The sequence below is a fragment of the Perna viridis genome, chromosome 3 (genome assembly GCF_037379345.1).
Source record: "Perna viridis isolate PV_CMFRI_1.1 ecotype Kerala chromosome 3, ASM3737934v1, whole genome shotgun sequence".
NCBI lineage: Eukaryota > Metazoa > Mollusca > Bivalvia > Mytilida > Mytilidae > Perna > Perna viridis.
This window is the reverse complement of record NC_142447.1, coordinates 18,025,694-18,314,051: the sequence shown is the minus strand read 5'-3', so window position 1 is coordinate 18,314,051 and position 288,358 is coordinate 18,025,694. Positions and strand designations below refer to the sequence as shown.

The window sequence follows — 288,358 nt, the reverse complement described above, 5'->3', positions numbered from 1 at the left end:
TTCTTTTTTTTATACAAAATGCCAAAAAAAATAAACAAATAAAATGTAAATAAAATAAATAAATCTTAATTAAAGTTCAGAACAATTATGATTATGTGAATTTATTGTTCAATGTTGTTGAAATAAATCATGAAAACATTTTCATTAAATAGGAAAAAAACGTCAAATAAGGCATAAATTGTAACTATTTATTTTATCATTTAGAATCAGACGTAACTATACTTTATTATGGGATAATACAAACGTGCAATATAATGAAAATGGATGTAGTGAATAGGGCAAAGAGACAACCCTATCGGGATGAGAAATGTCAGCTCAAGGTCAACCATGGGTCTTCAATGAATGACGACGAAACCCACACCACACGGCGGGCTACAGCCTGCCCTAAAACAACATTATACACAGGTACAACGAAGTAGTTGTCCCTATATACTCCAGCAATATAAAAGTAAACTGAAAGTGAAAACAAAGAAATACATAAAGAGAGCAGTAATCCTGTCTTGTGACAGGGACAAAAAAATGCGGCGGGGTTAAAGTACTTTGGTGTGATCACAACCCATCCCCTTTTTAATCTGGTCACCGTAGAAAAATATTACACAATAAAACATACCTAAAATCAAATCAAAAAGGTCTGAGTCCCTTGTTAAAACAGTAATAAAGAAACTAATTATACGTTACACAACTGCACAAACAAAGGACTAAGAGCAATTAACAGATATACCAGCTCCAGGCCAGTTTAAACAAGCAAAAGGCTATGCCCTCACCGTATGTAATATCAATCCCAATTCTTCCCATAGAGGTTGAGAACCAGTGTACATCATAAGTCATACAATAAGGTCACAACCCATGTCATGCCGAAAACTGTTTATTTTATTAACATCAACATATAAATAAAACTACGCAAGGAGGGTAAGTGTGTTTTCAATATCAACATTTTTTGGCCGCTCTTTGCATTGATGTCTTAGGTTTTTAGGAGAGACACTGCAGACACAGCGATAGTATGCTATTCAAACTATTCAAAAGAAACGATGCAGCTTACAAATGTACAGAAAACAATCAACATCTGTCGTAAAGTCATCATAACTCATCGGTCATCCTTAATTATGAAGGCTATGTGGCTTTTGTCGCACTGTGTTTCTTTGTTTAAAAGTAAATAAAGTGAACCAAAATAAAACGAATACATTCTAACGACAAGGACTAAACAGGGGAAAATGACATAGGGAACAAAGAAGATGAAATTACCAAAATAAAACGTACAAAGAAATAAAAGTAAACGAGCAACCCGGACTCATTAAAAACTTGGAACATGGACCAGGTGCACTGTTAGGGTAAGTGTTCTCTGCTTTTCTAGACACACCCGTCGCGTTGCTTATAAGTTTCACGTGCAGGGTGAATAAAAGAGGAAAGTGAAGCTATGACGCAGAGAACAAATCTGTTCTCATGGCGTAGAAGAATACACCATATCTATCCACGAGTTAACGATGAGGGCCATAAAACTTTTAAAGAAATACTCGTCTTATGGATCAGTGGTTGTATTAAGCGATTTGAGAATCGGACATGTCAATTGACACAGCGATTCATGTTTATGTTCGTGTAAGCATTTGTATTGCTGAAATACATACAATGCGGAATTATTCCTTAGAAATAGCCCATGTATAAACGTTGATAAGCTTCGCAGGTCCATAACGGCAAATATAGATTTTATATGAATAAAAAAAGGTCCTCAAAATATTTAAATGCAATTCCTCGTCCTAAATCTTACATATACCTAAAACATACTATAAATTATATAAGTTCCAATTCGATTTATCTTTACCTCAGTTTGTCTCAGCATTCAATACTGTTTTAAGGTTTGTATAAAAATAAAGCTAATTATGCAAAATTGGTAACATTCTGATGTCATTTAAGTTATCGAACCAACTCTGGGTAACAGAAATATAACTCTCAATATGCGGGATAGTATGTACAATGTTACACATACAATTTTGAAATATTACATTAAAAATTATGATTAAGCGAAAAATATTTAACATTAATTTAGAATAGAAAAGAAATTATACCATTTGAAAAATAAATGGAAGCACAAAAACATTTCTAGACATTTATTGTCGCAACTATATTAAAATACATAAATATAAGAAAATAAATGATGATTGGCTTTAGTTCATTGAAATGACGTCACATTGATTCCATAATTTATGCCATTTAACCAAATCTACTCAGAATGGTAAATTTTGGTTTTTTTTGGGGTACATTAACATCAATGTCCACAATCACGAAACATTTTATTTTAATTTTTTTTTATTTTCGTTTTTTATTTTAAACTGCACTAATGTAGACACCATTTCTTTTCCAGAAAATAACCAAGACGTACAAAATGAACAGAGTGTTTGATTTGTGTTAGCTTCAAGCAACTCTTTTTTTTTTCATTTTAACGCAAAAACTGTCAGAAAGCCTTATCTTTTTTTCCGTTACTATGTATTTTGGGCCACCAAATTCACAATTTACACTTTCAATAATTATCAGTTTATAGCCCGTAATACCTATTCAAGCATTTTTTCTATGCTTCAACATAAAAAAATAACAATTTCAAACGTTTGTATTACAGGGGTTAAGCCTCATGGTAAAAATTATATTTGTATATGAAAAGCAACTTCTGATATTGCGTGATATTGATATAATTGTTATTTTTTAATATTTGCAAAATATTTCTGTTCTTATTGGATAGCCGAAGTTATAAAAATGCAAAAAGATATTTTCGTTAAAAATGCAATAAAACACAATCAAAATGCAATCAAATTAAAGTCAATGCACACTGTGTTCAAAAAATAAAACATGTGTCTTTTTTCAAAATAAAACCAATAGGACGTTTTTCTTTGCGTTTCTTTAAGTCTCAGAAAGGTCAATGAAAACAATACTACCTAAGTACTTTTAAATGATGGAATAGCCACGTGACAAGGTGTTTCAGTCATTAAAAACAAGGTAATGACTGACATCAAAGAATAAGGTAGCCACATTACTGCTAATGAAATAACCATATGCATAAAAACACCAAACTCACTATATACAGTGATAACAGTCTGGTTGGTAATGACAATAATTACTATTTTTCTTATTGTTGCTTAACATATTTGAATGAATATAAATTAATGTATTATCATTAAATTGCATGTGTCGGAAATCCATCACGTGGAATCAAAAGCTTTTAAACTACTGTTATTGACGAATTATTTATGATAATGGTGGCGACAAATTAAAGAATAAATAAATCAATAGAAATAAGAATAATTTGATAGAACAATCATTATTGTTTGATTTATATCAATATCTATTTTACCTATCATTACCGTTTATCCCAACTAATGTAGGTAGTATTTTTGCACTCTTCATTTTAACTTGGATTGTACTTTCACGAGTTTATAAGTCCGACCCTTTTAGGGGCATTTATGTAAAGTGATAAAATAGTACATTTGTTTGAAAAATGACATTTTTAGAACTCTCACACGTAATCTCTACATGTCATCGCAGTGTATTGTGGCCGATTGATATTTGATCTCTCCATTAATAATTGCTGAATCGCAGAAAACTCTTTTCTACCGTTTTTCACTATAATAATTACTTTAATAATCTTTACGTTGATATGTACAGCTGCATACCCTCCAGACCTATTTAACTTTACAATACTTAGCCGACCGCTGCAATAAAGAGATGTACGAGTGATATTCAGAATGTACACAAAATAAGTCATAAACTAATGTGCGATAAATGAGCAAGACGTGAAGCTAAATTTACCCTACCGGTGCATCTGGTCCATGCTCTCAGTTTTTGGTTGAGTTCGAGTTGCTCGTTTGCTTTCGTTACTTTGTATGTATTATTTTAGTTACTTTATGTTCTTTGTTGTGTATGTCTGTTTTCCATGTCTGGTCTTTGTCCCTGGATTACATTCTTTTGATTACCGTTATAATCTTGGTTCCATTGATTACTCTCTCTTTGACTATTTTATATGAAGCAATTGATACGCGGCAAAACAAAATTAATTTGGGTGGAGTTTTACACACAACATGAAGGGATGTCGTCAAGTTTACATTAAGGACCAGTTCTAACCTCTTTACTGTTTGGCCGTATAGAAAAAAATTCTCCAATTATCAGGGAGCTGAAAAGATTTATGAAGTTTTGTTTAAGAGTACAATGCATGGTCAGACATTACGTACGTCTCGTTAGATGTAGGTCCCTTTTCAAACCTGACAGTCGTGAGGATGTAGGTATTTACAACATTCGGCTTAATTAGAAATCGAACGTAACAATAATAAAAGTTTAAAATTTGACATGGATTTGGTTACTTTCATAATTTCATGTACCCAAACAAGCAAATTAAAGACACTACAGACACACTGAAGTCTTTCTCATATCTTGTCCTCAATTTCCATATTGAAAAAAAGAGGAATTTGTTTCTCTCAACTCGTATTGTTTAAAAAGAAAGGCCATTACACTAATCAGCGACAAACACGTACACAACTTGGGTGGGATGTGTTGCCTACAGGCCCTGATTCCCTAACTAGCCGATGGAGAATGTCTATTTTCAATATACATTTAACGCTACAAAAATGAAGGATTTACGAGATGAATAAAGTTGCTATCAACATTTTATTAGCGATTTTTCTGGAACAAAATGTCTTTAATTCATGTAGTTGATACACATGCAAAACTGTAGTATGTAGATTGACACAATCAAAGGACATCTGAACATGGCTGACAATTTATTATAATTCAATTTCAGAAGTAATACGCTTTCTGATTGGATAAGCAAATGTCCATCATCTCATTAACCAAATTTTGTAATGTGACTATGACGTCATCAACCTTTTTTAATGATGTACTCGTTGAATTTTGATACTCAAATTAAATTATTCCGAATGACTATTATATTTTTCAGTCTATTTGAGATAACCTCGACGCCCGTTGTACACACTTGAAAATAACTAGCTACGCAGCTAGGTTATTTAGTGTGTACTACGTAATTGTGGTTCTTTTTCATAGATCGAAAAAAACAACATAACAGTCATTCCTTATATAATTTGGAAAGAAACAGCTTATGTATAATATCTTGTATTTTGCATTTTAACATGATATATGGATATAAAAGTCAAAGAACTACTAGTATTGCTAAAAAAAGTCATGTCCTAAAGTAATTGCGGTTTTGTAATCTTGGACAAAAATGTAATTTGGTTTTGTGAGATTATCAAGCAGCAAAATTAATACACTTTAATATTTGAAAGTCTCCTTTCGCTACAGTCTTGCTCGACAGTGCTCACTGTCAGAACTTTTTGCTCCTGGCTAAGGCCGTAAGGACGGAAATTTGGGCCTCGTTTCTATATTTTTATGCGTTTTATTTGTATTTTATTTGCATTTAGTTCCTTTCCACCTTTAAAATAAGGCAATTGTTCACTAATTTATTGTTCTGAATAAACTTAAACAAATTAAATTTGGCAACATAATATATATATCGCAATAATTTCTGAATTCATGGTATATTGTTCAGTGGTCAAAGATGTAAAAGTTGTTCTCGACAGATAAAAATCTAGAAGTAGTATTTTTCCGTCAAACTTTCAAAACTCCGCATGCAACAATCCGTACAAACGAGGCTGCATAGCTGGATCTGCAAAATGTGCTACCAAACCAACGAAATTTCCATACAGACAGCTTTCAAAGAGAGTCTCCAGTCTTACAATGACACATATTACTCTCGTAGTAGTATTAATTCAATGTGAATCCTGAAAAGTTCAGGAAACTTTCGATGCTAGATTTAATACTTTTTCATCTCTTTATACTTCTCTATATATTACTGTTGAAAAATCCAGAAAAGCATTATACGTCATTGTTATTCTTAGAAAGCTGGAACACTTATAAATTAATATGTAGTACTCGGTGGAGATTTTTCATACTAAATTAAAAAAAAAAACGATTTCAACTCTTCTTCTAAATATGTGTATCGGTAGTATTAATGTCATCTCCTTTATTTCCTAGACGGTGATCAAATTGGTTCTTCAATAATATTCATAATGCTGATCATAAAAATCTGTGGTGATGGCTTTTATCTTATGGCAACATAACCCTGTTCCAAACGCTTTATTGTAAGAAGTCTATCATGGTACAAGAAATCGGCAAGCTATGGCATAATGCATGAGATGTTTGTTAGAAAACTCCATACCCAGCTGATGCTATAGTGACATTGCGACTGATGAAAGGAAAGTGAACGATACGAAACTGGACGGCATCGCGTTTGAGGTATAGTTTAAAGTTTTCTCTTCATCGATCTCTTAGAGTAGGTCAAGATATTACGCTTAGTTCGTGTATCTGCATCCTCCCAAGTCAGGGTTTTGAGTCCACCCTCGCTCCCTCAAACCCCTGACATCACTCATTCATTTTTAGCGGGTATCGTTCAGCGCCATCTAGTGAGTTACTTAAATTAAACCCCAAAATCCAATAAAATCACTCGTAATAGAAACTCTTTGATATAAGTTACAAATTGGCTACACACAACGTTGTTTGTTTTTTTTTAGTAAAGTCTCTAAACAGAATCTACAGTTATCATTTTTGCTCATATTGCATCATTTATGAAATCATACAACTTTCAGTAACTACATCGGATCGTCCATTACCTCGTATTATTGTTTACCTTTCCACAGATATTTTATGTTAAATCGATTTTCATTGGTGCTTCGCACCCGGAGAAGCAACCAATCGGAATTGGCCGGACGATATCCGCTAAATATGAATGAGCGATGTCAGGGGTTTGAGGAAGCGAGGGTGGACTCAAAACCCTGATTTGGGTGGATGGTGTATCTGTAGTATCCTTTATCTCAAGTTCCATGGGGAAAATTCAATGTATACATATCCCCGAATCAATAATTGTTTGACAAAACGTTATCTGTATAGGGAAAACTGAGATAAAAGTGTCTGACTGAACGATTAATTTTCTCTCTTTTTTGCATACGATCAGCTATTAAGTAAGCATCATAAGAATAACGGAATAAATCAGCGATAGTGGAACACAGTTTGTGCCCATTGGGCGTCTTTTCAAAAATACGTCCACTGGACAAAGATGTTGTCGATATAAAATTCCAGCATTTTGACAAAAGTTTCTGTTTAATAAGATGATTTGGAATTGACTACAAAGTATGGATAATCTCAACCAAGAACTACGTGTTGGCATATTGGTGTTCTACCTTTCTTAGCATTACAACGATGTATAATGCTTTTAAGTCGGGATTTCACCTGCGCTCGGGGAATAGTGGTATAAATAGTTGACAAATCAAAGGTCTTGATGCAATTATATTCCTATGATAAACTAGCTTTGAGATTTTTTATACTATCTTTCGGATTGTTCAGGATTCATATTGAATTGATACCACCATGGGAGTAAAAAGTGTCGTGGTAAGACTGTCGTTTCTCTTTGAAAGCTATAAGTATTGAAGTCAATAGATTCAAAAGAGGTTTGGTAATCATAATTGTTAACATTTACGTCTATACTATATCAATTCATACACAATACTTAACAAAAAGATGAGAAGCATCGCTGTTGCTAAAGTGGTAAACGCCGTTATTAAGTGTATTTGGCAAATACGTTAATTATTTTAATAAAAATGAGTCCATATTATATAGACCACGAAGAAAACTTTTTTTTAAACATGAACGCGACTTACAACAAACATTTTTCATGATATCTGTAGCTGTACAATGTTTGTTGTTTTTTCTCTGTCTTCTTAACTTTTCTTCGTCTTCGAACTTTCAAACTGTAAATCCCGACTATTGACTTGATCACTATTTCTAAGTGATGGATATTTCTAAACTCGCTAACAAAACATTAAAGGGAGATTCTTATCATTACATGACTTAAGTTCGTTTGAATACTCTTACTGTGTAAAGAACTGACTACAGAAGGTTTAATTCTTGACGATAGTCTTTTAGGAATCAAGGGTCTATTGCAAACAAGACAGTTCCAACCACTGAACAGTCACAATCATATGACATTCATAATCAAAGAACAGTCATAACCAAATGACTGATGCAAGCAAAGAATAATCAAAACCAATGGACAGTCACAATCAAAGGGCTTTCACAATCAAAGGACTTTGACATGTTGTTATACAGACTGTACCTTCATATATCCTCCAAAAACAAAACATTATCCGGGGATATGTATATATACAATCGATATAAATGGAAATGAGCATCAACTACTAGTTTTAATTTTATCCAATGTATTGTTAGTAAACTGTAGGCAACAGTCAAAATGAAAGGTCAAAAATGAAAGTTCGTATAATAATTTAAAAGGAAACACAGGAAAGTTGCATGGATATTACCACGATGGTTCTTACTTGGTAAAGGCATCCGATGTAAATTTTGGGTTAAATTGATGTGGGGATTTCTCGTCTATCGAAAAACATGGCTGCTATTACTATAAATAGAACAATGGGTCAATCAGAAGTTTTCTCATATATCTCCAAAACCGTTAGGTTTAGCCAAATTCTTACTATTGCCAAATGATCCTTACTATAATGCCTACAATAGCGTGCGGGAATCAAAGTTGTCGGACGACTGCTTTTAAGAGTTATTGCCCTTGACAGCAAAAAATTTCATTTTAGCAGTTTTCAGCCAATATTTTTTGAAACTATAATAGATAGACAGAAACTTTCAATTGATAAAATGTACCGATCCTTATGATCAGTCCTACCAGTCTTCTTTGAGTCAGAATTATCGGGAAAATCCTTGTTTAAGTTATTGCCCTTGAAAGGCAAAAAAAAAAAAATAATAAATAAATAAATAAATAAATAACCAGGTGAGCGATTCAGGCTCCTCTTGTTTGTTCTTTTTAATGTGTTTTCTTTCAAGAATCTTCTCCTCTGACATCACTTGACCAATTTGAACCGCATTAGGTATGAATGTTTCTTATGTGATTCTGCATATAAATGATGAGGGGTTTTCTGATTCGTCGAAAAACATGGCTACTTTTACCAATAATAAAACGCAGGGGTCGGATACTTCGCATACTTCTCCAAAACCATTAGTTCTAGCCAAATTATTTCAATTGCCAAAATGATCCTTATTATTAGACCTATACAAGGTCTCAGTATCGTATTAATTTTCCCATAGACTTCTATAGTGAAGTGCATATTTTTAGGATTTTTTAAAAAATATGTAAATTGATTCAATAAAACTTTCACTTATGTAGCATTTCTAAGGACATGTGAAAAAATAATTTCCCGCAAAGAAAATAGGGTGAGTCCACGAAGATCGGACAGAAAAGTAGTCTCGAACTATAAATAGCCATTTTCCCTACTTTCACTTTCGTTTTGCACTCACCAAACCAACCTTTTCAGTGGAACATTTTTATGATATTATGTTAGATTTTCTTTTAAAAAAGTTCTTCATCTTACAGTGTGATGTTTGCTCTATTTTATAAGTCATTGTTCATATCTTTTGACAAAATATTAGTTTGTAGAGAGGCAAAAAGAAAATGCACTATATTTTTATAGCATCCATGTTTTGACGTACACCCACTCAGGGATATGCAATACGATACTGGTACCTATTAGTAATAAACATTTCAATATAATCCTAAAAGTTGTTGTTTTTCTGCTAGAGCATTCATTTTCATACTGAAAATTCAGAATATCATTGCCCTGCTACAAACATGAGTTTTCTATTACAATTCTTATATAGGTACCCTCTTCCAGGCATAAGACTAACATCTCAAAGTTAGCCAGAAAATATTACTTTTGATAAAAAGCTGCTGCATTAATCAAACTAAGCAACTTTGTGGTTTATTCTGACATGGTAGATACATGAGCTGTACTATGAGTTCCAAATCATTATTTAATCCCCACTTGTGAGTTCCATATATGGAAATATTGATATCCGAACCTCCTTTTTTGTCTTTAACTCAAGGGAGCCTCTTGTTTAAAGTAAAGTATAATGACCGGTACAACCAACTGTTTTAAACTATAGATATGGTCATTTCAATTATAATGAATCCAGAAAAAATTATACCAATATCATAGTTTTAAAAAAATATAGCTTTTCATATGCAGAAAATACAGATTTTAAGCCATTTTTGTACCCCAGGCAGATACAAATGGACCTAAATATGACAGGAAAAGGACATTTTCTTTAAAACAGATAGCTATGATGCAAGAAATATAGTTTACTAGTATGAATATTATAATAACAATTGTCTGCTTTAGATACTTTTTGAAAAAATTCAGTTTTTATATGAAAAAATACAATTATTTTTCTTGCCGCATTAGAATCTGTCCATTTGAACCACTAAAAAAAGTCCACTAAAAAATTGGCTGATGACTTTTGTGACATTTCTGTGTTTAAATCAACCACACAGTTATATGGCAACTCATTTTAGCTATTTATTTGAAAGAAAAACAAAAAATTAAAAAAATATTCATTTTTTCATATATAAGAGGCAATGTATGGAAAATGACTATTTTCAAGTCCTAACCACATACTTAAAATGTGTTGTAACTTGAAAACTATCCTTTATGCAGGAGTATTACTTGCTTTAGGTTACCTGAATATAGATATGCTCATCATAAATAGTCAAGATAATAATTTTATTGAACTGATATCCTACAAATTCATGAAAACAAAATGCATTTCCAAATTTGGTAAAGATTAACCATAAATGCAAAAAACCAGAGCTACCATAAAAAATCAGGTTCAAAAGTTGGCTAATTCACCTTAAAAGTGTTACCTGCATTGGGGTACTACTTTTTCAGCTGGTAAAGACCACTTGCTGAATATCCAACTTTACTTGAAAAACTGGCTTACTAGGTCTCAGTATCGTATTAATTTTCCCATAGACTTCTATAGTGAAGTGCATATTTTTAGGATTTTTAAAAAAATATGTAAATTGATTCAATAAAACTTTCACTTATGTAGCATTTCTAAGGACATGTGAAAAAATAATTTCCCGCAAAGAAAATAGGGTGAGTCCACGAAGATCGGACAGAAAAGTAGTCTCGAACTATAAATAGCCATTTTCCCTACTTTCACTTTCGTTTTGCACTCACCAAACCAACCTTTTCAGTGGAACATTTTTATGATATTATGTTAGATTTTCTTTTAAAAAAGTTCTTCATCTTACAGTGTGATGTTTGCTCTATTTTATAAGTCATTGTTCATATCATTTGACAAAATATTAGTTTGTAGAGAGGCAAAAAGAAAATGCACTATATTTTTATAGCATCCATGTTTTGACGTACACCCACTCAGGGATATGCAATACGATACTGGTACCACAAGTCTGCATGAGATCAAAGTTGTCCGACCACTCCTCGTTAGAGTTATTGTCTATGAAAGGTGAATAATGACCATTAGAAATAAATTGCAGTATATAATTTATAGATGCCTGATTATAAAGTGCAATAACACATGCATATGCTTAAAATAAAATTGTTACACGGTAACTATATTCATCTGTTGTCGTCGTCTTCAACTTTTCTTTTTTTTAAATTCACAGAATAAATTGTACTTATATTTAGTCACAACTGTTATCTACGTAACAACAAGATACACACGAAAACAAATATGGCCTTTTTTCGACTTGATAGCGCCACAATTTTTTTAAAGCTGTATTCTTTATAGGAGTTTTAGATTTAATCATTTTTTCCAGTTTATTTACCTTTCGAACACCATAACAGATAGCTACTGTTTTAATTTAAAATCTTGGAACAAGGCTATATGTGCCACAGGGTCAAAGTAATTACTTTAATAGTTTTACGGTCTATACCATGGACTCATTGATCGTTAAAATACTGCAATTTCGTCCATGAGAATAGATATGTTTGCAATGTAATAGTTTCTCCCATTTGTTTAAACCAGATTTGACAGGTCACTCGATTGGTTTTTCTAGAAAAGCAGAGGGCGATTCACCTGGTTAATTGTTCATTGTTCCAGTTTTCTGTTAGTTCGGATCGGTCATTTTTTCCGACACTGTCGGTATAGTTTCGCTTTTTACCGTTTGACCATAAAGACGCTCTTCCATGGAAACGCAAGTCATCTGATCGCAATTCTGTTTCCCGATTGGCCAAATACTGATAACAGTTGCGATGAAAAAAAAAACTATCGGAAATTAAAATTGCGTGCCATGTGTTATTTCCTAAATGAAATGTAGAATAAGGAAAAACAAATTTTACTGCGTCGACTATCTTTATTAGTAGTACTTGTTTTCGGTTTATCTGTGTATTCTTTAAGTTGCGTTATTTACATGTATATTTTGACGCTCTGTCTTATTGGTCTATTGTCTTTGTATTATGGACGTCAAATATCCTGTTCTTTGTTCTGACAACAACTCCATTGCTTTTAATTGTCTATTGTTTTTTACTTTATGTAAACTTATAAGTTGATAAATATCGAAAACATGGAAGTCTCGTCACGTGTGGTATCTTGAAAATGGATCCCACCATTCATGTGAGTGGAAAGTTGTCATTTACAAAGCAGAACGTTGAATCAGTACTAATAGCAAAACATATTTCTGTGTAAAAATAACTATAAAAATGACAAAAATATATATCTACATGATAAAAGTGTCAAGAAAATGAATGTTTTTTTTCTTCAATGTGATGCAGCGTTTCAAGATTCTGAATTCAGACCGGTCTCTGGTTTTTAATACGTTCCATGTTCGAAACTTCGGTATGGAAAATGAAACTAAAACGAGACGCACAAATCTTATATTCATACATGATTGATATTTTCGTATTTTGAAACGTTCTAACATGCAGCTTTTAACTGAACATATTTAGTTTAATTACATATGTAAGTGTAAGTCTTTGCAAGAATTATGAACAGTTGGAGATACATGTATCTGAAACAGCACCTATTCAATGGTACGTTTACAGTAAAAGCAATCCTTTGTACTATAATATTGACACTAGTTTGTTCTCCATCGACAAGTATCTTGAATTAAAAAAATCCGAATGATGAATTTTAAGAATAAACACTTAAGAACAGATATATATCTGCCTTTGAATTGTTTAAATATGATGCCACAAAAATGATAGGCAAATATGGCCTCTTTCTCTTAGTTCTGATAAAAACAAGTTAGTGAAATACTTTGTCAAAGTGGTGGTTTTTTTTCTGAATATGTCTCACTTACTGCCTGATTCTTGCATAGGCTTACTCTTGCAATTAATCTATATCCGTTTAAAAGAGGAACTGATTGGCTTTTTATTCGTATACTATTTTTTGCATACTGTTTATTTATACGCATTTGTTATATTATTGTTTAGCTTTAATATGAAACAAAACATGGCGTTTTAGTGAGGAAACTATGACCGGAAGTAGTAAAATTCCTAGTCAACAGTTACAATGATGTTTTGTCCGAGCCAGCTTAATTCTTATTTTTTATATTCAGTGGCAGATCCAGAGTTTTAGGTAAGGGGGCCCCCAAAACCCAAAAAAAAATATTGACAGGATCACGACGTAAGTGTTTTTCATGATTTAACACACACAAATTTTCAACAATTTTTGCGTAATGTATCAACAAACCTGAGTGTCTGTTCACTTTTCATTTTTATCACATTGAATGTATTTATATATATATAATTTCCAAATTACAAATTTTGAGATAGAAACCAACTTTGAGCAAGAAAGTAATTGTCTTCAATAGTTGTATAGCCTTATCATTTAAACCATTTCAAGTGCTACATATACATGTGCTTAACTGCACAAAACAAGCTTACATGTAGTAAAACAAGCTTATATGTAGTTAAACAAGCTTATATGTAGTTAAACAAGCTTACATGTAGTTAAATCCTGACGCTACCTGAGTGTACTTGTATTTCCAAAGTTGATAATGATATTATTCCCTACCTCTTTTAGGATTGAAAGATCTGAGAGAGATTTTATTTGTAAGTTGTTAATCAGTTATATGTTTTTTAATGTTTGTTTTTAGGTTTTCTTATATTGTTATTGTTTATTTTTACTTTGTCTGCTACGCGTTTAACGTGGGTCATTATATACACTACTTCTATCTGGATTGCAGTTACATGTATATTTGAATGACACTTTATCATAACTAGTGCGGTTCCATGACAGAGATTTACAAACGGGAGGGTCAAACCCGGGGCCCTAAATTTTCCTGAACAAAAATATGAAATGTATGATTTATATTCACTTGCGTTACTAAATACGATGCTAAATAACAAATCTGCTTATTATCTTCATATAATTGAAATATATTGTTTCCATTTTTACTCATCCTTTTGACAGAACAAAATATCACATTGAATATATTGCTTCCAGTATTTTTCATCTTTAAGACAGAAAAAATGCATTTGACAAAATTTTCAATTTTCAATTACGTAAGGGAGCCGGATCACCCCTCCCCCCTCTTTGTGGATCCGCCTATGTGTAATCGAAAATATATATTTGTACATTACGGTTTATAGACAGAATGATTATATGACCCAAGATGTACATGTAGCAAGGTCTTCTGTGTTTTATTTTTAATTACTTGAATTTTCGCTTTGAATAACAGTCAAATCATTGTAATTTATTGGTACATATCGACAAAATATGATCTTTTAGATTTCGTTCGCTAAACTTCAGAATTTTTTTTTATTTAATTTGTGGTAGGAAATTATTGTAGGTGAAGCATGTAGCTGTTATATACAGGAAAATTTATCTTGACTACATTGCGTATAATACGAAAATACATATTTTACAACTGTTTGTATTTTGCGATGAGCTGTCAGCCGCAGTTGTTCAACTTCATACAAAGGTCGTAATATGCGATGTTGGCGTGTACTTTTATTTTATAATTTTAAGACATATTCATATTACTTTGTTTATAAATATATAACCAAGTGATAAAGGCTATATCAATTTAAAAGCAGCATAATGCCATGTTTTATGCTTTTTCCAATATCACTTTTGTATTTGTATGAAATCAATTCAAATTATTTTAATTTCCATTATGTTATTATCAATTTTATGAAAGGTCTGAAAATGGTTGAATCCTAAATTATGGGTAATGTCTACTAAATTTAAAAATAGACATCGACTGTATTTGATTTACATACACAAGACAAGGCGTTCAATAATCGTACACAACTGTACAAGTTTAAAAAGCCCTGAACCCACATTTGTTCATGTTTAATTTTTAAACATATTTTATCGTGGATATATGCAATTACTTTTTTTCTTATAAATGTTCATAATATTCGTATTATATACATAAATGAAAATAATCATGTCATATATCTGAGTTCACTGGCCAATTTATTTAAAATGCTGGTGTCAATTTAATTAGAAATGCAGACCATCAAGACGAAAAAAAAAAACAGCACAAATAAACTTCAATTGGTTCTTAAAAGTTGTGTATGTCTGAAAATTCAAATATTTCTTAATTAACTGCATCTGTAATTCGACGGATTCAAATCGGTGAGAAGAAAACTTCCGATTTAGACTGAACCGAAACAATGATAGTGGAATTTTGTTGCCATCAAATTTTCTGGTATTTTTTTTTCTTCCTTAATTTAAATACTTCATTTCTCTATTAGATTCAAATGCATTGTATACTTAATTTATATATTAAGAAGAAATTTTATCGATGATTATGATTATAATCATGATAACAATACTGATCGAATAATGATCAATCATTAGCAAGGAAGCTCTGAATTTTTGAATTTACAAATATTGAAACAAATCAAATGAAAGATAATATTATTCACTCAAAAGGGCAATAAATATTCAAAGACACCATGTTAAAATTTATGTTAGAATTATTACCATCATGAATAAATTTCACAATGAACTTACGCAAAATTATCTATTTTTTATGGGTTTAATAGGTTCAAAGAAATTTTTGTACTTATAAAATTTTCGAGGTGTATCCATTTATTTTGAAAATAAAAAAGGAGCACTTGAATATCTCGGGTTCGTTTTCGGGCACAAGGATGTTGCATATAGAAATAATAACCCTTCAAAATCTGGGGTCATGTCACAAATTACGGAAACATTAAATCTCCATGGAAACAAGATTAAGAGTTATAGAAATGTCTCAACTTTTAATTGGCCGTGTAGTTCTAGAATTATAAACGCATTTATAATCATTTTCTTGACAGTATTATTGAAAGGGCGTGATTTATTCACGCGAATTTGTTTTACTTTTTTTCACATTTTCTACACGTTTTTGATATAAGAATATTTTCTTTAAAATTTCACCTTGAGCATTAACAAATAATATCATTTTTTATGTGGACGATTTGTCAAACATGATATTAATTAAAAACGGCTTAAATATTCAACATTATTTAATTTTATTTGAGTGTTCAGAATAGTTCTGAATCACGTTATAGGTAGAGAGGAAATCATTTGAATAAAACACGTTTATCTTTATTATAATAATACTCATTTTATCAAATTCATGCTTAAAAATGAAATAATTGTGTATCTAAATATAACAATTTTATTATATTCAAGTCCCCAGATAAAAGTCCAATTGGCGATTGCTACCGTTTACAAATCACAGCCTCTTTAATTTCAGCCAATCAAAAACTCGAAATAGCGTTAGTAGGCGGAGCTTAACAGCAAGAACCGAAACTTGATAAATAAGTTACATTTACAAATTGATTGATAACCCTTAGTTTCGTTCCGTGTGTTTCTTAAGAATAAGTAAACCTAAGTGGTCAAAGTGGTGATAAATTAAAGAGTAAAAGTGACGTTATTTTATAACATAGTTGTGGTGTTTTTCCACGTGGTGTGAATTTTAGTATTTTTTTAACTCTAAATTTTTAACAAAATAAAAGAAATGACGCTACATATGGAAGTGATAACAATTGAATAAGTGACGAGAATTCTATTTTTTTTTCTGTGACGAAAATCATGTTGTTGGAGAGCTTTATGAATGACAACGCTGCTAACGGTGCTTTTCAAGCAAACACTAACTCAAGTATGGCTTCTATTCTGAATGGAATGAATGGAAATATGGCAATGGAAAATTCAAGACAGTCTGCATTTGTTTTGAGTAGCCCACCACTGGCCGCTCTACACAACATGACAGAAATGAAGACCCCAGCCTCATCCTCATCGAATTTTCTATCACAAGGAAATGGACATTCGTCGTCATGGAAACATTTCAACAATGGAACCCCACATGGAATAAATGACATTTTAAGTAGACCTCTTGGACTGACTGGTTTTAATGCTGCTGGGATGTATTTGAATCCAAGAGCAAGATTTCCAAAACTAGCTGAATTGCCAGGGAGACCGCCAATATATTGGCCTGGGTTTATTAATGGACCTCATGCATGGAGACCGAACGGAGGTAAAAAGCTTAGGGATTATGTTTCAGATAATTTATAAATTATTTTTTACAATTTCGTGCTCGTGGATTGTTGATATGCATGTTGTGCTGGGCGACAGTTTATATTTAAGGTCAAATAATGTTCCTGCAAAATTTTCAAAATTGGAACTTTTCTTCCATGATACGATTGTCTTTACTCCACACTTATAAAATGATTACTAAATTTTTAGACAATAATGTTATTTATCAGAAAAGTCTTCATTCTATTATTTTTTTACAATTATCTAAATTCAAGATAGCAAAAATTTTGGTTTTTAGTCGACTATGCTAACTTAACTTCTGCATAATTTCAATAATTTCTTTTCTCGTAAATAATAATGGTGTATTTCATTTGTATGTATTGGCCTTTCATCTGTCCTGTTAAGAAAATCTTTTGTTTTTATAAATTCTCAACATATTTTTTGATTCAATTTAATTTTCAAGAGAATATGCTTGGATTTCTTCTTCTCACACGAAGTAAATAGTTATAAATCTGTTTATTTATTTAAAAAAAATCATTATTTTACTACTAATATTCAAAGGATAGGATAAAAAAAAATGGGTTTGGATTTGTTTAAATATGAACAAGTGAAAAATGATTTAAAATTCTCGACATATCTCAGGACAAAATATTGACTACACTTCGTAAATAAATACTTTAATACAAGGATTTACTTGTCAAAATTAAGTCATTTCCTCTGCCCTGGAAACTACATACATACAGGCGTCCTTTTGTTTTCCAAGTTGTAGGAAAGAAAATTCGCAGCAAGATAGCTCGTTGTCCAGCTGAAAATCATACTCTTCTGTTTGTATCCTGTAGCTGATCAAACGGGACGAGAGGTGTCGAATGTTTACGGCTAATCAAATTAAAGTGCTGACTTTCAAAGTTGTTTACAAGTTAAATTTACTCAACAGATATTTAATAATGATAATGTTGTTTTCATCAAATTAAGTATTTGAATTAGATTGTTTACTTCATCAAATGAATTTGTTTATTAATCTGAAAATTTTCAGAACAAGTACTTAAAAGAAATTGACTTCTTAAACTCTGAATAAGTTTTTTTATTTCCCATCTAAAATGATTGACAATACAACTACTGAAAACGTTTATATTAAGCGAGTTTATGCTCTAATATCTGCATGCTGAAACTGTTGTAGATGAAGCATTATCGTTAAAATTTCTTCCTTGAAATATTCTATAAACATTGAATCGTAGCTAATATATACAACCCCATGTCAGTCTTGTTTACGCAGAGGAAAGCTATTAAACCATGTGTTAAAACATAATATGTGTTCTAAGAACAAATAATACTCGGAGATATTTATCATTTTCGTCTGTACCATCGCAGACCATTTCAGTTCGACATGGAAAGTCAGAAAATTTTCCTCTTGCTGTTTTGAGAAGTGTTTTATTCAGCTCTGAAAAACAAATATTAATGATCGAGTCAATCGCAGTATGCTCGAAGAGAACGCAAGTTAAAATACATGTATATCTCCTTTTAAGTCCTAATTTTCCTTTTTAAATAATTTTCGTTATGAACTATCGTCATTTTCTCTGACAGTTTACAAAGATTTGTTTGGATATTTGGGTTGTTTTTACATGTTCACAAATCTATTAAACATGACGCAGAAAGTATTTTTATTATTTTATTCGATAATTCACTATGTGCTGTTAAATAAAGCCAATTGTGAAGACCGTTTGATTTCATATTCACCAAAGTTTATACTATTTTGTCGAGCCCAGATTGCTTCAAAAGATAGTAAAATTAATAGATTGATATTAATATAATGTTTAAATTTAATTATCCAGACAAAATAAGATCATTCTCGACAACTATTACTGTTAAAAGGTCCCCTGGTATTTGATTTTATCAGATAAAATCCGGAATTCAAATCCCATACGGAAATTGATCGGATGATTATAATCCCATATCATAAAGTACAAATAACGATATTTACTGATTGAGTTATATAACTGATTATAATAAAACGGATAGGATGTTTTTCCAATTTAGCTACTGTGTAAGATTATTTTTATGATGGTTTCTAATTACATTTTGTGATCGGTAAATAGAGTTATCGGACTTAATGTCAATTCAGCTGTGGGTCTCTCAAGGAGTTACATGAAAAGGGGGTATACTTGCCGAGTTACAGCTTTGACATACATGCTAGTAAATCATGTCGGAAAATAAACCCCCTGCTACCGAATTAATTCTCTTTATATCCTATTACCTAATCTTATTTTTGTAAGAATTTGAAGACCTCACTGGGATTTTTCTTCCCTGATAAACTATGTTCTCTTTAAATAGTGTTTTGGTTACAAAAGTTTTTTTTTATGATTCAGATAATAAATCTGAAGATGTGAGTACGGATTACATTTTTCATAAAGTGCACAGGACGAGTTTGGCGCGTTCGACCTAAAAGTAAACTGAGCAAGTCGAGTGTTATAACAATTTATTGTGCAAAAGTATCTGTTCGACTTCTGAATCCCTTACTTTAACTTAAATCGGCTTCAGATACTGTATTTTAATATCCATTAATTATGGTATCCTTATAAGACCGATTTTTTTACTTTGGTTTAAGAGGTGCAATTCAAAACTGATTGCGGGTTACTTTTCAAACCGAGAAATTGACGTCTGCTTTACAGACATCGAACGTGCCTTATCCACGAAAATACGAATTGGCTTACTATACATTTCTCTCGTGCCAAAATTGGTAAATGAAACTCTTCAAGCTTTTTGACTTCCGGTGTCATTGAAAATCTGTTGGTAAATAAAAAGAATGGTTTAAAAATCAGGTTAGACGTTTCTATCGACCATTTTTGACGTTTTGTTCCAAGTCACTTTTACAGATTCGTAACCTGACAGAAAATCTATACGTCTATTTATTCAGCATTTTGTATAACACTTAGTCCGGATTTTGTCAAGTTTCCTGACAAAATGTCAGGACTGTCGGCCCCGGTATATGTCTGTCTATTTGTTGACATGGGGGAGGATGGATAATTACATCAATACTAATCTTTAGTGTAAAGTTTCATGATTGTTTTTTTTAGTGTGGTCCGTTCCACAATACTATAAGTATAAGTTGCCAAATTTCTGTCAATATCGATTTAGCCTTAAAGACTGAAAAGCAAAAAAATAAATTATGCAAAAATTGACAATACAAGCTTTTTTGGTTCTTATTTTTGCCATGTACACATGTAGATTGAAAGGGATATGACATATATAGCTGAAAATTATCGGGACGATAAGCTCCACAAAGGGTCAGACATTCATTTCCTCTTTTTCTAACCGCTGCAAACTGGCCTTTCGGAAATCTTGGGCATAATTTAATGTCTGATGCTGTTAGGTACTTGCGGAACAAAACGGCTTGCGCCCAATTCAGATGATTCTCCAAAAATAGATTACGCCGTACATGTTATGATGCCCAGTTCAAGCAAGGCAAATGACTTGCAGTTTTCAGCCTCAAATATTTAAATTCAAAATTACAATCAGAACTACAGTAATATTTTGTACGAAAATTACGCTCTTAACATAAAACAAATTTAACTCTAAATGAATTAATTTCATGGTCTACATACGGGAATCGCTTTTTAGTCATGGAAAATTTTCGTGTAATTGGACATAAATTTCAGCAGAATATATAAGATTATAGCAGAATAATTCAAAACAAGCTTAGTTTCTTGTATTGTTCAGGAGGTTGCTTTTATGGTCTCATTATTTTATTTTTCTCATAATTACCTTAAGCAACTTTTAAAACAAAAACAAAACAAAACAAAACAAAACAAAACAAAAAACAAAAACAAAAACAAAAAATTAAAATAAATTCATTGAAAGAGGTATTTGGGAATAAGAGTTTAAAAAAAAAAAATCTGTAGTTTGTAATTTTAGGCTAGTAGCAAAAAATAAAAAATAAAAAGAATTAGTAGTATTTTATGCTTTAAATTAATATCATGTTTATTGATAAGATCTTTTTTCTGAATGATGTTTTTATAATAATAATAATAATAATAATAATAATAATAATAATAATAATTTATTGAATTTCCGGTTCATTTATTATAACCATCTTGTTAGTTTCTTTAATTATCTGTAATTATAAAAATGAGAACATGAAAATATCAATTACCTTTTACTTATTATAAATCAATATTCTAGATGTCAATGCCTTGAAAATCGTCTTTTAACTTAAAACTATTTTCCACAATATATACAGCTTTTTGTTGTTAGACATTATTGACAGTTATATTAACAAACAGAACGAGTTATTCATAAAAAATATGTCGCTAGCATTAGTAATGCTAATTTCTAAACTGCTTTCTTTTACTATTTACAATATAATACAAATAAACTCGTACTCGTAAATGAAAAACACTCTATTTTACAAGTTTGTAGAGAAGGGGAACATCTCATTCGTGTAAAAGTAGATTTCGAAACTTCTTATGTTGAACGAGTGCCTTAACTGTGCGAAAATTTTCGTAACATGTCAAATTGTATATAGTAGCAAATTGTATACAAAGAGACCTGGTAACTTCTCCGGGTGTGTTAAACCGGAATCTTATGTGCAGCTGTGATTTCCAATCTGTCTATTTTCCGTTTCAGCTTCAAATGTTGTGATGGACAAAGATGGGAAAAAGAAACATACAAGGCCAACGTTTTCAGGTCAACAGATTTTCGCGTTGGAGAAAACATTCGAACAAACAAAATACTTGGCTGGTCCTGAGCGTGCTCGATTGGCATACGCGCTGGGAATGTCGGAGAGCCAGGTCAAGGTCAGTATTTTAATATATCAAGCTGTTTTAGGTCGCTTTAGTTCACAGTCTTTCCAGCAAGAGGCTGTCTATGTTTGTTTTAGCTCTTTTACATTCGATTGGTTTCAATACATTCCCAGAACATTTTCAGAGGAAGTTCGTATTTCAGTGGCATTTCATATAGTTTATCTTCATTTTTTGATGGATCTAGGAAGGGAAAGGTTCTAGCGGTTGAAACTCGAATTTTGTTTGAAAATTTTGTTATTTGGACAGAATTGTATGAGTAATAATAACATGGAACCCTAAAATCAATGTAGTCGCGCCTGTAATAACTACACTTGTAGTTGTGTGTAAAACACAATTTTACGTGTTCGGACCTCATCTCATAGTTGTTGTTTTGAGAAATATTTCCAATACAAAAATGACAAAACAGGCTACTCCTTAGTTTACAAAAGTGATGTGTTCGATTTTATTTCATTGATAGAAGAGATACGATTTACGTTTTGTAAGAAAAAAACTTTGCTGTGGTCTTTCTACTTTTGATGAAAGGGACCATAAATCAGGTAGGAGATAAGATGAAATACAGACCGCAGAACCAATGGCATAAATTTTGACAGGACATTTTACGACTCTTCCGCTCCTCTCCTGCATAGACTTTTCTCGACTAACGTGACATGCTACGGTCCGGATTACGATACCATGCCACCCACTGTTTCCGAACAGTTTTGTGACAATAGCCATGTTGATTTATATCCCAATATCCGCAGGTACTTAATTCAGATCTAATTGTAAGAAATCTTCCAATATAAGCTTCTTTTGTAGGTTTCGTTGAATCTTGTTTGTGAACGCATCATTTAGTATAAAGATGTAACGGCTGATAAAATGCCTAATTATATCGGTCGTTAATTTCATCTCGTTATATCGTCACGGATGTTACGCGATAAATTCGATTCCCATGGTGCACCTGCGGGGACCGTTCATTGCTAAATGGTGCGACAATAAGAAAAGGTGGTCATTCGGAAAATCTTGAGTAAGGAAGAAATCACAGCTTGTGGTTAGAATCTTATTTATAGAATAGGGAAAAATGACTTCAGAATCTGTCCTCAATCCTCAATTTATTTTGGTGCAAAATGGATCTGTATTTAAAGAAAAGACTACAGGTTATAACTGAAATAAATTGTTGATTCTCTTTTGATATTTGTTCTTGATTTTTTTTATCTTAGCAGACTATGTTCTTTCTTTAATGTGATTTGTTTTGGTCATTTTTGTTTTTATCCTTTTAATTTAAAATTCAAACTCTATACAAAATGACTTTGAAATTAATGTGTTGTTAGGAAAAACTTCTTTACATGAAATAATACTTGTAAGGGAAGATCTTTTGTGAAATTCAAAATATGACCTGGTAGTTTAGATTTTGAAATATTCGAATGGTTGGGAATATTTCTGGCGCATTATTTTGGGACACGTTGAAAATTTGAATCTCCAAAATGTCCGCGGTGTTTAATGGCTGAAAGTAGTCCCAAAAGACTGGTTTTGACTATTTTTCTAGATTAATCAAGCATGATATACTGGTCTCATAATTACAGATAATTTAGATTTAATGGAACATCAACCAGACATAAAAACAAAATCGTCGTAATTGCAAACGAATGTCCATTAACTTTATTTTATGGAATAGCCAGTGTTTAACAGTTCTGAGATAAAGCCATCAAAACTACCATTTTATTTATACTGCAAGGAACTTCAAACAAAGGTTTATTTTTGTTTCTCGAAGTTGATGATTGATAATCGCTAATTAATCGGGTTCGAAGAACCTTTGAGTGGGATCAGGGGATGTGGGTTTCTTGACATTTGAGCCCAGGTGCAAGTCTCCGTAATGTTGAACTTCACCATATTTTTGCTTTAAATGCGTGACTTTATCATTGTCTGGTTGGATAAATAAAAAAGAATTGTTGGTAATTTGAATAGACATTTGAAAACGAAATAGTTTATGTGTAAGAGGTGATTTTGGAAGAAACCACAAGAAATAACAACGCAATAAGTCAATTATATTTTGTTGGTTTTTTTTGTTTTGTTTTGTTTTTGTTGCCATTCAAGATATTTTTTGTTTCTTTTCTCTGTCTTACGTATTATCTACTTACAATTGAAAAATATTTTTGCCTTAAAATGTCAGGCAATGTAGAATTGTTGAAGGCGTCGAATTTTATAAACGTTTTTTTTCTTGTAAAATCACACAAAACCGTACTTATTAAAAGAATCATTTGACAGCAAACTTTTTAATTACACGAAGAAAAACAAAAGGTGTTTAGATTCAAAACATGCATTTATTTATCACAAAGAAAAACACAAGAAAAGTTTGGTTAATATCAAATTTTACTACAAATACATATTCATGTCAGTTGATTGAGATATAGTAAGCATACTGTAACTCTCACCGAAAAAGTAGCACCTGTGAAATTTAGAAGAGGGTTGGGCAATTGTTATCTAAGATTCTTAAAACGAGGAAATGATACCCTGACAATTGCTTTAAATTAAGTCTTTGATTTCCAGAATCTCATTCATGTTTCTACCGTAACCGGAGCGGAGATTATATATCACATTACATACCTATCGGCGGTTGTCTTTGATTCATTTGAATTATTTATCGCCCTTAATGTCTTTATCCTAAATCTTTTGTTAAATTTTAAATCTTTATCGTCAAATTTCATAATCGAACTCCTCAGTAAATTAAATTTCGTTTCGTTATATAATAAAATGTGTTCCTATTCAGTGGCTTTATCTAAGAGAATTATACGCTTCCTCTTTAAAATTAAAAATTTGTTTGTAAACAGCTGTAACTTCAGGTTCATGTACACTTCATAAAAATGCACTAACTCGCATTTTAGATTTTAGTCACGTTCAATTGTTCCGATTTGGTGAACAATACAAATTTGATAAAGGAAGAAAATATTCCGGAAAAAAAATAAAATAAAGTCCACACCTTTAAAAATTTTATGCAACCACTTTGCTTCTATTTGATTACAGTAGGATAAGATCGCAAATGAATATTTAGTTATGGGAAAAATATTATGGCACAAACTTGTCATTTGTCGTTTGATTTTAATACTATTTCGTAAAACACACAAAGATGTAAAGTACATGGATATATTCTTTTTTGTTATTGATTTTTATACTTATACAAAATCTGAAGTATAAACTATTTATAATATGTATAATTCACTCTCTTCTTTTTTCAAAAACTGAAAGTTGTTCATATAACGAAGAAAACGGAAATCATTAGTATACAAAATATTCATTTACTTCAATAATCTAATTGCGAAAGTGACAGATTCGTGGATTGCTTCGATTTTAACTAGTTTTTCAAAAGGATAAATATTAGAGCCAAAGCATACACGGACTTAATCGGATCTAAATAAGGATTTTATATAAAAAATGTTTTTGAAGAATTGCATAGCTTGTCATGACAAATTTGTTAGTTATATCAGCTTCCACATATCCGTTTCTGCACTTTACTTAATTGTCTATATACGTCGCAGATTTTAAAGACATTAATAAACATCTAAGGTCTGTCTTCAAATATTGTTTTTTCCCTGTATTTTCTCAACTTAATGTACCTTTTACACCAACAATCAATGATTAATCTTTTCGTAAAATCACTGTCAAACTGGTCGCTGTTTTTTTAAAAACAATAATTGTTCCAATGCACCTTTTCCCCTTAAAGTTCACGGTAAAATGAGTAATCCCAATTCCGTAACATCTGCAGTAGGTATATATTTCCACCTAATAGTCATCAAAATTATTGACAGGATCAAAACTTAGTACAAAATTTATATTTATGTTATCCTTCAAAGATTAAGCTTTACTTTCATATCAATTTGAACGATTAAAAGGAACTTGGTCATCAAAGCGTTTGTAAACCTATCACACAGATGTCTGAAACACTACAAAGCTCAAGCGCCATTTGTACGTGGACGATTGACATAGCTTTTCATTTTATCCCTTCAAATGAACTATTTAGTATTATTCTATAGATTTTAAATCACTAAATACCAAAAGAATAAACTTTTATTGAATGGTCTTAACTCTTAATTGTTCGACAATTTCACAAAGTTACTGCTTTCAAATGGTTGTTTCCAAATATTTCATTTCAGGCACTTGGTTGCCTAGCGGTAGAAATAACCATATCCGTTCACAATTTTCCGGACCGTCATACACCAAGCCCATCCGGTTTAAGATGATATGAAATAACACTAAAAGTTGCACGATAAAACACTTTGATTTATTCGTTCGTCCTAGGGCATTGCATCTTAAAATGGCAATAAAATTTAAAATTGAACAAATTTACTCCAGATCTTTTATATGTTATTATATTCAATAACATTTTATATTCCTGCACCATCTGACATTTGTTTTGTTTATATTGCTGTGTTCAAGTTGCATAGAACACTTTGTTAACTCGTAATTATAACTTCTTTCGTTCTCTAATTTTTATTTTCCTTGAATAGCATCTTTAATAATCTAACATGATAATTTTATAACTAGTCAAGAACTTCATAGAAGTCGATTTATATTTCCTAATAATTAAAAAAAGAATTAAATTGTATTATTAATTCAAAGGGTTTGTTTTATTAGCCATTGATATTTTATTTTGCCCATCCACATTCGCAATATTATCCATTTACATCACAGTTTTACTTTTTATATATGTGTATATGATTTCCTGGGAATAACTATGGCGCAATACATTGTCTATCCTCGAAGATTCAAAACGGAAAATAAAAAGGTGTCAGGCAGGGTCCCCGGTTAAATCCTTCACTATTTTATCATGCTTAGGCAATTAACCATAAGAACAAATGAAAATAGAGGGGCAACTGTCGATTGACTAAACATGAACAGTGAAGAAGAAATTAATATAAGACTTGTGTGAAATTTCATTAGGAACAATCGAATATATAGCCTCTTAATTAAGTGATGAAGTGGAGAAAGACCATTACAGCAGAAAAAGATGAATTATTAGCAAACACACCAAACTTTGGCTGTTTGAATAAATTCGGCTAGCGCATTTCAATAAATGGGAAATTTCTATGGTAAATGATCGTTCATTCGAATTGGATTAATTTCTGAAGCTGCAAAGTTACAAATCAGCCAAGTGCCTTTTTATTGTTCACTTGGCATGGATCATTATCTTGGCTGCGTCATAATGCGTTCCTTTGTGACTTTGGCTGTTAATAGATTGAACGGTCGTGTTTGAACATTTACGCTGTATGGGAACAGAACAATAATGTTAAAGATTTTATATAATTATAAAGGTTTAATGTCTTTATCAGATAATGAAAGTCCATTACAGCCCCCTTATTTATCTGTTTACATCGATTGTTAATTTCCCTTGTATACGGTAGCCATTTTGAGGGATTATGGAAATCTGACAAAAAGCTTCTATAAATTAGCCGTATAAAATTGAAATTGAAACTTTTATGGCGGAAAAGGGTTCGACTGATTTTAAATATTGTAAGCATGATGATGAGTGCTGAGTAGGCTACGAAGACCAATTATCATAACAGATGGGTTGGCTAGTGATCGCTCAATTGTTTCCAGGGGTGTGTTGAAGTACAAAGAGTTTATCAAACTCACGTTTAATATCATAACACACAATTTTCCAACTGTTGTAAAGAAACTTGAGAGGAACTGCTTTTTAAAAGGTGACTTACAATGGATTCATACACTAATACTCCTACCGGGTATAGTAAACATGTAATCCATAGGATACGATTGATTGATTAATTGTGGTTTGACATCCATAGGCAGAATTTCGTGCATTTAACGGCGAAAACTTGTGGTGAATTGAAAAGAGCTTCTTGTAACTAGATGGACACGCTGAGTTTTTAATGTGATAGCTGACAGAAGTAACATCTGGATGTCTCTAACACAGTCGCATTTATCGGACTCGAAGTCTACTATCTGTCACTCTATTCCTTGAATATGAAATGTTGTTTCCTGTTAATACATGTATTTTGGTAGCGTTGTCATACTTATCATAATTGTTATTTGCAATTTCCCTCAGAAGGTCCATGATAGGCTTAATAAAAAATTGTTATGTATTTAGCGGAGAGGCATTGATTATCAGTTCCTTTAAAGGTTTTTGGTATGGTCAAGTATTGAACCAATGACCACTTGCACTCGAAGCAAAAAACTCTACCACGAGAAACCGACGCGGCTCCATGGTAAGACATTTGATCGGAAGAGCTCATTGTTTGGGGTTCACGATATTTCGTACTCTATTGAATACTTGCTATGACCCTTTAAAACAGACCAATTGGATCTCTAACACAATATGAGCTGAGTTTTGTTTTGATAGAAGGGAATTCCATTAACAACTTACTGTGGTTTAACAACAACCAACTTCGGTCAAAAGCCTTTGGTAACAACCGTGTATAAAGAATACAACCTTGATACAAAACCCGGCCAAAGTTGACGAACATGTCGAGGGAGATTGTCTATGGTTTCATTCTATTGACTAAATGCAGACTTTGGATATACTACCTTTTTCTGTACAAGTCTATCATAGAAACTTTGGCATGGTTTCCACTAAAGGTAATCGTTTACGTGAATAATATACCATTCGCGTTTTACCGCATTCCGTGTAAATAATATACAATTAACGTTTTACCGCATTCCGTGCACATTTTAGCATGTCACGGTTATTTTGCATTTAAACTAAAATGTACTTGAACCAACTTGAAAGAGGGAAACAAAAGAGGGTATGATAACTACAGAAATACCACATTAACTACTGCAAGGCTCCAAAACCCAGGACTACTTATATTTGTTTGAGGATTATGACAGATTAAAGTAATCCTTTTTGCACATCAAATGATACTGAAAGTTTCACAAATGTATAAAAGCAAATCTGAATCCGGAGCCGACACGGGACGTTAGGAAAGACGAAAATGCTTTATTATTCCCGTGTTTAGGCCAAACTATTCCGCAAACTGTATATACTTAGTCATTATCTTCGCTATCTATTTTACAAAACACGAATAAATAGACTCAACAACAATTTGGCTAAGAAAACTTTACTGGGTGTTATGTTATGGTGTAATTAACTCGAGATGTAGGTAATTCCTACATATCTGGGAGATCGGTGTATTTTTCTGATGCATGCATGTGTCTGTGATTCTGACACAGGCGCACAAAAGTCTGCAATTAAGAATTTAAGTATATTTGGCATTTTATACGTTTTGATGGGAAATATAGACTTTAATGGATGCACAAGCGAAAACTTGAATTGTTTATTCAACAAGAAATTAGAATGGCAAATGCTTCGTCATGAAACATTTTATATATACAGCCTGACGTTCTGTTGAATTAAATGTCTAAGTTTTTCAAACTTTCAAAATTAACCTTGTCATGAAAACAATTTATTTCAAGGCTTTCAAACCTTTGGGTGCACTCAATCGTTGCTCTTATCCGTTATGACAATGAACTTTGCTATAATCAAAGGGGAGTTTGAATCTGGTTTGTCTTCTGGGACTGGAAAGATATAATCATGTATTCATAGTTAATGGGTAGAGAATTTCAATAAGTTAATTTAAAATTGGTATTTTTTTTCGAACGCTCTTCATATCAATTATGAAAATAAGTAGCGATAATGATGTTGACAATATGAAGTCTTTTTGCAGTAAATTGAAACGCAGATGACAATTTTAAGACAACCGTAGACATGGCATTTCCACTTACTTTTATTATGATAATTTTAAAGAACATCCATTCTTGTCTCTATCTCATAGACAGCTTTTATACTGCTCCAGGAGATTTTATATCACAGTAGTGTTTATTAATTGAAATATTATTGAATAATTTTGAAACTCAATGTACATGTATGTGGCATATTTTTTTACATTCTAGATTCGTTCTACTAAGAATTCTTGACGAGAAAATAAAATTGGATAATATGAAAAGTGAATGAAATATCTCAAAGATGTGAGTTCTTTTGGGTTTCTTTTTAATCAAACTTGCAGAGTCGGTATTTGCAACATTTGTTTCATTTTCATATGAGATCTTCTGAAAATGAACTACTTGAACTCGTATTGAGCTAATATAAATCAACACATAGACCTGCTTCGTCCATACTTATCTCATGAAATACAGCGACACCTGTTGCCGCAGAACATTCCGCTGTATTTAACACGTATCGGTACTTTATTGAAAAACATATTCTTAGAATTCAGTAATAATGAAATACAATTTGTAAATAATAGAATAAAATAGCTATATTACAAATACGTAGCACATACAAAATAATTTTATTCTAATAAGTACAATATATTTCTTTAGTTCTCTTTCCATTACATCGTGTACTAATTTTGATTATAATCTGAACCATGCATTTCTAGGTTTTTGTTATCCTAAGAGGTCGTTTGTTCTCTCTTAAAGAGATTAAGTATATATGAATAGATGCTGAATTTATATGAGATGCACTTTACTAAACTAAAACTCCATAAAAGGGGGATTAAAAAGAGTATTTTTTTTCCAAATTTGATATGTGATGTTGAATGTACTTGAGATACACTTTCTAAACTGAAGCTCCATAAAAAGGGAATTAAAATGAGTGCAATTTCTTTTTCAAATTTTATATTCACTTCAATTTTTAATAGTGCTACTCACATGATACTAAGCCGTCTTTAAAGTAAAAAAAATGTTTTAATATTTTATTATAATTAGTTTATTTTTTGTCATCCTTGAATCACATCAGTCCTTACTTGTCAAAGGAAAATAATTCTACCCACATATGATCGACGCATATGAATATACATGTATATGTGTGTATTTTATGTCTTTGAAAGAGGAGTTAAACTTTTGGTCAAATGTGCATACATCGAACACATGGTAGATGATATTTAAAAGTGATGCGTTTCTGAATCAGAAAAAAACATATTTATTGCTATTTCAAGACTAACCGGTGGAGAAATATTTTATTTTGAAGGTGATAAACTTACAAACTTACTTTTAGTATTTAAAAATATATTTTTGTGTGTGTCAAAGTTTGGTAAAAAAAAAATTATAATTATTGATACCATAGTAATAGATGTTTCACGGACTAAAGACAAAATGATGTTTTTGAATTAAACGGCAAGGCGTATGTTGTCTAATAAATAGGTTGTCTCCCTTTTTAACTACAGTTTAAGAACAACATGAAATATATGGCAAAAAACACATAAATCCCTATAAATGACGTATCGGGCAATACAACTAATTCAAATACAAACTTGTGAAAAGTTGCAATTCATCGTTACAAAGAATTTACTCCAATGTTTATCAGTAATTTGTCAAAAAGTAATTCACAATTACCAATCAAATTTATTCTATGTCAACAAGTTCTCTCCCTTAACTGTTGCTTTCACATGTAAATCAAATTTTATCATTGACAAAGACAATCAGAACAAGTTGTTTCTGCAAAATATATTTTAATTTATTTCAATTTAAGTTCGAATGATACACATTTAGCAAATATGTATATTGACTTAGAATTACATTAATATTTGTTTTCGTGATGTATTGATATAAACCCTGATCAGTTGAAAATAAGACCGTAATATGATTTCAAAGTCTTGAATAAAAAGATAGATTTACTTGGTGATATTGGTGATCTTTTAACACATTCTCCCAAATCATGAATAAATTGAAGATGATTTTACTTAAATTGGACCGTAATTTATGCTTAAATGGTGTTCTATAAAGAGTCTAAGGAGATAATAGAGACTTCAGTCATAGTTTAGTACTTACGAGTTCGGAGATTGGTGATGGTAGTGTTAGGTGCATTTTCTTGTCATTTTCTTTGTTCGTTTGCTACAGTTTATTCATTGTCATATTGGTTACAAATGCAGTTCAATAAGATTATAAAATCAAGTTAGTGTTATTCATACATGTATTTACCTGTCTATTCTTGAGTGTACATAATTTGTTCGTTCTTGCTTTTCCAAGTTTGTTGTTGTATTGAAAGGGGGGGTATAATTCTCAAATTGAGCAAATATTTGTAGTGTATACTTCTGGCAAACGTCATAGCAATATTAACATGTGATGTGAATATAATATTCGTGTATTCTTGTGAATAAGATTAAATTCGCATGACCTACAAATGAAAGTGTATCTGTTTGTACAACAAAAAGTGCTGTCTGATATAATGTCCGTCGATTCTATAGAAATTTAAGCCTACCAGAATATATTAATACATGTATACATCGAATTGTTATTCAACACTTGCAAATTTAAATAGGTACTTTTTCATAACCTTCTTCTACCCTGGGAGACTGGAAACAGAGATACACGTGCTTGTTCATGTCGCCTGTATATATATAACTGTTAATTCCAAGTAAATTTGAAATTAATAGTCCTTAAAATATAATAAAAACTACCACATAGTCTTCGCCAGTTAGATCATATTTCGTATTATTAATAAGCGACGTTTTCTTACATGAACAAAATTCAAAGATCTGTGTATTACTTCAGGTATGGTTTCAAAACAGACGTACAAAATGGCGAAAGAAACACGCTGCTGAAATGGCGACAGCAAAAAAGAAACAAGAACAGGTAGAAGATATGGAGGGAAACTCGGATCTGGACGAGGACACGACTGACAGTTCCGGAAAACTAAACGACCATTTAAGTGACTATTTAGATTCTAATTTATCGTAGGATACGAATCTCATGTTTTCTTAAACTGTCAGAAGCAGTCTATTATAGTGCTATTCAAATATACGAGTCTATCAGATAAATATTCTGATAGTGAAATCAAGTGTTGCAATAACATTTGACCATAATGGTCACATGATGAACAATTCATATATCATGTGACAAAGTCATGTGGTTGAACGAGGTGGAAACGCAATATGTATAGCATCATGGGACTCAGGCCTGGTGAACTACGAATTGTGGTAATTCAGCATAGATGGACGTCTCAGATTTTTATACTGTATATAATCATACTTCATGAATGTGTGTGCACTGAAGCATGGTAACGTGCTCAACAAATACCAGCATTAAATCTACGCAGAGCATTGGAACAATGCCTGGGTTACCGTTCGCTTGTAGATATATTTATATTTTCAGGCTAGTTTCATGGCTAGTTATGCCAAAGATTATTGATAGTAGACCAACTGTCATCTTTTATTACGTAACTAGTTTTCTCGTTTGTAAATGACGAATATATATATGTAGTATACTTATCTTAACAGGGAATGGCAAACATGGCTTCTAAATTCTGTTAAATTTGTTTAAAACGAACTCGTAGAAATTTTAAAATTTACAATTTAGTTTGGTAAGGGAACCGATTTTATTACGGGTTGTGAGCGTGATTGCTTTCGACTTGGTCTCGGTTTACTTAGGATACGACAATAATTGTTAGAAAGGTTCAAGTATATATATTGAACTTGAATTTTCTAAAGACAAGAATATCAAATGTCAAATGGCATTGCGTTATTTGTCATCGGTTCCTAATTTCCAGTATAAGGATTTCTGAACGCGACACTATAGCCCCGTTTTCGTCATTCGTACACCTGTGTTTTATCTTGAGGGATTCCATCGAGCGTTTTACCAAAAACGTTAAGTGCCACAAATCCTCCAATAGTCTTTTAAATTCGGTACAATATTTACTCGATACTTAATTATATCCTTATTTTAGCCAATATACCTGTTTCGGCTCTGTTATTTGAAATCCCTGATAAGCTGCACATGTACATGAACATTCTCGTCCTCCGCCTTTAATGACCCTTCTAATATCACCCTGAACAATTTTAAGATTTTAAAAATTAAACAGCTAGGTCACCGCGTTCGAAGAAACGTCTCTGAAATTAATTTGAAGCCATGTTAAGACAACATTTTATTGATACCGATCTTTATCCTGACTTAATGTCATGAATTGACAACATTTGGCAAGTATAGAAGTCTTACATGAAAACTAAAGGACCAAAGCATGACTAGGAGTGAAGATTATACCAGGGTCCAGGTTCTTTTTCTACTGTTAATAAAAACTTAATTTCAAGCATACTTGTTTAACATTTTGGATGTATATTAAGGAATATCATACGTCCTTAACATTTGGCAATTCTGGAAATCTTACATGAAAACTAAAGGACAAAAGCATAATTAGGGGTGAACATTATACCAGGGTCCAGGTTCTTTTGTTACTGTTGAAAACTTCACTTCAAGCATACTTGAAATCATACGTCCTTAATTAAAAAATATCGTAAGGTTTCTGATATTTAATTGTAAGTTACCGATGCTGATGAATTATCTTACTAACAGGGTTAACGAAATATTGGCGAAATCTTGAACTTTCGTCAACTCAGATTTGTATTTTTAAATTTAGAGATTTGTTAAGCGATCATATTATCGATTTTAACTTTCCTCTTTTTGGGGAGTTGGAATGGGATTCAGTTCTTGTTTCATTTTTAATTAAAATCTTCTTGATATATAGAGCAAGTTCCAGGCAATTTCTACTTCTGTCTTTTTTGCTTACAAGTATATTTGTTCGCTTACTACGGAAGTGAGTAAGATCTCCATGTGTAAATGAATCTCAATAACATTAATGAAACTAAAAAGGTGCTTTTTGGTGCTAGAAATATTTAAGAAAATGTTAGGCCCTAGAACGGAAACCGTAATCAATTTTAAACGTCACACAGTCATTTGTATGGTAATCCTTACAATCCAATAAGAGGTCGACCTTTAAAATGACGGTCCTTTATTTTCATACAATGAACTTAACGGAAATTAAAGACTGTAAATAAATTTAACCTTGTGCTAGTCCAAGGAACGCAAGAAGGAACATTCTATTCAAATGGTTCTTCGGTAACAACCGTGGCTTTTCCATATATCACCAATTATTGACAGAAGAAAGCTTATATTCATTAGAGTGTCATTAATCAGGATTTTGTTATCAAGAGCTTATTCAGCTCTCGCCACCTTCGGCGGAGCACCAGGAATGCGCAATGTGCCATGTACGTCTGTTATCTCCACATTGAAAGGAAATACGTTCCATGCTGTGTCCAAATCTTGCCACTTTTTTTCAGTGTGACTTTGAAAAATTACTTTAACGAAATAAATTTATGTGGACTTGTTTAGATGTCAGCGTCGTCAAAGTGCATCAGATGTTTATATAATTCGTTTACTTTATAGATGACATGTGATAGCTATGCTTTTAATTTAGATTATTAAGAATTTTTTCTTGCCATTTTGTCATTTGTCGCTATGCCCAATTCTTGCCATGAAAAAAAAATGTATTTTTATATACTTTTGTTGATCGTGAGATACTACATACATTGTATTTTATTCAAGTATTAAGGTATGGTTTATCTGGTTAAAAGGAAAACCGATCGAGTCATTCGGCAGAGATATTGAGTTTCATCAAAGGAATAAATTTTTGTAAGCATTTTCAATGTTTTATACCTTTGGACCCTTTTGTGGTAAGTTGGTGAGCATGCTCAATATACACTTCCGCGAGGTAGGGCTTGGGTAGAACAAAAGAATTTTCCTCGCGGAAGTGGATATTAAGCATGCTTTACGCATACTCATCGACTACCCTACAGTTAGCACAAAAGGGTCTATGGTGAACTTATTTCCGAGTTAATTATTTTGATGTTGTAATTTGATTGAATCTTTAATATTACTCCATTGTTTTCAATATAAAAAATGACAAAATGTTAGAACAGAATGAAAACTTTGTGAGTTTTTCAAAGAAACACGTAATTTGATTAATAATATCTTATAATTGATATGTGTGGCATATTTCTGTTGGAGGCTTAAACAATTCCAGATTTGATAAATTTTCATTCAAATGTGGAGCCAGTATTTTTGCTAGGTCATACGCTATAATGTAATAAACATATCACGACAATGACTCGTGCATGGATTTGCAAACTTAGAGCTAGGATTTGATTGCTAAAAATGAATAATATGAAGTTTTTTCAAGAAAAATCGGAGAGCGATTTTAATGTTTCATTTGCAGCTTTTGTTGCGTTTTTATATCTGTACATGTAGGAACGTCTCCCTTTTTAGTGCAATATCTGCAATAAAGACGAACTGCTTTTTTCCTGACAAATGTGTTACGTTTGTAACGCTGGCAAAAAGATAAAACGTGTAATTTAAAGTTGCAATACGATTCAAAGTTTACTAAAAAAAGATTAATATAAATATATAATTCATCATAACACTACTAAATTTTGTTGAAGTATACTTTTTCTAAGTATTTATTACAAAAAGTAAAGAAATTACTGCTTCATTTTTGTTGTTTGTTTGTTTATATAGGACAAGGGGAACCCCCCTTTTGGTCAAAGAGCGTCTTAGTATATATACATTATTACTTACTTATAATGTATTTAATTTGACTGCATTTGAGTATGCCACCGATAGTTTTAATCGGTCTCATACAAATATTTGTTAATTTTTATGGAACGCAATTTAGATTACCTTTGCCGGGACGGAAAACGGTAATCTCATGAAAAAAATATGTGCTGGGACAATTTTATTTGTGTGTAATGATGTACAGGGGAATATTTTATAATTATTTTTTATTTGAAATTGTAATGTATATGTTGCAGGCGTAAAAATAAATTCTAATTAACATTGTGTATAATTGTTTCATTCACTTCTTCATAAATTTACAATTAACTACCAATTGAAAATGTATGTTTGTCTAACAAAAATGATTCTTAGCTACAACAGCCAACACATTGTTATGCATACATGTACGGTGTGGTATAGTTTAAATATATAATTTCCATTTAAAAAAAACAAAACAATAACTCGGTACATTAGACACGCTTAAACTTGACAAAAATTAAATAAAACATAAACACGACACTAAACCATAACAAAACAAAAAAAAAAGAACAAAACAAAACAAAACTAGTCAGAATATTTTATACAAAAATATTATGAAGGCTTTAAGTTAATTTAAGAATGTCTATTTCCATAAAGGACATACTGCTCCACTGCAATGACAATAATATTGGGAGATCAACATTAGAATGGCTAATAAATGAATCCATAGTGACGATATACTGCAATTCATCGCTTATCTACTCAAGTCAGACATTCTTTCATTTTCAGCAAATGCCTCTATTTAAGCTGATCAAATAACCTTAACTGTTCGATCAATAATGATATCAATTTCTTATTTTTATCAATGACTTCTAATTTGTATCAATTGCCGCCTCCAATTAATTATCGTCAATTTCATGTCATCAATCATCTATTTAACCATAAAAGGCGGTGTCAGTTACACGTGCTTAACATGGTATTCGAACCAGGCGAGTTTGCCCTATTGCTGTAGGTCGATACTCGTTCAAATGAAAATCTAGAGACCGGCTATGTTAACGATGTTTTCGTGTCTGCACCTCGAATGACAAATAATGCAAGCATGGCGTTCCATTCCTCTTACTAGATTACGGATTCTAGACGTTTGATCCTGTCCATTAATGGCTGTTGATACGGCATGCCAGATGAATGCTGTCGGTCTTTATGCCAGCGATCTTTTACTTTTAACATCAACGATTGTAAATATGTCATGTTCAAGTTTCGATTTCAAAAGACTTGTTTGATGAACAGAATTCTCGGGATCTCATCATAGCTCTTGTTTGTCACCTCTGTCGCCATCTTTCTTTATGTCGCTCTCGTAGTTTGAGGGAGAAAAAGCTATATCTGTCCCTTTCTTTAGAAAAAGAAACAAAGCAGTATAAAAGAGCATCAATATCTGACATTCGTTTGCATTTGCAGAAAATGAAGCCTTTAACTTGAAAAAAAGATTAGAATTATGCCGAATTCATAGTTATCATCCCTGATTTATATAGCTTAATTAACGATATTGCTTTTCTGAAAGGATTCAATAAATCATGGTTTGATTATCTCTCTATCTATTCTTCTCTTTATAGAAAGTAAGTAAATTGTTGTTACAATAATCCTTTAGCTAAGTAAAATCACCAAAACGCATAAAGGAAACCGATAGAGCTAATAGTGGGGTTAATAAAAGTTTTCCCGTCATTGTGAAAGTCACGTATAAAAATCCGGATCAAAAGGTGACACAAACCACACAGAGGCACTTTGATATAGATAATTCAAATCAATCATTCGATTTTTAGTCCAGATTTGAAGTTTAACAGTTCAAGAGGATCAGGGAAAGTTTCATTAAGACCAACTTAAATCGAACGAAAACAATGGCTATTTATTGTAAACGATAAGTGGCTGGATCCACATAACGAGGTGTCCGGGTAATTGTTCGGATACACCGCAATGTCGATCGTCGGGTCAGTGATAAACGGGAAAACATTAAGTGAAAATAAAGTTTTAGTTCGAAAGGTGTCACCTTTTGATTAACAGATGAGCTCTAGCAAAAATTTCCTTTAGTTGCTCCATTGCATGCAAATTTTGGATGCTATACGTAGTTCGTGTATGGGTTTCTGTTTGGTTGGTTCATGCTTATTGTTTGTCTTTATGCCAAGATATTTGTCATTTTCAAAAAGCATTTTCATCATTTTTTAAAAACTATAATACTTGTCAACGGTGATAAAAAAAAAACGACCACAGGTATTTAAAAATAAACATACTCAACATGGTTTAGTATTTCAATTATTTATTCATGAACATATTTTAAGTTACTATGACTTCCACGTTTGTTAAAAATATTAAAAATCAAACATCAAATCAAAACAAAACAAAACAAAATATGAAAAACAGCGAACCCTCCTAAAATCAATTTATGAAAACAACAAAAAGAAATACCCCATCTGAACTGAGCCAACATGTTATACAACAAAATACTTAGTTTAACTACTGTATACAGGGACAATAAAGTGTATGTTAGACATAGTATCTAATTTACTTAATTTATCTGAATTTTAATACCGGAAGTTGAATTCGATTTATTCAAAAATGAATGATTGATTGATTGTTGGTGTTTTAACGCCCGAGCAGCAATATTTCAGCTACATCCAGGCGATGAACATGAAATATATATATATATACATGGACGTTTCATTTTCGAGCCCCATGCAGGTCCGGGTGTCAAAAGAAAAGGCCCGCATCAGCGCTAAGCTTGTCGTAAAAGGCGACGAAATAGTGCTCAGAACGCTGGCCGGGGTCTAGGGTGCTCTGCCCACAGAGCAACTGGGTTGTGTGCCCCAGATGGTGCAATGGGTTACCACTGGCATGCTACATGCTGGGATCGCCAGGCCATAATACGGAAAACCTGACCGCATATCATAGTGGTACCACGTTTCTAGCACGTTAAAAAACCCTGATGTTGTTTTCAACAGGAGTAGGAACCGTTGCGCTCCGTCTCAGGAGGCTAAATTGCCCGGGCCGGGCAGTTTAGCCTCCTGAGACGGAGCGCAACGGTTCCTACCCAACTCTCCTTATTTTCATTTCCATATCAAAAATTCGTCGACCCTATAATCCTTGTGTCCCATCCCATTTTTTTTTTTCATTTATATCATCATTTCATATTCATTTCATCATCCATTTCATGTTCATCGCCTGGATGTAGCTGAAATATTAGATAGTATTGTGTACAATTGTGCTCATAACATAACATAAACACTGTATAGTTTTAATTTTATGCTTGATTTGTCATTATATTCTACATCAATAGCGCAATTCAGCAGACATACGTTGCGTCTCTGAATCCCCAGAAAAGGCAACTAAAACTACCGGTGTCATGTTAAGCACAGGACCTTATGAACAATTGTTTTCCACTGAGGAACTTTTCTCTGTTTTTAATCTGAAAGGTGATTGTTTTTGGTCGTTTTTCGGGAAACTAATTTCCCTGGGGTAATCAGAAGAAATTAAAATACATATTAGCTCCGATAAAATTCATGATTGATCCCGTCCTCTTGTAAATATTCTTTAATGATCCATACGTGACCTTATTGAGGATAAATTGCGCCAATTAATGGCGAACCTCTTGGGTCTCTTTAAGAACGATTCCATTACGATTGATGCACTAACACTTTAAATTAATGATCCTTTTGTCAGTTTATTTGATTCATTTTATCGAAATTTTACACAATAGCCATATACAATGATCTGTGTATAAAAATCTGGAGGACTGAGATAGGACTCTTTATGCTGGTGGTGGATTTGAATTGCAATATCAATGGGGATAAATTTGACATTTTCTAATTGCAAAAAATAAACGAAATAAAAATCCAACTTTCAGATTTTCTTCTCTCTTTCGATTCCAATATTAAATAGTTTCAAAGGAAGGGGAAGAGCATGAGCAAGACAATTTTGGGGATAGAATTTGTGAAAAATCGGGATTTCATCAAAACAATTTTATTTAGGGCGTGCGTATAGCCGGCACGCATTTCTTGAACGCGATCCGTGCCTTAACTGTATGGAAGCTTAGAAACTGTTACAGAAACCGCTATAAGAAAAGAACAAAATAATTAACTCAACCCACATTTAAATGTTCAGATTCTTTAGTCGGGTGGACTGATTTCAAGAGCAATGCTGTAACCGACCTTCGTGAGTTTCAAATTTTAAGGATTTTAAAACTGTACATTTTTGTATACATCGATATTAGCTGTTATACTGAAGGTTCACTCCCAGAAGTGTCCTTTGGTCCCTAGTCGGTACTTTGCCTGTTCACCTGCTCCACGGAAGACCGTTTTCATAAAGCGCGCATGCCAATTAAAAACAAAATTGAAGACTGCACATTACCACTTAACCCATATACCATTTTGAAAATCTGAGCTAAATTACGACTAGAGTCAATTTACTACATGTAGTATGCTAATTCGCCATTTTGCTTCAATAGTTTTTTGTACCTGTAATACTGTTTTATTATATTATCATTACCTATTTTAAATCATATTTGGACATCTTTATACTACGTCGTATGATTAATAACACTATTAAAACATAAAGCAACTGATATCAAATATTCGTTGGACCATCATAACATAATGTGATTATTCAGATTATTCAGATTTTCTAAGCTATGCTCTCAATTATTTAAAATATATATATAAAAGAAACGTAGCATTTAACCGAAGTTTATCAAACGTACATTTTACTACGAGAAGAAAAAGTCAAAATTTGATAAACCTAAATCATACTTTGATACTGTATTTTCAAAGAATTTTCTGTTCAGTACACTTTGCCATATGCAAAAAGTATAACTACAGATGCCACAAAAATGCACTTTAGAAATCAGGTGTTTATATAGAAATAATGTTTTTCCCATCTAATAGAAACCCCATAGAGCGATAACGTCGAAAGTTGATTGTGAATCATTACATTCAAACGAGCGGAGTTGTAAGACAAAATTATGAAAATCTTAATAGGTTTTCCCGATACCCTAAAACATCTGTTTTACCACAATTTTGTTCCCTCTATATTCCTAAAACGATATAGTCTTTGAAGACAGTGTCACACGTTTTATCAGCTCTTTTCAAACTTTAAACTTAAAAGGCCAATGGTGAACGCCCTTTTTGACCAAGAATGTTAATATTGGCCATTTTATTTGTTATATAAATGACACAATGTATAGAAGTTGATACATTAGTCGACTATGACAAATCTTTTGATAAATTTATTTCATTTTTTTAAAGGTTTATTTTCATATCAATAGGATTATGTGGTATTTTCGTGCATCATTTGTTGGCAGTCTTTCCCATTTTTCTTCATTAATCCGTATAATTTTCATTTTGACGAGTCTTTTTTAGCCTTTAATATGTATATGAATATATTTCTCGTTATGGTAAAGGAATAAATGAAAGTTGATACAAACCGTTATATTTCTTTACAAGCTCATAACTATTACATTCATTCGGTAATGTAAAGTGGTCTTTATTACAAAACAAAGTAAATGTTTATGCCGTATAACGTTTTATTGTAGAGAAACGACAGATGCAAGAATTATATTTTATAAACCTTTTCTTCTATATTTGAAACATTTTTATGATTAAATCTCGAAAACGAAGCAGAAAATTGGCTATTTATTTATTAAATATTTAATATTTAAAAATAAGTCTTGGCTCGAATAGTTCATTATCGTTATCAATACAATCTTTTGAAAGCGAAAAACACATAAAGCAGACACTAAACCGAGAAAAGGTCTAATGTCACAATACACTGTACTTTTAGAATGTTAAGAACAAAAAAAGACAATGCTAAGGATAATTGAAACATCCACAACTTGACAAAAAATAACACCAAGCAATGAACGATTGCTACCATTTGAACACAAATCCAATATACATGTAACTATAAAGTATAAATCGTTCTTGACACAGATTTCGGGCAACTTCTTTTTCAAAAGAAATTCGCCAGATTAGAAAATAACAAAGTTTTAAATACAAAAGCCTTTAAACGAATAAATGAGCTTTCCCTTTTTCATAAAACACATTTCGGTAAAAATGGTGAAGTGTTTAGAATAAAATTTAGATCTTGTTTCAATGAAGTGAAAAAGTAAATGACTTAAAACGTTCATTTGAAGCGTTCGAAATCAATTTGTCATGGAAAGCCATTCTCTTTAACATGACCTTATCCATATCTATAATACAATAATGGCCATGTATTTCACAATAAAAGCCTCACTATTATCATATAGTGTTTGTCACATCATAAAGAAGTATATATCTTCAAAAGCATATTACATTCGTTGCAAAAAGAATGAGTTTTAAATGGGTTTTGTAATTCGTAATGTGAAAACGAAACCATATTCATTATAGCATACGTTTGACCTCTTCTTTTATGTTATATTTTTCACGTGTTACATGTTTTTCGAGACTAAATATTTCAAGTAAATGTCCACAAAATAATGAAAGTAATTAGATTAGCATAAAATTCAATTTAATCTGTTTCTCTTTTTAAAGAATATTGAAAATGCATTTTTAGAATGGGAAGTGCGTCTGTCCTTTAATTGCATAAGCATTTTTTTTTTAAGTATAAACGAACTCACCAGCTTTCTTATAAAGATTCAACAAAATCTGAAGACAATAACTTTGAAACATGAACATGACCTTTCTCAAACGACTTAAAGGGGGTATATAACAAAATTACCGAACTGATTTAATCTAGGCAGTATTGTCAAAAAGAATAGTCTAAAAGGAAAGTCCGTATAACAAATGGCAGTATCAAGTTAAAAAAAATAGAATCTTGAAAACCGAACGCAATGTTCCTGACTTGGTACAGAAATTCCCAAAATGAAAGGTGGGTTAAACCAGGTTTTATAGTGCGCTAAATCTCCTGCTTCCATTACGGTTCATTATTTCCGGTATATTTCAACACAAATGGGCAACATCGAATTGCCACTAGTCAAAATCGGTAAAACCAAGTGATGGCATTTATAGCTTACTTAGCCTATGGCCAGGTGAACTAATTAAAAATGACAGAATTGCTAAAATAATTTTTATATTTTATCAACGTAGTTTCTAGGCGTCTTGTTAAGGTATATTTTATATCAAGTGCTGTTTAGTTTCCCTAATATTGATGTTTTGGACGTTTCAAATGTGAATGACACCCTCATGTTTGTTTTTTCGGAAAAGTCCGTTTCAGTGACACGAGAAACAGAGAGTGCAGTCGGTCGTGTAACATCTTTAATAATTTATCATTTACACAATGCCCAGCGACAATGTAGTTGGCAATTGTGTATTTTAATAGTGCACCCTTTTTGCGTTATCTTTATTGTGAAAAGCATCTTGCAAATATAAGATGGACTTCTTGTTATTTTTTGTGTTTGTTTGATTTTTATTCGTTAAAAAAAACACTTCATCTTACGCAAATACATTTAGCAATAACGAAAACACATTCTCACTTCTTAAAACCTGATCTCAACTCGTTTCCTTCTTTTTTGCTTGTTAACATACATGTATTATCTTTTGTTCGAGTTGTTTTCGTTGCTTTTACTGCAAGCTTCCCCTTTCCCATGATTTTTTTTAGAAAAAATCCGCTACATGTCAATTGGCTGAAACTGAAAATAGATCTCTTACTTTGACCTGTAAATCCTCAAGTTTTCCCCTGTCCGTCTTAAAAATATCTCTGATTAGCTAGTAGACTAAAATTCAAAACAAGTATTTTTGTTTTGACCCGAAAACGTTCTATTATGTTTTTTTTTAAGTTAACAAAGACCGGTGAAGATTGTAAGACTAAGGTTGTCTTGTTGCAAAATAAGACAGATTTGTTCATGTACAATGGACAAAATCCCTGTTTAAAGATGACAAATATTTCACAATACCCCGCGAATCTGAATGGGGCGAATATACCAGATGTTTATTTGCAATTATGAACGATAGCAAGCACCGAACCAAACAAATGAAAAACAGATAACATTTTAACAAAAGTGATTTATGGATAATGTGGAAAGCGGCATATTCTATCGACTTTAGACTGTTACCTAGCAAACAGCACCGGCCGATAAGTTTTACCTTTCTTTTCATTTACTTTTCAATAAATACTGGATAGAAAATATCAGAACAATGAACTGCATCATTTTCACACAGTAAATTCAACGATCCAATAAAAATATCAAAAACTACTTTTCCTGTGCAATTCACATCGAGGCTCTTAAGAGGTCCTTTCACAAAACATTGCCTAATGTGTTGGGATTGTACTTGAGAAAACGTTTAAAAGACCGTGAGTTTGTTTGTTGGAAAAAGATTACCACCACGTGTTTGATACAAAAATAAAGCAAATTCGGAATAAAACGGCTAAAAATTTCTTTTTTATTTCTTTTGAAGAGGGATGGCAGTGTCAATCTCATAACTTACTTTTATATAGGTGATAAATAAAAGAATTAGTTTCACCGCAATGGACTTTGTCAAAGGCTTTTGGCAGATTTGTTAAATATATATAACCTTTTTCAGACATTTAGATAGCAAATTATTTCAATTGAAATGATTTCAAAGGCAGGATAAATTTCAATCATACGAATATATTCTGGTTCGTCTTGTTTTTGCCCATGTTATGAAAACTCGTTTTATCATTGTCAAATATATTTGCTGCGGTGTTAGCGAAAGCATGGTATTTAGGTCTCATATCAAAAGCATTTACAAAACGATAGGAAAGATTATTGCTCTGACGTTGAAAAATGTACATTTCATAGAATAAAAATGAAATGGTACAAGCTCATCAAGTTATCTGTCAAACTCAATTGAAAACATTATTCGAAGCAAATATTAAGGCTAATTTAGCATTTAAGGCGATGTCGCTCCTATTTACACATCCTTTAGCTAAACAAAGACTCATTATAACTGTTTCCCCCTCTTTGACCACAGGTTAAATACGTTTAAATAACATTCTATCATTCTATCACAGACATTCTGGAATACCTCTTATTATTTTCTTGTCATATTCAATTTGTATAGAGAAAAGTAAAGCCATGTTTGATGATACGGGATTAGGTTGTAGGAAAAAGGATTCCGCTTCAAAATGTCTTTTGATGCGATCTATTCATACCGCTTCTGACGGATAGAAACTTTTTCCTAAATGTTTCATAGTTCATTAATACAATTTATATTAGTCGTGAAAATTTAGGTTTTGTAAACAAACTTTATTGATTTTTTAATTGAACAGAACCGGCTAATATTTCATTTTCAAATCAAATATGCATCATGACTTTTTTCAAATATTCTTGCATAAATTTGCTTTTAAAAAACCAAATGGTTTTTAAAATTCAATATTACAAATATACTAAATATTAATGGCGTTAGACAATGGAGAAAACAAACTAGAAAAGAAACAATTATCCGAAGAAGCAAAATCTTCACGCTCAAAACACATAAAAGTCAGTATGGAGAACCACTGAACTTAAAAGGTTAATAAAGAGGTGAATTGTAACCAAAGAAACCAAAAACATAATGGTGATACCGATGGACCGATCGATTATTTCATAAGTTTTGAGAACGGGAGATTGATAATGTCATAATTGGAGGAGTATGACATGCTACATCGAACGATAAATAAGCAAATGAAGAATGATAAAATTATCGAACAGATAGAGAATGATACAATTTAAAAATACCTATCGAAATAACATACCGAACTAAAAGTTCTTGAGACGTCTTGGTGGTGCAAAAAGGCACGAATTAATTGACCGACAAATTCATATCGATGGAAAAAAGTAACAACACACTTAGCGATCGACTAATTCGTGATGATGGAGTATAAGAATCTATGCCGAAACATTTTCTTTTTTACTTAAAGATTTGCAACCTGGCACGAATATATATATATATATATATATATATATCTTATGTGAGCCTTTGATAAAGGTACAATCACCCACAGCGTACGCGATTCAGCTTCTGAATCTGTTTTGATCTTGAACTTTGTGAGTTTTATGCTCGTTAAGTTTTGTGAGTTTTATGCTCATATAGTTTTATGAGTTTTATGCTGAGGAAGGATATCTGTTATCCGAAATATTTAATTTAAATTTTACCATCTTCTGGTGATGTTAAACATATTTAGACGTTTATATATATATATCAGCAGCTTTCTTTATCTTACCGATTCATAAAATATAAAAAAAATAGTCTAACAACTTTGTATTATTAAATGAAAAAAAAAACTTTATGACAACGGTATATCATGAAATAATAATAAATGTATGCGCGATTACCGATAATTCACAATTTAATGTATTCTTGAAGCATCCCCTTTCATTAGAGAAGTATACTTTGATTTGTTCCTACTGACAAAGCCCCCAACAATGTTGTATCAATGTAAATATTTGTGAACAAGATCTATCATTGTATCTGGATTGAACTTGTTACCAATATTTTAGTACGGTTAACTCGTTTTTTTTGGGACACAGTAATACCACTTTAACATGACCTCATATATGGAGGACTTCCTGAATGACCGCTGGATTAAAGGTGTTTAATGATAAACATTACATTAAAATATTACAGTAATCTTTCATTTCTTTTTCTGTCATTCAGCATTTAGTAGTTAAGACTACTAAGTGAAAATGTTGGAATTTTTTACCACTTGCTCGTGTCATCATATCTACATTTCTAAGTCGGGCGATGAATGTTAATGAGTCAATGTCTATCTATTTCGTTATGACATCATTAATTTTAGGTCTATCATAAAAAGTAAACAAGAAGGGTGCCTGTTGATAAATTTCTTTCCTGACATTTCAAATGTGCCTGGTATTGAAACAGTTCCAAAAGAGACAAAAATATGTCCGATTGAATAATGATAATGATACTGTAGTGTTGACGAAGTTGTCAAATTCTAATGACCCGCGATAGTTGATGAAAATAAATATCAGAAGCGCCAAGATGATCAAGATTTCGAACTAAAGCCTATTTGCCCACCAGATGTCTATTTCTCTAGCTTGTCAGCCATATTTTCCCGCCCTAGACACCGAAGTGATTAATGTACAAATATAAAGTGTTATAATAGCGATTTATAGCATATCTAACATAACTCTCGGAATCGTATCCGGAGAAGGTCGCTCCGTATTCGTAACAACCGTGGTATTATCTAATCGGCTTTACAGTTATAAATTGAAAGTTTAAGAGCGAAAGTTAATTACAAGGCAAGCCAACAAATTTATTTACTGTGCAAACATTCAACGACTCCATTCGGACTGTATCTCTTTCAACAATATACACAAATCAAATCCCACCTAGGTACGTCTCATTTATAGATGGAATGGACTCGAGCTCTCTATTAATATCACAGTTATCATGTATTAATAAGAATTTATTGGATTTTGAAAACGAACGCGTGCCAAAGGATTAAAATTTCTTGTAAGTTTCGCCCAAACAATCGCTTCAACATATTTATCCTTTTGAAGATTATCAATATATGATTGTATTATTTGATTTATCCTTGGAATGTAAGCAACTTCCGGTAGCTAAATCCAATATTGAACGTTACAGATTATATAAACAACAAATAAATCATGGCGGTAGATAAATATTCGCTTTTATGAATGGGACATTTTTGGAATCGCTTCCAAATATTTTGAAGGGAATCCCAGGCACGTGGCAGTGCGTCATGGTATTAAGAAAAAAAATCACCCGAAATAAATTTTGTGAAATGAAGCCCAAAGGCATTAATTTATTACACTGAAGAGTAGGTCAAAGGTTCTACCAAGCAAATTGCTTCTACAAAGCTTGCAAAAATGCAATCATTGTGTCTGAAATGAACGAAAAACAGCATTGTATTTTGCTTGTTTACTTACGGGGCTTTCTTTTTCTTCATTTTCATTCAAGTAGTGGCTTTAGCCTTATTTCTCATTTCATTAATCGACATACATGTATAGTAGTTGATAATGTGAGAAGTTAACCTTTTGATTTAGGATGCCGTCGTTACCTGGTTATCTACGAGATTGATCGAGAGACAACTATTATGTATATACCCGTCAATAATTGCTCTTTTTGGAGTGCAACAAGTCAATCTATGACTCGTCCTCTCTTTCAATAACAGTTGACATATCCGTATCTACATTCAGTGCCAGATCCAGGGAGATAGTCTTTAGTTAATATCACACAGAATTAGTGAAAGCAAAGATGAGCAAATGATAGCCTGGTACCCCTCTTTTCAAAATATCTGCATCCGGCTCTGACATTCATTCTCGACTTTATTTTCTGGTGTAAAAAAATGTGTCTATAAGCTCAGTTGAAATTTCCCTCTGAAGAATATTTGAAATTTAAAGGCAATATTGAGAGTAGCTTCAGTTTCATACGTTAATATTTCTCCGCTATTTATTCTGCTTTGGCAAAATTAATGTCCGCATGAGAGAGACCGAGTTTGATACACAGAAAGAAAATTATATCCAGTAAAGAGTTGTCAATTATAGTCAGGATAACAGTGGTATTAAAAACCTAAAATACAAGGGACGTTGATAAAGTGATGGACAAAGAAGCAACACATCCAAGCACCATATACAATACAAAAAGAAAAACACACAATAAACTCACAACTACCAGACTAAACCTAAACAATACAAAACTTGATGTTAGTGGATAAGCTTAGAGCTTCAAAAGAGCGAAGAATGTTCTCTGCTTTTTTTCTCTAGAAACACCAAAATGTTGTTGTCGGTTATATATGCGTATTTCCTTTTGTATTGAATGGGTCTCTCAGAAGTTGCGCTGTAATGGATTTTCCCGAACCGAACAGATAAGATCTTTTGCTTAACTATAGAACGTTGCAATAAAATGTAATTCTTCGTTGCTTACAAATAAAATTGTTTATGTATGTTCGATTTTACTTTTCAATAGACCTTTTTCCATATTCCCGACTTTAACTTTGCTTTTTTCAACTGGAGCAAAGGGAAGTAACTCTCACACCCGACAGACTGGTTAACTGTCCGATGGGAGCAATGGACTGCAGTAGACATCAAATTCAAATATTTGACATTTTTAATAATTTGTTTCAAACCATTTATCTACTTGACGAAATGTTAATAGTTGAAGTTTCAAAGAAAAAATGTTTACTGTTCTTCCTTTCCCCGATGAGACCGTCAACCAGATTGTCGTGTGGATTGTGGGGGTTATGACCCTTCAATAAACTTGCTAAAATGGCTTGCATTTCGTAAATATGAAAAATGACTATTTGTCAAGTTTAACTTAACCTTATACGTCAGCTGACGTCAATAATGGATCTCAATAAAAAGAATACCGAATCGTCAAAACCGAGAGACAACTCAGAGACATCAAATCTACGAACATGGCAAAAACGTGAATATACGAAACATAGACGTTTTGCATACACAATGTACATATATATATACAACGTCTCAGAATGTGACGACTTTATTCGCTACACAGCTCCATCGGATCAAATTGATACAGAGAAGATAACGTAAACTTATAGAAGGGTCTGAAAAAATTCCCAACGATGTTAGAACTGTCAAATTTGGGAAGCAAATTTTTGGTCGTTCCGAACTTCCCTCCGCGGGTCTCGAACACGTACCGCTGCAACATCTATGGCAACACCGCCTGCACTAAGTTCAGCGCCCTAGACCACTATTTATACAATAAAATAAAATACTATGACATAATTACAAAAATAATGATAAGGAAAACAAGAGAGCACACTAACAAACCCAAAGCACTTGCAATGCTAACTCCCTCAAAACCATGCATGAATAACATCAGGTGGTCTGGAAGGGTAAGCATGTTCCCTCCACCAGCAGCATCCGGAACATTGCAAGCGAGTAACATCAGACAAGCGTCAAATTCGACGGATTTTCAATCCGGTAATACGCTGAATGTAATTGAATATTGGCAAATAAAAAAACCGTCAATAATGAGACAATTCAGATACATCAAAATCGAAGAACATGGCCTGAACGTAAAAACATGACAGAAAGACGATCTACACACAATGTAGCGAAAGTGATAAAATACAATTACATACAGAAACCGAAGATAATGAAAACACAACAAAAGAGCCAAGATTGACATCAGGTGTTCCGAACGGTTGATACTTGTTACATTGTAAGTTAATATTATCCGGTGATAGACTCCCAGACACGCTGTCAAGATAGAGTCAAAAAAGGAGTCCCATAAAAAAAACTAGGTGCGCGGCTGTTCACACTAGGGTGATATTTTTTTTAATTTAACAAAGTTTCATAATTTGCATAAGGTAGATAATTTGGAAATGTTGGAAAATTATCTATTTTGGTCAAATTAAATGTGGATGATCAAACATCAACAAAGGAAAATATCAACAAGAACGCTAGAACATTTGATCTTGAACTTGATGTCACATAGTACTAATTCATGCGAAAATCAACTGAACCACACCAAGAATTGAAAACTTCAAAGATTTTATGAAGTTATCTTGTCTCATCTGTGAGGTAGTAATTAACTTGGTTAATCAAATTGTTATGAAGACCACACAACTTCAGTAGTGATAATATTAAGAAAGGCTGAACATGCTCCTGTCTTAGATTGATTGATAGATTCATGGTGTTTAACGCCCGAGCAGCAATATTTCAGCTATATTCAGGCGATTCCTGTCTTAAAAGCTTATTTGACATTATCCTCGCTCTACTAAAAAAAGTCAGTGTACATATCACTCGCACAATTTGTAGTCTCAATCCTAGTCTTTACCTTCATCTCATTGTGGAAACATTCGTTCATAATTTTTTGAGTTACATGCTTTGTATTTTAACACTTCTGTGTGTTTGTTTTACTCCAACCATTATTGCGTTTCTGTCCTCTTTCGACAACCCCGGACTTGACTTTTTATGAGCATCTCGGCGGGTGTTTCTAGAAGAGCAGAGAACGCTTACCCTACCGGTGCACCTGGTCCATGCTCCCAGTTTTTGGTGGAGAGCGAGTTGCTCACTTGCTTTTGTTACTTTGTATGTATTATTTTAGTTACTTTATGTTCTTTGTTGTGTATATCTGCTTTCCATGTCTGGTCTTTGTCCCTGGATTACATTCTTTTGATTACCACTAGAACCTTGGTTCCCTTGATTACTCTTTGTCAAAGAAACTAGAAATTGGCATCAAGTTTTTAATCAAAACACTTGGAAGGCTTCACAAGGATAGTTGCACATTTTAACACATTCAAAACCTAGGAAAGATGGAGGGATCTCTCTCTCTCTCTTCCCTTCTCTATATATCAGAAAAGCAAAATTTACATAATTATAGCTATAATATTGAACATTTGATTTGAATTTATTAATACCAACATTACTAGGGTTGGATATTCGCACCTCCATACAATAGAAATTATAAAACAATTATAATCTTGTAACATAGCCATTCATCACTCAGCACTGATGTGTTTTTGAAACGACTTAATTGCAGTAATCATTCAACGCTGATGTATTTTAGAGGGCGCTTAATTGATGGTAATTATATACAAGAACATCATAATACCAGGAGTAGTAAATTTAGATGTTATTAAAACTGTGAAACGTTTATTTATACAAGACGTCAAATAGCATGGAATGGAGCTAGAATGTCTTTTCCACGTGTTTAAAGAACAATAATGTAAATTCTTTTATTAGCTAACTTATAAAACACAGACCGCCAATGTAGCCCTACTGAAAAAGTAAACATTGCTGATCTGAAGATTTTGTTGTTCCACGTGTCGCAAGCAATACGAAAACACGGCTATGTTAAAAAAGCCAGTTGAGGAATCAATTACAAAGGTTGAAGAATGTTTCTTATGTCATATGTTGTGTATACGAGCCATTTGATCTCCTTGGTTAGGAGGTTTGTACATTCAAATTACAGTTAAAGAAACAGAAAATGATCTTGTTTTGTTATTTTATTTCTACTCTTGGATACTTTCATTGCACAATGTGCGAATTTTCCATTTTTCTTCTTTAATAGTGATGACAAACACATATATTCAGAGTTGTTAATTAGCAAAGCAGATAAAAAATAACATATTACTGAGCTGTTCAGGATAATGTAGTAAACAGACTCTCTTCTGTCAATGGTATCCTACCAGGTCTTGCAAAGTAATGTCAGAAAACCAGCATTGGTCAAAGCAAATTAAAAAAATCAGAGTATTGATATTCACAAAACAACCGGGAAACGCCTTGACAGAAAGTTGCCCATACACCACACGTCTCTTTTTTGTCAAGGAAGGCTATTTATAGCCTGAACTTAACTTCGAGATCGTCGGAAAGTGGGATTCAACCGGCAGTGGATATTGCCACATGGAACCGCCTAAATGATATTCCGCGGTCTGTTCTCTTTACTCTCCCCTTTTTCACCTAGCAAATTTACGTTAGTATATCGCTCCGCTGCCGATCAATATGTGATTCTTTATTTTTCGTAAGAGATGGAAGTATTATGACATCAAAGCTTTTGTTTGCAATATTTCTATAATTATGTGCTTAATTTAAACTATTTGAATTTTGTCTTAGCGAGCAGGACTGTGTTTTCCAATTGACCTGACGCAGGTCAAACACGGTGCCTCCAATAACCGAAAACAATATGGCGTCGGAAGGAGAAGTGACTAATTTCAAAATACTGACGCCATATTGATTATTACAGACTTTCGTTAGGTATCTATAAAGTGTTGGAATATACTAATATAAAAACTTATTTGCAAGTGTATTTAAATAACACAGTGAGCAGTTATACCATCCAAAAACGTGTTTTATTGAGGTTTTCGGATTTTCAATCAGGTTTTCGGTTAACACCGAGGTTTTTGGTTATTCGAGCAACCCGGTCAAACATTCATAAGAAGATGTCGGAAGTTTTAATGACGGATTTTTTGGACCTGCAATGTACACTCTTTGATATTGTTAATGTCTACCATAACAAGATGGGTCCTGTAGGTTTGAAAGTGTTATTTTTTTGTCAATCTTACCAAGGAGTTAAATATAGACTTCTATCATGACTGTAAAAATCTATTGAGAATGTCGGGAGCTTCTAATAACAGATTTTCGGAGCTGCAATGTACGCTTTCTGTGATGTACAAAAACCGTAAGTATAGTTTTAATGTTTATGATTACAGTGAGGGTGCGGGCGGGAGTGGGGTTGGCATCCCACCTTTTTATGGGAAAATTATAATTTTCATGTGTAAAATTGACAAAAATGGCAAATAATGTCCTAGTACACCCCTTTTTCTGAGGAACCCAAGATGCCACCCCTCATTTTCAAAGTGTGTGGACCCGCCTGTGCCAGATCCTGAAGGTTTGAAAGTCTTCTATCATAGTTTTTGTAAAGTACAGGTATTTTTGTGAACGATTTTGATAAAAAATATTTTCACATATGCATAGAGTTTTCAAGTTGTTCTATATTTTATACACATTGCACTGTTAAATACATGTAAGTCCTATATATATCGTGTGTGTTTGATTTGATCCCAGGAATTTAAAACGCAAGCAATGTGTACATGTACATGAATAAACATACAAATGTCATGTAGCACACAATATGAAGTATTTAAACTAAAAAAATAAACATTCGAATTGTTAAATTACTATGATTTCAAAGCAGAAACATAAACAATTTCTGTTTCATAGGTAAAGGCGATATAATTAAAATTGGATCTTAATTGCTCCCCGTTTTTCTATGTCACATGAAGTCATGCGACAAAGAAAAAAGGGGGAGCAATTAAAATCTAATCTGAATTAGATTGGGATGAAATGAGGCCCTGTGGCATATTTACCACATTCAGTAGTTGATCTTGATCTATCAAAAAAGAGGGATATCTGGTAAAAAAAAATAGGTATTTATATGTAGCCAAACATACTTTTAGAGCATAAAGAGTCCCCGCTTATGACATTACAGTTGAAAATTTTCCTAAATACGTTAAAAACGATTTGATTACATTTTTATTGTATTAAAAATTGCCCCATTCTCAAATTTTCAATCATTATCATTGTGGCTGACCTGTGATTTAAATACCCTATATCACACCCCTAGGCCTAGACCTATTTCACATACAGTATATCACACCCCTAGACCTATATCACATATCCTATATCACACCCTAGACTTATATCGCATACCCTAAATCACAAGCCTAGACCTATTTCGCGTACATTTTGTACCCCTAGACCTATATGGTATAATAAAAAAAATATGATACAGATTTTGGCAAGTAATAATCAGTATGGAATTTACATGTGTATTATATCCATATACATGTACATGTAAGTCATAATTGATTATCAATATGGTTCTTTTTTAGTGCATTGTCAAGATATACATTTAGAATGCAGATCTTAAAGTTAGATACAGGATTTTCATGACACATAAAGTACACAGTCGATTAGATTAGAAATTCTTTGTGGATTGAAAATATGATGGATATCAAGGCACCCAAAAGTAGACCTTTCCTAAGAGCTGATTTTCAGGGACAATCATACATGTACAATGTATTAGGTAAGTGAAGGTATACATAAGTTTGTTCATATATTTCCAATGTACACAAAGATTTAAAATTTTCAGAACTGGTGATAGGTCTACTGTAAACATTGCTAGTGTACAACAGTTGTCATATGTCTTGACAAAATTTGCAGTTTACATTTGTATGTCCGTGAACAGGAAATTTGCACTGAAAACTACAAAAATACATGTGCATGTACTTTAACTATGGTTACTCGCATACGCAGCACAGTATTAATTAAAGATTTCATACATTAAATTATGATATTTGTAATATAATAATACATGTATCAAATACATACATGGGAGAAGCTTTGTTTTTGTTTGTTGGGGTTTAACGTCCGAGCAGCAATATTTCAGCTATAATCAGACGATGAACATGAAATTGATGATAAAATGAACATGAAATGATGATGAAATGAAAAAGGGATGGGACACAAGGACAATGGGGTCGACAAATTTTGATTGCCACTGGAAATAGGGAGAGGTGGGTAGGGTCGGGCAATTTAGCCTCCTGTGGCGGAGCCCTATGGTTCCTACTCCGGGAGAATACCACAGTAGGGTTCTTTAACGTGCGAGGAACGTGGCATCTTTCCCAACACGGTGCACCACTATGGTTTGCGGTCAGGTTTTCCGTATTATAACCTGACAACCCCAGCATGCAACACACCAGGGGTACCCCATTCTACCACCTGGGGCACACATCCATGGGAGAAGCCGTAAAGCAATAACATTAGTAAACTTTCTAGTTTCTGTATTTAGAATTTTCTAGTACATGAAATGACTTTAATTTATTGTTTTAAACTCACCACTTCCAACCACTTTAATGATCTTCCTGGTTATAAGGCGATGTTGTTTTAACAATGGCCACCTGTCAGTCAGGTGAAAAGTAACCTATTCTACTCTTACTTATGTTACCTGTAAAAGGCTGTTATTAAGTTACTGAAACAGAGATGTGCTCATGAAGTACACTGTACTCTTTTTTGGAAAGTTTGTTATGTTTTATTTAAGATAAATTTGAATTATTTTAGAGAAAGAAGTGGTTTTTTTCTTAATAAGACAGCTGATAGAGATATTTTAAGAATAACATTTTAGAACACTAAAATAGAATATATATTTATTGTATTAACTTTTTATAATGTAGGACAGAAATTATAATGTTACAGAAATACTGTTTGCAAAATTTCAATCAACCAGTACTGACTAGGTGGCTTAAAAACCAGCAAAAACCTGGGACAATGATAACCACCCAACCTCTATTTTTGCCTGATTTTGCACACAATTATTTGTAGATGTGAGAATATTTTTCATCAAGAGGAGGTTTCTGTACTTCCATATGATGTGGCTAAAATACATGTATATTTTCATGCATTTACATATTGTAACATATTGCAATTATCAAAGGCACTGTTATCAATTTTTCCTTGATTTCTTTTCAGTGGTAATCCCTTTTAAAGTTTCACTAGATGTAGCAAAAAGAAAGCAAAAGCAAAATGGACTATTTTTGTGCTGGGATACTATTTAGGCATGAAACAAAGTTCATGATTCACAAGTGCTGGTACATGTCAACATCTCTTAATAAAAACTACAAATATAAAGTCTGATTTCGTAGCACTTATTTGTTGAAAAAACATAAGAGTTACTTGTATTTTAATGTAATACATATTGGTGAAACAATCATGCAGAATAAAAAAAAAGAAAGAAGGCAGACAGGTATAAAACACTCTGCTTAAGCGCAATAATTATTCGTCACAAAAAGTGGTACTTCACTAGTAACCTTTTTGTTTTGTAAGTAGAAAAGATGGATTTATATTCAAAGTGCATTTGTTATAAAGAAAGAAATAGTATTTCCTGTATTCACTACATCTCTTTATCCTTGATTTTCCATCTTGATTGGAATCTTAAATTGCTAAAATATATGAGGTACAAATAGTTTTTTTTTAGTTTAAAGATCTTTAAACTGCATGGTAGTTTTAATAACAAGAGTTTGTATCCTTGTTTGAATTGAAAAATTCCCAGAGAAAGGTAACTATTTCATGTAAAAAAGTGTATAGTTTATATATTTTCAACTCAGGGCCAAATCTAGCCAACAATGACTAGGACAACCTTTAGTAAATTCTCTTTGAAAACTAACAATATTGACATATTTGTTCATGTAATCTATTACAAATCACTGTCAAAGAAAGCACAAACAAGGAGAAGTTTTTTGCTCATTTCTCCCTTTAGATTAGTTCCTTGGTCAACATATCTCCCCTAGTCCACAGGATTCATTTCTACTCCATGCATCTCCAACCCGAAATTTCAAAGTGTGGATTTTTTCTTACTTTGAAAATCCATCTAATATTGATAGTTAGTGATGCACAGTGGAGATAATATTTTTGAAGAAATGCTGGCTTAGGTGTAAAGAAATATGAGGACATAAATGTACACAGCCAGAAATACCAAAAACAATAAAAGAAAAAAAGATCCATAAATACATTAATAAACAAGCAGTATTGATATGAATTTCATTAAAACAGATGTTTCTCTTTAAAATGACTAAGTTTTTGATCGGTTTATTGAGCTTGCAATTTGGTTACATGAATATTTATGAGGTCTTCCTTGAATCAGTGCCTCAGCACTATGATAAATTATTGTGAAAAGTGCATAGCTTTAGAACAATGCTAGGAAACTCAAGGGACATTGTGAGAGGTTTAGTTTTAAAGCGCATCATTTACTATGCGATAACAGTAGTGTATTGTATTTGAATACTTTGAGGCATCAATCGTGCATTTGACGCGGTCGCAAATTGAGTTGACTGCCAACGAGCATTATTTCTGTTTGTTGGTACAGAGTATTATGTGGTATAGATATCTGTGTGATGTAGTTATATTACAATCTCTTCCCAATTTGAGAGTTGCATTGAAAGCAATTCTTGGTAGCTTTATTTCTGTGCAGGACTTCTCCTTTTAATAGTAAACTTTCCCAGCATTACAGCTTTTGCTGTCGCATTTACATTTTAAAGCTTGTACCGCATATCTTAATTTCAGTGACTTTTGACAATAAGTGACTTGCCGGTTTAGAGATTTTGTCTTCACGATTGATGTTGACTTCACTACCCCTTCTGGCATTTATAATGATAATGTACATAAGTCTTGTGTCTCACGGGAAGTTTTGTCTTTAAAGCAATCCATACTCCAAGAAGTCACCGTGCTTAATGATGTCCAGTATATCATTGGCATCTAAAAAAGGAGTTTTCGTTCTATCTAACCTATGTAATACAAAACTTGATAAGTCCTAATCGTCATCAATCTCCTCTGTAGATCTATATCCCCTTTCTGATTTACTACGTTACATTCCAACTTTATAAGCTCTGCAATACAGGATGTAGAATAATTCACAGAGCATGAGCACTACTCAGTATCTTGCTCAGGGGATATGCTCGATATTTCAAAGCTTTACATCTCTGCCACACTCAGTGCTCGACTCCGCCTACTTTTGTAAACTAGTACAGAACAACGAAAATAGTTTCCCGGGTATTCAATGAGCATAGTCATCTTGCCTTGCTATTTTTTTCACATCCTGTATAGCCGAGTTTATAAGCTATCGGAGCGATACATAGTGGATCGGGAACCGGTTATAGGTCCGGATTAGATTGACATCATAAATCCGTGAATCATTTTACGATATACTATACTAATTTGCAAGAAGAGCTGTGTATAAGTACTGAAAATAACAGAGGTGTATAAAATTTTGAAATAGCGAATATACATATACCCTGCACAGGAGATTGAATACCTATATGCGGTGTAACCTTTGTTATATTTTTAACAATTTGAAACAAGACAAACATACAAAATGAAAAAAAGTGGAAAATACAAAAGTTCAAATCATGTATTTCAAATTTCTGTATGATATACACTTGTTTCATTGAGTAACTTTCCCAACTAGCATCAAAAGAATCAAATACAAAGAGCGAGCGAGCTATTTCCCAAAAAATGTATACAAGAAGTTCTCAAATACAAAATTATCGACTTTGAAAACCAAATCCATCTCCAAAAAGTTCTACCAAGTGTAATGCAAGGAATGAAACCAATAAAAAATGTACTACAAATTTCGTTACACAACATATAAAAAGATTTGTAGTCGGATAAGTCTGACTGCCAGCTGGTTAGTGAAACTTTCGGTGACATGATACAAGTAGACTTTAATTGGGGAATATTAATCGGCTAGCAATCAGTAAGTGTGCCTTGAATAGAAACTATATGGAATACAACTCCCTAATAGTTAGGCAGTCATAAATTGATAAAATCAGAAATACTGTCTTTTTTTTTTTAATCGGACGATGGAACAACTAATAAATATATTGATGTCTTGGCAATGTTCATGTATTGTTTTATCCTACAACCAAATTTTCTAAATATAACATGCGAATTTTTTTCCAAAATAGTTTACTTTTTCCAGCAATCCTTTGATCGCAACGCTTTAAACAACTACCTGTTCCCTGTTTATGTCGTTGCTAATAACTGAAGAAGGTTACCAGTAGACGATATTATGCAGTGGTGGAATAAAGCTTTGCGTTATTCGACACCCTTTATTTGCATAGTAGAAAGCTTACGCGTAGTTGCATGATAAAAAACAATATTTGGTAACTACAGAGTACACAAGACATGACTCTTTGCTTTCTGGACTCTGGGTGTTTGTGTGTGGATATTTTTTTTTCTTTTTTGGGGGGAGGGGGGTTGGGATGATTAATTTCAGCAGGATATATGTGATTGCCAATATATCTTTTTAAATACTCTTATATCAGTAGTTTAAGTCCAAATTAAATTCACAGAATAAACATGAAAGAGTAATCAAGGGAACCAAGGTTATAGCGGTAATCAAAAGAATGTAATCCAGGGACAAAGACCAGAAATGGAAAACAGACATACATAACAAAGAACATAAAGTAACTAAAATCATACATACAAAGTAACAAAAGTAAATGAGCAACTCGGACTCCACTAAAAACTGGGAGCATGGACCAGGTGCACCGGTAGGGTGAAAGCCGTTAAATAATAATGATCATAGGCTATTATTTTACTAAGAGTAATCAGGGAAACCAAGATTCTAGCGGAAATCAAAATAATGTAATTCTGGGACAAATACAAGATGTCATTATGGAAATCAGACAATCACAACAAAGAACACAAAGTAACTAAAATGATACGTAAAAAGTAACAAAAGTAAATGAGCAACTCGGACCCCACTAAAAATTGGGAGCATGGACCAGGTGCACCAGTAGGGTAACTCGGATTCCACTAAAAACTAGGAGCATGGACCAGGTGCACCGGAAGAGTAAGTGTCCTCTACTTTTCTAGAAACACCGACCGATGCAGTTCTTGTATAACGTATTCTATTGTATATTGCGGTGGGCAATTTTCATTACGACTGGGGAGTTTGAGTAAGGAAATTAGGGATTTATTTTAAAATGTTTTATTGTAGACTTAAAAATAACATTTTGTTCACTTAAAATTAATAACTTCAATTATTTTGAATTAACAATGAACAATAATAAAAAATATACATGTTTTCTTTGACTGAATAAAATTATATGATAAGTGTTCTTTCAGTATTTTCAAACTGTTGAGTAGTAGTCTATGTAAGAATCACGCAAAATCTGTAAAATGTGATACACCCCCGAAAAAAAAAGAATACATATCTTTATTATTGTAATTAAGTTGTTTTATGGGTCAATATAATGAAATGTATAATTATTTATTCCAATCTGCCTGCTCTTAGAAGATAATCAACATTGAAAATCCAATAGATTCTATTGTATTTGAGTGTCATTTACAGAGTTATCTCCCTTAATTTTGAAATATACTGTGCATTCTTAAAAAAACATAATTTCACTTACTTATCGTGTTTAAAAAAATAATAATCAATGGTATCTGTTGGGTCCTGAATAATTTATACTTTTTACTCACTCTTAATACATTACGAAGAAAAACTTATTTATATCATTTTGAAGAAATTGAACGTAGTATGGAGAGCTGGGATCTGTTACTTGTATGCGTAGATTAAATCATGAAAATTGTCGTTCACAAATCAAGTGACTGGCATTTATAAGTTTAAGGTGGTGAAAAATTCATATAAAATATTAAATATCCACATAATAAGAGATAAAAATCTATGGCGTGCAATTGTGTCAAGCTTTTCTTGCCTACCATCGCATTAGTGACTTGTCCATAGACGTCATAACGTAGATACGTTAAAAAATGTATGCATGCATGCATGCATTATTTAACACCCTTATACTTGCAAGTACTGTATAAATATATTTAGTATAATTATGCAAGTATTAGAATATAAAAAAATATATTTTTCAACAGGTGCTTAAACAAAAGTGAATATAGTTGTATTATTCCTTGACATTTTAAATAATTAGGGAAAATTTCATTAAATTATAGCTGAAAATTCAAACTGTCATAGGTCTTAGTAGTATTCAATTATTTTATAAGGTATGCTGATACTATCTGGAAACTTAATCTTTTTTAATGTATGATATGCATAGCCCTGGACTCCTTTATGAGCATATGATTGAAAAAAAAAATGAAAGCACCAGAGGTACATAACAAGAACATTTCATACATTTTTCCTTGGATGAGGAAATATTGCGTGCTTTTCTTTCTAAAATTTCTAAACAAATGTAACTTTAAAAATAAAATAGAATTTTCAAAAGGGAGGTTAAACATAATAACTGATAGAAACCTAGAAATGGTTGAATTGTACCTGTTTTTTTTAATTTTTTTTTTGTGGAAGGATTTTCACTACCTTACATTCTGCTTACTAGATGGGTAAAAAAAATCTGACCTCATCATCTGTATCCATTACTCTGAATTAAGATGTTGTGATATTTTTGCAGTGGATATTTATGTGTGTGAAAATCATGATTTCTGCTGTTTTGCTGTTTTCATTAATTTTTTTTTAATTTATCTAGGGGCATTTGTGTCACTCCCTAATTTAAAAAAAAAACTTTTCCTGTTTTGTGTAGGATTAATTCAATTTACATTCCTTGTGGACTCGAAAACTTTTAAGCAACTGTCTTTATAAGAATCATGCAAAATCTGAAAAATGTGCTACATCCCCAAAAAGGCTACATATTTTTATTTTTGTTATTGAGTGGTTTTACAGGTCTATATGATGACATGTATAATTATTCATTCCAATCTGTCTGCTCTTAGAATCCACATTGTATTTGTAAATCATTGTTCATATCTTTTAACAAAACATTAGTTTGTAAAGAGACAAAAAGAAAACGCAATATATATATTTATACCCTCCATATTTGGTACACCCGGTCAGGGATATGCAATGCAATATTCGTACATTCAGGGAAACAGGCAGAGGTACATAATTGGTCACTGGCTTCCCGGGTGATGTAGACTGAAAAGGCATTGTATGTTTGGTGTTTTATTTACACCATGAATCACTTTACCATTAGCAGTGTACTGAATGTAAGTGTTAAATACAATTTGGTTTTCGTTCAAAGAATGGTTTTATTTATTGTTTTCAAATCATATTTCATACTTTAAATTCATAAGTACCGATAATGAAAAGAAATCAAAATATTGCTTGATTTGCGAAAGAAAAAAAAATGTGATGCTGAGTCTTTTTTAATCCTAATGGCTCAAAATATTCCCAATGTGCCATTAAATTTATTTTGATTGACAATGTTAGTTTTCATTATCAAAACTTATAAAGAGCATATAGTTTTTGATCATATTTGATCTTAAATTGTATCTTATAGTCGTTAACAGGTATAATTAAATAAATAAAAATGGGGATGTGGAAATAGTGCTTTTGGGGTGGGAGTGGCGTAATTTTATTCAAACTATACATTCTAACCAAAGAACGTTAACTCTATTTCACAGTTGCAAAAAAGTTGCTATGATTTAATGCATTTTAATTACATTTAAGCAGGCGGATTTCTTTTCGCGAACTCAATTAAGCAAATATGTTAACCTGTCGTAATATCATGTCATTCATTCATTCATTCATTTCTTTATTTCCTCATTGAATGAAATTATGAATATATTTACATAATACTAAATGCTAACTATGTGAAGACATGCTACTAATAAACAAAAATCAGGATATCAAAATATAGTCACATTAAGGAATCACTATATACATTATGTCAGAGGATATGGGGGAGATTTGGCGCACGAGATCTCATGAATCAATTTGTCCCTGAGTTTGCCCGCTGAACAACGCTATGCATTGAATCACATGTACATGAGTATGGCTAAGACGTCTGAAGTTAAGTAAATCGTCACCATCCATATAAATATCAGGAATCTTTCCTGAAAGAGTCTGATAGAATAATTCGTCGTTATACGAATGAAGTTCTAGAAACAGTTCAAATTCAACACGTAATGGATAAGTGCATGTACAAGAGCAACACGCGTGAACATATATATCCGTGAATTGATTACTACATACTTTACATAGTTTTACGTGATTGTCTGGTATTTCCATCAGAAGTTTGGTAATGATGAATGAGGTTCTGATTTCACTACAAGTTTTCTATTTTCTCCAATAATTGGCAAATGACACAGCTTTATGTATGTTGAGAAACCTTTTGAATTGGGAAACACTGTCAATTCTAGTCTTCCATGATTCATTTTGAAAACTTGAATTTTTTTTGTTCACTAGTTTTTTCTAAGCTAATTTTGAGGGGAAATGCCCCGTAGATATAAATTCATGAATGTACTCCTCTAGTTTATACTTGTAGATAATGCTGCATACATCAGGAATAAGGCTATAGTGTTTATGATTTCCGTTCATCAAGAAGAAAAATAATCTAGTCAAGAATATCTATTTGGATTTATAGTTAATGTCCAACATACAAAGCTTCTATAGAAACAACAGTTTCCTTTTGTCCATTTGACTATCTATAGGATGTAAACCCACAATGCTCTCACACATGTCGGATCGAGTTGATGTCTGTACTTTCAAAATACGTTTGATTATACAGTGTTGCAAACGGTTTAAGGAGGCTATCTCTTTTGTTTTCAAATTGTTCCATACTTCACAACCATATAGAGTGGACGGAAGGACTACAGATTTGTATAAGTCAATAAGGACTTTTGGGTTTGTCATTTCCGACATTATTCCACTAAGGCCAAAAAATCAATTTCTTCCTTTTGGGCACGATTTATTTGTTCTTTCACTCGAGTTCAATTTTGAGTTAAGTTCGATTCCTTGGTGGGTATATCCGCGAGCTTGTGGAATATGTTTACGGCCTATAGTCCAATTAAAAGGAAGGGGTTGGTCTCTCATGCTCGGATAAACTTGTAGTACACATGATTTTCTTGCATTAAATTGAAAGCGCAAGGTACGTGCATAACATTCACATACATCAAGTACGCGCTGAAGAGACATCCATGGAAGTAGCTATACATGAGATATCGTCCGCTAAGGATAGGGCATAGCTGACTACTTTCATAATACATGTACCTGTATTCGATTTTTTTTTGTTCTAGTTGTTGCAATAAATCATTCATTTTGACAAAAACTTAAATATAAAAGACCCGACAACACTCTTCCTTGTCTAACACCTTCATTAACTTGAAAAAAGTTTGACTGGTATTGATTTACAACAAAAGAACTTACAGTATTCGTATGGCAATCATCAATAATTTTTCCACAATATACCTTTTACTCCTAGTCTATTTAATTTAAACATAAGATTTTTACGCCAAACCGTGTCGAAGGCCTTTCTGCTATCCAAAAAAAGCAACGAAAACTCTACTAGACATCTCTACATTATGAAAAAAATGTTTCTTGCAAATTGAACGAGGCAGTGAGGCAGCTGAGATTCCTTTGAAATCCCTGCTGCTGGGAATTCGGAAATTTAACATCATCGTCTAGAACAGTAACAAGAGGCGATTTTGCCACTTGTTCGAAAATTTTCTGAATATACGATAAAAGGCTTATAGGTGGGTTACTGTCTGAGGATGTCTTTTCTTTATTACTTCCCTTGTATAAAGGGGAAAAAAGACCACTTTTCCACACATTTGGGATATGTCCAGCTTTAATAATTACGTTATATAACGTGGTTAGACATTTTACAACAGATGTTCCACCGCGGATTAAATGTTCATATTGTATCCGATCTTGTCCACTAGTTTTTCGTCGTTTCAAGCTTTTAACAATAATTTCAATTTCAGTCTCTGTCACTTTACCACCTGGTTATAGACTTCTTCTCCTGTGCGTCTGCAACTACTATCAAATGACTCGTCATCACTTTCTTCGTACAGATTTGAGAAGTATTCTTTAAATGCACCAGCGACTGACTCTGGAGTGTTTTATATTTTTCCATTGAAGGTTATATCTAGGTATATTTTATCAGATGTAGGTTTGCGGCTTCCAAAATATGCAAATGTCACACTCAGCTGCATCGTTTATGTCTTTATATAAGTCAGATGTAAATATTCTTCAGCTACAGCATTTTGAATATTCCGAAATTTACTTTAAGCTTTTTGATAGTTCTTGTAAGTGTCAAACATCATATCTCTGGGGCGGCCTTCTGCTAGCCACAGACGACGCATAGCTCGTTTTTTATTGTGGGCTGCTTTGACATTTGCATTCCAATAAGGTTTTGTGTGGGGATTATGACCATACTTTGGGATACTTCTTTCTGCTGCTTTTGTGCACGATTGTTACAAATTTATCGTTTATTTATTACATCACAATGATCGTCTATTTGGAGATTTTTAAACAAGAAATCTAACCGAGCTGTAGCTCACTTTTGTATTCATTTAATTGTCTCTCATTTACCTTGTGCCATGCCGGAAGGTGTATTCCCGGGTTTATGATATAATGCGGAGTAGAATCAATAGTTAAATTTACAATTACAGGTAGGTGGTCGGAGGTGCTAGAAAATATCCCTTCAGGAGAAATTTCATAGGAACTCACCTGCCTCTGAACCTGGCTATACACACATATATATATATATATATACATATATTATTACATAGATTATATATATATATAAAACTGAAGCTTAAAATTAAGATTAAGACACGAATAATTCCCGCCATTGCATAGGTAAATCTTTGATCCTTCCAGACGAATACAGATGAAATAAGAAATGTGTTAGATCGACTTATTTAAGCGTTTTTCTCATTTATCTGCCATTGAACATTAGTATTTTTTGCTTTCACCACCTACATTTTTTGTATGAATGTAGCAGTTTAAGGAAAATTCGTTCACTCGAAAAATCCCCGATCTTTTATAATATACATAACGTCTCAGAATGTGTAGACTATTCGCTACACTGATCCATCGAATCATATTGATACACCTAGATAAACTGTCCCGTATTACATGTACCATACATCGTGTACTAAGTTACAGCCCTAGATTAATCCGTCAAGGACTTAGTGCATGCAGTGTTGATATATATATATATATATATATATATATATATATTTAGGTCTGAAAAATTTTCTATGATGTTAGAACTGTCAAATTTGCAATGAAAATTTTTGGTCGTTCCCTCCGCGGGACTCGAACTCGTACCGCTGTGACATTTATGGCAACACCGCCTGCACCAAGTCCAGCGCCCTAGACCACTCGGCCAGCTAGGCTATATAAAAATATAGCTTTCGCTGGCCGGCTCATTCCTCCTCGTTGGATTAATCTAGGGCTGTAACTTAGTACACGATGTATGGTAGTACGGTTCATCTAGGCGTCATCATGTATATAAACGTCTAAATATCTTTAACACAGGAGGCCAAATTGCCCGACCCTTCCCATCTCTCCAAATTTTCAGTGGCAATCAAAATTTTTCCTTTTTTCCTTTTTCCTTTATCCTTGTGCGCCATCCCATTTTCAGTTCACCATCATTTCATGTTCATTTTATTATCCATCTCATGTTCATGAATGTAGCTGAAATATTGCTGCACGGGCGTTAAACCCCAAAAATCAATCAATTAAAACGAATTTAGAAACGATTCCAGTCACAATTAATATTTGTTTCTTTATCAAAGCATTTTAATCTATAGTTTGGAATTATTTGAATCACGGACTGCGGACCTATCGACGTTAATGACGTCATCGATCCAAACAATCCTTTAGAAAATAACCTATCTTACCCGAAAGAAAACTGATTACACGTAATCAAAAGGCTTATGGCAATTCAAATGGAAAACACACACACACACACACAATACAGATATTAACGATTTAATTACTGAAACGTGATCCCGGAATGTGTTTAACGTGTTCTTTTACTATCTATAGTACAACGTCATATAAAAAAAGTTCTGCTGTGTATTCATTGATAACTAGTAATTCTTTTCTTTCGTTGCTATAGTTAATGGCTCTAGGACAGTTCATTCCATCAGTTTTGCACAAAATAATTCTATGCTCCTTCCCATCTGCAGAAATCACATGCACGTTGTCGCTTGAACGGCATGTCACGAAAACGATTCCGGACGCAGTTGACGTTATACCGATAGGTGACTTTAATTCAGTGTTCTTATATTGCCATTTAGGTTCACCATTGTACCCAAAACACGAAACCGTGTCGTCATCGAAATTTGTACATGAAATTAAAACATTGCTTGCAGATATGCAATATACATCCTTAGCCACAGGAAACTCGTTAAACATTTGATTTTCCGGTTTACCCCAGAAGACTTTTCTCAATCCAAAGGAAGAACCAAAAATGTTACCATTAAAATGATCGACATCGTAGCAGTTCATAGGTATGGAAGTCGTATTGCCTTCGGTAGCAGTATCAATTGACATCATGTAGTCATTGTTTGAACTGACAAATATTCTATTTCCATTAGATGACACAGCAACTCCAAGTGGATCATGCGCAAATTTCGAAATTGAACGCAAAAGTTTGCTTTGAGTTTCATATATATAAAGTGTTCTTGTCTTCGAGCAAATCAAAAAAATATTTCCTATTGAAGAAATGGTACATCCTTCAATGTTTCCACCTATCAGTCTGCGTTTTAAATCGACTTTTGTTTTAAATGTCCGTTAATACTAGTGGTAGACATTACTGGAGCAAGGAGCTGCTTTTTTTCTTGTCGTGGAATATTTAACTTGACGTCAAACGGAATAATTGTGGAAGACAATTTACACATGACGGACAGTAGTTGCTTTTTAATGTTTTTCATTTCCGAGAATTTCAGTGTTAACTTTTGTTTTGAAAGTTTTTTCTCGCTTGTCAACAATTTTATATATCCTTTATGCGTTTCAAGAGATTTCTCTAGTTCTGGTAGAGCGAAAAATACTTGGCGTTCGGTGGCAATATTCTTCATTATTATCAAATCTTGTGACATCATCTCGGCAGAATCTTTTTTTAAATGCAAATCATTTCGAATGGATTGAAAATGACGATTTATCTTTGATTCCTCAAGCTGAAGCTGCTTTTGTATATCATCTTCAAGGTAGTCAAGGTATTTCTCAATTGTTAATCGCATTGCTTTGAAATTTGTCATACAGTCACGAACTTGAGTCTGCGCATCTTCCAAATTAGATGTGATGTGCTTTTCTAAAGAGCGGTAATCTTCAATCACCAATTTCAAAAATGTCTCAATAGTTTCGAGTTTTACTGATGATTTTACATTTTTGATGACATCAATTAGTGATGTGATTTCTGTAGATGAACAGCAAGGTGAGTGATATTCCGGCAAACATTTGACACAGCAAGGGGCTTCATGCTTTTTACAGTAAAGATCAAACGAACATTCATGATCTGGGCAGAGATCTGGTTGTGATTGTAGAAACTTTGGTAACTTCTCAAAGTCTTCTATTTGGACGACCACGTGGTGTTTGGAATTTCTTGACCGCCTGTGATGCTTGCTACAAGTTGAGCATAAAGCGTCATGACATTCCGGGCACCAAACTGTTGCTACCTCATTTTCGTGGTCTTCTGCACAGAGACTGCAATAACGTTGGTTTAAACTTGCAGATGCCATTTATCTCTAAAGATTAAAAGAAAATGTGAAAATAGATATACGGTAAACGTAACTTTGAAAGTAAACTAGACTTTTTTTTTTTTGGTGAAAAATATAAAAAGTAATACCGTTATATTTTGTTCCTTGAATATTTTTGAGTGTATACAGTACACATGAAGTGCATAAAATGACTGTGGTGATAAGTTACGCACTTCGAAGTTTCACAGCTTAGATGTAATTTTGCTTTAAAATATTTTACTTAAACATTTTATACGCACATAAATGGAAATAGACACATTCAAATATTAAGGCATTGTAATCAAATGTCAAAATTATGAAATCCGAAATGTACATTCTGTGTATGCTAAATGCACGTAAGTCTGTGTGTCATACGAGTTTAACATAAGACGAAGGATTCATCTGAGGTTAATAAAAATCTTTTTTTGAACATTGACTTGCTTGAAAGGTCAGTTAAATACATAACAAATCCGCTTTTGGTCAAATGACTCATTCTTTCTCTGACATCTCGAATCTTTTTACCACTTTTTGAGACATTCTTTTATCTTGTAATAAGTATGTAAGTGTATTATTTTATGTTCTAACAATTCGGTTAACGCAGTGTTTTTTTAGATAAGGATGGTCCAGCTCTGGTTATTAAGTGGAGGAATTTTCATTGACGGAAGCCATATAAGCTTTCCAAAGTATGAAAATATGTTCAGTTGGCACGGTTTTAAAATTCATTGCTGGCTTTTCGAAATAGAACAATATTGTTAAATGATAACTAAGGCTTCTTCCATCGGTTCACGCACTTGTTTTAAAGATGAAATTGGTAAAAAAAACCCTTTCTTCTGAAATTTGGTATGTATTTATTATGGAATGAAGATTTTCAACATTTCATGCGTGGCCTTGGATGAAATTGCTTTTAAAAGTTGAAAATTTCTGTCATTTTTTTCAACATTCTAAAGTGTCTAGTAATAGAAACACTCTTATAGCTGAGTGCCTTATTATTTATGGCAAAGAATCTCTAATTTCATTATTTTAAAAATATTTATTCATTTTAAATAACGCTAATAATCAAAAAGGTAACAAACACAAGACAATTTAAATTTGTAAAACACTGACGTGCAAATTTTGCGCTGCTTTTTCTTCAACCTACCATGGCATGTGAATAACCATTGGATGCAGATTTGCATGGGATTTAATAAAATGCATTTTGTTTTACAATATTTACTAAAATAAATTTGTAGTTACAATTTGAAATTCATGGGATTTTTTTTTATCCCATGGGATTTTTTTGTGTCCCATGGGATTTTTTTTCTTCCATGGGATTTTTTTCTCCCATTATTTCAAAATTCAGATTCTGTATATAGACAGTAAAATGGAGTTATAAACATGTAACTGAAACAGGGGCTGCACTGGCTTCCAAAATTCTGTCACCATTTTTTTTCAATCAATGTTCAGAAATAAGAGCAAAAAGTGGTGCCAAAAAAATATTCCAATTTTTTAAAATACGACAGTACTAAGTCCACTGATGAAAGTCCATGAGAAGAAAAAATGAAATCAGTACAACTTATATGCCATATATATACAATTTTCAAATCGTAACACAATTTCTCTTCAAACACAAGAAATCTGACACCCCAATTCCCAATAATGAAAACTTGCATCCAATCTTCAGTGTGTGATGGACAGGTTGAAAAACTGAACTAGTATTTTTATATTTAAAATGCTAAAATCAAAACTCTGTACTACATTTGGGTCTAGAAGCACTGAATCTATTATGGTTTCAAATGATCATATCCTTATTGTTAATTTCAAATTTAAAGCCTTTCTGATTTGTTAATACAGAAGATTAACAAAATAAACAAGTTACATTTGTACCCATAACTATCCATATCTATATTTTAACAAAAAAAAAACAAAAAAAACAACATTTGTACTGTATCTTATGTGAGACAGTACCTACCTCCATCTAGTTTGTCTTACTGCGTGCACAGATAAACTTATGGAACATATACAAAATGTATTATTCCAGCATTCAAAAATGGTCATTGCTTATACTGTTTTAGTCTAATTTTTCACTCAATATTTATTCCATCACTTGTAGAAGAATTACCATTGCAGTACATAAATAAAAATCATTGCTTAAAATATGCAAACTATAAAGTTTGACTCTGCCACATTTGCCCCAAAAATGGCAAAATATTGAAAAAAAATTCCAACAAAAAAGGGGGTGTCTAATCCAGACCATACCCTTTGAAAAGCCATCATGTTTACATGGCTTTAGTAAACATTATCTGGAAGTGAGACCTGCTGTTGTTGTCCAGTACATGCAGCCCCACTTGTAGCAGTAAAATGGTTATGACTGAGTGATCCTTCAACTCGCGTTTATTTCCGTTTAGTAAACGACAATATCGAATACTCGGGAATGAATGATACTAACCTGTTTCTATTTTGGAAAGAACGAGTTTAAAATATTAATTGCATCCAAGATTTCTATGGAAATACAGGGGGAAAGAAACGAATTATGGTGTAATGTGACAAGTTATGATTTGACCACGGACCAAAACGTAACAACACATGGAAACGTTCTATCTTGCACCACATTTCACACTCCTAGTATTTTAATCGCAAGTACATTTTTTATCAGGCTTTCTAAAAATCAGACAGCACGTCAAAAACCAACCCAATTTAATTATATTTCTTGTTTAGAAACAGTTACTGATCACATAACCAGTCTTAGTTTTTTATTTGTTTGTTGCGCTAAATAGAGAAAAAGTTTGTACAAAAATGTAGATTGTAAATGAAATTTGCACAGAAGCATCGTTTGTTTCGTAGGTTTTTCTTCACCGTGAATTACTTTTTATCCAACATGAATCACTTTTCCATTAGCAGTGTCTGAATTTTATGTTGACTGGTACTTAACATTTGATCTAAACGGAACCTTTCAGGGCTCTCCTAAGTGTTATTTGTACAAATTTGTTGTTGAATTTGTACCAAGTCTGCAAAAATATTTAACAAAACGGACTTATTATAAAAAATGCATTACTAGATGTAAACTAAGATAATCATCACATTCCTTGTTTGTTGAAACTGGGGGTTACTATGGTATAGAGATGTCAAATAGATAGTGTGCTTTGTGTACAATGAAAAGTGTCGAGGATGAATTTCATTTTGTATCGAGTTGTGACGCCAGTATGTCTAGCCTTATTATTTTAGAAGCCACTCCTCTTTCAAAATATAGTACATGCATATATTTCAAAATCACTGGAAATTTCAAGGTGATGCGTAATTTATGTAGGTTCCTTTTCCATGTATTTACAGTCTTAACTTAATTACATTAATTATGATTGTGTATTTGCATTTGTAACGAATATCATCTTCTATTCAGTTGTTAGAATACTGGGATGTGTTCTGTTGTTTGTTGTAACATTGTACTGGTGAGCATGATTGCCTTACTTAACTTATACAGATATTGATTTGAATTGATCTTCACAATGAATTTAAAAAATCAAAATCTGCCGTCAAAATGTATCCGTAAAACTTAAATTTTCGTTTATTACGAGAAAATGACTACAGGTATTAACAGCTCGATATTCCGTTTTACTGTTAATTAAGTACAATATACAGGAAGTGGTCGGTTTAACTGGGGGCACTTATAATCTAGGTAATAAATACATCCCGTAATATGGCTTCGTACGTGTTTCGTGTGGCAGATCAAGATATTTACAAAATAGGAGCTGACATAGGACCCTAAATTTACCCAAGAAAATTATGAAAATGATACATTCTATTCACTTTTATCGAAAATATGTGAAGCAACTATTTGTTTGATTATTTCTTATGCACAAATGTCACATTAAAAAGTCAATTTATAAGGGGACCAAGGACAGCCGCCATAAAACCTGGTTTAATTCTCAATGTCCAAAGGAAATGCCTGTACCGAGTGACGATGACCATTGCAATGGTTGCAAACTTTCCGGTTGTACTTTGATAATACCATTTAAATTTTATGCAGACTTTTCATTTTGACTCTTATATAGAGTTTATCACTTCGATAACTTTGTTAATAACCATTCATTTATTATGGACAAATATTCATTTTTGTCTCTCACCCTTTGTTTTGCGGTAATATTCTCCACATAGCACGGAAAGCTCGACACTCGCCCAATAAGTAAACTAAACTGTTAAATAGGCTTATTCGTAAGGGATATGTTATGATATTCTTGTCAGATCTTTAAGGATGACATTTTTTTGGTATTTCATTGATTCGCTCATGGAGTCTTTATTTAAACAGAAATTGGACCACTGTAGGAGAGTTCGCCAATCTCATTAGTGATGTCATATTCACTAATTTTTATATCATTAAGTGTCAAACTGGTTGGCAAATAAACAACGAAATAAACAATTAGCTAATTCACGATTAGAATCCCAATTTTCAAAACTTCATAACTTTATTTTATATCCAATTTTGGTTCTGTAAAATGTTTCATTTAGATAAAATAATCTGTGTGTAAATTTTTTACTCTTTTACTTCAAAAATAAATTTGAAATGATATTTATATGTAAACCTCTATTATCATTAAAAAATATTTAAAAATTTTTATGGTCACATAGTCTAATTACTGAATATTTATTTTAAAATTCAGCGGATAAAAAGAGTATTATTGGCAGTGTAGAGAACCAAAAGAATTTTTCAATTATCTTAAAAAACGAAAACGTTATGATGATATAAAGTTGATGCTCCATGCCACTCAAGGGATTTTTTGCCAACCAAATCCAAATCACAGGTAAGTGATGACATCACGAAGAACTCTCCTATATTTTAAAACAGTTTTTGGCATGACATGGGTTGTGTCCTTATTGTATGACGTGTGAAGCACCGTGGCTCAACCGCGCATGGGAAGAATTGAAATTGATTTTACATATGATAGGGACATCCAGACTTGGGACCGGCAAGTTATCCGGGCGGAGTTAATGTCCATTTAAAAGATTTTTCAATACTAGATCCAATACAAGGTAAATCTATTTAAGTTTAGATTACATCTTTTTGGCATTTTTTGGATATATATATATTCTTAATTTCTATTTTTATTTTCATATTTTTATGAAATATTTGATATCACTACCTTTTACAGGTAGACTGACACAATTAGTGCCAGTCTTTTTAAGCGCAATTCAACCACGGGGAAATATGTTGGGACAATTAAACTAGTTTTTTATCCAATTGGCGCAAAAGTTGAATCGAAAAACGCGCAATGTACACTTTCATTGAACTTCAACGTGTAGACACTTGGTAACCAATATGAACTGTGCAAAATAGTGCAAAATCAATATTTCTATTTGAAAATATGTCTTGTTAATTAATACTTATTTAGTGATAAAAAGAACACCCAGTCCCTTTTTTACAAATTTCTGGATCTGCCCAGCATATAGCTACTTATCTGTCAAAGAAGAATTAAAGTGTTTTTAATCAATTCAACCTCATTTGAACATTAATTACAAGAACAAGTCACGAGTTTTCAGTCAGTAGAATAGACTTACAATTTGTTTACTTATAGTACAAAACAGGCACTACCTGACCATCCTGCAAAAAGTTTTAACTGGATTTTTTGCTTAGTATGTGTTCCTAATACATGTTAGTTCTTAAAAAATCTTAAATAGAACTTAAAATAAGATATGCTGTGTGCAAAGATTGAAATATGTTGATTGGCATTTGTTTTTTGTTTGTTTTTTTTTGGGAGGGGGGAGGGTTCAATACCAACAGAAATTTTTCAACAGAACCATATATAACTCAATCTTCACACATGTGGCTGGCATTTTAATACTTGTACAACTAAATTTGTCTAGCTGTATTTTTATTTTTTCAGAACTTTAAGTGAAGACTTGTATTTAAAAGAGAGACACTTACACATTTCTTAGAGGAGAATATTGACCAATTAAAAAGGGTGATTATCATTTGACACAATTACTGTAGCAGTAAGTATTTATACATGCAATACTCTGTGATTATCAAATAATTAAACAATGTTTTTTCATCCACAGGTATGCATTTTTTAACATAATCTTGATGACATTGTCAATAGGCTGAAACAGTTTTGCTTTGAATACACATGAAGCTTTCATGACGCACATTTTAATAGAAAGCACACGTAAACTCGCAAAATAGTAGTGGAGATGTTTGATTTTGTTTTTCGTTTCACAGACTATCAGAAACTTTCACGCATACTGTTTGAATGATTAAAAAGTCATCTAATGTGAAAACCTTGTTAGCACAGCTCCTCCAAAACCACTCAAGGCATTTAAAAAAAATTATGTGAAGAAATGCATCAGTAGAGATTCAATGCAGTACTTTTAGCTTTGTATATTGTAGGGACAACCTGATAATACCAGATGACTATTAATACATTGACCAACCTGATGGATTGGGTTTTGGATCCTGTAGTGAGAGCAACTTGTGATAACTTGTAATTACAGGTATTCATATATATGCATGGTAAAGCATTACTTGTACATGATTTTGATGTTTTTTTTTAGGTAATCAGTTTACTTCAAATTGTTATTAATGTTGTGCACTCTGTTAGTTAATTGAGCACAAGAAGCATATTACTTGTAGTTAGTTTTTCAATTTAGCACATTACGTTCTGTCTTTATACATGAATGAGTTCCATATAAATCAGAATACATTAACGAGTTATACATATTTGTAAGAAACCTTTAAGAGTTGAAGACCTACATATTATGCTTTGCATGGCTTTTAAAAGTGAGGGGGTGGTTGCTGCCTGCTGAAACTGACCAATCACTCTCAGTAATTAGTCAGCCAGTAACACAAATCATGTTTACACTAGGTTGTTACTTTATTATCTTTCAAGGTAGGTTTTTGATAATTGGCATGTTGTTAAGCATTTTTAAGATGTATAGCCTTCTACATGCTCTAAGGTTAATTACCATTGACCTTGACATCACATTTTTGTGCTTTGTTTGCATTTTTTTAAATTAAAAATCTACCCAATGTCTACTATGACATTTTTAGTTCTTAACTATTTTTTAGGTATCATTATTGGTTGGGATTCTATGGTCAGAATAGCTACTGGTATACAACAAGAAATTCCTGCAAAATTTTAGGAGGATTTTCACATTATATTTAAGAGCAACACTATCATGATCAGATCATCACTACAAAGTGTGCAGTACATAACATGAGCTTTTACTATTATTACCATCAAATGAGAAATTGAGAATCTTCTTTTGGTGATACTGGAGTACAGTTGTCAAGAAATCATCATTGCTACCTAAATATGATATATGTACATACATGTACTTGTGACTGCTAATATTATTCCCACTGAAGCTAAAGTGTTGACATTCAAGAAATAGTTTAGATGTATCAGCCTCATTCACAGAAGGGTAAAATTGGAGGAAACTGTAGGGGTTTAGACATAAGCAACAAACATGTAAATTGTGAAATAGGAATGTAGTTACATGTTTATTCATCAGAAGAAATCAATTCATTTTATTCAAAACCCCACCATTGCAAAAAAGGTTTTAATTTTTTTAAATAATCATTAATAAATGTTTGCCAATTCAGGAAAAACTTAGAACATACATTATTGTACCTTACTATGATTTGATGTGCTGTAATGTGTATCAAGCATTCATTTTCTGTTAAAGTAATTTTATATCTGTTTACATTCATGCCAATATTAGGTGTTTTTATTATGTCTATGTTAGCCAGATTGGAATAGTTTATATGAACTGTGGTTCTTGCCCATGATATAAGGTTCAAAATGATAAGTTAGACTTTGATTCAGACATTTAATTTCTGTCAAATTGCATGGGCATCTATTTCATATCCTTAGAAATTATGAAAGAAGGTTGAGGCGTTAATTTGCTCATTTTTGCCAAAATTTTGCACAAAATCAACCCAATTTTTTTCACAAAAGGGGGGTGTATTAAATAAAGTTGAATTAGCATTTTAACACTTTTTGTTTAAGAATGGACATAAAATGCCAAAAAATACAGATACTTTTGTGTTGAATGTGGATATGGTTATGAAATGTTATGAAAGACTAACCTTTTTGTAGTTTATCAACAATATCAGTACTTTTGCAATGCAAAAAAAAAAAAGAACTATATTTTGTTATAAAGCATGTTCAAGAAATAACACTTATCAAGATAATTTAGTTTCAATTCTTTTTTAAGTTGAATAATATAATACATAAAAAACATGCATATTCCTTATAAAATTTAATAAAGTAGTAAATATACTTACTAAAAGTGAGAACGCATTGGTTATTACTTGCTTATAAATAATAGAGATGTAAAATTATTTAAATTCTATAGCTTCATTCAATCTACACACACATTTGTACTTTCTGGTATCTTGTCATAATACCTCTTCATACACATGTACCCATTTTTATATGTTTCTAACTGTATTGATTTACAAACAAAAAATCCCATGGGACAAAAATAATCCCATGGGAGAAAAAAAATCCCATGGGATTCAATGAAAATGATTTCATGAAATCCCATGGGATAATGAAGAATCCCATGATTTTTAAATTGAAACTATAAGTTTATTTTATCAAAAATTGTAAAATAAAATGCATTTCATTAACTCCCATGCGAATCTGCATCCAATGGTTACTAACATGACATGGTAAGTTGAAGAAAAAGCGGCGCAAGATTTGCAATTCAGTGTTTTGCAGATTTAAATTGTCTTGTGTTAACACCAGAACCAGCTTTCATATTCTTTAATAAGATTTTGAAATTTTGGTTTATTTGATGTTTATTGCGTTATAAGGATATAACTACAACATTCGAATAGGAATAAACTACAAAACGGGTCTAACGAAAAATAATATCCTTTAAATTTTGATCTTTGTCTTTGAACCGTAAAGTATTCAGGGTAACGTGTTTTTAAATGACATAGATGCCCAAGGAACGGAAAGTTGGATCGACAGATGGACTATTAACTATTAGGATACAACTTCATGGTATTACTATATCCCGTCCATGCCTTGTTCGTTGAGTGGCAATATGTCAAAGCTTCCATACTTAGGTTCACAACTATCTTTCGACAAATATGGCCTCAATTTCACCCTTTGACTACAGACAAACCTGTGTATCTATAAAGGTTTTAAGTCATAGCATCCTCTAGATATGCGAAAGTTTATGTAAACTTATTGGAGGGTCATTTTTTTCAATTCTGCAGAGTGTGCAAATATACACGAACAATTAAGATTGACTTAAATGGTCCACTTTTCAACAAAAGTCTGGCCAGTTTGTGATATAATTTTACAAATATAGGGGATGCTATGCCTTACAATTCTTCTAGATACACAGGTTTGTCTGCTGTCAGAGGGTAATAAGTGTTGAAATTGAGGCCATATTGTCAAAAAGTAATGATGAACCTCAACTGTATTGTTATTGTGATTTTCTAGGACGATTATAAATGTTAGACATCTGTTTTTTGTTTGTTTGTTCGCTAGTCGAATAGAAAAACAACAATATAATGCATCAAGGTAAGCTTTAAAAGAAGGTTGGTACATAAATTGATTACTATTATGAGAATCGTCTACTTGTTTTTGTAATTCTATGAACACTAGCATATGAAAGGCATGTTTTGAAACACGAAAGTGAAAGTAAACTATTTTAGAACAGTTGTCGCAAATCAACCATTAGCAAATGACTTATTGTAACCGAAACTAGAGAACACATGTTACAGCAACTTTAACGAACTACAATATATAAACTCATTTACGAATGCACTTAGTACTCACATTGCACAGTTACACCTACCCGGAAGAATATTATTTATTGTGTTAAGCCACAAGTCACGTGATTAATCGTCATTCCGCGAGAATTTCATTTGTTTTTTTTTAAGAGCAAACATCAATACTCCTAAAAAATAAAATATTAACAGAATTATTTTACTACAACTGGGTTTTCCTACACAAAGGAATATTAAAATTAACATTTAAAAATACAAATACCGATTTTTAAAAAGTTCATTGAACGGAGTCGAGATGACCAAACAGTCGCACTGTGCTACAAAAAACTGAATTCACCTTGTTACTTTATTTGTTTTTTTTCTGAACTCTAAAATTGGTAATGAAGAATACCTACGTATGCTTCGCTATCTCAAGCTACAAATATGGGTATTTAGCTTTGTCAACTACGACAATATAGCGAAAAGCTGCATATGTTTGGAAATTACTTTTATAAATATTTAGTTTACTTTGCACATTGAGCTAAAGGAGATTGTTTTAGGGAATCCAATCGAAATGTTTAGAATAAATTTAATCTGACAACAATACAACACACCAGGCTTCTTAATACACTACACACGCAGGTACACTGCTCTTTTAGATATTTTATGAATGACACATTCGCGTACTTCAACGGAAATTCAAATTAAACATGAAACAAACGGAATGGGTACTGAACAATCGTGTACTATAAAGCAACTCCAAGTGGGTCATTTCGAATGTTTGAATGTAAACATAATTGTTTCCTCCTAGTTTCGTACATATATTTTGTTCTAGGAACAAGTGAAAAAGATGTTCCCCTTGAAATGGTACACCCTCCGATGTTTCCACCTATCATGTGTGTTAACTCAAACGTTCCTTTAAGAGTCAGAGAAATTCTGTTTACACTAACAGTGGACATTATTGGAGGCATAAGCTGCATTTGTTCTTGTTTTGGTACATCAATTGCGACGTCAAATGAAATATATGTTAATAAAAATTTACACATGACTGACGAAAGTTGTTTTTTCGTATTTTTCATTTCTGAAATCGGCAAAGAAAGGCAAAGAAATTTTGTAATTGATTTTCCGCTTGTTATCGACTTTTTATATTCTTTATGTATATCAAGAGATTTCCCAAGTTCTGGTAGAGCGAAGAACACTTGGCATTTGGTGGTTATATCCTTCATCATGATGAAATCCTGTGACATTTTATCTGCAGAATCTGTTACTAAACTCAATTCATTTTGGATCGATTCAGCTTTTGTTGTATATCCCGTTCAAGTGAGTCAAGGTATTTCTCAATTGTTGATCGCATTGCTCTGAAATTGGACATACTCTCAAGGACTTTTCTCTGAACGTCTTCCAGATTAGATTCAATATATTTATTTAAAAAGTGGTAATCTGTAACCACCTACTTCAACAATGCCTCCATAATTTCGAGTTTTGCTGACGATTTTACATTTTTGATGACGTCATTTGGAGGTGTGATTCCTCTAGATGAACAACACGGAGAGTGATATTCTGGCACACATTTGACACAGCAAGGATCTTCATGCTTTTTGCAGTAAAGATCAAACTGACACTCATGATCTCGGCAGAAATCTAGTTGCGATTTCAGAAACTTTGGTAGCACCTCAAGGTCTTGAATTCGTATAACTACATGGTGTTTTGAATTCTTTGAACGTCTGTAATGCTTGTTACAATTTGAGCATAAAGCGTCATGACATTATGGGCACCAAACTGTTGCCACCTCATTCTCGTGGTCCTCTGCACACAGGCTGCAGTAACTCGCAGATGCCGTTTACCTACAAATGTAAAAAAATCATACATGGTCAACGTAACTTCGAAAGATATAATACTTCTGTTACTAGAATCAATACCCGTGAAATAAGGGTGTAAGCAGTTATATTTATTTTGCTTTTTTTAGGAAAAAAATTGAGTTACGCAGTACATCTGAAAAAAAACCGGAAAGAGTAGTTTTTTTCACAAAAATGTATACTTTTAAAATACCTATTGCAATCGTTAAAAGTTTGTGTGTCAAACGGTTTACGAGCATTTAACCCGAAAAAGGTACTTAAGGTAAATAAATCAGTAAGATTTATTACAATCCTGCTTTAGGTCAACTCCTACTGCTTACCTCATTTAGGGACATTCTATTTTTTTTTTAGATCTAACACCGGAGTCTATATAATCATTTTAAGACATGGATGGTCCTACGCTTACTTTAAAATGCTCTTAATAAAGGCTTTATATAAGTACGAAACGACGTTTGTACCGGCAGTATGGATGTAACAGATTTTTCTTTTAAGGTTCCAATTTTCTACTGGCATTTGTCAACATATGATAGAACAAAAATTGGAATGAACACACTCTTTCATAACGTTCAATGGTCCCTAACTTATCTCTAATATATTTGTGTGTAAAAATGTCATTTTTGAGAATACTACCTATTACACACCATTGTTTACACTGTCAAAAGAGAACAATGACCGTGAACAGTTCGATAATATATGTCAATAATTGAAACTTGATCGTGAAAGGAGCATTTTAAGGATTGTGAACAACTCTTTATCAAAAGGTCAATCGGAACGTGAGTTACATTTTAGAAATATTTGTTTACAGGTTATTGTATTGAGAAAAAAAGAATGTCTGTCAAAATGCTGTTTCATACACTATATTTCCCACATGATAGCCAATGTGTGGAATTACCGCATATTTTCACAATTTCCCGAAAGTCAGGTAGTACCCCTGCATGTTCCAACAATAAAGCAATGTGAACTAAACGGACATTTTTAGAATTGTAAACGAATAGTGTAATCAGCACTTTACATATTCACTTGTGACTCTGCCATCTATGATTAGAAGTTCTGAATATCAAGTTTGTAAGACAAATTTTCATTAATTTGATAAAATAATACTTTTATGACTATTTTTAATATGATATCTTGATTACGATTAGATATTTCACACATGATTGGTCACTTTTTGGATCCGTATTCTTTGCTTGTTCCAGTTGAAACCTCCAACATCATGCAATCTCAATCCCAACCTTCCTTTGGGGTGTAAGGTCTTATACAGTTTCAAAGCAATCCATTCCCTTTAACTGAAGTTATCATCCAGAAATCAGAAACAAAATACTTGGTTATAGCCCTTTAGTGGCCACTTATCCTTACTTAGCTCAAGTAACAAATCCTAAAATCTATTCCATTTCTCCATTTTGTGAAATGGCACCTTGTAATACAAATTCAAATAATTTTACTAAAATAATTGTCCGAGCATTTGGAAAATGCTTGTTTCAGGCCCTTTTTGATCCCTAGTTTAACTAAAATGTCTTAAGTATCAAAATCAACTCTCGCTTTTCTTTGGTGGTATGGCACCTTGTAATGCATATTCAAAGATGTCCACTCATTTATATTCAATTATTGTTTAGGCATGAGGAAAATGCAGTCGTATGAAAATGATATATATCAATGTAATGTTTTAAATGATTTCTTTTTTTTGTGTTAAATCATTAGATACGAATGCTCACTAAATTAATACCATCACTCCTCCATTTGATATTATGCAAATTTTGATCTCCAAATTGATTTGGATCAGCATGTTAAATAGAGCGTGGACAATGTGGATATGTAATAAGGATTCTGTGAAAGTTTCAATAATATATTTCAGTAATATAGAAGGAGTGACAAGTAACAGATTGGTACCTCATTGTGTCAGGGAATGATCAAAGTCCATATTTTGCTAATGTGAGTTCTCAAACACATTTATATCAAAAGTTAAAATAGGCGGTTCACACTCGGAATTTGTATTAAGATTTCTGTGAACGTGTCATTAAATTCTATTCAGCACTGTAGGAGGAGAAACGGAAAAGAGATAAACGGGTACCTCCCATATCGCCATATTCATAAATGACAAAGAGTCCATATTTTGGTATTGAAACCTTGAAAAATCTAAATAGAGGTGCTATATGGGAATATGTAATGCAGATTCTGCGAAAGTTTTATTTAATTCCATTCAGTAATTCAAACAAATCCAAGTGAAAGACTCGTGATTGTAAAAAGTATTCACAACCTGCTTCATGATTATTGCAGGCAATATTCGAATGTTTTTATCCATTTTTACAAAACAAAAACAAAATAAAATATGATTTAAGGTACAATATCTTATTTGTTTTAAAGAAACAGTTGCTAATTTTTTATAAAATCATTGAGAAAAAGTACATGAAATCTTAAAAAAAAAAATTACTCACTTACACATTAAAATGCGTAAGATGAAGTGTTGTCTTTTTTAAATGCAAAAATGGTTATAATGGTTATAAAAAGTATTGACGCATTTCTAGTGGTCCTTTGTACACTATTTTAATTGATGTTAATTGGATGCTTCATAAGAATATAAACACACACAATAACATAATCTACATCTCTGAATTTGTCGAAGGACAATATTTGTATTTTCAAAGTTTTAGTATTGAAACAGATGTTATGGAAAAAGTAAATATTACGCTGGCCTTTTTACCAACAAAATCATAAGAGGTAATGACTTCGATGAATGAGGTACATAAGGGTGGACAGACAGACGGAATATTTACTATAGGGATCATAGGATCATAATTTCACGAAGTATTGCTATATCCTGTCCAAACCTCGGTCGATGAATGGCAAGCTTTGATATTAGCGGTGTTGTATTTTCTTGTGACCTTCTCGGATGCACATAATTGTAAGGAATCTGTTTTTATTTATTTATTTTTTTATAGTAAAACGAAAGAGGGATTGTACTGTACGTTTATGAACACGTGCACATTCTCGTGTGTACATTCAGGTATGTTTTGAAAAGCGAAAGTGAAAGTAAACTATTTAAGGATAGTAACCACAATTTGAATATCAACAAATTAAGTAATTGTAACCAAAACTAGAGAAAACACGTTACAGTAATTTTAACAAACTACAATGTATATACTCATTTACAGAAGCATGAGCATTAGAAATCACCTTTGTTTACAGTTATGAAGTCATGCGCGAGAGTATTACAAGTAGTATCTAAAATAATCGTTTAAATCTAAAAGGGAACAGTTGCGCTTTATGTTAAGTCTGTGTTTGTAGGTATATATTTTATTATGCATTTGTCCTTATATTTATTAACTTTAGTACTCACATTGCAGCTGCACCTACAGTAACACGGAAGTTTATCATTGATTGTGGGGCACATGGTTAATAAATCTAATAAATCGTCAATCTGTGAGGTTTTCTCTTTTGTTTACTGATTAAAATAGTAAACACAAAATGCATCATGAAAAAAAATAATAATAAAACAGAAAAGAAAGTTATTAAACGACAATTACACACTTTTTCTACCTAAAGGTTATTCAAGTTGTAACATTTAAAAATAAATTGCCTAAATATAAATATCGATTTTTAAAAGATTATTTAAGATGCTCAGTGTGTACTAGCATACACGTTGTATTATAAGCACATGGATGCACCGTGTTAAATTTCTTAACACTGGGGTCAACGGACAGAAATAAAAGGGCAAAATATTCTAGTTAATTTGTTGAACAAACGTTTGCTTTTTTTTCTCGGAAATTCATATTGGCCATGTAATTTCTCCGACTACAAATTCGGATATTTAGTCTAATTGTTCTGCTATCATTTAGCTACAAAAAATAAAGCAAAAGAGGGCGTATTTTTGTTAATGACTTTTACTGTTACAAATGTATTTAATAAACTTGCACACAGAGCTATAGTAGATTGCTTGAGCAAACGGAAATATCTAGAATAATAAATCTTCCAACGATCCATACAAAAACGAGATTACTAAAATACTACGCGCCAGCCAACTAAACATGCAACATTGCAGTGGGAATGCCGCGCTGACAGGAGAGTACCATTTATTTGTCACACAGGAAAGGGGAGATAATGTAATCTTCGTTTTGGCTTTTGTTGTAAAGAAACCGGAAGTGAACATGCTTGCTAAAAAAGCATAAAATACATACTTTTCACAGAGTTAATCGCTGAAATATTTAAAAATAAATGTTTTTCAAAGACTTAAGATGTGTTTTAGAGCAAAAACTGAACCTAAAGGTGCAACGATTTGTCAGGACGATCATTTCAAAATGGGGGACGTGATTATTTTCTTTCAAGTTAGGAATACCCCTGGGCTATATTTAACTGACAAAATTGCATCCCCTGCCTTCTGATAGGTCAATAATGTGATTTTATGATAGGAATGACGCAGAGTTTTCTAAAAATACCAAATACTACCCATCATTCCATGTGAAGCGTAGTAAATAAAGTGGTTGAAAATGTGACATTTGAGGGAAAAAATCGACATATTGCGGCTGTTTTGAAGCGATTGCAAAGCAAAGATGAAGTAATGGTATATTCCACGCCTTCAATATGATTGACGAACATTAAGCAGGCTGATTGTCGGGTCCTCTAGACGATGTTGCAAACGATTTGAAGCTTTGAAGAAATATACATGCTGTGAGTGTGACGTACAAATGGTACCAAGCCCAAAGCCCAATAGCTCATCATGTGTTTCATGATTTTTTTCCCGCTATCATCGTCAGCTTCATTTCTCGTAATTCATTCTCGATTGAATAATATTTTTTTACTCTTGAGGGACATATTGACGTGAACATTTATTTCTTTTTTTATAAATTTGGTGGGGGGTCTTTTGCTGGTTACTTTGTCCAGTTAAATTATTAAACAACCGTCTAATATTTTGGAAAGCTAGGTCTACATTACATATAATATATGAAAATCATGACAAATGCACTTTAAAAAAGAAAATGTGGGAAGTAGGATATACTGGAGCTGTAGATCCAGAGATTTTAAAAATTAAAGAGGACCTTTTTTTTTGCTTCTAAGTATTTCTTCATTATACTTTGAGAATTTGCCCATCCTCAGTTTAAATGAATGATGCTTTTTAATTCCTGTCCATCTGCATGACCAAATCAGAGCTTTCAAAGCATGAATTAAATATTCTCCAAAAACCTACACACACACGCAAAGAATATGAGCACTTGTTGACATCAAACTGTACTGTAGAAATTTGTCATTCATTTATAATTTTCATTATTATGTATACAAAACGACTGCATAATTGCCTTTTATCAGTCAATAGATACTTTGTCTACTAATATATAGGATTTAAAGATACATACATTACACAGTTAGACATAAGTTTTCTAAAGGTAGTACATACATGTAAGAAAGGGAAATGATTTTCTGTAAAGGACTTTCTTGGATATTTGTTCCTTCCAATGTAGGTCTATATTTGTAATAAATACAAGATATCAAAATATATTAGTTCTATATAAAATGTAATGTATAACTGTCAAATTGGTGAAATATTTAGACAGAGTATGTTTATTCTTGCAGGAAAGTGAATTCTCTTTGTGAGAGGGATAGCTACTCTTCAACAATTATTTTGATATGTTGGCATGTAGCATCAGTACCAGTAACCTCAGATTGACAAAGACCACATAGTTGTAAAAAATAAACCATAAATAATTAAGGTTGACTTGTGCATACATGTACATTTGTATTTGAAAAACAGCAATTGGCATTCAAACATGATAAGAAGTGTCTCAATGTCAGAAACTTGAAATATGGACTTGTGTGATTAACAAAATCAAACTGACACAGATTTCTGTTTTAAAGCCGGAAATATAACCATGAATCTGTATTAAATCTTAGCATGTGCAACCTGAGCGAACTACGATTTCTTCTTTTCAATTTAAAATTGTAGATGCTAATAATTTCCTTAAATTAACTTTTGTTTTATCTTGTTCTTAAATATTCATGTTACAAACGAGGAAATACATCATGGGAAGTATTGAATTTTTATACACGTATACATGTATACTTCAATACATATGTAATTTCATTGTTTTAACAAATGATTACATGTGAATATTTATATAAGTGGTGAAGTGTTGTCCAAAATAGCTTGAAATAAAAAAATCTACAACTTTTTGACAAGTCTTTTTTTTTTTCTTATAGCTTACTTCTGTTAATTTCATGTTCTATTTAAACTGGTTGTTTAATGAAAATAACTGATAATATATTAAGATTGTGATGGTATACAAATGTAAAATATACTTGTATTTCCTTATCCTTTTCTATAACCGCTGTAACCTTGGTAACCTTGATTACTCTATGATATATATTGTTAATGGGTGAACATTATATAACAAGATTTTTTTTCATGCCAGTTCACGAACAGTGTAACTGGACCTTTTTTATAGTATTTCCATCGCTGGTTTGAGAGAGTGATTTTGAGTTCTCACCATTGAGGAAAAACAGCCAATACATAGCTACCTTTTCTGAAAAAAAAATGTAATTACAATAATTCCATCTGTCAGATTTTATTTGAAATGTTATGTTAATGCATGTACATAAAACATTTTAGTAGAACGGCAATAACACCAGAAATATATTAGCAAAATAATATAAATACATGTTTTGTCCTGGATTTCTATGGTATTAAAGAAGCCTGTATATTTGTCAGACAACAGAATCTCAAATATCCACCTTTTGTGTACAAAGGAAGATGGAAACCGGTTAAATACCAAAGATACTACTGTCAACATTCAGTTGTCTGATTTGCATCAAAGAAAAAAAAATGAGCTCGTCCATTGTGCCAAGCCGTCAAAATGGCCGTCAAAATCTTAGTTTTATTTCGGTCATGTTTGGAGTTAAATAGAGTTATGGTGGGTGTTTCTGGAATCGAGAGACTACATACACATCTTGCCGTCCTACTTATGGTCGTACTTTGTAAAAACAATCCTGGGGATGCAATTGTGTCAGTTATTTCGGACAGTGAATTGAAAACCATACCTCTTGTCATACTAAAATTATCCTTTAGATTGAACAAGTATTAATCCTTCCAATGATTAAAAAGTGTAGTTCTGGTATCTCATTAAAATTCTGACAGGTCAAATATATTCTTAAATCGTCATGTGTTGTCAATGGACAACGCAAGTACATTTCAATTATATTTATGAGAATAATTGATATGGTGAATATGTTAAAGAGGCAGCAATCCCACAGGGATGAAAAATCTCAATTTAATGCAAGCCATGGGTCTTCAATGGACGATGAGGAAACCCCAGCACCACTTATACGGGGAAATATATTGAAAACTTCCCCATGTTAATTCGACTTCATAAGTGATAACCATAAACAAGATTCAGTATAAACATACTTGAAGTATTCATTTTGGTACAAACAAAAACAAAACTCTTCTCCTTTATCTGTTTATACTAAGTTTTTTTGTATATAAAATTTATAAATCAGATAAATACAACCTTTGTCAGTGAAAAAAGATTTACTCGTCGGAAGGAGTAATCAAGGGAACCAAGGTTATAGTGGTAATCAAAAGAATGTAATCCAGGGACAAGTTAAATATTTTTCAAGTACTTGATTAAAATCAATTGATTAAGAAATAAGGTTTTATTCATGTTGGTTTCGATAACGTGAACACCAATTAAAACAAACGGAAAAAAGGAAAACAGAAATCAACCATCTAACAAAGACATGTTAAAGTAACAATTGCTGCCAGAATGTAGACGTTGTAATAAAATTGCCTACAGCGCCACGTCATATAAGAATACGTCAGCTGTGTATTCATTGATTACGACCAGTTCCTTCCTTTCTTTGCTAAAGTTTATGGCTCTAGGACAATCCATACCATCTGTTTTTCTTACAATAATTCTATGCTCTTTCCCATTTGCTGAAATCACATGCACGTTGTCGCTTGAACGGCATGTCAAAAAAACGATTCCGGAAGCAGTTGAAGTTATTCCGATGGGTGACTTTAGTTCAGCATTCCTATATTGCCATTTAGATTCACCCTTGTAACCAAAACATAAAACGACGTTCCTATCGAAATTTGTACAGGTTATTGCTTCATAGCTGGCAGTTATGCAGTGTAAATGCATGTCAACATGAAACTGTTTGAAGGTTGGATTGTCCGGTTCACCCCATGATACCATTTTTAATGGATAAGAAGAACCGAAAAGACAACAGTTAAAATAATCGACATCGTAGCAGTTCATACGTATGGTAGACTCATTTCTCCCGGTAGCTATATCAACTAAAGATATACGGTTATCATTTGAACTGACAAATATACTCGTTCCATTAGATGAAACAGCAACTCCAAGTGGGCCATGTTGAAATTGCACGCAAAATCTTGCTTTTAGTTTCGTATATATAAAGTGTCTTTGTCTTACAGTTAGTCAAAAAAATATTTCCCCTGAATGTAATGACACACCCTTCGATGTTTCCACCTATCCTATCTTTTAAATTGGCCTTTCCTTTAAGTGTCAGAACTATTCCATTCAGACTACCCATGTGTGATACTGGAGCCATTAGCTGCATTTTTTCTTGTGTTGGTACATTTAGTGAGATATCAAATGTAATATCTGTTAGAGACAATGTACACATGATGGACGACAGTTGTTTTTTAATATTTTTCATTTCCGAAAACGACAATGAGAGCTTTAATTTGGTAAGTTCTTTTCCGCTTGTTAATGATTTTATGTTTTCTCAAGCATATATGCATATCAAGCGCTTCCTGTATTTCTGGTAGAGCAAAGAACACTTGACGATCAGAATCAATATCCTTCATCATGATCATATCCTGTGACATCCTCTCGGCAGAATCTGTTTCTGAGCGTAAATCATTTTGAAGGGATTCGAAACGACACTTTATTTCTGATTCCTTAAGGTGTAGCTGTTTTTGTATATCGCTTTCAAGGGAGTTGAGGTGTTTTTCGAATGTTGATCGCATCGCTTTGAAATTTGACATGCAGTCAAGAACTTATGTCTGTACGTCCTTGAGATAAGACATAATGTAATTATCCAAGGAATAGTAATCACCAATTTGCACAATGTCTCGTTAGTTTCGAGCTTTGCTGACAATTTAATATTTTTGATAACGTCCATAAGCGATGATGTTTCTTTCGATGAACAACAATATGAGTAATATTCTGGTACACATTTGACACAGCAAGGAGCTTCATGCTTTTTGCAGTACAGATCAAACAAACATTCATGATCGCGACAGAAATCTGGTTGTGATTGTAGAAACTCGGGTAATTTCTCGAAGTCCTCAATTGAAATAATCACGTGGTGTTTGGTAAACTTCGACCATTTATGATACGTGTAGCAGTTTGAGCATAAAGCGTCATGACATTCTGGGTACCAAACTATTGCCACCTCATTCTCATGGTCTTCTGCACATAGGCTACAATAACGTTGGTTCACACTTGCAGATGCCATTTATCTTTTAAAAAATGAAGAAAAAATCAAAAGTAATTATAAATGCAATACCAATAAACTACAACAATTTCCCTGAAAAAAAAATAATGTAAAGCATGATAATTGCTTTTGTTTGGTCTTAAGTATTTTTGAGTGTACACATTACACATAAAGAGCATGAAATATAGAATCGGTCATATAAATTTCATTTTGTTTAAAGATATCTAACTTAACATTTACAATGAAACAAACACATACAAATTGCAAAAACAAAAACACATTAATACATATTGCTTGCTTATTTCAAAGACATGAACGCCGAAAAAGCGTATTCTGCTTCTTTTAATATATACTTAATTCACAAAAACGAAACATATTGAAATTGAGTTTTAAAGGATTTCAACGAGAGAAGAACGTTTTAAATTGAAATCGTATCTGAAAAACCATATCCCTTTAAAGAGTAATCAAGGGAACCAAGATTTTAGCGGAAATCAAAAGAATGTAATCCAGGGACAAAGACCCGACATGGAAGGAAAACAGACAAACATGACAAAAAAAAAACATAAAGCAACTAAAATAACACATAAAAAAGTAACAAAAGTAAATGAACAATGGACCAGATGCACTGGTAGGGTAAGCGTCCTCTGCTTTTCTAGAAACACCCGCCGAGTTGATCATAAAAGTCAAGTCCGGGGTAGACGAAAGAGGAAAGAAAAACTATGACGTTGAACAAATCTTTTTTTTTAGATACATGTATCACTTTTCTAAAACTTGGGTTTATGCAGTACCAATTTAAAACACAGACAGTCTCGGACATATGGAAGCAATTTTCTAAGCAGTAGCACAACCGGCTTATTGTTTCAAGCCATGAAGCAAGTTGTACTGTAATCATGTTTGTAATACATCTTTTTAGCATTCCATAATTGAATCAATGTTATGAAATTGTAAGTCTTCTTTTAAACAAAAGAACGACATCATACATAACTGAACATTTTGTATTTCAACAGAGATATTACCAATTATTAATTTGTAAGTAGCAATCGTTATCAAAAATCTGAGAGGAGGTGATTCGTGCATATCAAAACCCATCGAATTCACATTAATTTCTAACTCGGAATCAGTTACTGACCACAATATCAGTGTATATTTCATTGTTTTTTTTACTTTTCAGATAATGTCATATAGAATGTGTATGAAATTGGCATTTTGCAAGAGTTACCGTTCATGATTTGATTGACTTGCCTAGAAGACTAATGTATGGCTTTCTAAAAAATATAAATTATATCATATATAGACTGGAAAAACATTATTCGGTTGGTTTTTTGTAAACCATGAATCACCTCTACGATAGGCAGTCTCTTAATTGTGTATGAAATGATACTTCAGTCTTAAATATGGGAACGTTACAACCTACAAACCATGAAATTTTAGAGTACAATGTTCAAAGGGGGTGTACGTAGGAAAACCACAGGTATTTGCGCTCAAAGTTAACTGGGTTTTTTAATGACCAACGTGAATGTGATGCACAGACGAACGGACTTAATTCAAACTATTTTCCATTGCAATGTCCCTTGCAAAATTGCATTTCGTGTGATTTATTTTTGTGTTTACATGTTGGGAGACTGTAGCATTTTTCAACTTTTCTTAAGAGGAAACATGAAATATAATGCATTCAAAGTTCCTTAACATTCAAGGTATGTAAGGGGTTTTATTGTTTATTTGGATTTTCAGAAAACTTGTTTAAATGTTTAAATGTGTACACTACAGTTATGTTTTCAGGCGGAAATGCAAGAAAAATACTTTAAAACAAATTCTAAAGCAGAATACTTAAGTAACAGTCCACGTAAAATTCAGACACTGCCAAAGGTATATGTGATTTATGGCGAAAAAAAACCCACCGAACAAAATGTTTTTTTTTTTTTTTTTTTTTGGGAGGGGGGGGTGCTACATGTGCAAAACCTTCACATAACGAAAGATCTACTTCATTAAAACCTGTGATTTTGAGAAAATCATACATTCATCTCCATGGAGCGTGAAAGATCCGTATACTCACACGCAGAGTTACACGTATCATTTACAATTAGCCTTAAGGTTCAATAGAAAAAGATAAATAATGTAAAACAAGTACTACAGCGTATCCTTAAAAATAAAGATAGCCGACGCAGTAAAAATTATTCTTTTTACATGTAATGTTCTACATTTCGTTCAAGGAATAACACATGGCACGCAATTATAATTTTCTATACAGTTTTTTTTTTAACTCAACTAATTGATCAGTATTTGGCCTATCGGGAAACAGCATTGCGATCAGGTGACTTGCGTTTCCAAGGAAGAGCGTCTTTCAGGTCAAAGGGTACAAAGCGAAACGTTAACGACTGTGTCGGAAAAAAATATGCAAGAGGTCTAAACTTGAGATTCACCTTTTGCTTCGATGCTTATCCCGGTGGGAATATTTACAACTCCAGCAGTCAGCAACCTTATGACGTGCCAGTTGCAAGTATCGCTTTCTGTTCTGTTTTTTTTTACGATGATGGCGGAATGTTAATCTTCTACTTAACAGATTTTTCTTTTCTTCAAAGGTCTGAGTCTTGTATTCTTTGCTCCATAGGCTTCTATATTAAACCTTAAATATTCATGTAATTTTTGTAATAGACAAGGAGTTTCAATCTAATTTTTTGGCTTTGTTTTCCCATTAAGGAAATGTAAAAATCGTTTTAAGGTGCATTTTAGAAAAAATGCACAAACTTTGCTACACAAGAACAGATCGAACTAATAATAGATTCTTTACTACTTTCTCTTATATTTTGGGTTCATCAAATAGACCCATTTTCTGAAGCATTATTTTTCATGAAAATACTGTTTTTCTTAATAAAAAAGTTTTTAATGTCATAGCTTGCTATTTTACCTGGACTTTGGGTGAAAAATGATAACCATTTTCAAAAAAGAAAAAGAATAGGAAAGCGCACTAAATTTTTTAGCCTCCATGTTTTGACGTTCATACGCTCGGGAAAATGCAATACAAGACTGATACCTAAATTATTTGTTTATTCTCGTGATGGTTGTTGGGTATTTCTTGTAATTTTTTGGTTTTAAATGTACTTCTTTCAGTTTCCAAAGATTCTAATTTTACTCTACATTATTTTACTATTAAAAATTATGTTCTTTTGGTTTACAAATATCTTATTTTGCATAAACATAAAATTTTACATAATTGGAAACCTGTCATAGGGGCAATTGTATACTTGCATTATATTTTAATTCGTGATGCACAAGATTGTTTATTGTACTCGATAATACGAATTGATTACATACACATGCGTTACAGGTACTAAACAAACAATACTTTCATTTTCATTGATAAAGAAAAAAAAACGAAACAAGGTTGCTGTTAATGACGACGACTGCAGGCAATTCGAGATCTTGGACTATACTTAAATATGATTTAATTGTAATTGAAATTTGATATGTTGTCATTTCATTGTAATGTAAGATATTTTAGGTGATTTAAATTCGTTTCCGAAAGGGAAATATCAGGAAACAGAATTTGTACGGTAATCAGACGGGGACATACTCCATGGATAACGACTTGGAAAGGAAAAGAGACTCGAATTTTTATCTAACTTTGTATTTGTATGATTTTATTTTTAATTTGGTGTCCTGTTTCCTGTTTACTTATTTTTCCTTTAATCTTTTCTCAATGTGAAATATATTATGTATATATTCATCGATCACCTGATAAATATTTATGTGTTAAACTAGCGTTTTGTAGCTATAATTTTATCTGTTATCTCTTCAGATGTTCCATAAGCACAAAAATCCCATGTGTGAAAATGTTAGTATCCGATTAACTAGATACAAGTGTTTTTTAATTGTTATCAAGGGAACCAAGTTTCGACCTGAAATTAAAAGAATATATTCCATAAGGCTAGACAAGGAAAATACACAGAAAAAATATGAAAACACTAAAATCACAAGTACAAAGAAACAAAAGTAAATGAGCGACCAAGACTCCACTAAAAACTGGGAGCTTGGACCTGGTGAACTAGAATGTTAAGTGTCATCTGTCTTTCTAGAATTCCCTGCCGAGTTGCTTATTAAATGTCACGTCCCGGGTAGAGGATAGAGAAAAGGAAAACTATGACACTTTGAACAAATCAGTTTTCTTGGTGAAGACACGGGGTTTGCTACAACTATCGAATATACTACCCCACTAATGTATAACTTATGAAAGGGTGATCCCAGATTTGGGGGTTCCTCGCTTCAATTCAAATAAAATTGAATTTATCACTATTTATTGCTCAGCATTCACTTGAAAGGAGATGAATCTAATGAATAAACATAGGTATCACCATCAAATACTTCTAACTTAATCAACACAATGATTTGAACATACTAACTTCATATTTCTACAATCGAAAGTGAAACTACTGCGACCTTGGCAATGACTGTTGAAATGATATTCCTGACTCCTCCCGAGTCAATTTCGTTCATTTACAACACCATGCAACCTAAAATGGCGAATAAGGAAATGAATGTCGAAACAAAAAATGAATGTTGAAATGGGCCATTGGTCCTTCCAACCCCCCCCCATCATTCCTCAAAAGATGCTTAATGATTTGTTAGAAGTTAAACTATTTTATTTTTGAAAAACACCTTTGAGATGTTCCCTATTATAATTCCAATTAATTATTCGAATGTTGAAAAGAAAAAGGGGAAAATGGAGACAACTTAAGATATGTGTTCTGGTGTCTCATCACAAGTGCATTTTGATTATATTTATAAAGAGAATTGATATGTTGAATATGCCAAAGCGACAACAACCCCATCGGGATAAAATATTTCAGCTCATCTCACGGCTACTCATGGGTCCCTGGATTACATTCTTTCGATTTCCGGTAGAATCTTGGTTCCCTTAATTACTCTTTCAATAGACTTACTTGGTACTGTGACGTCATTAATGTTGATAGGGTCCGCAGGCTGCAATTAAAAATAAATCCAAACTAAATAAGGCTTTGATGAAGTGAAAAATCTGAAATTTTGACTTTTATCTATAAGTAATTGAATTATAAGGATTTTGTTTGTTTTTTTTTAATTTTGAGCAAGTTTTGCTAGCATAACCTAGTAAAAAATTGAAAACAATCCTTAAGTGTAAGTGTTTGTAAGAATCAGTAAAATGGAAGAAATCAGAAACATGCATTTCAAATACCCAATAATCTGACAATTTAATTCCACTCAAGGATACTTTCTCTATTTGAAAATACCATTATTTGATCTTGACATCACTGGCTTTGCTCGGAACTTTTTCAATAGAATGAAAATAAAAATGAGGTTTTTGACAGAGTTATCTGCCCCTAGAAATGTTAATTTTCAGTGCATTTCAATGAAATTGTAAATAAATGGTCCAGCATGATATGGACAATCTTGTCTGTTTTCTTTATTTCTGAGGGTGAAAATAGTCATATTGCGCTATCAAAATGATGTTTTTTCATACCATGTTTCACCGATTGCCTGATTTTTTACAGAGACTGACACTTAAAATCCAAAAGGGTTTAGATAGTTTTTACTGTACATTTTTATCTCCTTTGCACACACATTATAACAATACCACGACTGCCTGATTCTAAAAGATACTGACATTTTAATTTAATTTGAGTTCAAGCAATAATTTGCGGCCATGTTATCCAATACAAGAAAATTTTATTTGAGTTTAAACGCGTGCATCCTACGTTGACGATTAAAAAGAAAGTTTATCACTATCTTCAAGTGTGCATATGTTAATGTACTGGCTAGTATACATCATGTAATATACAACAGAAAATTTAGTTTTGATCTTGATATTTCAAATTATGTATCTAATTCAAGTCATTTCACGATGAAGCGTGGCAGAAAGAGTGAAAAGCCCAATATTTCTCCAACGGATGAAAGTAAACCCGATATTAATTTTCAACGATTGTAAGTACCTGTTTCATTCGAGAAAATAATTACATGTTGTTCGATTCGCCCAGATAGAGCCGCCATTTCTGGAAACATAGTATATAATGACGTCAAACTTTCTCTTCTCTTTGTTTTGAATACATCTATGACGCTGTCACTGACATTTCATTGGTTAAACGAACAAGTTCAGACGAGCTCGCGTGACCTTGTCTTACACGGGTCGTCTTAACTCGCAAAGGGCCATTTCCGGAAGGATTATTAAACACACACACACACACACACTGAAAACAAACAAACAAAAAAGAAAAACCAAAACTTTGATACAATTGCAGTCGATAAATTTTACCTCGTCTTATGGCAAATTGATGAAGGTATTACTGAACAGAAGTATACTAAAGTCTGGAGTTAAAGTCTGGCATGTCAGTTAAAAGCAAGTAGTCCTTAGTTCGTATATTTGTGTAATATATATATTCAGTTTCTTTATTTCCGTTGTAACGAGGTGCTCAGGATTTTTTGAACTGACCTTTAAGTGCGTTAAATTGTGTAATATTTTTCTACAATTGCCATATTTTAAAGGGGGAGGCTTTGTGATCACAGCAAAGTATTTTAACCCCGCCGCATCTTTTGCCCCTGTTCCAAGTCAGAAATTTCTGGCCTCTGTATGTCTTGCTTTATTTTAACCTTTAGTTTATATTTTATGTTACTTGAGGAAAAAGTAGCTCTTTTGTTGTACCTGTGTATACTAATGTTTGGGGTCAGCTGTAGTCTGCCCTGTGGTTGTTCATTGAAGACCAATGGGTGGCCTTGAGCTAAATTTTTGTATCCCAGTGGGGTTGTTGTCTCTTTGAAATATACACCATACATATTCTGGTTATAAAACTGCATATTAACATGTTACGAAAAAACACTATAATGTATATCTCGGTTACTGTGAAGGTACTAGTGTTCGTGGTGTACCAATTTTCGTGATTTTTGTGGGTTGGCTAAACCACGAAATTTGGTTCCCAACGAAAAGGTTTACATTGATGTGTATACTGAAGTCCTCAGAAGCACGAATTCAAGAATCCACGAATTAAAATACTTTCGCAGTATGTAGCTGTTCATACAAAAATATTGATCGAGGAAAGGAAATTATATTTCGTAATTGTTGAAAGATTACAAATTAACCGAACTAATTGTGTATATGCCATGCCGGTAAAACAATAAACTATGATATAAAATGTTGAGCCGATAAGTTTGTACAGTCTACAGTCGTTTTTTCATTAAAACGTTTTTCTTTGTCGTAATAAGTTTATCTTGAAGACTTTAGATTTTTATACGTTTGGTGTTTTCTGGAGTATTTGTTTGGCAGGTGTTTATAGAAAAGCAGAGGACGCTTACCCTACCGGTGCTGCTGGTCCATTCTCCCAGGTTTAGTGGAATCCGAGTTGCACATTTGCTTTTGTTACTTTGCGTGTATTATTTTAGTTCCTTTATGTTCTTTATTGTGTGTGTCTGGTTTCCATGTCTGGTCTTTGTCCCTGGATTGCATTATTTTGATTACGATTAGAACCTCGGTTCCTTTGATTACTCTTTGACTGGAGTCACAAGTAACTTGATTCATGTTTCGTTTTAAATATATGTTTCATAAAAAAACGACAAATTTAATGACCGGCTAACACAAAAAAAAATATTAACTGTAATTGCCTATAACAAAACCTCATATACGAATACGTCTGCTGTGTATTCATTGATGACGACCAAATATTACTATACAAAAAGGACTATCGTTACTATAGCATATATAGACAAGAAAAAAACATTTTCTGTTCGGTGGGTTTTTTTAGAATTGTGAATCACCTCTGTTATAGACAGTTTTTATAAGGACAAATACTCAAGTTTTAAAGAGAAGAACGTTAGAAGCAATATTACATTAAAATTGAGAGGATAGTGTTCAAAGATAAGGTACAAAGTAAAACATCAACCTCTAACTTTGGTAAGGTAAATATGGTTACATATTTTCTTAATGGCCTACGTAAGTGAGATGGACAGACTAACGGACTGACGTCTAGCTATATTCCGTCGCAACGTCGCTCAATGTTCGCCAGCGAAACTGCATTTCGTGTGCTTTTATTTCATACTTAGATATTAGGAATATGTATATATTTTCCCTCTTCTCTCACCAGGAAGTGAAAATAAAATGTACTAATAGTTACATCCTTAACAAAAAAGGTATGTAGGTCTGGGATTTTATTTTCTCTTTTGATTTTCAGAAAACAACAAACAGTTTAAATGTGTATAGGACAGTAACGCTTTAAGTGTAAGTACAATATTTTAAAACAAATTTTAAATCCGATTGCAAAAGTACCAGTCCACATAAATTTCAGACACTGCCAATGGTAGAGGTGACTAATGGCGAAGAAAATAAAACACGGAACAAAATTCCTTTCGGTCTACATGAGCTAAACATTCACATAACAAAAGTCCTACCTTTATACAAAGCTATGAACTGGAGTAAAATCATACATTCATCTCCCTCTAAAATCAACTGGGCAGAGTTTCTGTCGAAATAGATAGATAGGACTTGCCATGTACAACAACCTTGGCATAGAATTAGGGTTTCAGTAGGTATGAAAGCAGATTTAGAGATTTGGTTAAAATTTTTGGGCGGGTACAACAGGATTTCAGTTATGATCGATCAATTCTGGACGTCTAATGAGGTTATTGATCTATACCCCGGAAGTGCAGGGAGAAGAAATAAAGGTTTTGGGATTTATTTTAAGGGAAAATGGGTTCATGTTCAGTTGCCTAGTGATTGGGAGCACAAAAGTCTTTTGTCAGACATTACATTCCCGGAGTTATTTCCGGTAGTTGTTGCCTTGCATATTTTGGCCGAATACTTAGTTTACAAAAAAATTATGTTTTTCATTGATAACAAGCTATTGTTACTATTCTGAACGTCTAATACGTTACACAGAGATATGGGTCTTGTGAGGAAATTGGTTTTAGTTTTATTGCAGAAGAATATATTATTAAATGCTCGTCATTTGAGTTCAGCTGAAAAAAGCATAGCCGATGCATTATCTCGTTGTAATTTTCAGAGATTTAGCCCCTTTGGCCGACGCAGATCCAGAAATTCCAGACCATCTTTGGCAGATATAGCACAAGTAACTCGTAGTTAAATTTCGAAGTCGTTAGCTCTTAATACCTGGAAAAGTTACGATGTAGCAGTAGCGTTCTTTACGGTCTTTCTATAACATGGCCCGTGGTAGTTGACCTACTTCTTAACAACATCCCATACTTATCTAATATCTCCTTTGCCACTTCAACCATTTCAACTTACATTGCAGGTATTATTAATCCGGCATAATGTATTTTTCTTCCTTCTCTTGTTTTTCATGAACTCTAACAGAATTGATCATGACAACTTGCCAAAGGGAAATTTGTTTATTGACATTATATTTTTATTCATGATGCATTCATATGTCCGGTGTTCATTGTACAAGATGATAATATTTGATTACAAATATATGCATTTAAGATATTGGATAAATAAAACTTTCATTTGTCATTGATAAAGCCAAAACAAAGCCGGTTTACCTTTAATGACGACGAGTGCAACGAAAAATATTCCATGTTTTGTGGTGATCTTCTTTAGAGTGAGGGAAATACAATTTCTGACTTTGGATTTAACTTAAATATGGTAAAATAGTAATAGAAATTTAATATGTATATGGTCATATCTTTGCAAGTGCAAGGCATTTCAATTCATTATTCCATATCAGAAATTTCCGAAGAAGAAATAAAGGGAATCAGGATTTGAATGGTAATCAAATCTAGACATAGACTAGACAAGAACAAAAGATACACAAATCAAAAACATGAAAAACAAATCAAAATAATGCGCACAAAAGTAAATGAGCTACCCTGATTCCTTTCATACTGGGAGCATGGAACGGTATGGTAAGAATAAACAGCGATCGATTTTGTAATTTTGACCTTTACGCAAATAGAGTTTCAGCAATAAACGTTTGTTGGCCAGTCTGTCAGACCACCTGTCCCGTTGGTTTCGCACACTTTCGTAACATATTTCGCAGCTTATACTGGAGGCAAACAAATAGTGTTTGTATATGAGCCTTAACGGCGGTGCTTAATGCGCGGCTATTATATAAGTACATACAAAAATTTAATTTACGTAATTTGAATTTTAACTCTAACAAATAGGCTTCTGAAACAGGGTTATATTGCTACAAGATTAAAGTCATCACTACAGAAGTTTTATGGTCGTCATCATGATCTCGTGGATGGTTTATGGTGCATCTGGTCCATGCTCCTAGTTATTAGTGGAGTCAGAGTTGCTCATTTGCTTTTGTTACTTTGTATGTATGATTTCAGTTACTTTATGTTCTTTGGTGTGTACGTCTGTTTTCCATGTCTGGTCTTTGTCCCTGGATTACATTCTTTTGATTACCGCTATAACCTTGGTTCCATTGATTACTCTTTCATCAGTTTTTCTCTAGCCATTTTCCAATTTTCCAATTGTTTTTTCTACCACTTCTATTCTTCTTGAAGGTACATGCCATCGTAGAGACATAGAGACATATTGAGAGAAAAATTCAGCCGAAATCATTTTTTTTGGGAAATTTTACATTAGTAACTAGACATATAAATAGCTGTAAAATGGAAAATTAAACAGCAGAACAATGTGACTCCAGTTTTATACTTCATAATGTTTTGTTGGCTTCGGAGAGAAAGTTATACTTTTTTTCTCAAGGTTGATTGTTTTGGATTCTGTTCCATTTCTCTTTTTTTTCAGAATTATGTCACTGACAAGTAAAAGTCAGCTTTATTGTAGCCTTTGTGCTGAAGATCGTGAGAATGGGTTGGCAACGATATGGTGTCCTAGTTGTCACGACCCTTTATGTTCAAACTGCAGCAAGCACCATAGACGGTCTAAATACACCAAACATCATGCTGTTGTGTCAGTTGAAGATTACGAAAAATTTCCAAACATTTTAAAATCACAACCATCTTCATGTCGTGAACATGAATGTTCGTTTGATTTTTACTGCAGAAAGCATGAAATTCCTTGCTGTGTGAATTGTCTGTCGGAGAATCACTCTCCTTGTTGTTCATCTAGAGATATTGTGTCTCTTGCCAATATCATCGGAAATTTTAATTCATCAGAAAGGCTTGAAACAATTGACACATTTTTTAAGTGTATCATTTAGGATTATCACGCCTTAGACGTCCACTTTAAATCTTGCCTCACCGACATAGAACATCAAATTTGTGACTGTTTGTGTAATTTTAAAGCAATGAGATCAAATATTGAGGAATACCTTACTTCGCTTGAAAGCTATATTCAAAAGCGTTTACACAATGAAGAGTCTAAAATAAAACGTCGAGTCGAATCTCTTCGAAGTAATTTGTGTTTACAGAAAGATTCAGCCGAAAAAATGTCACAGGAGTTGACCTTGATTAGGGATGTTGCAACCGAACACCAAATCGTTTTTGCACTACCAGAACTAGAAAAAGCTCTTAATATACATAAAGAGAAGATCAATTTGTTGACAAACGGAAATGAAATTTCAAAACAAAAATTATCATTAAAAATTCCGGAAATGGAAAATATTAAGAAACATCTATTCTATGTCTTGTGTAATTTATCAATAACAGATTTTCCGTTTGACGTCACACTAAAAGTACCAAGACAAAATAAATTACAGCAGCGGATGACTCCAATAATCCCAATGGCTGGTAATAGTCTTAATGGAATATTTCTAAAACTTAATCAAAAGATCAATTTAAAACACAATATAGGAGGCAATGTTGAAGGCTGTGCCATCTCACCCATGGGAAATGTGTATATGACTTGTTCTAAGACCAGAACTCTTTATATGTACGTAATCAGAAGCAAAACATTTCGAAAAATTTCGAAAATTCGACATGAGCCTTTTGGAGTTGCTGTTTCGTCTGATGGAAATCGTATATTCATTAGTTCGAACACTGACAATGTTACATCAATCGACATTTCTGTTGGAGGAAATGAGACTACCATATCTATGAAATGCAACGATGTCGATTATTTAGATGGTAACATTTTCGGTTCTTCTTATGCGTTGAGAAAGATCTTCTGGGGAAAACCCGAAAATCCAACCACAAATGAAATTCCTGTAGATATGGATTTATACAGCATAACTGCCAACCGTTCTGCAATATGCTGTACGAACTTCAAGGACAACACAGCTGTTAGCTTTGGATATGATGGCAGATGTAAATGGCAATATAAGAACTTCAAATTAAAGTCTCCTATAGGAATAACCTCTACTTCATCGGGAGTCGTTTTCGTAACCTGCAAGTCGAGCGATAATGTTCATGCTATTTCAGCAGATGGTAAAGATCATCGAATAATCTTAAGCCAGACAGACGGCATGGATTGTCCTAGAGCTATCAATTTTCATAGGGAAAGGAATCATTTAGTAGTCATTAACGAATACAAGGCAGAAATGTTTTTGTATGACGTTGTGCTGTGAAAGGGAAACTATTTCGCTATGTTGTTAAAGATTAAAGTTCATTTTATTTTTGTCTTTAAGTGAAATGAATTTAGCTGGTTATTTACTTAAAAAGAGAGCATGCTATATTGATTGCCTTAATCATGTTTATCACGAAACCGTATAGGAAGTATCACAGATAAAATTAATATTACATGTCAAATCTGTATCACATGACATATCAACCCGAGATCTCTTAATGCAGATGTGATGCAGATGTGATACAGATTCGATATGTCATATCCTTTAATCTAAGTTTTGGCTCTATAGATAGCGTAATACCGTTAAACAGTCCTTGTTTCGAGGATTTTTTACATCGCATCCACTCCAAATACATATGTAACTTGAGATAAAGGATACTACTGACACTGTGAAGTCAGCCTCATATCTTGACCTTCACATGGTAAAGAAAAACTATTGACAAAACGATACGATAAACGCGATGACTTTTCATTCCGTATTGTCAACTTTCCTTTCATCTGTGGCAACATCTATTCAGCACCGGCGTGTGGAGTTTTCATATCACAACTCATACGTTATGCCAGACCTTGCCGTAACTACGCAGAATTTTGTATCACGCTAGACTTCTTACAATTAGGCTTCTGGAATAGTGTTATGTTGCTACAAGATTGTAGTCATCGCTACAGAAGTTTTATGGTCGTCATCATGACCAGAACGACCGTTACGGTGTATTGTAAAAGAACCAACATGTTTTACTAAAGCTGCTAAACCACCCCTTATTGATGTAATACTTACAAATAGTAAACAATTTTTACAGAACATGCATATGATCAATTTTAACTGTGGATTAAGTGATGGCACACATCCCAGTTGCTCTGAGGGCAGAGCGCCCTAGCCCCCGGCTAGGCTTCTGAGCACTATTTAGTCGCCTTTTACGACAAGCTTAGCACTGCTGCAGGCCTATTCTTTTAACATCCGGACCTACACGGGGCTCCATAATTTTATAGGCATAAAAGAAAGGACAATATACCAGCTATGACAAGATCTCATAAATTATATAGAAGCTTTAAACATTGCAACCATAATGCTTCCTTACTAGACCTATAAAATGCTAACATAAGAGAAAAAAATCAAAACAAGGACATAAACAAAGCTTATGATATTTTTGAACACGAATTGGTCAAAGCTGTAAACAAACATCAAAACAAGGACATAAACAAAGCTTATGATATTTTTGAACACGAATTGGTCAAAGCTGTAAACAAACATCAAAACAAGGACATAAACAAAGCTTATGATATTTTAGAACACGAATTGGTCAGAGCTGTAGACAAACATCAAAACAAGGACATAAACTAAGCTTATGATATTTTAGAACACGAATTGGTCAAAGCTGTAGACAAACATCAAAACAAGGACATGAACAAAGCTTATGATATTTTAGAACACGGATTGGTCAGAGCTGTAGACAAACATCAAAACAAGGACATAAACAAAGCTTATGATATTTTAGAACACGAATTGGTCAGAGCTGTAGACAAACATCAAAACAAGGACATAAACTAAGCTTATGATATTTTAGAACACGAATTGGTCAAAGCTGTAAACAAACATCAAAACAAGGACATAAACTAAGCTTATGATATTTTAGAACACGAATTGGTCAAAGCTGTAAACAAACATCAAAACAAGGACATAAACAAAGCTTATGATATTTTAGAACACGAATTGGTCAAAGCTGTAAACAAACATCAAAACAAGGACATAAACTAAGCTTATGATATTTTAGAACACGAATTGGTCAAAGCTGTAAACAAACATCAAAACAAGGACATAAACAAAGCTTATGATATTTTTGAACACGAATTGGTCAAAGCTGTAAACAAACATCAAAACAAGGACATAAACAAAGCTTATGATATTTTAGAACACGAATTGGTCAAAGCTGTAAACAAACATCAAAACAAGGACATAAACAAAGCTTATGATATTTTTGAACACGAATTGGTCAAAGCTGTTGACAAATATTAAAACAAGGACATAAACAAAGCTTATGATATTTTAGAACACGAATTGGTCAAAGCTGTAGACAAACATCAAAACAAGGACATAAACAAAGCTTATGATATTTTAGAACACGAATTGGTCAGAGCTGTAGACAAACATATACCAATGAAATAAAGAAAAACAACATACAAGACTGCACCATTCATGAATAAAAATTTTTGTCATGCCATCTACGAAAAGAAAATGCTACACAATAAATACATCAAATTTAAAACCAAAAAGAACTTGGAAAACTATCGCCAGCAAGAAATTATGTAAATAATTTTAAAAAGTCATCAATAAGAAATTGTTTTATTGAAAAGTGTGTTGGTGGGCCAAAACAAAAAGATCTTTGGCCCACAATTAAGCCACTTCTAACCAACAAAGGCAGCCATTTTGATACAAATGTTGTACTTTGTGACAATAAGGAGAATATAATTAAAGATCAGACCATAGTAGTAGAATATTTTTTTTGTAAATGTAGCTCGAGATATTGGTATAAGCAGCTGTAAGATAGACCAAGATCATTCAATGGTCAGTAGTATATATGACAATTGTAAACAAGAATGTAAATTGTATTTTCATGATATTGCTAATGATTTTGTAGAGAAACAAATAAATAAAATCAAAGTCAACAAAGCCACTGGCAAAGATGGTATTTTAGTAAAGATTTTAAAACCAACTAAGCCTGTTATTGTGGAACCCATTACAGTTATGATAAATACGTATTTTGAAGAAGTTTTTTTTTAAATAAGTTAAAGGAAGCTCAGGTAGTGCCCCTCCATAAAAAGAACAGTCAGTTGGAGGTGGGAAATTAAGGCCTGTCAGTATACTGCCAGTGGTATCGAAGTTGTTTGAGAGGGCCATATACCAGCAGCTCATAGACTTTTTTGAAAACTTTTTTTCATGCGTCATTGCCTGATTTTAGACCGGTGTATGGCTGTAATACAGCACTCTTAAAAATAGGACTGGAAACAAGCAATTGATAAAAACCTCTATGTTGCTGCTGTGCTTATGGATCTGTCGAAAGCCTTCGATTGCCTCCCACATGATCTTTTATTAATAGAACTACAAGCATATGGGCTGTCTTCAAGTGCTTTAAGGCTTGTTTCAAGTTATTTATCAGAACGAAAACAATGTGTAAAATTCTAGTACGTGGAAAGATATCTAAAAAGGAGTAGCCCAAGAGTCTATACTAGGACAGGTATTATTCAATATATTTTTAATGACATTTTTAATTTTGTGAATGAAAGTACCTTGTATAATTATGCAGATGATGATACTTTGTCACAATCATGAAAAGACTTGGAAGGATTAGTCAAAACTCTAGAAAAGGAAAGTAAAATTTTGAACTCCTGGGTGTGACAATAGGCAATCAACTTAAATTGATAATTTATAAAATTAATTGATAAACATATATCTGAAATATGTAAAAAAAAAAGCTTCAAGGCAGCTGAATGTACTGAAACATATTGAGGAAACATTTAACAAAATTGGAAAGGCTAACTATCTACTATTCTTTCATCATGTCAAATTTTAAATAGTGTCCAGTTATTTGGCATTTCTGTGGAGAGGTAAATACTAAAAAAATGGAAAAAAATCCAGAACGCACCTTGAGATTTATTTACGAAGACTATAACAGCTCTTATGAAATTTTACTTCAGAAACTTGGTCTATCAGCATTATAAATAAGGAGATTACGAACAACGGCTACAGAGGTTTTTAAATTACTATCCAAATTTAGAAAGGAAAATACAGTAGAAATACTCCAGGTAAAAACAACAAAATTTGGGCTACATTCATTCAGATATGGAGGAGCCTCATTATGGAATGAACTGCCTTACAATATCCGGAAAGGAATCAGCCTTGTACAATTCAAGAGTTTAATTAATAACTGGAATTGAGCTTTTGCAAATGTGGCTCTTGCTGATCTTGAAAATTTTGCTCAATCATCTGTATTCTTATAGCTTAGCTTTATCTATAGTATGTTTTTACCATTCATTTTACTCAATATTTTATTTATATAATCAGAACTCATTTTAAGCTTTTAGCTTGCTTATTTAGTTGTTTTGTTATGCGAGTCGGAACAAAAGCTCAATAGAGCTCACGTTTTTTGTAATGTGCGTCTGACTATAAATTAAAATTTCTGTTCTGTTTGTATCCATCTGCACCATGAAAACTGATTTGTTCAGTGTTGTAGCATAAATAAAAAATACTACAATTTTTTTATAGGTCATTATATTATAGAGTATTTCATCCCTCAAACTTGGTAGTACCTAAAAAATGCAACGTTATATGAAATATGTAATAAGGACCCTACACAAGCCAAAATTATACTTTCTGGTGGATAAAAGAAGAATCATAACATGAAAAGTTGAAAGAAATATCTTTATTTTAAGTTGTGGAATGGGAGAATAGTACCTAAGCAACATGAAAATATAAAAAATGGAACAAAAATAAGACAAATGTTAATTTCAGATCATTTTTTATATCATCCCATATTGAGTGTAGGGAGTAATTAAGAAATGCTGACTCAGCAAAATTTCATGAATCTACTGAACAAACAATCATAATATTTGTGTATTTCAACTATCAAGATTGAATTCTTCAAACTACAGAAAGAACTGGAAAAAAATCTGGGACATAAATTTCCTCATTTTTGCCAAATATCAGTATAGGTAGAATGAAACTATTTATTTCCCAAATGTAACAATAGTGAAACTTCGGAAAAATTCACCCCTTTAAAACAATGAAGGAGCTATAAACTGACTTTTTTCCAGTCATATCTTAATTTTTCTAACTAAATATGTGAGCAAAGTCAGAGCATGATAGTTCCATACTTCTGCTATTTAATTTTTTAAAAATCTTAATATTTATAAAAAATGGTTTTCCAAAAATATAATACAATTTTTAAAAAGAATAACAATGTTAGCATCTGGAATTCATGAAACTTTTTGGATTTCACCACAATTTGTCCAATCACAGTGTCTGGGAGTATTTACTTAAATAGGGTACACAAAAGGCCAACCTAAAATAATGAGAGTAATCAAGGGAACCAAGGTTATAGCAGTAATCAAAAGAATGTAATCCAGGGACAAAGACCAGACATACACAACAAAGAACATAAAGTAACTAAAATCATACATACAAAGTAACAAAAGCAAATGAGCAACTTGGACTTCACTAAAAACTGGGAGCATGGACCAGGTGCACCGGTAGGGTGGAGAAATAGTATCTACCTGTAGGCTTATGATATTGGGTATGCAATACTGCCAGAGGTTGCAATATAGGGTATTGGATATTGGCTCAAGGATGCCTAGTAGGGGGAAAATATAGGATCTCAACAATCACTTATAATGCCTGTACAAAAAAACATATATTTTTTTTATCTAATTACCGGTAAAACAACTATGTATTTGTATGATTTTTAATTTGGTATTTTTTGTTTTGTTTTCTTCTTCTATATTTTGGTCCTTTAGTTCTTTTTTAATGTGATTACTTTTATGTATATTTACTTGTTCAATCTTTACTTGTTAAATTTTCATTTTGCAGCTATGGAAACTCCTCAGATGTTCGTTAAGACACAGTTCAAAAGTATGAAATTGTTGGTTTTGGGTTAACTGCATACAAGTGTACTTATAGTATTTTATTTGGATCGTGTTGACAATAGTTAGAAATATCAGCACTTCATTAACAATATAAATTTTATTGTCATGGTAAAGAACAATGAATAATTTTACTAAAAAAATAAAAGAATGTAAACTAAATGAATATCACAGACAAAGGATATAAAAGACAATAAATATAGCAATGTGAGGACGGAACAACAATATGTTTAAAATAATGAAAAAATATTTTTTGACCAAAAAAAGCCAATAACCACTTTCCTGTCTGGTGTAAAGTTTAAGACAGCAATGAATAATATGTTAACCCATCCCTTTGAAATCACAATTTATTTTGGCTTCTATGAAATTTTACAATTTGATTTTTATGTCTGAATGAAAATATATCACCATATTAAAGCATGTTGTGGACTTCTGTGGAAATGAAACAGTAAAATGTAAAGCTTAGAATTAATGAGGTAATTTCATAGCTGAATTTAGGCACAGGCAATTTGATTTTCTAAGGTGGGGTTTTGGAATGGTTGGAATTTATCAGAGAAAAATTCTGGCTCTGGTTTTGGCCAAAAAATAAGTTGGCTTGCATATGGAGTAAACAAAAAAATCAGATCAACTTTTTTGTCCATTGGAAAAACTAATTTTATCAATAAATTTTACTGTATTGATCAAAAACATAACGGTAATCTAAGTTGCAAAGTGGGCAAATTAAATTTTCTAGCCTGCATGAATTTTTGTTCGAAAAATCAATGTTGTTCCATAATACATTTTTAAATATTTCAATGAATTTGATATGCTATTTATCGAAACTAGTAAAAAAAAACATGACAATGCAAAAATAGAAGATATGAAATGATTTTTCAAGTCAAGTCCATGATGCAAAGATCTAGAAGCCAATGATTTTTTTTTTGGCATTTGTGTAAAAAAAGAAATTATGGTGTTACCAACTTCCGAGGTGGCAAATATTGCTAAAACTATCATAGCTCAAAAAACTATAAAAAAAGGTCTTTTCAACTCATTATCTAGAAGAATATGGAAAATGAAAAAAATATGAAGCATAGCACGTTTTCATGTTCACATATCTTTTATGTACAAAATTACATTGATATATTTAAGAAAAAAAATGAAATAAAAAGGAATTCATATCTAACGTATTTGTTTTTAAGGTATTAACAATTAGACAACATTTTAACAACAGAAGAGATCACAATACAGTTGTGCAATATTTTTTACAACTCTACTTTATCACTTTTGAATCAAAAGTATGATTACAATACAATTTTTTTTACTTAAAATACACCACAAAGCCCTGAGATTGCAATCATCATGAAAAATATACATAAAAAAAAACAGGCATAAATCAATGGCCACATAGGCAAAATCATTTCACAAAACTTTCATCTCAACCAAACAAGCAGAATATTTCACATGAAACTAGATTTTACATGATACATCAGGTGGCATGAATTTCACATGAAAATTACATGAATTTCATGTAAAACTTAATTGACATGAATTTCACATGAACAATGTTTGCATGTGTAGAAAAAAAAACATGAGCAAAGTGTATCTTCTTTTTGTCCTTCCTATTATTTGATGTTGAGCAAAAATAGTTAAGAAAAGAATTTTGATTATGAAGTGATATATTTGAACAATTTGATGCATGTATTAAATTACCAACGATATTAGCCAGAGTGTCTTATTTGTCAACACAGTGTGCAATCGTTCTAACCTCTTTCTCTTCAATAAGGAGGTCTTCAAGTAATAAAATTTGATCATGCTGCAAATTTACAAAAAGAAAAAGACTCCCTAATACCTCTAAATTGAGGTCCCTGAAATACAGAAAGAAGTTGCAAATCCATCTTCTTGGAAAAAATTACAATGTTATGAACTCAATTTAAAGGAAAAAACATAATATAATGTTGTCCAATCAGAAATGACATTACATAAAAATAAGTTAAAATGTTTCATAAATGAAATATCATGTAAGTATAAACTAAAACTACAAGAGTTCGTCACTATCATAATCAGGTGAATGACCTCGCCATCCTTCACGAGGCTCCTGAGGATAAACACTTCCAGATGATTTTCTTCCTTTCTTCTTTCCCTTGGATTTACTAACCCCAGACATTGGCCTCATAGTATCCCCTAGAGATGATCTAGATTGAGGTCTTCTTTGGTAGTAATCTAAAAAAGAAATAACAGAAATAAATGTATATTTAGGATAATTTTTTGGATAGTCATGTGTTAAATCTTCAATCATTCTTGGGATGAAAAATGATATGTTGCTTAATACAGAGTTTTACATCATTCCTGAATTATTCAAGAGTGTTTTATGATTACAAAATTTTGACAAATGGTGTATGTCATGAAATAAAACTATTTACATTTGAAAAGCATTCTACGCTAATATATTGGCAATCATTTCTAAAGAATTTTAATTTCCTCAAAATATCAAAATTTCAGACCTTACTGGCTGTTTACATAAACAATTCTAGCAAAATGTGACATGTAAGAGTGATAAAGTGAGCAATAACTCCAAAAAAAAAAAAAAATGTGACCAATGACAATTTCAGGGTGTCAACTGCTATGTAAAGCTAAATTAATGATTTAACTGCTGGCTACAGCATGCAATTTACCTGAATCTTCATCTTCCTCATTCAGTTCTGTTTTTGCTCGTTGCAGTCCCTGGCGCAATTCCTTCCCTAATCTTTTGGCAGCCTTCTGATTTCCTCCAGTATCTGTAAACAAATAATTAGATACAAAAAATATTGATTGTATCTAATGAAAATGTAGAATGTTGAAAAGAATAGGACATAGTTTCACTTCATTAATTTTGGGGCCTTTTACAGCTTGCTTTATGGTATGGGTTTCACTCATCATTGAAGACCATGTGACCTGTAGAAGTTTAATTGTTAGTTGCTTGGCTTTTGGTGGATGACTGTCTCATTGGCAATCATACCACACCTCCTATTTTTATATACAGAGTACAGGGACTTCCACTTAAGTTTAAGATAATTCCGATAAGGTGTGACGTGAAAAAAACCCACCCCTTTTTTTTTAAGAGAAGTTCAGCAGCTTCTTCACAAAAAATTGAATATATTCACTTAAAAATATACAGACCATCTGACCATCATAGCAAACACTTGCACTTATATCAGTTTGAAGAAGTTTTGAGATAAGATAAGAATGTGGAAAACATCCCTTTTTTGAGTGAAATAAGTTCCATTACGCACGAATGGAAATTCAGTTTTCACTAAAAAGTAAACATACTTTGAGACAATCATAATTAACAAGAACCGATGTGCAATGTTCTGGACCATATCCACACACTTTGAAAAGGAGGAGTGCCAGCCTAGGTTTCTCAGAAAAAGAGGGTGCTAGGACAATATTTGGCATTTATTTTGTCAATTTTACACATGAAAATAACAAATTTCCAATAAAAAGGGGAGTACCAACCCCCTGCATCCCCCTCTGGATCCGCCATTGTATTTGCCATAATTTCAATATGAGGATTTTGAATTATTTTGTGACATGTAAACACATATGGACAGAGAGACAGTTAAACAACAGACTGACAGACAGACATTTATACACCATAATATATCTGTCTTAAAATAGGGCTTTTAAAATTGTTCTGGCTGTAAATATAGAGTAATAGGTATTTCTACATTGCTCATTTACTTTTGTTACTTTGTATGTATTATTTTGGTTATTTCGTGTTCTTTGTTGTGTATGTCTGTTTTTCATGTCTGGTTTGTTTCTGGATTACATTCATTTGATTTCTGCTAGAATTTTAGTTCCCTTGAATACTCTTGCTTAGAATTAAAGGCAGACTTACCTTTAATGGCAGTATCTACAGCATCAGCTAATTCTTTCTTTGACAAGTCTGTAGCTGCTGCTAACTGATTTAGGAACTGTTTCTTTTGTTCCTGAAAATGTTGATCAAAATCAATGCTTAATCATTCAGTCAAAATCCCTTTTATTTTAATTATGAGAGAATGCTCAAATTGAAGCAAGTAATTTTTTTTATGAAAATGTGAAAAGTTGGCTTCATGTATAAAACCACATACCAATAATGAAGTAAATATTAAAATAACCAACTCACCTTCAACTCATTCTGTAATGTGACTTCCATCTCTCTATTTAGAGCCTCTTTGCTCTTTTCCAACTCTGCTTTCATTTCAGTATCCAACTCATCTTTCTCTCTCTTAAATTGCTGATCTAAATAACTCAGTTTCAGGAGGGCTGCAGCTTGTCTAAAATTTATTAGAAATGTAAGAAAAAGGTAAGTTGGGGTGCACATGTGACCATACATTTCACTGCTCTAAATGATTTCATGGAATTCACATAATCTCTTTGTATTTCTATGATATTTGTTAACTTCATAAAAAACCAACAACAAAAACAAAAAACAAAAATGTTATCCCTAATATTTTCTAATCATTTAAGAATGATTGAAATTGATAAAATTAAGATCACTGAGGGCAAGATAGATTATTATAGATATACCTTTTTCCTATTAATTAAAAAAAAAAACCTTTTTTCTATTAATTACAAAAAAAGACAAACAAAAATAGTTTTATGTAACATGGACAAAGTGTGATGGATGAAAGGCTCAAGTCTTGCAATCACTAATAATTTTTTTTCTTCAACTGAGGGTACTTAAAGCAACGAAGATGCTGAAAAAAATTTTAGCCTGTTTAATATTTTCCCACACTTTTCCATAAAAAATTCATTGAAAAATTACATCTGTGATAATGTTTTTAGGATGTTTTCATGAAACCTTATCTTTCTACTACTAGCAGTTATCTCTCTTACCCAGCTCCCCTCCTCTTGATAGATCCTGATTTTACTCTCTCCTTCTCCTCAAATCCTTCATCATTTAACTCCCTGTAAAAGAGTTTGTATCAAATTTGCACAAGTGTATTTCATATTAAAGTAAAAGTATTTCACATTCATTTATTAAATCTTTGTAGTTTTATAAGGGCTGTTCCAGTAAAACATATGAGGGACGGGGGAAGGCACTTTTATTCTTTGTATATGGATGGGTGTTCAGGTCTCTTGACAAAATACAAAGTTTAATACAAAACATCAATAGAGCTTCTAGACGTGGCTCCCTTGGTGAAAAAGTGTGTTCACCGGGCACCTCATATATTTTAACGGAACAACCGTAAAATCAAGTGAAAACTAGGGATTTCATTTGTAGGTGTTATATATTTACCTGAGTGTTCTACAAAACAAATCCTCATGAATTTAACATATTTGTTGGACTGCGTCATCAAAACCTAGGAAACAATAATTATTTTCATGGTAAATGCAAATTCTACATCCAAATACTTTCCAATAAAAATAATCTGTAACTAGAAGTCTTGAATAACATGCATAAAACTGTATTCTTGGACTATCAGATTTATTTTGGATTTTATTAAGGGAATGCAATGACCTATTATTAAGAGCTCGAACTATTAAATGGCAAATCCCCATTTTCACAATAAATTGGCGATCACATAATAATAACTTATTACTCACTGCTCCTTTGCGAGTTTTCTAGCTTGGACCCTATCCTGTATAACTTGTATCTGATGTTCACGTTTACTCTCGATCTGCTCATGAACGTACTCCACCTGATTTCTATGTTGCTGAAGTATCTGGTCAACAGCTGATACCTTAACTGTACCATCTGTCAATTTCTTCTCAAGTTGATCCTAAAATCATGGCATTAAAAACAACACTTAGAATGACAGGAAATATTTTACTTCAGTTTAAGTGGTTATTTGGAACAAATATTCCAGTCTTTAATAGTGTTTAAATGAGCTTGATTTTAAACCATATTTAATGTCTATTTTCTTTAAAAGACGGGGGTCATAATCCCAGACCACTCTGGCTTAAGTCCTAGTTGTAGGGTAAACTACAATTGATTTTTTTTCAAGGCAAAAGTGTTGTTACCCCTCCCCCCTAAAAAAAATAGGTTCTGTCACTACCATGGGAGAATACACTGTGACTGGCAAAATTAAAGGTCAATTTTGCATTTATTAGTGACTGGAAAAATTAATGCTCAATTTTTTTTTTCAAACTTTTTTGTTAATCTGACTCCTAGATTTAGAACAAGGTCAAATGAGGACTCAATGAATTTTAAATTGTAGTACAGATACCAAATTTCTACATTATTTTCATACTGCAGTGTCCAAAGCACTATACCTACTTATCATTCCTTTTTTTTTTTGACACTATAGAAAACCATTTTAAGAACCACTAATGTTTCAGTAGGAGTGCATTTTGTTTTAATAACCATCATTAAAATATCAATAGGATGTGATGCATTTGCTTCCATTTCCATACAGCTATTCAAGTCTTTTTTGAGTTTGTTGCCATTATCAATGTACAGTTGCACTAGTGCACACACACCCCAATTTGTTCAGTGTTTAATAATGACCAAAAAAATTTAAAAAAAAACACACAAACACATAAGTGTGCTTCTGTCTATATTGACAAACCAAGTTGCACAGAAAAGTTTTAAAATCAGGTTCCATCCAGACTTTTTTGAGTCATTGTCCCTTATGTGGAAGGATTAACAGAAGTATACCACCAATTACAGCTTGAAAAAGAATTCTTTAGGAGTTAATTTAGAGATGTGGGTTGAGATAGATTTTCATCAAAATGTATAACTCGTTACAATATCTGACTGAAGATACAAAAAGTAACATAAATACTTTTGTATAGATATAGAGATTAAGGACAAAGAGACAAACATAAATAATGTTTTAGTCAACACATGTCAGAAAACAGAAGAAAAAACACTGGTTTCAAAACATAAATAAATCTTAAAACTTGGGTCGGGTAAAAATATATAATGCATATAAAACATGTATTCAAGTAATGGTCAGTTGGTTTGTGACTTACCATCTCTTCCTGTAAAAAGTTGTTGTATACTTAAACAAATAAATGTTATGTGCAATTTTACTTGACATAATTAAGGTATAGTCATTCAAAGTTAATTTCTCATGCAGCACTGATGCCATTTTAATGAAAAAAAATAATAGGGTGGGGATACTTTTTTTTATCTGTATATCGCCAAAAAAATGTGATTGGATTATGAATCATGCAAACAAGGAAAAGGTCATTAGCCATAATTTTTGTCACTTTTCTAAACAACATGAAACTTTTCAGAAAGCTACAGTCATGATAAAATCCAAAAAAGAATTGAATCTAAGGTCAGAAAAATGTAAGGAACCCTTGTTCAGCTGAATTTTACTTTAAAATATTTTGCAGCAGTTTTAACAACTTATAAAACCAGACATTTTTTCCTCAGCATTCCAAACATTATGCATTTACTTAATACTTTATTTTAACATTCTGGATGAGGGAACAATATTAAGAAAGTGGGTAAAAATGTTGATTTTCAAGTTACAATCTTCTGCCTGATTCTTAGATGAGATTGTACTTCAACAAACAATCTGATCCAAGTATCAAATGAGTGCAACAGAAGTTGAAACATTTCTATATCATACCTGTAAACTCTGTAACTGTGTGTCTTGCTTGGACAATAAAGCTTGTCTTCTGGCAGCACCAATCTGTAATGGTATGAAACACCATTTTTGAAGGCATTGCAGCAATTCCAAAATAGAAAGATTCAGGGGTAAATCAAAAGTTTTGGGAAAGAGGTGTTTCCAGAAAAAGGAGAACTCCAGGCTATCATTTGCTCATTTTTGCCAGATAAAAATATTTTCCAACTAAAGGGGGAGGGGATTCTGACTCCTGGAATCCCCTCTGGATCTGTCACTGAGATTTGTGTACCATCTATCAATACTTTCTAAACTTAGTATAACTTAACACTTCTGCATTTGCTACTTAATGCCTTATTTGTTAAGTACCTCTTCATATAAGAATCGGGCAAAATGTGTATAAGGTGTGGCACATGAAGGAAAAAAAGAAATGCAGAGATTTTATTGCATTAACAAAGTAGTTATTCCCGATAGAGTACCTGAACCGATCAATCCAACAAAAATTGCGATCGGTCATCGATTGCAGATCAGTTTTTCAGTCAGTCATCGATCCGTCAAACCGATTCATTAAATGCTGATTGCATCACATGACCACAGCGAGGTCAACATATTTTATGGTTTTTGTTGTTTTCTTTGTAAATTTTACACACATTTACATGTAATAGATTTAAACATCAATTTATACTATTATTTTGCATTTCTTTTATTTTAAACAGATCTTACATCATTTTATATAACAAAACTGCAATCAGATTGGTCACCCGTCATCGATCCATCAGTCAACGGTCATCGTTCCGTCAAATCGTTGCGCGGATCGGTTCAAGGACTGTAACCTCCAGCAATAACCATCAAAGTTTTTGTAAAACTTGCCTTTTTAAGATTTTGGTAGGTTAAATTTAGTTGAAATGCACCATAGAAAAATTGTGGGAAAATTTTCCAGCACTTTTTCCTTATTAAAGCAGTCAAAAATATCTATGTAACAGCTGCTTCATGATAAATTTGATTAGCTTTTCACTTGTTTTCTAGATGTATTGAATATATTTGTGACAAAAAAAACAAATTGAGAATTATGATGTGCCACCCTTTGCCTGATTCTTATATAGTATGGTACTTAAACCTTTAATAACTTACCTCCAATTTTCCAATCAGTACACCTAATTCTTTTTCTTGTTGCTGTAGTAATGCCTCAGTTTCAGCAGCCATCTTTCTACGGAAAGCTAAAATTGCAGCGTCTTTTTCTTCGTTGATTTTTTCTTCTTCTGCTGCAAGTTCATCTTCCTAAAGTGTAGATTTAAACAGATTAACAATAAGGCTGTTTTATTAAAAATAATAAAAAAAACTAAATCATGCTGGGATGGCAATAGCAGTAAAAATAACGATGAAAATTCAACATTAGGATAAAAAATTTAATTTAGCATTTAGGTTATCATAGAATGCAACACATCAAATAGAGGTATACATATGCCTACAAAGATGACAAGTATGGTACACTTGGTATTGTTAGAAAAAAATTAAACTGTAACACACAACCAAAAGTCGCAGAAATTCTTGTCAGCCACATGACCAAGACAAGACAACTTTGCACATATTAATCTGGACACAATCATGAAGACTTATTATAATCTAAAGCTGGGATCTAAGGCTTTCTAATATTACAAAATAACTAAGTTCTAGCTTGTCAAAAGACATGAAAAGAAATAAACAGACATCTGCAGCATTAAAATTGTTTATAAAATAATTGACTGTTCATTATTCAGGTGTTAAGCCTAATGCACAGGTCTGTAATATGGAATAAAAACAAGGAATTGCATGTAGGTTTCAATATTGGACACTGAATAAACTTAAGAAAAATACGTTCTTATTTTCATAAATTGAAATTTCTCATTGTTGGGGAGAAACCCAGGGCATTTGTAAATCTCCAATTCTCAAGTATCATGAAGAACTATCAACAGTAAATTAAGACGAGTGCAGTAGAAGAGACAATACAGGAGAGACACAAATGACGAGATCTGGTTTTGGTCATATTTGAGACTGATACCTAAACAAGAGGCTCCCAGGAGCCTGAATCGTTCACCTGGTTTAAGTTTGTCTTTCAAAGACAATCAATTTAACAAGGAGTTGTCCAACAATTTTGACTCAAGAAGACTTTAGTAGGACTATCATGAGGATCATTTCAGCGATAGAGAGTTTCTTTCTATCTATCATAGTTTTCAAGATACTGGCTGAAAACCATAAAAATTCATCTTTGAAGGGCAATAACTCTTACAAGGAGTCACCTGACAAATTTGATCCCTGAAGACTCTTGAAGGCCTTATAATAAGGGTCATTTCAGCTATAGGAATAATTCTGCTAAACCTAACAGTTCTGGAGATATATGTGAAAAACTAGTCTGACCGCTATGTTTTATTTTTAGCAATGGTGGCCATTTTTTTTCTACAGACCATAAATCCCCATATCAGTTCTATGCATGATAACCCAAGGAAGGTTCATACCATGTTTGGTTCCAATTGGTCAAGTAGTGACAGAGGAGAAGATTTTTGAAAGAGATAACATTAAAAACACTTTCACACCATGTCAGAATTGGCTAAACCTAACCGTTTTGGAGATAAATGCCAAAAACTACTCTCTGACCTCTATGTTCTATTTTAGTTACAGTTTTTTAGTCAAAAATCCCCACATCAGTTCTATGCAGTACGTTCTGTATGTTTTTATATTGTACAGCGCTTAGAGTAATTCTTTATTAGATAAGCACTTTATAAATATTGTATTATAAATAATAAAATAAATAAAATGATACCCCAAGGAACATTCGTACCAAGTTTGGTTCCAACTGGTCAAGTAGTGTCAGAGGAGAAGATTTTTGAAAGAAATAATATTAAAAATAGCAAAAAATGCTGAAAAAGGGCAATAACTCCAACATGGTTTAACAGATTAAAATGAAAACTTGACCAAGGCTAGATCTCATCATGTTGAACACTTTAACTCGGTCAGAATTTGGCTAAACCTAACCATTTTGGAGATATATGTGAAAAACTACTCTCTGACTTCTATGTTCTATTTTTAGTAACGGTGGCCATGTTTTTTGATGGATCAAAATCCCCACATCAGTTCTATGCATGACAACCCAAGGAACATTCATACCAAGTTTGGTTCCAATTGGACAAGTAGTGTCAGAGGAGAAGAGTTTTGAACAATTGTTACTGACGACTGACGATGACGACGGATGCCAAGTGATGGCAATATCTCACCTGGCCTTTGGCAAGGTGAGCTCAAAAGGATAAGTTGGAACTTGTACATAATAGATCAAATACCACAGAAGAAGTGGAATTTGTGAAATCACAATATGTTGTAGTGTAGATTCTGTATCTTACCAATTGTTTTGTTAGTCTGTCATACTCCTCTTTATTCATCCTAGATTTACTGAGTAATTCATCTTCTCGTTTCTGTCGGATTTCTGCCAATTTAGTTCTCCTTTTAGCTAACCTTGCTTCCAAACTTTAAATAAAATTATTACAATTATATAAACATTATTTTCTACACATAGAATATAACTATCACATGTTATAATATGATTCTTGACCTTTGAAACTCAAATAATTTTCATTAAATTGCTACAGACATTCTACACAAACAGCTGCAACAGTTATTCCCGAATTAAAGTCACTAGTACGAAATAGCCTGAGAAAAAAAAAAAAACCTGGTGCACTCACAGGAAGCAATTTATCCTTCAACTGTTGAATTGATTGATTTATTGATTGGTTAGTTTTACAGTATATTCTTTGGTAGTTATTTGATCATACAATGGAAAAAACAATGCTGTGTACTAGTCTGACATCCTGATCCAGGTTTTAATGTGCTAGCTCACAGAAGCCTGCAGGTAGGTATATGTCATCTCACTGGACCGAGTATTCTGAATCTCAGCCAACCTGCATCTTGATTTGCGTCTCTATCAACCAGACACTGCCCAAGGTCCACTGAGACTGTTTAGGTTGAAATTCTCACCCTTTTTTTTGTTTTGACACTAGGTACTGCCCCAATACAACTGAGGTTGTCCTTAACTATTTAGGTAGAAATACTCACCCTTTCTCTTGTTTAAGTTTTGACATCTGTAACTGATTGTTCAGCACCTGCATGTTGTGTTCATGCTCTTTCATAATTTTCTTTTTGGCACTGAAAAAAATAAACAAAGTTGTACAAAATATTACAAAAAACAAAGGGAGAGAACTGGTTAAGTCAGGCTGTGAAGATGTCAATCTTTTGAACAATATTTGACCCCATTTCAGGATGTTCACTGCTTTCTAAGAATAACAAGGATTTCAAAGGGATGTGCAATATTCTAAGATCTTTCATGATACAACAATATAAGAAGAAAAAAATGGCAGCTCAGGGTGAATGTTTTTGAGATAAAAGCATTTGTAATATTGGTGGGAAAAGGACTTCTCTTGATTTTCCACAGGTTTTGTCTCAGTAAGAATTTTTGCCACATAAACCACTATTTAGAATTCAATAGCACTGCAAAATTCTCTTCTCAATATTCTCATAACATGCCATTTTCTACCTCATACAAGTTTTTTTCTATCAAAACTGAATGTTAAAAAAGTTTTTAATCCTCAAAACTTAAAAAAGGAAGAAGTGAAATTTTATTCAAACATATACCCTAAGTTAAACATTTTTATGATGTTTTTATTATTGCAAAAATTGGGATTGACTTAAAATTGCAATAATTAAATATTGCATTATGTCATTTTTATCATTTATTGTGTGTGAATTTTCTCACAATCACAAAATCACAAAATCACAATGATCAAAGCAAGCAAAACTCTCTGAAATTATAGTGATTTTTTTCTTTTTCATTTAAATGACTTAATGTGCTAAATCATGTAAACTACAAATACTAACTCTTCATTGAGTTCTAGACTGTTAGATAGTACTCTATTTATAGTAGTACTTTGTTGTTCCTTCAGTGTTTCTTGTTCCTGTGCTGCTTTTTGTTCCTCGTCATCTAAATGCTGTAAAAATATACATTAAAATTAGAGTTAACTGAAAAAGTCACATATATTGCCATGCAGCCAAATTTATAAAAAAGTCCTTAGAAATTTGTGGTTTTTTTTCTTGTGACTCAAGTACAAGTTGTTGGTTCATATGACTTAAAATTTGTAGATACAGTTAAACTAGTTTTTATTTAAAAACATTTTTAACGGGGGTTATTGTAGTTTGTAGGGATGCAGAGACTGGTACATCACAAACAATTGACGACTTTCACAATTGCCGTTTTAGGCTGACTCCGGTGGAAATTAGTTTACGGTTTTATATAGACAAAGGAAAAATATCTTATTCAAAGGCTACAAGAACAGCAATAGTTAAGTGTAAATACATTTCTGAACTTTAAAATATCTGAAATGCTTCCATTATATATGTATCATTTAAAAATTCCTTTTCAGAATGGAACTGAATGTGAAAGTCGTCTTTACCACATTTACAGTATTTTTTTAATGTTTAAAAGTATCTCACCATCATTTTTTGTTCCCATCTAGCCTGTAACATGGCTTTCATTCTGTTCTGTTCTTGAATCCTTGCATCTGGTTAGAGAGTAGAGAACATTACTATCATTAAACCATTACTCATTTTTTTTATTGCTACAACATGTTACTACATGTAAATATGGTAGACAAGCAATATAAAAAATAATTTTTGAAATTCAGTGCAACATGAAAATTCGTAAACATCAATGCTAAATAATGTCATGCTTAAAAATAACAGATTGGATGTAATTACCTTATATGTAGATGATTTTATAAACTGAAATTAATTATTGGTCCATCATAGCGATGAAACTTTATTTGTTTTGAGCAAATATTATGTCAAAGTCCAATGACATTGTTTCTGGTCTATTATTGCAATAATATTGCAGACAGGAAATTTTAGCATTTCTGAAGTTGTATTTTTCTCTAGAATGCAAAAAAGTGTATCAAAAATGATACAATAATTTCTGAATAAACCTTACCTTCCAATCTGAGCATTCTCTGTTTATGTTCTTTAATGATACTGTTTACATCAGCTGGGTCAGCAGACGACACAGCACCAATGGCTTTATTCATTCTCTCACTCCTCTCCTCAATAGACTGGATTTTATCTCTATTTATTCTCTGCAAAAGGAGTGATGAACAACTATGAGTTTTACTCATATAAAAAAAAACCAGTGATATTTAGCTCAGCTAAACCTAATGAAAATTGAATATTTTATTTGTCATTATTTTAAACAAGTATGTTGTACATAGTAGAAAAAATGAAGTTTCAAAGGATTATTAAGTTTTTAGGATTTACATTTGAATGAAAACTCCATCAGCCCTTTTAACCAAAAATTGTAAGAGTAAATTAGTTGTAAATTATGATGTCACAATATTTTGATTTACTATGATGTCATAACTTACGACTACGATTTTTGTAAAAAGTACCCCTAATTCTTTTTTCTAATATAAAGTTTTTACACTTCTGTCTTACTCAGTACTAAATCCTGTATCATCACGTAAATGAGTTTTTCTATGATCTGCACCTCTTGAATGGATAGATATTATGTAACATCACATCAAAGGACAATATGATATGAACTAGTGATATGAAAAATTCACTGTTGTGATTGACTGTTGTGTGCTTGTGATGCAATGTCAATAAAATCTGATTGGTCAAAAGCAACTTAATAACATTTAAGTTGTTCTCCAGTAACAACCAGTGACATCATAGATGAATGATCACTAAATTTTCTACCATGGCAGATGACCAATGTCAAGCAGCCCATTATTCCAGAGGAATCATAGAGATTAAAAGATTTTATAACTTGTGGAATTTGAATACTGCAAAATATCAACTTGAAAGTGGAATAATATGTAATAAATCAGACAACAGTAATAAGGTTTGTAGAGAAGATCTATATGATGATATTGTCATACTATTTTATACAGTATGTACACACAAAAAATTGGCACATATGTTTCCATATAGGACTGTTACGGAAATATATTTATGGCCAAAAAAAATCATGAAAAGCATATTTTGCTCCATTGCAAATGAATACATATACCTTTAATGATTGAAATCATCTGGGAAACCTTTGTTTATCTATAAATATTTTAATGAGCGAGTACTATATATTTATATTTTGATTGAAAGCATCTGTTTTTCATGGTCATCCTAAACATATGAAAAACATATGTTGCTACTGTCACCTACCTGTCTGACTTGGTCAAGTTGTTGTAGTTCAGTTTGGTCCAGTTCTGCTTCGGTAGATTCTAACTCTGATCTTTGTTCTTGTAATAAGTCATGATAACTCTACAAATTTAGACATTTATATTTTATTTACATTTTACCTTAAAGATTCCAACAAGCTGAATTGCTTTTAGTTTGATTATAATCATTATTTCCTGAAACAGTTGATAAAATGAAGAATAAGATTTTTCAAAAGTGTACTGTTGCATAGTTACATTGCTTAAGATAGTGTCTTTTCAATACTGTCAACTCATTAAACAGAAAAAAATAGGGCATTAATGAAACATTAAATGATATTCGCCGCATAATAGTGAAAAAATGGGTCAAAGACAGAAATGGCTAGGTTGCAGTTATTGTTGAAAAATATATCAAGTAGGTAAACAGGAAGCAAAATTGCAACAGACTTGAAATTGTACCCCACAATATGAGACCCCACACTGAAGTTGTGTACCAAGTACCACATAACTTTTCGGAGGGTACCACATAATACCTTGATAGTCACCACTTTGTGTGGCAGGTTATAAAAAGTTTTCTTTTAAAGAGCTTCCTTTTGAAATGATAGCTATTTTAAATAAAAATCTATCCAACTTAAGTAGCACTCCAGCTAAGAATCATGCAAAATGTGATTCATGCTTGGACAGTCTACATATTTTTATTTTTGATATTTTGTTTAAAATGCTTTAGTAAACAGAAATTAACATGTGGTTTTTCGTATAACCCATGCTCATTGGAGATAAAAATTGGATAGAATGCACTGTAGAATTCAAATTAAGGGAGATAACTCTGTAAATGACACTCAAATACAATAGAATCTACTGGATTTTCAATGTTGATTATCTCCTAAGAGCAGGCAGATTTGAATGAATAATTACACATTTCATAGTATAGACCCATAAAACAATTTAATTACAAAAATAAAAATATGTAGCCTTTTTTGGGGTGTATCACGTTTTTCAGATTTTGCATGATTCTTACAAAGACAGCTACTTAATGCATTTCTTCTTAAAAAAACAGGAATTAGAAAAAACAGGGTAAAATGTTTAATACTTTTCATTAAAATATCCAAAACATTAAGATAATGTCAGAAAAAAAAAACATTGTTCGAATAACTCTTATAGAAAGATCTTACATCAATAAAAGTGCCAGTGTCGGTAGATTTCTCTGATTTCTTGGTGAGCAAAGCCTTCTCTTGTTCATGTTTCTCATTTAATTGATGAATCCTTCTCAATCTTTTCTGTTCCAGTTTGTGGGCTAATTCTAACTGTTGTCTTTGAGAATCTAAAAATAGTCAGATGCAATTTGTTGAGAATAATAAACGATACCTGCAAAGGTCAGTTACCAGTCTGAAAAGTCTTAATAGATGTTTTCAATAACAGTTAAATGCTTGGTAAATTCTGAAATTATTGCATGCAATTCATTATTGCAATTTTAACTTTTGCAAAATATCCCACACCAGTAATATTGAAAATTTAATAATGCAAGTTTTAAATCTTGGAATCCACTCACATTTAAAGACATTTTTAATTTACAATTTAGGCAAAGACCATTTTCTTCTCGCAGGGGGCCTGGGATTTTATGTCGAGTTAGAAAATAATTTTATATTTTCAGCAGCAGACAGAATTAAAAATTTTAAATTTGAAAACCTACATTGTTAAGTAAGGGGGAAACGATTCACCGTATGGACCGAAATCGGGTATTTTTTTTTACTATTTGGTTCATGGTACATTGTGGCGGCCTACAACACTAATGATATGATGCTATATTTTAAATAAATTTATTGGCATTAGTGTTATAACTAGCATTATATTTATGACCCAGAGAAAACAATACTGCTGAAATGTTTTATTTCAAATAGAGTGATGGATCAAATCCTTACTTTTTACTTCCAGTCGTGCTTAAGCGGCTTTGTTTTGTAAAACATGATGGTGCCCATGAATGACACAAGTCTCTTAAAATGTATGGCGATACGTACCGTCAAACATATCCAATATTGTGATATGTATTGTTTGATGAAAAAGTGTATCATTGCGCCCCTATTTTTAAGTGTTGGGGGAAATATTGAATCATAATTTTTTTTCTATCTATGGATGAGTAAAAAAAAATGTTAGCTCAAAATTTCAATAATTTTTTTTTTCTAAATAATCCAAGGCACCTACCCCTCAGTATAAAAATGTGAGGTGCCTTATATTTATTTCACATGAAAATATTTTTCTCTTTTTGACCCCAAAAAAAAAACAACATGAAAATAAAGTAAAAGTAATTTTGTAGTTCATATATGTTAATGTTGAATGCTTTGTTTTTGTTGATTAAATTAGAGCATTATTTCCAAAGTACAATACGTAACAAACTTCCCTACATCGGTTTAACCACCCAAGAAAATTCTTCTTTTTTTTATGAGAAATTTAGCAGGTGTTTCTAGAAAAGTAAAGGATGCTTATCCTACCGGTTCACCTGGTCCATGGTCCCAGTTTTCAGTGGAGCCCAAGTTGCTCATTTATTTTTGTTACTTTGTATGTATTATTTTGGTTATTTTATGTTGTGCCTGTCTGTTTTCCTTGTCTGTTCTTTATCCGTGGATTACATTCTTTTGATTTCCACTACAATATTAGTTCCTTTAATTACTCCTCCAAAATGTTATCAGTGTTAAACCCACTAAAAGAAATTGCTCTTATGGTATCTTAAAATTTACCCTTTTCGTGCTGTCGATTTAGTCTTTTTAAGTCCATCATGTATTCACTGAGTAATTCTTTCTTCTGTTTCTCTGTTAGTCCTCCATCTTTCACTAATATATCCATCTTCTCACTATAACTATCAGCACTATTTTTAGCAAGATCATCTGCTTGTTGGTCCTGTATCTTACGGAAGTCAATAATCTGTTTCCTCTTTGCAAGCCTTTCTTCTAAATTCTGTTAGAGAGATAAAAAAAGGTTAAAAACTGGTAAATTAAAGGACAATAGACAAATATCGACTTTAACTTCAAGTCAAAATGGCTTTATAAAAATTGCACAGTTCTTAATGACGCTGTCAAGGGTTGTATGATTATTTAGCAGTTCATGTTTTACTGATAAATTTGTACAGTCTATTAAGAAACATGATTATCATGTTAATTTCATATGAAGCTTGAATTTCACCCAACTTTTTTTTGTATGTGTGAATACAGTCTTACCCACAGTTGCTTTCTCCATTAGTATGGATAAAATGTAAAACTATGTGAATTTCACATGAGAATCAATTCACCTGAATTTCACATGAACATTTTTTTCCAGTATAGGTACTGAGACTTACCCTTTGTTGTCTCATTCTTTCTTCATTCAGTTTGTTTTCACATTTACCCATGTCCTTCAACAAACTCTCCATCAGGGCATCGATCTACAAACCATTCATAAAGATTTCTTTGAGTTAGTTAATTTTCACAGGCACTTATTTTTCCAAATATAGTATTTTATTAAAGTTAAAAAAAACTGTACAGACGAAAATATACAGGTAATTGTAGGATACCAATATTACTTAAGGAATGTAACTAATACCTAAACTATCTTGTATAAAGAACTTTGGTGCGATTTATGCAGGAAAAACCGTGTTATGCGTAAATCAAACATAAGGTCTTTACATAAGATAATATACTCATATTAGTTACATTCCTTAAATTTAATATTTTGGAAAAAAACTATGATAAATTCATACTGATTTATTCCAATATATACACCTTTTTTCAGACAGGATTATTTCATTGGAAAAAATAGTCAATTTAAAAGGGGTGTGGTTTAAAGTTCATGACCTTGCTTATTGATCAGGTGATAAGAAAATGTTGTATTTGAAGATAAAATAAAAACAATGGCATCTTTTTTAACAGTAAAAATGGTACTATTAAATTATATGTATATACAACTCATAAATTGAAAAATGTACATGTGCCATTTTAAATTCTTTGAAACTCTGAAGACAATGACCATCATTGGGTATATAAAACATCTCATTACAAATATTTCAGGGATTGCTTCTATGAAAATCCAACTTAAGCATACACAACTTTATATAAAAATCTTAATTTAGCGATAGAAAATGGAAAAAAAATCAAATTCAAGGTTTGGCAAAAGAATTATTGACCTCTCCAACTTAATGAGAAAAAAAACTCAGAAAATGTAAAATAACAAGAAACATCTTGCATTAATAGATCACTCTCAGGTGTTAAAAGATTCAATCACTCAATTAATTAGATATAGAATCTACTATGATAGTGAGTTGATTATTAAATTTCTCACATGGAGAGAAATAAATCTTAAAAATAAAAAATACAACAAAGAAGACCAGTTACAATCAGTTACAAAACATTCATAAAACCATGCCCCTTTGTATTTCAACCAATCAGTGTCTGATAACTGGATTCTCTCCAGAGAATAGAAATATTTTTCCCAAATCAGTCAAGAGGTGTGAAGATCGATTAATAATGGGTCAAACACAGAAATGGCCTGGCCCCGGCAGCACAAAAGTTGAAAAATACTTAAAACTGAGAATATTCTTAACTTCCATACCAACTCCAATAAAAGTCTTTGAAATTGATGACATTACAAACAGTTGAGAATTTTCTCAGACTTAAGTAATTTTTCAAGTTTTGTGGCACTAGGGCCTCAAGTCAGTAAACAGGAAAGAGAAGTGTGACAGACCTGAAATCCACAATATGGGACCCTATTTTAAAGTTGCACACCAAATATCAAGCAGCTTTGATTTATAGTGGCTGAGAAAAATGTCACAAGAATATTTTCCCCGCCAGCCCACCACCGGCCTGTCAAACCGACATTCACCATTCTATAAGGCCATTTGCATGAGTGCTACCCAACAGAAAAATTAAAGAATGAACTTTAATACTGTAATACCTCTGACTCTGTAAGTTTGGTATGTCTCCTTAAGTCTTGTCTTATCTTGTCTCTTTCTTCATCTAAAACTTTGTTCTATAAAAAATGTTAGAAGAAAATAATACAAACATATTAATTTTCGTGGTGTATTAATTTTTGCTATTTTTGTGGTGGTCAGAAAGCCATAAAAGATAGTACCCATGAAATGTATTTTAACAACATATAACACTAATGATATTTTTGAAAGCGTAAACAGAAAACATAAGACAAAAAAAAACGAATCCATAAATCCATATAGCACTAATGATATTTTTGAAAGCGTAACCAGAAAACATAAGACAAAAAAAAACGAATCCATAAATCCATATAGCACTAATGATATTTTTGAAAGCGTAACCAGAAAACATAAGACAAAAAAAGACGAATCCATAAATCCATATAGCACTAATGATATTTTTGAAAACGTAAACAGAAAACATAAGACAAAAAAAAAAAAAAAAACCAATGCATAAGTCCTAAAGGAGTTTTATTAAGACAGGTTTCCCAGTGGTTTAAACTCATAAGTCGAAGGCCAAAAAGATACAAATGTATAAACATAATTTCTGTTTATTTGGGTAGAAAAAAATTTGCAGATAGAAAGAATAACCTTACCATATCTATATTGTCTTGAATATCTGGTATTGATGCGATTTTTGTCGAACCACACTCTATGCATAAATAGGCATATTAGGATGCAAAAGGCATAAAATCCTACGCAATAGAGATGGCTCACAGTAGTTTTTCAATCCAAAAAAAAAAAAAAAAAATTGGTCCAATCAGTTTTGTTACAAAAATTTATAGAACACCACCATACCTTCTTTTGCTCAGCTGTCATTTCAAGTTTCTCTAATTCAGTGTCAAGTGTAGAAGTATCTTTATGATGGACAACTCTAAGTTCCTGTAAGTAGAAATAATACGACATTTATTTATCATTAGTGAATACAAATAAACCTGTAGTTTACATTTTGATGTTGATTTTTAGTTTAAGTAGCTGTCTTTGTAAGAATCATGCAAAATCTGAAAAATGTGATACACCCCAAAAAAAGGCTACATATTTTCATTTTTGTAATTAAGTTGTTTTATGGGTCTATACTATGAAATGTGTAATTATTCATTCAAATCTGCCTGCTCTTAGGAGATAATCGAAATTGAAAATGCAGTAGATTCTATTGCATTCGAGCGCCATTTACAGAGTTATCTCCCTTAATTTTGAAATCTACAGTGCATTCTATATAATTTTTATCTCCTAAGAGCACGGGTTATATGAAAAACCACATGTTTATTTCTGTTTACTATGACATTTCAAACAAAATATCAAAAATAAAAATATGTAGGCTTTTTACCCATGAATCACATTTTGCATGATCCTTAGCTGGAGTGCTACTTAAATTTTAAGGTTAAAAATAACATTCAAATTATGCATCAAATTAACTACTCTAAAATGAAAAAAAAATAAACATGAAGTCATATGTAAAGTAAAACCTCGGGTTGCCTTAGTATAATGCCTAAAAACTGAACAAAATTAAACTGCATGAATTTAATTTAAACTTCAAGAAATTATTATGATAAAGGCCTTAGTAAATGGTTTTAATGTTCTCTTTGACTTACAGCTTCTGATTCAAGTTTTTCATCTTCAATATCTTTCTTTTTACTCTGTATATCATCCATAACAAAGTTGACAAGTCTGGTCAGTAAAGGATCATCTATCTTGGCTTTCTTCAACTTCATCCTCAGCATATTCAAAAACATCTATAAGGAAGAGAGCAGGTTGTACCATGTATTGTAAGTATGTACAATATATTGTAAGTTTGTACCATGTATTGTAAGTTTGTACCATGTATTGTAAGTATGTACTAAGTATCTGAGTTTGCTTGAAATAATAGGAGGTTTGTATTTTGTATCAGTATTTTGTTAACTCTAGCACATTTTCAATAAAGTCCACTTGCACTTCATGTCCACATTGTGTGACTGGTGATGGTTTTACATGCTAATGAAACATCAAATATTAAATATTCATTTCTTATAGTTACATTTCAAATGTTCCTCTTATTTTATTTTATTTTATTTTATTTTAGATATATATAGAAAATAGGCAATATACAGTGATTAATAAAAGTTGTCTACTTAATTGTGGATGTGGCGTATGTAAATAGCTCAAAGATGTGTTTCATCATCTCATGAAACATGACATGTAAAGCTGATTATCCAATAAGATGTGTGTATCTTAATGATATGCACAGTAAACGTAATTATTACTTTGTACAATATATCATAAGTTTCTCCAATGTAGGAGAAGTGTTTGCAATGTATCTTTAGTTTGTACCATGTATCTAAGGCCAAAAATAATAATAGTCTAGTTTCCATCTACCAGTTAGAAAAAAAAGGGTAGGTAGGGAATTTATTTCATTTTTCAAAAGTATTTTACATTGAGTTAATGTCTTAAATACATGTAATCTACACATTTACAGTGCTTGAGTCAAAATGGCCATAAAATGTTTAGGCAAGCACAAAATATAGGGTAGGTAGGGTATCAGGAAACAGACATACCTGTATTATTTTGTTTGGCCTTAAGCTTTGATCATTTATCAGAAGTTTGTATTGAGCATTACAATTTTGTGTCATGTTTTGTATATCTGATGTGTACTATAAGTTTGTATTATGCAAAATTTGTGCATGTATTGGTGGTCTGTACTACATATTTGAAGTTTGTGTCATACTTTGTTAGCTCATACTGGCTTTCAATCTACAATGTACAATAAGTATAGAACATAAAGAAGGCCTGTTTCCAGATACGTGACAGGTATTCACGGTATTACTATATGTTAATAAATATGTAATTTCATATTGGCCCTGTTACAGGTTTGAGGTCTGTCATATTGGTCGAGGCAGTCGTATTGGTCCTGAGGCATCGCTGAGGGCCAGTACGGCTGTCGATGCCGATACGATTGACCAAGACCTATAACAGGGCCAATATTAAACTACATATTTATTGACAATTTTATTAACTAACTCAATTTGATGATTTGTAGAACTGTTGTTTTCGTGTTTTACCAAGAACATGTAGGTTTATTATAGCATTATTATATCTTAAATATCCTTTTTGTATAAAATGGAAGGTTTTTTTTGCGTTTCTGCAGCTTTTAGTCCCAGTAATCAAAGTTCATTAAATCCAACTCTAACTCAAAATGGTGGTATCCAACGACTACAAGTTAAGATGCCATATGTGCACTGGTTTGATCCATATTGGCCCTGTATAGAAACCCGGTTTAAATTCATATCAATTGGTCAGTTTTTGACATATTTTAATGTATTTTGGGTAGTTGGTTAATATTAAAGTGGTATAACATACTGATTCTTTCTCTTTGCCCAAATCATCAGCAATATGGTCAACTCTGTCAACATCCTGTTTAGCTATCTCTGACTCTGCTTCTTCACTGAAGAAAGAGAGGTAAATCGAAAGACAAATGAAAAAGATGGGAGATATTTAGGTACTAATAATAAGCATATCATTTTTTAATGGTCAATCATATAGTGGATTGAATATATGCAAATTAACTGTGACATCCCTCATGAAATACAGGTAAAGCATGAACAGTGAAACCTGTCTAAATTGAACCCTGAATAATCCAAAAACCTGTCTTAACCAGGCACTTCTTTAAGAACTTTCAAATCTATTTTGACCCTGAATATATATCAAATACCTGTTTAAACCAAACAAATTCCACAGTCCAAAAGGGGGTTCACTACAGATATGTTTCACTGTACAAAATTAAGGTAAAATTCAACCAATGGTCTCCAAGAGCTTAACTGAAACCCTGGTATGACTGGACGCTAATATGATTACCCGCCCTCCTCCCCCCCCCCATTTTGATAAAATGTACCTTTTTACCTACAAACTGATTTGGATCAAAACCTAAAATAGAAGGTGCAAAATGGGAATATTTACTTAAGATTTTGTGAAAGTTTCAATACATTTCATTCAGTGATGTTGGAAGAGTAATGGATAAGAGATGGTAACATATCTCAGTAGCAGAAGTAAGGCCGCACACCCCTATCACTATTCACATTCCATTTTTCAAGGGGGGGGATAAAAGTACACTAGTTATAGGCAGACATACAGATTGATGAACAGACCAAAAAATGTGTTTGCCCAAAAAAAAACTTAGCAAGTTGCTTTGGACTTAGATTTCTTTATGTTCCCCATGCCATTAAAAATAAAAAATAATTTACAATTCATTATGAAATTCCACTATCGCAATATTGAATTTAAATTTCCTTGTCTAAATCTGCAAATCAGAAGTTCAAGGTGAAATTCCATGTACTTTACATATGGACAACAACAATATAATTCTATAACTCTTGATCTGCCATTTAAATAGATTTCGTGATTTGGGATTAATTTAAGCCCAAAAGAGTTTCAACCAAAATCCAATTAAATGAAACAATATGTTAAATATCATTATGGGACAAATGTGAAATGTTCAGCATGTCAGGCATTATAATTTAGTCTGATATGTTTAATCCAGTTATTATGACATGGGCAAATCCCAACAGTCTACCACTTGGGCAATAATTTTCCTAGTCTATACCACTACCCTTGGGCAGTTCACCTTTTGTGATATTGCCATCACAAATTCTGTAATTATGTCCTCAGGTGGTTTATTGCTTTTGTCATGGATGCTTTTTATTATCTGTTATATGAATTACCAGTTTCAAGTAAGGGGGTTGAAGACCAAGGACTAAGCATACATACATTACTTAGTTTAGAAACATTAAATCTGTGAAACTCATGACAAGATTGACTAAAAGTAAATGCAGGATTCTGAAATACTTAACATCTAATAAGATAGGCTTTATATAGGCTGCAATAATACTTGTAGAACACATTTTCTAAAAGCTTTATTTAAATATTCATATTATGAATAATTAAAGGCCATTAAATGAATATACATCCTCTCTTTAAGGTTATTTATGTAATATTAAAATTGAACATTTAAATTCTGCCTAAGTGGTTTTATTTTAATATTCAGTTTATATACATATTGATTATTAAATACAGATCCATTTAAGAATGAGGCAGGACCTATAGTTCTATGCTGTGATGATAAATAAAACTAACTTAGGAAATTTTTAATGTAGAAACGCACTTCAAACATCCAAAACATAGATATACTACGACTCATACAGAAAGTTGAAACCAGATAGAAGCAAAACTTGCTAACAAAATATGCCCTATCTGTAAAAAGCCACATACTTAATTTGAAATAAATTAGTCCTATGCCAGCCAAGATTTTTGTGCAGAAAATTTTCTTTATCATCACAGATTGTGAAAAAGCTTGTCAAAACAGGAGGTTGATTAAATACAGCAACCAAAAATGCTTAGAACATATGCACAATCTACACAGAGCCACATACACAAATTAAAATCAATCAGTCCTATGGAATTGAGATAACTGCAACAAAATTCTGATGGATGGATGGAATGATGAACAGTCAAAATGGCCGACACACAGACAAGGAGATTCCAATATACTAATCATTCTTTTAACCGAGGTATAATAATCATGCAAACTACTATATAGTCAAACATATCCTCTCTACACCACACTATCTTAGTACTATTATTTGTGACAAGAATGTTTTCATGAATCACTGAATAGATTTCAGCAATAAAAAATTACTCATTTTTTAGGTGCATCACCACCTGCCTAATTCTTAAACAGATTTGTTATTAAAATTGCCTTCCCAATCACATTACTTTAGTTGAACTTGAGTGGGATCCATATAAAATTTAAAATCTTGGTATGACAGTTTCCACAAGCAAAAGACAACAATAACATGGTGACTAAGTCTTGATATTTGCAACAGTGTTTGTTTATTTCACACCAATTAACAATACAAATATAATTTCTAGTTAATCAAATGATGCATAAATATATTTTGAGCCAATCAATGTAAATAAATTGTGACTGCATTCTATTTTTCTCATGAAAATACAAGATTACTTTTTCTCAAGTCTGAAATTATGTGACTTGGCATAACTGAATACAAATGTAGTTCTATTCTTAATTCAAGTGGCAATCATACCAGTTTCTGGCCATGTTATTGACTGAAAATTTTAAGTTATCCTTTAATTAGACTTATTGATATATTTTAGTGTTCAAAAGATGACTTTAGCCTAAGACAAAAACATTTTATGAGCTGAGCTGTTCAGGATTTGACACTAACTTTGTTTTGTGGTCAACAGGACTACTTCAGAGGTTAAACAGGTAGTCTGCAGACAGTAATGACGGTTCTCTTCTTAGATCTTACGAAAAATAAGGCATAATTTAGATAGTCAATACTAGGACTTCCATAAAAAATTGTCAAGTAGTCCTTTCAAAAATTGAGTGGCACAGGACTACTGTTAGTGTCCTATCCCTGCTGTTACAACATTTACATGACAAAATTAGGTAAAGTATTATTCTTTGCATGTACAATGTATGATTTATCAATGAATTTGGGAGGTTCACAGGCAGTTTCTTGTTCCAGAAATTCGGCCCACATGTCTTAACAAACTTAATATTTTTTCAAACGTTGTCTTGATCTAATACATATTAATGGCTGAAATATCTAAACTGTTGATAGAGTTGATTAAAAACTCCTTCAAAGAGAAATGTAATGAAACAAGTGTTTTCCCCAACATGAAGAATTAACACATTCTGGCTCCAATGCTGAGCAATTTTGCACATATAAAATTTTCCATTCAATGTGTGGATGAACTGCAAAAAAAGGTTTTGTTGGCAATTAATTTTGCTTAGTATTAGGCAATATTCTTACAGAATGACTAAGTTTATTTTACGGTAAATTTTTTAGATAAACTAAACATACCCCTTCACTAGATGACAAATTCAAAACAGGGTGAAAGTAGAAAAAGTAAGCTTTTCAAAAAAACTTGCTCACTGATATCATTTCTACATTTTGAAGTTCGGGATTTGTTTCTTCTGGAAGTTTGTGTTGTAGGTCCTTTGGGTTTTACAAAATCATACATAATTTAAGCTACTTGATGGAGTTATTCCATTAAACCAAGTTTGCATTGTTGGGCAATAGATTTGGTTTCCACAATTTAAGTTGTTGATAGAATTTGATATAACTTTCAGAAATTCTTTTTCACATGAAGCCATTTTGCACCTCTTATTTAGTATTTCCATCTAGATGACATTTGTAGGGTTTCTTAATGCAATACATGAACTATATATCATTGGTCTCCACCTTATATGAAATTGCTGAATAGAATTTAATGAAACTTTTACTATTTTTTAGAAAACATAATACCATTATACACCTCTTATTTGGTTTCTGGGAAGTGGAGGGGGTATCAATAAGAAAGCATAATTCGCTTCCAGTTTTACACATATAATATATTTTTATTCGATGCTATGAAGACACGGTTTATGCTAATAAATTTATTGATTTACATTTTGTACATCTGTATGACAAGTATTTCTTGCAGTTCAGGATGAGAACGACTGACTCGAAGTGATTGCGCTACCCTGAGAACATCAAAGCATTTTTTCTTATAGAGGAAAAGCAAGTGAAATAATATAAGTTACAGGATGCATATCAACCAGACATTATTATTCATACAGAAGTAACACAGTTAAAAGTGGAGCGTTCACGGTAGTTCTGTAACGAATTCACTTATATCTGTGCATCTAATTACTTACTTGTGAATAATTGCAACCCCCTTTAAATTAACAAAAATAATAGTTTCAGGACTATTGTTCACAATGCATTATTTTTCCATGCATACTAGACTGATAGTTTTTAGGTTAAGAAGGCTAGAGCCACCCAATGACCATTTCTGTAATTTTCCAGCTGCTACTTTTTAGCTGACACTCTTAATTTAGGACAAAAAAAGATGAGAGGAAAAGGTGACTTGTCACAACTTTACATTGAGAAAATCACAAAAAGTCTGGGAAAACACAAATAGCACAAGACAAGTAAAATATAATTCAATTTTACCAGCCGTCAACTAATGATGTAAAAATGTGTCAATCTAATCCAGTATTAATTCTTTGTCAGGACAGTGTAGGGTCAGTGCGACCAAGTGATCGCATCACTTATTGAACTGACATATGATTGTTTGACAGTCAAAGGTAAGGTAAGCAACTAGCTGATGGACAAGTAACCAGATTTATGATTGGTGGAATATTCCATCAAGTCATACGTTATAAACTGGTTCTAGTGTAGCTAAGTGCAGAATAAACAAAATAAGATATCAGTAAGGGAACCACTGCATGATTTTTGTAGTAGATCTAATAATGCTCACTGATCTTGATCGGTGAGCCAAAAAAAATGTAGGTTAACATTATACTGCATTCTACAATACTCAGGAATCAGATGAATTATGTCTCAAATACTGTAAAAAATGTTCATTCAATGTTACTAAAATTGTGTGGCAATTTACCTTGTAAATTTGACCAAGATGGTGCCCATGCCAGTCTGGAAAGTTTTGTCTATTTTGACCTCCTTGCCTTTCCTTTCATGATGATCATCATCCAGACCTAGTTTTCCCATCAACCCTTTCCCTTTCTTCCTACCAGCACTCTTCTTTCTTCCACGACCATCATCTACTATCTAAAAAAAAAAAAACAGGAAAAAATTACTATTGGGAAACTCTTATTACAATATGCAATGTAGAAAAGATATATTCATTAATATGCATTATTTGTGAGAGAAAACAACTCATGTCTTATCCACAGACTAAAAGAGCATAAGTGGGGTTGTGGGGTGGGGGGAGGTAACTTAGAATAAACCTGTAGGTCTCATATGACCCTGGGATAATAATATCATAATGTCATAATATATTTTAACCACGGGATCAGTATTTTGTGGGGTCAAAATACTTATCATATAACACCATTACTAGTAATTGCTGTAACAATCACAAAAAAATAATCAAAATACCATTACAACTGCTTTTATTATAGAATTATTGTGTAAGGTTTTCCATATTGGCTTATTTAATGGTCCAGGGCTTAAACCATATTGGACTGAGGCGCAGCTGAAGACAGATATTTATATCTGTAATAATAACTTACCAAAACTTGATCATCATCATCGTCATCCAAAATCTGAACAGTTTCACCTCTTGACCTTTCTTTTTTCCTCTCTTCTTCAAGTTCTTCTTGGTCTTGTTGCTGTAGATTTACATATATATAAATAAATTAATGTATAACAATGAAATACAGAGAATAAAAGAACAATTGCGCATAAATTTCGATCACTGAGAAATTAGTACTATTACAGCATGAATATTGCTTATTATTTTTAGTTTACCTTGGCAAATTTCCTTTGACTTCAAAATCAAAAGGTACCTAAAAATTGAATTCTAAATACTCAGATTCAGCAAATCAGAATTTAATACTTTAAATGAAACCTACACAGAAATGAACATAGAACTATGTAATTCATACTAAGTTATATGGACTATTGTGTGCCTCATTCTGTTCTATTTTCTCAACTGTTTGGGCCACAACATCCAACCATCTCTTTGTGGCATGGAGCATTTAAGGAACAGTTTTAAAAAGACCTGTTTACCACTGTACTTAATCTCAAGTAAAACAATTGAGGTTGGCAAAAACCCCAAACGCCAGTAAACATTGAGCATATATTTTTGCAGTCTCATCATAACTGACAATATTAAATGGTTTTCAATTAAAATCCTTTAAAGATAATCTTCAAACTTTGAAACTTGAGGGCATAATTGTACAATGTCTTAATATTTCTCAACATTTAGGTGAGAAATTAAAATCCATGCTGTGCTGTAGAAGTAATTATTGTTAGAACCATAATCTGTAAGTTTCATCAAGCAATCAAGCAGAAAATAATTAATCTATCATGCATAAAGTCGAATTCATGTCAATACAATATTCAATTTATAGAAGGAAACAGTTGAAGAATTATGTACATCCAAAATATATGGGGTTTAATCGTGAAAAAGTTTATTTATAAGTATACAATGCAGACTAAACTCTACAGAAGAATGATATCATGATCTACATTATATTGTTACAGCTACAATAGTTTTTTTTTCTCCATTTTCTGTATGAATGAAAATTTTAAGATTTATAACAAAGCTAAAATTGGCCGTTACTACAAATTTAATAGAAATATGGGAAAACAATATATACAAATGTATAAGCATTAATTAGGATGGAAACTTATATACTATGTTGTGATCATGCAATTTAAAATGCAAATGAAAATATTATAAAATACCATATTTATCCTGAATGTATTGAATGCATGACAAAAATAAACCTACCATACATTAGCTGTTAAAATTCCTCCACCCAGATTAAGGAGGTAGACCTAGGGTAAGGGACATAACTCTTGAAATCAGTGATATGTTTGTATCATATTCAAATTCACCAAAGCCTATCAAGCTTCCATTCCAAACAGAATGAAATCAGTCCAAGTTACTTTGATGCTTACATGAGATTGATGTAAAATGGTGAATATAAATGATTCAATGATTTCTAAGAGTTGTGTCCTTTACCCTAGGTCTACCTCCTTAAAATATAGCTAGTGATCATGCAAGAACAATGAGTTAGAAGAAGCTGATAGACTCAGTAAAATAAACCAATATGGTAAACATAGGTTGACATATTTAATTTCTATATACAGCTAGCAGTAGCTGAATTGGTAAATTAAAGCTAACTTGAGATATTCTTAAGTAGAATGGGAAATTTGAGGATAAAACATACTACTGACAAAGAACTATGGTTTTTGTTGGATACCAATTTTTGTGGTATTCATTGTTCTGACTTACCACAAATTATGATTCCCAAAGAAAGGTAAAATTTGTATTAAAAACTGTGATGACCTTACAAAACCCATGAATTTTGAATAAAACATGAACATTAATCACGACTGTTACCTCAAAAATTGATATCCAAGAACAAAAGCATATACATGTACATGGTATTTAACTGATAAGTACATGTACAACAGTGTGAACAAAAACTGAAAATAAATATCTCAATCTTTCAAAAATTAAACTTTTTTGTACAGCATATAAACAAGATGTATTCCTCTTAGTAAGAAAAATTATAGCTGTGTAATAGTTAATAATTGAATTTAAGAGAGCGGTTTCAAGTGTTATACAAATGCATACAAGTAATTAAAGCCAAGAAAAAATATGTCTATTTAAGGTTACATTGGATGAAAAAAAGGTCATATCATTTTATTTTTGAAATTATTTTATATATTGGTAGACACTTACATTTATTGGAGAATTTCTTGACTCAAATAGAGCTCAACTAAATAAAAAGCTTTGCTGAGCGCACCATGATATGGCTGCAGTGGTTGAACCCTGAACAGCTGGGGCAAGTGTGGACACAATATCATTTTTTGAAACAAGGACTTACAATTCATTATGGACACATTAAATGGTTTGGACAATATATTGCACAAAATTTTTGATTAAATTAAAAAAATTTTCAAATCAGATCAAAAATAAAAAAGTCCATTTTTTTGGGTGTGGCCCATTTGACCCTTAATAACTCGAAAGCCATAAGAGATATCTGAATTCTCAGTCTGATTAAAATTAGCCCCTCCAATTTTTATTTGTTTCATTGGAGGCATAGACCAAAAATAAAACAATGCAAGGTCTAATTTTAATTAGACTGTGGTAATGAAAAAAATTATAGTAAAGTAACATTAAATTACAAAAATACCAGTAAAATGTGCTACAGGCAGAAAAAAAAACAGGTCTATAAAGTAACTTTAAACAATTGTTTCCCTGGCCTAAATATGTATTTTCAAAGGTCAGTGATTTGAATAAATGTTTCATGATCTTTAAGATTTCTAACTTGACTTTTTGCCTGTTAAAAGGACATGATAGATCTAATGATACAGTTAAACCTGTCTAAACCAGACACTTTTAAAGTCTTTTCACATCAATTTAAATGTATTTTGAACCTTATGGTTCTAAACTGAACAAATTTAAGTCAAAAAGGGATTTGGTTTAGACAGGTTTCACTGTATTGAAATTCTAAATGTAACAAAAACCAATAATAGAATATGTTTACATTATTTATGCTGTATAATTATATACTTGTAAAAAATAATAAAGTAACAGTCCAAAAGAACCCATTAAAATAACTTATGGAAAAAAAATATATCAACAGATTCCATTTATTTAATTTTTTGGCACTTTTGGAAATATTTTAGTAATTTACTTTTCACCTTATACAATTAGTGAGTACATGTGTATTTGTGTATTATACAAGTAAAGAACATGGAATTACATGTATAACTGTGTAGTAAGGGTAACTGTAGTTACATATTTTAATCATGAATGTACAGACATATCGATTTATTGCCCATAGAAATGTAAACTTGCTATTTGGAAAAAATTGAAATGTGGTCTCATTTGACAAAGGGCAGAGAATTATTAAAATGTATTGAGAATTTTATATGTGGATGTTCAAATACATGTACTGACCAAGTTAGTAATAACATTACATACATGTACATGTATATATGTCAAAATATTTACACAGGCTTAGAAGAACTATTGTTTTGCTTAAGCTATCCAATGCCATGGCTTTCTGCAGTGGCCATTCACTCAAACCATAAATTCAAAATCTTAACGGAATGAAAAATGTACATTGTACTTTAAAAACTTTGATGTTCTAAAGAAATCCACTGATTCAAAATTCTGACAATGAACATAACCATAATTTAACAGACCATGGAAATTGATACATATACATGTACATTGTACATTTACCTACAAATACGTGTAATAGAATTATACAGGACCTAATCAAGATATCGATGACAAGGAGAAGTTTTAGTAAATTTTGTTTGGATATACATGAAACAATATTGACATACATGTATTTGTCTATATAATCTATTACAATACACATTTTGTATATTTTCCCTGTCAAAGACATGTATGTATGTGAGAAGTAAGCACAAACATTACAAGAAAATTTTGTTCATTAGGCCCAGAGTCTACACCTTATGACTAACAATGAAGAATAGTAGTAAAGAATGAAGAAATTGTGTAAAAAAAATGAAGAAATTAAAATGTGGACTCAAACTTACACTTTGCTCTGCCTAGATGATGGTTAGTAAATGATAAAATGAATGTGATAAATGTAAAATTAAGTATGCATTCACATTTGTTCATTCCATATACTTGGATTTTGATATCTTGCTATTAATTTTAGAATTGTACATTTGTGTTATGATGCGTCTCTATTTTTTGCTGATATATATTTATTCAGAGTAATGTAAGTTACGATACTCTACTGGTGCACCCGGTCCATGTTCCCAGTTATGAGTGAAGTCTGAGTTGCTCACTTACTATTGTTGCTTTGAACGTATTATTATGGATATTTTATGTTCTTTGTTGTGTGTATCTGTTTTCCATGTCTGGTCGTTGTCCCTGGATTACATTCTTTTGATTTCCACTAGAATCTTGTTTCCCTGGATTACTCTTGTACAAGTAAACACTACACATGAGTCTCAAAGACTCAAACATGATTTTGTTTCATTTTCTATCTATATTTTATGGTTCATGAAATACATGTAGCATGTAAGATTATCTTTATGAACTAAACTTCTAATAAAAATTTAAACCTGTAGTGTTAAGAAACGAAAGAACAAACAAATCTGATAAAGAACTCTAGTAAGTATACAAGTAACTGAAGTTAAGGCCAAAATAAAAAAAAATATATCCTAGATTCTCTTCCCCTTCCAATTCTTTTCACCCTCCCTAAAAAAATTTTATTTTGAATTTTTTCCCAATTTAGGTCAAATTCATTTTAATTGACAGCATTTTCACTCAAGTGGATAAAAAAAATTTTCCTGCCTGCCCATAATTTTGCAAATCAAGGAATTTTTTTATGATGGCCTACATGTAAATGGAATTTGGCTTAGATGATCTTACATGTACATACATGTTACTTAGCCAAAGTACATAATGTCGTGATCTATTTTTTTTTATGTAAACTGTCATGTGTAAGGTGAATTGTATATCATATTTCAGGTGTCTTGTAGGTTACCAAACTACATGTACACTTTAGCCTACTATTCTTGTGCACAATAGCGAATATACATGTACATTTTTGAAAATGTTATGGGCTTCTCATAAGAAAATATGTAAAATGATGTTGAATTCATAATTTTTATTGAAGGATATTGCTATGTTTCACAACCATTATGGTTGTAAAGGTACAAGGTATGCTGGATATGTTATTGTTCTACAGAAAACTACATTTTACCTCTTTAGCATTAATATTGTTAAATGAATCTTGAAAGCAGTTAGAGGAAATGTCACGAATTATTTAACCAAACCAAGCTCTTAAACACAGAAAATAGCAATATATATTATTTATACTTACCCTTTTCTTGAAATAATCCCTAATACAGACTGGAACACAAAACACAAGCAGCAGAACTCCAAACACAAGACCAAGAATAAAAGCACCACCAATCCATCCCTTGTTTATTTGGAAAGATTCTGTTTCATATGTTATAGTCACAGGAACACAAGTGTCATAAATATTGTCTTTAAAGCCTGAAACTGTTGCCATTGTAGTTTATTTTACTTCTTCATAGCATCTGCAAGATATGTCTCAAATTAATAAAAGACAAAAGACAATGCAATCAAGTGATTATTTCATAGATTGACTCATTGCAGCTAACCAAGTTGTATACATGTATATAGAGAAGTCCAAAAATGGTGAAATGAAAATTAACAATCTTGATATAGTTAGGGCACCCAAACTATTCTGCAAGATGGCTGAAAAGGAAGCTTCTGTCACATGACATTTCTCCAACTCAAGAGATATGCTTATTACAATACAAATGAACATATAAAAAGTTGGGCCAATGTTTCATCAGTCTATCCTATACAAATAACTCAGGGGTACCATTTTGAACTGATGTTTCTTTGGAAGCTTATTAATTTAATTGCCATTTCTATCTGAACCAGAAGTGTGTTAGTGCACTAGTTAGATATATTTGGTGGTTATATGGGTTTTTAATCACCTAACTGCAGTATTTTGTATTATTTCATTAACATGCATATCACTAATTTTTTTTTCAGTTTGAGACTAGTTGCTTAAAAACTTTTATAGTTTTTTTCTACATAGGTAATCCCTTTTGAGATTCAGTATCCAGAGCTGTTTTCTGATTTGGCCGCCCACTGGATGCAGTGGGCGGCCAAATCAGAAAACAGCTCCGGAAACTGAATTCCAAAAGGGATTAGATCAACCTGGAGATGTTCTGATAAATTTTCACTTATGCTTTAAAACGGACATGTTTTCAAAGGTAACCAAAATTAGTGGAAGTAATTCAGCATGTCTGGAATGCATGCCTTTTTTACTGATAAATTTTGTTTACCAATTGAAAAAAAAACATGCAAATTTAAGACCATATTTTAAATGATTTCATGAACTGGCATGAACTTTCAATCAAAGAAAAACTAACTACATGTAGCAGTAAGACTGGACAGGTTTCTTGTTCCAACTGATGCTTTCTTTCAGATAAAAATGTTTATTTCCGCATTTAATACTTTTTGTATCATCATAATCACTATGACACTAATTAAACAATGCAAAAGACATGTTTAATGATGTACATGAATGGTACAAATTTTAACAAAAGTGAAAGATATGCGATGTCGCGAATCTAACCAAATACTGACCTGAAAAACGAAAACTGGTAAAGATGGTGGATTTAATTAAATGAAAACGATAATAGCTGATTGTGTTGTATTTATGCTCAGTCATGCGTACCTGTTTGTTTACCAGTCGCGATGGCCCTGTTCGATGTCAATCAAGAACTTGATTATTTACAGAAATAATTGGGAAATGTTAAACATTTAAAAGACTTAGACCATCACCCGACCATTTGACATTTTGTAAAAGTCCGAGGTATTTCGAGAAGAAGCTTTATTAGTTACGACAGGTGACGGCAGGAATAAATATGTGACAAATACATACTTTTAAAGGTATATACTATGATGTAAATAGTTCCACTGCATTATAATATTCATATGAATAATAATATTCTGCTAAATGAAAAGATTACCATTTTAATGTTTTTGTTACTTCATAATTGAAGTTCATTCCAATTAACGCGTTAAATTTGTCCATGTTTGTTGTTTTTTCTCCACGTTATCCGCCACACTAGCTTGTTTTCCATTACCGGTACTAATTAACCTACTTTCGGTAGTTGTATGAAAGTTAAAATACAATTTTTTTTTTTACCATTGATGAATTTCATTCATTCAAAAGAAGTAAAATGTTTGTGTTTAATTTGAATGATAGTAAGTAAGCCATTTAAGGCAGGTCATGTGTACAATTTGTTGGGCTGATGAAAAATGCTATGACCTCAACACCAGCAGCTGGTCACCCAAGCATGAAGTCCCAAGTAACAGAATAACCTCAGGTAAATTACCTGGACAAGAACTTTTGACTTAATGTGTAATATCTTGGAAGAATTTTTTGAATTTGAGTAGTAAAATTATTGTATGTACATGTATCGAAACTACTACCTAAAGGAAAAATATTTTATAAATTTATAAATCTAAACAAATCATTTTTAATGATTAAGCAACTCATCTTACAAAAAATGTGGAGGAAGTATAGGGTACATGCTTGGAACTTTTTATAAAAACCTTGCAAAATATTTATTGTTCAAAGCTTGTGCAATGTGCAGTTCAGTTGAGAAATTAACCCTTAACCACTTACATTTATTCAAATGCTTTGAAAACTGATAAGTGTCAGTATTTTGTGATGTCATTTTGACATAATTGTGAAGAAACACCTGATAATTTGTGTATGCCAGGAATTAGTTAGCATATTAAATTTAAACTAAAAGAAATACTTGTTTTCAGAAAGTAGGTTAATATTGTGACAAAATGATATGCCCTACTAAACAGCAATTAATTCCTTTTTTTTACTGTCACATTTTACCAGGTTTCTCTGGGTAGAATAATTAAGGTCATTTTTATTACATTGTATGTGACACTACAATTGTATGAACAGTGACGATTTGGTGATCTGTCACTCTTATTGTTTGTTTTGCCTGACTCCCAACTTCCTGTTTATAAAGTTTATAATGCTTGAAAAAGTATGCATATACAATGCACATGTAGTTAGCATGGTATTAATAGGCTCATAATATATTCAAATGCATCTTAATTATTTGTTTACTTATAGAAAATCAAAATGTTGCAACTGTGGCTTACTGTGTTAGTGCTTACCTCCCTTGCCAGTGGTCAAGTATTTGTTACAAATTTAGCTGAAATCTATAATGAAGTCCAACTAGAAACTATCAACACTACCTGGACAGCTTCCACAAATGTAGGTATTATAAAGACTTATTAAAACTAGGCAAGTCTCATGATAAATTTGTGCAGTATTCACTGGGAAAAATACATACTGGACTTTCTATGACTCTATGGTTCTATTAAAAATTTGAAGTAAGTTTTTGAAAATAAGCTGGGACTAGAGAGGTATCTTTAGCTGAATTTTAATAAACTTTTTATTACAATTTTAAGAGTTATCTTCCCTTCATAATGCATTCCACATATAAACTTTATTTCTTAAGGTTCTGCTAAAGTCAATATCTAGGACTTTCCTTAATGAAATGTTTTCATTCATAGTTTTAATAATACATTAAATTTAGCACTGAAACATTGCTAAATGCATCTTTATATGTATATAACACACAAGCACAAGTCAAACTTAGGAACACATGTTTTATAACTTCTATATAACATTAACAAAAAAATGTAAACAACATATTATAGAATAAATCTACAGCTATCAAAAACAAGATTTGACGTCTGAAATTCATATAGTTCTGTTACTTAAGGAATGTCCTAGATATTGACTTCAGCTGAACCTTAAGATGAGATCAACACATAAAAAATGTACTTAAAAAAACCAGCATCATCCAGGATTATTATTTTTTGTGCTTATCTTACTATAAAATTGCTGTTTTTTTTCTATGATGAATTAGTTCTGCCTGGTTCTGATGGATAATTATATTTAACTCCTTGCATATACCATAAATCACAGTGACTTGTATTGTAGACATCATACTATGTGACCCCAGCAGCCCTAGAACCATCTTTCATTAACACAGATGATTATGTAGCATATCCTAGTGCTGTGATGTCTAATGGAAAAGTGATGGAAATTATCTACCTCAATGATTCTGCAACTACTTACAGTGATCTTCCTATCACTATTGAAAAAGTCATCATGGTAAGTTTTATGTCAGCACAAAATTAAAATCTGATGAATTCTGTTTACCACTTTTTTAATTTTCATGGGTACAAAAAAAAACAAACACAAACATTTCCTGAGTCCTATTAGAATATGGAAAATAGTTATAGAGTGGTTACCACCATTTAAGTAAAACAAGGTATTTTTAATTGAAAAGTTGTACATAATATAATTATTTGAAGGTTTTAATTCTTAGTTTGTTTGTTTATTTCCAAAAGAGTTGTAATTTTGTTATAATTATTTGAATAGTTATTTTTGTTTCTTTGTAATATTTTTTTTTTTTAGTCATATTTTTAATTTTTTAATTATTAGTCACCTGGCTGAAAGTCCATCTGAGTTTTTGCTATCACTATGTGTCATTCATTGTCATTGTCCGTTAAATTTTTCGAACATCTTCTCTTCTGTAACTATTTAACGAATGCAATGAAACTTTCCATGAGTTTTCTTTAGGATAATTTTAACAATCCTTATGTGGCGATTTTTGGTCTGGCAAATAACATGGCTTCTGTTACTAAAAATTGGCCAAGGGTCAAAATGCAGGATTATGCAAATAAATCAAAAGCAGATAGGTTTAGCTAAAATCTTGCAGGGTGTTAAATTGTTCAGCTTGATGAGATGGACCCATGCGAAATTTAGAAAGTCTTGTAAAAAATGGATAAGTTACGGGTCCTGAATCAAAAATAGAATTAACTTTTCCTGCAAATTATATATTTTCAGTGAAATGTCTTAGGCCAAAATATCCTTAGCTGAATTGTCCTAGACCATAATGTCCTCGGCCATTATGTCTACTGGCTGAAACGTCTGCCCACCAAAAAAATGTCGATTTAAAATTTTGAAATATATAGTTCATTAATTATGCAAAATAAGGCATTCAAAGTTTATTTCTTGGTATTCATTTCAATCGATAACTTTATTTTTATTTCTTGTTTTGGTTTTTTAGGTCCATTTATTATGCCAGTTTCAATGATTTTCTAACCCTGCCACACATAGTAGCAGGGAATTATGTAATAACCTGAAAAAATGACTTACCCGTCCATCTGTCTGTCCCCCTGACAGTTTCCAGATGATAAGTTAAAAAGACTTCCAGGAATCTTGTTCAAATGTTTATTGAATATCATAAAATACAGTTCTAGGTTGAATTACTGTTTGATTGAATTTTTTACACAAATATTAAGACCATTTTAAGTTGTATTTTGTTTGATAAATTAGAGTTATCTTTCTTTAAATGTTAAAGAATTTGAGTTTGATCTGTTGTTCATTTGTGATGGTTTGTAATTAAGTACCAGTCCATATGAAATTCAGACACTGCTTATGGTAAGGTGATTCATGGTGTAGAAAAACCCACCAAACAAAAGATGCCTTTTTCAATCTTTATATGCTATACTTTCACAGTATAATAATCATTTCTGTATTCAGATCTGCACTTTTTAGAAAAGCTTACATTTGTCTACCACTAAAATCAACCAAATGAAACCGAATCAAGAACAATAACTCTTGCAAAGTACCAATTTCATGTTCAATCGATATAATTATTATCTCAAATGTGCAATAGTCAAATGCACAACTAAGACTGGTTATGTGGTCTATAACTGATTCTGAATAAGAAATAAAGGTGAATTTGGTGGGTTTTTGACATGAATGAATCACCTCCTGTCTGATTTTTATAAAGACTGCTACTTAAGTATACATGTGTCCATAAATATTAAAAACAACAAATCTTCACTTTGAAAGGTGTTCAGTTTAGAAAAGTGTACAACCTAAATTTATTAAAGTTTATGAGAAATACTAAAACACTGTGAAAGTACTGTTGTTCGTGAGGTACCAATTTTCATGGTTTTAGTGGGTAGACCAAACCACAAAATTTGGTTCCTAACGAATAAGAGATTCCTATTGATGTGTACACTGAAAACATTCAAACCACAAATTCAAGAATGAACTTGAACTTGTGTTTCGCCCCTGATCCATGAAAATTGGTATCCGTGAAATAAAGTACTTCCACAGTATATTGGAAATCCTATTGTTGATTATCATGTTTATGAAAATAGGAGTACAATAATTCAGACATCTTTATTTTTTTAGTTTCTAAGAATTTAGATAAAACTTTTTTTTTCAGATGGATGACAATACAATATCTATGGATCAAACCCAGACTTTAGAGTTACAGTTATGGTTGGCCAACAACTCAACCGGTGAAATCCGGAATGTGCGTATTGAAGAAGATCTTATGCAAGGTCTAAAGGCTGATTTTGGTACCAAGTCTCCAGGCAGTGCTACTGTTACCAGCATTACTGGAGAATCTTACTTTTCATTTGATATTGGGACTTTGGCAGGTATGAACAAAAGACAGTGATTGGTAGAGTGTGTATACAGATGTAAAGTTTTTGTTTTGGTTTTCATATCATTTTTTAAATATTTATTTTTATGCTGTTGTTAAGAAGCTTTATTTTGATAATGTAATTGGAGTTATGGCCCTGTTTTACTTTTTCATTTTGAAAATTTAATCTTGTTCAGTTGGTTGAAAAATTTATAATTACATATTCAATGATTTTAAAAGTATAAATGGTCCAATTTTGCTAGAACTTAAAAAAAAATATATTTATTAAATGATTTGACAATTTTAAGTGGGGTATCTGCTGTTTATTTTCTATATGCACTGGCTTGTCATAACCACCACTTTCCATCTGTACTTCCTTCCTGTCCTCTGTTATATGTAGGGGTACCCACCAACTATCTGTTATTTCTCCTACATTGCTTGAATTGAATGTAATGAAACTTTCACAGAATCTTTATTACATTTAGTATATGTTCCCATTGTGCAGCTCCTATTTTTGGAAGTCATAAGGTGCATGTTATCAGATGGGGGAGTGGGGGTATCAAGTTAGCGTGCATTCCTTACAGTTTCTCTTGTTTGTTTTTTTTTTGTGATATACAAGTTATCCTTTTGGTGTATCTTTTGCATTTGGTATCAATGCTATTTGAAAAGTTACACTGCAATTTTTTTTTCTAGCTGGAGCGGCAGAGTACATGACTATCACAGTAAGACCAGCTGGAAAAGATGGTACCAGTCTAGGACAAGGAATCACCTATCATACAGCTTATCTCTACTTTGATACCAAAGATGTATGTGAAAATATTGAAGTATTGTGGGGGGAATCAGGAAGTACTTAGGTGCTTTATTACTCATCAACATGAATATTTTGATTTTTGACCAAATTCAAATTTTTACATGACAAAGATATTTTCAGTGTAATGGATGAATAGTTGATACTGTAAAGTTATAGCTAAACCTTGGTGATATTCAGAGGGTAGAGTTGGTCATTTTTTTATCAAATGTCTCATAATTGATGATTTTCCTTGGTATTTGACTGGACAATAATTGAGAATGGGATTTCATTATTTATCAGGCAGATTAAAAAATCTGAGTGATACAAATTTTAAATCTTTATCTTAATCATCCAGTCCTATGGCAGTCTATCAGGAGATTGTCATTTTGTTAATGGGATGACAATGGGAGACCAACTCAATTTCCTGAGCATCATCATTACATATGCTGTAGTAAATGTATTGTTTTTTTAAAAAAGGTATATTACTTTTTACATCCAGAACATCTGAATTTTTAAAAATGTAGCATTTGTTAATGAAATTCAGATAAAAATTTTTATTATGATTAGAGCTTAAAAACATATACATGTATCATGTTTTGTATGAAAAGAAACTGTATGGTAAAACATGATAAGCTTTTGTAAACAAGCACCAAATATTAAATCAGTATAAGGGATCAGTTACTGACCAGTGACTGCATTATAGGTGATTTTAATAAAGTGAGATTTTCAAAACAGGAGAGTTTTATGTTACCTGCCACATAATGTCAGAAGAACATGGCAAAAGTTTCTGTCCTCCATTTGCCCATTCTAAACACATAGTGAATGCAGCTGTTCTTAACGGGAGTTGGAGAAATGCTTCCTTTTATTGCAGCATATTATTTTGTTATGAAGCATAGAAGTGCATAGTATGCTGCCATTTTGATTTCTTAAATTCTATACAAGTGATTGGACTGTGTTCAAGTATTTAACATCTGGATATATCTCTTGTTAGATTATGAACCATCTCTATAAATATTTGCACTTGTGACATATTTTCAAAACATATACATTTAAATACAATGTAGTATGTACTATACTGGAATTCAACTCAGCCTGTTTGCAGTTTTTTTAGATTAATTTTTTTATTACTCAAAAGTTCCTATAAAAAACTTGCCATTTTATTTATGTCGTTCTGTACTACAATTCTCATACAATTATTTCTCGTTCTTACCTCTTAACGAGAAATAATTGTATGAAAGTTGTAGTACAGAACAACATGAATTAAATGGCAAAATTTTTAAAGGAACTTATGTGTAACTTAAAAGATAATTAAAAAAAACTGCAAACAGGCTGAGATGAATTCGAGTATAAGGATGAAATGATTCATCGTGATATCAATGTATCTCTGATTCTCGGTAGTTGTGGTCAAGATATGATACGATACATTTGACTTAGGTTTCGATGTGATATAATACAGGTCTAAATACAACTTTTTTCCAAACAATTAATGAAATTATTGAGTGATCAAAACTAAGGGGAAATACTTGCTAAACGCAAGTTGAAATTTAATTTTGCTAGTAGAGATTATTTCCACTTGCTAAAATTTGCCTATGGAATTATATATGTAATATAGGCAAATAACTCACGACACTAAAATTTAGCAAGTGTAAATTTTCAGTACCTGCTGAATTTAGCTAGTGGAAAAAATTCTGAAATTCAATTCCTGATTATTATGCAAATAGAAAAATAGGACATGTCTTGTGAGGAAAGATCCATTAATTTTTGCTAAGATCAAAGTTATAGACCTGGCTTCAGAAAAATTCATCATTTTTAAATCTGCTGAATATTTTTTATTTCAAATTGAAGAAAATACATAGGATAACATGCTATTGTGTATCGTATCTAAATGTATCCTATTGTCACCCTTGTATCACATGCATATTGTATAGTGAGGTAAGTGTGTCGTTACAGCCCTAGTACATGTACATTTCAGTTCATGTTCATGTTTCTTTTGTAGGCTGGTAGTAATTACAAGTTGTTTGGTCCTTGCCGAAATTTCTGTGTGTGTTCAAAGGAAAGACAATGAAATAGTGGATGTAAGGTTACAGCCCTAGTACATGTACATTTCAGTTCATGTTCATGTTTCTTTTGTAGGCTGGTAGTAATTACAAGTCGTTTGGTCCTGCCGAAATTTCTGTGTGTGTTCGAAGGAAAGACAATGAAATAGTGGACGTAAGTTTTTAGTCACATGATTTAGAGTAAGATAGTAAAGATACTTTGTTGGGCTTCAGTTTTCACCAATGATCAAATGTTGTTACTTTGTTGAATTTTGAATTTGTAGATTTATTTTGAGAATCTACCTGTAATTGATGAAAATTTTGCAAATTCTAATTTTAATTTTCCTGAAACTGAACAGAAAAAAAACCCCAAAACATGACAATGGTTAACCCACGAAGAACAAATTTTCCACAGTATTTTGGTCATATCTACACTATAAATTTCGTGCTTGCATTCTGAAGTTATTATAGTTTTTAAGAGGGGGTCCATACAAAAGCGAGGTAGTGGGTTGCACATGAGAAATTGTATTTTCAAAAATATTTCAAATTTCATATCACAAATACATCCTTTTCAAAGTTGAATGTTGGTTTTTGATTAACTGCAATGGTTATAGAGAAAAAAAAGTTACATAGAAAGCATTGAAATTTATTGAAAAAGGGAGATAATTCTTTACTTTTTCGCAAAATTTGGCTGCTTTGTTTGGGAACTTTAAAATTGTTTTCCAAGCCATCCATTGTCGCTTTTAAAAAAAATTTTTTTACAATTTGACATACAAATAATAAACCATTACATTGAAACAAAAAAATCAGTGGGATAAAATTTACCCTATGTCAACCATATCAAAGGATCTGTCTGATTTTTACATGACAGCTTTTTAATAGTTACCAGTGTACAAGGTGTGCTATTGCAAAAAAAATATCTCAGCTGTGTTAGTATGAATAGTTTTCAGAGACCAGCATGTGTTACTGTGAAATAATTCTTGATATTAATTCATGTGGTTTCTGAAAAGTTCAGTAGCTAATTGAAGCTTCAGTACAAACTCTAAATTTAATTCTGATTTGTTCTTTTGTTGAGAATTTGATTTCCTGATTTGCTGGAACCACAGTAAAATGAATATTGATACCCCACAAAACTCTGTGTACTGTTGAATTGTTCCAGCTGCTGTAAACTTTATTGGTTCCCATGATTACTCTTTCACAATTGTTAATTTACATACCGGTAACAAGTATTTCATTGTACAGTTGACAAATTTTGTTAGTACTATTTTTTATGTTTTTTTCATCTATCACATTCACCCCAAAAGTTAATTCATTTGTAGTTTTTGATTATTAACATTATTTTTTTTAGCTGTTTTACCAGCATGGATTTACAGCCTTGACATTTTTCATGGCCCTGCTCCTCGGAGCTCTGTTGGTTGTGCTGTTCACCATACTGTATATCCTGCTTATAACTAAGAGGAAGAAACAAGTTGTAGGCATAGAGGTAATTATAATTATAGACAAGAAGTAACATCCAGCGGAACTTTCTGGGTTTAATGGAATTAATGCAGGCAAAATGGCAGAATAGTTTTGAATGAGAAACACAAACTTATTGTAGAGTAACCTAATTTCTTATTTAAAACCAGCCTCGTATTAGGATTATTAATATAAATAAAGAATGTGAGTAAGGTTGACTGAAAAAAAGCTTTTGGCTTTCAGGCCACATTCTTGTCTCTTTGTATGGTGCTTCATTACCTATTTTTATCACCGTATCAATAAAATAAATCATGATTAATGTTTAAGTAGCAGTCCAGCTAAGAATCATGCAAAATGTGATTCATGGGTAAAAAGCCTACTTATTTTTATTTTTGATATTTTGTTTGAAATGTCATAGTAAACAGAAATTAATATGTGGTTTTTCATATAACACATGCTCGTAGGAGATAAAAATATAGAATGCACTGTAGATTTCAAAATTAAGGGAGGTAACTCTGTAAATGACTCTCAAATACAATAGAATCTATTGAAATTTCAATGTTGATTATCCCATAAGAGCAGGCAGATTTGAATGAACAATTACACATTTCATAGTATAGACCCATAATAACTGTTGATGTCATAGACAGATGGTAGCTAGAATTTCTGCAATAACATAGATGCCAAATGACGCCTTAGTTTTTGTTCCAAAAATTTAAAGGAAAAGAGTCTTTAACTTAAGCTTGTCCATTATGAAATTTCTCACATCTCGAGAAAGCCTCAGTATTATAACTATGAAAATTCATTGTTTGCAATGTGAGACATTTCCATAATGAGTTTGCTATTGTTGTAGTTTCTATATTTCACATGTCAGTCAAATATGCATGAAAAAAAAAGGTATTTTTTCTTGTGTAATATATTCATTTTGAAAATTCTTTACATTTTACAGCACCAAGTGATGATGGAGAAAGGAAAAAGTATCATTCTAAATCCAGATGTCAACAAAACCTCAGGCAATACTATCCTGGATTATAGGTGGGTACTTTATACTGTTCCTTTGTTGCATAAAAAAAGGATGTGGCTTTTAATCACATAAAATAAGATTTGCATATTTAAAAAAATAATTAATAAGAAATACTCCTTTCAAAAAGAAATTTAAGGTAGCCTCTATAGTTTTGTTTTTTAAGACATGAAATTGAAATTTCAGATCACAGAAAGAATCTTTAAAACATTCTGTATTAGGTTTTAAGGATACAACAAACAAAAAATGTGCATAAAATGTTACCACCCACTTTATTATTATTTCTATTGTACAGTTCTACTGGCCAGGATGATAGTATTGTTGGCATATTGTCAGAGAAAGATCGACTCAAAAGATACAGAGAAATTGATAGGTATATACTTAGTTCAAATATGTTAATATGAAAACAATATAAATTTATCCATTGGATCAGTTCTATTAAATTATAATATGGTAGGGAACCAAAACAATTTTTTAAACATTGATCTGACATACCAATACATGAATTTATCATATCCCTTTAGAAGGTAAAATTGTTATGAATATACATGTATCTAAGGAGCACAAAAGCTTACAGTTAGAAAGTTGTTAATGAGGGCTGATTATATTTTTCTTCTAGATATATTAAAACAAATTCAGTAAAAAAAACAGTACATTTGCCTGATTTTTATGAGGTCTTGTATTTTAATTTATTTTTGTTCCAGTATAACAGTATCGATGTTAATATAAATCTTTCCATGGTTTGATTTACAAACTAAACTAGTAACTGATGTTATAAAGTAATCTCTTTCTTCTCAATATTTACAGTTTGGACATTGTGTCTTCAATCAAAGTTGACACTGAAATTGAGACAGAGAGAAACGATGCTACAGTACAGGCAACAACACTTCTACTTGACGGATTCCACCAAAATAAAGATTTGTCTACTGCCAATCAGCAGCAATGCATCAACAACTTTAAGAAAAAACGTACTAATCTTGATAAGAATCTGGATGATGAATATAAAAGAGAGGTGAAGAAGCTGTACAAGAAACTAGGTGCAAAGAATAAGGTAAGAAGTTGTTTACAAAGAACGGGGTAAGAAGTTATGTGTAAAGAATAAGGTAAAGGGTTAGGTGCAAAGAATAAAGTAAGAAGTTAAGTGCAAATGATAAAGCAAAGACCTGTACTTGGCATCACTTAAATAAAATATCATTCAAACTTAAAATAAATATTGGTTTACAGTTTTATTGACACCTACTGATATTTAGAATGTGTTAGATAACTTGCTCATTCATATAACAAAAAGTGTGAATTGTTCAAATCCGATGACATTTTAATCCAGATCACAATGTTTACATTGTCATAGCAGCCGTGATTTTGTTACCAAGAAGATTTTCAGGTGTTGTTAGTTTGATGAAAACAAAGATTTTCCACCTTATTTTGTGTCAACAATTCTTCTAAAGGTTATCGTTCCTACTAAATAATTGCTTATTTTCAAATTTGTGAGAAATTATATTTTTGTCAAAATAGTAATTAAAAAATACAATTTTATGTATTTTGTCAACAATTGGCATTTAGCAAAGAAAATTTCAGAATTACAATGGAAGGAATTATAAAATTCTTTTTGATAATGCATATCAATCACTAGTACTGATTTTAAGTTTTTATAAAATGAGAAACATATAACAAATAAAAAGAAAGACAACTCTGCCTCGATAAAAGAAAGACTGAATAAAATTATGATTAAATCAAAAATGGGCTTGAATTGATGTCAAGTATAGATTAGAAATTGGCTGCCAAGGACAATGGTGAAATACTGTACTTGTAATGCAACAGTATATTTGAAAATGATGAATATCATATTATATTCTGTTTTTTTTTAAGGCTACAACAGTGAATGTAAAACTATAAAAAAGTCTTTTGAAGTGAAAATTTGATTAACACTTCCAGTTGTCAAAGTGCTTCTCCTTTTAAGAATCAGGCAAAATGTGTGTAAGGTGTGACACATGAAGGAAAAAAAGGCAGACATTTGATTGCATTTACCAAGTATTTATACCCAATAGCCTCCAGAAATAACCACCAAAATGTAACATTTGCCTTTTTAAGATATTTATAGGTCAACTTTAGTTGAAATGATATGGAAAAAAGGCAAGAAAATTTTCCCCCACTTTTTCCTTAAATAAGCAGCAAAAACCATTGATATCACAGATGCTATAGGACCAATTTAAATAGCTTTTCAGTTGTTTTCTAGATGTATTGAATATATCTGAACCAAAAAAAGACCAAATTTAGAATTATGATGTGACACCAATTGCCTGATTCTTACACAGAATGGTACACGATGAAAAATATTTTTTTTTATTTGCAGGCTAGAATGTCACATTTACTGCAGAAGCAAAAGGACGAGAGGAAGAAACTTGTCAGCCAGATGCAGGATTTCGGAGACAAGGTAAATTGAATAAAGAATTTCCTCTATTACATATTTTTCCTTATTTTGTAAAATGCACACATTGCATATATCACTTTCTGCTGTTTGTTATAAAGGAATAAGATGTTTCATTATATGATAAATGATTTTGGTTGCATGGCAAACTTCTTCAATTTATTTTTGTTAACCACAAAATTAGTGAAAAATTAGTATGAGTCCAATTATACTAACTGTTAATTAGGAGCTAAAATTAATTTTGCCGACCCTTTCTTGAAATATTGAAGAAAAGAGAAGTTTGCTGAATTGCAACAAAGTTGAACTTGGCTATTGGTTTCGTGGGTGGGAGGGCATCAACATTAGGTATTTGAGGGTAATTACAATGTATTTCAAAGGTCAAGGTCACAGTCATCAACAAATTTGATAATTTCACCAACAAAGTACAATGTAGTTACTGAACCATATGTTAAAAAGTGTGAATCCACTTTTGATGAAACTTTGATAAATGCTTCATGTCTTTATTTCATCTATTCACATGAAACTTCATAATACTTATAGGACAGGAATCAGTTGTTGAAAATGATGGATAAACAACAACAGGCAGAGGTGACCGAAGAGACGTATAAACTGAAACTGGAACAAGACGAGGAGACCGAAAATATGAGGAAGGTAAAAATACATATATTGGTGAAAAAATTAAGAATATGAGGGAATAGTTATAATTATTGTGAACTAGCTGTGGAACTACAGATAATGTGGGTTAAAGCTATTAGCTTTAGACAGGAAGGCAATTTTAAAAATATACATATCAATCACAGACAGTTCTTATTTACTTTTGGGGTTCCTGCTCTGACCAACTTTGATATTAGGACACTGATGCAGAAGTTGGCCTTATATTAACACAGCATGAAGTGTTGGTTGCAAGCATAATGAGGTAGGATTTTCCATAATCAAAATGGCAAAAAGCATTCAATTGTATGATCTTAAAATTTTTCTGGAAGGATTTCACTTTTCCATCCCGTTTCACTATATAATGAGTCTTTTTTACTCCCATATTCAATATAAGTTTTATTTTAGCTTCCCTGAAGAGACACTTTTCAATCAATGTGTTATAATCATATTTGCAATCCCTAATTTTATTTTATTTCATTTATATAAAAGAATATGGTAAGATTTCTGTTATGCATTGATCATTCTAGTTGTCTCCCTTTACATATGAATTCATTGCATTTTGCTAACATATAGCCAAACATGTGAATGTGTGTTCACACATCTTAAAATGTGTTGTACACACTTCACATTTTCAGGAATATATTTTTATATGTGTACAAAGTACAACAAAAATAGAATACTTTCTTTATAATAACGTGGCTGTGTACATGTTTATGTAGCTAAATTGCTGCAAATTAAAGATGAGTGGCAACAAATTTTACTTTTAGTTTGCGATGCTGAGAAAAACTGACTTTGCTTTTGAGTTCCATGCTACAGTAGTTGCATGCCCAGTTTATATTCATAGTCAGATCATATCATAACATGCCTGTATGATATTTGTGTATTGAATTTTGTAGTATTCATAGTATTGCATGCGTTGTCTATGGATATATGTTTGTCAAAATTGTCTGTTTTTTTATTTAAAATTGAATTTTGAATTATATCTGATTCTGTCTAGTGCTTTGAAATGTAGTTATTTGTACATTAGTTATTTTATTTCTGTAAAGAAAAGTGTTTTTGCAGTTTTTTTTTTACATTTCTGATATATTAATCTTACTTCTTACTTCTACTGGTACTTCTCTTTTTTAAGTTCAACCCAAAATTTATTTTGTGTTTAGCTTGTTCTACATAGTACTTATTCTTTTAAGGCAAAAAAATGTATGTTTCCTGCCACCCTACGAAAAAGTAGGTCTGTTTCCTACCACCCTACTATCCCTATTATTTATTTTTGCCATCCCTAAACATTTTATGGCCATTTTGGCTCCAGCATTGTTTAGTTTAGATTACTTCCCCATTCAGTCAATGTAAATGTATTTGAAAAATAAAATGATTTCACTACCTACCTACCTACCTACCTACCTACCTACTTTTCTGGCTGGTAGTAGGAAACAAGACCATTATTTGTTTTGGCCTAATATTGTTTTAAGGACTTCCATTTTCTGTCAGCTACTGAGATACAGGTGATGACTAATGTGTACATGTATGTTCATGTGTAATACACTAACATTTAACTTTTGTGATGTCTTTTAAAAAAGTTTTATTGAAATGAATTGAATTTCTTTAATTACTAGGAATTTGCTGCTAGGAAAAGAATTGGCTTAAAGGAACTTCAACAAGGCATGTTGAATGAAGCCTGTGATATTGGATTGCTGGATCAGCAGAAAGTTAACTGGATGATGAATGAACATCGTAAAACTCAGGAGAATCTGGAGAAGATGTATGATGAGGAAATCTCCAGACAGAGGATGATGTTAGAGGAGAAGTTGGAAAGGAGAAGAGCTCTGGCTAAAACTAGTGTAAGTAAAAATATTGTGTGAATGTTTCTTGCTTTTTTTCCCTAGGATACAAAGGTGATGTTTTTGTTAATATAGAAATGAGTGATTTTTTTTTGTTTTCACGATCTCTTATCTACCATTTAAATTCATATGAAAAGATAATATAAACTTTGTGGGGGAGGGAGATTTAATTTGCATATATTTATTTTGAGTTTCCAATACCTTAATGAAATATAGTAAAAATTAAATGAAAAGAAAAGAAAAAAGGATACTAATACAGTAACAATGTTTTTTGATTTATGTACTGTCAGACTTCAGTCACTTAAACTCCAAGGACCATTCAAAAGTGTTCAAGTTATTTGGAGTTTGAGAAATTGAAGTTCTTAGATTTCCAGATTTCTTTTCTTTGCCAGTCCAAGTTCAACATTATCGTTAGAAATTGCTAATTTTCGACAAAATTTTGTCAGTTCTTGGATATTTTTCATTTAGAAGGTTATGTTGATTTATGGACATTAAAAAATGCTGCGTTTGCTTTTAAGTACCAGTCTTTATGAACTTCAGACACTGATAATGGTGAAGTGATTCATGGTGTTGAAAAAGCCACCAAACAAATAATGGTTTTTCAGTTTACATTTGCTATATATTTACAAAACAATAATCATTTCAGTATTCAGATCTGCATTTTTGAGAAAATCATACATTCATCTCCCACTAAAATCAACCAAATGGCACCAAATCAAGAACGATAACTCTTGCAAAGTATCAATTTCATGTACAATCTATATGATTTTTGTCACAAAACTGCAACAACCAAATGAAAAACTAAGACTGATTGTGTGATGTGATTAGTAACTGTTTCTGAACAAGAAATAAAACTGAATTTGATGGGTTTTTGACATGCATGAATCACCTTCTGTCTGATATTTAGAAAGACTGTTACTTAAAAATCTTTCAGAGTTCAAGTTCACTTTCTTATAGTTAGTTTTCATCCAATTTCTTTCATGCTTTCGTCATGCTAACTTCGGAGCATTCTTGAACTTCAATTAATACTTCACGTATGTTAGATTAAAATACCTAACTAATTATTGATGACTTAAATATTACCTGTATTTTCCTAAAAATTACACTTTGATTAATGATAGGGTTTCAGTTTTTGACACCTTAATTACCCAATCTGACAAAATGGCTGACAATTTTGAGTTATTGAGGGGTATTTTCTAAACTTTATTACTGAACCCACCAACTAGTGTGTTCAAGTGTTTGAGAAATCTCGAAGGTTGCAGTAGTTTCACTTTCGGTCCAAGCAATTATAGAATTATGGAGTTTTAAAATCATTGTGTTGATTTAATTTGACGTACATGATGGTGAAACCTGTGTTTATTCATTAGATTCGTCAAGTGATTGCTGAGAGTAAATAGTGACATATTTGATTTTGTTCGATAAAAAGTTGAATTGAAGCGAGGCACCTCCATATCTGGGATTACCCTTTTCATGGTTATATACTTGTTGGACTGCATATTTGATAGTGAAAGCAAGCCCCTGTGTTCTGTCTATGAAGAAATAACCTCATTCACGTGGTGCACACTATTAATTTAGATTCAGGTCAAGGCACACATGCATTGAGGTTTTTCAAATTGATCATTTCTTATAATTTTATTTAAAATCAAAATTCCACAAGTGGATACCATCAGATAAGGTTAAGAATTGACACTACTATTACATATCAAAAGTATACCTAGATATGATAGAAGATTTTTTATGTTACTTCTTAAATGAAATTATTACAGTATAAAATAAAGTAACAAGTACTTTTATTGTCATTACTAACATCTGACTCACTAGCTTCGGGAGATGAAAGTTTCCATGTTAAAAACACATATTTCATTTGCTTCAGAAATAAGCCGGTAAACTTTAAAGTGGTTAAAGTTACATCTTAAAGTACAGGAAACAAGCTTTAGCCTGAGTGCATGTTGTTGTCTTAAAAAATATTTATGAATGAAATCACAAAAATACCCTAATGTAGGATAACCCTGAAGTTGACATGAAGAGGATTTAGTATGTTTGTTTGATGTGGTAGAACACATCAATACAAATGATGTGAGTAAAGTTTCATCAATGGCATTTTTCATGTTACATTGAAGTTTTGTGCATTAGCTCATATTAAGGGATTATACTTTCTAAGTTGAATATTTTAAAGTTCATCTAGTAATGTATTTATCTTGTCTAATATACGAAACATTTATGGTATATAGAAATATACATGCATATACATATACAAGCCTTGACAGATACTTTCAATGGTACATTACACATTCAAATGGAGATATGTTGTATACTTAATTAAAAGAATTTATTATATTAGTAGCTTTATCAATTAACAAGCTCTCTGGACAAGTCCTTGACAGAGTTTTTTAAACTATTGCCATCACATGCGTCCGTCGTTGTCGTCGTCGTTAACAATTATACAAAACTCTTCTCCTCTGAAACTACTTGACTAATTATAACCAAACTTGATATGAATGTTCCTAGGGGTATCCTGCATAGAACTGTTGTGGGGATTTTTGATTCGTCAATAAACATGGCTGCCATTACTAAAAATAGAACATAGGGGTCAGACAGTAGTTTTTCTCATATCAAATTTTGGTTTTAATCCGTTAAGCCATGTTGGAGTTATTGTCCTTTTTCAACGATTTTTGCTATTTTTAGTGTTATTTCTTTCCAAAATCTTCTCCTTTGACACTACTTGACCAATTGAAACCCAACTTGATATGAATGTTCCTTGGGCTATCCTGCATAGATCTGGTGTGGGAATTTTTGATTTGTCAAAAAACATGGCCGCTGTTACTAAAAATAGAACATAGGAGCCAGACAGTAGTTTTTCACATATATCTCCTAAACCGTTAGGTTTACCTGAATTTGACAGAGGTTAAGGTGTTCAGCATGATGAGATCTATCTCTGGTCAAATTTTGGTTGTAATCCGTTAAGCCATGTTGGAGGTATTGTCCTTTTTCAACGATTTTTGCTATTTTTAATGTTATTTCTTTCCAAAATCTTCTCCTCTGACACTACTTGACCAATTGAAACCAAACTTATGAATATTCCTTGGGGTATACTGCATAGAACTGATTTGGGGATTTTTGATTCATCAAAAAACATGGTTGCCATTACTAAAAGTAGAACATAAGGGTCAGATATTAGTTTTTCACATATATCTCCTAAACCATTAGGTTTATCCAAATTCTTTCAATAGCTGAAATGATCCATATTATTAGGACTACAAAAGTCTTCAGATTCCTTGTAAGAGTTCCCTTGAAAGGGAAAAAATGACTTTTTTTTGACAGTTTTCAGTTAATATTGTGAAAACTATGATAGATTAAAAGAAACTTTCGATTGTTGAAAAGGTCTTGTGATTGTCCTACCAAAGACTTCTTTAGTCAAAATTGTTGGGCAACTTCTTGTTTAATTTATTGCCTTTGAAAGGCAAAATTCAAGAAGGTGAGTAATTCAGGCTCCTGGGAGCCTCTTGTATTAGAGTATTAGAAATTCAATAGTATCATGGTTGTATTTTTGGCAGTACAAAAGATGTAAAAGTGCAAATATATTGATGTACTAGTATCAGAATGGTGGAGCTGGTCCATGCTCCCAGTTTTTATATGCCTGTCTAAGACGGGACGTATTATGATATACTGTTGTCCGTCAGTCGTCAACACTTCGGACAATCACTGAAAAACACTTTCACCAACTTTTATGAAACTTTGGTGAATTGTTCATATCTATTGAAGTAAGCTCCCTTCTAATTTGTATAAATGTCAAATTTTACGTTTCTGTGTTATGAAGTTTTAGTCTTTAAAAAAAGGCAGAAAAGGCCAAGGAAATTTATTCGATGAAATATTGTTGAAAACAGACCATTTGTTATGATAGTGCCAAAATTATTGTGCATTTTTTATTTACTTTTTTTTTGGGGGGGGATAAAGTGTGGGGAGGGTATTTTTCAGTTCTCACAGTATTTCTAGTTGATCATATAACTTCATTAAAAGCGTAAGGATTAGGTAAAAGGGCAACGGCCATAACATGCGCTTAAAGCGCAGCTCTTTATTAGTTGAGTCCAAGTTGCTCATTTACTTTTGTTAATTTTTTTTTTGGTTATTTTATGTTCTTCCATGTCTGGCCTTTGTCCCTGAATTACATTCTTTTGATTTTGGCTAGAATCTTGGTTTCCTTGATTACGCTTTAAGGTCCAGAATCTCTGCACCATCGTATACTTGAATTCACACTTGACATTTTGCTGCAATTGCCCACAGAATGGGCACAGAAGGACCTCTTGAATTTAAAAAAACAATGTTATTTTAAATTATGACTTCATTAATCTTTCAATTTAAGGAGAAGTAATTATTATAACTTAATCATCAACAACACGTAATATTTTCTACAATGGCTTTCACAAGTGTAAATAAGTGTCTATTTTGAATTAAAGCCATATATAGGTTTATGGTTACTAATGCAAAATATAAGTTCAGGTTCTTCTATAATTTAACCAGCTAAAGGACATTTTAATTTTTAATGGGTGGACCATAGGCTTAAAGTTTCAATTAGTCCTTGGCTTTTATTCTTAGATGGTAATTTGCAGTGGTACTTAATTTTTGTTTAGGAGACCCAGGAAGATGACCAGAGTTACTTGTTGAACACCATGGCAGGACACCAGCTGTCTTTGATTGAAGAGTGTCAGAGGTACGTGTAAGATAACTTTTATAATTTTTATTTTTACAAGTCTTGCTCAATAGTGAAATTTTGATTATCTTTTATAAAAACATAGGGTGCATTTTGAAAATCTTGATCAACCTGTTGGAAATAATGATAAAATTTTGAAACTTTTTTTTATGGAAAAAAAAACGATTTAAAAAAAAAAAACCTTTTTTTAGATTCCATGTAATGTAACTGAGTGAAAACACTTTATCATTTTTTGGAAGACTGCAAAAATGATGTTATATTGCCTTTATGTCTCATTGTTTTCCATGATAATGTCCCGAGAATCACGAACAAATCTCTCGCATTTTCAGAGAGAATGTATTTATGGTTAGAAATATAAAAATAAGGCAAATATTCTGCTAAATTATTTACTGATATTTCTAAATTGTGTCATTTGTGTATTTTTCAAGCAAATGCAGACTCAAACTTCATAGCATGCACATATTTTGAAAGTTATTCTTATGTATATATTTTCTTTTAGAAACTCGGGTATGGGACCAGATGAAGCCCAGAAACTGATGGAGCAATCTAAACAAGAACTGATGACTCTTAATGAGAAACGAGAAAAGGAAAGGGAAAAATTAGAGGAGGCTCTACATAAGAGACTCAGTGCTCTCAAGAAGGACCAACTTGAAAAAAAGGTATTAATAATCAACCAAAGGACAAATTGGTATATGTATACTGTTATTGTTCCATTTGAGCAACCAAAATGCATTGACAGTAGAGTTATTGCTGATACATGGTCATTGACAGAATATAACACTTTCGCACTGCCTAATGCTGTTGCATGAAATAACTGTTTATTGTATTGTCACTTTCAGGGGCCACTTGTAGGGAAGAAATGTCATACAAAAATTAAGCTTGATTTGAAAAGTGATTGGCATTGCAATATAAAGACAATAACTGTATATCGACTGGAAATAAAAAAATGATATACCAATTTGGCACGAATCGATAAAAAATGTGTGGCAAAGCCTCACGCTTTACCTCCATTCTAAGCTTCATCCATATATTGTTTTTTTTTTATTTCAAGTTCATACACTGTTATTGTCTATATCTCAATGTAGTTAATTCGTGACATTCAAATGAGGAGAAGCAGTGACTAAAATTTTTGATAGTTTTTGGTGTGACTCGGCAGGGGATGGGACCCCACTTCCCACACTTGAGGCGAACACACTTCCTTGGATTCAATGTACCAGTGAATGAATTGATATCCTGTCTTAAATTTATCTTTAGATACATTTTTTAAGTCCCTAAATATCATTTGAATTATATTTTGAACATGGATGTAGCAAACACCTGTGTCAAGCTAACAAATTCTACAGTTAAAAAGGTGCTTGGTTAAAACAGGTTTACTGTCTCTAGACCTTAAGGAAGTAGACCTAGGATAAGGGTCACAACTCTTACAAATCATTGGAATGTTTGTATTCAGCATTTTACATCAACCTCATGTAAGCAACTTGGACTGATTTAATTCTGTTTCATGTGAAAGCTTGATGGGCTTTGATGTAATTGAATATAATACAAATATATCACTGATTTCAAGATTTATTCTATTGTGGCATCTATTTATGAAATAATTTGTTTACAGAAAAAAGAACAGAAAGCTAAGATGGAAGATTTTGAAGCCAGAAGTGTTGGATCTCAAGCTGAGGGTCCTGTTGGTATGTACAGGGTGTTACTGTATATTTAGATCTCATCAAAGCATTATTGGCTTACTTGTATTTCTGTTAAATGTACAATAATTTTTTATTTAATTCTCCTGAATGCTCTAAAACCATATCTTGCATTTTGCTTCATTAAAATTTTTTAGCTTAAAAGATTGAAACAGCTTTTGGAATTACAACTGATAAGAAAGGTACTATGAAAGTACACCTGCACTCAACAAGTTGCAATCTTTATAAAAATCAGGCACAAGGTGATTCAAGCATGTCAAAAATCCACCAAATTCACATTATTTCTTGTTCAGAAACAGCTATAGACCACAAAACCAGTCTTAGTTTTTCATTTGGATGTTGCACTTTTGAGGTAAAATTTACATTGCACATGAAATTAGCACTTTGCAAGAGTTATTGTTCCTGATTTGGTTTGATTTGGTTGATTTCAGTGGGACATTAAAGTGTAGTTTCTCAAAGGTACAGACCTACCGGTAATTACAAAAAAGACAATTGTCACATGAAAATATACCACATGTGGACCAAAAAATCATTGTTTGTTCCATGGATTTTTCTACACAATGAATCACCTTACTATAGGCAGTGTTTGAATTTTATGTGGACTGCTACTTAATTCACTTCCATCCAGATTTCATTACAAATATCTTAGCTGTCAATTGATGAATTTATTTCAAATTTGGCATGTGGCTTTATATATATTGTAAGTCATTTTGATTACTGTTCAGTATCAACTTCCTGTTTTATGCCCAGTTTTAATGTATGGAATGAGTGTGTGTAAACATAGCAGGACAACATAAGCAACTTTATGTTTCAATTTTACTTTTTATTAATTCCATTTTCAGACCCAGAGAACTATTTATCAGAGAAAGCCCAACTCCAATCTAAACACAGACAAGAGTTGTATGAACTGGAAAAGAACATTGATGAGGACCATGCCAGAGAATTAGAGGATCTTCGTGATGAATCTTTGGATAAAACTAAGGAAGAACTTCACGTTTTGGAGGAGAACTTGATTAAGAAATTAGAGCAAGAAGGTACAACATTAAGGAACATGTGGATGTGCAGAACTGGCAACTATCTTCATCATGAGGAGATATTTATCTTACCTCTCTATATACTGTGAAAGTACTTTAATTCATGGAGACCTATTTTTGTGTCAATTAGGGAAGAAATACAAGTTCATGGATTCTTGAATTCGTGTTTTTGAGGTTTCCAGTATACACATCAATGGGATTCTCCTTTTCATTGGGAACCAAATTTCCTGGTTTGGCCTACCCATGAAAACCACGATAATTGGTACCCCACGATCTATAGTACTTTCACAGTATATAATAAATTTGTGAAAAAGCAGATATTGCATCTGCTCTGTGCTCTTAGTTATTGGTCAGATCTGAGACTCTGAGTTAATGTTTTGTCTAATGTATGTTTTGATTGTGTCTGTACATTTTTGTTTGTTTCCACCATTGTTTGGTCCTTGTTCCTGATTTTTTTTTCCAGAACAGGATTTTGCCTTTATGGAAATTTGGTTCAATCTTAGTAAAACCTGTCTAAACCATATTTCTTGCCAGCTGAAAGTTTTGTTTGGTTTAGATAGGTTCAAATTGCATGGAAACTGTTTTGGTTGTTATGATGCAAACACAAAGATATCACGTTTTGTCATATTTCTGGTTTAATCAGGGTTTGGTTTTAATAGTCAGATTTCACTGTACAAAATAAGTTGAGTTATATTTTTTGTTGTGTACTGGTATATAAATTTTAGATTTAGTTTTGTACTTCTGTTTTTGGAGTCTGTTGATGTAATGATGATCCTGTCAGTATCATTTGATTAACATTTTGGATTAAGGTGATGTGAATTGATTTTTTTATGCAAAGCTTTTTAATGTAAGGTTTCTTTTTCAAAACATGTTTTCTGTTGCTAATAGTTTTGATTGATGTTAAGAGCCATCAATTTTTTCATATTAAATCCATGTATTAACAAATGGAAGAATTTGTATTACTTAACCATTTTCAAATTATTTGTTTAATCCAGGAATGTCTAGATCCAGAATCAATGGTTTGTTGTCCAAACACCAAAATGAAGTTGACAAGTTGGAATCCCGACAGAAACAGGCACAGGAACAACAGAGGAAACATATTGATGTAAGGCTGACATAAATTAATTTCTGGGTTCTCAGGTTTTCACTTTTTATAAGCCTCATTCTTACCATATCAGCTGTATAGTGGGTAACTTTGCTGGGTGCTTTTTTTGGCATATTTTAGTGGTCTGTCTGAAAATGCCAAAATAAATTCCTCAAAATATTTACTCTGTGCTTAAATATTTTAAATAATGCATCATTTAGCATCCTTTTAAATAGAAACACCAAATTTTTTGTATACAATACTTTTTATCTCAAAAACACAAAATTTTACAATAAAAACAAAAAAATAAGCACTTTTCTCATCACTTATGCTGACTGTAAACCATGTTATTAATGCCTTGTCCCATTTTGGGAGGCAATTAAGGAGGTAGACCTAGGGTAAGGGAAATAACTCTTGAAATCATTGATATGTTTGTATCATATTCAATTTCACCATAACCTATCAAGCATTAATTTGAAAAAGAATGAAATCAATCCATGTTACTTTGATGCTTACATGAGATTGATGTAAAATGCCTAAAAAGCTATATTTAGCATTTTTTTCTAGTGCATAAGTCATTGACATCTTTAGATAAAATCTGTATTTGATTTCAGTTTGAATTTTGACTCCTTAAAGATTAATTATAACTTAATTAATTTATAGGAAGTACTTGCCAAGAGAAGGCAGGAATGGGCCAGAAAGAAAGAACAGGAAAAGGTTGAGCAGAAGGAATTACGAGATTATGAATCCAAAGTTGTCAAGTAGGTTTCATCAGATACTTAAGTATTATGTTTTTTAATGGTTTCAGTTTATGTTTTAAAAGAAAAAAAGTGCATTTTATTCATATTTATACATTTACATTTACTATACATATTATTAAAAGATGCTAACCTCATAGGAAAATCCAGAGTCAGTGAAATACATTTCTGGCTATTTATACAGGCCACGCCCACAATTACCTGACTACTTTTATGATCACTCTATATTACCTATTTTTTATGTAATAAAAATCAATGAAACGGTGTTCACCACCATGGACACTTTGATATAGATGAAAGAAACAAATCAAATGTAATGATAAGAATTAAATGTTTCATTGGCATGTAAAAGCGTTGGGCAATCGCACATCATTGATAATGTGTTTTTTTTTTTAAATCAGCTACAGTCAGCCCTTTTATCTGCAAAAGAAACATCAAAAATGGAACACTCAATTCTTAAATAAATTTGTTGTTGTAGTTGCTTATGAATGCCATCAAAATTAGAACTCCACAAAAATAAATGACCACCAAAATATACTATTACAAATTCATTTTAAACTTTGATTTTTTTTATCCCTTATAGAACTATATTGATATGGGTCATATTTTGTTATGTTTTGTTTTTTAAGGTTCATAGATGTGTTTAAAATGTTTCACATTTCATTATATTACAGTTTCTGTTTTGTTTCCTTTCAGTAAACTGATCTGTGGCCAGATGAGTATATCAGATGAAGAAAGGGACAGAATTATGAAAGAACATGAAAAACAGATGGTCAAGCTAGAAAATAGGTAGGAGAATTCTGAGAGATATCTGCAAAAAATCCATGCATTGAATGGGTTTATGGGAGAAGAAAGAGGCTGATGGAGCAATTAAAGGAACCAAGATTCTAGTGGAAATCAACAGAATGTAATCCAGGGACAAAGACCAGACATGGAAAACAGATATACACAACAAAGAACATTAAATAACCAAACTAATATGTACAAAGCAACATAAGTAAATGAGCAACTCAAACTCCACTAACAAAATTGGAGCATGGACCAGGTGCACTGGTAGGGTAACCTTCCTATGCTTTTGTTAGAATATCCACCGAGTTGGTCATGAGAAGTCAAATCCAGGGAAGATGAAAGAGGGAAGGAAAACTGTGACGTGTAGAAAATAATCCATATATGAAATGGGTTTACAGGAAAAGAAAGAGCCTGAGAGGGTTACATTTTATTTGACTGAAATATGAAAGCATAATCTGACTCCCTTAACCCCATGAACTGATATATAAATATTCTGATACAAGTTTATATCCTGATCTGTTACATGGGTTGATTATTGTGCTTTTGAACATCAATATGTATCCATAAGTTACGTTCTAAAGTATACCTAATTCTTAATTTTCTAACATCAGAATGGTACCAAATGGTTTTTACTATTCTGAGTAGAAAAAAAATTGAACTCATTACACATGCAGTTTCAAACATGCATTTTTCTCTGCTTTTTTTTCTGCAATGTGCTCACTGCTATGAAAAAGTTGTTTTTAACTTAAAGAACAAAAAACTTATACCACAAAAAACTTAACACAACTAAGATTCTTAGAGTTATTACAAAAAATAAGGTTGAAAAAGTCTTAAAATGTTTATTTTTCATTTTAGCTTGACTTTGAACAAGTTGAGACAGAAGAGAATGCTTGAGGAGAAACTATCTCAGAAGAAAGCTCAGTTAATGCAACATTTACAAGAAAAACAAGCACTTGACAGTGAAGTATGTTTACATTATTGTTTTAAAAGGACAATGATTTTACATTTACTTGTGATAGTCACTATGAATATATGCATCCTTCATTCAATCATGATTAAGCAATAATGTGTATCCTGCATTTAATCATTCAATCATGATTAAATACAGTATGCACAAGGTAAATGATTTTTTTTTATTCATATGAAGAGAGCGTCAGCAACGTCCTATATATGTAGAATGTAAGACCAGAACTATGAATGGCTAAAAAGTTGATGGAAGTGATGAAATTTGTTGACATGGAAGTAGACAATTGTGCTAGTGCAGAGGCACTTACAACTTTGAGCTCCGTCCATCATAGGCATAGCCTAAAAGCATATTACTATACTGTTAACATATTAATTTTCGTGTTTGCTAATTTTCACGGATTCTGTCAAGTGAAGATATTCAGGGATGTTAATTTTCGTGGTTTCAGAAAATGATAAGCATTCTACAGTGATAAAAAATCAGCTATGTAGGAACTATTTTTTGCTCTTTTCTGTTCATTGCGAAAATTGCATAAATTAGTACACCACAAAGAGTAATAGTTTTACAATATAGTGTAAAGTATATCAAACAACCCTGTTTAGTAATAAGATTTTGTTTGTATGAAGCAGGTATTTTGTTGAATTGAAGAAAATTGATATGAAAGAGAAATTTTAGACAATTACCAGTTCAAAGGTTCAAAATTTTAAAATTTAGGCTTATGTCTTCTTATCATTCGAAATGAATTTCTTTGTTCTCAGGTCATTTATCATAGAAACCAATGTCGAAGGCTGATATTTTTTAAAAAAACTTTTTCCATTGCTGTCTAAAAGTGATTAGGGTTTAAAAGTTTAAAAACAAAAAAAAAATTATGTGGGTTGTTTATTTTTTATTATTGCATTAATGTGAGGATGAAAAAGGTAATATTGCATCCTCAGAGGTGACAAAAGAAGGTCTGAAATCCAAGAAATTATTTTATTTTGCCTGATGTATTACAATTGATGCACATTTTGTCCATCTAATAAGAATGTACCTACTAAATGGTTATCTAGTATGAGTATTTATGTTTAAAATTAAGAATTTAAACCACTACTCCAAATTAAATTTTTAAACATAGAATCTGCAGAGGAAACTGGAACATAATGCTGAGGATGAAGATGAGGAAGGATTGAGAAAGAAGATGGCCTTAATGAAAGCTCAAGCTGAAAACCGTATGGCTGTTTTACAAGGCAACAGACTCAATATGGATGATGCTCTGGATGAGGTAAACCTACTAAAAAAAGGTGTAGGCTGCCTCAGTGCTCTCAGGGTAACGTGCTCATCTTGAGTGTGGGAGGTTGTTGGTTCAATCCTTGGCTGAGTCACACCAAAGACTATTAAATTGGTATTTGCTTCTCTGTCAAGCACGGTGTTATTAAGAGGTAATTGAGAATCAACTGGTTGACTCGAGTCAGAATAATGTGGAATGACATGCCTACCTGCAGGCTGTTGCTTCTATAAGCTAGCATATTAAAGATCTGGCTCAGTGTGTCAGACTAGTACAAAGCAGGGTCTGTTTGATTGGTAAATTGTTCTTGTCCTGAAATATGTATGTTAAACCATAATCATGCAATCAATCAGTTGAAGTGCAGAAGTTATCTGTCTTCAAGGTGGTTAGAAAAATCATGTGATGTTTCGTAATGGTTGTTCCATTTATAGATTAATAAAAAGAAAACCCTGGATAGAATTTAAGCTTGAAAGCTTTTATTTAAAAAAATGGGTTGTCTCCGTTTTTGTTAAAAATGTCCAACTAGTCAATGGCTTGTGTCTGCATATTGTTCAAATTTAGCGTTACTTGTCTTGTTAATGTCTAATGTATATATTGACGATTTTAAAACAGATTTTCATGCATTAACAATAAATAGCATTGATTTGCTCACAGTATTTCAGTTTTAACTTTTAACTTCTATTCCATTTCAGGTCAGAATAGAAATGATGAAGGAAAGAGCTCAAGCCTTGAAGGATCAGGAAGAAAGACTTGGAGCCATGGTAGCTTCCTTACAGATGTCTAAAGCAAGGGAGGTAAGCCAGTCAGTTAACTTTTGTTTAATGTAATAAGATTAAGATTATCAGAAAATTTCTGAGATGTTAAAAATCTAAAGTTTTAAATTATAAAAGGGGACAATTTGTGTTTATTTTTGGAATTTTGAAATTATTTTACTGTGAATTTACTAATTATTAGGTGTAAATGTTATTTAACTTTCTTTCAATTTTTAAGTATTGCATAAAATTTTCGATTTCATTCTTGCACTGATAAATAACTATACAATCATTATATTATCATTTCATTTAGTTCATTAACAACTTTCTCCATAGAAAAATTGGATAAGGAACGCATAATTTGTATACCTTATTTTTTTCTGCTTTAAATCAGTCATCAGAGTTAAGCTTTTTTTCAAATCCAAATTTTATCAATACGATTCCTTTTTTGCTGTGTATTTACTTCCAATTTTGCCAATATCTGCTTTGTTTTTTTTTTTAACTCATAAAACCATGGCTGAACTTAGAACAATTTCTACAAACAATAATATTTCCTAAGTCATTACATAATAGCCATGTCTTTTAGATTGCCAAGATAGAAGAACAACAGAAAGCTATTAACAGTCTCAAGTCCAACTTGTTAGAAGACTTGAATTCTAAGAACTTGTTAGATGATGCTGAAACACAGAAGATATTGCAGAGACATAAACAGGTAGGAATAGAAATTTCAGTTTTGTTTAAGCACGTAAGTGGTTATTTTTACTGTGATTTAATTTTATATATATTTGCGGTCAAAGTTGGTACTCGTAAATTAAATCATGCAAAATATTTATGCAGATAAAGTTCTTCATCTTTGTTTTATTCATTGAACAATTTTCTGCCGTGAAAATTACATTTAGCCTAAAAAAAACCTCACCCAGTTTTTGAAGACAAATTCGAAAAAAAAACGTATACGGTGTGTATTTATCATATGATTATTTCTTATACTATGTATTGCATACATGTGTAACGATTAGAAGTCAAACTGTCATATCATCACACAATGACCTGATAACTTGGTAATTAGTTTTTGATACAAGGCCTTTGAAATATTTACCTAGGTCTGGATCTGGACCTTCCATATTTACAATTATTCTAATAGAGGACCTTTCATTTCGGATGCAAAAGATGCCCAGGACCTTTCAGTTTTACCATTGAAAGTCAATTTAAATCCTGTGGACTTTAGTGTAATAACAAATACTCTGAGGCTGATATTTTCTATCTTATAGACTAGGCTATGTAAGTGTTTTTTCCCAAAAAATCTCATCATATTTAACCTTGGATATAACAACCACAACATTTTTGTGTTGATACTATTTTTAGATTTTAAGTGTTGCTGTGTATTGCTTGTACTGTTTTAAATTGTTTTTTTTAAATTATTGTTTACATTATTTTAATTCAAGGCACAAGATGAACTAAGCAGAAATATGGAAGAACAAAGAAATAAACAGGAAAAGGTAAAATAATGGATTTTTTTTTTTTAAGTATCCGGAGAAATCTTTTTTCTATTTGGTACAAGGAATTTTGTTTTTGATTTACTTCAATGAAGGAGGTCAGATTTAAATTATTTCTTGTTCCTCATGCCTTACTTTATGTCTATTGAGCCTGCTCCATTATCTATTATTGCCATATCAATTACTGTGAAAGTACTTTAATTCATGGATAAAATTTTCGTGGATTAGGGAAGAAACACAAGTTTGTGGATTCTTGAATTTGTGGTTTTGAGGTTTTCAGTATACCCATCAATGGGTTTCCCATTTTTGTTGGCAACGAAATTTTTTGGTTTGGCCTACCCATGAAAAACATGAAAATTGGTACACCACGAAACAATTGTTCTTTCACAGTTAACGAAAACGTCTTTCAAACTGGCCATGAACAATGTAGCAAGCACTCTCATTATGTTATTTGGGCAAGAAAACAGTAAAAGAAATGTCAACCTTCCTCATTGGTTATCGTGAAAATTGGCCTGGCACCTAAAATTAAACTTTGAATGGCCTAATAAAAAAAATTGGCCTGGCAACTAAAATTAATCTTTGAATGGCCTAAGCAAACACTGGTATGAATAATTCAGTATGTTGTTACATTGACTAATTGTTTATTTCAGTTATTGAAAAAGAAACTGAGAGATAAACTAGAAGCTAGACAAAAAGCAATGGAAACCCAACAGAAAGCAGAGCTACAGCAGATTCTGGCTAATGCTAAAAATAAAACGGCCATGAGGATAAAGGAGGCTCTGTTACTTCACAAACAAATGATTGCCATGGAGGAATTTAGGTATGAAAACTGTTGTAACCATACCCCGCTTTGAAAGAAAGGGTACACTGTATTATCTTGGTACATCTGACTGTTCATCTGTCTGACACACTTTTGTGATGACAGTTTTTCTCTTCAACTACTTGTCACAGCTTCTAGACATTTTGTCACAAGCTTAATATAGGTGTGCTATATTTTGGGTTTTAATTTCAGGCTTGGGTAAGAATAACTGCCTGGTTGATTACTTGGTTTATATTTTAACTAAATACTTCAGAATTGGAATGAGGTATCATAAGTGAGCATTGGTTCACAGATTTCTTTTTTATTGTTTTTTTTTTCTTTGTTAATCTAGAGCTTAGGTATGTTTTTTTGTAATATCGAATGGAGTTTATTTACCAATGATCAAAATTTAGAAGTTGCATTAATATTTTGGTAAACAGTAAAGACAGTTGGGAAGTGAAGAAAAGATTGAATGGTCTTTTAGTGACATATGTAGTGAACAAAAAGATTTATAAAATAACTACATTATAAAGCCCTCATAGTTTGTCTGTCCATGCAAGACTCATAATAGTAACATAGTCAAGGACATTAAAAAACTCCTTAGTAATAAAAAAATGGCAAGAAATATTTCAAAAGAATAAAAGTAGTCAGTTTTGGCTAATTTCACTACTTTTCTTACGTTAGATAACAGTTTTGCTTGTGTTTTGATATTTAAATAAACAAGTTTCTGAATGAATTTAGGACGTACAAAAATGTTTAAAGAAGTTCAGTTAATCTTCTTTTTCTTTATTTGCATTATTCCTAAGGGAGCTTGCTTTTGTAAATATTTATGCTTCTCTTCTCATTCTTTTTTTTTAGGAATCAGTTAGACAGAGAAATAGCCCAGACATTGGAGAATATGAGACAAGAATTTAATCTGAGGCGCATGCAGCAAATGCAGGAACAGGTAGGCTGCACATATGTTAAACCTTCAAAATCACTATTGATTAGATCTCAGTTATGGCGCAAAGATTGAAAAAAAAAACATCAAGGACATTGTAAGACCAACAACAAACAGTTGTTGATTCTAGCATCGTTCCCCTTTGTTGTAATGGTGCCTTATTCTTTCTTGCTAACTGGGTGATAGTCAGTAATCATGCATAGAACATGCTCAATATACACTTCCGGGAGTAAAATTCTTTTGTTCTTCCCAAGCCCTACCTCTGGGAAGTAAGTTAATAAAACATTAAAACACCCCCTCATCATTTATTTTTCTGTAAAGCAATGTAAATAGCACACCCCCCCCACCCCACCCCACCTCCCACCAGGATTTTTATTTTTATTTTTGCCATGTAAAAATGAAGAAATCAACTTTTAGACTTGTGGACCTGTGCCTCTTTCGTCTAAATGTTTTTTTAATGTACAAAGATGTCTTATCAATATAATGGCAAATTTGTCAGATTTTTAAATTCTTTTTTCTTTTATATTTTTACAATTAATGTTTGGTGCTTTATAAGATCTCAAAGATTGATGTCATAACAGTTATTAATTTGATATACCTTCTTAATTATCTGTATTTGCAAAGTTTGAGTAACCAGGAAATTAAAAAGCATGCCAAATTTAAGTCAAGATATTTACATATAATTTCTAGTCTATTCAATCTGGAGACATGAAAAATAAAGTCTGTGAACATTTAATATCTATATTCATAGAGCAAATTGCAAAAGTTGGCACTGGTGAAAACTGTACGGTATGAGTTTCTCTATTTTTCCCCATATTTAAAATCTGACGTATTTCAGGAATTAGAGTTTATAGGAGGATTGATAAAGTATGGCAAGCTACAGCAAGGAGAGGTAGAGGCTGTGTTGAACATGCTATTCCCTACTAAGTCAGATGCTGAAATTAAGGATATTATGACAACTTTGTATGGTGAACAGATACCATTGAAGAAAGGGACATCTGGAAGGTAGGTCCTTCTGGGACTTTTCTGCCATTTCTTCTCTAAAATTTTAGATGCAGAAAGAAGTTTTTTCATTAATTTGGTAGATATCTATCAATCTGCAGACCAAAGCAGTCCCATTTCCTAGTATGTGCTGAAATATTTTATTTCATAAGTATCTCTACAATCAAGGACAGTAACTCTTCTAAGAATAACAGAGGAGTTACTGTTCTTGAGGAGTTATGAAAAATACATGGGTAAACAACCAGTCAAGCTATGTTTTAGAATTGGATCAGAAAAATCTGCCTTACTGCCTAACACAGACATGTAAATTTTGTGATGTGTTAGCCCCTTCCCCCATGACCACTAATCACTCTTTTCATAGTTCAGTAGAACTAAAAGAAATTTAATCTCAACCTTCTGCTGTATTTTTCCTCTAGTTGTTCTCTACATTCTGCTGTATTTTTCCTCTATTTGTTCTCTACCTTCTGCTATATTTTTCCTCTATTTATTCTCTACCTTCTGCTGTATGTTTCCTCTATTTATTCTCTACCTTCTGCTATATTTTTCCTCTATATGTTCTCTACCTTCTGCTGTATTTTTCCTCTATTTATTCTCTGCCCTCTGCTGTATTTTTCTTCTATTTGTTATGTACCTTCTGCTGTATTTTTCCTCTTTTTATACTCTACCTTCTGCTATATTTTGTTCTCAAAGAAGGAGTCATATGAATTTTATAAATCTTTAGAAAATGGCATAAATCAACCATTTTTGTAATGCACTGTATATTCAGAAATTATTATAATGTTTTTATTACGGCATTTTAAAAAAAAAATTGTATCAATGAAAAATACGAATGACTTTAATGTACAATATTTAAAAATTGCATTTGCATATTTTTTTGCAATACTAATGTTGAGTTTTCGCTACACTGCTCCATCGGATCAAATTGATACGGGGAAGAATATATATAATCGTATAGAAAGGTCTGAAAAATTCCCAACGATGTTATATATGTTTAAATCAACCAATTCTTGTAATACATATTAACACATGTAATTTGTAGTATTGATAGAAGGAACAGCTCCTTATTGAAGAGACTGCAGCAGCAAGGAGGACAGTCTAGTGCAGCTCCTTGGGCACAACTACCAGCAAAGTAAGTAGACTCAGTGGTAAATGTTTGGCTCCAACGCTTATAATGCTCAGTATTAACAAGTGCTGAAAATTTTACTTTATGCTGAAGGTGCTAATCTAATTTTATATATAGGCTTACAAGTATTTAAACTGCTAGCCTTAATATGTCAACTGATAGCCTTTATGGGCTTACAGTAAAAACTCTCTTCAAATCTGATTGGCCAAAAGCGACATTGTGACCTTTCTTAAGCTGTTCTCCCTTAACAACTGGTGACATCATAGACGGATAATCTCTAGAATTTGCACCTGACAGATTTTGTATGTAAGGTGGCCAAATATTAAAAAAAATCAAAGTGAAAAAGGTTTTTTAACTCATGAAAGTTGAATATTGCAAAACATTATCTTGAATTATTTAATATCAATACCATAACAACCTCACCGAGCCAAGGCTTACTTATTTTGATGTTAATATTATATAATTTTAGTTTAATTTTCAATATTCAACTTCTTGCATTATGAAACTTATAATGTTCTAATTCTAGTCATATTTATTGTTGAACTTTTTAGAAAGACAAAAATGTGCTAAACAAAGAAGAAAGAATTTTTTTACAAACGAAACCAAATGCCCTTAAATGGACTTTTAAAATTGAATTGGTTTAGACAGGTATTTATAAGTGTCTGGTTAACACAGGTTGATGATGTTTCAGGGTTTAGACAGGTATTTGGTTCAAACCCCTTTTGGACTTGTAAAATGGATGTTGTAGAAAGGTGTTTGGTTTCAAAAGATTCAAATTCATGAAAAAATGATCTAAATGACTTTATAAGTGTCTGGTTAACACAGGTTGATGATGTTTCAGGGTTTGGTTTAGACATGTATTTGGTTTAAACCCCTTTTGGACTTGTAAAATGGATGGTGTAGAAAGGTGTTTGGTTTCAAAAGATTCAAATTCATGAAAAAATGATCTAAAGGACTTTATAAGCATCTGGTTAACACAGGTTGATGATGTTTCAGGGTTTGGTTTAGACAGGTATTTGGTTTAAACCCCTTTTGGACTTGTAAAATGGATGGTGTAGAAAGGTGTTTGGTTTCAAAAGATTCAAATTCATGAAAAAATGATCTAAAGGACTTTATAAGCGTCTGGTTAACACAGGTTGATGATGTTTCAGGGTTTGGTTTAGACAGGTATTTGGTTTAAACCCCTTTTGGATTTGCAAAATGGATGGTGTAGAAAGGTGTTTCAAAAGATTCAAAGTCATGAAAAATGATCTAAGGGACTTTATAAGTGTCTGGTTAACACAGGTTGATGATCTTTCAGGGTTTGGTTTTGACAGGTTTCATTGTATTAGGTTTATAATATAATATAAGAAGGATCTCTTGTATTAAGTTATTATTATGTGGATAACAGTGTTTTATTGGATGTTTCCTGTGCAATAGATTTCTCCCAGTAAAATGTCGCAACACAAATATCAATCCGCTGATCACAGAATTTAAAATTGATCATTTTTTGGTTATCAATTTCCAATTAATCATCCTAATAGTTTTATGGCTTTAGCAAATAACTAGAATAGTCAGCTTCTTTCTTAATTTATATCTGTTGTGCTAAAATAAAACAGATGGAAATATACATGAATATGATTTAATTTGATTTGTAATAAGCTTTTTGATCGGTTGATTTTCTTTGAGCAAACCTGGTTATTTTGTATAACCTGGATTAGTATTATGACATAATTAATTTTAATTGGTTCGCACTCTGCGATTCAAATAATTCCAAACAAAAAACATTTTGACTTCAAATCAATTCTTAATATTTGGACTGTCACACAGTAGAAATTAAGGGATGTTTCTAACTTTAGAAACATTCCTTAAATAAATTTTTGTTTTGCCAGCCACAGCCCTGAATACTGGTGCATTTGTTGCATTTCACCATATTCCGTTCTATTTCCATTGATTAAACATATTATAAATCATCTTCAATGAATAAATATGATTTTTACAATATTACTTTAATAGCTTTTGCCAATACACATAATATTTTACTGTAAATTTCAGTACAATTTTAAAGATAAAAAATGCAGAACCGGTGAATTGATATTTTTGTATTTTTTTATTTTATACTAACCTTTTTTTTCAAATTTCTTCCTCTTATTCTGGCTAATGGTCCTTCTCAAATGCACTTTATTGTAATCACAATAATTAATTGCTGTGCTGAATCATCTTGTATAATTTCACAGAAATGTATTGATTGGAACATTGATTTCATCACAGTACAATTGTTTTTGTTTTCATATGATGAAAAAGGTAATAAAACGGATGATTTAAACATTGTTTTCCTGTATCAATGAAACACCTGAAAAATACATACATTAATTTTTAAAAGTCTTCAAGTTTTTTTTATGTTGCCTTAGAACTTCCGCAAAAGTCTTTAAAATGTGAAGTTTTTCTTACAAAAATAGGTTCCATCTTGTTATTGTGATAAGTACTGGTTTGAAAAAAAAAAAAAAACAAAAACTTCGTTATTTATTTCATTTATGAATGTACCTATTAAAAAGCCTTTAAATTTTAGAAATTGCGACTCCTAATTTATGTTTATTTTTTTCTATGACTATTTGTTTACATATATTTGTTGTATCACAATATTCTACCCATATCTACACACATGAAAATAATCAGTATTGGTTGGTTTATTTTTCCTCCGATGACTTTTTTTCTTTCAGTTTACTACCTGCCTGTCTGTTGTTGATGGATATATTATTGTGTATCTATGTCTCTCCGTCTGTCTGTCTGTTTTCATATCATGTAATAACTCAAAATTTTTTTTAAAGAAAATTATCAATACAATAAACCTTTAAATATATTTTCATAGAAAAAATCTCTCTTTTGTTTTTCATAGTTGTTTTATATTTCTTTTTGAAACATATTTTCAGTTTCAAATTATCTCCCTTAGTAAAAAAAAAAGTGAAGATTTTATCTAACTCTGCATTAAATAAGCAATTCACTTTCTTTTCTAAGGGAGATAATTTGTGTAGAATGTACAATAAAATTTTACAGATAAGATTATACATTTTTCCTTTTACACAGATTACTAAATCTTCTCTTTATGGGAGGGTGGACAGGGGAATGGGGATACCGGGTTTAAGGGAACAGGAATTGATGGTTGAAGGGATTGGGAATGGTGGTGGAGTGGATTGGGATCGATGGTTGAAGGGTCTGGGAATGGTGGTTGAAGAGGCAGGAAAAGGAGAGTGAAAAACATGGGAAGCAGGGATTATGGCTTGAAACAATAACCAGGGGTAAAATGATAGGACCAGGAAGAAGTGGGCAGGAGGGGGAGCGAAGCAGGGATGAAGTACTCCTCTGTCCACCCCCTCCTTTATTGCTGTTGGAATAACTTGAAATTTTTATAACCCAATCTATGCACATTTTTTTATTTCAACTAAGTTCTCTTCTTTTAAGTATTATTGTCATTTATGCTTAGCATTTTCTTTCCAATATTTCTTAAAGTGAAAATTTTACATTTATATCACCACTTGCAAAATGGGGGGGGGGGGGGGTCTGTAGTATCTGGGTAAGGTTGTCCATCCATCCATATTTTTTTTATGAAGTATGGAATTTGATGAAACTTACACAGAATGGTTGTTAAATATTTAACATAAGCACCTCCTATTTCACATTTTATCTGAATGCACCACAGCAAAATATGGATTTAACTATTTATGAATATGGGATATTCATCTCATAGTATCTCCCACTCTTCCTAAACTACTGAATGGAATTAAAGCCAGTTATCATAGAATCTTTTACTTCATATTTTCATTGAGCACCTTCTGTTTTGGATTTTGATCTATCTCAGTTTGGAGGGCAAAAAATGCATGTTATTTGGGAGCAGGGGGTATAAAGTAATTTAGCATTGCTAAAAGTTTTGAACCTGTATCACTAAAGGCAAATAAACAGTACTCAGGAAGTTATATGAAGAAAATTGAAATGATCAAATGTCTGTTATGTTTATAATTGCATTAAAGAAACACCTGGAAATCAATAACATGAAATATGCAACTGGAAATTAAAGTTACAACATTTTTTGTGAACCATGCTTACCAAGTTTCAAGAAATCAATAAAAGGGTTAAAAAATTCAAATTAAGGGATACAAATTTGATAACATTTGAACGTGGATTGTTATACATACTGTTACATGTTAAGTATCACTCCAATTAAGAATCATGCAAAATGTGATTCATGGTTGGAAAATCTACATACTCTTATTTTTGATGTTTTGTTTGAAATATTACAATAAACAGAAATTAACAACTGGCTTTTCATATAACCCTTGTTCTTTAGAGATCAAAATTGTATAGAATGTACTGTAGAATTTGAAATTAAGGGAGATAACTCTCTAAATGACACTGAAGTACAATAGAAACTGTTGGATTTTCAATGTATTATCTCCCAAGAGCAGACAGATTTATTTGAATAATTATACATTTCATCATATAGACCTATAAAGCAACTTTATAACAAAAATAAAAATGAGAACCCTTTTATGGGGTGTATCACATATTTCAGAATTTGCATGATTTTTACAGAGACTGCTACTTAAAAAAATATGAGAACAAGACATTTGATGTACAAAAAGTTATTTTTTTTACAGGAGAAAATCAAAGAAGAAGGGGAAGAAGAAAACAATGCATGATGATGATGACTATCCAGGAGTTGACAGCGAGAGGCCAGAACCTCTCGGAGGATACTCTGAATCATATGAAGAAAACTATTCACCTCAATATGACACTCATCATAGAACTAGAAATTTTGAAAATGTTTCATATGAACCTCCCTCTAGATCAAGCAAACGTAATTCATATGGTGAAGACATCCATTTTGAACCTCCTATGGCATCTGCTCCACGACAATTACCTCCCTTACCTGCAGAAACTTCTGTTGGCAAGAAAAAGAAAAAGAAAAAATTACTGAAGAAATTGGCAGATTCTACAGCCAGTCATGATGACTTTTAGGTAGAAAATGAAAAACTTTGATATATTTTTCAGGTACTAAATCTTTTGTTCTAAAATACATTAACTTGTAGAAAGGATATAGTTATATTTAATTGTAGCGGTAAGGATATGATAGTAGGATTTCACTTTTCTTATATTTTGTTGTGCACTAATCATGGCTGAATGTGAAATAGGATAAAATTTGTGTCTAATTTTGAGTATGAATATTTGGGAAAAAATGATTTATTTTAATACACTTAACATAAAAATAACCAAATTTTAGCTCAGAGATATCTCCAAAATTTTAGAAAAAATAAAGAACTCAGAATTGAAAAGAATATTGTTTTTTTTTTCTTTATGTTGCAGATATGATTTGTTTTCTCTCTCATATTTTTGTATATAAGAAAATATAAGTCAGTTACTAGTTTCCAATTTTGGTATAAAATCTATATACAATTTAAGGTAAGTAAGTAAATTATTTTTTCCCAAAGGAAAGCTTTCATTTAATAACAAGTAACTTTATTTTCCATCCAATTTTTCACATATTTTTCTGCTCATAGAAACAATTGTATCGTCATTTTCCATAAATTTTGTTGTAAATAAAACAGTCTTAATTAGAATTAGACCTGTGAATTGTTCCATTCAGTCATATAGGATCTAACAACACTCCAGTCTACTCTCTGACCTTTTCAGATTCCTCTGGGTTTGTCCTTGAATAATGCTTTCAAAGTCATGAAAGATGAAATTTGATTGGCTGAGGAGAAAGGTCATCAGAACAGAAAGTAAAATGGAGTGTTGTTAGATCCTACATGCAATGACTGATTGAAGCAATGGCTAGGTCTAATTTTTATTAAATTGATAAATAAAACTTGACATCACAGTAATAATCATATGGTTGTGTCAATCTGTCAGGCAGGGTTTTTCTCTTATTCTCTCTATTTGTTTTTTAATTTACATGCTATTGTATTTAAAATGTCTGTGATATGATTGTTGTCTGTGATTTTTGCTCATATTTTGATTTTTAATTCCATATTTCATAATTTTATTTCACTGACACCCTTACAAAATTCCTGGTGCCTTAAAACATCAGTTCTGCATATTGAGAAATCGTAGTTTTTACCATACATATCATTATGATTTTAAAAAAAGCAAAACTTTTATAATTTTATTGTAAACTTTGTAGTTTCTCCGTCCATTTGAGTTTTTATTTGTTGTAAATTGATGATGTCATTTATTTGTCCCATCAACATTTTAATGTTTTTAACAGATGTTCTACATAAAAGTTGAGTTAAATAATATTTGATGAGGTAAGCAATAGTTTGCAAAGCAGTTAAGTTTATATACTAATTATTAATTTTGTTATTTTTTAGTTTGGTAATTTTTAAGTAGCAGTCTTTATAAAACAGACAAAAGGTGATTCATGCATGCCAAAAAACCCACTGAATTCAGTTTTATTTCTTGTTCATAAACAGTCACTGGTCACATAACCAATTTTAGTTTTTCATCTGGTTGTTGGGCTTTTGAGATAAAATTATATTGATTGTACATGAAATTGAAACTTTGCTAGAGTTACAGTTCTTGATTTGGCTTCATTTGGTTGATTTTAGTTGGAGATGAATTTAAAGTATGATTTTCTCAAAAGTACAGATCTGGATACATAAACAATTGTAATTTTGTAAAGATATAGCATATGTAGACCCAAAAAGTATTCTTTGTTGTGGGTTTTTCTATACCATGAATCATGTTACCATGGGTGGTGCCTGAATTTTATATGGACTGACTATAGATGATAGCAGACCTGTTTACCCCTACAATTTCAGCATAGTTTTTACGCCTTTTGACTGCAAACTACGCTCTATGATTTGAAAATATCTCTATACATCCATGTTAAAATGATACAAAAGATTTTATGATTCATTTTCAATAAATACGGCAAAAAATACGCTTTGTCTTAAAGGACCATAAATAGGTCTGCAGTACTTTTTTTTTCAGACAGCTACACTGTTACAAGAGGCAGACATCTAACACATTTACATGATAACCAAGAATAGAGTGGCACATACAGAATTAAAAGTACATGTAGCCTATTTAAACATATTATTCTAGCCAACCAATGACTGGGTAGCCTCCATGATTACATATGAACACATCGATTTTTTTTTTGCGTGGTTTTTTCAATAAATAATAGGTCTTATCTATGACTTGTCTACAGGTCAAGTTGGCACAGTGTTAAATTTCCTTATATGCACCATATGATCTGCACCAGTTTACTTCCTGTCAGACAGAAATCATAGGTTACATTCCTTAAGATAACCTTTATCAGATAAAGCTCTATGCTACCTTTAAAAAAAAAAGATTTGTAAAATGCGTTGTTGTAAATGAAGTAACGGAGAAACTTGTTGAATTGCATTTCTTTTTGGCTTAAAAATGAGATTTTGTTATATTTCAGTAGAAAAGTTCAAGTGAAAACAGTGTAGTTAATATAACCTTTGAAAGAAATTACTTTTGTAGCCTCTTTTGGAATGATGTATACCTAATATAGACAGTCACTTGAAAAAAAATTCTTACTTAACACAGTTATAAAAGATCATGGGGAATTTTAATTTTCATATATTTTACGTAAACTCCTCAGTTAAGTACGAAAACTCCTCAGTTAAGTACATAAACTCCTCAGTTAAGTACTTAAACTCCTCGGCTAAGTACGGTGAATTTATATCAAGTGCTAATAGCACAAAAAAGTAAAGATGTTTTTTTTCACTTTGATTTATAAAGTTGTTCTTGGCATTCTGACATTATTTTTGTACCCATCACTTGCAAAGGGTGTATTTTGTGATAGTTTCTGATCTGACATATTTCCATTGACAAACAAAGTTGACGATATGTGACAACTGAAAGTCATCAATTCTGAAGAATTTAATTTTCATATGCATGCCTTATCATCCAGTTTTAACATTTAGCATGCAATCACAAAATTAGAAAAAAAACTCTACATGTAATGTGTCAAAATGAAATGCCATGTCATATTGCCACATTTCTTCTATTAACCAATCATGCCAAAAGTGTCCTGTAATAACTCTTACCTTTTGAATGATATCTGTGAATTATTGTTTCAGAATAAGTTTTATATATCAAATCTGAGACTTTAGTATTTCATATGGTATACAAATGTATTTGTTTTCAAATGCACATTCAAACTGATATTTTCAATTCAAAATGGTCTTAGTGTGTGTCCAATACATGTGAAAACCAGTTAGCTGATACAGTACACTTGAACTCTACAGTAACTTTATCTTATTTTAGTTTTAGTTCATCGGAATAGCATCCAAAGTTGAATTGGTAGTCTGAAAAGGAGCAGGATCAGTATGTCTGCTGTATAAAAAAGAAAAAAAAATTTAATGTCAAAATTAGGTTTGGCAACAAAAAATATTGTTACAGCACTTGGCACACACATCGTACTGGCTGTAACGTTGGTGTTATTTCTGTTTTTAAGTTCTACTCAATTATTACCAATTAAGAGTCAGTTCCAACGTAATTGTTATTGTTACTATTTATTCTATTGTAATGTAAACTTTATTTATAATGGCTGTCCTTTTTTAGATAAATAATCAATCTTGTATTGGTGTTTTGGTGTTTTTATACAGTGATACATGTACCTGTCTAAACCCAAACATCTTTTGGACTGAAAGAATGGTTTGGTTTATACAGGTTAACACAGTAGTGAAACTGACATAAAAGGAAATTAGGAGATGTCTGGTTAACACAGGTTTCTAATTCTGTGAATGGAAATCAGGAGATGTCTGGTTAACACAGGTTTCCAATTCAGTGAAAAAAAATTGGAAAATGTCTGGTTAACACAAGTTTCTAATTCAGTGAAAGGAAATCAGGAGATGTCTGGTTAACACAGGTTTCCAATTCATTGAAAAAAAATTGGGAAATGTCTGGTTAACACAGGTTTCTAATTCAGTGAAAGGAAATCAGGAGATGTCTGGTTAACACAGGTTTCTAATTCACTTAAAGAAAATCATGGGATGTCTGGTTAACACAAGTTTTTAGTTTATTCAGAATTCTGTTTTGACAGGTTTCAGTTTACATAGTAGTCTTCGTAAGAATCATGCAAAGTCTGAAATATGTGATACCCCCCAGAAAGGCTACACATTTTTATTTCTGCTATTAAGTTTCATTATAGGTCTATATGATGGAATATATAATTATTCATTCAAATCTTTCTGCTTTTAGGATATAATCCATATTGAAAATCGAACAGTTTCTATTGTATTTTAGTGTCATCTCCCTTACTATTGAATTTTACAGTACATTCTATAAAATTTTCATCTCCAAAGAACAAGGGCTGTATGAACTACATATTAATTTTTGTGTATAACATTAAACAAAATATCAGAAATAAAAATTTTTGAAGCACAATGTATGTGATTCTTATCTGGGATGCTACTTAGTTTTCTACATGTACCAAAATAGTGAGTACAGGTAGCTTTCTGAATACAGAACATTTTTCAGTGTAGAAAGGGGTGTACAGAAAATCAGTGGTTATTTGTATGGACCTGTTCAATGCCCTTATAGGTTAATCTGATAGATTAAGACAAAACCTATGCCTAGATAGCCAAGTACTCTTGATTTTTCGATTTGGTCAAACCAAGAGTTCTTTTGCAGAAATAATTGTTATTGACAACAAACTAAGAAAATAGTGGATTGCAGACTACCTTAGACCAATGAAATATTGCCAAGCAAGATGACTAATTGCCTTACAGATAAAAACTATTCTTGCAGGTGTTCTTGTATAAACTTCAAGTATTTATAGTTTTCATATAACTCAGACAAGAACAAAACGTGTTGACAATATGTTATGTGGTTACAAAAATGTATTTCTGCATGTTCCTGTGGTTATACGTGTATATATTATATAAGTTCTACTTGTTTCAGTGGTTTCAGATTATGTAAATTCTGCATGTTTCAGATCATGTATTATTCATATATCATATGCGCTTTGAATATCTATGATAAACCGCACGCAGCTTCAACTTAACCATAATACCAGGGACCCTTTGACACTTGTCGCTGAGTTGCATCATTGCTGTTAGATTATTACTGGATTATACTTACTTGCAATGTGGCGGGTGCCACTGGCGGAGTAGGACATACTTAACCTTCAGGAGCACCTGATGTCATTCCCGTTTTTTTTCGTTAGTTCATATTGCTAGTTAATCGGTTCGCTACATTGTGTATGTAGATCGTCTCTGTTTCATTTACGTTTGGCCCAGGTTTATTCCCACGTGCTAACGCTTCTATATATATTTTTTGCCGACATCACCTATACAGGTCGTAAACCACAACTGCTACTGATAGCCCGATTGCAACATGTTCGAATCAATCCCTGGTCAATATTTATGCAAAAGTTTGTCTGACTTTAGCTCCTCCATAAAAAATTACCGATACAAAAAGCACGATTGTACGATATGTTATAACAGCATTGGGAAAGACACATTATGTTATGCTTGCGAGATATTTTAGTATGCTTTTTTGTGACCCGTTGCTTTCACAAACTATAATAGCATTTCACATTATATGGGTAAAAGTAACAAGTCGGTGCATATAAGAGTTAAGTTTAATTCCAGTCGATATAGACAAACAAAAGATAAAAAGACAAAAAGACAAAAGATATAAATAATAAACGGAAAACTATTTTTTGACGGACTGACGAGATAGTACTCTAGATTTTGTAACTTTAAAATGGACAATTGGAATATTTTAATTTCTAAATTAATTTTGATTAAATGTGGATAAGCAGTGGTGGATCTAGATATTCAAAGAGGGGTGCCAGCTGGATTTCAGATCTTAGAAAAAAGGGGGGGGGTCCAAGCTATGAATTGTTCATTTTACATTAATTGTGCGCGAAATTAACAATTTCCCGACAAAAATGCTACCCGAACCTTTGATACACCGAATTGGTTATTCGTAGTCCTACCAATCTATTAATTGTCTTAATGCATTTTAAATATAAACCCCTTCCCGGAGATGATATTGCCGTCATAATGTTTGTGAGAAACATTGAAAGTAGCTCTTGATCGAAGACTGTAACTTGCACACAATTGATTGGAATTTTAATATCATGATGAGTGTTCATTTTTAGTCCATTTTTGTTCGATTTTTTTTTCATTTATAAGAGGGTTCCAACACTCGTAACAACTTAGACATGCTACGTTGACTGGTTCATGTTGCCACAATTAATTGCTGCGTTTTGTCTGCAGTAACACCATATCCGTAGCCAGGGGGGTTCAAGGGGTTCGGACGAAGCCACCCTCCTTGGAAAACAGCAAGCACTATTTAACTCGACATTTAGGTTGAAGTCTGACTATTAAATTCGAGATATGTACGCTTCGCGAGTCGATCTCACCCCCGCCTCCTTTCACAAATTCCTGCCTACGGGAATGAACACCCAAAGTTTAGTAAACATCACTTCGTCGTCCACTGAACTGTAAAGGCGACGGGATGTCTTTTTCCCTAAAATGTAAAAAAAAATATATTTATTTACTCAATATAGTAGAATTAAAAGTACACATTGGTGTACTTCTAGATCCTAAATTGATGATGTCACTCTTTATATTTGAAGATTGCTCTAGGCACTGTAGGTAACCCAACCCTTTTACTATTTAAAAACCTACCTTAATTCTTGAATTAAAGATCATTTAATAATTTGCACACTCATCAAACATTGTTTATTTTTTCAGGTCTAGTAGTTAAAATGGTTAAACATTTCCTGTTAATTTTACCATAAATGGTAGCTTTCAATTTTACGTTTACACAGGAGCAATCTATGTACACATTAAAAATGTTGAATCATTTTTAAAACATTCCGTTGATCAATAAAATTTTACAGTATCTTCTAATTTAACACTATTGATATTGCTCGTCGGAAGTCGATATTTTATATAATTATATTACGACCGTGTGAAATTTGCGGTTGTATAATGATATTGCGCTGTCGTCGTCGTCGTCGCCCTTAGACATTTTGGTTTCCAGCCATTACATTTAGTATTAGTGTATGGACCTTTATGAAATTACATATCACAGGACACGGAGGGTAACCAAAGTTCAGTGGGTATGTACAGATGTGCGGCCCTCATCGGTCTACTTTTATGGTTCGTGTTATATGAAAAGGGTAGGCATTTTAGTTGTAACATATATGAGTGAACATTTACAAATATGCTATATATTTACACATGGTTATTGATTTGACATCAATTAAATCCTCCTTAAAATTATCAAAGTAAATAAAGATTTGATATATTTACAGGAAGGGATCAAATTAGTTCTGACATAATAATGATGTCTTTAGATACAATGTCATATGCACTGATCAGCACCCTACTGTGATATGTAGATACTGACAAATGCCGTGCATATAAATGGGTAACATAAATGCATTACATATATATATGAATGGGTGTCAGTTTTTTATTGTCAGAATATATGAACTGGGTATGTACAAATTTTCGGGGCCGCACATCCGTACCCTTTTACCTGTTTAGTTAACCTTCCCCCCTTTCTCGCTAAAGACTCTAAACAAAATCTACAGTTATCATTTTTTTGTCATATTGAATCATTTGTGACATCTTACAAATATCAGTTACTAGTATCATTGTATACCTCCCCACGGACATTCTAACGTCAAATCAATTTTCATTGGTGCTTCGCACCCGGAGAAACAACAAATCGGAATTGGCTGGGCGATACCCGCTAAATATTAATGAGTGATGTCAGGGGATTGAGGGAGCGAGGGTGGGCTCAAAACCGATGTGTGTAATGAAGAAAATGTATGCATTTTGACCTTTGTACTTTCTGGAACAAAAGGTTAGTTGTTGAAGTAGAAACTCAAGGACAACAGATATAAGATGTTTTACCAAGTGGTGCCAAGAACCAAAGACAACACAATGAAAATGGAAAACAGCAACAATGAACGACAGAAAGAAATAAAAAATATTAAACTAATAGATCTAGAGGAGCTCGAATTTTACTTAAACCCGGGAACATGTACACCAGGGGCCTCTCTTGCTTTGCTAGAAACACGGGCACAGCTGAAATGGGCATACCGGTTCATAAAGAAAAACTATGACGACTTTACCAAGGACCTAGAACTATTTTTAGAAAAGCCTGGGAAGGAAAATTTTCTGATTTTTCCTATTTAAAAAGTCATTTACATGTCTCGATGATTTAATGTTGGTTGTTTGTATGTTACTGCTGAAATTGTTTCAATGATAAATAATTGGGAAAATTCGGTTTAGTTAGTGTAGAAATTCGTGAAATGTGTACATTTTGTGTCAAGATGCGTGTGGATTTAGTACGCTTTAGATACAGCGAAAAAGTCACATTGTCAGACTTCATTTTTGTTTTCGAATTTTCATTTGTGCTCAATTTCAAGTATGCGACATTTCCTTGTCAGCTATACTGAATGCTACATACTATAAAAAAACACATTTTTTGCGGGACAGCTTCTTCACAGTGACTATTCTTGTATTCAAATGAGATTTACAAATGGAGTGATTTATAAAATTTTATTTGTAAACACAACCATAGTAGATATGTTTATTATAAAAGTACAAATAAATAATAAATAAATAAAAAATAAGGAGAACACATATAACATTAATACAGATCTTTGTATATGACTAGAAATGCATTTTGATTACAAAAAAAAAATAAGACAAACATGGATTGGATTTCTTAAAAATGGAATAACCCTGTTGACCCCTAGTACTTCGCATCATTTCACCTAAGATCATTCATCTAAATAACATCTCAAACTAATAGTTTGTTTCTCATGCAACATATATTAACTACTACTTATTATTTTTTTGTTAATTTATGGCCTTGGAATTTATAAACTAGTACAAAAATGTATACCGTCATATTCAAATGGAAATGATTAATACTAGTCATTTACACGGATTTTCTCCAATGCAAATTTCGAACCCTACAACTAACAAGCGTAGCGCATTCTATAGTCCTGTACAAGTGTGTAATAGCACAGTCATATATCTTCACATATATAGGTAGATTCGTTTGAAAGATCAACCAATATGTCCCGGATACTTCGATCCTATGATCACGACTGATCCCGGATACGGTTTATCCCCAGTTGGTCCCAGTTTATGCTATTGAGGCATTTCGTCAGCTTCCAAGAACAAAAGTTGTTTAAAGTGTCTTGATAACGACGCAAATTCTTTCTTTCGGTTTTACAGTATCGTAAAGTTCTGAGTACATACATATCAAATATTGACTGTCTGTTTCTACGTTGTTAATTTTATAAAACTCGGCATATTTTGGAACATGTACTGGATAAATTGTCGGATATGGACCAAGTTTCTGGTATTCAAGCTTCATCGATGAGACTTTACTCGGTTCACGAATTTCCCATGAAATTTCTATTGTACTTTCAGTCTCTGACACTTTTGTGAACCGGAAGTTGTTGTTATGAATTTTTGGCGGATGAATGGTCGTCTGTGCAGTTGGCGTAGGAACCGTTTGGGTAGCAACATTTTGATCAAAATTCTGACAAATTGGTGCTACATAGTTCGAATCGCATGCAAGGCCGCCATTTTGAATTCTCCAGATTGGAATGTTTTTGACATGCTCAGGTGATTGGCACATACCATTGACCATATAGCGGAAGAATGGTTCCACCTGGCTTCGTTCGATTATCCAGTCTTGGAGCCATTTTATTTCGCAGTCGCATCGGAGAGGATTACCGTAAAGAAACATGCTTTTCAATGTCGTATGGTTTGAGAATACACACTTGTTAATACTTTGAATGTTATTCTGTTGTAAGTTGACTGTTTCTAGACTATTTTCAGTTCCGTACAGCATTGCTTGCGTGAGGGTAGATAAAGAGTTTCTTTCGATCATTAAATGGCTTAATTTTTTATTGAACGAGAACTGTAAATCTGGAATGGTTTGAAGCCCAGTGCCCCCTAATTCCAAAACAACCAGATTTTCTAAATACTGAATTGCTTTCCATAATTCTGTTTCTGCAACTGGCGTGTCAATTAGAATGAGTTTTTGGAGTCTTTTCAATCCATTGACGCTATCAACGGTGAGTTTAAATTTGCCACCAGCTGTTTTTACGTTTTCGTTTCTTAGATCAAGCACTCTTAGCCTGTCCAAAGAAACGAAAGTGTCCTTTTCAATGGTTTCCAACTCGTTGTAAGATAGATCTAAATTCTCAAGCTGATTAAGTCCTTGCAATGCAAGTTTGCTTATGGAACTGATCTTATTCGAATCAATGTAAAGAGTTTTCAAACCTTTCATGTTGTAAAACAACCCGTCTGGAATTGTGTTCAGGGAGTTTTGTCCAAGATTAATCTTCTCGAGTCTTGCCCAAGATACTGAAGCCAGTGGCCCAAGCTTCGTTTCATCCAGATTGTTTATATTCAAACCAAGATTCTGAAGTGATGGTCCTATCCCTTCGAAACAGCCTGGATACAGCGTAGAAATTTTGTTGTGGGATAAGACCAACTCCTTCAAGTTTGTCATGGTACGAAAAGCACCATATGGTATGCTTTCGAGTTGCAAGAAAACGGCATAAAGTTTTTCAAGGTATTTAAGCGGTTTCAATTGTGTAACAGGAAACCGTCTCATTGGTAATCCCTCCAAATGGAGTTTCGTGAGTTTCGGCAAACGGTTTTTGAATAAATCGTCAGAAAAGGCTGACACGTCCATGTACTTTAGTTCTAATGTCTCTAGATTCACCAATGTATCAATTGGTGTATTGGCTCGGTTCATATTTCCCTGATTGAAATGACGAAGAGACAACCTTTTCAGATTCGACAGTCTTGATATTGCTTTATAAGGTGGTGATATACTTTTATCGCCGTCAATTGATAATTCCTCCAGGTAACTCTCTAGGCCTTCAAATGCTGTATCAGACACTTGAGATATCTGGTTCTTACTAAGATCTAGTCCCTGTAATCTAAGTCCACGGAAGGCGGTTGGCGGCAAAAATGTTATTTTATTACACAATGGACACTGATCCTCGTGCGACAGTTGAGTTGGGTCGTAACTGTTGCTTAAAGTCAGCTCCAAAAAAATTTCATCTGATGGTACAAATTCTGGAATAGATGTGAGTGCTTTATCTCGACAGTTAATAATTCTCCCTTTCCCAACTGGTCCATCTTCACAGCTGCACGCTGTCACCGGGCAGGGCAATTCAGCCCGAACTATAACTTGTATTGCCATAACACAACACACGAACAGTTGCTGGAATGATATCATCTCTGCAAGAAAATATAACAAAAGAATGTTATTCCAAACACAAACAAGCCTCATTGCGTCAAACATCAATGCTCTGTCAATATTTATACAAAATAAAGTCGTAACAACATATTTTAAGGTTGAAGGTGACACAACTCGGAAACAATCATCCCGTAGCGGAAGGTTACAATATGTCAACGCGTGAAAACTATGATTCAGCTATAATGTATTGAACATAATTAACGGAAATGTGGGACAAGAGAGTACAGATTTGACGTCGAATTTTTCACGATACTGTTGCCTAACCTTCGACAAATATATTGCCCTTTAGGTAACAATTGGCCAAATTCTACCTATCATTAGATTGGTCAATGTAAAAATTTAGTGGTTAAACACAGATATCCAATTTGTACTCTTTTAAGACATCATTGTTAAGTATTTTAATGACGATTCAATATACATTGTCATCCTTTTGAACTGGGTTGTTGGGCAATGTTATTTTGTGGTCGCTTGCTAGTATATTTCAGTACAATTATCATTTCTAATATTAAGGTATAGCTTTGTATTGCTTATTCTTGAAACAGAAAATGAAATTACTTAAAAAGTTGAAGGTTGAAGACAATGAATTGAATGCCGAAAGCAAGTTTTTTTTACAGAAGTAGAATTCTGGCAAAAAAGGTTTAGAAAGTTATGATGATAAAAAAAATTTCCTTTCAAAGTTTTTGTTGTTTGGTCGCCTACTACAAGACTGCATTGACTAAATGTCGATTATTAATCATTAATTTTGACCTGATTACCATTCATTAACAGACCTAAATTCAAACCGCAGACAGTTGCTAAATTTAATTTTTGTCGATTCATAATTAATTTTTAATTTGGGGCAAGTGGGGTGCATATCATAGGTAACCACATAAACCTCAAAACATTTTAATTGTTTTTGAAGATTCTGACTTCAGAATTCGACAGGAAGTCGATCGGAAATTTAAGTGCTTTAAGCATGTCAAAGACATTATCCTCTGCCTACCTATAACCGTCGGCAAGCTACGCAATTTTTGGAGTCAGTTGGGACGAATTGTAAAAGTCGAGACAGTCAATAGATTTAACATTCAAGTGATGTTCAAAGTTTGAGAAATATATTCAATATTTTCCTTTGCACATTATGAAATTTATATGTAATCAAAAAGTAAAAGAAACACTCGATTTATAACCACACGAATAAAGAAAAGTGCAAAGGCAATAACCTATTAAATTCAATATTGTTTTAATGACTGAACTTTTAGTATAAATCTTTTTAAATTTCAGAGATGAAAAAGACACATGCATGAAGAGTAATGAGATACTGTTTAGACATTATAAAAATGTCTTGAAAAATGTTGAAAACCGTATATATTCAGTACCAAATTTAATGTTATCATTTTTCAAATTAGAACGCATTTATATGAAATGCTTTATAAGATAAAACAGACCTAGTACTGTCTATTCAAATAAATTTTAAAAAAATATTATTTCTCTGCTATAAACATTCTATCATATCTTACATAATTGTGGATTTCATAATATATAAATTGTGTGTAGTATCATTTGTGTCACCATACGATTGTTCAATTAACTTTTTTTTCTTCCTGATATCAATATCTCTAAAAATAAAACAAAAGAAAAAGTTAACTAAGTTGAATCACTATGGTTAATTCTTACCTGTAATTTTCTATAAAACTATCTATCAAAACACTTAGAAACTGGAACAAAAATATTTCTTAAGTAACTTCAAGTTTTCACTTTGGTTGCTTATAAAGACTTCTTTCTTGTGTTTCTCGTCTTAAATCTCAAATGTAAATGCTTACGCTATTGCGGTATTACCTGCTATATATATAACGTCCAAAATTTTCCGCCAATTAGATCACACCGCCCGCCCACTCAATTCTATTGACTAAGGAATCTCACCTTTTGCATTTAAATATAGGTACGCTACGAATATTTTTAGATAATGCAAATGGGATTAACACTTTTACCTTTATCGATTTTATTCTCATTGATTTCATCTGTGATTTACGATCCGCCTAACCACTCATAATCATAATATTGACGTATATCGACATCACTTTTTATAAACCAAACATTAATTCGATTTTAATGGTCCCATGACTTACCATTTTAATTTCATTCAAGTGTTTTCGATTTAATAGACGGAAATACTGGATATCCGCGGAAATAAACATTTCGTTATTATTTTTTTTCATTGTTAGAACCTTTCTAAAAAAAACTTCCTTTTGTTATATAATAAAATATTCAATTTTTCTCTTTGTTCTATCTTTATGTGAATTCGTTGAATTAGACACAGACATAATGACCAGAAAAAATACTGCGAAAAACATTGCCCAAAAAGGGAAAACCATGAGAACCCTATATTTCTGACTGACAGGAGGCGTCGGATTATTATTTAGGTGCTGGATTAAACAGAGTGAGAAAATGCAGAAAGACGGAAATATGCGTGTAGGAAGATGTCCCTTTTTGCGCATTATTCCATTGTACAAACAAGGCAATGCATCTGACAGTTCCGTATGACACATGGTCACTAAATATAATAATTCACTTTTTAAATGTAGATGAAGGTCGAACAACGCATAACAAATGAATGCTGAAATTAATACTTTAAATTCAATCTTTATCGAATATCAAACCACAAATATGACTGATTACAGATTACTTTAACCTATATAGTAAACCAGGAACGCGTCTGTTAAGAACGTTTAGTTTTAGTTCAATTGTTATTCATAAACAAATTGCATTTTGCGGTCCGATTTGAATTCAAAATTATTTCGATAGGCCTGAAATTATAGCCTTATCACATACCTAACATTAACAATTTAAAAACAGATTTGAATAATGTCTGACTCATTTTAGATATGTCAAAGTACAACGAAATAATATACATTTTGTATTTAATTAAAATCATCTTCACAATGTCATATTTCAATTATTAGATGGAAGAAAATATTTTGAAAACTAAATTTGTCGAACTATTTCAAAGTACGTAAAAAGTGCCATGTCATTATCAAAAAGATGCAAACCGAAATGACGCCCTTAACTTTCAATGACAACAGAAACGGTTATAAAATACATAATGATAATGTTTGTCTATCTGCCAACCATCGCATGCTGTTCAAAAATGATTATCATTTAACCAAATCTCGGTAACAAGTAGAGTAGTGGTAATACAATTTTGCCACTATAGAAAAGTACTGCATATGTTATATTTATTTGTATGTTGCACATATCAATCAAATGTAGACCACCTTTGTTGTGTTAGATCAAATAAACATTGTCAGTACAATTGTTTTCTATAGAGTAAAACGTAAATTTGATTAAAGTCACGACGTCAAATCTATTATTTGGTTCCCAGGTTATGAAGCACCACCTGTATACTTTAAAAATATATATATATATAAAAAAAAACTAACAGAGTGCCAAACCTACATGATTTGCTTCTAGGTACTGTATGCGAGATAACCACTCAGAGATGAAATAGATTCAGTGGAATAGTTTTTTTTTAAATATTAAAATGTAGATACTACTTTTTCCCTTGGATTTAATTTCTCAGCCAGAAAATGAAAAATGTAATAGGTTTAACTTGGAATGAATGATACTTGTTATCATAAATATACAATAATATTATGCAATAATATGTTATAATCCCAAAGTAAATTTATTAACACATGTAGTAATACATTTAAGGCTATGTCGTCAATCTGTCATTTGGTATTTAAATTAAAAAAAAAACTGATTGTTTGAAAGAATGAAGGTACTTATTTGGAATATAGATTAAAAGTACATCTAACAGGAGTACATGCACTCTATTGTGCATAACTGTTCTTGAAAAGGTTGTGGAAGCAGACAAAAAACAATTGTATCAATATCCGAGACTTTTATACATCGTGATTGCTAGATTCGTTTCAATCTATTGGAAAAGAAAAAAACATTTTACAACATACACTTTTTGTTACAGGTACACCACCAATGCTACTGAGACACTAAGTTCAAGTGTGAAGGGGTTTAAAACATGCCACGTTTTAAAACGAAATAAATATAGGCAAGTGGTTAAATTCAGATACAAAAAGATCATTTGATAAAATAGGCGTAGAACATTGACATTCAGCTTATCAGTTTGAGGTTGTGTAAAGTATTTGCATTTGTACTCGAAATGTCATTGATCCAAACTCGAATTACATATTAAAACAGTTCGCAAAAAAAAAAAACAAAAAAAAAACAAAAAAAAAAAAAAAACAAACAAACATCAACAAAACAAAACAAAAACAAAACAAAAACGAACAGGCAGACTATAACCATACACTAAAGGATAATACGAAAGTTTCAACTCTTATAAAAAGAAGACAAACACCAAATTCATGATAAAATAAATCTTAGCAGAAACTTAAATAAACAATAGGAGTGTTAAAAAATAAGTGTACAAATAAAGACAATTTCCAATTTATTTCTCCTTTAAAATCGTTTAATATATTCTTCTCTTTTGTTACCCTAGAGGTACTGCACTGGTGTAACAGTAAAAACAACTTTCCCACGAGAATTTGAAAATCGGTTCAACAAAGCATTAAGTAGGGTTAAGTAATCAATTATTCATCAATAAATAAAATCACAAATAAATGCATTGCGTTGATTTTTGTATGTTAAGGTTATGAAACGTGAAGATAAATGGGATATACAGTTCAAATAACTCACTCTCCAAATATGGTAAAATATGTTATTATGAAATATGTGACGCAGCTTTAAAATTGAATTACGAAACTTTGTTAACAGACAAAATATTTGATTTCACAACACTGATTACCATAGAAACCTAAGATTTGTAGAACTAAAATTTAAACCACCCAGTTAAAGTCATTTTACCAAGCCCTACTTTTCATTAACATGTATGAATGCGATTGTTTGTTGTCATCGTTTGAATAAGAACTTCTGCAGTTCATCAGTTTAATGCTTGATTCGGTCCAATGAATGTACTTGCACGACCTTCACGATTCCGCCCTTAAAGAACTAATACCTTGGTTTTCATGCGGTAGTTCATTTTTTGCAAGTCAAATGTTGTCAATTCAATTGTTTATTAAGACTTCATATATACATAATGACAAACATATCTAAAGTTTCCCTTTGTTCAAGTACAACTACAACTTTTTTTCTCCTATAACTGGTATTACAATTTTGCCATCTTGCAATCCTCATTTCTCAATAGGGCGTCCACATGGGGCGCACATGACAATTTTGTTTTAAAAAATGTTTCATCCTCATACCTGTCTCAAAGTTGAATGTTGGTTTTTGATAAACTGCAACGGTTAAAGAGAGAAAATATAACAAAGATAACACTTTTATTTTCTGCAAAATTTGGTTGCTTTCTGAGGGAACTTTAAAAAAAATATATTTTCTGAGCTTTCCATTGTCGATTAAAACAAATCGTGTACTATTAATACATATACATATGATATTAATATTTCATAGGAACGAAACATTTAGTGGGATAAAATTTATAATTTTGCCCTCCATATCACAGAAACTGTCAGGTTTCTAAATTGGCAGTCATTTAATAAAATGACACAATTTACAGCTCCATATACTTTCTAAAATATCATTATTTTATCCAACAGTAGTTTTATATAGTATGTTGTCACAACAAATTGCGATACTCGTGTATAAATTTTTTATATAAATTCAACTTTTATGAACAGTTGATTATGATAACACGATTATTAAAACAATATTTTTATGTATTGCCTATTTTGAATTACCCCCTTCATTAGATAATCAGTCGCTTTACCGTCCAATCCTCCACTATAGGGTACGTAATTCTCGTCACATGACTCCGTGGTTTCGTGTGAATGGGTCCTCGTCTACCATTCAAATGCATGGAGAATCGTCATTACAATAGCATAGCGTTCAATATTAAGAGCAAAATATCTTTTTGTGTAAGAATACTGATAAAAAATGACAAATACGTAGTGCTACAGGATAAACATGTTAAAAAGGCATAAAATTAGAGATTTTGCATTGTGATGCAGCTTTCGATTTCCGGGAAGTATACAACAAAATGCAGATCGGTCTTCGGATTTCAATACGTTCTACATCTGAAATTCCGGAAGGGAAACAGAAACTAGAACGAGATTATCAAGCCCTATACCCCCCAAAAAATATATACAGAATTAGAACAGTATTCCTTACAGGGACATTTATGGTACAATGTTTTAACGCTAGGCTGTTGATACGATGGTCATAAAAATAAAATCACACAATAAAATTCAATCCCAGGTTGGCTGAATATAGGTACCGTAAATGTCAACAATTAAACTTTTGCTGTAGCTTAAAAAGACAACGTTTTTCTGTCAAACCAATAATTACATTGTTGGTTCCCCCATTCGACTTTGTGATACCATTTGAGTCATTAATTCTACAGTTGATTATCCTATTTTTAAAGGAGTGGATGTTAGATTAACAAGTGGTTAGATTTCGACTTTGGTATTTTGGAATTGATTATCATTAACCCAAAGAAATTAATCGTCGTTTAGAGGAATTTAGTATCCAGAATATATTAGGTGGTTGTTGTTCATCGGATATTTCAGTGTATACCGTGTGCTCTTTGCATAATGCAATAATTCAGGATACATTCTTGTTCAGTAAGTGACAGCTATGACAAAAATGGATATGGTGAATATGTCGAAGATACAACCCCAACGTGATGAACAATGTCAGTACAAGGTCACCCATGGATCTTCAGTGAACGACGATGACTCTTACATCACAGGACAGACAACATATTAAACAGAGACTGCGAAATAGTTGCCCCTATACACTCCAGCAACATTAAAGTAAACTGAAACTAAAAATTAGGTCAAAAGATCTGAGTCCTTCGTTAAAACAGAACTAAATAAACTAGTCCATTGTTTGTGTAATTTTGTAACGTATAATCACTAGCAGTTTACTGACGTACCAGCTCTAGAACCTACAAAACCGTATAGAGTTAATGTTACTGTTTAAGAGTAATCAAGGGAACCAAGGTTATAGCGGTAATCAAAAGAATGTAATCCAGGGACAAAGACCAGACATAGAAAACAGACATACACAACATAAAGAACATAAAGTAACTAAAATCATACATACAAAGTAACAAAAGTAAATGAGCAACTCGGACTCCATTAAAAACTGGGAGCATGGACCAGGTGCACCGGTAGGGTAGGCTAGGTTTAAAAACTTAATAAATTCCAATAAAATTGTGCATTTATGTGCAAAAGGAAAAAGAACAGATTTAAATTTAATTTATTTAAATGAAAACAAGATATGAAGGCATGAGTTTATTAATTTGAGCATTGTCGAGATACATGCATATTTTAGCATTTATTAGTAACTTACACCAAATTAAGAATTAAATATTGTCCTTTCAGTGGTTTTTGTCCTTGCTATCTCATTTATCAGTAATGTAACAAACGGATGACATCAAACATAGCACAATTTACGCCAAATTATGTAATTCAGGATCACTGACTTTGCTGGAGGTAACATAGCTTTCAACTGAGTGTACGATAACAATACGTCCTTGGACTTGACAGGGATAATTCATTTTACAATGTGTACACACCTGCATTGTATAATAATGATTAGAAATGACTATATGCGTATTAGATGCCCCATCGAATTCGGATTACTATTAAGATGTATGACTGTTGACAATGTAACTTTATCTCTTTTATACTAGCTTGATCAAATACACAAGGAAATGTCATTCAACTGCATTTAAGTACATGTAATTTGACTAAGAACTGTATATATGCTTGTTCATTTTCAAATGAATTTTATTATATATTACGAATTTCTCTGTCTTTAAAAGAGAAAACATTTGATTTTTATAAGGAAGGGGAAGGGCTAAGACCAGCTTTGAAATAAAAAGGCAGGGCGATGTTTATGATTAAAAACACCTGGATGAACAATTGAGGAAGTTCGAAGTCAAAAATAAAAAGTCGTCAAAATTATACTGATAGTTAAAATTCAGGACACAAAATTTGGTCCTCCACCACAAAAGAATTCAAATGGTTGCTCACTAAATACCAACTGATGGATAGTCAAGTACGTGCATTTAAAACTTGATTTTCATAATAAAAATGTTCTATTCTTCTTCAATGTTTTTATTTGCAATATTCATACAACAGAGAGCCTAGAAGTCAATGTATAAGAGCAAAACCAAATTGCCACTTCCTACATTTGCAAATAATTTAAAATAAATGCCTTTTAAAACCCCATGATGAAAAAATAATTGGAGACAGAATCACCGGTTATCACAAATAGTATATAATAACAACCTTTAACCACTAATGCATGGAGCAGGACATTGCATCTGCATGATGAATATATACTTTGATAATATGTAATATGTAATTGGCATTTCCTAATTTGCTAGAATAGTATACGATCGTCGTGTTTTGCAAAAACAAGTTTTTACATAAGCTCTAAATACAAGTTCTGTTACTATGTTGACACGTGCATTAAACCATCCCAGTGATTTAAGTTGATGTCAAGGCCTTGATTAAAGTCAGAAATAGCTTGTGGTTTTGTAGTTCCATGCAAATGTTATGGTTAGATAAAATGATAAGTAAGACGTGTCTAAAATTAGGAAGAAGGTAATTTATTTATGGCGTTTGATATACAAAACAGATTTAGATCTTCCGATAAAGAGGTTTTCATCACGTTATCCTTTTGTCGTTGTTTATTTTTAAGAATTTGATTGTCTTTGAAGGAAACGAAGACATTCCATTAAACCAATAGTGTTACCCAACCTTATTCAAAGATAAATCAGATCTGTCGAAGGAATGTGTCTTCACCTCTGTCTGATTCTTAAAAAATGTAACGGAAAATTCATTACACCCACCTCGTTGCAAAAATTCTATGAATTTTTATGATATTTGATAATAAAAGAAAAATTCGACACAATCTCCAAAATAATTAGTTTGGTAAATGTTTGCAGCATTTCCAAAGATCTGAAGTGTGTATTATTTATTTTTTTCAAAGATATATTTGCTATTTGTACAAGGACATGTAACTATAGTGCTAGAGTGTGTAATGTATTTGTACTATAGTGTTCCAGATGAAAAAGTCGATTGATGTAATGTATCCATCTCCACTAAAATGACGTTTTCGTTCCCCTGGTCCTTCTTTTTCGACCTAAATAATTGACTATAGGATGAACAATTTGTTGATTGATTATTAATTGATTATAGTTTTATGTCCTTGGAAGATATTCTTGCATTTCAGGACAAGAAACAGACCTTGCTTTGTACTAGTCCGTCAAACCATCTTTATTATTGCTCATCAAACCAAAAAGCCATGTCAACCTACCCGGAAACGTTATTCTGACTCCGACCAGTCATTCTATCCCAATAAATACCGCGTGCTAAGCAAACAAGCAGTGACGACCACTCTAAATATTTTGTGTCATCGACTATCGACTGTGAAACCCACGACCTCTCGCACCGCTACCAAGGCCCACTGAGACAGTTGTGGGCAATTTGGTTGTCTAGAGTCACACCATCACATGATGAATTGGTACTCAGGATGGTATTCCTATTTTATTACCTGCTTATTTATTCTTCAGGTTAATGCTACTTCTTCTTGTTACTCACTATTTGTTAATTACTGACTTAGTCTATTGAAATCTAATCGTTTCAGTTTTACCTTATTTATCTTTATTTCATGCACACAAGTATCAGGATTAGTTTAAGCTTACTTCAAAGGCAATTAAAAGTTGCAAGATAACACTATGGACCAGTGTCACTTCACCACATCATCTGGAAATAATATAATGGGGAAAAGACGTTAACAATTGCACTAAATCAATTTTTGAAAACAGAAAATAATTTTTATTCCCTTGACTCTATAAATAACTAACAATACGTTGTACAAATAATCACGAGTGTAAGGTTTTTTGTTAGTACTATATATTGCCCCATAAATTAAAACGTTTACTTTGAATTAAAACAATGCTCTTTGAGGTTAGTCATAGTAATTTAATCCGATTGGTCATATTTTCAGTGACCAAAACGTTATTCTGTCCTTTTAAGGAAACATATCTTTAAACAGCACTAAAATCAAAAAGTCAATTGACAATAACCTACTTACTTGATACGTAATAAACCTCCAATGATGCTATAAAATACCATGTTGTTCAATGTACAAATCTATCAATATTTACATACTTATGTAAGCAGTCAACATGAAGCTCATATGGTTATTTTAAAATTATGCTGGATTTTAACCAATGGTAATTCTATGATTTTTACCAATGGTAATTCTATATTTGCGTTTCCTTTCCACTTGTTATTAGAAGATTCTCTACAACTTATTCTAAGTTATTGTGAGAAAAATGAGTTATGGTTCAGAATATTACCCTTTTACTGTTTATACCAACCCTCCTAATTAAGAATTTAAAATTGAAAATAGACCGAATTTGACCAATTGAATAAAATTAAAACAAGGGAACCATGATTTGAACATGTTTCAAGAATAACGAATAGTAACTTCAGGCCTCTTGTTAAACAAACCTCAGACTTCAAAATCGTTTGCTATCGTAGTTTTAAAGTTTGTTTACTATTGGAGACAATCGCAGGTTTTGTTTCTGAGTTATAATCTAAGATTTGATTTAAAAAATATGGGAGGATTCAGATTCTATATATCATTCCATACATTTGGAAATGGTATGTTGGATTTACTATAAACTGTACATAGTTTTATGTTACAGTTGTTTGAAGGTTTGTATACATTTTGCGAAATCGCTATTTTTCTTCTGAGTAGGGATATATCTATGCATCCGATCAGAATTTTGATACTTTACAAACAAATATCCATTATCACATTGTCAAATATGCTTTATTATTCCGCTTTTACATCGAATTTCAACATTCTATGAAAAATGGGACATATAATTCAGAGGGATCGCAAACTAAGGGGACAACCATTTGATTTTGAGGGCTAGGAACAAATTTTTCGGACCAATCCATAAATGTTATTCTCGCTACGACCAAGATCACAGTATTTATCAACTACCCATGCGAAATCAAAATATCTACATGTTTGTATTTCCAAATAATTTCCCCTTTGAGATCAACTCCTTATTTTCCCAAAATCCAGAATGATAATACTTATTTAAAAAATCTTCCCCACAAATCAAATGGTCGTCCCCTAACAAAGGAAAAAGTATAAAAAGTCCATCTGAGGAACCTACGACCAACATCATGCGTAAATGAACAACCTGGACTCCACTAACAACTGGGAGCATTGACCATGTACACCAGTTGTTGGAATGAAAATTTAGTTAAAAGTGTCATATTTGTTCAGCACAAATACAGTGTCTATTTTTCTTCTATCTATCCAGCTTTCGGGCGATTCTATAAAACGATTCAAAAACTGAGTTTTAAGTTCTATCACTTTGACTTTATACTTTATTGATTGATTGTGGAGTACCGGTGTAGAGCCCAAATACGACTTATTCTTTGTTTCCTAAATAAAATGTTGTTTTTATGATTCGTAAAAATTATGAATTAACTGAGTTCCTAAATCAGAGATTTAACTGAATTAATTAAAAACAATTACTTTGTCAAATTTTCGATTTAATTCAATAATTAACCACACCATTTCAGAAAGAAATTGATTAAATTAAAAATTACATTGGTAAACTAATCATGATTACATCTTATTACAATTAATTTTAGAGTAATTAATAGTGATTTAAATATTAGTTAACTGCTTTTAAATAGAAATGTTGTCTTAATGGTGTATATCTTGTGCCCTTTTTCACAGGTATTTTGTTATCTTCAGGGAATGCATCTGTAAGCAATTTGAAATGATCTACAATAGTAGGACTTGATACATCGTATCCATTTGAACAATTAAAACTACCTTATTTGACATGTATACATTTATAGATATTGAAATCATGATTTGAACTCACATTGCATTCTTGACAGGAATTTATCCAAAAGCATATTCAATGAGATATCTTCGAGTTTAACTTAGTACATATTTATCAAAATATAGCATATATTTAGATTTACAATATAACTTTAATTTTTTTGTATATGCATTATAAGTGTTTGTTTCAATTCTATATCATCTACCCTATATCGCATACCCTATATTACACCACTAGACGTATATCGCACACCCTATATGACACCCCTAGACCTGTATCTCATACCCTATATCACACCCCTTCACAGACCATACATGAAGTTTGGTTAAAATATATGATATAAAAACATATATGATATAACATGACATGTTAAAATCTGTATCACATGCTGTATCAACCGTCGACCTATATCACCCCGCGGCCCGGTGACGGGTGATATAGGAGTCTTTGGTTGATACAGCATATGATATTGGTAGTTCTTTAAACTTTTTTGTTTACTTTGTATTTTGTGATATATATTACAATTGAGCTGACAACGCTGCATACACTAAAGTATTTCTAACTTCACACTAAAATTAATCTTCTTGGACATAATATTTTAATAAACTGTTCATAGACACTACATTTAGTTGAGATTTATTATATCCCCTTAAGGAAAAGTTATATATTTATGTTGTACGTCCGTTCGTCATTTTGTCCGTTCCCAAAATCTAATCCATTGATTCTTCTGAAACGACAGAATGGAATTTTATGAAACTTTCACAAAGTCTTTATCGAATGATGCCATTGTACACCTCCCATTTCTTTTTTTTCTCTGAATGACTTTTGGTGGAGGAGATGAGGGGGTTGGTACCAAGTAAGCTTTGCTCACAAATTGATCAAAATATAATCAAAAGTAATGCAAATTACAGGGTACTTTTGGTGTTTACATTTTTTTTGGGTTTCTGAGGAGATGAGAGGGTTGTTACCAAGTAAGCTTTGCTCACAAATTGATCAAAATGTAATCAAAAGTGATAAAAATTACAGGGTATGGCGAGGTATACTTGATTAAATTAATATAATTCAATTCGCAGCCTTTGTAATGATTAGTGATAACAGTAATTACTTGAAAAATGAAAAATTACTCCATCTCTGACCTTAATGTTAAAAAATTCAGTAAAATCAAATTATGTTCTTGTGTTCATATAAAGTACTTGTGTTGACATCATGGGTAGTTCTTTAGGTGTTTTTATAAAAACAAAACAAAACAAAAAACCAAAAAAAAAACATGTTTTTTGTACATTTGAATATATTAAAGGTCTATTAAAATCAAATCCGAAAGTATTCTCAAATATACAAACACTTTAGAAGTTTTAATTTACATATCTCAAAATATTTAGGGAGAGAAAAAAATGAAATTAGTAATCTCCCCTAAAAATAATGAAATGTTTTTTTTTTAATTTTTGGGTTATAAAGTATCAGCCTGGATATAAAGTTTCATTTGATAAAACAAAGGCTAACACTATTTAGCTCGTATTAACAAGATGCATACGATGTTAAGAGTGTCGTTTTTTCCGTGTACATTAAGTTTTGTTTGAACCATTTGCTCGTTTTAGTACACAATATGTTTGATTTGTTCAAGACCGTTTCATCTAAAAACATTATCGATTTCTTGCGGGACATCGGTTTATTTAATAAAATCTAAATTGGATACCTTCCTTAATTTTTCAATATTTTAAATGTTTTATCGAAGTTATGTGTCTATATGTATTTTATGTCTTAGGTTCACCTTTTATGTACCTTTTTATATGTAAATAGCTGCTTGTTTTAATTTCATTTTTTTATGAAGAGACTTTGATCTTGCTTTTAATATTTTCCTTGCATTAAATGTTCTTGCCGTGATATGGCTCTGGTCGCCGAAACGGCAATAAACAACAACAAAAATCAATCAACCAATCAATCAATCGTTTTAGTACATTTACAAAATGACATTGTAAAGAGCTATATGGAATATTGAAATGGTTTAATGTAAATGTTCAAGCATAAGTAATTTTCATTGGCTTAGCTTTGTGCACTATATATTGCATTCTCAAGAGGGTATGGTGTGAATTGCTGAACTCTTCTTGCTTATATCATTATGATGTTTATTTTACGCTCCCATTAAAATACATCTCACAAGACTGACTCGAGGTGTCATGCTTTTTTTTAGATGATGACTTCATCATTAAGTGTAAGTAAGCAACACTGAAGATAATTTCAGTCGTTAGCTTAAAGTACAAGGTAAAGCGTGAATATCTAATGAAAATCTGCCGCACATAACTAAACGCTGCATAATTCGGACATTTATTTTAATCATTTACAAGCTAAAAGCGAAAATTCTTCAACCAAACTGAGACTCCGCGAAACGTCTACGGTACACTAACAAAGTTTTCATTCTCAACCATCTTCCTGCAATGCCATTCATATACAAATAGTTTGAAGGATCAAGACACACTCAGATCTCTGCTCAATAAAGCCAGCATACAATAAGCATCATTATGGTATTTAGATAAAAAGGTAGATACTGAAACCCTGCAATCAAATATGATTATGCACATAGTTTTAATGACACAATAATTAAAACAAACACACAAAGAAGCAAACCACGATAATAAACATGCATTGATGCGTTGAGTAGGTTTTTAAGGAGGTAGACCTAGGATAAGGGACATAATTCTTGAAATCAGTAATATGTTTGTGTCATATTCAATTTCACCAAAGCCTTTCAAGCTTTCATTTGTAACAGAGTGAAATCAATCCAAGTTACTTTGATGCTTACATGAGATTTATATAAGAAGCCTGAATACAAACGTTTCAGTGAATTGTAAGAGTTGTGTCCCTTACCGTATGTCTACCTCCTTAAAGAGTGTTTCTTATCACATATTTTGTTTATCAGAAAAAAATGTGGAGAAAATGCAATGTACACAAATTTGCAACACATTATAATTATCAATTGCCGCGTTTCAACTGTAAGATATGGCACCCATCTACAGAAGCAGTGGATGCTTTTAATCAGTTTTGGAGTAATGAGAAAAATCGGATCGTTCCTCCACCAAGTATGGTACATGTCAAGGTTTGTGAACAAAATTTAAACAGACAAAGCAAATATACAATTTATGTACTAACTGTACAAAGTGGACAAAGTATCTATTTTCATTAAAATCTTAGTAAAAAGAAATGAAAAACTAAACTAGATAAACATAGATAGTATAGCATATAAAGGTAAAAATGATAATAAATATTAAAGACACGGCGGAAGGTAGACGAAAATTACACAAGGATAATTAATAATGGGTACATTTTCATTCTACACCGTTTTAAGTCCAGGTTGCATATTTTTTTCTTTAGCCACTGTGTTATTTATGATAATTTGTTGTTTTTCTTGGTTTTGATTTTGTCCCCGGATAATGAATATTCTGTTTCTTGTTCTAATTATGGTATCCTTGCTTTAACATCATACACATATTCAATGTAAAGCAAAGCAATTGGTTAAGAGCCCATACTTTTCGTAACAGATGCCCAGGTGGAGTAATATTTTAATTTTGCCAGATTTATTATGGACATGACTTAATTATGGATCTCATTAATGTTCGGTAATTTTTTTGTCACCCTTATTTGTAATGATCAATGCCTATATCATAGACATAATAGATAATTACATATATCATATATTTAGATTAAAATAAAACTTTTTTCCCATAATTTTATGCATTATAAGTGTTTATTTAAACCCTATAGATCTATATCGCATATCCTATATCACATCCCTTCACAGTCTATATATATGATATGATATACTGAACATGGCATGTTAAAATTTGTATTACACGCTGTATCAAACCTCGACCTATATCACCCAGCGGGCCGGTGGCCCTTGGGGTAATATAGGAGTCTCGGGTTGATACATCATGTGATACAGATTTTAACATGTAATATTCAGTATATGTTACTTAGAAATAGGTATGAAACCTATAGTACAAATGTACTGTATTGATATCAGACCGCTTCATTTTTCATTAAGTCAATCATTTTCCCGGAACATCATATCGGCTTTGTCAAAGTACATATTGTTTCCTGTAACGATTGCTTCCTTTTCCGTGTCTAACTGAGTACGTCGCGGACAAACCAGCAGATGTTTTGAAGAAAGCAATATATTTTTAACCGGACGTACATTTGGTTTTTTTTTAATTATTTTATGGAGACCACGTTTCAAATATTGTTTTTTTTTATGAGATAAATTAAAAGTTTTGCGGGTTCGTTTAGCATATGATCTCCTTTTTCCGGCACAAGACTTTAAGTAAGGATTTCATTTTCGTGGTTTGACAATACTACGAGTACAACAAATTTCATCCCTTATTTACAATGAAGAAAATAAAAGTAACATTCACGCATTTTTTTTTATTTCAGTCTTACCATTTGACGTCTGATATGGATATTTCTGAGCTGGTTTTTCACATATATAGGAGAGATTGTTGGCACAGCTTATGTCATTGTAACGGCCCCCGAAATACAACACAGCGCACCTGTCTTTTTCCGGATTACTTGGTTCTGAATTCCAATTTCTGTAAATAAAAATTCACGCTTAAAAATAAAAGTAGAACGGGTTGTCGTACTACGTATACCCTACTCGTACAGAAAGTTGACATCCGACGAAAATCCAAATCACGTGAAACATTGGGCCCATCTATAGCATTTGAAAGAATAATGAAGAAAACCAAGGTTATAGCGGTAATCAAAAGAATCCAGGGACAAAGAGCAGACATGGAAAACAGACACATACAACAAAGAACATAAAATAACCAAAATAATACATACCAAGTATTAAAAGTAAATGGGCAACTCGGATTCCACTAAAAACTGTGATCATGGACCAGGTGCACCGGTAGGTTTAAGCGTCCTCCGCCGAGTTGCTCATAAAAAGTCCAGGGTAGACGAAATAGGAAAGGAAAACTAAGGAAATTAGTTCATCCATTGTTAGTCGAGATAATTGCAATGAAATTCGGATGGACTGAACGAAGAACGGGCGAACGAATAAAATTATTCCAAAATACGGCCAACTCGTTGAGTGGAAAATATCATTTTAATATGAAAATTGTGTATTAACAGAAAATGGATACGTACAGGGGTTTGTTTTTTTAATTGGGAGAAGAGAATAGTAAAAGTAAAAATATTTAAGTATTTGTACTTGCTCTGTCAAATTTTTCTTTTCTTTTCTTTTTTAAAATAATTCGACATAAACATGAAATTATTGGATTCTCACGAACATTCTGATTTTCATCTGTAGCATATGCTTTTGATTTCTGAAAAGGCGTTGGTATTTCCTCTGTTTCCTACTTCAATTATTGCGTAAATTCGTTAAGAACTTCCAAGCTTAATTACTTTGCTATTTTGAAATACAAATTTCTATTTTTAAACTTATTGATAAAACAAAGTGTGTAATATATGTAATTAAACATGAATTAAAAAAAACTGTTTAATTAAGCTGCACATGCACAGATGTTTGAAAAGTCTGAATGACTAGATAGGTATTTGTGACTGGATCATTCGATAGCTATGCATCTTCGGAGGTGGTGTATTCATAGATGTTACAAGATGATGAGACCTTTGATCTATTGCTTCCTGCATCAAATGCTTAAATAATGTAACTTTTTGTCAATGCCATATTAAACTACAGTACAGGTGACTAAGATATCTATGATGAATCATTACATAATACAACAATTACTGGATCTCTATCTTTTGTATATCATAACAATGCCATGACGTATGGCAATGACATACTCTTCTCCTATTCTAATTTGAAGTCAAAAATACCAATCATTTAGGTTATGATGCAGACGTTTTTCAAAGAATAACATGTCATCGGCAGCATTTGAACCAAATGCGTAGAAATTTCAAGATTAACAGTAAATTGTATATAAGAAGAATAGTACTAATTTTTTATCGAAGTAATAAAAAGTCCAATCCAAGCACCAATAAGTTCTAAATCATAGTATGTCAAAGGAGATACATTATTATATCTCTAATATATTTAACATACGGAACGAAGCCTCAGTGTTTTAGGGACTTCGAATTGTGCTGTAGTAAATTTAAGTGATTAATATATGATACATGTATATAATTCATGTCAGACAAGTCTGACATCTGGGTTGGCGAATACCCGCGGAGACCCATGGTCCAACGGCTGTGGCATCATCCTAGAGGTGTTTCTAAATTCAAGACATACCAATCATTTAAATATTGGCAACTGAACATTTCTGCATTAACCATAATCATGGTATGATGTACAATTTTGGGACATAGTAATAGAAGTTTACATTACAGTAAACACGGGATCTGCAGAATGGTCAGTGTGTTTTTCGTTTAAGTATATTTCAGTTCCTATCGTCGAAGCTGAATTTAAGCGACATCGGCTTTTCACTTTGTCCATCAGTCCATTTTCTGAGCTTTTGATTCTTATCAATGATAAATAAAACGGGTCAAGTTCAATTTTAGTCCAGGGTGGATTATTTTTTGAAGGGTTATAATCCTCAGACTAAATAAATTCATAGAAAATTTAAGCCTTATGTTCTTTTATCAGGATTACAGAAAAAGACGTGACATTTTTTGTTTTTTGTTATTTTGTATACTGACTTTCAGTAAAGGGCTCATTCCTTGAAACATTATTCACTATTAAAACAAAGTGATTTTAGTGTTAAGTGAACGGATTTCGTCGATTGTATATATGTAACAAAGATTTGCAAGACTAGAGGTGTAAAGTATAGTCCACTAATAACAAAAACAAATGTACACCTTCCGTTGAGGTTTAGGACATTTAATACACTCCTATTACGCACTAGTATTTCCGTAAGTTAACGTCTTGTTTTCATTTTCTTCAGTTTTTATAGTCATACATGTATGTGTATATGTATAGATCGTCTTTGTTAACTGTTTTCACCTTCCTAGATTTTAATGTATCTCAATTGTTCCAATTATTGACGATTCGATTCGGTATTTTTTAGGATATTAATAAGTTTTGAATTGCGAGAGGAACCCTTGTTGAGAGTACACTACATGTCCCCCCTTTTTTAACAAAAAAAGTTTACGTAATGTCAATGCCATATTTTGACATCCCATTGTGACAAACATAAAATATTACATAAATAAACAACATAATTCGGTCATCAATAAAGTGTTAATATTTCTAGTTTCATTTATTTAACAACAGGTTTTTCAATTACACATTCATTTATCATTGTTATTGAATTACTCGCAAGAAGAAATTCCACCATGTTTTGTCTGTTACTGCGCTAAACAGTACACGCACGGAGTAATTAAACAAACCTACATTTTAACGTTCGATCCTCCTCTAGGGTTGTCGTAAGACGTATAATACACCCACTCTCCCTCTTTCTTCCGATCATTTAAACCTGTCCACCAACCAAAAGGATTGGGAGGAACTTGCTGTAAGAAAGCTGTAACTTTTGTCTGTCAATAAATATAAATGTTTGCTCTTTTTAATAGCTTCCAATATATGTTTAAGACATTAGTTTATAAATGCAATTACAGGCTCATTTTTTCTAGACAAACAATATTAAAGAAATTTTTAACGAGGAAAATGATTTTAATTAATCCATCCCTGATAATGATGAGAAGTAATCAGGCAACAATTATAAAACATAATGATGATAATAATAAAAATAACGTTGCTGATAACTTCCTACGTTTGACTAATTTGTGCCCCATCCCATTTGTTCTAGTTATGCAAATAAAATTGTAATAAACACAACTAAGCTGCTGCTATTTGTTTTTAGAAAAAAATTGGTATTGTAAAATCTGTTTTTGTTTTTGTGTTGTGTTGTCTATTTTAATTTATTTGATAGTTGTAATTTTTGCGTGTGAAGGCTTCAGGGAAGATTAGCTTGTAAAATAACTGTGCAACCGTCTTGAAATAAAGATCTTATTATTCTTCTTCTTCTTATTATTATTATTATTATTGGTAGCAATAGATACACAAGAATTACTAAGTGTTTATATAATCATGAAATAAAAAGTTTTTATCGTATTTATTCGCAAGTACAGTAGCGGGACTTCTATAAAATTTTAACAGTAGCAATTATCGAAAAAAAGGGGGCAAAAATTAATTTGCTTCTTTTCCCTTTATTGTACATATATTTTGCTAAATGTCTTTTGTACCAAAACACAGCTTTCGTCTCTGGACTATGCTTTAGATCTCACAATCGATTATAGCACCCAAATAAAATGGTTGCTTCATTACCAGTTCGTCCTGTGTGTCAAAGGCAACCAAAGTCGCAGCATACGGCTGGGCTATCTGTAGACATTTATCAATAGCTTCCTCCCACAAAGCTAGGTCTGTATCATTACTAATAAAGTAACAACTATCAAAGTCCACACCTTGACTGGTGAACCAACCGGAAGGACAGGGTGCATCTGAATAAATATAGCATATTTACTCACTTACCGCTGCAGACAAGTCTTTCGAAAACTCGGACATTATTTAATCAAACTTTGTTTGATAATCGGATACCGTTATGTAAAATTATTCAATTTGTAAGATTCTTGTGTTTTCTAAAAAAAAAAAAAAAACTGTCTGCGGCGTCCAGAGTGAGTTCCGAATGACAGATGCTGTTCGGGGCTTGATATAATCAGTCACAGTCATGAGAATAAAATAAATAATAATAAAAAAGACCACCTTAACACATTTTGAAACTCCACACCTAAAATGATGAAGTAATCGAAAATCATTTAAAAAAAAACAGGGTGCATCCGGACAAATTCAGCAAACTTGTGGTCTAAGCACACATCAGATTCTACAAAATGAGTAAGTAAGAAACATTTAACCATAATTCAACATGGGCTTGTGATTAAACATATTTTTATGCCCACACCCTGACTGTGAGTAGTACTAAAATGTATGATCTGAATAAGGTAAAAATTAATTGATGGCAAACTAAAAATAAATACTCCGGCACACTTTTAAAATAAGGACGTAGTATTCATTTTATGACAAAACATGCATACAAAAACGTACTCACTCACTAAAATATGAAAATTGAATATATCATTGAAACGGGATAAAATTTGCATCAACTTCAAAACTACACAGATTCATATTTTATCTGATAGGGAAACGACTGAATATTTTAGCTGAAAAACATTGTACACATAAGCCATATTTACTGAAGTTCTTGGGAATGGTTCATGTTTGCATATATAAAACACTTTTATTTTAAAATAATATTTATTAATAATTAATGCACTTGGTGGAAAGAATTGTTTTTATTTGTAAAAAATTCAATGAAACAGAAGCATGACAAGATAATCAACTTTCGAATTTCTTTATTAGTGGCGGATATAAGCGGTTCCGGGAGCCGCAAACTCCCATATTTTGTTGGACATTTACAGCCTGCACTTCCTTTTCTGGAACCCCTCGGGAACCCCCTTTTCAACATTTTTAGATCTACCCCTGTATTTTGCGATTTGCTAGTAATTGTCTGTGGTTATTCGTGCCAATTAGAAAAATGGAATGATTTTAACAAAAAACAAAAACTTTACCTTCTTGATGCATTTCACATATGTATTTAGATTTAGATAAACAGCTATTATCGTTAAAGACACCATCCTGTAGTATTTCTCCACAGTCCTCATTACCAGCATAATTGTTAGGTTCAGAATTCCATTTTCTTCATCAAAGAAAAAAAATGGGTGTAGCATTAATTTACAGGGAATAGGAATTAAAACAAGATGAGTAATAAATAAATTGCATCGAAATTACCCATAAAAGGAACGACGACCCAACGTAAGTTTCAAAATTGAAAAAAAGAAATATAGATTTATGCCCCTTGAATGTAAACATCTTGGTTTGTGTTGACATACTGGAATATTTATCAACGCAATGTGTAGAGTTATATTCAGAATTTAATGAATTGTAGAATCATGTAATTTTTTGTACTGTTTGTCATGTTAAGAAGCATTTGAAAACGAGACTCACATGAGATTCATGTCAGCTTTGATTCCCGTTGACCAGTACCAATTTTTATCTTTCAAGTGATAATTCAGACCTGACCAGAACGCCGAGGCTTTGTAATACCGTGTTTGTAGCTCAATCCAAGACTGAAATGGATAATAAAGATAAAAAAAAGACTGAAATGGATAAGGGTCTATTAATTGTACAAACCGTCCTATTTCACATTTTTCTTATATAAGAGGTTTGCAAATGTTATGACTTGAAAATATGAAGAAACAGCGTTAAGAAGACCAGCTTTGTCAGCCAATAGGTCGCTCGTCATCTACTTACTATGTACAGTATATCTGGACTCGATAAGTTTAAAGTATCCCTAAACATGTTAGTTAACTTGGGACAATCTTCATTGGGGCTTTCGTGTTTCTTCATTTTTTCTCAGAATATACACAATTTGGCACTATACAAATGTATTTCTTAGCGGGATTCATATTGCAAGAATTATATTCTGCTCAGCCTGCTGGGCCCCGGCCTTCAGTTCACCTTGCCAGGATAATACCATAATACCTCACCCCCGGTTTTCTGAATCTCATTTTAAAAATCTTACTTGTTAATTACAAAATAAAGTATCAGCTAGGTTCCCCAGATAAAGTCTTAAAATCTCCTGCCGGGTTCACCCAGGTGTTGATATAATCTGCTGGGCTCCCCCTAGATACAGTGCAAGGTTCATCTTCCGGGCTCCAAAAAGGTGTTGGTGTAAATCTGCTGAGCTCCCCAGATACAGTGCGAGGGTCATCTATATTGTAACAAGCTCCCAAAAGTCTTGGTATATATGCTGGACTTCCTCAGATACAGTGTTAAAATCACCTGCCGGGCTCCTCCAGATGTTTATACACTTTGCTGGGCTTCCTCAGATACCGTGTCAAAATCACCTACCAGGCTATCCCAGGTGTAGGTGTAATCTGATGGGCTCCCCCGGTAAATATTAAATTAAATACCTACTAGGCTTCCAAAGGTGTCGGTGTAATCTGGTCGTCGACTCCACCCCCCTGCTCCAGATACAGTGTGATGGTCACCAGCCGGGCTCCCCCAGGTGTTGGTACATGTACATGTATTACACATACATCAGCTGGGCTATCTCAAGATACAATGTTTGAATCACCTGCCAGGCTCCCCCTGGTGCTGGTACAATGTAAACTACATGTAACTAGTAGCCCCCTAGTTGGTCAATTTGACATTTTTAAAAGAAGTGTTTATCATTTTGCTAGAACTTATATTCAGTGACATCAGGATTAGTAGGTTTATTTCCTTATACATGTATAAATTAAGACTGCAACACAGATAATAGTTAAAAGTAGCATTCTTTATTAAAAAAAATCAGACAGGGGGTGATTCATGCGAGTCAAAAACCCACCAACTTTACTTTTATTTCCTATTCAGATTCTATTACAGACCAAACAATCAAGTCTTGGTTTTTCATTTGGGTGTTGCGCTTGAGATAAAATTTATATACTAGTAGACCGTACATGAAATTGGTACTTTGCAAGAGTTATCGTTCTTGTTTTACATTGATTTGGTTGATTTTATTATGAGATGAATGTATGATTTTCCCAAAATTGCTGATCTGAATGAAGAAATTATTATCGTTATGTGAAAGTATAGCATATGTAGACTGAAAAAGCATTGTTTGTTTGGTGGTTTTTTCTACACCATGAATCACTTTACCATTGGCAGTGTCTGAATTTAATGAGTGACACTTCCGCAAGAAAATGGAAAATGTAAAAAAACAACAACAACAACAAACACACACACACACACACACACACACACACACACACACACACACACACACACACACGAAACGGACCTTTTCATCCTTTGTCTCTATCTGTATCAGGTTAGCTCCATAAGACTGACATGTAGCCACGGCGTCTGACCACTTTTTAGAATCATCAAGTTTGAATGAATAGCATTTGTGTCCTGCTCGAATCCAACCGAGAGGACAACCGAGTTTGTTTCGTATTGAACTATCACCTACAAATAGTATTTAACTTAACAAAGACGATGATTATGATATTTTATTATACAACTTTGAAAAAAAAATACAAATTTAGAACATCAAGCCATTTTTGCCGTATTCACTTCGGATGAAAATACAGGACGACAGGAGCGGGGTCAAGGTTTCATATGAGGGGAGCGAGTCATGAACTCTTTTATATGTGTCAAATAATTATAGATAAAAAGTAGTATTGTGCAAAAAGATTAAATGATATCTGTGAGGTTAAAAGAAAAAAAGGAGTAATCTCATACGATTACACATAATAGGATGCTGAAATAGATCTTAAACTATTTTCTTAAGTTACTCACAGCCTACAACCGAGCATCGCACTTATACACTTTTTATACACTTTTCTTACGTTTGTTGAGGCATTGAAAAAGGGACAATGGGTTAGATAAACGGTTGCCCATTAAAAAAAACAATTCAGCGTACCGGATTTAGATACTGTAGTAATTCTTTTTTTTCTTGGGTTTTTGAACACACATGCCTTCGAAAAAAAATGTTGTAAAATTGTGTGTGTTAAATCAAAGACATGAAAAACATTCACTTCGTGATCCTCACCGGTGATCCTATCAAGAAATTTTTTTTGATTTTTTTAATATTACAAATTCATTTTCTTTATTACAAATTAGATATCTTATATCACAAAACACTTTTTTAACATTGAAAAATCATTTTTTTAACATTAAAAATTCAATTAAATTTCTAATATTAAAAAACGATTTTTTAATATTAGAAATTTATTTTCTAATAGTAGAAAATGGGTTTGCTGTAGAAAATCATTTTGTAATATTAAAAAATGCGACTGATTTTGCATTATTGCAAAGTGATTTTCTAATATTACACATTCATTTTCTAATATTTCAAATTCAATTAGAAGTATTACAAAATGTGTGATGTTTTATAATATTATTACTAAATCAGGAATTTGTAATATTAGAAAATGAATTTTTAATATTAGAAAATGAATTTTTAATATTACAAAATGAATTTATAATATTAAAAAATCTTTTCTAATATTAAACAAAGATTTTGTAATATTAAAAATTCATTTTCTAATATTACAAAATATTGATTTTTGTCCACTTTGGCTTGCCATAGGTTACAGATTTTTATAATTTTGCATGACTCTCACAAAGACTTGTACTTAATCATTATACACCCTTTTTTTTCTTACCTACTTGTTGTGTTCGACAGACGTAGTAAGCCAGTTCATCACAGTTTTTATCAGCAAACACACCACTATAATACATCATGGCACAGTGTTCATTCCCGCCTAAATTATTAGGTTCTACTTCCCATTGTCTTCGTGAAAAGAAAGATAACTCTACCATTACGCGAAAAATGTATTGTTGCAAGAGTAATCAAGGGAACCCAAATTCTTGCGGAAATCAGAAGAATGTAATCCAGGGATAAAGAAAAGACAAATACAACAAAGAACATAGAGTAACTAAAATAATACATACAAAGTAACAAAAGTAAATGAGCAACTCGGACTCCACTAAAATCGGGGAGCATTAAACAAAACTTTCGCACACATGTAACTGAAAAGTGACTTGAGAAAACCATAGCAGTCACCAAGCGTACACTGTTGGAACCCCGGTGTGTACACCTATCTAACGAATATAACCTAATGCCTATGTTCCTGGTTGTATGCTCTCAAAACCAGGGATCTTTTCTAATCTGGTCTAGAAATCATTAAGTTTCAGTTACTATAAATACAAGAAAAACAACGTTTGAAGGAAATATTCTAATCAAGCACAAATTAATTCAACATAGCACAGTCTGAACCAACGATCTGACGCATGACATGAATGCAAATTGGAATAAAATGAAATAAAATGGAAAAATTGCAATTTATTGTCATGCAGGTGATCAGTATTCACAATGACAAAACACTGTAAACGTATGATTTTCGTGCTGTACTATAGTTCTCAATGTTTTCGCAATGAACAAAAAAGCGCAAAAAATAACACCCGTGAAATCGAATATTAACTCTTTGATAAAGATGCAAATTTTCAAAACCACGAAAAATGAATAAATGCTAATAGGATTATCTGTGAAAATTACAACCGCGAAAATAGATACGTTTACGGTAAATAAATGATCCTGGTCCCAAGTAAAAATCACATTACTGCTCCCTTAGACATGAGAGAAATATAATAATTTATTACCTACATGGACTGTTGCTGTACAGCTGTACCATCTAACCAGTACCAGTGGCCTTCCTGTTTCTTGTCTGTCATTCCTATCCACCATAAACCGGAAGTTGTTTGAATAAAAGGGAGCTGATGATTCAGATAGTCCTTAAATATTGTAAAAGAATATAAATCATTTTTGTGTTGGTTCTGTTTCTCTGTTTCTTTATCGGTAAAAACTTGAACTTATTCTATATGTTGCATTTTACCAATCTCCTACGCAGAGCGTGTGTTCGCTTTTTCAAAGTTTTACCCCTCTGCCACAATCAATGCTAAAGTCCACCCCTTATGCTAATTAGTAAAGTACAGTGGAAACAGTCTCGTGGATTTGTAGTGATTAGTGCTCATGCCCTGTAAATTTTTAAACATCTCATATAGCAGAGACTTTAAGCTAGCGGAGTGATATGTAGTAAATAAGGAAGCGGTTACAGGTCTGCAGAGGAGATTGGTAATATACCGACAGGAATGTTCGATTACACGTGTCCGCGTGTGAATAAACTGTTTGTTTTTGGTCATATTATTTTTAATTATTTCCGCAGTCCATTTTCATTGCTGTTTTTCAGTTTGTTAAGTTATTTTTTTTTTAAAGTACCAAAATTTGCTATGATGGTTTCTTCTTCACGGTGGTCAAAAAACATGTCATTACATTACAAGGTATATATATATCATTCCAAGTACCGTCTCAATTTTGTTCTCCAGTTGCAGTAAGTGGGCACCTTTTCCAGGGGCAGACTTGATACAGTAATCTTTAGCGGCAGACCAGTGCATATTACTAAATGGATCTTGGACGTCGCCAATTAGGTAGCATGACTTGTTAAATGCTGCCCAACCATCTAAACAACCATCACCTGATCAAAAATACACAAGAAAAACATAGAAGCCTGATATTATTTGAAAAGTGACGATTTTTTTATAAGAATGAATTTCATTCAAGTTACTGAGAGTAAACAGTGTTCAAAAAGGCGTTTCACTCACTAACAAAATATTTCTTTGTTCTCGGTCAATTACTGGTCCGGTGTTTAGCTAAATTCCGTAGCACTTGGTAGTAAAATTTTCAGATTACACGCTCGGAGAGCATCGCATTTTAAATTTGATTATATAATTATCTCGAACGTAGAAATGTTTTATTCTTTATTTCTCTGTTGTAAGGGCAATTTTTGTGTCGTTCCAAATTCTTGAATCTTGGGTAATTGACATGGAGAAAACAAGTTCAAATTATTTTCAAAATAAGAACAAATAACGTTTATGCATTCGCATGAACTGTTTTGTTGCTATTGTAAACATCTGTCATACGATTCATTCATTTACGAATGATTGCGAGTAGTTTACGATAGAATTTTGATGGATTAACGGATAAACACGAATTCAAGTGAGCACTTTGCGAATATATACGAATTCTTTATTCATTGGATTTTATCGCCAAAGCAGCAATATTTCTGCTATATCCGGGCGATGAACATAAAATGATAAAATGAACATGAAATGATGATGAAATGAAAAATGGGATTGGACACAAGGATAAAAGGGTCGACAAATTTTGATTGTAACTGGAAATAGGGAGAAATTGGTAGGGTCGGGCAATTTAGCCTCCTGTGGCGGCGCCAGTGTTCAAATCCTATCGAATATTACAGTAGGATTCTTTAACTTGCTAAGAACATGGCATCCTTCCCAACACGGTGCACCACTATGGTTTGCGGTCAGGTTTCCCTTATTATGGCCTGAAGACCCCAGCACGTAGAATGCAAGGGTTACCCAATCCAACCACCTGGGACACTCAAGCCATTTGCTCTGTGGGTAGAGTGGCCTGCCCCTCGGCCTGGGTTCTAAGCGTTGATTAGTCGCCTTCTACGACAAACTTAGCGCCGTCGCAGACCTATTCTTTTGACACCCGGACTCGCACGGGGCTGCAAAGAACGCAGAGGGTTAGGTTGACGTGCCAGTTGACTTATTCCACTAACAACTCCATTGAAAAATCACTACCGTTCGTAAAACACCCGTAACCAAGCCGTAATTATTCGTAAAAAGTTGCTCGTAAACCATTCATTAATTATCCGTGATCGTAACAATTCATATATCACTCATAGTTATTGTTAATAATATCGTAGGCATTCGTAAATTTCTCGCATATAATCGCAATGAATCGTTAACTATTATCGTAAACGCCTTGCATTCATACTTAGTATATCGTAAAGTGATCGTTCGATACTCGTAATCAATCGTAAACATTCGCAAATCACTCGTAATAGTGGCTGAATTTGATTGGCTTTATAGTTTAACGATATTTACAAAATTTGTCAAGTGATACTGCACCGCCCCCAAATCCTCGGTCAACGAATGCTGACTCATCGAACCACAAGAGTTGATCAAACGCATAATGTGGTGAAGAAAGAATGACTGCCTTTATGGTGTTGATTGATAGATATGCTCGTTAACATATATTCAGCAGTTTCGAATAGTGTTGCAAATGGAATGAAAGTCTTCCATATATCAAAGAATGACTAAGTCCACATTTTGCATTAAGAAACCGACAAAAGTCGTCGAATCGAAAATGCCAAAAATGGGATGTGCACAATAGTATCATTTAATGAAGAATGTGTGAAAGTTTCATTGAATTCCTTTCAGTGGTTTGGAAGATGTTTTGAATTGAAACTGGAGAATAGCGAACCAACTGGCATCAGGATAATCATTTACCTACCATCTTTCACTGTACCATTTCCTTGTTGAATGTTTCATATTTTACGAAGGGTACTTGCAAAACAATATCATACAAATTTCGTAGTCTCTTTAAAATGTAATAGATTCTCAAACGTGTGAAAGTTACTGGAATATCTTCCAGAAGGGTAATGTATTAAACTGTAAGACGTGAAATTTCGCATATGGTCTGTAGATGTCTCATACTACAAGATCTGTAGATATCCGTTATCACCACCTTTTACGTGAAACATCGTATTCTTTCGTAGTGTACCCCGACATTTTCTTTCGAATATATTACATTGCCAGACGATGGTAAGGACCGGATATGATAAGAGCACATGGCATATCTTTATCGTATATCATTAGGCAAAAACAAAAATTCTACATACTTGTTATTGGATACTCGCAGATGTAGCCATGTCTTTCATTGCAAACTTCATCACTTACTGCTGCCTGTATATTAATGGCTCCACAGTTCTCTATATGTTTTGTATCATCGGGTTCTATATTCCATAATCTATAAATAAGAGAAAAAAGATCAGCTAGTGTAAGTATAAATATGCAACTTTCAGCGTATACAAACGTTTTTCGCACCCAAGCACATTTTATACGAAATTTTTTTTTCGTAGAAAACAAGACTATATATATGATGTGGATCTGCCCTTCATTACTAGGGTTTCTTAATACCACATTCAGTTTAATCAAGAGATGTCAGTTTCATCGAAAGAGATGAATTCAGTCGCCAAATATCACTCATAATCAAAAGTGACTATTCATTTGTAAACATTAGAACAGAATAATTGACCTCCAATGTGAGCTTTGTTACTATGCAGAAATAAATTATACATGTTTCAAGTTCTCACATATTGAAAAAATAAATTCAAGAAAGAGTTAAATTTCGTGGTTTTTAAGCAAAATATATACATTTCGTTCTTAAAATCACATGCACTCTTCCATTCTAATATAAATTATCATTATTATGAAGAGCAAAATGGTTTTGTTGTTAGTAGTTGAGATTCTGACTACCTAATCATGGCGACACATTTTAGGAAGAGGTGAACTAAACTTTTTGCAAATCAAAAGAATAAAAGATAAAGAATCAAACAAAAACCACACAAGCAAACATTAGTTCAGGTACGAGAACTCAATTTATTTCGTAGTGCATTTCAACAGACTCATTTTGACATATAAAAAAATTTCACCGCTTTAAACTTAATAAAATATCGCCAATATGGGAACATGTATAAAAGCCGATTTCTATAAGAGTGACAGAAAAATTCACCATCATTTGTTTTATTTTTAACACCTTTGCTTCCGAGACCCCGTAGACATGAAAAGTGACCACTGCCAAATGTCCTAAATTTTTACCTTTTCCCATAGGACTAAATCGCAACTTCCACATAAAATTACAGAATGAAAAAAAATATCTTGTAAATTTGATCCTTGCTCTACATTTCTGCAGCAAATACTACGCAAAAAAGTTTAGGACAGGAAAGACAAAAAATCAGGAAGAAACACACTAAAAAGGAACTATATTCGTATACAACGATAAGTCAAGGGAAATTAATTGTGGTCTCGTACCTTCAGGAGGAAGACCTAGGGTGAGGGACAGTGATATGTTTGTATTCAATTTCACCGAAGCACATCAAGCCTTCATTTGAAACAGAATGAAATTAGTCCAAGTTACTTTGATGCTTAAATGAGATTAATGTTAAATGCTGAATACAAACGTTCCAGTGATTTATAGGTAGAACGGTACTATTTATTTCCCATAGGCGTTTGAAAACTTCATCCCTTTAAAACAACGACGGAGCTATAAAGGCTAAAAACCACCAATTCCACTTTCCATAGGCTTCTATGCTAATTTCACAATATTCAATGGCTTCTCTGGACTTTACCTTAACTTTAACCTGCAGAGGACTATATATCAGCATGATTCTACATATGTCAGCTCACAACCCTCAGAATGGCATGTGGGGTTAGCAGACTTGCAGTGCAGTACTGGTCACCGGAAGTGAAGGGTCTATAAATAGCATGGGAAATCCTAGTGTTTTCACAAGATAGGGGTATATTTAAAAATCATTATGGAGATTAGGCTTCACATCACAAGAAGCAAAATGCACCTATAAAATGTACAGAAATGTTTTTCCTTTCAAAAACTGTTTAAATTTTTAAAATAAGATGAGAACTTTTTTCACAGCACTATGAGGAACAGGGGTAATTTCTGCGTAGGACTATTTTTGCGTACGTTCCAAATGCTCATTGGTTGAATTGGTGGTCTGTAACCTAAACTGACTATTTTCCAGTCATATCTTCATTTTCCAAACTAAAATTGTGAGCAAAGTCATAGCACAACCTTCTCGTTTCTTTGCTATTTTAAGGAGATGGCGTTTTTAGCATCAAAGTTCCACCCTTTTTCTGCCAATGACACTTAAATTTAAAAAAAAATCATAATATTTATATAAAATTGTTTTCCAAAAATGAAATGCAACTTTCTAAAAGTATAATAGTGTTAGAGCCTGGAATTAATAAAACATTTTGGGTATCAGCCAATCACAGCGTCCGGAAGTATTTACCTGAAAAAGGGTTCAAGAAAGGCCAACCTAAAATAATGAGAAATAGTACCGTTCTACATGCAAGAGTTATGTCCTTACCCTAGGTCTACCTTCTTAAAAAGTATTCCTTTTATCAAAAAATAATCATCATATAGAGATACCATTGTGATAAAATTACTCAAATGAAGTACATGATACCTCTATTTAGTATCACGTCATGGTACAAAATAATCTAAAAATGAAAAAAAGTAATAAAGCCATTGGCAATCTCATTTTTGAACTCGCTTTTAGGAGATTAGGTGATTGAATTTCTATCGATGCGTAAAGAGTATGTATTAGTTCATTGAGTGGATAGATCACATAACTCGAAATTCCCATGTAATGTTACCCTCTATGTGTTCGTTGGGGTCAGTTACACTATATACTTATTTATTGAATGATGGGCCTACTCCTCTGTAAAATCCACTTATTCCTTTGCTGAATAAGCTTTAAAATGGGCTCAATATGCTTATATTAAAGAGAAGACTTTTAAAAAAGAATTTTACACCCTCCTCCTATAACCACTCTCAAGAATATCAAAACAGAACTTACGCAGCCACTCCCGCTATACTAGAAATAACTTGTGTAAGGAGAAAGGCTAAGTAATTCCGATTGGCAGGAAAATGTGCGGTAATGTAAAAAAAATACATACACAGTGTGAATTAATGCACTTACATGATACCATCGTCAGGGCGAATCCCTTGGCTAGCTCCACCCCATACAAATGTACCTGGAGAATTTTTATCATTAAGAGATGTCCACCATCTTTCTATATTCATTACAGATGTTACTTCCAGAAACTTTGCCTAAAGAAATTACAAAAGAATGGTACATGTGTATACTCAATTTTATTGGCCCCTAGGACTTTTTGTACAAAAAGGGGCTTATGTCATACATGAACATTGCCGCCAACTTACATGTATACGAAGGCGTGAGATTTGATCACTAAGTTCAGAATTGGAACTCTAACTCCAGGTTTTCAGACAGATCACGCGGAGTGATCTAAGACAAGCGTGAGAAGATTTTCCAGCAGCTATGGCTAAACAATCGTAATGGTGGACATATCGCGATAATTTTTTTGACGCTGAAATAAAATAAAAAGAAAGCAACAAATATTCCGAACTGAAAATCAATCAAGATAAAATAATTTAAAAAAAAACAACCAAAGACTATCCAACAACCATAACGCCAGCCAAACCTGATTTATGTAGATTGGTGTAAGAGATGGAGAGTTCTAATTAAAACTAATAAATCAAGATCCATCCATTACAGAAACTGTGGAGCAAAACAAACGAAATGCATGGCAAGAAAAGGTAAATACACAATACTTAGGGGTCATATTCACACACAGTGGAAACTTTATAAAAAAAAAATAACCGAAGTGCTGGCGAAAGGAACAGGAAGAGCACTCAGGGGAAATAATTTCAAGTATTTTATAGGATTAAACAGCCATGTTCGGTCGTTCATGCATGAAAAACGGATCTCGGAGCTCCCAAACTCAATGAACGGCCGAAATGTTCGGGAGTGGAGAGATCCGTTAATACATGCATGAACGACCGAAAATAATACCATTAAATCTTAAAAAATTAAATATTCTGAGTGGCAGATCCATAAATTTTTGTTTGATTGTTAATTGACAATATATTTTTCTGAGTAACACAAAACATGACATTTAATTTTATTTCATTTGCACAAAGAGGCGGGCCATGCGACCCTCCTCCTTGGAGGATCCGCCTAAGATGCTTCTTACATGGTGTTTAATTCTATCTGGCATATTACACTGCTTAATACCTACTTCATGACATAGCACCATTTCCCGTTTTTTTACATAGCAAAAACGTTATCCAAATCTCTATAATCATGTATAAGGCATCAACCGTTGTTTATACTGAGGGGGAGGGGGACTGGGATTTTTTAAAAAAAAATTAATTTATCCAAATTTGAGTAAAAAAATGTTTTTATTCAGCCATGGACAAGAGAAAAATATGATTCAAAATTTCCCCAATTACTTATCAATGTAGATTTTGAAATAAAATTTGTAACTCCGGCTGCTGCATTAAAAAATAATATTTAAGTGCTTATTTTTCTATTTCAACATAATCCCAGCCCCATCCCATGCTACCCAGATAAAAATGGACTGTCCGTAACTGTATGTAGCCCTGACAGGGATATACAAAGAAAAAAAATATTATATTGTTCTTTGTGCTGGTGTGACTGATAATTTACCGATTATGACACTATAGTATGCAAATGTTGCTTAATCACCACCAGTATATTCACACCGCAATGGAAGAGGGAGGTTTGCCACACTGTAAACAAAAAATCGGTCCTTTCTCTCCCATACAAGGGAGAGAACGGACCGAAAACTCTACGGAAGCTGTACCAAATGGTCTCAGTCTTTTATTCTTTGCCCCAAAGGCTTCTACAATAAACTCTAAATTTCATGATTTATTTAAAAAAAAGTAGACAAGGACTTTCAATCTACCTTTAGATGATGTTTTTTCCATAAAAGAAATCATTTTTAGGTCTATTTTAGAAAAAAAGCACGATCTTCGGTACACCAAAAAGGTCGAACTAAACAGAGACTTCTACTTTCACTTTTATTTTAAGTTCATAAAATAGACCATTTTTAGTGGAGTCCGAGTCGCTCATTTGCTTTTGTTACTTTGTATGTGTGATTTTAGTTACTTTATGCTCTTTGTTGTGTATGTCTGTTTTCCATGTCTGGTCTTTGTCCCTTGATTACATTCTTTTGATTACCGCTATAACCTTGGTTCCCTTGATTACTCTCTCACAGACCTCTTTTCTGAAGCATTATTTTTCATGAAAATACTGTTTTTCATCAAACAAGTTTTTTTTGTGTGATACCTTGATATTAACCCTATATTTTTGATGAAAAATGATAATTATTTGCGAAAAAACAAAAACAGGAAAAGGCAAAAAGAAAGCGCACTATATTTTTTAGCCTCCACGTTTTGACAGTCGCTCTGGAATTTGCAATACAAGACTGACACAAAGTCAGGACCATTGCGGTACTAGCTACTCCGGTGGTGTAGTATTTATGTCAGATTTAATTTGGACTTTACTATTTTGTTGTTAGCCTTATTGTGTACACAAAAGAGTTATCGTGTGCATAAAATAGATATTGTGCGTAAAAAAAATAGATATAGTGCGCATTACTTGATATGTGTATAGGCAGAGAACAAAATACATACATTGAACCAGTACTCATATATCACTAAGATAAAGTTTTAGATCTTATTCATGAAATAAATTTCAAGGACGCGTTTTTAATAAATCAAAATCATTAAACTAAACACGAGATGATAACAGGGGTGGATGCATTGTTTTTGAAAGGGGATTCGAGAGGACTAGACAATATTTAGTTTTTGTATCAAATTAACTCTTTATTAGAGCATCCTTTTTCTAAATGAGCAGAGGTTATGTAACAAGAAAAAGCAATGGTTACAACAGAATTTAGTAATATTGTTGCCTCTTTGTACATAATCAATATTTATTTTGTGCGCTCAATATAATGGGGGAATTGAAAATGGGACTCACTTTCGGCATGGTGCTGTAATTTGTGCGCAGAATACAATGACGTAGCGTACGGTGTTGGTGTCAAATTTGGTAACATCAGAATCGGCAAATTTCGATGTCTTTTTTGTATTGCGACGTACATCGTTCTATAATTGTTACATGTAAAAAGAAGTGTGCTTATTCAATTTTTTACATAAAATAACACACGACATGTTTTATTATTTAATTATCCGATTCAATATTAATTTTCCGTAAGTTTTAGTCAATTGAAATGATCAGATTACATCCTGATATTGTAAATAGTTTGGCATCAACCATTTAAAAATGATTTGAAGGAAATTTTATCCTATGAGAAAAATGTTAGAATTATGAAAACAAATTTCGTGATGCGCTAAAAAAAAGTAAAACACCCTCACTAAAACAGAAAGCCAACAAACCTACAAGCAAAAAACACATCCCCCCCCCCGGAAATCAAATTGTGGAAGCGTATAAAGTAAATTTATTTCTTTCCTATTTCGTTTTATATCTCTCATGTAGATGTAATGTGATATTTCCGAATACATGTACTCGTTTCGGAATTCTAAGGTCTGTTGCTAAACATAAAACATTGCTAAACATTTTGAGAAAACAAAACCTTGGCAAAGCTTCCTCTTTTAGAAAATTAGACTGGAAAATCTCCCGTTTTTATTATACGACTAAAATAAACTTGCGGTCGTATAATGTTATGGCGCAGTCGTCGTTCGCGTCGTCGTCGTCGTGGTCTGGGGACACTTCGTTTCCGTGCGATAACTTGAGTTGTGGTTGACGAATTGTTCTGAAATGTTGATATTATTTTCAACTAAGAAGATTCCTATTTAATTTGGACTGTTGCCCCTGCCCTTTAGAAAAAGGGACCAAAAAGGGTAAAAATACGTGTTTTATTAAAACCCATGTAGATTGTTTTTTTGTTTTTTTTTTTTTAATTATAATTATATTTTTATTGTGTTCTTTATTTAATTCGGGTAAACAAATGTACAGCAGATTTTATGTGTTTTGGACCGTTTTCAAGTTATAGGGGGTCAAATTGGGCAACGCCTAAAAACATTTTCATAGTTTTTTTTCTATTTTTTTTTCTTTCATTGGATTCCTCATTAATAATCCTGCCTGCATTTTTTCAATCAGATTTTGGATATCTCTTACGGTTTCGAGTTATAAGGGACCAAAAAGGCCACACCAGAATAAATCATTTTTTTTGTTTTTGGTCCGATTTGAAAAACAAATTAAAAAATAATTTTTTTTGCAATATTTGTACAGCTTATTAAATCTTATAGGTAAAATAATTGTCAAGAAGTACAATGTAATAAGACGATCATCAATTACGTTGATTTTACAATATTTCACTAGCAAATGTGCAAGAGTGTGTTTACACACTTCAAAATGCCTTGATGCAGACACGCTGATCCCGATTTCACCAGGACACCATTGCATATGAACGGACAGGAGTGCGCGCAAAGGGGGGAGGAGCTTTCTTTTTCCTGTTTCCTTTTCAACATTTCTTTCATTATTTTACCAGATTCGTTAAATCGTATTCTTTTATTCATTACAACCACAGTCGTATTATTTTAATCTAGTATCGTAACTTTTCAATACTTTTTAACTTAAAATTAACGTTAAAAGAGATTTTACGTTGCAAAACAGAACGTTACTTTGGAAACGTCAAAAATGCGCTTTGTGACATTATTGTTAGACACGGTTTTACATATATATATATATATAGTATATGAAGAGATCGACTCAATACCATTTGCCTTTTTGAACAATTCTTCGAATTTCAAATGGTGTACGGGTGAATAAATAAAATATACAAATTTAAGATGTTGTGACATTTTTATTAGACACAGACAAAATGCTGCGCTAAGATACATGTTCAACCAAGAATATACTATCTGCAGCATATATACATGTAAAGCTCAAAATTTCATAGTTATTAGTTTACTCAAAGCTAATGTAAAAAGCTTTTGATAAAGACCGGGTAGCACGCAACGTGTAGAAAACGTCGTGAAAAAGACAACGTGACATCACAACATATGTGCGTATTTATCTACTAATACATAATAAAACTCATTATATTTTAGAATAAACATGATATTCTGAATATTTATACAGTCCTTTAAGCGCGAATGTACTTTGATAAAAATACTATTCGTTGTTATATTTTACAACCATAAGAAAGAAAATAGCCAATGGCCAACGTCGAAAAAATTAAGATTTGTGACATAATTGAAATACGGACAAAAAGACTTTTAACCAAAAGACTGATTGAACATTTAATATAAATTTTCATTGGAGTTATGTAATAAATTGTCAATATAGTTTATAAAAGTCCCGATTGAAAAAAGCTGTTCGCATAACTTTAAAAAAATGTCTTGACATTTTGTCTTCAAATCGATTTCTTTCTATTTTTACAATGTCCACATCAAAGGGGAGACATTTGTGATGAAGGTAATACGCTTTGATCTTATCATTACGTCAGGACAAAATATGACATCATCTGCAGCACAAACTGTCTTTCCAAAAAAGTTTGTTTTATCAAAATACGCCCAGAAATAACTTAGATATAATGGTGAAATGGGAAGCAAGCATTTCTTAATGTTACCCGTCCACATATGAAAATGGACGTTCTTGTAATCAAAAAGATAGAACAGTGCTCTCCCTTTACAAATAACGACATCGTTCAAAGATTTATGATTGTAATCCTAAAACAACAACCATTTTCGAACATTTTAATATCTATAATATTGCCTTTGATAACTCCACATTCTAATAGCAACATTTAAGTTTTCGTAACCAGCCCCGGTTCAGTCGAATTTGACACCAACAACGTACGCAACGTCAAATATTTTTCTTTGTATGACTTTTTCGAGGCTCCGTAACAAATCACATACCTTTTCATCTTTTGAATAAAAATTGAGTGAATCTGCTGACAATTTCCGACATTCATCAATGGCCTCTTGGTATTTCAGTTTCTGTGAACTGAACAAATAACATGTACCGTCGACATTAATCCAATGGCCTTCAGGGCAGTGATCAGCTAGTACTTGCTTTATGAGCACTGCAAACATTAAAAAAAAACCCAAATATTTGTATGAATATAGAAAAAAATATTGTTGAGAATGGTCAAATTCTAGAAGTAAGTTAAAACATTAATCACGTGACTAATTAACATGTTTTTTGTTTACTGTATATCGGTCTTGATTTTAATATTTGACCAAGTTATGAAAATTAACAAACTTTGGGGGGGGGGTAGTTAACGCTTCATGGACCGCAAAATTGCTTTTCTACAAGACGCTTTTATGAAGGATCATTATATAACATTGTTAAGAACAGTGTGGCTTTGAACTGACAACTGCAAATTATATTTTCACAGAATTAACATATGTCCAAAAAAGGGGAGGGTTTACAACTTCCGGAACCCTCCACTGATTCCGCTACAGCCTGAAGTCTCTTCAAGTGTCTACGTATTTCAAAACTAAGAAATACCTGCCAATCAATACAGATTTCCACTGGTCAACATTTTGTATGCATATACACCTGTTAAAAACGAACCTTATTATATATCAAAGTACTCATGTACTGAATCAATTTATATCGATTGTTTGAATGTAGAATCAAATTGCGAAATAGGGATAAGATATAAGGAAAGATCCGTGTCTTCAAACGTGTTTAAACACAAGATTGTTGTTGTAAATTGTTAAAATAAAACTCCTTGATTTAAATTGACCATTCTAATTATCAATGACAATCAGTTTATCTAATTCACATGGTATCATAGCACTGCGTTAGTTTGCTTAATATTCAGATTCGCTGTCGGTTTTCATGAACGAATACAACACTATCACTGATATCCTGTATAGTTAAACTATTAGCTGCTATTTGGCCTTCTCAAGTTTCTAAATTTTCAAGTCGAGATTAATTTAGCTAACTCCAGGTCAGTTACTGTCAGTCAAATCATTTAAACTAGAGCCACAATCGTTGAAATAAGTTCTGCCCTTTTCACCTCACATCCAGCTGCAGTTAATTCTCAGTTAATAAGCTACATGTATAGTTCAAGTGCTACAGATTTGCATAGACACCTATATATAGTTTTACAAATAACAATCACACTAGACCGCAGACTGACACCATCCGTGAAAAAAATTGCATTGTCAAAATTACTATACCACCGTCTATAAAACAAAGTTTGATGTTTTTTTTTTGTGCTCTTCTCCCGATGTCATGAACGAGGCGGTCTGTTAAGATTCAGATCGCTACACAATTTATTTTTATTCCAACAGTCAGTTTTTGGTTCGTTTGATTCGGTGTTTTGGGTTTTTTTTTTTCGTTAATATATATACCGAGGGATATATATCGGATGAGAATGTTTTCTGAAGCCATTAATAATAGAACATACCCTTTCGATACAACGGCCTTATGCAAAGAAAAGCTTCATTTTTATTTTATAAATGCTGCTGTCCTGAAATGCACGAAATAGTGAAGAATACATCAGGATGGTTTCGGGGTTAGGGTCACCGTCTTGTTTAAAAAAGTGGCAAAAAATGAGCAAATCTGTCCTATATCGGGATCACTGGATTATCTTTCGATTGTAACTCAGCACCCTCTTTATATTTTTCTTTCAAGGATTAATGATTTATTCCTTATCTAAATTGATAATAACATGTTTTACACATTTTTAACCTTCAAAACTGGTTTAGACATATATCATGTCATACAGGTTTCACATTACGATGCATTGCAGTGACACCTGTATCAGCGAACCTTGAACAAACGAAAAATCTGTCTAAACCAGACTCTAATTAAAGTCTCATCATATCAGTTTGAATGTGATTATTGTATTTTGTACCTGTCTAAACCGAATATCTGCCTAAACCAAACAAATTCTACAAGTCAAAAGTGGTTCGGTTTAGACAAGTTTCACTGCAATTCATTTTAAAAAAATGCATGTTTTCTAAAGTGTCAGGTTTTGTAAGAATCAGGCAAAATGAGAAAATCAGAAACATGCATGTCAAAACCCCACCGAACCTCTATTTGAAAAGACTATTATTTGGTCTCTGCATCATTGGATTTGCTCAGAAATTTTCCATTAGAATGTTTGAAAAATGAGTTTTTTTGACGGAGTTGTCTGCCTTTGGAATGTTCTTTTTATGTACATTTAAATGATGTTATTACTCAATTTAACAAAATGATATGGAAAATCTTGTCTTTTCCTTGATTCTGATATTGCAAATAGTCAAATTAAACTTCCAAAATTGTGTTACCATGTTTTATCCACTGCCTGATTCTTACAGAGACTGATATTTAATTACTCTACAGAATTGTTAAGGGAACATGAATACAATGAGTCATGATTAATTTCTTTTATCTGTCATTGTAAGATTAAAGTTTTGTATAATGCATATTTTAAAAATGTACATTAGCATTCTTTAATTAGACAAAAAAGCTTCAGGTTGAATAACTTTGCGTTTGGAAAATAAATTTTAAGAATGATTAAAATATAGCTGCAAAAAAAATTGTATTTAATTATATGTGGAGCACACACGAGTACTTCAAATAAAACACATTCCAAAGAAACGCTTATTTTGACCCCAAAAATATCTAAAGAAATCTTTCATAACCATTCCTATGCACACTTACTACTGTTGACAAGCTTTGAGAAAATTTCAATAAAATATGGCTGATTAATAATTTTTTTTTCCGGTGCATGGTCAAACGTCTTATCATTGACTGCAATTTAAATATGCATCCTACCTTTATTTGTTTTTAAATCATAACCATCATTTTTAATTTTGGATTTTTTTATCAGCCCTAAGACCTTACAAAACTAATTACTTGGTTTCTAGGCCTTTCCTCATTACATTTTTATCGCTATTTCAATGAAATAATAATAAAAAAAACCATCGTTTTCTGTCGTCTGATAGACTAAAGTACTGTGACGTCATAACTTACGACTATTAGTAGTTTTACTCTTACGATTGTTTATTCAAAGGGCTGAAATGCAGTGAATACAACCCTAATAAACCTAGAAAACCTGTCTATACTGAACATTTTTAACGCCCCCCCCCCCCCCCCGGTGTCAGTATGAATGTTTAGACTAGTTTAGACCAATTCAACTTCTGTAATAAGTAAGTAGAAAAATCTACCTCCCTTATTGGATTGCATGACAAATGGCATGAGAACAACGAAAGTAACTTCGAAGGACTTAAGCCTGTTTTTTTATCTTAGCATACCCCCCCCCCATTAAAGAAAATCCGAATTGTGTGAAAATATATATTAGTATCGTAAGATTGATTTTGATTGATCATTAACAGTACAGGACATGTCCAAGCAAATATACATGTAAGATGATGTTATTTGACAACCCAAGAGAAGCCCAGAGTTTTCCTTGTGTAGTGAAACATTTTTTTTAATCCATAAACTTCGCGTTAAGCATGCGACGTTATCAGACATATTTCTTGCAATTTAACCTGGTATATACCTCTGTAAAAAGACTTACCGGTCGATGTAAGTGCGAAAATAAATGGCCACTCCATTGTTAAATATATCAAATAAAACGATAACACTTAAAATCGTCCCTCCTGTAATCATATTATCACAAATCAGATAAATTATTATTATGAATTTAACGTCGTGGTATTGTTATAACGTGTGTGTAAAAGAGATAAAATTGTACAGTAAAAACAATCTAAAGAGAACCCCCTATTGAATTTATGTGTCAGTCTCTGTAAGAATCAGGCAGTGGGTGAAACATGGTTTGAAAAAAAACCCATCATTTTGATAGTGTAATTTGACTATTTTCACCATCAGAATCAAGGAAAACAGACAAGATTGTCCATATTATGCTGGACCATTGAGTTACAATTTCATTGAAATGCACTGAAAATGAACATTTCAAGGGCAGGTAACTCTGTCAAACACCTCATTTTTCTAACATTCTTTTGAAAAATTTCTGAGCAAAGCCAGTGATGCAGAGATCAAATAATGGTCTTTTTAAATAGAGGAAGTACCATTGAGTGATATTACAATGTCAAATCGGTGGGGTTTTGACATGCATGTTTCGGATTTTTCCCATTTTGCCTGATTCTTACAAACACTTACACTTAAAATTGGTTCGAATGTAGGCCGGTGTTAGGTATACCAAGGCGAAAAACACTTTTAAAGTGATATATTTAGGCTGTAAAAGATGACTGGTCTAGACAGGTTTTCGGATTGTTCAAGGTTTGGTTTGGACAGAATTCACTGTATATCTAAAATTTTACAGGTACTTCAACTGTGATGATGTAAATTGGTGGAGGACGTTTATAAACATTGAAAACATTCAGGCTTACAGTATTGTTGGATATTCCTTACCAAACTTTGAGTAACCCCCGTCGCATTGTCCAGCGAGACATATATGATTTTTTTTCTCAATTGTTTTAACCAATTAGTTGAAATATTATTGTATTGATTGATGTGATGTAATGTGTGTCAAATATATAGGGCGTAATGTTGCGTTTAGCATTTTCTGCAAAAATGGTTCAACAAAATCACATCGCAGAGCATATCGTAAAATTCAAATGTTAATTATTTTTTTAAAAGCTTCCTTGACTTTTTGTAAAAGTTTCAGTTTCGCTGAACTGGTTGGAAAGTGTTGTTCACGATCTTTAACATCTTCCTTCGCGACAAATCTGCAATACTTGACACCTATTAGATTCATGCACGATCATTCGTTTATCTCCCTTGACAGTTTGAGGGGAAGGGGGTTTAATTGTTAAAAATTCGAAAAAAAAAAACATCCATTATCAAAGAATCATGCAATATGTGATTCTTTGTTTGAAAGCCTACATATTTTTATTTTCGATATTTTGTTTAAAATGTTAAAGTAAGCAGAAATTGAAATGTGGTTTTTCATACAACCGTGTTCATATAAGAAGTTAATGATTAAATAATGTATTATATAATTCAAAATTAAGGGGGATAACTCTGTAAATCACACTGGAATCGATTATCGACTAAGATCAGACAGATTGGAATGAATTATAATACATTTCATCATATACACCCACAAAAGAGCTTAATAAAAATAATATGTAACCTGTGTAAACAAGACCGGTCCTATTACTTTTAAAAATGCAAATGGAATTATCAACTTCATTTTCTCAAGAAACTACGAAAAGAAATTTGTATTTTTAATTCATTTTCATATAATTTGGAGAAATGCGGATTTGGCCATTAGTGATGGCACTCCTTTCTATCCTCAGATGTGTCGGGATTGACAGCTAGGTTCCACTGTTCAAACGTGTTCATCGTTAAAGCCATAATTTCCGTTGATGACTGTTACTTACGTTACCAAAACAAGAAATAACTGTTTGGAAAATGTATTCGATAAGGAAGAGTAATCAAGGGAAAACAGTAATTGCCAAAACATGGGCATTCATTGCTATTAAGTACCATCATTCTGGCGAGAAAAAACGAAACTTGTCAATCAATTACAGATACAAACTTTCGATGCGTTGTTGATGCATTTTATCTTTGCTTTGGTAAAATTTCACGCACATTATACGTATATAGGAGAATTTTATTGTAAACATTATATCGCCAGCTAGCGCAACCGAAAAAAAAATAAAACTGGGACGCAGCAGTGACTGAGACATGGCAAGGGTTCTGGGTGTGGAACCACCCCCTCTCTTGCGCAACAAATGAGCAAAAATGAGCATTCGAGAGCACGGTACTCCCCCTTCTTTTTATATGCCTTTCAAGTACGGGTCGTGTTATAGAATACAAATGCCCGCCCTTCCACCTGTCTGTCAGTCTGTCCATGTGTCAGTTCGTCCGTCCGCGTTAACATGTCACACAGTAACTTCAGACCCCTTGTTAAACAAACCTCAGACTTCAAAATCGTTTGCTATCGTAATTTTAAAGTTTGTATACTATTGGAGACAATCGCAGTTTTTGTTTCAGAGTTATAATCTAAGATTTGATTTAAAAAATGTGGGAGGATTCAGATTCTATATATCATTCCATACATTGGAAATGGTATGTTGGATTTACCATAAACTGTACACAGTTTTATGCTACAGTTGTTTGAAGGTTTGTATACATTTTGCGAAATCGCTATTTTTCTTCTGCGTAGGGAAATATCTAGGCATCTGATCCGTTTTTCAACCAAGTTATTTTTTCTCACAAATTCAAGAACTTCGCCGCGTTCAAAACGCATTGTAACTTAAAATGCCTTAAGGTAAGAACAAGTTGTGGTAAACTGGTAGAAAAATGAATTTATCATGAAGTTTGCAGCTAAATAAAGTTTATTTTTAAGTCGCTAATATTGTTAACGACTTCTTGCACTCGTAATTTCACTACTTTATATTCGCAAATGATACGCATAATTATATAATTATATTCCTCTTAATGCTGCAGATCTGTGCCGTGTTTACCGCCATAGCATCATAGTTCGAGCTTCATATGAGATGAAAAATTTAACTTTTATTTATCATACACGCGTGTTTCTTGCTTGTATGAAAACGGGAAATTTACATAAAATGATCGGTTAGCATTGAACATTACCAGTTTCCGATTCAGGCACAGGGGCTCGTTACAAGACTAATACATTAGCAGGGCCCCAATATCTATGAATGTTCATTACCAGTTGTTTAATCTGGTTCCTGGTCAATAAGATCGCTTCAACGCACCTCTTTTGAAAATATCATACACATGTCTATTTGTGTATTTTTTGTTTGTATGAGAACGGAAAGTTTACATTAAAAGAAGAAATGATCGGTTGGCATTTAATTTATGTAAATAAATATTACCCAGTTTCCGTTTCAAACACAGGAGCTCGTTACAATTGACTATGTATAAGTCATATATATTATCAGAACCCCGATAACTATATATATACTATAGTCGGCGTCACATAAATAACATACTGTTAAAATTTGAATAAAAATATTTTCTACGACTTTATTGACACCTACCGTCGTTTAAATTGTCTTAAATGACTTGCTCATTCGTTTAGCCAAACGGCTTCTCCCTAAACATTGAGGCTAAAAACCACTAATTCCACTTTCCATAGGCTTCTATGCTAATTTCACAATATTCAATGGCTTCTCTGGACTTTACCTTAACTTTAACCTGCAGAGGACTATATATCAGCATGATTCTACATATGTCAGCTCACAATCCTCAGAATGGCATGTGGGGTTAGCAGACTTGCAGTGCAGTACTGGTCACCGGAAGTGAAGGGTCTATAAATAGCATGGGAAATCCCAGTGTTTTCACAAGATAGGGGTATATTTAAAAATCATTATGGAGATTAGGCTTCACATCACAAGAAGCAAAATGCACCTATAAAATGTACAGAAATGTTTTTCCTTTCAGAAACTGTTTAAATTTTTTAAATAAGATGAGAACTTTTTTCACAGCACTATGAGGAACAGGGGTAATTTCTGCGTAGGACTATTTTTGCGTACGTTCCAAATGCTCATTGGTTGAATTGGTGGTCTGTAACCTAAAGAGTCACTTTTTGTCTTAGAAAAAATAAATAACTATACAGGTATCTTCCTACACACATACTGAATGCATTTGCAAAGTTTCAGTGAAATGTGACAAGCACTTTTTTAAATATTTGATTTTTAAATATAGGGTAACCAAGTTGTGCAAGCAAAAAAAGTGACAATGTTCTACCATACTTAAATGCATTAAGTATTTGCAAAGAACTTTTTCTGACTTTTCAAATAAAAAATATCAATCACAACTTGTTTTTTAACAATATTAATGAAGAAATAGTTTTAAAAGTAATCATTTTCTGAGAAATTGGTCTATTTTTAAAAAATTATTTCTGACATGCCTCCCCCTTTTTCTTGATCACATGTCAAAAATCCTAAATCTTTATATTTTCACAAAAGGTGATATATTTGGCTTTAAATTTGTAAATACAGTGTTTTCACATTAAAACATGACCAGTAAAGGGCACCTAAAGCAAAAAAAGTACTCAATAATGGATTTTCCATGTTGCCATAGGGGAATGCTGATATGGCCTTAACCGCAGTAATGAAAGTGAGTTTTTCCTCATTTCTAACCTAATTTTTGCTCAAATCTACACAAAACTTGATTTCAAGTGCTTATTACCACCATATTTAGGTAAATATAGCCCTCAAAGTTTAATATTTGATATTTTTACTAAATTTTCTACACTTTTTACAAGATAGGACATAAAAATCAGCCAAAAAGACCAATTTTCCATAATTTGGACCTATAACTTAAAAAAATGCATATTTTGAAGGATTTTTGTAGTGTATTCCTCTCATGGCAAAGTTAACAAGATCTTCAAGTAGTTTAAAGCTATTTCAAGAAACTTTTCATTTTGCCATGGCTTCTTCTTCAGGCTAAAAACCACTAATTCCACTTTCCATAGGCTTCTATGCTAATTTCACAATATTCAATGGCTTCTCTGGACTTTACCTTAACTTTAACCTGCAGAGGACTATATATCAGCATGATTCTACATATGTCAGCTCACAATCCTCAGAATGGCATGTGGGGTTAGCAGACTTGCAGTGCAGTACTGGTCACCGGAAGTGAAGGGTCTATAAATAGCATGGGAAATCCCAGTGTTTTCACAAGATAGGGGTATATTTAAAAATCATTATGGAGATTAGGCTTCACATCACAAGAAGCAAAATGCACCTATAAAATGTACAGAAATGTTTTTCCTTTCAGAAACTGTTTAAATTTTTTAAATAAGATGAGAACTTTTTTCACAGCACTATGAGGAACAGGGGTAATTTCTGCGTAGGACTATTTTTGCGTACGTTCCAAATGCTCATTGGTTGAATTGGTGGTCTGTAACCTAAAGAGTCACTTTTTGTCTTAGAAAAAATAAATAACTATACAGGTATCTTCCTACACACATACTGAATGCATTTGCAAAGTTTCAGTGAAATTTGACAAGCACTTTTTTAAATATTTGATTTTTAAATATAGGGTAACCAAGTTGTGCAAGCAAAAAAAGTGACAATGTTCTACCATACTTAAATGCATTAAGTATTTGCAAAGAACTTTTTCTGACTTTTCAAATAAAAAATATCAATCACAACTTGTTTTTTAACAATATTAATGAAGAAATAGTTTTAAAAGTAATCATTTTCTGAGAAATTGGTCTATTTTTAAAAAATTATTTCTGACATGCCTCCCCCTTTTTCTTGATCACATGTCAAAAATCCTAAATCTTTAAATTTTCACAAAAGGTGATATATTTGGCTTTAAATTTGTAAATACAGTGTTTTCACATTAAAACATGACCAGTAAAGGGCACCTAAAGCAAAAAAAGTACTCAATAATGGATTTTCCATGTTGCCATAGGGGAATGCTGATATGGCCTTAACCGCAGTAATGAAAGTGAGTTTTTCCTCATTTCTAACCTAATTTTTGCTCAAATCTACACAAAACTTGATTTCAAGTGCTTATTACCACCATATTTAGGTAAATATAGCCCTCAAAGTTTAATATTTGATATTTTTACTAAATTTTCTACACTTTTTACAAGATAGGACATAAAAATCAGCCAAAAAGACCAATTTTCCATAATTTGGACCTATAACTTAAAAAAAATGCATATTTTGAAGGATTTTTGTAGTGTATTCCTCTCATGGCAAAGTTAACAAGATCTTAAAGTAGTTTAAAGCTATTTCAAGAAACTTTTCATTTTGCCATGGCTTCTTCTAAAGAGTCACTTTTTGTCTTAGAAAAAATAAATAACTATACAGGTATCTTCCTACACACATACTGAATGCATTTGCAAAGTTTCAGTGAAATGTGACAAGCACTTTTTTAAATATTTGATTTTTAAATATAGGGTAACCAAGTTGTGCAAGCAAAAAAAGTGACAATGTTCTACCATACTTAAATGCATTAAGTATTTGCAAAGAACTTTTTCTGACTTTTCAAATAAAAAATATCAATCACAACTTGTTTTTTAACAATATTAATGAAGAAATAGTTTTAAAAGTAATCATTTTCTGAGAAATTGGTCTATTTTTAAAAAATTATTTCTGACATGCCTCCCCCTTTTTCTTGATCACATGTCAAAAATCCTAAATCTTTATATTTTCACAAAAGGTGATATATTTGGCTTTAAATTTGTAAATACAGTGTTTTCACATTAAAACATGACCAGTAAAGGGCACCTAAAGCAAAAAAAGTACTCAATAATGGATTTTCCATGTTGCCATAGGGGAATGCTGATATGGCCTTAACCGCAGTAATGAAAGTGAGTTTTTCCTCATTTCTAACCTAATTTTTGCTCAAATCTACACAAAACTTGATTTCAAGTGCTTATTACCACCATATTTAGGTAAATATAGCCCTCAAAGTTTAATATTTGATATTTTTACTAAATTTTCTACACTTTTTACAAGATAGGACATAAAAATCAGCCAAAAAGACCAATTTTCCATAATTTGGACCTATAACTTAAAAAAATGCATATTTTGAAGGATTTTTGTAGTGTATTCCTCTCATGGCAAAGTTAACAAGATCTTCAAGTAGTTTAAAGCTATTTCAAGAAACTTTTCATTTTGCCATGGCTTCTTCTTCAGGCTAAAAACCACTAATTCCACTTTCCATAGGCTTCTATGCTAATTTCACAATATTCAATGGCTTCTCTGGACTTTACCTTAACTTTAACCTGCAGAGGACTATATATCAGCATGATTCTACATATGTCAGCTCACAATCCTCAGAATGGCATGTGGGGTTAGCAGACTTGCAGTGCAGTACTGGTCACCGGAAGTGAAGGGTCTATAAATAGCATGGGAAATCCCAGTGTTTTCACAAGATAGGGGTATATTTAAAAATCATTATGGAGATTAGGCTTCACATCACAAGAAGCAAAATGCACCTATAAAATGTACAGAAATGTTTTTCCTTTCAGAAACTGTTTAAATTTTTTAAATAAGATGAGAACTTTTTTCACAGCACTATGAGGAACAGGGGTAATTTCTGCGTAGGACTATTTTTGCGTACGTTCCAAATGCTCATTGGTTGAATTGGTGGTCTGTAACCTAAAGAGTCACTTTTTGTCTTAGAAAAAATAAATAACTATACAGGTATCTTCCTACACACATACTGAATGCATTTGCAAAGTTTCAGTGAAATGTGACAAGCACTTTTTTAAATATTTGATTTTTAAATATAGGGTAACCAAGTTGTGCAAGCAAAAAAAGTGACAATGTTCTACCATACTTAAATGCATTAAGTATTTGCAAAGAACTTTTTCTGACTTTTCAAATAAAAAATATCAATCACAACTTGTTTTTTAACAATATTAATGAAGAAATAGTTTTAAAAGTAATCATTTTCTGAGAAATTGGTCTATTTTTAAAAAATTATTTCTGACATGCCTCCCCCTTTTTCTTGATCACATGTCAAAAATCCTAAATCTTTATATTTTCACAAAAGGTGATATATTTGGCTTTAAATTTGTAAATACAGTGTTTTCACATTAAAACATGACCAGTAAAGGGCACCTAAAGCAAAAAAAGTACTCAATAATGGATTTTCCATGTTGCCATAGGGGAATGCTGATATGGCCTTAACCGCAGTAATGAAAGTGAGTTTTTCCTCATTTCTAACCTAATTTTTGCTCAAATCTACACAAAACTTGATTTCAAGTGCTTATTACCACCATATTTAGGTAAATATAGCCCTCAAAGTTTAATATTTGATATTTTTACTAAATTTTCTACACTTTTTACAAGATAGGACATAAAAATCAGCCAAAAAGACCAATTTTCCATAATTTGGACCTATAACTTAAAAAAATGCATATTTTGAAGGATTTTTGTAGTGTATTCCTCTCATGGCAAAGTTAACAAGATCTTCAAGTAGTTTAAAGCTATTTCAAGAAACTTTTCATTTTGCCATGGCTTCTTCTTCAGGCTAAAAACCACTAATTCCACTTTCCATAGGCTTCTATGCTAATTTCACAATATTCAATGGCTTCTCTGGACTTTACCTTAACTTTAACCTGCAGAGGACTATATATCAGCATGATTCTACATATGTCAGCTCACAATCCTCAGAATGGCATGTGGGGTTAGCAGACTTGCAGTGCAGTACTGGTCACCGGAAGTGAAGGGTCTATAAATAGCATGGGAAATCCCAGTGTTTTCACAAGATAGGGGTATATTTAAAAATCATTATGGAGATTAGGCTTCACATCACAAGAAGCAAAATGCACCTATAAAATGTACAGAAATGTTTTTCCTTTCAGAAACTGTTTAAATTTTTTAAATAAGATGAGAACTTTTTTCACAGCACTATGAGGAACAGGGGTAATTTCTGCGTAGGACTATTTTTGCGTACGTTCCAAATGCTCATTGGTTGAATTGGTGGTCTGTAACCTAAAGAGTCACTTTTTGTCTTAGAAAAAATAAATAACTATACAGGTATCTTCCTACACACATACTGAATGCATTTGCAAAGTTTCAGTGAAATTTGACAAGCACTTTTTTAAATATTTGATTTTTAAATATAGGGTAACCAAGTTGTGCAAGCAAAAAAAGTGACAATGTTCTACCATACTTAAATGCATTAAGTATTTGCAAAGAACTTTTTCTGACTTTTCAAATAAAAAATATCAATCACAACTTGTTTTTTAACAATATTAATGAAGAAATAGTTTTAAAAGTAATCATTTTCTGAGAAATTGGTCTATTTTTAAAAAATTATTTCTGACATGCCTCCCCCTTTTTCTTGATCACATGTCAAAAATCCTAAATCTTTAAATTTTCACAAAAGGTGATATATTTGGCTTTAAATTTGTAAATACAGTGTTTTCACATTAAAACATGACCAGTAAAGGGCACCTAAAGCAAAAAAAGTACTCAATAATGGATTTTCCATGTTGCCATAGGGGAATGCTGATATGGCCTTAACCGCAGTAATGAAAGTGAGTTTTTCCTCATTTCTAACCTAATTTTTGCTCAAATCTACACAAAACTTGATTTCAAGTGCTTATTACCACCATATTTAGGTAAATATAGCCCTCAAAGTTTAATATTTGATATTTTTACTAAATTTTCTACACTTTTTACAAGATAGGACATAAAAATCAGCCAAAAAGACCAATTTTCCATAATTTGGACCTATAACTTAAAAAAAATGCATATTTTGAAGGATTTTTGTAGTGTATTCCTCTCATGGCAAAGTTAACAAGATCTTAAAGTAGTTTAAAGCTATTTCAAGAAACTTTTCATTTTGCCATGGCTTCTTCTAAAGAGTCACTTTTTGTCTTAGAAAAAATAAATAACTATACAGGTATCTTCCTACACACATACTGAATGCATTTGCAAAGTTTCAGTGAAATGTGACAAGCACTTTTTTAAATATTTGATTTTTAAATATAGGGTAACCAAGTTGTGCAAGCAAAAAAAGTGACAATGTTCTACCATACTTAAATGCATTAAGTATTTGCAAAGAACTTTTTCTGACTTTTCAAATAAAAAATATCAATCACAACTTGTTTTTTAACAATATTAATGAAGAAATAGTTTTAAAAGTAATCATTTTCTGAGAAATTGGTCTATTTTTAAAAAATTATTTCTGACATGCCTCCCCCTTTTTCTTGATCACATGTCAAAAATCCTAAATCTTTATATTTTCACAAAAGGTGATATATTTGGCTTTAAATTTGTAAATACAGTGTTTTCACATTAAAACATGACCAGTAAAGGGCACCTAAAGCAAAAAAAGTACTCAATAATGGATTTTCCATGTTGCCATAGGGGAATGCTGATATGGCCTTAACCGCAGTAATGAAAGTGAGTTTTTCCTCATTTCTAACCTAATTTTTGCTCAAATCTACACAAAACTTGATTTCAAGTGCTTATTACCACCATATTTAGGTAAATATAGCCCTCAAAGTTTAATATTTGATATTTTTACTAAATTTTCTACACTTTTTACAAGATAGGACATAAAAATCAGCCAAAAAGACCAATTTTCCATAATTTGGACCTATAACTTAAAAAAATGCATATTTTGAAGGATTTTTGTAGTGTATTCCTCTCATGGCAAAGTTAACAAGATCTTCAAGTAGTTTAAAGCTATTTCAAGAAACTTTTCATTTTGCCATGGCTTCTTCTTCAGGCTAAAAACCACTAATTCCACTTTCCATAGGCTTCTATGCTAATTTCACAATATTCAATGGCTTCTCTGGACTTTACCTTAACTTTAACCTGCAGAGGACTATATATCAGCATGATTCTACATATGTCAGCTCACAATCCTCAGAATGGCATGTGGGGTTAGCAGACTTGCAGTGCAGTACTGGTCACCGGAAGTGAAGGGTCTATAAATAGCATGGGAAATCCCAGTGTTTTCACAAGATAGGGGTATATTTAAAAATCATTATGGAGATTAGGCTTCACATCACAAGAAGCAAAATGCACCTATAAAATGTACAGAAATGTTTTTCCTTTCAGAAACTGTTTAAATTTTTTAAATAAGATGAGAACTTTTTTCACAGCACTATGAGGAACAGGGGTAATTTCTGCGTAGGACTATTTTTGCGTACGTTCCAAATGCTCATTGGTTGAATTGGTGGTCTGTAACCTAAATTGAATCGTTAAATTCCGGTCAGATTTTAATTCTAGGTGGCAATATTTACATTGTAAAAAGTCGGCCATGTTTACAGTGATCGAGTTGCTAGGAGATGTTGTTTACGTTTAAATGGTTTGTCCAAAAACCGAAGAACCCAGAATGCAATTCGGCGTTATTTCGGATATCTCGGATTTATTTTACGCGAACAACGTACAATACCGAGAAGTTGATCAAGCAGACGATTGTCACCGGAGTTCGACGGGAACTTACGCACTTCGTTTGTAAACAAATCGTCCCGTAAAAACCAACATGGCGGATATTAGTATGGGATTTTCCCGTAAGGATTTATTACGCATGATTTAAGCTAATAAGCGACTTGTTTTTGAGAAGCTGTTTGGCTAAACGAATGAGCAAGTCATTTAAGACAATTTAAACGACGGTTGGTGTCAATAAAGTCGTAGGAAATATTTTTATTCAAATTTTAACAGTATGTTATTTATGTGACGCCGAGTATAGGTGTAATACCACTATTTAGGTTACAGACCACCAATTACATCATCAATTAGGAACGTACGCAAAAAAGTCCTACGCCAAGGTAAAAAGGAGTCCCTTTAGCATGCCATTATAAAAAAAGTTATTTACATGAATGACCTTTTTTCAAAAAGGGAATTTTATTCTAATAAATTTGAGCCCAAAGCATGCTGCCTCAAACTTAAATAAACTAATTTAGTGGAACTATAAAGAAAGATGGTCTAAATAAAGATTTTAAGATTCCCGAGGCTACTTTTAGGGTAGATTAGTTCCGAGTGTCAGAGCTGCTCTGCAAGGTAGTAAACCCTTTGTGAAATTTTGAGTGACATAGCAGTACATGTGTATGTTTCAGGTGATATATGGTTTTGTTAGGTTTAACTTAAGGTAAACAACTGAAGATCCCCTGAAAATTAGCAAATGAACATAGAGAGTAATGGGAATCTAAATTATTGCTTTGTAGCCTTAAGGGGAACCAGTCGCCTGCACATACTGGAAAGTAGTCCGTGAAAAACGAAGTAGTTTCCTAGGATGCATTTTCTATTTTTTTTGTGTGATTTAGCCAGTACATGTATATGCAAAGTGGGTATCACCTGAAAGTTTATCATGCCAAATACACACTAATACTATAGTTTTTAACTCTGATGTAGAGAATATATTTTAAGAGTCTAGATCTTAAGCCCATTGATTTGTCAAATGTCAAAAACAAAAGCAGTATTTTAGTACCTTTCACTTTACCGTTCTTTCTTAGAAGCCATTAAAGGTATCCTGCAATTTTTATGAGAGAGTCTTTAAGGGGTCCCCTCTATGACAAAACCTGTAAAAGTTCATTTTAACAAACTTTAAAAAAAGATTGTGACCTTGAAAATTGCTTAATTCAACATAAAAAGTAATGGGACTTTTAATAGTGGTTTTACACCTATAGACATTGCTAATTGTTTAATCTGGTTCTGGATGATTGAAAACATTCGGGTCATCACGGTTACGAAAAAGTACGCAATCGTATCAAGGAACCAAGATTTTAGCGGAAGTCACCTGCTTTTAGAGCATATCGTATTTGTGCCATTTCGGATGTTGAAAGTAAACCAAAATCAGTGAAAGGGAATATTTGACGATTAGCAACTTTGAAAACTTCAGTCTTTGTTTGGCAAATACCAAAGCGACAAAGTGTCAGAGTCAGATAAGAGATATACATCCGATGTAACTAACGCTGAGGCAACGGAGGCAACTCCCTCCCCTAGAATTTCGGCAACCGAAAAAAAAATTCCAAATAGAATTACTCGAATAAAATGGAATGTTTATTTATAATAAATTTTTCAACATGAATTACAAAATGTATCACGATGCACAGTATGTGCCTCACTTCCTGATTCATAGTCGACGAAAACCGGTATTTGTCCATAAATTATATTCTTTCCTGGAAAATTCAGAATTTTGATACATTACAAACAAATATCCATTCTAACATCAAATATGCTTTATTATTCCGCGTTTACATCGAATTTCAACATTCTATGAAAAATGGGACTTATAATTCAGGGGGATCGCAAACTAAGGGGACAACCATTTGATTTTGAGGGCTAGGAACTAATTTTTCGGACCAATCCATAAAAGTTATTCTCGCTACGACCAAGATCAAAATATTTATCAATTACCCATGCGAAATCAAAATATCTATTTCCAAATAATTTCCCCTTTGAGATCAAGTCCTTGTTTTCCCAAAATCCAGCATGAAAATACTTATTTAAAAAATCTTCCCCATAAATCAAATGGTCGTCCCCTAACAAAGGAAAAAAGTATAAAAAGTCTATCTGAGGAACCTACGACCAACAATCCTTAGATCAGCCAGGCTTGCCTACTTTCCCTATTTGTGGGGATTCCCCCCCCCATAAATGCTTGGTCACAAAATGAACTTTTTATGAGTTAATTGCAATTCGCATCGTTTCAACCTAGTCACTGCCAACACATGCAATAAACTTTTCGAAGCTAGAAATACACTCAGATACTTGGTACGATAACATTAATAGTGTGGCGTAAGCTAACGAAAAGCCTTTTTTATAAAGAGGTTCAACAAGGGAGTAAAGAGTCTGATTTCGACCTACTCTTTGAAAACGAGGAAACATGATGCTCTATCGAAAACTTTCAGAGACTAGGTGGACATCTAGGGAAGACACCTTATCATTGGTTCTGGCTCATTATAAATCCCTCAATCAACATTCTTGAAATCGTGCAGTCAAATTCTAAAGGTCAAGCCGCAGCCGATACTTCATTATATCATGACGTGTTGCTTAAATTTGATTTCATCATTGTCACAGTTATGTTACAGTACACACTGGGCTTCTTCCGATCGTTGTCAATTCTTTTTCAGTCTGAGGCTTGTGATCTCGTCAAAGCACACCAAGGAGCCAGAGATCTTTTATCGATATTTGAAAGAATAAGGGACAAATTCTAATGGTAAGTTTCAAGATCTTCATGAAAGAAGCGTTTCCATAGCAAACGAAAATGAAGCTGTACCAACGAAACCACGTGATACGTAAAGACAACGATGTAAAGCGAAAAAGTCAAAGATATCGAAGAACAGTATCGAGTGAACTACTCTCTGCTTTTCTTTGATCATATTATTACGCGTAAGATCGATTCCCAGAGAAACTGGAATCTGCTTTCTATGGCATCATTTGTAAAACACTTGACCGCTCAATTTGTTGATAAAATGAAAACCGTGCAAATGAATGATTTACCTTCCCAACGACTTTCCTCAAGAAGTAGACTGATGGGTAGCAAAATAGAACAGATCAAGCTTGGCGCAGTCTGTTGAGACGCTCACACAGGCAATATCTTTTACCGACTCGGAATTGTATCCGAACATCTATCGTATACTAAAACTCCTTTTAACACTTCCAGAAGGTTCATTTTCTTAAGAGAAATCTTTCTGTGCACACAGGCATTTGAAGACATAGTGCAGAGTCACCGGAATGACAATGTCGGACAGATAAAGGCTGAAGTAGTATTAAAAAGATGGGATATGAGTGGTACTGGGAAATTCCACCTTGCATTCCAGAAGAATAGAACAATATAAGTATAATATGTACATCTTTGTTATTTTTCAAATTGCGTTGAATTAAAAATCGATCAGATCATTCAAATTGCATGTCTTTTGTAAAGGAAACTCTGACCAATAGTGCAGAAATTTAGAATAGAGGAAGAAAATGTGGAATAAAGTAAAAGAGAAATACAAAAAAAAAAATAAATTTCTTTTTTAATACATTTATACCAATTCAAGAATTCCTAAACTCCTGGAGAAAGTCCAATATCATGCCATTACACGAATATATGAAAAAAAATGCGGCGGAAACCTAATAGAGGATGAAGTCCTCGTAACGGGTTTCAAAGCAAAATAAATTGAAATAGTTGGAAACCCTGATCCCAAGAGCCTTATTTCAGTCTTACAGGAAGTTACGTCATACAGGACAAGATACCTTCTTCAATAAAATGCTTTCATCATATGGTCATCAATAGTTATTTAAATTTAGATACTTTTTTTTTTTTTTTTTTTTTTCGTATGCCATAAATAAAGACCCTTTTGGCTTAAAGGCCTAAGCACGAACACTATGTAATACCGGTCTCGATGATTAGCGACAAGAAGTGACAAGAATCGTCATGAGGTCTGGAAAAGCGACACAAAGGGAAAAAATAGCATATTTATTATTCAAAAAGTGCAAGACTTAGTATCTCGTTAACATGCGTATTACTTAACAAATCGTACGAATACAACAGTATCTCATGGTAACGCATACGCTTAGTATATTGAGCTCTGGAGTTACAGTATTTTGTGCTCACGGGATAGTTTTTCATTCACACGTCTTACTATCTTCAGTTTGGCTTATTTAGTTAGCAGTTAGTATTTTGTGCTCATAAGAGAGTGTTTCATTCTAAAGTCTTAGTATACTGAGCTAACGATTTTTGCACCAACGTACGTATATTCGATTTAGTATTTTGTTTGCAAGAGTTAAACTAAGTACGATTGTGTATTCGGTTTAGAATGTTGTACGCATGACGTATTCTACGTACAGCTTTCTTATATTATGTGTAATATAAGTCTGTCATTTTGAATATGATTCATAAGTGGACAATTATTGTCAATTTCCTGCGCAGAGAGTGTATTTGCTATTTGAAAGATTTTCTGCCTCTGCCATACTCAGTGCTAGAATTCGGCTCTTTATGCAAAATGAAAAAGCGCATTGTAAATCAGCTTTGCCTACTTATGAGAGAGATGTTCATGTCTTGTGATCTGTTTAAAATTCTGTATAGTAGATCCCGTAAACACAGTTAACCTTGAAGTGGTCATTGACCCGGGGAGGTTGAAGAGTTGTTTATCAAAAGGCCCAGGTGATTTTTTTCTCAGGTGCGTTACTGGAACTGCTGAATATACTGATTGGATATCAACAACAATTTCGAGGTATATCTTTCAACATGCTTTGCCCAGTAGTCGGCGGCTTTCATATCCTTTAGTATGTGATAACAGACTTCAAGTACGATGTAGGTGGAAATTTTTCCCGCGTAATATCCAGGTATCTTCTTTTCTCTATTTTCCTTTATTATGTTACAAATGGCTTTTTCTGCTAACGGAATGTTTCCCTGTGTGTGAAAAATAAAAAATGCCAAAAAATATCCAAAAATAATTGGATGAACTTGATGAAAGTTGAATTTAGTACCTGTCAATAGTTCTTGAAGAAACCATGAACTTTCCTGATCTAAGTATAGCATTGAGATACAGGAAGTGCGCATAAAACGAACAAATGATTTAGATTTATCCCATTTTATTCCTGGATTGTCGTAGAAATATTGAAGAAGTCGCTCATTGTCCGTGAAAAGATTCATGGGGTTAAGTGTGATTGAAACCTTCTTCACTATAAAGTTTATAAGTTTACAACTATTTCGAAACAATTTCATATGCCCGAAAAACATAGCTAATTTAGACCAACCTGCTATGGCGTCGGAATTTTTACCAATTAGTAGATGCGAGATAATATCTTTATGATACGTATAGACTCGCTTATTTGACAGTGTTTCATTTGGTAATTTATCGCAGTAAACCTGATTTGCAATACAAAACATAGTTAAGTAAAGTCCTCTTTCATAGTATGAATGTATTCCATAGAAATATTTATAAATAGATTTCTTAATTATTGCACGAACTTGTTGTAAAGTATAAGCTTGCAGCATAATATGAAAAGACTGTAAGTTATACAATATTGCGATGAGTTTTTCTTGGGAACAGGCATATCCATTTACATATTTTTCCAGGGTATCTAAATTTACTGTTATGATGCCTGAAATGATATATGAAAATATATCCCCATGGAAACTAGAAAGTACATTTGCTAGCTCAGTCAGTACGACCTTATCCATGCTTCCAAATAAATTGTTATCCGGTATAAAGTAGTGTGGACAAAATCCTTGTCTTAACCAGTTAGAAAGACGACTGAAAACTGCTAATATGCATTCAATTATATTACACGGTCTCCAGAATGTCTGGGGATTTTCTTCGCTTAGCCAGTATAAAGTAGTTTTAATGAAATATGAAGAAAAACTCGCCCCATATTTCATGCGTTTAACTAAGTTCGATTTAACCCATTTTAAGAAGGCGTAACTGAGAAGCTGCGTGTGATTCCACGAATAAACTAGTTGTTTTTCCAAGAAGGAAAAAGACAGTCGCCATTCCAAAGGACAATCCTGTTTCGCATCAAATTTGCTTCCAATGGGAGCAAAAAAAGTTGGTTGGTTTGCAACTTTTGAAATGATCGCTGGATTTACCAACCCCTTGCTTTTTACTCTCATAACCCATTCATTGATGATATCTAATCTGGATCTACTCCGTAAACAAAAAAGGTGATCGGTTCCATTATCTTCCCTAATAGAAGCTATGCAAGGTCCATGTAGATGAATGTCTCTGTATCTATATTTTTTCATAAAATATTCTTTAAATCGAAAGTTTGACACCAAAGGACCATTTTCGGTGTGAACTCCCCAATTAGAAACAAGTGTCTTTTCAAATGGGCCCTTCGGTATCTTAATTTGAACAAATCCAGGATACGAATTACTGGCATCAAAATATAACATAGGTTTTTCTAGTTCCATTCCTGAACCTTTCTTATCAACAACGATTTCATTCAATATGGTCATCATATCAAAGTCTCCTCTATCCATGTCAAGACCTTCCGCCCTACTCCCACTACTAACGTTGGTGTATTGTCTACTTATGTTTATACAGTCATTCAAAACTTGATAGAACAGGCGGCTGCCCTCTGATCGACCTTCTGACATAAAGGCAAAACATAGGATCTTATACAACAGCTTTTGGTTAGCTTCCTGAATGTTGTTAGTCATAAAATCTGAAAAAAATAAATCGTGAACATTTTCTCATTGACATCATAATACTTGTATGCATATGAAAGTGATAATGGCAATGGAACTTTATACTACAAAGAACGCCTAATTCATAATTTGTCGTATTCCTAGACACATGGACTAATGGACCCTGGTCCCAGCCAACCACCTGGAAATTAGTACATAAGTGGTAAGGGGTCCCCTTTTTAAAATTTTCTCAACGACAGAGAAAGACATGGAAATTCCCAATATTCTTTGAATCGATAGTCCTTTAGTAGGCCTGAAATCTCATTCCATTTCCAAGACGGACTAATGGACGCAGGTCCTAGCCACCCACCTCGCAGTTGGTACATAAGTGGCAAGGGGAGGGGCATTTATAAAATATTCTCAACGACAGAGGAAGATATGGAAATCCCAATATTCTGGGAATCGATAGTCATTAAGCTTTCGTACGGTTTTCGAGTTACAAGGTGCAAAATGGGCCACATCCGAAAAAAGTTGACTTTTATTTTTATTTTTGGTCCGATTTCGAAAAATAAAATTTTATTGGATTCTTAATAAAAATCTGTGCTTGCATTTAGCATACACAATTAAGATATCACTTATGTTTTTCGAGTTTTAGTGGGTCAAAGGAGCCACACTCCAAAAATCGACTTTTTTATATTTGGTCTGATTTGAAAATTTTTAAGTAATTTTATTTTTTTTTACAATACAGTGTCAGAACCATTTGTTGTGTCAATATAAATTGTAAGTCCTTTGTGTTTCAAAAACTAATATAGTGTCCACGCTTTCCTCAATTGTTCAGGGTTCGAGCACTGCGGTCATATCATGCTGTGCTCGGCGAAGCTTTTTATTAAAATTTTCTAGACAAAAGAAGATATGGAAATTCCAAATATTTTAGGAATTGATAGTTATTAAGTATGCTTAAAATCTCAGTCCCAAGATGGACTAACGGACTGATAGACCTTGGTCCCCCAGGTTGACTTCGAATTTGCTTCATTATTTTATTTTCGACGGTTTTTTTGCAAGCACTACCTGATCTTACCTCTTTTTACAAAACGGGCCGAGGTACATGTATCTTTGGTTGCATTATAGGTCACCAGTATGCGGAGGCTTAGCCCTTGTAGGGACCCATGGGCCAAATCCTAATGAATCCCTCTGTATAAATTGAATTTGAATAAACGTAAATATCAGAATGAACCAATTCGTTATTTTGACGGCGAGAAAATATATACAGGTTTCTATTAGAAAAAGGAATTGCAAAAAGCTACACATTATATTCGTCTTGCTCGAGATTTCAACTGGATACTACAAGGAGTTATTTTTGGTAGCAGATTTGTATCTTTTGTCAAAATTTCTTCCTTGCTATCAATGCTGGTGCAATGGAAAGTTTGAAATGCTATTGATAGCGCGGGAAAGTATCTTGAATAGTCTACGTATTTAAATGGTTACCATGCAATTTTATGATGCCTTATAATATTAAAATCAAAGATCTGTCTTTTATGTAACAAGTACATGTAACATTTTATTTCATAAATTTTATTCATTAGACTTTTTTCTATTCAGATAACACCTAAAACCTTTCACAACGTTGGTATTATTTGCCCTTTCTCCTATTTCAAACTCGCGGGGAAAATTAAAAAAGATATAGAATTGTAAACCTTGAAAAACCATGCCTACGTCTTTAATACGAACTAATTTTTATAGTTTTATAAGAAATTTTGTTATTTATTATTAGTGACAGAGTTTTTTTTCTATTAGCAAAATGACCTTCAAGGAAGACAATAAGCGAAATTATCATAGTTCCTAGTGTCAAAGTATTTTTATTACCATTAAAAACTAATAAGATATAATTAAATATTCTTTATTATAATAACAGTCCCATTCTGAGTATTAGAAGATAATTGTTAGAGTATAATGCACGTGTACATGTTGAAAAAAAGTAATTGCACGGGCGTTGATTCATAATGGCCCCCTAAAATTTGTAGTTTTCTTTTGGACTGAAATCTTAACTTTTTAAAAACTCTAACCAACATAATCTTCTTACTTAGCGTTCTATTTACGCCCCTAACCTGAAATCCTGGAACCACTCCTATTGCGTATTCGACACCTTAGTTTATTACACTTAACTTATTTTTTTTTATATTTCATAACATCATTAAAGATTTATTAGTACGCCTTAGTATACAGACTTAGACATATGTTCTATCATTATTCTTATTTTCTGCACGCAAAATAAAAAAAAATGTTTGAACGCACCCCAATATCATGAATATTCATGAATTCTATTGACGGCTAGCTTCCATGCAGGCTGGTATTGACGGCTAGCTTCACAATTGTCAATATTTTAAGGGCAAACCCATGTAAAATGCAGACACTGTCTATGACACATGTAATTCATGGTCTACAAAACCCACCGAATAAAGAATGTTTTATTTCGGTCTTCAGATGCTATTTTTTTATGTAACAATTCGAGTTTGTATTGTTGAGAAACTATACATTTTTTACTAAAATCAACTAAATCAAAGAAAATTAAGAACGATAACTCTGGTAGAGTGCAAATTCCGTGTAAAATCTATATGAAAATTATTTCAAAAGCGCAGCACCCAAATGAACAACTAAGACTGGTTTTGTGGTCTGTAACTTTTCTGAATAAGAAATAAAAGTTAGTTCGGTGGGTTTTTGACATGCATTAACCATCTCCTGTCTGATTGTTATAAAGAATGCTACTTAACCAATGTATAATGAAAATGGTCAAATAAAATTTGTATGTTTTTTTTGTTTTGTTTTTGTTTTTATATTTAAAATGAATGGCTTCCAAGTATCTTCTAGTGTCATGTTTCTTCAGTTCTTCAAATCACATTACAGTCACATTACAGAGCTTTGTCTATGAGATGATGGACACAATGTTATCCAATCAGAAAACGTGTTACATCTGAAATTGAATTATTATGGTTTACCTTTTATCAATTTTAATAATTCATTACGAAACTGTATGGAACATCCCCGGTTTTCTTTTGATAGAAATATTTCCGCTAATGTTAAAAACGACCCTTCCATCAGGTTTCCTCGATCGAATACAGGGAACTCTCCAAGGTATTCGTGAATCCTGCTTGTCGTTTCAGGGTCTATTTCACTGGTTGTCGACGAGGTACATATTGAATATGGTTTAACAAATCGAAATACAATATCTGAAGCCTTGTCTGTAAAGGGTGACAGAGACATCTAAAAGTTATAACAAAATATTAAGAAAGGTCCATATAAGAATAATGCAAGGGGTGGTTCATTGTTTGAAAAAATGATATTTTCATTTAAAAGATCGATGGATCGCACTTTTCTTTCTATCAACCTCAGATTTTGCCAATACATTCTATCATTACTTTCACTTCAAATATCTTTTACGTTGTACTACAAGACTTGTAATTTACAAATAACAGGGATCACATTATGGCTAACAAAAACATGCCACTCAAAAGACATTTTAATATTCAGTCACAAAATTGTTTGAATGTATTTTTTGGAAATGATAACTATGTACAGTGAAATATGTCTTAAACGAACTCTGAAATATCCGATTCTGTCTAAACCGAATTCTGAAATATCCGATCCTGTCTAAACCGTACCCCGAAACATCCGATCCTGTATCAACCGTACCCCAAAACATCCGTTTCTGTCTAAACAAGACACTTTTGTAAAGTCTCTGCATATAAATTTATTTGTTTTTTAAGCCATGGTTAACCCCGAATACCTGTCTAAAATTTCTTCAGTCCAAAAGGGGTTCAGTATGGAGAAAAACTTTATGAATAGGGCAGAACACCGGGTTATTAACGGATTAACGTATTCTATACTCCATAATCTTAAAAACTAAACCAAAGTAAAAAAACAAAAACAAAATAAAACCAAAACAAAACAGAAAAAGTAGGAAAACCCGTACAGAGATATACATGTATATAGTTATTCGGGTTACCAGATTTAAAATTCATTTAAACTTGTATGATGAGACTTTGATTAGTGTTAGGTTAAGACCTAAGGTAAAGGACACAACTCTTAAAAATCGTTGGAACATTTGTATTCAGCATTTTACACCAATCTCATGTAAGCGTCAAAGTAACTTGGACTGACTTCATTCTGTTTCAAATGAAAGCTTGATAGGCTTTGTTGAAATTGAATATAATACAAACATATCACTGATTTCAAGAGATATGTACCTTACCCTAGGTCTACCTCCTTAAGATAGGTCTTGGGTTTATTCAAGGGTCGGTATAAACAGGGCTCATCGTATAAACTATTCTTGGATTTCGATCTTCAAATGTATTCGAATCTAATTTTTGTTGATAAAAGGTTACCCTTACACATACACAGAATACTGAAATTTCCACTATTTAGTATTTTTGTATTTTATATAATAATCTCCCAGTTAATATTTTTGACGATTATAGAAAAAAGCATGAAATTCAGCTTTTCAATAAAAAAGGGAAAGACCACCTTTGCATTAAAATAGGCTCTTATGAAAAATCATACCCATTTAATAAAAAACAAATAACCTTTAATGCAAAATGCGCTTTTGTAAAATACCCAAGGCTATGCAAAATTCGAAATCTTTGAAATATATGTGGATAGCCATCTTCCAGAACTCTTTTATCTGAACGAAGATAATAAGCAGACGTTATTGATTTTTACCGACAGCTTCCAATTAGCTCGTGATGTGACGTTACTAAGTCGGTTTGGTACTGATACAGGTATCGCATATCAATATGTAAACAAAGAATATCCCGTAAATATTTCTACGATCCTGTTTTTTTTTTTATCGCAAAAACATGCTGTGTTGTCAAGCTTACGATTACACAAATGATAAAAGAGATAATTAGAAAGTTTTTATGACCGGTAACACTCTTCGGAAGTAGCCATTAGATTTTCCCCAAACATACTAGTCTTCTAGCTGCGATTCGATTTCCGCTGTTCGTCAATGTTGTCTGACTTTTGCTTACATGTTATGCCTCAGTCTCTTCTTCTGTATATTTAGGGTTGAAACTATAGGGGAAAAGTTCCAAATTTGCACTTCCTTCAGACATCGTAATCAATTACCTATTTACTTTCTCTTTACAAACCGACTTTGTGACGTCACAGCTCAAACGATCATGGTGGCGCCCATAAATTTATAGCGATTAATTGGTTTAGAACAGGAAATTATTTTTTTTATAATTTAATTTTCATGTACATTTAACATATTATTTTCGCCATTTATGACTTGCACAATAACATAGTCGTCCCCTTAAAGGTAGCCCGAATTTCCTCTGACCCTGCAACCCTCCTCTTTTTTACTTGGATATTGATATGTCGGGTTGGGGTCAGAATGATGTGCCATACAAAAAGTTGGAGATTTAGCGGTACCGCGCCCTTCAACCGCTTGTAACGACTTTCAAGTTGAAATTGTGCTGTCACACCTACCTAGTTCGAGAGATCCTGTTTTGTTGACATTTTGAACCGTAATAGAGAGTAGGCGGAGCTTGTTACCTTTGGAACGGAAGGGTACCTTTAAGGTAGATCATACCTAATACTTTAAGTAGATAAAGTTTCCTATATTTTGGTCTTTTTTTTCTATTTTTATATTATTGTTCCTTTTCATACATTTCCATTGTATTTCTTATTTCATGCATAATAATCTCTGTTAAAGAAGAAATGAATGAATAACATTTCTATAGAAGATTTTCCCACCAATTTTCTCCCCTTGAAATTTATGTTTGTAATTTTACCATATGAAGGTATATGCCAAAGGGTAATAAATGGAACCAAGATTTTTGCGGAAATCAAAAGAATGTAATCAAGGGAAAACAACAAGACATGGATAACAAACACAACAAAGAACATAAATTAACCAAAATAATACATACAAAGTAACAAAAGTAAACGAGCAACTCAGACTCTACTAAAAAAACTGGGAGAATGGACAAGGTGTACCGGTAGGGTAAGCGTCCTCTGCTTTTCTAGAAACACCCACCGAATTGCTCGTAAAAAGTCAAGACCTGGGTATACGAAAGAGGAAAGGAAAACAATGACACGTCGAACAAATCAACTTTCATGGTGTAGATGGATACACCGTAACGATCCACGAGTTCATGATGACGTAAAACTTCTGTAATGATGACTTCAATCATGTAGCAAAATAACCCTGTTCTAGAAGCCTAATTGTCGAAAGTCTAGTGCGGTAAAAAAAAGTACCTTTTATCTCAAGACTTTTGGGCAAATGCGCTGTATAAATTCCACGAAACTAGGAGTGTTTAAAGATAGTACGTCATCTTTATAGCAGTATAAACATACCTAAGATACTATTGTTGGGTGAATACATCCAATTCTTCTGCAATTTTGCTGATTAGTGCCAAAGCACTATCACATTTTCAATTGTCCCATGTTCTACACTATATATTATATTTGAAACAAACAATAAATATCAGTTTCCCAGTTCCTTCCGCATAAATATTTCCATTTTCCGGTTTTCTTTGTTTAAGCTTCATTTGAAGTGATGGCGATAAGGCGATAATCCGTTATCTGATTTCATAGAAATCAGAAAAAGACAGGAAAAACACTTGGGCAATACGTATGATCAGAATACAGTCCTATGAAAAGATAACACATGATTGTGTAAGTTAAGAAATGACATCAAATTTTAAAATACATTTTTACCCAGAACACCAGTAACATTATATACTAAGGTCAGGCTCGAATTAAAACGACGATTTTAACTACGACTGCCAAGTAAGCTGGTTTGAGGACACAACATGATACGTACGTTGGAATACGCTACATGATATGTACGTTGGAATACGCTACATGATATGTACGTTGGAATACACTACATAAGGTTCATCGTTCATTTATTTCATCGCTTAACAAAAAGTTCCGACTTCACCTAATAGCAACCATCGTGTGTATTCAGAAGATGTTTTTCCTTCAAATTACAGAACTCGAGAAAACATACAATATTACGGATGAAACAGTGGTCTTAAACAAATTTCGACTGGAAGTGTTTAATGTAGTTCCTATCTGTCAAAAAATGCATTATCATGATGTTGGTTACCACTTTTGTATACTTTTTTTTTCACCAATTTGCATTTTTAGTAACGATAGTTTTTTTACCTAAAATTATGACATTTTATCGGCATGAAAATAATTGTTGAATATTGCCTTGGTCCTTTGAATTTCGCTTATTAATAAAGAGTTGTTGATTTTTTTTAAACATTCAAAATCTACTTTCATCACACGATAGAACGCATCATACATACAGTACGTACTTGTGTGTAGTGTGTGGGCCTTTAAGATCTCACACAATCTTTAATCATATACATCTGTTAACAACTATGTTCGGTATCAGTATTATTGCATTATTGCAAATGGAACCATTAGAAATAGCACCATATGCATCCGTCTCACCGTCAGAAGTCAGGCACGCTTATCCCAGCAACTGTGATCCCTAAAACGGATTGATTGATTAACGCAGTGATTCTAGGTCTAGTCTAAGGCTACAAACAACTAATGTCATTTCCCATAGGCTTCAATGCTAATTTCACTAAATTCAATGAGTTATGGAGCTTCTACCTTAAGTTTAACCCGAAGAAGACTATATATCACCTAAAAGCTGTATGAGTACACTAATAGCCCTGAAATATTAAAGTGGGGTTTACTACCTTGTAATGCGACACTGGCTCCTAGAAGACAATGAGCTAAAAATAGAATAGGAATTCCCTTACATTTCACAAAAAGGGGTCTTCATGCAGAACTCATAAAAAATATTTAACTCAGTAAGTTACAGTGACCATTTTGTGCAGAAATAAAGGAAATATAATTCCCTGCTAGACACAAGCTCACTTGTGCAGATTTGATGTGCACTTTTTCCACAGCAACTTAACACAAGTGCACTTAAACTTGTGTAGGACTTTTTTTGCGTACTTTCTAAAAGCTCATTGGTTGAATTAGTGATATGTAATCACTACAGACATGAAAAAAAAGAAAAGAATACCAATTGTTATGTATGGATTTTTTGTTTGTAAATTTAAAATTTACAATGTAAATAATAAATATTTTTGAAAACATAATACTTTAATCTAAATATGATGTGCTTCGTAAATTCAAAGATGACAATTTCAAGAAATTAGACATGCAGAAATGTGATAAACGGAAACCGGATTCTGTTTAAGGGAGAATAACAGACTGAAACTAATTGTTTTTTTATACAAGCTTAAGTCGTGGTAAAGATATAAGGTTCTTATATTTGTAATAAAATGTGACAGAACGTTGACATAATAACCACTATATTTGAACATAGTATCATCAGACGTTACCACCGAACAAATATTGTCTAAGGTATGTAAATGCATTTTGCCTGTAACTTAACTGCCTGTATTCTTGATATCTATTTTCATTGCAATCGGTTTTCATTGGACTTGCTTATTTTGTTTATTTTATTTTGTTTTCTGGGGGGGGGACAGATAATTTACGCACATAACATAAACAAATTGAATCATGATTATGCTATTATATCTTAATCGGTATCCATGAAAGACCCAGGCATAGGGTGGCACATGCTAAATTTTATTCTTAAATAAAATAAATTCATCAATTATAAATACAAAATGTATATATTACTGAAGTGATAAGAATGGAATAAACTACTACGAGAAACTTTAAATATTTTCGAAGTCACCCACTTTCAATATAGAAAAGTACCATGCTCTTTCATCAAAATTGGTTTATCTTAAAAATGAGAAAAAAAAACAATTGGTGGAATATAATTTACCCTGCATCACCCATATCAAATGATCTGGCTAGTCGCATAGTCTTAAATCTCTTGAACTTGCATTATGGATGGTATTGTGAATTCGATGAGTCCGAGAAAAGTTTTTGACATTTTTTTCAATTTACGAAACGCGTCTCTTATAATATTTCGTTTTGTGGTTGATATTTACAAAGAATTCGCAAAACTTCAAAGGGAAGGAGTACTATCCTAAATCGTTTTTAAGGAAATAAACCCAGGGTAAGGGAAATAACTCTTGAAATCAATGATACGTTTGTATCATATTAAATTTCAACAAAGCCTATCAAGCTTTCATTTGAAACAGAATGAAATCAGTCCAAGTTACTTTGATGCTTACATGAGATTGATGTAAAATGGTGAATTCAAACGTTCCAAATGTTTACAAAATGCTGGAATTTTTAATCGACAACATATTTGTCCAGTGTGGTGGACGGGTTTTCCAACAAACGGTCGGCATTCCTATGGGAACAAATTGTGCTCCTTTACTTGCTGACCTATTCCTTTACTCTTATGAGGCGGGTGTTTCTAGAAAAGCAGAGGACGCTTACCCTACCGGTGCACCTGGTCCATGCTCCCAGTTTTTAGTGGAGTCCGATTTGCTCATTTGCTTTTGTTACTTTGTATGTATGATTTTAGTTACTTTATGTTCTTTGTTGTGTATATCTGTTTTCCATGTCTGGTTTTTGTCCCTGGATTACATTCTTTTAATTACCGCTATAACTTTGGTTCCCTTGATTACTCTTCCAATGATTTGTGAGAATTGTGTCCCCTACCCTAGGTCTACCTCCTTAAATTTCAGCTACTGTCGTGTTAATATTCTTGTACTTCATAAAACCTTTAAAAATAAAAATGTATTGCATTTTTACGATTTGAAATTGTGTACATTATATTCTACTCTATTTTAATCAGCAATTACAGTTAAAATACCAACATGGTTTAGAATGTTGTCTTTCAGGTACTTACAGGTCCATTTCTGAGCGCTTGTATGCTCATCTCCAAATATTATTACTTTCGTCATACATGTTGTATTCGGTTATGAGGTTGGATTTATAATTACATAAAGTGTCTTGATTAGCCCATAATTCATGACGTCTATAAGGTTTGATTTATAATTACATAAAATGTCTTGATTAGCCCATAATTCATTACGTCTATATTCAAATGTTTTTTTTTCAATTTTGTTTTGCACTAATCACATTTTCGAACAAGCTGTTCCAGGTGTTAGCTATGCAGTGTCAAATATTTTAGTACCAGTCCATATAAATTTAGACACTGCAAATCGAAGAGGTGATTCATGGTGTAGAAAAAGCTACCGAACGAACATTGCTTTTGTGTGCTCCATTTTTATGTAACGAAAGTCTTTTCTGTACTCATATCTGTATTTTTGAGAAAAGTACATTCAGTCTCTCACGAATGTCAACAGAATAAAACCAAACGTAGAACGTTAACTCTTGCAATATGCCAACTTAATATATACTATTTTTTAATTTTTATCTCGAAAGTGCAACAACCTAATAGCAAACTAAGACTAGTTGTTCTGTAACGTTTTTCTGAGTTAGAAACAAATGGTAGTCGGTGGGTTTATGACATGCAAGAATCCTTTCCTTTCTGTTTTGAATAAAGACTGCTACTTAAGGAGGTACACCTAAGGTAAATGACTCAACACTTACAAATCATTGGCACGTTTATATTCAGCATTTTACATCAATCTCATGTAAGCATCAGAGTAACTTGAACTGATTTCATTCTGTTTCAAATGAAAGCTTGATAGGCTTTATGTGAAATTTGATATGATACAAAACATATCACTGATTTCAAGAGTTATATTCCTTTCCCTAGATCTACCTCCTAAAGTAAATCCAAATTCTGTGTTGTTTTCAAATTTGATTGTTATGTCCAATACTATGGAAAAAATCCGTGTTTTTACCACTGCGGTCATATCAAGCGGCTCACACAAAGAATCTTTTTTGTGTGTAACTCTTATAGCATTTTTTGCGATTTTTTTTTATCGTACATTGTCATTGTCCTATTGGGATAGTTTTGAGCATAGATGTCCCTCCTTGGTATTGTTACAAAGTGAAAGGTTATATGACACCACAAGAAGATCTACAGAAAACAAGCAGACCATCAACAAGAAGAATAATAATATAATACATCTTTTAATACAATTTGAAAAAAAAGAGTCTTCATCTTTTTAAACAATCCAATAATGACAATCATAACTTGAGGCGAATATTTGACATATTTTTGTAAAGTTTAAAGAATGGTTATAGACTTTCCAAATGCTAAACCATGAGCCGATAACTTATCTGAGCTATATCAAAGATTTAATTAGATATTGTTTTATTTTTCAGATGTCATTGTCTCCTTTAACAGATAGAGCTGTAGAAGTTGTGTTCCAATTTTTGCAAATTACGTTCAGAAAAAAATACCTTATTTTCTATTAGTATGGCATTTAATGCCATGCCAACTTATTTCTCTAAAAATTTTGCAATTTGGACATTGCGTGTTAATGCAATATCTTCGGTTTTTACAAAAAAGGAAAATATAAAGGAAATATTTTTTTCCCGAAAAATGTCGTTAGACTTTTCCTTAAGCTTCAATTGTGAACCTCTGCTTCCTGATATGTTTTTACAATATTCTTGGGTATACTCCATTGTAAATCAAGTCAAACAAAATGATACTTAATTAGCACAGTCCTTAATTTCAGTTTCCACTATATTGATTATGTTATATAACTAGATCGACCTAGAATTGGCACCTGTCTTCATCTACCCAAAAAAGTTCAGAAATAAAGGACACTATATATATAATGAAGTCTGCCTTCACTTGCAATGTACCTGGTCCATGCTCCCAGTTTTTAGTGGAGTCCGAGGTGCTCATTTGCTTTTGTTACTTTGTATGTATGTTTTAGCTACTTTATGTTCTTTGTTGTGTATTTCTGTTTTCCATGTCTGGTCTTTGTCCCTGGATAACATTCTTTTAATGACCGCTATAACCTTGGTTCCCTTGATTACTCTTTCACCTCTAAATAGGCAAAATAGTGAAACTGTCAATTTAAGAGGCTGTCCAAGTAAACATCAGGCATATCCTATGATATAGATGGTGGAGTCCACAAAGAGTTTGGTTTTGGCAGGTTTCGCTTTTTTGTGTCTTGTACGTATTATTTTGGTTATTTTATGTATCTTGCTGTGTGGATATATGGTGTCTTCTATCGTGTAATAAAGGTAGATGATGAGTTAAATATGACATTTAAAAACAAAACTTTTCTGTTAATGACTAAAATTTATGCTTATGCATTTTTTCCGAGATTTTGACCACAACTACGGATGATTTCAAAAATTGTTTAAATGTCAAAATAATTATTCCAATCTATAGGGAATATACTTTTCGGTGCTAAAAAATGCAAATTAATATCAAGAAACGCACCATTTCAAACACAACAATGTATTATTTTTCGCGTACAATTATTGAAAAAAAAAATCTTGATGCACACGATTGTTGATTTTAGATGAAAATGTAACTCCTCGTTTTTAGTGCTTTTAAATAGTTTTCAATTTTGTCGGTAATGATTACGAAGGTTGTTTTTGTGTTCATTTTCAGAGTCTGTGTTTTCTTCAAACAAATGTTCTGTGAAATAAACAGCTTTTTTACTTCATTTTCGTCTTCACTTCCAATGAAATACATACACGGACAGCTTTTATACTTTGTTTCAAATGAAGACACATTATACTAATATACCGGTTCAAGCATCAATATTGCACACATTACTTCATTCCAAAAACACAACTTATTCGGAAGCATGGATGTAATTAAAATGAATGCAATCGCGGACATGATGTCAAATTTTCGAGGGCAATATACATGGTAGTTCTCATTATGGGTCATCCTTTCTCTCATTCGGTATTCATAATTTTGAGGGGTACACACGTACAAAGAGTGGATATAGGTACCACAAAGATATTGTTGCCCACCTTCTTATTGGTAGAAATTCTGAAGTAGTATCAGTATGGTCGACCTCATTAGTGGAAATGTTTTTCAGTCACTGGAATGACTATGAAAATTCTACTGAAAGAGTAATCAAGAGAACCAAGGTTATAGCGGTAATCAAAAGAATGTAATCCAGGGACAAAGACCAGACATGGAAAACAGACATACACAACAAAGAACATTAAGTAACTAAAATCATACATACAAAGTAACAAAAGTAAATGAGCAACTCGGACTCCACTAAAAACTGGGAGCATGGACCAGGTGCACCGGTACGGTAAGCGTCCTCTAATAATAGATTTTGTAGTAGAAATGCTTCAAACGACTTCAAACCTTTCAATTGTTTCACAGACAAAACTTAATTGGTTACAGTATTTATTATGATAATCCAGAAATGTGACAGTGATGCAAAATCATTTCTATTTCACATTAACACCTCTTGCATTGAAATGCTTCATTTAGAAAAAGATATGTCAATGATTTATTCAAGAACTATTGGCTGATATATGTTTTGAGTTTTATAGAGTTCATCCAGTAAGTTTTGCGCACTTTCTAAGAATTCTTAAAGCCAACAGACAATAAAATTACTTGTTTGCAGAAAAGGCCGTCTGTAACATTATAAAATAAAATAGAGAAAACAGGACATCTGGAGTTTTACACAGAAAAAATAACTTTCAACTTACTTGGTTCTTTTTGTATATCACCTCTGACTTAACGACAATTAAGCCGAATATTGGATTAGACATGCGCACAGGTATTGCAAAATTTTCTGAGACAAATATTAAACTACACTTCATTAATCGAGGATAATAAATATGCGAAAAATAGCTCCATTTAAGACGTAAAAGGGAGGTAAATACAAATATATTTCTATCATTGATATATTTGTTATTATTGATACATTTTGTTGCATTCAACAATTATAGTTTAAGTTTGAAAATGAGGATTAAAATAAGTTGCGCTCTAATACATTTTTGAATACGATATATTTAAGTCAAGTCTCGTGACTCCAGGGTTTCACGAGAATGGGTCCCAATCTACCATTCATATGCATGCAGACTTGTTATTAACCAAATGTTGATTTCAGTATTAAACACAAACATTTTTCTGTGTTCAAATACCAATAGAAATGATAAATAACAATATCTTCCTGATAACGTGTCAAGAAAAGCAGTAAATAAATGATGATATAGCATTTTTAGATCTCCGAAGTAAAATATAAAATTCGGAGCGGTCACCCAATTTCAATACGTTCTTCATTGAAAATCCGGTAAGGAAATTTAAACTAGAACGAGACTTACAAGCTCTATAAAAGTCACAGTGAATTGATATCTTTTTTGAAATGTTTTGTTTATGTGGGAAAGGAATAAATCAACTGATATAAAGTAAAATGTAAAGTTAATCAAAGCATTGTGCAACATATAATCCAAATTTAGACATAACGGATTGTTGTGTTTCATTATTGCAAAAATTGCGGCTTAAATCGCAATAACTAAAACTCACCTCATTGAAATCTTTGATAAAGGATTTATTTCAACATTTAATCGGAAGAATAAATGCATTTTGTAATTCCTTAATTTAAAGCATATTTTTTTTATGATACCAATCGCATGATATTATCATCATATGTTTTAATCTATACACTACAGAAGCCTTGTGCCCACGAGTAACTAACTTGCGCGCACGAGATAAAAAACTTGTGCCCACCAGTTACTAACTTCGGAAATCTTGCGCGTACAAGATTGGAAACTCGTGCGCACAAGATGCAAATTATTTTCGTTATTCGGTAACTGGTTCGTCAGGTCTTAGCACGTGATTATCATATGATTATTCAAGTACCCAATTATCATTATTAGTAGTAGTAAATAACACTATTATAACAAGAAAGTTGAAAATGATAGCACTTTCCGTTTATCCGTTACATCCTTCAATTTCGTGCATTAGCTAGAACATAATTGCTTCTAGGAGATGATTGGACTGTCTTTGTGGATATAAACCACTAAATTACCCAAAAATCTATCTTTCGTAACACAGTGTTGGCCAATTATTTGCACGATATGAGTGACGCTGACAATCAGTTCCTATACTTGGTTTAACTTTTGTTTTCGTGCTAACATATATACTCAATACTGATAGACCCGGTTTGCACTCACATGTGTAAAACTTGACGGGTTGCAGTGTTTCTTAACGTCCTTTACTATCGTTTGGGGTTTCTCACAGACGGTGTAAAGGATCAAAGCGTTTACGCAGTCCTCGGGCATAGTCAAACCCGTGAATGTGGGTCATTGTGTATTCGGGGAAATTAGTTGTCATGTGACCACGTTCATTCATTAAATTCATTAAAATTAATGCATTATCACGTGATTTAATGTCGATCGGTGACCTAGTGATTCAATTTGTAATGTGCACGCTATATACAGCGTTGTATAGCCTACAGCAGCATTTGCTGAATCTTTGACTCGGCAAAATAACTTTTGGGATAAAATCAACACTTTCCAGTGCATGTAAGTCAGATGTTGATGCCAGTTAGTTGATGAGAAATTTCCAAGGTGGAAAAAAATAGTTACTTTATGTTCTTTGTTTTGTGTGTCTGTTTCAATGTCTGGTCGTTGTCCCTGGATTACATTCCTTTGATTTCCGCTAGAATCTTGGTTTCATTGGTTACCCTTTCAAGACAAAACGTATGTATGTTCAAATTTGCTCAATCGTTATAGTTCAAAATTTATCAAATAATTCTTATTCTCACACCATATATTGCCCCGTATAATTATAGTTTACCTTGGCATGGAACCCGTTGAACCAATAAGTAAACACTTAAAATGCATTGAATTAGTCCTCGAACTTATAAAGTTTCACCTCAAGTGGCAGTTCGTCATTGATCTTCCACTTAAACAATCTTAAAATGTTAATTAGGAGTTAGTCACTTCCAACTCTACAGTAGGTATACACAGTCTGTATGGCTGGAGTCAGTCACTTCCAACTCTACAGTAGGTACACACAGTCTCTATGGCTGGAGCCAGTCACTACCATCTCTACTGTAGGTACACAGTCTGTATGGCTGGAGCCAGTCATTTTCATCTCTACAATAAACTGCTTCCTTGTACGAGTTGATAGTTTATAGAAAAAATTGATATTTGTACGCAAACGATTCACCATGTCAAATATTAAGTCGACGAAACGATGACATGACTATCCGGATTTTTGTCTTATATAGCAAGAGTAATCAAGGGAACCAAGGTTCTAGTGGTAATCAAAAGAATGTAATCCAGGGACAAAGACCAGACGTGGAAAACAGACACACACAACAAAGAACATAAAGTAACTAAAATCATACATACAAGGTAACAAAAGTAAATGGGCAACTCGGACTCCACTAAAAACTGGGAGCATGGACCAGGTGCACCGGTAGGGTAAGCGTCCTCTGCTTTCCTAGAAACACCCGCCCAGTTGCACCTAAAAAGTCAAGTCCGGGGTAGACGAACGAGGAAAGGAAAACCATGACCCGTTGAATAAATCAGTTTTCATGGTGCAGATGGATACACCATAACGATCCACGAGTTCATGATGACGACCATAAAACGTATGTAGTATGAATTTGAGAAATTCAGTCGACGGGATGCTTCTTCGGGAACATCTTGACGACAACACTCAAATAATACAAAAGAAATAAAACATTAAAACAGAAGCGAACAATAAGATCCCTACTCAAGTGCCGAATCAAAATTAGCATTTCCTGCTTATCGGTAACCTAAAGTATGTTTCAAGCACCGTAATGTTTAACAAGTAGCTTTTTCCGCCAATGAATATTCGACCATCGTTACCATGTCAATGTAGCTAAACGAAATCGGTATGTGACCGAAAAGTTTGGCAAAACGAATGAGTTGCAAAGTAAGAAATCGAGTAACTCGGGTTAACACTGGAATATGATCGTAACAAATGGAAGCGCAAAGTCGTCGCCTTTGTCATAGAATTCCGAAAGCGGCTATTCATTTAAATTAAAGTTAATTATTGTTATTTTTTATGTCCTAAATTTCAGGCTACTTTGGATAACTGCTCTAATGTAAGGAACACTTGGGTTATGAGTTTATTATCACCTGATGAACACAAAAAAAAATCGATGATTAATTTTGGACAAAAAAAGCATTTTTGTACCTGAAAGTATTGGACTTAACAAGAGTAAGTTGTCCGTAAATTTTCCTCATAAAAATAGAGAAAAATATTAAAAGATACGATTTAAGGTTATCAGAATTTCTTTTGTCTTTTGAGACACATGTCAACTAAATTGGAAAATGACGATTTCTTCATCTGCAATTTAAGGAGGTAGACCTAGGGTAAGGGAAACAACTCTTGAAATCAGTGATATGTTTGCATCATATTCACTTTCACCAATGCCTATCAAGCTTTCATTTGAAACAGGATGAAATCAATCCAAGTTACTTTGATGCTTACATGAGATTGACGTAAAATGCTAAATACAAACGTTCCAATGATTTTTAAGAGTTGTGTCCCTTACCCTAGATCTACCTCCTTAAAGAAACATTTTTCGCAAGATAACTTTTGTATTGGTCCATTTCACGTATTGATGACCCGTCCTTCGTAAATCGGCAGTTTTGATGAAAATTTTGAATGTATCTGTACGTAGAATAGGTGAATAATTGAAACTGATCATTCAAAAACTTACATTTGTTTTGTTTGTTGGGGCTTAACGCCAATAATATTTCAGCCATATTCAGCATGAACATGAAGTGGATGATAAAATGAACATAAAATGATGATGAAATGAAAAATGGGATGGGACACAAGGATAATGGGGTCGACAAATTTTGATTGTCACTGGAAATTGGGAGAAGTGGGTAGGGTCGGGCAATTTAGCCTCCTAAGGCGGAGCCCTATTGTTCCTACTCCGAGAGAATACCACAGTACGGTTTTTTAACGTGCGAGGAACGTGGCATCTTTCCCAGTATGGTGCACCACTATGGTTTGCGGTCAGATTTTCCGTATTATAGCCTGACAACCCCAGCATGTAACACACCAGGGATACCCCATTCCACCACCTGGGACACACAACCCACTTGCTTTGTGGGCAGAGCGCCCAAGCCATCGGCTAGGATTCTGAGCACTATTTAGTCGCCTTCTACGACAAGCTTAGCGCCGCTGCAGGCCTATAGTTTCGACACCCGCACCTGCACGGGTCCGAAAACATACATAAAGAGCTCTTAATATAAATGTTTTGTAATTTCTTTCGAATTATCAAAATTGAAAAGTAGTTAGTACTTTCCATTTCACTTAAAGAATCATCATGCATTCTATTATTATACACGGTGAAATTAAAAGATCCTTCAAGAAATATCATAATGCGTGTTTATTAATATCAAATACGGCTTCATGTGTCTTAAGTACGGTTCAATCTAAAACCCAGGCAGGGGTGATTCATCATATTGCAAGATAATCAATGAAACTGTTCAAATACATTTGTTACGTCATCTCTTCCTTTGTTCATCACCTTTGATCCGCTATATATCAATTTGACTGGTTAAAGTGGAAACATTTTAGTGAGAAATTTTTCCGTACTTTTCTTTAGTAGAATGTAACCAAATTTTAAATGCTAATATCTCCATTGGAAAACGTTTATTTGCACTTCTATTGTTGATTGCAGTTTCTATGAGGCCTGTTGAAGGACTATTTGTTATTAAGAAATACATGAATTACTAACCCTAGGCTTCTGCCTGATTTTGAGGGAGATCTGCACTTAACAATTCTACATGCACATTGTATTAAGTACAATGTTATACAATAAATGTTCGAAACTACTTCACTAAGCATTGGTTTGCCTTAGTTGTCACATATACTGAATTGTAGTATTACAGCACTCAGCATTTCAGCATTAATAACATCTAATTTCTGTTATTTTCTGAAAGTACCTAATGTATAGAATAAATTATTAGCTATATTTCAAGCTACAAAACTTGACCAGGAATCAAAATATGCGATAGTAGTGGTGATACGATATTGGCCACCTTTCCTTGTATTTTGTTTATTAAAAAGGACTCATGTGTGGATGCTTGAATAAGGTTAATGACTATTATATATATGTATATGGCCGATTATGGATCCCAGGACATTTGGTATTGAAGATGAATACTTTATTTGCAATTTGCGCTCCGATGGAGCTGAATATCAAGCAACAAACGAAATTACATTAAGTAAAAAAAAAAGGAAATTCATTTACGCATCTTTTGTTCATCTTCAGTTTCTGATGAATATAGTTTACAAAGTCTTTGGTTGGCCTGAAGACTTATATAACGCCCCTTTTCCATTTCAAAATCGGGATTACGTATTCTGAATTTTGTTTTTATAATCTCACCATTCTAAATATTTTTCAAAATTTAAATCTGTTTTGATGTTTCTTAATGTTTTTAGCTATTGCCATGATCGTGCTTTTATGTGCTCTAAATATTTGTTCATGCCATCATTTTTTAAATAATTTTCATGTAATGTTTTGAAAACTTATCTTTTACTTGTTTTTTTCATTAATAAATAATTTGCTTTTTGATATGCCCATACAATATTGTATAAGGATCTTTACTTCAAGAAAAGGAAATAATAATGTCCATTTGAATGTCCGGTTTTCATAAATAACTGTAATACAACCTTATCACCACCACAACGAAAATTTACAAATAATCAGATGGTGGAAGAGTACATTTATTATCTACAAACATTCGACATTCTATTCAAGATTGAACACTTTGAGTCGAGAATTAATGATGAGTATTTGCTTTTCTCTCCCTAATTATAATTTGTTCTGTTATGTTTAGATTTTGTTTTGTTTCGTTTTATTTTTGTTCTGTTTTCATGGCGTACTATGATACATTACTGATAGCTAGAGAACGTTGATAAAGTGAAATCGAACTCTTTAAAAACATATCTACAGTATACCTTATACAAATTATTACGAAATATTTGATATTTGTGTGCGTAGTCTTTCGGATGAGGCTGTCCCGACCAACATCGAAATAGAATTTCTGCTGCAAATCTTACTGTTGTATGTTTATTTAACTATTGTTTGTTATAATTTATTATTTAAAACAAAAATCATTCCTGGTTTCAGTAAATGTTATGTCTGAATTTTTCAAGGAAAAGTTGAAAAATTCGAAATTTCATTTTCCAATACCTATTGTCATTAGATTCTGAATTGGTCATATATGTAATCGTTTCATGGCGTGTTCCACTTGTCTAATTTTAGCATTAACCAATGAGTGCATTTCGTTGAGCAAAAAACCTAGTAGAATTGGCCCAAGATCTTTTTACCAATATTGCACTATTGCAGCATGTAAAATGAAGTATGAGGAATTTTATATGCGTCTTTACATTAAAAGCTTTCAGAAAAAAAAGAGTGCAAAATTATTACTGCCATAATACTAAAATATGTAATAAAAAATCAGTATATATGACAACTAAAGCAAATCAATGAAGTGAAGTAGATTTGAAAATTTAAAACTTAATATTGTAGTTGATAAAATTGTGCACGCATGTTTGTCGGGATACATGATTACCTATCTAATATTAATTTGAGGTAGGCACTGCCTAAAAGCAAAAACAGCATTTCTTTTTAACGAGTATTAGTATACTTTCTCTGTAAAAGGCACATGCAGAACAAAACGTGTATGAACAGTAACCAGTCAGCAGAGGCCGATGAATATTCATATATGAAATGAAATAATCATTAAATTTATTTGTTTTTTTTTTATCAATAGTATATATATATATATATATGTGTGTGTGTCTTTTGAACTGTAAATGTACTTTTCTTTTTCGTAAAATTCAGGCATTTTCATATTTGCTGTCTTTGGAACCGAGTTTGGTACGAGTCATGGTTTTAATCGATTTTTTTACAGAATATCTATTTTTTTTTTGTTATTGGTTTAAGACTACCAAGGGAATGTTTTTGTTCTCAACTGTGTCCCTGAACCATCGGAAAGACGTTTTGGTCAAAAGATTTTTGCAGGTTCCTTTCCTGCTAATTTTTTATTCGGTGTTTCTCAAAGAACTCCTCTTCTTTTCATGTAAATATTTATGAGGAATCGTTTGTGTGTAGTTCTAAAAAATAAATGCTAAGATAAACCATTTTACCTATACAAAGAAGCACTTTACTGCACTTGTTAACATTTTAAAGAACGTTTAAGTGGACAAAGAATGCCACTTGAGGTGAAATTCGTATGCATTTTAAGCATTTGCTTTTTAATTCTACGCGAAGGTAAAGATATCCCATGTATTTAAACCGAGCAACATTTGGTGTGGGAATAAGGACTATTTCATACATTTTGAACTGTAACAAAGAATGTGACAAAAAACAAAAAAAAGACAAAAAACAAAAAACAAAAAACAACAAAATACAAAAAAAATATAACAAAAAAAAACCAAAAAAAACCAATAAATTCATTGTAAATACAGCAATAATATTTCAACGGTGATAATAATAAATAGTTATTTCTAATGTTAAAGAACCCGAGCGTGTCCTTGCAATGAAAAATAATTCGAATGTTTTGAGATGTGTATGCTGCAAAAAAGAGGGTAATCAAAAGAACCAAGATTTGAACGACAATCAAAAGATAATATTCAAGACAGGGAAAAAAAACAAATTGCTTATATAATACAACGTCCGGGTAGACGAAAGAGAAAAGGAAAGCTGTGAGACAGTGTACAAGTATGTTCTTATTGTGCAGATAGCTACACCATAATGATCCCTTAAGTTCATGATGATGACCATAAAACTCGTGACGAAATGTGGTTTAAATAAAGATTATAAATATTTCTAGTGCCATAAGTCAGACCTTAATAGCAATTTTAAAATACAATAATCATATATATAGATAACTACAATGTTTTCATGCTTGATATTGTTGACTTTGTATCTATTGCTATATTTGCTTCCCATGTTTTAAACAAAACATATCAATAAGAGATTTCCATTCGTCTATGAATAAGTTGGATGGTGAACCTCTCTTGAAGTAAAACTTATGAAGGCTATTTTTGTTGAAGACATCCTTAGTCCTATTGGCTTTGTAAGTACTGTAACGCTACAATTTGAATCTAACTAAAACTAATTTTATTATTGCAACAAAATCAATAAGAAACATGTGTTGTTTTCTATTTAGAAAAGTTTGTAATATCTGTGTGCATGTCCAATCCAGTAGTCAGCAGCTTTCCTGTCGTTTAATAAGCGGTAGCAGACAAATAGAACCAAGTACGTTGAAAGTTTTTCTGCGTAGAATCCAGGTATTTTGTTTTCCCTGTTTTCTTTTATTATGCTACAAATAGCCTTTTCTGTCAACAAATAATTTCCTTGTCTATGTGCAATAACAAATCTAAGAAAGTATGCAAATATTACTGGATGAACTCTGTAAAAGTCAAACCCTGTATCAATTAGCAGTTCCTGAATGAACCATTGGCTTTTCTTTTCCAAATGAAGCATGGCAATACAAGAGGTGTTCATGTGAAACAAAAATGATTTTTCTCTACTCCATAGCATTTCTGGATTATCATAAAAATACTGTATCATTCTAATATTATCTGTAAACAGATTTAGAGGTTTTACTCCATTTAAAGCCTTTTCAACGACAAAATTTATTATTTCATTGGCATTTCGATACTCATGCCAGTGACTGAAAAACATGGCTACCAATGACCATCCTGAAACAGCATCAGAATATTTACCAATAAGAAGGTGAGATAAAATATCTTTGAAGGACCTATATCTTCTTTTATTAGTTATATTATCAGTTGGTTGTTTTTCACTGTAAACTTGATTTGCAAAACAAAATATTGCTAAGTAAAGTCCCCTTCTGCTGAATGAAGATTTTTCATTATAGTGTCTGTACAAGGTTTTCTTCATTACAGCGCGAATTTGCTTTAAGGTAAAAGTTTGAAGCGAAAGACGTATGACCTTTAAATTTAATAATAATGCTATTAGTCTTTCTTGAAATAATGTATTTTTCGTTGTAAATCTCTCAAAATTATGAAGACTAAATGAGAGAAAGGATGACCCATAATGTGTACTTCTATGTATATAGCCCCAAAGATTGGAAATAATATCAGCCATAGCATTCATTACGGGTACATCTATGTCTTTGAATAAGTTGTTTTCTGGAATGAAATAGTGTGGACAATTTCCTTGTCTGAACAAATATACTAAACGATGTATAATTGCATTAAGGCACTGAAATATATTACATGACCTCCAAAACGTCTTTGGTTTTTCCTCAATGATCCAGAGTAAAGTTGTTTTGATAAAATATGAACAAAGATTCTCCCCGAACTGCATATTTTGAACCATATCTTTTTTTATGTATTTGCAAAATGTGTAACAGAGAACTTGAGCGTGATTCCAAGAAAGAATTAATGCCTTTTCTAACAATGAAAATGACAGTCGCCATTCTAAAGAATATTCTGAGTTTGTATCAAATTTGCTACCGATTGGGACAAACAAAATTCCATTGTCTGTAATATGTGTTATTGTTGTATGGTCAACTGACAATTCATTTCTTGTAACTCTTGATAACCAGGTATTTATTAACTCTGGTCTAGACTTACAATCACTTCGGTTTTTGAGGCAAACAGATGATCTATTCCGTCCACTTTATGAAGTGATGATAAACATGGTCCATGTACCTCTATATCTTTAGCTCGATACTTTTTCATGAAATATTCTTTAAATCGAACATTTGACACTAAAGGACCATATTTAGTACAAACTCCCCAGTGGGAAAGCAGTTCCTCTTTGAAAGGGCCTTCTGGAATTTTGATTTTAACAAATCCAGGATATGAACTACTACTATCAAAATATAGCATAGTTTTTTTAAGATCAATACTTGAACCTTCTTTGTCAACGATGATTTCATTTAATATGGTCATCACATCGTAATCCCCCATTGGAATATCAATGCCTTCTGCCCTACTGCCGCTGCTTAAATTAGTGTATTGTCTACTTATGTTGGTACAATCATCCATAACCTGAAAAAATAGGCGATTGCCTTGCACCCTTCCTTCTGATAAGTAGACATAACATAGAAGTTTATAGAAGAGCTCTGAACTTTTTTTCTCGAGTTTCACAGATGAGAAGTCTGAAATATTAAAATAAAATTTGTATCATTTAAAATTTTTATATGAATTCATATCCAAATAGATTCATCAGATTCACCCATTTCTTCTGAATTATCTTTCGCTTTAAAATGAAAGAACCAAACTTTGCAAGGTTATATATTTCATCTAAAGATGAACATGTTTGCGCCAAAAAGTTTAAAAGTTTCTATTAAATCATGCTGGAGAAAATTACAGGAAATATCCGAAAACAACGATAATCGTTTGTTCTCATAAAGTAATATAAGATGTATGTAATAATTCATACCGATTCATAAATTCCATTTGTTATTATGCTACTAAAATACACGTTACCACTTAGTTTACGTTTAGTAAAAAAAAGGTTCTATTTTGACAAATGCATATGTTTTCTGTAACATTGTTAATTTTGTTGAATAAAACTTTAGAAACACCATAACCATGTAATAAAAACAAGCATATTGTACTACATACTAATGGAAAAAAAAATAAACTGTGCATTCTCGTTTAAATTCAATCGTAACAAAACTTAAAATTGCATACACTCCTTTGAATTGTTTACACAATGCCAGGGTAATGGTGTTGACAATTTTGCAGCAAAACTAAAAAAAAAATAAACAACATGTAAATTCCACTTTTTGATGAATGTCGGGAAACCATCGTTTACCTAAAACTATAGTGTAAACTCTCCATAGAAGAATGATAATCAAATTATTTCTGTGGCGCAATCCGACAATAAAAAGTGTACGCAATTTTTTGAGATCAGATGTTCGAATTCATTTTCGTACCACCTATCTATTTTTGTTTTTGTTGAAAAAGTTCTTATTCCACTGCCAATCATGCAAATTGAATATGGAATAGGACATGAACGTGTTAAATTTTTCGCCTTAAAATTATTAAACTTGAAAGGTGTGCACAGTTTCATTTTTCCATAAGTATATATTATAAAACCAACTTAAGATATTTTCCGAAATTCCTCTTCACATATTACATGTGCGTACATGTTACTTATTGATCAAAATCCTGTCATAAGCTGTTTTATTATTACTTGTGTGTACAAGTTCATGTCCATATAAACATGTGAATATTACCTTTTACAAACTTTGTAAATTCTTTTAGAAATTTATTTGAACATGCTCTGCCCTCTTGTGATATTTTATTGTAGAGCGTATTCATCAATGTTCCATAATCGTCTGCCTTGGAAATTGTTGATTCCCCAAGATATTCCACCATCAATATTTTCGTGTGATCATCTATTTCTATGTCTTCTGGATACTCAATATTTAAACAAAAATGATTGCAAAATTTAAACATAACATTTTCAGCTTCTTCTGTAAAGATTTGCAGAGACATCTGAAAGATCAATTGTCGCATAATGAAGTATACTGGACAAATAAATGCAAGTACTATTTACAGGAGAAGCAAAGGACCAAGATCAAAACGAAGAACTGGATTTTCATGATATGGGACAAAAACTAGACAAAGACAAAAGGCACAAACTATGAATATCAATTAAGGCAGACTTGGAAATACATACATATCAAAAGCTAATGTTTAAAAGGTGAAAAACAACATTCTACTAAAACGTGGCGTATGGACCAGGATTATATATAGATTAAACGCCTCTACTTTTCAAGAAACAACCGCTGTGCATTCGTGATTTTATTCACTTTTAAACAATAGACTTAATTCACTCATTAATAAGAACAACATGCAATATACATGTGTTAATACAATATATACTGTTGCCTAAATTAAAAAAAAAAACAACAGGTTTTTTTTCTTTTGTTTTTAAATACTTTTTATACAAGTTAACTATTTCTTATACTTGTATATTCATTACTAAAGTTCAAAATTTTTTTATACAAAATGTGAAAAACTGTTCCTTCATGTAACAGGTTATCTTCTCTTTCATTTGTTTTTAAATCACCTTTTCCAAGAGTACAAAATTGTACATGTATAAAGAAGAGGGTATCAAAAACCCCAATGACAAAAGAATAGAAGCAGTCCACTTAAAAATCGGACAGAAGGTGATTCATGAATGATAATCCAAATTAACATTACCTTTTACAACATGTTCCCTTCAGGTCCAGAAATAAAATTACGGAAGTATTTTTTCAACAACTTTTTTTAACATGGCAACCTCTGAGCAACGAAATATGTTTTTTCATATACAATGTACACAGAAAACTTTTCATCTTTGCAAAATGATATCTACATTTTTGGCTGCAGAATGTATAACTTGCATGTTGGGTTTTAAGTACTATAACATCTCTCAGATTATCATAGCTGGGAAAAAATATGCTTTAGTTGATGTCACTATGAGCCATTTTAGATAAAAATGCGAACATGTTTTTTTATGCAATTTTCAACGGATAATTGTGAAAAAGCGCAAGAAGTTGGGAGTTCAAATATATATCGTGAGTTAAACCATTATTACGGTTCAGACTGGTGTTTTTTATGTGTCATAGGTCAAAAGGTCATACAAAAACGACAAAAAATCATAATTTACACAAATCATCTTTACTCCACGACTCCATGACCAATTTAAGCATATGTCAATATGAAAAATCTAAACAAATGAAGACGACAAATTTTGCTTATTTGAGATTCACAAAGAAACATTGTTAAAGGTTAAATGTCAAAAGTCAATTCAAACAGGATATAACAATGTTTTTAATTAGTTTTTAATTACAATAATTATCATCTATAAAAATCAGATCTATTTGAAAAAAATACACAGTACTAATGTGAATCATACAACAAAACTACATTTTTAAGAATAATCTGGTGTTTTCAGAGGTCAAAAGGTCTAAGGTAATAAAAATCCTACAAAACTCAAGTTTCACAAGTTGGGTATCTAAAGATTGAATAAACAATAATGTACAATCATAAAAAATTGTGAACAGTACCAGTAAATAAATTATTGATACTCGACACTTTGAAGGTTCAAAGGGCAAAATGTCACGATCGACTCGGCGAAGTTAGAGATCTCATTTCAACATTCATTTCCCTTTTACACATTCATTTCCGTATTCGCCATTTTATGGCCCAAAGAGTTGGGAATGGTCGTAATCGACCCAGGAGGGGTCAGAGATCTCATTTCAACAATCATTTCCTTATTCGCCAGTCTAGGTCACACAGAGTTGGGAATGGTCGAAATCGACTCGGAGGAGGGGAGGAGATGGGTTCAGAGATCTCATTTCAACATTCATTTTCTTATTCGCCATTTTAGGTTTTTTCCTTTTTTTGTTTATACAGTCATTGGACTTGGCGAGTCAACCATGCATAACCCCACTCATCAACACACAATGGTTTTTATGTACATTCATGTATACCATTTACGAATCAATTTGTCACATTGATATCATGTTGAGGTCACTTTTACGATTTTTGAGTTAAATGCAAAAGACAAGCCCCTACACCCCCTAAAAAAAAAACAAAAAAAAACAACCAAAGTCTTGTAATGACACGTTTTAAACTTCCTGAGTATTTATGTTTCGGTATCACATTGTCTATTGTTTTAAAGTTATTTTGAAGACTTGTAGCAATTACAATGTTTTCTCAATCTTCAATAATGGTAGGATGCATTCCTTTCTTCAATTAATCGATAAATTTGGAATCATTCGATAGCTAATTTCAACAATTTTCAATATTTATATAATTACAAAACATAGAAATATATCCATTACCCGTATAAAACAGGTCCCTGAATGAAAGTAAACTGCTGACGGCATATCAAACCCTGTCTTACTCAAATTTAGGTGATTTAGAAAAGAAAACTCTGTATCTATCATATCTTTTTCCGACAATTAGTTGTTTGTGGTGGAGTTATGATTGCTATAAAAAAAATCGAAAAGTTAGGTATTAAACGTTTCGCCTGTTGGTGACAGTCTTCGAAACACCATATATTAAACAAATTTGTGTATGATACAATTTATTAAGTATTGCATCTAAACGCTGTAAAAATGGGAATTATGATTACAAAATCGAATCACTTAACATATCCGCTCATTTAAGGCGCCAAAAAATTGATTTTTTATTCTATATATAATCTGGGTCGTCTTTTGAAAAGTAAAGCAGATATATAAGGCACTTATGCTAGACAATACGTTTGAAACAAAAATACTGAATAGTCACTGTGTACTGTTTTTGTGCGCTTTAACGGATCATAATCGTTTATATTGGGGCTCATTTCAGCGAGGTAGTGGTACCTTTTCTCCGATAAACTTTTCTTGAATTAGTTTAAATATTCATATAGAGTAATCAAGGGAACCAAGATTCTAACGGAAATAAAAAGAATGTAATCATGGGACAAAGACCAGACATGGAAAACAGACAAACACATCAAAAAACATAAGATAACCAAAATAATACAAACAAAGTAAAGGAGCAACTTGGACTCCACTAAAAAGTGGGAACATAGACTAGTTGCATCGGTTGGGTGAGCGTCCTCTACTTTTCTAGATACACCCGCTGAGTTGCTCATAAAAAGTCAAGTATAGGGTAGACGAAAAGAAAACTATGACACGTTGAACAAATCAGTTTTCATGGTGCACCGTAATGATCTACGAGTTCATGATGACGACCTGAAACTTCTGTTCTGATGACTTCAATCTTGTAGCAACATAACCCTGTTCCAAAAACCTAAATGAGCAGATATTTTGAAAACATCAATTTCTAGAATTAGAATGCTCAAAATGTCTATTTTACAGGGTTTATATGACAAAATGCTTCATTTTCGTCATATTTGAATAATTATGTTGTTGGCAAGGGTAACAATTTTCATCTTAGTGGGCTTGGAACATTTCAATTGTTTATTGCCTGGGCTCATTTAGAAAGCTAAAATTTTGTTTAATGTTTCTGACGAAATTTGAAACACAGACTTTCCTTTTGACTATTGTCTAGATTTGGTAATTTTATTATAACCTTTCATTGAAATATAAGAATTATGAAATCTTAAAAAAATACAAATATGTGACATCATGTAGCCTAAGTGTCTAAGCTTACCAATCTTACGATGACTCTTAGTGATTTGGAGTAAAATGAAAAATATATACCCTTACATCAGAGGAAAATCGCTTAAATTGACATGATGTTCACTGTCAAAACTCCAAGGTTATTTATGCTTCAGGACCTAACGGCTCATTAGGTATTTCTATGTTTAGTATAATCACAATTAATACTTTGGGGTTCTTTAGATGACTTGCGGCGATTTTCATTTTGATTTTCTCATTACAATTCGCATAAATTCGACTCTACAAGTTATTGATCTACAACAATTTCTCAGATTTGGTATCATTCGACAGATTATTTAAATTTTTAAAATTAAAACAGTTAAAAAAACATTACCCATACCCCAAGAAAACTGTTCTCACTATAAAACAAAATAATCATTCAAAACATACCGACAATGTAACTCATATTTGAACATTTATAATTAAGATTATGATGTATAAAACATATCTGATTAATTCAGGCTCTTATTTTTTCCATTTGGGGTTACGATTATTATAAAATCGTAAAAACAGGAAATTTCAGAATTTCAAATTTTCTTCTATATCACCCATTATTGCTATTTTACTAAATCCTATAGTTCAAACAAGCTTTTGTATTATACAGTACATTTGAGTGGTATCTTAGCTTTCAAATTAGCTTAGGTGATGAATATTTAAACTTTTGCAAGTCCAATTAGGTGAAAAACCTACCCCGGAAAAAAAGGCTCAACATGAACCAAAATGTTATTTTTGGCGCATAAACGATGTTAAAAAGATATGTTGGGTACTACTGTTTTAATGATCTATTTATTCAAATTATTTGCTCATTTAAAGCGATAATTTGTCATTTTCATGGTGACAATAATGATATTTTCATGAAAGGGAAATTTTAGGAATTTCATATTGTCGTTCATTTCACCTGTAATAGTACTTTCTCAAATACCGTACTTCAAACAAATTTTTGCAACTCTAAATACTTTTATATGTATCTTAGCTTTCAAATGAACCCAAGTAATAAATATTTAAGCTTTTTTGAGTCCAATTAGGTGAAAAACTGCCACCCCTACTCCGGACGAAAATACCTCAACATAATCCAAAATGTTAATATCTAGCATAAAAACGATGTTGAAAAGATATTTTGGGTATTGTTGTTTTAATTAATGATGTAATCAATATATTTACTCATTTCAGGAGATTATTTCTCAGTTTCAAGGTGACAATAATACCTTTGTCATAAAAAGGGGAAGTTTGGGAATTTCATACTTTCTTCCATTTAACCTGTAATGGGCATTTTCTTTTCAAATATAGTTCTTCAAACAAGCTTTACATATCGAGTTCAAATGAGCAAAAGTAATGCGTAATTAAACTTATTGAAAGCCATTGAAGCGAAAGAAGGATACCCCTTACCCACCTAATATTTGCCTCAATTTAAAAGAAAATGATTGTTTATAGCATAGACAAACTGTATATAATTAAAATGTACCCCCTGTGCATTTATAAAGTTTGTTTGTTTGTTTGTTTGTTGGGGTTTAACGTCCGAGCAGCAATATTTCAGCTATATTCAGACGATGAACATGAAATGGATGATAAAATGAACATGAAATGAAAAAAAAAGGATGGGACACAAGGACAGTAGGGTCGACAAATTTTGATTGCCACTGGAAAAAGGGGGGATGGGTAAGGTCGGGCAATTTAGCCTCCTGTGGCGGAGCGCAAAGGTTCCTACTCCTATCGAATACCACAGCAGGGTTCTTTAACGTGCAAGGAACGTGGCATCTTTCCCAACACGGTGCACCACTATGGTTTGCGGTCAGGTTTTCCGTATTATAGCCTGACAACCCCAGCATGTAACACGCCAGGTGTACCCCATTCCACCACCTGGGGCACACATCCCAGTTGCTCTGTGGGCAGAGCGTCTAACCCCCGGCTAGGTTTCTGAGCACTATTTAGTCGCCTTATACGACAAGCTTAGCGCTGCTGCAGGCCTATTCTTTTAACACCCGAACCTGCACGGGGCGCATTTATAAAGAAAATCCCTATAACATTTCGCTATAACAGAACAGGCGCTAAAATGTCCGCTTTGTGGTCACAATGCTAATACAATATCATAAATAAATAATTATAATATATATTTCAATATTTTAGCCATTTTGTCAGTGATTTGTGATTTGTTTTCTAATGTCATTAACATAATTGTATGTGCTAATAATTATATTCATAGTCTCTAAGGTTTTAGGTATCACATTTGATAAATGATTGACATACCTTTATGTCATATAGGTGAAGAATGTTACAGCTACCCCATTAGAATTATGATTTGTCAGACTATCAAAAAAGAAAATCCTAATGGAATAACTTACAATATTTACAATATCTATGTTGTCGTTAAAGGAGACAATGGAAATACTTTCTGATCTTCTAAAATGTAGTCATAAGTCAAGTATGATATAAAAATCCCAAATAAAAAACATTATTCAATTATTTCAACTAAAATACTATCCTTGCGGTTGATAAAACAATTCTATTAATGACAACGTACAGTTTCTCTATCATCAGCAAACGTATGCTTTTTCGATTGACTGAATGAGAAATTAGCTATAAATCCTTATAAAACTCATAGTTTATGTGTTAGGTTAACTTGAATTTTGAAACGGTGTAGGGTATAAGTATGTCAATCATGCATCATAGCTACTTCTTTTAAACCCAACAGGCTATCAAAATAATGGTAGCAAATAACTGTGATATTTGAAAAAAAAATTCGATATACTGGTAAAATGAGTGATAATTTGTAATTCTGAAATTTTCCTTTCTTAATATTTTATCGTTTTTGTAAATTTAAGCAGAAATATTAAGTTTATATATATAGTTTATGTATGCAATAAACGATAATTTATTTCATATATAGGCAGATTTTCCGTGGTTGAATAAGTTTAATTATGAATTAATTTGGGTCAGTAGAAAGAAAAGGTGTTGTATTAATGTATTTGAATACACAGAATTTGTTTGAACTACTGTATTTTCACAGAATGACAATAACAGCTGAAATTCTAAAAATTCCCGTTTTTACGATTTTATAATAACTGTCCACTCCAAAGAGAATATATAAGCGCTTGCAATGATCAGATATGTTAGATAAACTAGTATCATAATTGTGAATGCCTTAAATATAATAGTACGTGGGCTGAGATAACCGCGTACAAACACCCACTTGTCAACCAAAGGTATGATTTTTAGCTAGCCTTATACCTCCTGTTTACAAATCATTTAGTCTCTTAACAATAAACTGAAGCATTTAGGGGTGTTTTTGCCACTTTGTATACCTCGTGGAAGGAAAAAACATACTTTACGTTTTTTTAATTCTTTGATCCTCTTCTGTCTACAAAATGAAGTAAATTGACATACATAAGTATCAACATATAGCACAATGTTTAAGCTTTACAATATTACCAATAAAATTGCGGTAACACTTTTGGTTTTGGAGTAAAATGAGACAAGTTTTCCCCTTTCACACCGAAAAATGGTTAAAAGCCCCTAGAGTATTTATTCCTCAGTTAAAAGAAATGCATTATTTTGATATTTTCGGTTTGGTAATACTTCTTGGGTTCTTTTGATGACTAGTGGTGATATGTCAGAACTTATAAAAAATGCAAAAAAAAATGAACTTTCCATTTTCCCGTAAAAAGTCGCATAAATTCGAAATGGATTTTTTCCTCATCGAGGTACAAAAAGTGACCCAAATGTGAGTTTTGTTATGTTGCTAAATGATCATTTTGCTTCATACTGAGATCTGTAGTGTTGGAGTAATGTTGATAATTATGTTGAAAATGTGAGGTAGAAAATTTGTTTCCTTGGTTTTATGTTGTAGAATATTGAAATATCTATCGAAACGGCTCTGTGTTACAATGCGTTGTAGAATCGATAAATTTTTTAAGAGGAAAATCGAATATCGTATTTTGAGCAATTTTTAATAAATTCTGACTAATTGTAACAAGTCCTCAAAATGACTCCAAAAGTGTCAATTGTGCAACTGTCAAAAAGGAAAATAAGCCATACTTTTAGTCAAGCATAAGTATTTCCAAAGGTTATGGCATTGAACAAACATGTCAACTCAAGCGATTTTTCCTTGTGGTAGGGGTACAAATTGAGCATTTAGGTAAAAAAAACGTATGAATGCAAACTTTTGATAACAATAAAAAATATAAGACATCAAGCTATCTGATGATAATCAAAAATATTATTTAAATAATTTCATTTGTGATATTCAGTGATAACCAATCCGTTCGAAGTATATGCTTAACCAGATTGTGCATGAATGTAGACTTTAACTAAAACAGTTACAATTTGATTCGTAAATGGGACATAAAATGCACATAAAAATCATGGTGCATTGATGAATGGGTCGTGCATGGTTGACTCGCCTACATACACGAAAAAGGAAAATAACATAAAATGTTAAAAAAGGAAGTAAATGTTAAAAAATGAGATTGCTTACCCCTCCCGACTCGATTGCGACCTTTCCCAACTCTGTGCGACCTGGATAATGGATAATAATAAAATGGATGTTGAATAAGAAAATGAATTTTGAAAAAGGAAATGAATGAGATCTCTGATCCCTACCGAGTCGATTTCAACCATTTGCAACCCTGTTCGACCTGAAATGGCGAATAGGGAAATGAATGTTGAATATGAAATTGAATGTTGAAAAAGGAAATGAATGTTGAAATGAGCCTTGGTCCCTCCCGCACACACACGTCACAATCCTTCTTCAAAAGATGCTTTAGGATTTGTTAGAACTTAAAACTATTTTATTTGTGAAAACTCTTTTGAGATGTTCCGTATAATAATTTTGTATTCTAATGTTAAAAAAGGAAACTCCGTGATTTACTCCTTTACAATGAAAAAAAAACACGTATATTTAAGTTGATTTTATAATAATGATGTCTAATATTAATGACAAAACAGAAAAGGTATACATGTCCACTTGCACTTTATAATAAATGCCAAGCAAAGGTAGAGGACGACCTTTATATTTTTAAGGGAGGGGGGGGGGCAGCTGGCAGATTTTGAAAATAAATAATCTGTCTCTGATTATGTAGGAAATAAACAATCTGGCCTCATCATATCAGAAAATAAATAGTCTGACTTTGCGAATTGCTAGAAAATAAATATTCTGATCTTGGCTAGTAAATTGAAAATAAATATTCTGACCTGCGCAGAAGCTTAAAAAATATTTGTCTCGCTACGCTCGCCATGTTTTCATAACTTATAACAAAATATAGATGTTTATACACTCCACAAGTTTTATACGTCATCCTAATAGTCTCCAGTGGCAATATTAAATACAGTGGATTCCTCTTAAACGCATACCCAATCAGAAAAAAAATATGAATTGAACAGGAATATGCTCTTACATGTATCAGGAATGTTGAACTTGATATATTGTATTGGTCTTATTCTCTTATACATCTTCCTTTTAATATACAAACAACACTAGGGCATTAATTAAACCAACATAATGTTATTACAAACAAATAAAGAAAGTTATATGGCTTTTTGACTAATATTACTGTACAAACATAATATCAAACAGTTGAATAAGCTTCACCTTTTAACTGGGTAATTGTTAGAAACACATCGTTGATGCCAGATAGTGTCAATTTGTATAACATTTTACAAAAATGAAATATGCAATAAACAAGAATGTCTGTTTAGACCGATGCAATTAGGAGGAATTGTTAACATGGAAGATATGAGAAATGATTTTGTTCTTGAAAATGCTATGCAATTAACAGAAATATGCAATAATCAGATATGCAATTAAGTGGAATCCTCTTTACATAAATAACTTTGCTGGGGGTAATGTGTAGTTGAATATTGCAATTGTAGATTTCATTCATATACATATGTATGCAAATATGTCCCCTTCAAAGACCACATAGACTCTCGCAACATTTTCCGCTAAATTTGGAACATATTGCAGGTCCAGGAATGCCACCTGTCGGGTATAGTAGAGACAATGCCTTGTATTATTTATTTGTCAGGATTTGTCAAGGGTTTGGACAAGTTCTGTCATAATCTGCCACTCTGTTGTGACACTCTCCTGTCAGGAACTGTTCTAGGTAGAACTCAGACGTGGAATAGAAGAATTCCTGACAGATCCTAACATATTCTGACATTCAGGTAGCACGAACTCTTTTTTGGAATATTTTATTAAAAGTTTATTGGTAGTTTTGTAAAACATATTCAACAGAACATTTTAAAATCGTTTTCAAAACATTTAGATTTTCTTCAAAATGTTTTGATAACGTTGTTGAAACATTTTACCGTTTAATGTTGAAAATGGTTTTCAGAACTGTTTAATGTTTCTGAAATGTTTAAATAACATGTCAGTGTAATGTTTTTGGATCTATTTTTTGAACATTATTATAAAAATGTTTCTTATGTGTTACGACAAAATATTTTCTGATAATGTTTTCATTACATTCCTTTGAAACAGGTTAAAAGACATTTCCAGATATGGTTTGAATAGGATTTTCTGAAGTGTTCAATAAATAGTTGTAGAAATGTAAGAAGAAAACATTTTAATATACTATTTTTAAATATGTTTTAACACGAATTTAGAAAATGTTTCTAAACTATTTTAAATTTACATATTAAAAAAAAAACCAATTTTTTCATAAATATCAAATATAGAATAAAAAAGGCCATGAAATTAAAATTCTGATAATCTAGCACTATAAAACAATAAAGGCTATATATAATTACATCATTATTC

The 288,358-nt window shown here is 32.3% G+C and overlaps 9 protein-coding genes and 6 long non-coding RNA genes across 25 annotated transcripts; 7 read left to right on the top strand and 8 right to left on the bottom strand.

Annotated features, from left to right (window-relative positions):
- Window positions 1-16,662: 16,662 nt before the first annotated feature.
- On the top strand, window positions 16,663-36,731 carry LOC148621288 (homeobox protein Nkx-6.2-like). Its single transcript, XM_088575454.1, has 3 exons — window positions 16,663-17,344; window positions 21,964-22,133; window positions 32,619-36,731. Exons 1-3 carry the CDS (start codon window positions 16,903-16,905, stop codon window positions 32,802-32,804), a joined length of 798 nt encoding a protein of 265 aa, XP_088431580.1. The 5' UTR covers window positions 16,663-16,902; the 3' UTR covers window positions 32,805-36,731.
- Window positions 36,732-52,517: 15,786 nt separating this feature from the next.
- Window positions 52,518-56,538, top strand: LOC148621287 (uncharacterized). The gene is made up of 3 exons (XR_015921143.1): window positions 52,518-53,521; window positions 54,735-54,928; window positions 56,371-56,538. It is a non-coding gene; the product is annotated as an uncharacterized LOC148621287 (long non-coding RNA).
- A 10,596-nt stretch (window positions 56,539-67,134) lies between these two features.
- LOC148621285 (E3 ubiquitin-protein ligase TRIM45-like) lies at window positions 67,135-83,898 on the bottom strand. 2 transcript variants are annotated; one of them, XM_088575450.1, is made up of 3 exons: window positions 83,786-83,898; window positions 78,666-80,439; window positions 67,135-68,907 (listed from the first exon to the last, which is right to left on the bottom strand). In XM_088575450.1, exon 3 carries the CDS (start codon window positions 68,899-68,901, stop codon window positions 67,930-67,932), a length of 972 nt encoding a protein of 323 aa, XP_088431576.1. In that variant the 5' UTR covers window positions 68,902-68,907; window positions 78,666-80,439; window positions 83,786-83,898; the 3' UTR covers window positions 67,135-67,929. The 2 variants fall into 2 exon arrangements, with proteins under 2 accessions (XP_088431576.1, XP_088431577.1); XM_088575451.1 differs by lacking the exons at window positions 78,666-80,439; window positions 83,786-83,898 and adding an exon at window positions 76,101-76,147 and having other exon boundaries at window positions 67,723-68,907.
- LOC148621286 (uncharacterized) lies at window positions 73,538-76,109 on the top strand. Of its 2 annotated transcripts, XR_015921140.1 has the most exons (4): window positions 73,538-73,899; window positions 74,751-74,859; window positions 75,254-75,357; window positions 75,932-76,109. It is a non-coding gene; the product is annotated as an uncharacterized LOC148621286 (long non-coding RNA). The 2 variants fall into 2 exon arrangements; XR_015921139.1 differs by lacking the exon at window positions 73,538-73,899 and having other exon boundaries at window positions 74,295-74,859.
- On the top strand, window positions 81,086-86,610 carry LOC148621284 (uncharacterized). Of its 3 annotated transcripts, none has more exons than XR_015921137.1 (5): window positions 81,086-81,224; window positions 82,304-82,380; window positions 83,388-83,452; window positions 83,793-85,113; window positions 86,014-86,610. It is a non-coding gene; the product is annotated as an uncharacterized LOC148621284 (long non-coding RNA). The 3 variants fall into 3 exon arrangements; XR_015921138.1 differs by having other exon boundaries at window positions 81,206-81,224; window positions 84,855-85,113; XR_015921136.1 differs by having other exon boundaries at window positions 83,388-85,113.
- A 390-nt stretch (window positions 86,611-87,000) lies between these two features.
- Window positions 87,001-97,598, bottom strand: LOC148621283 (uncharacterized). Its single transcript, XR_015921142.1, has 5 exons — window positions 95,862-97,598; window positions 94,839-94,878; window positions 94,299-94,409; window positions 92,322-92,524; window positions 87,001-89,926 (listed from the first exon to the last, which is right to left on the bottom strand). It is a non-coding gene; the product is annotated as an uncharacterized LOC148621283 (long non-coding RNA).
- Window positions 97,599-97,777: 179 nt separating this feature from the next.
- Window positions 97,778-100,645, top strand: LOC148621282 (uncharacterized). Its single transcript, XR_015921141.1, has 4 exons — window positions 97,778-98,134; window positions 98,916-98,981; window positions 99,395-99,517; window positions 100,631-100,645. It is a non-coding gene; the product is annotated as an uncharacterized LOC148621282 (long non-coding RNA).
- A 342-nt stretch (window positions 100,646-100,987) lies between these two features.
- Window positions 100,988-102,419, top strand: LOC148621281 (uncharacterized). The gene has a single exon (XM_088575449.1). It carries the CDS (start codon window positions 101,133-101,135, stop codon window positions 102,348-102,350), a length of 1,218 nt encoding a protein of 405 aa, XP_088431575.1. The 5' UTR covers window positions 100,988-101,132; the 3' UTR covers window positions 102,351-102,419.
- A 5,646-nt stretch (window positions 102,420-108,065) lies between these two features.
- LOC148621280 (uncharacterized) lies at window positions 108,066-143,478 on the bottom strand. Of its 2 annotated transcripts, XM_088575447.1 has the most exons (26): window positions 143,365-143,478; window positions 142,058-142,277; window positions 140,757-140,768; window positions 136,736-136,834; window positions 136,102-136,271; window positions 131,002-131,086; window positions 129,261-129,401; window positions 128,467-128,550; window positions 127,635-127,709; window positions 126,046-126,129; window positions 125,450-125,666; window positions 123,890-124,038; window positions 122,725-122,823; window positions 121,502-121,643; window positions 121,009-121,076; window positions 120,397-120,506; window positions 119,578-119,667; window positions 118,869-118,992; window positions 116,629-116,775; window positions 115,504-115,566; window positions 113,525-113,700; window positions 112,814-112,885; window positions 112,101-112,251; window positions 111,834-111,924; window positions 110,632-110,733; window positions 108,066-110,179 (listed from the first exon to the last, which is right to left on the bottom strand). In XM_088575447.1, the coding sequence occupies exons 2-26, from the start codon at window positions 142,247-142,249 to the stop codon at window positions 109,995-109,997; spliced, it is 2,928 nt and encodes a 975-aa protein (XP_088431573.1). In that variant the 5' UTR covers window positions 142,250-142,277; window positions 143,365-143,478; the 3' UTR covers window positions 108,066-109,994. The 2 variants fall into 2 exon arrangements, with proteins under 2 accessions (XP_088431573.1, XP_088431574.1); XM_088575448.1 differs by lacking the exon at window positions 140,757-140,768.
- A 66-nt stretch (window positions 143,479-143,544) lies between these two features.
- LOC148621279 (uncharacterized) lies at window positions 143,545-185,478 on the top strand. 5 transcript variants are annotated; one of them, XM_088575445.1, is made up of 31 exons: window positions 143,545-143,670; window positions 144,884-145,027; window positions 145,763-145,936; window positions 148,071-148,287; window positions 148,965-149,077; window positions 151,195-151,272; window positions 152,446-152,580; window positions 153,502-153,587; window positions 153,869-153,946; window positions 154,381-154,624; window positions 155,924-156,004; window positions 156,539-156,649; window positions 158,263-158,487; window positions 163,116-163,195; window positions 163,695-163,854; window positions 164,805-164,877; window positions 165,732-165,923; window positions 166,919-167,028; window positions 167,671-167,768; window positions 168,462-168,554; window positions 169,410-169,518; window positions 170,633-170,779; window positions 171,475-171,576; window positions 172,121-172,246; window positions 172,977-173,030; window positions 173,678-173,847; window positions 174,685-174,772; window positions 175,605-175,771; window positions 176,808-176,897; window positions 181,523-181,883; window positions 182,556-185,478. In XM_088575445.1, exons 2-30 carry the CDS (start codon window positions 144,893-144,895, stop codon window positions 181,881-181,883), a joined length of 3,897 nt encoding a protein of 1,298 aa, XP_088431571.1. In that variant the 5' UTR covers window positions 143,545-143,670; window positions 144,884-144,892; the 3' UTR covers window positions 182,556-185,478. The 5 variants fall into 5 exon arrangements, with proteins under 5 accessions (XP_088431571.1, XP_088431572.1, XP_088431569.1 ...); XM_088575446.1 differs by having other exon boundaries at window positions 181,523-181,916; window positions 183,130-185,478; XM_088575443.1 differs by having other exon boundaries at window positions 181,523-181,916.
- Window positions 185,479-187,464: 1,986 nt separating this feature from the next.
- LOC148621277 (uncharacterized) lies at window positions 187,465-202,889 on the bottom strand. The gene is made up of 2 exons (XR_015921135.1): window positions 200,532-202,889; window positions 187,465-188,378 (listed from the first exon to the last, which is right to left on the bottom strand). It is a non-coding gene; the product is annotated as an uncharacterized LOC148621277 (long non-coding RNA).
- LOC148621278 (uncharacterized) lies at window positions 190,415-194,963 on the bottom strand. 2 transcript variants are annotated; one of them, XM_088575439.1, is made up of 2 exons: window positions 194,820-194,963; window positions 190,415-193,147 (listed from the first exon to the last, which is right to left on the bottom strand). In XM_088575439.1, exon 2 carries the CDS (start codon window positions 193,143-193,145, stop codon window positions 191,070-191,072), a length of 2,076 nt encoding a protein of 691 aa, XP_088431565.1. In that variant the 5' UTR covers window positions 193,146-193,147; window positions 194,820-194,963; the 3' UTR covers window positions 190,415-191,069. The 2 variants fall into 2 exon arrangements, with proteins under 2 accessions (XP_088431565.1, XP_088431566.1); XM_088575440.1 differs by lacking the exon at window positions 194,820-194,963 and adding an exon at window positions 194,663-194,780.
- A 4,498-nt stretch (window positions 202,890-207,387) lies between the features above and the next one.
- LOC148621276 (macrophage mannose receptor 1-like) lies at window positions 207,388-234,808 on the bottom strand. The gene is made up of 14 exons (XM_088575438.1): window positions 234,671-234,808; window positions 231,066-231,232; window positions 225,277-225,407; window positions 222,397-222,524; window positions 219,992-220,161; window positions 219,294-219,421; window positions 218,293-218,420; window positions 216,924-217,090; window positions 215,087-215,208; window positions 214,651-214,778; window positions 213,353-213,525; window positions 212,423-212,562; window positions 209,509-209,657; window positions 207,388-207,627 (listed from the first exon to the last, which is right to left on the bottom strand). Exons 1-14 carry the CDS (start codon window positions 234,705-234,707, stop codon window positions 207,563-207,565), a joined length of 1,833 nt encoding a protein of 610 aa, XP_088431564.1. The 5' UTR covers window positions 234,708-234,808; the 3' UTR covers window positions 207,388-207,562.
- Window positions 234,809-249,968: 15,160 nt separating this feature from the next.
- LOC148621275 (uncharacterized) lies at window positions 249,969-259,127 on the bottom strand. The gene is made up of 3 exons (XM_088575437.1): window positions 258,988-259,127; window positions 255,630-255,894; window positions 249,969-252,674 (listed from the first exon to the last, which is right to left on the bottom strand). Exons 2-3 carry the CDS (start codon window positions 255,892-255,894, stop codon window positions 250,690-250,692), a joined length of 2,250 nt encoding a protein of 749 aa, XP_088431563.1. The 5' UTR covers window positions 258,988-259,127; the 3' UTR covers window positions 249,969-250,689.
- A 16,769-nt stretch (window positions 259,128-275,896) lies between these two features.
- On the bottom strand, window positions 275,897-278,060 carry LOC148621274 (uncharacterized). Its single transcript, XM_088575435.1, has 2 exons — window positions 277,678-278,060; window positions 275,897-276,591 (listed from the first exon to the last, which is right to left on the bottom strand). The coding sequence occupies exons 1-2, from the start codon at window positions 277,958-277,960 to the stop codon at window positions 276,041-276,043; spliced, it is 834 nt and encodes a 277-aa protein (XP_088431561.1). The 5' UTR covers window positions 277,961-278,060; the 3' UTR covers window positions 275,897-276,040.
- Window positions 278,061-288,358: the final 10,298 nt, after the last annotated feature.

Coding starts and splice junctions, on each gene's coding strand:
- LOC148621288 (XM_088575454.1), top strand. CDS start 16,903: ATGTTGTTGGAGAGCTTTATGAATGACAACGCTGCTAACGGTGCTTTT. Junction 17,345..21,963: donor TGCATGGAGACCGAACGGAG/GTAAAAAGCTTA, acceptor TTTCCGTTTCAG/CTTCAAATGTTGTGATGGAC. Junction 22,134..32,618: donor TGTCGGAGAGCCAGGTCAAG/GTCAGTATTTTA, acceptor GTATTACTTCAG/GTATGGTTTCAAAACAGACG.
- LOC148621285 (XM_088575450.1), bottom strand. CDS start 68,901: ATGGCATCTGCAAGTTTAAACCAACGTTATTGCAGTCTCTGTGCAGAA.
- LOC148621281 (XM_088575449.1), top strand. CDS start 101,133: ATGAGATCAAATATTGAGGAATACCTTACTTCGCTTGAAAGCTATATT.
- LOC148621280 (XM_088575447.1), bottom strand. CDS start 142,249: ATGGCAACAGTTTCAGGCTTTAAAGACAATATTTATGACACTTGTGTT. Junction 120,507..121,008: donor GATGGGAACAAAAAATGATG/GTGAGATACTTT, acceptor ATATTTTTACAG/CATTTAGATGACGAGGAACA. Junction 112,252..112,813: donor ATCAAGAGGAGGGGAGCTGG/GTAAGAGAGATA, acceptor AATAAATTTTAG/ACAAGCTGCAGCCCTCCTGA.
- LOC148621279 (XM_088575445.1), top strand. CDS start 144,893: ATGTTGCAACTGTGGCTTACTGTGTTAGTGCTTACCTCCCTTGCCAGT. Junction 156,650..158,262: donor AGACCGAAAATATGAGGAAG/GTAAAAATACAT, acceptor TTTAATTACTAG/GAATTTGCTGCTAGGAAAAG. Junction 175,772..176,807: donor AAGAAAGGGACATCTGGAAG/GTAGGTCCTTCT, acceptor TGTAATTTGTAG/TATTGATAGAAGGAACAGCT.
- LOC148621278 (XM_088575439.1), bottom strand. CDS start 193,145: ATGATATCATTCCAGCAACTGTTCGTGTGTTGTGTTATGGCAATACAA.
- LOC148621276 (XM_088575438.1), bottom strand. CDS start 234,707: ATGGAGTGGCCATTTATTTTCGCACTTACATCGACCG. Junction 225,408..231,065: donor TTTATTCAAAAGATGAAAAG/GTATGTGATTTG, acceptor TAATTTCTTTAG/GCAAAGTTTCTGGAAGTAAC. Junction 218,421..219,293: donor GCTGTACAGCAACAGTCCAT/GTAGGTAATAAA, acceptor CTTTTCACGAAG/ACAATGGGAAGTAGAACCTA.
- LOC148621275 (XM_088575437.1), bottom strand. CDS start 255,894: ATGTCTCTGTCACCCTTTACAGACAAGGCTTCAGATATTGTATTTCGA. Junction 252,675..255,629: donor ATTATTAAAATTGATAAAAG/GTAAACCATAAT, acceptor TATTTTTTTCAG/ATTTTATGACTAACAACATT.
- LOC148621274 (XM_088575435.1), bottom strand. CDS start 277,960: ATGCGACAATTGATCTTTCAGATGTCTCTGCAAATCTTTACAGAAGAA. Junction 276,592..277,677: donor ATTTACAAAGTTTGTAAAAG/GTAATATTCACA, acceptor TTAATATTTCAG/ACTTCTCATCTGTGAAACTC.